General features: G+C 35.4%; 80 protein-coding genes across 80 annotated transcripts; 34 read left to right on the top strand and 46 right to left on the bottom strand.

The window, feature by feature from the left end:
* Window positions 1-13,793: 13,793 nt before the first annotated feature.
* SAPINGB_P003200 (uncharacterized protein) lies at window positions 13,794-15,627 on the bottom strand (the record flags this gene model as incomplete). The annotated part of the gene is made up of 5 exons (XM_031997918.1): window positions 13,794-14,857; window positions 14,955-15,093; window positions 15,199-15,277; window positions 15,346-15,415; window positions 15,552-15,627. 5 exons carry the CDS (start codon window positions 15,625-15,627, stop codon window positions 13,794-13,796), a joined length of 1,428 nt encoding a protein of 475 aa, XP_031853809.1.
* Window positions 15,628-16,188: 561 nt separating this feature from the next.
* Window positions 16,189-17,319, top strand: SAPINGB_P003201 (uncharacterized protein; the record flags this gene model as incomplete). The annotated part of the gene is made up of 1 exon (XM_031997919.1): window positions 16,189-17,319. The coding sequence occupies one exon, from the start codon at window positions 16,189-16,191 to the stop codon at window positions 17,317-17,319; it is 1,131 nt and encodes a 376-aa protein (XP_031853810.1).
* Window positions 17,320-17,411: 92 nt separating this feature from the next.
* Window positions 17,412-17,960, bottom strand: SAPINGB_P003202 (uncharacterized protein; the record flags this gene model as incomplete). Its single annotated transcript, XM_031997920.1, has 1 exon — window positions 17,412-17,960. One exon carries the CDS (start codon window positions 17,958-17,960, stop codon window positions 17,412-17,414), a length of 549 nt encoding a protein of 182 aa, XP_031853811.1.
* A 658-nt stretch (window positions 17,961-18,618) lies between these two features.
* Window positions 18,619-19,758, top strand: SAPINGB_P003203 (uncharacterized protein; the record flags this gene model as incomplete). The annotated part of the gene is made up of 1 exon (XM_031997921.1): window positions 18,619-19,758. One exon carries the CDS (start codon window positions 18,619-18,621, stop codon window positions 19,756-19,758), a length of 1,140 nt encoding a protein of 379 aa, XP_031853812.1.
* A 223-nt stretch (window positions 19,759-19,981) lies between these two features.
* On the top strand, window positions 19,982-21,022 carry SAPINGB_P003204 (uncharacterized protein; the record flags this gene model as incomplete). The annotated part of the gene is made up of 1 exon (XM_031997922.1): window positions 19,982-21,022. The coding sequence occupies one exon, from the start codon at window positions 19,982-19,984 to the stop codon at window positions 21,020-21,022; it is 1,041 nt and encodes a 346-aa protein (XP_031853813.1).
* Window positions 21,023-21,213: 191 nt separating this feature from the next.
* On the bottom strand, window positions 21,214-22,577 carry SAPINGB_P003205 (uncharacterized protein; the record flags this gene model as incomplete). Its single annotated transcript, XM_031997923.1, has 2 exons — window positions 21,214-22,466; window positions 22,550-22,577. The coding sequence occupies 2 exons, from the start codon at window positions 22,575-22,577 to the stop codon at window positions 21,214-21,216; spliced, it is 1,281 nt and encodes a 426-aa protein (XP_031853814.1).
* A 321-nt stretch (window positions 22,578-22,898) lies between these two features.
* SAPINGB_P003206 (uncharacterized protein) lies at window positions 22,899-24,446 on the top strand (the record flags this gene model as incomplete). Its single annotated transcript, XM_031997924.1, has 2 exons — window positions 22,899-22,912; window positions 23,102-24,446. The coding sequence occupies 2 exons, from the start codon at window positions 22,899-22,901 to the stop codon at window positions 24,444-24,446; spliced, it is 1,359 nt and encodes a 452-aa protein (XP_031853815.1).
* A 95-nt stretch (window positions 24,447-24,541) lies between these two features.
* On the bottom strand, window positions 24,542-28,635 carry SAPINGB_P003207 (uncharacterized protein; the record flags this gene model as incomplete). Its single annotated transcript, XM_031997925.1, has 5 exons — window positions 24,542-27,866; window positions 27,958-28,052; window positions 28,152-28,159; window positions 28,442-28,462; window positions 28,527-28,635. The coding sequence occupies 5 exons, from the start codon at window positions 28,633-28,635 to the stop codon at window positions 24,542-24,544; spliced, it is 3,558 nt and encodes a 1,185-aa protein (XP_031853816.1).
* Window positions 28,636-29,991: 1,356 nt separating this feature from the next.
* On the bottom strand, window positions 29,992-35,099 carry SAPINGB_P003208 (uncharacterized protein; the record flags this gene model as incomplete). The annotated part of the gene is made up of 3 exons (XM_031997926.1): window positions 29,992-34,565; window positions 34,614-34,714; window positions 34,765-35,099. The coding sequence occupies 3 exons, from the start codon at window positions 35,097-35,099 to the stop codon at window positions 29,992-29,994; spliced, it is 5,010 nt and encodes a 1,669-aa protein (XP_031853817.1).
* Window positions 35,100-35,651: 552 nt separating this feature from the next.
* SAPINGB_P003209 (uncharacterized protein) lies at window positions 35,652-36,444 on the top strand (the record flags this gene model as incomplete). The annotated part of the gene is made up of 2 exons (XM_031997927.1): window positions 35,652-35,784; window positions 35,909-36,444. The coding sequence occupies 2 exons, from the start codon at window positions 35,652-35,654 to the stop codon at window positions 36,442-36,444; spliced, it is 669 nt and encodes a 222-aa protein (XP_031853818.1).
* Window positions 36,445-36,610: 166 nt separating this feature from the next.
* SAPINGB_P003210 (uncharacterized protein) lies at window positions 36,611-38,076 on the bottom strand (the record flags this gene model as incomplete). The annotated part of the gene is made up of 3 exons (XM_031997928.1): window positions 36,611-37,354; window positions 37,403-37,545; window positions 37,599-38,076. The coding sequence occupies 3 exons, from the start codon at window positions 38,074-38,076 to the stop codon at window positions 36,611-36,613; spliced, it is 1,365 nt and encodes a 454-aa protein (XP_031853819.1).
* A 739-nt stretch (window positions 38,077-38,815) lies between these two features.
* On the bottom strand, window positions 38,816-40,139 carry SAPINGB_P003211 (uncharacterized protein; the record flags this gene model as incomplete). Its single annotated transcript, XM_031997929.1, has 3 exons — window positions 38,816-39,559; window positions 39,617-39,759; window positions 39,818-40,139. 3 exons carry the CDS (start codon window positions 40,137-40,139, stop codon window positions 38,816-38,818), a joined length of 1,209 nt encoding a protein of 402 aa, XP_031853820.1.
* Window positions 40,140-40,694: 555 nt separating this feature from the next.
* SAPINGB_P003212 (uncharacterized protein) lies at window positions 40,695-41,481 on the bottom strand (the record flags this gene model as incomplete). Its single annotated transcript, XM_031997930.1, has 4 exons — window positions 40,695-41,159; window positions 41,212-41,292; window positions 41,393-41,416; window positions 41,476-41,481. The coding sequence occupies 4 exons, from the start codon at window positions 41,479-41,481 to the stop codon at window positions 40,695-40,697; spliced, it is 576 nt and encodes a 191-aa protein (XP_031853821.1).
* A 612-nt stretch (window positions 41,482-42,093) lies between these two features.
* SAPINGB_P003213 (uncharacterized protein) lies at window positions 42,094-42,796 on the top strand (the record flags this gene model as incomplete). Its single annotated transcript, XM_031997931.1, has 2 exons — window positions 42,094-42,531; window positions 42,584-42,796. The coding sequence occupies 2 exons, from the start codon at window positions 42,094-42,096 to the stop codon at window positions 42,794-42,796; spliced, it is 651 nt and encodes a 216-aa protein (XP_031853822.1).
* A 347-nt stretch (window positions 42,797-43,143) lies between these two features.
* On the bottom strand, window positions 43,144-43,872 carry SAPINGB_P003214 (uncharacterized protein; the record flags this gene model as incomplete). The annotated part of the gene is made up of 2 exons (XM_031997932.1): window positions 43,144-43,748; window positions 43,842-43,872. The coding sequence occupies 2 exons, from the start codon at window positions 43,870-43,872 to the stop codon at window positions 43,144-43,146; spliced, it is 636 nt and encodes a 211-aa protein (XP_031853823.1).
* A 1,037-nt stretch (window positions 43,873-44,909) lies between these two features.
* Window positions 44,910-48,025, top strand: SAPINGB_P003215 (uncharacterized protein; the record flags this gene model as incomplete). Its single annotated transcript, XM_031997933.1, has 2 exons — window positions 44,910-45,272; window positions 45,371-48,025. The coding sequence occupies 2 exons, from the start codon at window positions 44,910-44,912 to the stop codon at window positions 48,023-48,025; spliced, it is 3,018 nt and encodes a 1,005-aa protein (XP_031853824.1).
* Window positions 48,026-50,246: 2,221 nt separating this feature from the next.
* SAPINGB_P003216 (uncharacterized protein) lies at window positions 50,247-53,597 on the top strand (the record flags this gene model as incomplete). The annotated part of the gene is made up of 1 exon (XM_031997934.1): window positions 50,247-53,597. One exon carries the CDS (start codon window positions 50,247-50,249, stop codon window positions 53,595-53,597), a length of 3,351 nt encoding a protein of 1,116 aa, XP_031853825.1.
* A 569-nt stretch (window positions 53,598-54,166) lies between these two features.
* SAPINGB_P003217 (uncharacterized protein) lies at window positions 54,167-54,946 on the bottom strand (the record flags this gene model as incomplete). The annotated part of the gene is made up of 1 exon (XM_031997935.1): window positions 54,167-54,946. The coding sequence occupies one exon, from the start codon at window positions 54,944-54,946 to the stop codon at window positions 54,167-54,169; it is 780 nt and encodes a 259-aa protein (XP_031853826.1).
* Window positions 54,947-57,440: 2,494 nt separating this feature from the next.
* Window positions 57,441-58,514, top strand: SAPINGB_P003218 (uncharacterized protein; the record flags this gene model as incomplete). The annotated part of the gene is made up of 1 exon (XM_031997936.1): window positions 57,441-58,514. The coding sequence occupies one exon, from the start codon at window positions 57,441-57,443 to the stop codon at window positions 58,512-58,514; it is 1,074 nt and encodes a 357-aa protein (XP_031853827.1).
* Window positions 58,515-60,374: 1,860 nt separating this feature from the next.
* SAPINGB_P003219 (uncharacterized protein) lies at window positions 60,375-61,493 on the bottom strand (the record flags this gene model as incomplete). The annotated part of the gene is made up of 1 exon (XM_031997937.1): window positions 60,375-61,493. The coding sequence occupies one exon, from the start codon at window positions 61,491-61,493 to the stop codon at window positions 60,375-60,377; it is 1,119 nt and encodes a 372-aa protein (XP_031853828.1).
* A 259-nt stretch (window positions 61,494-61,752) lies between these two features.
* Window positions 61,753-63,219, top strand: SAPINGB_P003220 (uncharacterized protein; the record flags this gene model as incomplete). Its single annotated transcript, XM_031997938.1, has 1 exon — window positions 61,753-63,219. One exon carries the CDS (start codon window positions 61,753-61,755, stop codon window positions 63,217-63,219), a length of 1,467 nt encoding a protein of 488 aa, XP_031853829.1.
* A 5,852-nt stretch (window positions 63,220-69,071) lies between these two features.
* On the bottom strand, window positions 69,072-70,289 carry SAPINGB_P003221 (uncharacterized protein; the record flags this gene model as incomplete). The annotated part of the gene is made up of 1 exon (XM_031997939.1): window positions 69,072-70,289. One exon carries the CDS (start codon window positions 70,287-70,289, stop codon window positions 69,072-69,074), a length of 1,218 nt encoding a protein of 405 aa, XP_031853830.1.
* Window positions 70,290-71,038: 749 nt separating this feature from the next.
* Window positions 71,039-71,989, top strand: SAPINGB_P003222 (uncharacterized protein; the record flags this gene model as incomplete). The annotated part of the gene is made up of 1 exon (XM_031997940.1): window positions 71,039-71,989. One exon carries the CDS (start codon window positions 71,039-71,041, stop codon window positions 71,987-71,989), a length of 951 nt encoding a protein of 316 aa, XP_031853831.1.
* Window positions 71,990-72,572: 583 nt separating this feature from the next.
* Window positions 72,573-76,931, bottom strand: SAPINGB_P003223 (uncharacterized protein; the record flags this gene model as incomplete). The annotated part of the gene is made up of 1 exon (XM_031997941.1): window positions 72,573-76,931. The coding sequence occupies one exon, from the start codon at window positions 76,929-76,931 to the stop codon at window positions 72,573-72,575; it is 4,359 nt and encodes a 1,452-aa protein (XP_031853832.1).
* Window positions 76,932-79,268: 2,337 nt separating this feature from the next.
* Window positions 79,269-80,536, top strand: SAPINGB_P003224 (uncharacterized protein; the record flags this gene model as incomplete). Its single annotated transcript, XM_031997942.1, has 3 exons — window positions 79,269-79,367; window positions 79,514-79,554; window positions 79,648-80,536. 3 exons carry the CDS (start codon window positions 79,269-79,271, stop codon window positions 80,534-80,536), a joined length of 1,029 nt encoding a protein of 342 aa, XP_031853833.1.
* A 299-nt stretch (window positions 80,537-80,835) lies between these two features.
* On the bottom strand, window positions 80,836-82,759 carry SAPINGB_P003225 (uncharacterized protein; the record flags this gene model as incomplete). The annotated part of the gene is made up of 2 exons (XM_031997943.1): window positions 80,836-81,851; window positions 82,558-82,759. 2 exons carry the CDS (start codon window positions 82,757-82,759, stop codon window positions 80,836-80,838), a joined length of 1,218 nt encoding a protein of 405 aa, XP_031853834.1.
* A 1,079-nt stretch (window positions 82,760-83,838) lies between these two features.
* On the top strand, window positions 83,839-85,677 carry SAPINGB_P003226 (uncharacterized protein; the record flags this gene model as incomplete). Its single annotated transcript, XM_031997944.1, has 1 exon — window positions 83,839-85,677. The coding sequence occupies one exon, from the start codon at window positions 83,839-83,841 to the stop codon at window positions 85,675-85,677; it is 1,839 nt and encodes a 612-aa protein (XP_031853835.1).
* A 453-nt stretch (window positions 85,678-86,130) lies between these two features.
* Window positions 86,131-86,916, top strand: SAPINGB_P003227 (uncharacterized protein; the record flags this gene model as incomplete). The annotated part of the gene is made up of 1 exon (XM_031997945.1): window positions 86,131-86,916. The coding sequence occupies one exon, from the start codon at window positions 86,131-86,133 to the stop codon at window positions 86,914-86,916; it is 786 nt and encodes a 261-aa protein (XP_031853836.1).
* Window positions 86,917-87,019: 103 nt separating this feature from the next.
* SAPINGB_P003228 (uncharacterized protein) lies at window positions 87,020-89,994 on the bottom strand (the record flags this gene model as incomplete). The annotated part of the gene is made up of 2 exons (XM_031997946.1): window positions 87,020-89,818; window positions 89,869-89,994. 2 exons carry the CDS (start codon window positions 89,992-89,994, stop codon window positions 87,020-87,022), a joined length of 2,925 nt encoding a protein of 974 aa, XP_031853837.1.
* A 270-nt stretch (window positions 89,995-90,264) lies between these two features.
* On the top strand, window positions 90,265-90,638 carry SAPINGB_P003229 (uncharacterized protein; the record flags this gene model as incomplete). Its single annotated transcript, XM_031997947.1, has 3 exons — window positions 90,265-90,288; window positions 90,343-90,447; window positions 90,495-90,638. The coding sequence occupies 3 exons, from the start codon at window positions 90,265-90,267 to the stop codon at window positions 90,636-90,638; spliced, it is 273 nt and encodes a 90-aa protein (XP_031853838.1).
* A 154-nt stretch (window positions 90,639-90,792) lies between these two features.
* SAPINGB_P003230 (uncharacterized protein) lies at window positions 90,793-91,590 on the bottom strand (the record flags this gene model as incomplete). The annotated part of the gene is made up of 4 exons (XM_031997948.1): window positions 90,793-91,055; window positions 91,099-91,275; window positions 91,326-91,454; window positions 91,503-91,590. 4 exons carry the CDS (start codon window positions 91,588-91,590, stop codon window positions 90,793-90,795), a joined length of 657 nt encoding a protein of 218 aa, XP_031853839.1.
* Window positions 91,591-95,553: 3,963 nt separating this feature from the next.
* SAPINGB_P003231 (uncharacterized protein) lies at window positions 95,554-98,070 on the bottom strand (the record flags this gene model as incomplete). Its single annotated transcript, XM_031997949.1, has 1 exon — window positions 95,554-98,070. One exon carries the CDS (start codon window positions 98,068-98,070, stop codon window positions 95,554-95,556), a length of 2,517 nt encoding a protein of 838 aa, XP_031853840.1.
* A 1,744-nt stretch (window positions 98,071-99,814) lies between these two features.
* Window positions 99,815-102,967, top strand: SAPINGB_P003232 (uncharacterized protein; the record flags this gene model as incomplete). The annotated part of the gene is made up of 4 exons (XM_031997950.1): window positions 99,815-99,829; window positions 99,879-99,927; window positions 99,993-100,012; window positions 100,085-102,967. The coding sequence occupies 4 exons, from the start codon at window positions 99,815-99,817 to the stop codon at window positions 102,965-102,967; spliced, it is 2,967 nt and encodes a 988-aa protein (XP_031853841.1).
* Window positions 102,968-103,493: 526 nt separating this feature from the next.
* SAPINGB_P003233 (uncharacterized protein) lies at window positions 103,494-108,035 on the bottom strand (the record flags this gene model as incomplete). The annotated part of the gene is made up of 3 exons (XM_031997951.1): window positions 103,494-106,438; window positions 106,524-107,838; window positions 107,928-108,035. The coding sequence occupies 3 exons, from the start codon at window positions 108,033-108,035 to the stop codon at window positions 103,494-103,496; spliced, it is 4,368 nt and encodes a 1,455-aa protein (XP_031853842.1).
* A 2,848-nt stretch (window positions 108,036-110,883) lies between these two features.
* On the top strand, window positions 110,884-113,386 carry SAPINGB_P003234 (uncharacterized protein; the record flags this gene model as incomplete). The annotated part of the gene is made up of 3 exons (XM_031997952.1): window positions 110,884-110,994; window positions 111,055-111,115; window positions 111,186-113,386. 3 exons carry the CDS (start codon window positions 110,884-110,886, stop codon window positions 113,384-113,386), a joined length of 2,373 nt encoding a protein of 790 aa, XP_031853843.1.
* A 91-nt stretch (window positions 113,387-113,477) lies between these two features.
* On the bottom strand, window positions 113,478-116,003 carry SAPINGB_P003235 (uncharacterized protein; the record flags this gene model as incomplete). Its single annotated transcript, XM_031997953.1, has 1 exon — window positions 113,478-116,003. One exon carries the CDS (start codon window positions 116,001-116,003, stop codon window positions 113,478-113,480), a length of 2,526 nt encoding a protein of 841 aa, XP_031853844.1.
* Window positions 116,004-116,184: 181 nt separating this feature from the next.
* On the bottom strand, window positions 116,185-117,297 carry SAPINGB_P003236 (uncharacterized protein; the record flags this gene model as incomplete). Its single annotated transcript, XM_031997954.1, has 1 exon — window positions 116,185-117,297. The coding sequence occupies one exon, from the start codon at window positions 117,295-117,297 to the stop codon at window positions 116,185-116,187; it is 1,113 nt and encodes a 370-aa protein (XP_031853845.1).
* Window positions 117,298-117,524: 227 nt separating this feature from the next.
* SAPINGB_P003237 (uncharacterized protein) lies at window positions 117,525-118,892 on the bottom strand (the record flags this gene model as incomplete). The annotated part of the gene is made up of 1 exon (XM_031997955.1): window positions 117,525-118,892. The coding sequence occupies one exon, from the start codon at window positions 118,890-118,892 to the stop codon at window positions 117,525-117,527; it is 1,368 nt and encodes a 455-aa protein (XP_031853846.1).
* A 118-nt stretch (window positions 118,893-119,010) lies between these two features.
* SAPINGB_P003238 (uncharacterized protein) lies at window positions 119,011-120,657 on the bottom strand (the record flags this gene model as incomplete). The annotated part of the gene is made up of 1 exon (XM_031997956.1): window positions 119,011-120,657. The coding sequence occupies one exon, from the start codon at window positions 120,655-120,657 to the stop codon at window positions 119,011-119,013; it is 1,647 nt and encodes a 548-aa protein (XP_031853847.1).
* A 528-nt stretch (window positions 120,658-121,185) lies between these two features.
* Window positions 121,186-123,466, bottom strand: SAPINGB_P003239 (uncharacterized protein; the record flags this gene model as incomplete). The annotated part of the gene is made up of 3 exons (XM_031997957.1): window positions 121,186-122,985; window positions 123,059-123,131; window positions 123,216-123,466. The coding sequence occupies 3 exons, from the start codon at window positions 123,464-123,466 to the stop codon at window positions 121,186-121,188; spliced, it is 2,124 nt and encodes a 707-aa protein (XP_031853848.1).
* Window positions 123,467-123,702: 236 nt separating this feature from the next.
* On the top strand, window positions 123,703-124,005 carry SAPINGB_P003240 (uncharacterized protein; the record flags this gene model as incomplete). Its single annotated transcript, XM_031997958.1, has 1 exon — window positions 123,703-124,005. One exon carries the CDS (start codon window positions 123,703-123,705, stop codon window positions 124,003-124,005), a length of 303 nt encoding a protein of 100 aa, XP_031853849.1.
* Window positions 124,006-124,502: 497 nt separating this feature from the next.
* SAPINGB_P003241 (uncharacterized protein) lies at window positions 124,503-127,811 on the bottom strand (the record flags this gene model as incomplete). The annotated part of the gene is made up of 1 exon (XM_031997959.1): window positions 124,503-127,811. The coding sequence occupies one exon, from the start codon at window positions 127,809-127,811 to the stop codon at window positions 124,503-124,505; it is 3,309 nt and encodes a 1,102-aa protein (XP_031853850.1).
* A 1,591-nt stretch (window positions 127,812-129,402) lies between these two features.
* SAPINGB_P003242 (uncharacterized protein) lies at window positions 129,403-129,876 on the top strand (the record flags this gene model as incomplete). The annotated part of the gene is made up of 1 exon (XM_031997960.1): window positions 129,403-129,876. The coding sequence occupies one exon, from the start codon at window positions 129,403-129,405 to the stop codon at window positions 129,874-129,876; it is 474 nt and encodes a 157-aa protein (XP_031853851.1).
* A 797-nt stretch (window positions 129,877-130,673) lies between these two features.
* Window positions 130,674-132,371, top strand: SAPINGB_P003243 (uncharacterized protein; the record flags this gene model as incomplete). The annotated part of the gene is made up of 1 exon (XM_031997961.1): window positions 130,674-132,371. The coding sequence occupies one exon, from the start codon at window positions 130,674-130,676 to the stop codon at window positions 132,369-132,371; it is 1,698 nt and encodes a 565-aa protein (XP_031853852.1).
* Window positions 132,372-135,929: 3,558 nt separating this feature from the next.
* Window positions 135,930-137,735, bottom strand: SAPINGB_P003244 (uncharacterized protein; the record flags this gene model as incomplete). The annotated part of the gene is made up of 2 exons (XM_031997962.1): window positions 135,930-136,826; window positions 136,932-137,735. 2 exons carry the CDS (start codon window positions 137,733-137,735, stop codon window positions 135,930-135,932), a joined length of 1,701 nt encoding a protein of 566 aa, XP_031853853.1.
* Window positions 137,736-142,828: 5,093 nt separating this feature from the next.
* Window positions 142,829-145,940, bottom strand: SAPINGB_P003245 (uncharacterized protein; the record flags this gene model as incomplete). Its single annotated transcript, XM_031997963.1, has 3 exons — window positions 142,829-145,637; window positions 145,701-145,770; window positions 145,820-145,940. The coding sequence occupies 3 exons, from the start codon at window positions 145,938-145,940 to the stop codon at window positions 142,829-142,831; spliced, it is 3,000 nt and encodes a 999-aa protein (XP_031853854.1).
* A 24,122-nt stretch (window positions 145,941-170,062) lies between these two features.
* SAPINGB_P003246 (uncharacterized protein) lies at window positions 170,063-172,759 on the top strand (the record flags this gene model as incomplete). Its single annotated transcript, XM_031997964.1, has 1 exon — window positions 170,063-172,759. The coding sequence occupies one exon, from the start codon at window positions 170,063-170,065 to the stop codon at window positions 172,757-172,759; it is 2,697 nt and encodes an 898-aa protein (XP_031853855.1).
* A 200-nt stretch (window positions 172,760-172,959) lies between these two features.
* Window positions 172,960-176,042, bottom strand: SAPINGB_P003247 (uncharacterized protein; the record flags this gene model as incomplete). Its single annotated transcript, XM_031997965.1, has 2 exons — window positions 172,960-174,688; window positions 175,231-176,042. The coding sequence occupies 2 exons, from the start codon at window positions 176,040-176,042 to the stop codon at window positions 172,960-172,962; spliced, it is 2,541 nt and encodes an 846-aa protein (XP_031853856.1).
* Window positions 176,043-176,662: 620 nt separating this feature from the next.
* Window positions 176,663-181,425, top strand: SAPINGB_P003248 (uncharacterized protein; the record flags this gene model as incomplete). The annotated part of the gene is made up of 2 exons (XM_031997966.1): window positions 176,663-177,052; window positions 177,106-181,425. 2 exons carry the CDS (start codon window positions 176,663-176,665, stop codon window positions 181,423-181,425), a joined length of 4,710 nt encoding a protein of 1,569 aa, XP_031853857.1.
* Window positions 181,426-181,557: 132 nt separating this feature from the next.
* On the bottom strand, window positions 181,558-182,070 carry SAPINGB_P003249 (uncharacterized protein; the record flags this gene model as incomplete). The annotated part of the gene is made up of 3 exons (XM_031997967.1): window positions 181,558-181,796; window positions 181,856-181,933; window positions 181,995-182,070. The coding sequence occupies 3 exons, from the start codon at window positions 182,068-182,070 to the stop codon at window positions 181,558-181,560; spliced, it is 393 nt and encodes a 130-aa protein (XP_031853858.1).
* Window positions 182,071-182,647: 577 nt separating this feature from the next.
* On the top strand, window positions 182,648-183,584 carry SAPINGB_P003250 (uncharacterized protein; the record flags this gene model as incomplete). The annotated part of the gene is made up of 3 exons (XM_031997968.1): window positions 182,648-182,768; window positions 182,851-182,934; window positions 182,998-183,584. 3 exons carry the CDS (start codon window positions 182,648-182,650, stop codon window positions 183,582-183,584), a joined length of 792 nt encoding a protein of 263 aa, XP_031853859.1.
* Window positions 183,585-186,301: 2,717 nt separating this feature from the next.
* On the bottom strand, window positions 186,302-187,216 carry SAPINGB_P003251 (uncharacterized protein; the record flags this gene model as incomplete). Its single annotated transcript, XM_031997969.1, has 5 exons — window positions 186,302-186,549; window positions 186,613-186,667; window positions 186,724-186,753; window positions 186,812-187,026; window positions 187,189-187,216. 5 exons carry the CDS (start codon window positions 187,214-187,216, stop codon window positions 186,302-186,304), a joined length of 576 nt encoding a protein of 191 aa, XP_031853860.1.
* A 9,007-nt stretch (window positions 187,217-196,223) lies between these two features.
* Window positions 196,224-197,975, top strand: SAPINGB_P003252 (uncharacterized protein; the record flags this gene model as incomplete). Its single annotated transcript, XM_031997970.1, has 1 exon — window positions 196,224-197,975. One exon carries the CDS (start codon window positions 196,224-196,226, stop codon window positions 197,973-197,975), a length of 1,752 nt encoding a protein of 583 aa, XP_031853861.1.
* Window positions 197,976-203,232: 5,257 nt separating this feature from the next.
* Window positions 203,233-205,449, top strand: SAPINGB_P003253 (uncharacterized protein; the record flags this gene model as incomplete). Its single annotated transcript, XM_031997971.1, has 1 exon — window positions 203,233-205,449. One exon carries the CDS (start codon window positions 203,233-203,235, stop codon window positions 205,447-205,449), a length of 2,217 nt encoding a protein of 738 aa, XP_031853862.1.
* Window positions 205,450-205,493: 44 nt separating this feature from the next.
* SAPINGB_P003254 (uncharacterized protein) lies at window positions 205,494-208,327 on the bottom strand (the record flags this gene model as incomplete). The annotated part of the gene is made up of 2 exons (XM_031997972.1): window positions 205,494-208,151; window positions 208,214-208,327. The coding sequence occupies 2 exons, from the start codon at window positions 208,325-208,327 to the stop codon at window positions 205,494-205,496; spliced, it is 2,772 nt and encodes a 923-aa protein (XP_031853863.1).
* A 507-nt stretch (window positions 208,328-208,834) lies between these two features.
* Window positions 208,835-209,791, top strand: SAPINGB_P003255 (uncharacterized protein; the record flags this gene model as incomplete). Its single annotated transcript, XM_031997973.1, has 2 exons — window positions 208,835-208,876; window positions 208,934-209,791. 2 exons carry the CDS (start codon window positions 208,835-208,837, stop codon window positions 209,789-209,791), a joined length of 900 nt encoding a protein of 299 aa, XP_031853864.1.
* A 439-nt stretch (window positions 209,792-210,230) lies between these two features.
* On the top strand, window positions 210,231-211,652 carry SAPINGB_P003256 (uncharacterized protein; the record flags this gene model as incomplete). The annotated part of the gene is made up of 1 exon (XM_031997974.1): window positions 210,231-211,652. The coding sequence occupies one exon, from the start codon at window positions 210,231-210,233 to the stop codon at window positions 211,650-211,652; it is 1,422 nt and encodes a 473-aa protein (XP_031853865.1).
* A 57-nt stretch (window positions 211,653-211,709) lies between these two features.
* Window positions 211,710-220,146, bottom strand: SAPINGB_P003257 (uncharacterized protein; the record flags this gene model as incomplete). The annotated part of the gene is made up of 4 exons (XM_031997975.1): window positions 211,710-212,100; window positions 212,157-215,547; window positions 215,986-219,926; window positions 220,019-220,146. 4 exons carry the CDS (start codon window positions 220,144-220,146, stop codon window positions 211,710-211,712), a joined length of 7,851 nt encoding a protein of 2,616 aa, XP_031853866.1.
* Window positions 220,147-220,336: 190 nt separating this feature from the next.
* Window positions 220,337-223,147, bottom strand: SAPINGB_P003258 (uncharacterized protein; the record flags this gene model as incomplete). Its single annotated transcript, XM_031997976.1, has 1 exon — window positions 220,337-223,147. One exon carries the CDS (start codon window positions 223,145-223,147, stop codon window positions 220,337-220,339), a length of 2,811 nt encoding a protein of 936 aa, XP_031853867.1.
* Window positions 223,148-223,398: 251 nt separating this feature from the next.
* SAPINGB_P003259 (uncharacterized protein) lies at window positions 223,399-224,352 on the bottom strand (the record flags this gene model as incomplete). Its single annotated transcript, XM_031997977.1, has 1 exon — window positions 223,399-224,352. One exon carries the CDS (start codon window positions 224,350-224,352, stop codon window positions 223,399-223,401), a length of 954 nt encoding a protein of 317 aa, XP_031853868.1.
* Window positions 224,353-224,684: 332 nt separating this feature from the next.
* SAPINGB_P003260 (uncharacterized protein) lies at window positions 224,685-227,390 on the bottom strand (the record flags this gene model as incomplete). The annotated part of the gene is made up of 1 exon (XM_031997978.1): window positions 224,685-227,390. One exon carries the CDS (start codon window positions 227,388-227,390, stop codon window positions 224,685-224,687), a length of 2,706 nt encoding a protein of 901 aa, XP_031853869.1.
* Window positions 227,391-227,932: 542 nt separating this feature from the next.
* SAPINGB_P003261 (uncharacterized protein) lies at window positions 227,933-229,003 on the bottom strand (the record flags this gene model as incomplete). Its single annotated transcript, XM_031997979.1, has 2 exons — window positions 227,933-228,895; window positions 228,956-229,003. 2 exons carry the CDS (start codon window positions 229,001-229,003, stop codon window positions 227,933-227,935), a joined length of 1,011 nt encoding a protein of 336 aa, XP_031853870.1.
* A 272-nt stretch (window positions 229,004-229,275) lies between these two features.
* Window positions 229,276-230,139, top strand: SAPINGB_P003262 (uncharacterized protein; the record flags this gene model as incomplete). The annotated part of the gene is made up of 2 exons (XM_031997980.1): window positions 229,276-229,302; window positions 229,372-230,139. 2 exons carry the CDS (start codon window positions 229,276-229,278, stop codon window positions 230,137-230,139), a joined length of 795 nt encoding a protein of 264 aa, XP_031853871.1.
* Window positions 230,140-230,329: 190 nt separating this feature from the next.
* On the bottom strand, window positions 230,330-231,901 carry SAPINGB_P003263 (uncharacterized protein; the record flags this gene model as incomplete). The annotated part of the gene is made up of 1 exon (XM_031997981.1): window positions 230,330-231,901. The coding sequence occupies one exon, from the start codon at window positions 231,899-231,901 to the stop codon at window positions 230,330-230,332; it is 1,572 nt and encodes a 523-aa protein (XP_031853872.1).
* A 207-nt stretch (window positions 231,902-232,108) lies between these two features.
* SAPINGB_P003264 (uncharacterized protein) lies at window positions 232,109-233,971 on the bottom strand (the record flags this gene model as incomplete). Its single annotated transcript, XM_031997982.1, has 3 exons — window positions 232,109-233,085; window positions 233,693-233,807; window positions 233,948-233,971. The coding sequence occupies 3 exons, from the start codon at window positions 233,969-233,971 to the stop codon at window positions 232,109-232,111; spliced, it is 1,116 nt and encodes a 371-aa protein (XP_031853873.1).
* A 2,952-nt stretch (window positions 233,972-236,923) lies between these two features.
* SAPINGB_P003265 (uncharacterized protein) lies at window positions 236,924-237,397 on the top strand (the record flags this gene model as incomplete). The annotated part of the gene is made up of 1 exon (XM_031997983.1): window positions 236,924-237,397. The coding sequence occupies one exon, from the start codon at window positions 236,924-236,926 to the stop codon at window positions 237,395-237,397; it is 474 nt and encodes a 157-aa protein (XP_031853874.1).
* Window positions 237,398-237,797: 400 nt separating this feature from the next.
* On the bottom strand, window positions 237,798-239,767 carry SAPINGB_P003266 (uncharacterized protein; the record flags this gene model as incomplete). The annotated part of the gene is made up of 2 exons (XM_031997984.1): window positions 237,798-239,090; window positions 239,387-239,767. The coding sequence occupies 2 exons, from the start codon at window positions 239,765-239,767 to the stop codon at window positions 237,798-237,800; spliced, it is 1,674 nt and encodes a 557-aa protein (XP_031853875.1).
* Window positions 239,768-243,476: 3,709 nt separating this feature from the next.
* On the bottom strand, window positions 243,477-245,605 carry SAPINGB_P003267 (uncharacterized protein; the record flags this gene model as incomplete). Its single annotated transcript, XM_031997985.1, has 2 exons — window positions 243,477-245,367; window positions 245,493-245,605. 2 exons carry the CDS (start codon window positions 245,603-245,605, stop codon window positions 243,477-243,479), a joined length of 2,004 nt encoding a protein of 667 aa, XP_031853876.1.
* Window positions 245,606-246,285: 680 nt separating this feature from the next.
* Window positions 246,286-246,663, top strand: SAPINGB_P003268 (40S ribosomal protein eS25; the record flags this gene model as incomplete). The annotated part of the gene is made up of 2 exons (XM_031997986.1): window positions 246,286-246,589; window positions 246,641-246,663. 2 exons carry the CDS (start codon window positions 246,286-246,288, stop codon window positions 246,661-246,663), a joined length of 327 nt encoding a protein of 108 aa, XP_031853877.1.
* A 3,930-nt stretch (window positions 246,664-250,593) lies between these two features.
* SAPINGB_P003269 (uncharacterized protein) lies at window positions 250,594-250,986 on the bottom strand (the record flags this gene model as incomplete). The annotated part of the gene is made up of 1 exon (XM_031997987.1): window positions 250,594-250,986. The coding sequence occupies one exon, from the start codon at window positions 250,984-250,986 to the stop codon at window positions 250,594-250,596; it is 393 nt and encodes a 130-aa protein (XP_031853878.1).
* Window positions 250,987-253,325: 2,339 nt separating this feature from the next.
* SAPINGB_P003270 (uncharacterized protein) lies at window positions 253,326-259,091 on the bottom strand (the record flags this gene model as incomplete). Its single annotated transcript, XM_031997988.1, has 3 exons — window positions 253,326-257,606; window positions 258,209-258,508; window positions 259,032-259,091. 3 exons carry the CDS (start codon window positions 259,089-259,091, stop codon window positions 253,326-253,328), a joined length of 4,641 nt encoding a protein of 1,546 aa, XP_031853879.1.
* A 494-nt stretch (window positions 259,092-259,585) lies between these two features.
* SAPINGB_P003271 (uncharacterized protein) lies at window positions 259,586-260,593 on the top strand (the record flags this gene model as incomplete). The annotated part of the gene is made up of 1 exon (XM_031997989.1): window positions 259,586-260,593. One exon carries the CDS (start codon window positions 259,586-259,588, stop codon window positions 260,591-260,593), a length of 1,008 nt encoding a protein of 335 aa, XP_031853880.1.
* Window positions 260,594-261,375: 782 nt separating this feature from the next.
* Window positions 261,376-262,560, bottom strand: SAPINGB_P003272 (uncharacterized protein; the record flags this gene model as incomplete). Its single annotated transcript, XM_031997990.1, has 2 exons — window positions 261,376-261,536; window positions 261,828-262,560. The coding sequence occupies 2 exons, from the start codon at window positions 262,558-262,560 to the stop codon at window positions 261,376-261,378; spliced, it is 894 nt and encodes a 297-aa protein (XP_031853881.1).
* Window positions 262,561-262,820: 260 nt separating this feature from the next.
* On the top strand, window positions 262,821-263,711 carry SAPINGB_P003273 (uncharacterized protein; the record flags this gene model as incomplete). The annotated part of the gene is made up of 1 exon (XM_031997991.1): window positions 262,821-263,711. One exon carries the CDS (start codon window positions 262,821-262,823, stop codon window positions 263,709-263,711), a length of 891 nt encoding a protein of 296 aa, XP_031853882.1.
* A 141-nt stretch (window positions 263,712-263,852) lies between these two features.
* On the bottom strand, window positions 263,853-264,955 carry SAPINGB_P003274 (uncharacterized protein; the record flags this gene model as incomplete). The annotated part of the gene is made up of 3 exons (XM_031997992.1): window positions 263,853-264,468; window positions 264,526-264,598; window positions 264,826-264,955. The coding sequence occupies 3 exons, from the start codon at window positions 264,953-264,955 to the stop codon at window positions 263,853-263,855; spliced, it is 819 nt and encodes a 272-aa protein (XP_031853883.1).
* Window positions 264,956-265,613: 658 nt separating this feature from the next.
* On the bottom strand, window positions 265,614-268,681 carry SAPINGB_P003275 (uncharacterized protein; the record flags this gene model as incomplete). Its single annotated transcript, XM_031997993.1, has 2 exons — window positions 265,614-266,399; window positions 266,456-268,681. 2 exons carry the CDS (start codon window positions 268,679-268,681, stop codon window positions 265,614-265,616), a joined length of 3,012 nt encoding a protein of 1,003 aa, XP_031853884.1.
* Window positions 268,682-270,143: 1,462 nt separating this feature from the next.
* On the top strand, window positions 270,144-273,710 carry SAPINGB_P003276 (uncharacterized protein; the record flags this gene model as incomplete). The annotated part of the gene is made up of 1 exon (XM_031997994.1): window positions 270,144-273,710. One exon carries the CDS (start codon window positions 270,144-270,146, stop codon window positions 273,708-273,710), a length of 3,567 nt encoding a protein of 1,188 aa, XP_031853885.1.
* A 163-nt stretch (window positions 273,711-273,873) lies between these two features.
* On the bottom strand, window positions 273,874-274,236 carry SAPINGB_P003277 (uncharacterized protein; the record flags this gene model as incomplete). The annotated part of the gene is made up of 2 exons (XM_031997995.1): window positions 273,874-273,893; window positions 273,951-274,236. 2 exons carry the CDS (start codon window positions 274,234-274,236, stop codon window positions 273,874-273,876), a joined length of 306 nt encoding a protein of 101 aa, XP_031853886.1.
* Window positions 274,237-275,051: 815 nt separating this feature from the next.
* Window positions 275,052-276,914, top strand: SAPINGB_P003278 (uncharacterized protein; the record flags this gene model as incomplete). The annotated part of the gene is made up of 1 exon (XM_031997996.1): window positions 275,052-276,914. The coding sequence occupies one exon, from the start codon at window positions 275,052-275,054 to the stop codon at window positions 276,912-276,914; it is 1,863 nt and encodes a 620-aa protein (XP_031853887.1).
* Window positions 276,915-278,046: 1,132 nt separating this feature from the next.
* On the bottom strand, window positions 278,047-279,222 carry SAPINGB_P003279 (uncharacterized protein; the record flags this gene model as incomplete). Its single annotated transcript, XM_031997997.1, has 1 exon — window positions 278,047-279,222. The coding sequence occupies one exon, from the start codon at window positions 279,220-279,222 to the stop codon at window positions 278,047-278,049; it is 1,176 nt and encodes a 391-aa protein (XP_031853888.1).
* Window positions 279,223-279,973: the final 751 nt, after the last annotated feature.

The raw sequence follows: 279,973 nt of genomic DNA on the forward strand, positions 1-279,973 counted from the left end.
ACGTATCAAATTGTTTATGTTATTTAGTTTCTTAGAAGGCTAGTTTCTCACCATTGGTAGTATATATATTAAAAACAAAATAAATATATATATATATATTGTCTGTAAAATAAAATGACGTACGAAATTGGTAACTTTTATTAGGCTTATTTGGGTTTATATATTCCGATTGTAAGAAAAGAGGGGTTGTTGACGGAAGTGTGATAGAAATATAAACGACCTTTGTTAGAGGGGTAGTTTTGTCAATTGACATTGTAATGTAGAAAAGTTCATTTCCAATGATAATGATAATATTATTATGATTATTATTTAAACATACTTTATTTATTTTTATATTTATCTTTAATTAATCATATTCTTTCTTTCTTTCTTTCTTTCTTTCTTTCTTTCTTTCTTTACAATTTCTCATCATTGTAAGATTATTTTTTGTGTGTGTGTTCTGATGTCCTTTAATATCTCGGCTTAAATGTATAATAATAATTCAAATTCACTAGCCACTCGATATTAATGTTAAATACAGCATTTTTATTCCTTGTTATTGTTAACTTTCCATAATTATTTTTCTTTCTTTCTTTCTTTTTTTCTTTTTTTCTTTCTTTCTTTCTTTCTTTCTTTCTTTCTTTTTTGTTTATTCAAATCAAAATAAAAATATAATATACCCCCTATTAGTCAAAGCTTGCAAATGACCCGATTTCTATTCGTCCGATCCGGCTTTAATAAATAAATAAAAAAAAACTAAATGGTACGGGAAAAACAGAAACCGTTTTTGAAAAAAAAAAAAAAGGTCTTTCCCTTTTATTTTATCTTCATCAAAAATATATATATATATATATATATATAAATTCAATATTTTACCCAGAAATAATTATCATCATCACCATCATTATTTCTTATCCGTTTCAATGATTAAAAAAAAAAAAAAAAAAATTTTTTTTTTCCTTGTGTTTTTATATCAATTAAATCTCTTGTTTGCTTATATAAGAAGGTTCTTGTTTCTTTGTGCGGGAACTTTTGATAATAATTATTATGACTTTTGATGGAAATGGATTTATACCTATGCCTATGCCTATGCCTATGCCTATGCCTATGCCTATGCCTATGCCTATGCCTATGCCTATGCCTAAGCCTAAGCCTAAAAGCCTTAAACATATATATAAATTTTTTTTTTTTCCTTGAAAATTATAAAATTTAAAAGTGTACTCCACATACGTAAAAAAAAAAAACTATAGTAAACTAACAAAAAAGTTACAATTTGAAAAATTTTAGAAAATAAAAAAAAAAAAAAAAACCTTTTAAAAATTTTAATTAAAAGTTAAAGAAAAAAAAAATTTTGACCTTTCAAATTAATTTGTTTTCCTTTTTTTTTTTAAAAAAATTTTTCATTGTTATAAAGAAATTTTTTATTTTTATTTTTTTTTTTTTCAAAAGATCACCTTCTCTCCCCCTTTCATTCTTATTCTCATTTTTTTTTTTTTCATTCCTAACTAGGTGACAATAATTATAATAATTATAATAATAATAACTGTGGCACGCTCAGTACAATAACATGCTGATAAATGCTTGATACATGTAATACTATTATTATTAATATTATTATTATCAACATAACATACACTCATGGGTCACACCCGTACAAACTTCTAAGCGAATATTCTTGATTTTGTGTTTGTGGCAACTATCACACAGGGTCTTGTTCTGTTTCTTTTTAAACACTCTGAAAAAATAAATAAATAAATAAATAAATAAATAAAAATAAAAATAAAAATAGATTGGTTAAAGCGTAATGATAATAAAAAAAAACAAAAGAATATTACCCTTTTATTCTAGTTTATTATTCTTACTAAAATTATTATATTAATGAAAAAAAAAAAAAAAAAAAAACATTGAGCTAATTAGCTCGGAGTATTTTGAATTTTTTTTTTTATTGTACATTAAAAAAAAATGATAATAAAAACAAAATCTGTGGGGGGGAAGAGAAATAATAGACAAAAAATAGGAAACACAAGATAACCAAAATGTAAAGTCTCATTGTCATACTCAAAAAAAAATAAAAAAAAAAATTCAATGTTCACATCAGCATTGAGTTTTTTTTATTTTGGCCTTCACAATAAACTCAGCGAAGATGGAATATTACAAGAAAAAAAAAAAAGAAAAAAAAAAGAAAACTTAATAAAGAAAAGTTTATAATTTTTCATTTTTTGTTATTTTATTTTAAAAATAAAAAAAAAAAAAGAAATATAAACTAAGACAATGGAAATTCTTTTTTTTTTTTATTCTTTGACGTAATCGAAAAAAAAAAAAAAAAACATTAAACTTAAGATGCCTCTGATGATTCCAAATTGACTTTTTCTTTCCTTTCTTTCTTTTATTTTTTTTTGAGAGAATAAACTTGATAAAATATTTGGACCTTAATCATGAGTAACACAATTTATTTTTATTTTTTTTTTTCACTCAATGACTTTTATTTTCTTTCATGTTTCTAATTGGCTTGATAAACCAACTCTTTTTATTTTTTTTTTGTTATTTTCAAATATGAAATCCTTTAACCGGTTATTTCAAAAGTGATATATATATCATTATCCTAAAGGTAGTTAGACTGTTACTCTTTTATTTTTTTTTTTTTATAAAAACTATATATTATCAAATGTTATTATTATTATATTAATGCCTTAAATAATAATTTCTGATTTATCAATTTAAAAAAAAAAATAAAGAGTAAAATGGTATAATTGGTTAATCAGGAAAAAAATAATAAATAAAAGTCCTTTTAAGCTCATTGTAACTGAATTCATAAAACTATTTTTTTTTTTTTCCACACAATTTGCGCTTTTTTTTTTTTCTCAGACCCTCTTTTTTTACTTTATAACTGAATTTCAATGCATGTGAAACAAATCCATTGAATTTATGAGTATAAATAAAAATGGGATTGTTGAGATGAGTTACTATGTAAATATAAGATCAATTAAGTAATTAAGATCATGTACTGAAATATTGAAATATATATATATCGCTTAGTCTCCATATTGTAAAGTGAAAAATTCAAGAACCCTAACCACATAAAATTCTTTGTGGTTAGGGTATCGGTCTCCGAGAGAAAAAGCCATTTTAAAAAAAAACTTTGGGGAAGGGGGAATAAATATTATTGCTACTTGTCAACAATTTTTTTTTTTTTTTTTTTATTTTATTTTATTTTATTTTTGTCTTTGCTAATTATAATAAACATCCCACTTGAAGAAGAAAAAGAAGAAGAAGAAGAAGAAGAAGAAGAAGAAGAAAAAAAAAAAATAAAATAAAAAAACTACTCCTTTTCGGCTCTTCTTCATATTTGATAGGAAATCAATTATTCTAATTAATAATCATTCATTACGTTCCATCCCTTTTAACCAAAAAGAAATTGGATCAAAACCTTAATAACCTAGTTTTTTTTATTTATTTATTTATTTAATTAATTAATTAATTATTTTTTTTTTATCTCATATCTCATATCTTCTATCTCCTATCTCATCTATCTTCGTTTTTTTTTTCTCTCTTTCTTTTAATCCTGTTCTTCCTCCACAATAGGATATTTTATTCCTGCACTGCATGGGAAAGCTTTTTTTTTTTTATCTAGTATTATTATTATTATTATTATTATTATTATTATTATTATTATTGAAATCCCATACAAAGCTCATTCTCACATGTAAGAATATTTTTTTTTCTTTTGCTAGTTTGTCTGTGCACTTCTATAAAAAAAAAATTCCTTTTATTTAATTCAAAAAAAAATTTTTTTTATTCTAAAAAGTTTTGCGCACTTACAAGTTTCATATGGTTCAAATTGAAAAAAAATTAAAAAAAAAAAAAAAGGAAAGAAAGAATATTTGCGCCGAACCCGGGGTTCATGAGTTCAAATAAGAATTGTCAATACCATCTAAAGTACTTGAATATGTAGAAATGCAAGTTGATAAATTATAATTAAAAAAAAAAAAAATTTTATTTGAACAATATGATTAAAAAAAAAATGTGGCATCAGAGGAGGGGTGAGGCAAGGTGTAATGATTTTATTTGTTGTAAAAAAAAAAAAATTAAAAAGTTTGTTCAAACTGCTACAGATACTTCTAATTAACTTTTTTTTTTTTTTTGCTAATTGAATTACAAGAAACTAGCAGAAAAATGAATAGAAAGAAAAAAAAAATTTTTTTTTTTTTTCATGAAGCAGTGCCTTTTGAAAGCTGTTGCGAGAACCCATCAGACAAGTCAAATCAAAAAGCAAGTCGCAAGTACTTATTTATGTACCCCATATATATATATATATATATATATAAATTCATATTAGTTACCAAATTGAATTATTACAAATGAATTACGGGGGGGGAGGGAAAAAAAGTTTTTTTTAAACTATTCTTTAATTTTTTTCCTTTATTATTATTATTATTATTTCGGTTTCACTTTGGACCTTTATGGAATATTTCTGGGGTGGGTTGGTATGAAAAGAAGTAGTTTTTTTTTATATTATTTTATTTTATTTTATTTACCTTCCCCAGGTTAAATGTGGTAGCCTTTTTGTCTTGGGGGAAAAAAAAAAAAAAAATAATAATAATAATAATAATAATAATAATAATAATAATAATAATAATAATAATAATAATAATAATAATAATAATAATAATAATAATAATAATAATAATAATAATAATAATAATAATAATAATAATAATAATAATAATAATAATAATAATAATAATAATAATAATAATAATAATAACACATAACATAATAATAATAACACACATAATAATAATAATAATAATAACAATAATAATAATAATAATAATAATAATAATAATAATAATAATAATAACATAATAATAATAATAATAATAATAATAATAATAATAATAATAATAATAATAATAATAATAATAATAATAATAATAATAATAATAATAATAATAATAATAATAATAATAATAAAATGTTCATTTCTTTTTATTTTTTAAATAAAATAAAATAAAATAAAATAAAAAGTACCCCAATCTTGCTTTTAGTTTCGTTTTCTTTCTTTAAAGATTTATTTTTTTTTTCTTTACTAAAAAAATTTTTCACATTATTGTTAATCATAATCATTAACTTTAACATCATCAACACATCCCCTTTTTTATTTTATTTTATTTTAATATATTTTATCATTTCTCCAATCAATTGTCTCGTTTATACTTCAAGAATTCCTCCTTTGTGTCTCCTTTTAGAATTTTTTTTCTTCTTAAAGGTCTTTAAACCCAAAAAAAAAAAAAAAATTTTTTTTCTTTCTCTCTGTGTGATTAAATTCTTTTTTTTTTATCGTAGATAACGTCGGCTTTATCGCTGTTATCGATACCCAGTTTATTATTACTCGGTTACTTTGAAACGTTGTCATGACAACATAATTTTTATTATTTTTATTATTTTTTTTTCACTAGCCTACCATTTTTATAACAATGAAATTAAAAAATAAATAAAATAAAAATAAAAATAAATAAAAATTTAAATTCTCTGATTTCGTCCAATCAAAGGCGTTCATTGAATATCATTTATTATTGACTAAACCAAAGAGAAAAAAATAATAATAATAACAATAATAATAATAATAATAATAATAATAATAATAATAATATCCTTCCACTATCTTAAACTTTTTTAGTTTATTTTTTTTTTTTTTCATCTCAATTAATTCAATTCAATTCAATTCAATTCACCGATTGGACGATACACAAATTGCTGATTAAAAAAAAAAAAAAAAAATTCGAAACTAATGTGATTGACTCGTTTTAAAAAAAAAAAAAAAAAAAAAAAAAAAAAAAGAAAACTAAGTTTAATATATTCTCAACTTGGCAAAGGCTTAGTAAGAAAATAATAATAATAGTGCAATGTACTAATGATACTTACTATATTATATACTTCATTCACTACAAACAATCCTATTGTCTTTTTATTTTTGAGTTTGAATAAAAAAAAACTTTATTTGAAAAAAAAAAAATGTTTTTTTTTTTTAATTTATCTAGTTTTTTTATTGTTTTTTTTAATTTATCTAGTTTTTTTATTGTTTTTTTTAATCTCATCTTTTTATTTCTTAAAATATTTTTTTTTATTCATTCTTAATCTTCTCTTTTCTTATTTTTTTTTCATTTTTCATTTTTTTATTGCTACTCATCCAAACCCTATTCCCGGCCAAGATTCATCATGACTCGTTGAAATATTTATTATTCCATAGTCATAAAGTAACCTCCCCACACTCACTCTCACTCTATAACAATTCTTTTCAAATTATATCAAATATATCAAATTGGTCATAATTGGACCTCTTTTTTTTCCCTCCTCCCCTCTCCCGTATTTTCTTTAAAACAATTTTTTTGAACAATCAAAAATTATTAAAATTATTAACATCCTTTTTTTTTTTTTTTTTTTTTTAAAACAAAGAACAATTATGCACATAAAAAGGTCAAACACGTTTTTTTTTTTTGTCTTTCTTAGCTTTTATATATAATATCTTTTGCAGATTTTTTTGGCTGATATTAATCTTAGTTTTTTTTTTTTTTTTTTTTTTTTTTGTTTCCTCGGAAAACTGTGCGCAAATACGATTTTCCTTACTACATTCACTAATATCCGTTCTTCGGTTTTCCTATGTTTTTTCTCCATCTCTTTAACTTTTTATTTCTCTATTCCTTTATCGCTATCTTTCTTAATAATGTCGTTATCCGGGATCTCGCATAATATTTATTTTTTTATTTTTTTTTTTTTCAATTTCTTTCTCAGTATCCAATTTGTCTTTAATTATTAAAACTCATTTCCTATTTTGTAAATCTTTTTTTTTCTGTTTCTCTCTCTTCTTTGATGTTGAATTTTAAACAAAAATTTTTTTAGATAAAGATCTCCTGTTCTCTTATTTTATTTCATTTCTCATTTAAATTCAGTTTCTTTATTTGAATTCCTAGCCATCTCGAGGTTATTATTAGCTTGCTCGTTAATTGATTCATGATATCTCTTTTAATTTATTTTTTTCCCCCCTCTTTTTTTAATCTCATCAACTAAGGTTTACTTATGCTTAACGAGGGGAAGCACAAGTACAAAATAAAAAAAGGGTCTCTATTTTAATAGATTATGTAGATACTTATATAAATTAAAAAAAAAAGATCTTTTTCTTTAATTCATTTGCTAATCAAATACAAGCTTAACCAACAAAAAAATAAAAATAAAAATAAAAACGAGGCAACATTCTAAATGAATTTGTACTATAGTAATTAAAATTAAACGTTAAGACTATCATTTTTAATAAAAAAAACAAAGCCTAACAAGAATATAAACATTTAAATAAAGCTTAAATAAACTGTAACTGGTAATTTAATCCATCTTAACCTATTCTTTTCAATTCTTAGCTTTCGTAAATCATTAAATAGTCTTCCAAATGTTTTGGCCATAAATACTTAAATAAATCAAACAAACTTTGTATCTTTATATTTTTCCTAATAATAACACCCTTTACATATATATACGCATATATCAATAAATATATACCTTACATGTAGAAACATAACTGGTCAATACGTATTATTAGACTTGTTTGTAACATATGTCCCGTTTATGCAAAAGTCAAATCAAAATTATAAAAAAAAGCAAATTTAAGAAGAAGAAAAACGGTGAAAAATCTCGTTAAATTTGACTTCTGTTTGATGTAGATTTCTTGGACTGGTGATACACTAATGACTACAACAACAATACCATTATTTTCTACAAAAAAAATTTTTTTTCTGTAGAATTGTACTTGTAGAAAAAAAAGGAGGGGAGCGGATTGATCAACAACACAATCCAAATACCATGAAACCGTTAAACCAACGTTTTTTTTTTTTTTTTACAAATATATAATGAGGGTGTAAATGATCTTTGAGCAAGGTTTCCAACTAAATATTAATAAAAAAAATAAATAAATAAAAGCAAAGATGTTAGAAATATTTAGAAAAATACAAACGGTGAGAATAAAAACTAGAAATTCAAAAAAAAAAACAAAAAGAAAACTAACTTCAGTATAACAATTTTTTGTAACCAAAGTACTAAACAACTAAAAAAACTTACTTAACACATACACACACATACAAAAAAAACAGGATATTACAGTTAAGTAAATAGACTAGGAAATCATTATAATGTGGCTCATACAAGAGGATAAATTAGTTCCGGTATATTCCACAATGTTAAGATTCTATTCTGCCTTTTATCTGTATATACGCGATTTTATCGTGGCTTGGATTAACTACTGTTAAGATTGTAGAGTCTAATATTGGCTACTTTAATACCTATTTAAACTTGCAATTCTTAAAAGAGTTGAAATACAATTGATTGTTTAAACAATTGGTAAATCAATCTAATTCTAGTAATAAAAAAGATTGAAAATGAAAACATAAGAAAACAGTAATCTTGATAGTGTATCCAATTATATTACTGGAAGTTTCACAAGATAACAGAGTCCATAATTGGTGATTAGTCGTACCCACTACCAAATAATCCTTTACTTATCACTAAGTAAACATAAAAATAAAACAAGAATTGACCTTTGGATTACAAGTTAAAAGCAAATAATAATGTTGTTATATATTTGTCAATAGTGAATGTTACATCACCTAAGCACTACAGTAGATATAAATGTGTGCGTATTGACCAATTTGAAATCAATAGACTTATAATTAACAATCAAAAAAGGAAAATTAGGCAATTTTTATACAATAAAAGATGACGTGGGAAAAAAAAAATAATTGTAGACTCAAAGAGGCATTTTTTTTTTATGATCTGGATATATAAGTTAAGCAATATGTGTGATTGTAGTAGAAGCAAAAGATAAGAGTTAAGAAAGTATTAAAAAAAATAATTCAGGATACCATATTTGCTTAAAAATAAGTGTGATAAATGATATAAAATATATCACAATAGATTAGAAAAAAAAAAAAAAAAAAAGAATGTAAAAAATAAAATGTGATTATATCGGTTTTATTTTTTTTTATTTTTTTTTTCTTTTTAAGAGACTTTAACATTTATAAATGATAAAAAATAAAAGCTGTAATATAATTGGTTTAAAAAAATTGAAAAACTGTCAACTAAAATAATTTATTCAAAAGTTACATTTTGAAAAAAAAAAAAAAAAATTAACTTATAAATGAAAAGGGTTTTTTAATAAAAATTTGAAAATTTTTTAATAAAAAAGTGCTTTAAATTAATATATAGAGGCATTGTTTTATAGTTGTTCGAACCAAATAATTAATTGATTTAAGAAATGAAAAAAATTAAAAAAAATTAAAAAAAATTAAAAAAAATAAAAACAAAATGATTTTTAAGAAAGTTATGATAAAAAATGGTGTAAAATTGCAGACTTCAAAAAACAACCTTAGAATGAGGATCAAAAGTAATGTAAAAAATCCAATTTAATCTTTTGAAAAAAAAAAAAATTAACAATAAGTAATTCCAGATTGATGATAAATTTAAATTAAAGAAGAACTGGAAGAACTGAAAAAAAAAAAAAAAACATATTATACTTACCAATTGTAATTTTGATGACAGGCTAATAAACTCTGTAATGGTGATGAAAAGAATTGCAATTGTTAATGTTACCTCATTTATTTCTAACCTTTTAAAGAGCTTTTTTTTTAAAAAAAAAATTTAAAAGGAAATAAAAATAAATTCTTTTTTTAAAAAAATAATGTACTTTTTAAAGAGGTTTAATTAAAAATGTAGATAATATTTAATGAAAATGATAATGAAGAATGAATTTTCTTTAAATTGATATCACAAAGAGACCATTTGAAAGTTGAGAAAAAAAAATTAGTTATGATTTTAATAAACTAAAGAAAAAAGTTTTTCTGGAACATTTAAAAATAAAAACAATTTGAAAACAATTCGTTAATTAGTTTGACAATTCTTATAATTGGGGTTATCTTTTTGCAAAGAATCTTTTAATTTAGCTAAAAATCCATATATCCAGATTTTCATACCATTTTAAACTAGACTCATGTTTTTTTTTTTTTCTATGTTTCAAAAAATTTCAAAGATTAAAAAGGGTATCAGTGTATTTTTTTAAAGAAATATATAATAAAATCTGGAGAAAATGAGAAGAAGAAAAAAAAAAAAAAAAAAAGGTAGTGTATTATTTTTTGGTGTAGAAATTTAACCCGGCACAAGTGGAAAACCCCCGTGAAAAAAAAAATTATGAGTGTGATGATTATGGCACCATACTAAAACAGTTGAAAATGTCAAATATATTTTTTAATGTAGAAACTGAAATATGAATTTCTAAACAAACCTTCCTTGATATTTATGAAAATGCATCAAGTACTTGGATAATAAAAAAAAAAAAGAAAAAACAGGAAAAATAGACTAGAAAATGTAGAGAAACCGGTGTATAAAAAAGAAAAAAAAAGTATAAAACTTGGGGTAGTGGAAAAAAATGTTTTTCAAAAAAAAAAAAAAAAAAAAATCTAGGGAAACTAGACAAGAATAGTGAATTGTGGATTTTGTTTATTTTTAATGTGATAGTGAATTAAGAAAAGAAAAGGGAAAATAAAGATGATTAAATCAGAAATGAGATTAGATGAGATGAGGTTAGAAAAAAAAAAAAAGTTGGGTAGGTATATTTTGAATAAGATGTTAAAAAAAAAACTGAATGGAATTTAAATCTGGGGTAAAACCAAATAAGGGTTAAAAGTTGATTTGTAAGTTGAAGAAGAAAATTATTATTTTTATTATTATTATTATTATTATTATTATTATTATTACTTGGATATAACAAGAATCAACGTTAATTTAAAATAAAATTGACAAAGAAGTATATTATTATTATAATTGATTGTTATTTTAAAAAATTAAATGGAAAAGGAGATTGAGTTTTCTGTCTTAAAACAATTGTTAACCTGTAAAGAAAAGAAGGTAAAGTTATTCTTTTTCTAAAAAAAAAAAAAAATAAAAGTTTTGGAAACGACAATTTTCACAATTCTGTCAATTTGAATTAAACTTAAACAACAGATTCACATAGCCTCTTTAAGTTTATGATTCTCCCCCCCCCCCCTTCTCTCGTATCTTATCTCAGAAACAAAACATGTTTTCAAAGAAGAAAAAAAGCACACTTTGCAGATTGAAACCCATTTAAGAGAAAAACCTCTCAATCAAAGTTTAAGAAAAAAAAAGTTTAGATGCTTGATTGAGGAAGAAGAAGAAGAAGAAGAAGAAGAAGAAGAATAAGAAAAGAAAAAAGTTAAAAAGGTGTATTGTAAAAGAAGAACAAGAAAAAAAAAAAGTAAAATGGGGTGTGGATAGTTAAGATTTAAGTACATTAAGGGGATAAGAAGAATCCCTTAAAGTCATGAAAGGTTTAAGAAGTTTAACAAAAAAAAAAAGTATGATTTTGAAACAAGAAAAAAAAATAATAAGAAGAAGAAGAAGATAAGTCTAAGATTATAAAGTTTATTAAAAAAAAAAAAAAAAAAAAAAAAAAAAAAAAGTGAAAAGTGAAAAGTGAAAAGTGAAAAGTGAAAAGTGAAAAGTGAAAAGAGAATATTATATTGTTGAAATTTTTTTTTATTATTTTTTATTTTATTTTTTTCATTTGTGCCACGGAATTAAGACGCATTATTATATAAAAAAGAGGTAATAATATTAATACTGATGACTAACTTTAACCAAATAAAAATTAAATAATTTTTTTTATGGTGACTAAATAGCACCTGCACATTTAATTTTTTATTAAATAAAAATAAAAATAATAATAAAAACATTGAGAATTTTGGAAATTAGCAAATACTAGAGCAATCAATGAAAAAAGAGGCGAGTGAAAAGAAGAAACAATGTCATATGAAGTAATAAATATATTTTTTTTAAATCAAAATTAAAATAAAAAAAATAGAAAAAAAAATAAAATAAAAAAATTTTTTTTTTTAATTCATTTTTGTTGATGACGAAATTTGGGGTAAAAAAAAAAAAAATTTCAATCACAAGGCTTTTTTTTTTTTTTTCTTTTTTTAATAATAAAAAAATTTTTTTTTAAAGTTGGAAAGGAAAAAATTTTTTTTTTTTTCACCCCACGATGCGGAGAACCCAAAAAATAAAAATAAATAAAAAAAATTTCATTGTTATTGTTCATCGTCATTACAATAAATATTTTTTTTTTTTTTTTTTTTAAAAAATGCAATTCAATCAAAAAAAAAAAAAAAACAACAAATTGAAATTTTTCAATGTGACTAAATTCATTTAGAATTCAATTGGATTAATAAAAGAAAAAAGAAAAGAAAGTAAATAATTATTTATAAAATATTAAAAACAATAAATCCTATGTGAAAAACAATGAAATGATAATATTCAACTAGCTTCATCATAATCAATCTTTCTATTTGCTCATTCATTCATTTATTTATTTTATTTTTTATAAGAAATTTTATAATTCAATTGTATTCTTTTTTATTTCAAAATTTCAATTATAATTAATTGATTAACAAACAATTTAATCAATTCTTTTAAAAAGAAAAATTTTTTTTTTTTCATTCAAATACTGTTGCTGTTCTTGTTGCTCTTTAATTCAAATCTTCAACATGATTATAATCTTTGTTATAACTTAATTAAGTAATTACTTATAACAATAAAACAATAAATAAATAAATAAAAAAATAAATAAATAAAAAAGAAATACATTTTCAAATCTTTTTTTTTTCTTTTAATATCTATATTCTACAACATAATCTTCACCTATTAAACACTCTCAACTTATCCCTTTTTTTTTTTTTTTTTTTTTTTTTTCCTTCTCATCTTCAAACTATTTTATCTCTTGGTTCTCAAATTCTTTTCGTATTATTATTATTATTATTATTATTATTATTATTATTATTATTATTATTATTATTATTATTATTATTATTATTATTATTATTATTATTATTATTATTATTATTATTATTATTATTATTATTATTATTATTATTATTATTATTATTATCATCTTTGAATATCCCCCCAAAAAAAACAAAAAATAAAAAAAAACTCTCTCTCTTCTCTCATTTGTTAATTTTGTTTATCAGGAAAAAAAAATAAAAATAAAATAAACCCTTCTTGGGTAAAAAAAAAACATCATCTTCCTCATTATCTACAGCAAACCGGCGTCTTCGGATTGTTATCTTGCAGGGAAAATATCCCGCAAATCACAATACCCCATATATGTCCATCTTAAACTAATCACCCCTTTCTCTCCCTCTCTTCCAACTACGATAGACTCATATATATCTCCATTTTATTACATTGGTTTATCAAAAACTTTTATTTTTTGTTTTGTTTTTATCCAATAGTATTATTATATCAATAGCAAAAAAATAAATAAATAAATAAATATTAATCATTATAAGGGGGTGGTGGTGGTGGTCGAGGTTCGTATAGTAATAATAATAATACACTTTCATCATAATACCATAAATATTTTCAAAAATTGTTTCCTCTCTTTTTCTTCATCTTCTTAATCTTCTTCTTCAAGGCGTCTCTCTTTTAGTCCTTCCAAAATCTATCTATCTATCTATCTAATTTTTTTTTTTCATTCTTCTTTATACACCTTTTCTTCATCTTACCAATTCAGGGTTGGTATAAACCTCAGTTGTGTATGTCTAATATGGGTATATATATATTTTTTCTCTCTCTCTCTCTCTTTTATCACTATTTTAATTTTTTTTTAAAAAAAAAACAGCACTTTCCTCCAATCCATCATATTCTTCTTCACTGCTTTTCCCTCTCCATTCAATCCAATCTCACATCTAATACCCTCATCATTGAGGTTGCTGCTGTTCCTGTGCTGCAACCATACTGAAAAACGGATTGTTACTGCTCATTGGCGATGACAAACTAATGCTACTCCCTGCAGACATGTTATGAGAACTATTCAGACTTACTGCACTCGTCACAATCGGAGCAAGCACAGTCACCGGAATGGTTGTTTGTTGTATATTACCAGTGACTGGGGTTGGTGCCGATACAGGCATTGATGTCATCACAGGGGGTGGTGATCTCGACGTTATTATTGTTGCGGGTAATGGCGCAGATGATGCTGCGCCAATCTGGTTACCCTTTATTTTTGTGGGTGAGCCGCTTACTGGAATCCTAACGGCTGAACTTTTTGATGTTGTTGGTGTTGTTGGTGTTGTTAATATTATTGAGTTACCAACAACTTCCTCATTATCCACCACCAATCTAATGGTTCCAGAGTTTTTACTGACATTTCCAGCTGCGGTGGAAAATGTCTGAATCCGTGAAACGGGCTGAGGCGATGGTGTATTATTGGATGAGGAAGAGAGTGGTGCTCGAGTAGGCACTACCGATGCTGCGGAAACAGAGTGTGGTGGCGTAGGTGCAGAGTAGTGGGATTCCTCAATGATGGAATGGAGGGGGAGAGACAGAGAATAACGGCCTTCCATGGAGGGTTTGGGTGCAACACGAGCCTTATTTCTGTAAGCCCCTGAGCTGGATTGTTGTGTCCAAGCATCGAGTGAGCTGCGTGGACTTGTAACGGAAGATGTAGCTGAAGTGTTATGATAATTGTTAGATGAGAAAGATGATGAAGCAGAAGCAGAAGCAGAAGCAGAAGAGGTAGAAGAAGGGCCTTGAGGCCCTGAGTTTGCAGCAACAATAGCCGTACTGATACTGCGACGGGGCCGGCCCGAGGATGAAAGATCGAGGGTTAAACGTGGTTTTGCGGGTGCAGCATTACCAGTAGCCAAGTCTACAATTCCTGGTCTTGCCATGTTTGCACGTAGTTCTTGGTACTGTTTCTTTTCCTGTGCCATTTTTTCAGGAGATTCAATCAATTCTGTAATTAGACTTGCTTTTGCCCTGACTGTTGAATGTTAGTAGAGATAACCGAATCAAGTAAAAAAAAAAATCAAAAAAAAAAAGGGGGTGAGGATGAGAGGTAGGTTTAATATAAAACATACTAGGAGCACCTTGATCAATGTTACGATCATCGGCATAACGGAAATCGCGTAGGGTTTTAATTAGATAAAGATTTTTTTTGAGCCAGTCAACCACTAGATCTGAAGCTTCATAGATACAATGGAGAAGAATTGTAAGAGCCTTTAGAAGAGTTAGATTTGAAAAATGAAATGATTTGAAATGAAATGAAATGAAATGAAATAAAAAAACGTGGTTCAAACTAGGTTTCAAATGAAAAATACATACTTTCATCACATGACGCCAGTTCTTGCCCTTGTCATTGAGTCGTTTTTCAAGTACATCGAGAACTTCCTTGAGATATTTACTTGGGAAAGGTTAGAACGGGGGAAAGAAATCAAAAAAAAGACACAATGATTTCTATATAAAACTCACTCGTGATAAGTTAATAGTGCAATTTCATTAAGTTCCGAGATGCTTGGCCCCCAAGGTTCATTACTTGTAGCTATCAAAGTGATAACAAATGTGTTAGTTAAAGTTATTGAAATATATATATATATATATATATATATATATATATATTATATTTTGATATAAATCGAATAAAAAAAAAAAGACTGTAGTGTAGTTTAAAGGCGTACCATTTCTAACGGTGATTTCAGTGGGCGTATATCTATTTGTTACGTTTTTAATAGAGCGAACAAAATGCTTAGACATTGCTGGAGCCAAAAAAAAAAAAAAATAAATAAATAAAATTTTTTTTTAAATAATAATGATAATTATGATAGTAAAAACCGTGGCTGGTATTCAAGGGCTCTCTGATAGGAGGGTCCTTGAAAAAGAAAAAGAAGAAGAAAAAAGACTTTTGAGTGGGTGGTGATGGTGATGGTGGTGGTGATGATGATTTTTTGACTGTGTGTGTGAGTGTGTGTGAGTGTGTGTAGTGTAGTGTAGTGTAGTGTAGTGTAGTGTAGTGTAGTGTAGTGTGGGGAGGGCAGACTAGGAAAAAAGCAAAAGCAACAGCAGCAGCAGCAGCAGCAGCAGCAGCAGCAGCACCAGCAGAGGCAGCAGAAGTGTAGATTTTTTTAAAATTATATATATAAAAAAAAAGAGGTAACGTGAAGGGTTAGGGTAAAAGCTTTTTTTTTTTTTTTTTATTTTTTTTTTTTGGGGGGGTATTTACAAATTATCCAAACAAGGTAACTTTTAAACCCATTTTATTTTTATTTATTTATTTATTTCCCATATCAAAATCAAAATCAAAAAAAATACCATCAAATGGCTTACGACCAATTCTACAAAGAAGATGCCTTTGCAAGCTCTTTAACTTTTAACAAATGGGTCCCACTTATGTGTGCAGATGTGGCTTTGCTATGGACTTTTAAACAAATTTATAACCGTCCTCCAGATCCACGCATTTGTCTTACATCATCTCCAGGCAATAATAAAAATAATAATAAAAATAAAATCACCAACACCCTTCTATACCCTCCACACTTTTTCCGAAATCATCCCATTAACTATGTATCTGTGACAGGGGAACTTATTGATGTGACTGAATCACAACTAGGATTGGATCCAGAGAAAAACTCATTGGCAATACTTATACTTACAGTAGACGATGGATCAGGAACTACCCTTAAATGCATCTTATTTACCCAACAAGGAGCTTATAACCCAAATAATTTACTACACCAGGTTTACCAAGTCCAAGGCTTTATTATTGACTCTGAAACTTTTGGAAGACAACTACGAATTGTTCAGTTTGCTCGAGTTAAGGGACTTACTGGTGAATTGGATAGATGGTGTGAAACTTTACGTGTTCGTAAAACCATTTTGACAAAACACTGGGATTACGATTCTGGAGAAACAGACGAAGACGAAGACGAAGATAAAGATAAAGATGAAGATGAACAAGACGAACAAGAAGAGGAAGAAGTTAATGATAATGATGAAAGTTTTAAAGATATTGATAAATTACCAACCATGTTTTGCTCTTTCCATAGGAAAAACTCTGTGCTTGTTCAAACCCCTAATGCCCTAGTGACTACACATACAGGTGGTGTACGATTAGATTTACGAAAAACACAAACCTCTGCAAGAGTTTTAAAAGTCATCAAACATCCAAGAAACAAAACTCCACCACCACAACACCAGTATCATAAACGGGTCCTCAAAAGCCCTCGCAAAAGTCAAAAATCATCTCCTCTAGATCCATCTCTTAAGAATTCACCAACAATTACATTTACTCGACAAAACACGAGGCAGGATCCGCAATGTGCTCCAGCAATCCATCAACAAGTATACTTAAACTCTCAAATTTGTTTCTTTTCACGGCCATGTGTTATTGCAACACCAGCAATTTCTCATCTCCCAAAATCCCGTCGTCATCTTCATCTTCATAAGTGATGAAAAGGAATTTTTTCATTCATTAATTCATTCATTCATTCATTCATTTATTTTTTTATTTTTTTATTTTTTTATTTTTTCCCCCAAACATATTATAATGCTGGCTTATCAAAACGAATTGACATTTCAACACCTGCAACAGAGTACCCACACTTTTGATAAAAGGCCACATTGTGCTCCGAGCAATCCAGAATAATCTTGTACACTCCAGCCGCCTTTCCAATGGCTGTGAGTGCTGAAATCAACGAGATTCCAAGTCTTTTACCTTGCTGCGACTTGTTCACAGCAATATCTTCAATGTGGCCCACAAGCCCACACCCATGAATCAATTTACGTTCCACAAGAACGGTTCCCACAGCCACAACCGCATTTGCAGCATCTGTAATGGCAACCGCATAATATACATCTCCACGCGACTTCCAGTGATCAAATAAAACACCAAATGTCTTTGCAGTTACGTCTCCAACAGTTGTTAGGGCGCTTAGAGTATCGAGCACTCCGCGAGACACGTCGTCTCGAGCAAGAGGCCGTAGAGCGTAGCCTTGAGGAAGAGCAGCAGCGACTTCTTTAGGGATCAAGCTGGGAGAGAACAGCAAGTTTTCTTGAGTAGGAGCCGAGTAAATTGTTTGTGATTCAGACATTTTCTATTTTATTTTGAGTGGTTGTTATGTTTGTTGAAGGGGGGGGAAGAAAATAAAAAAAAAATGGCTGGTTTTTTTTTTTAATTTTTTTTATGGAGCTGCTGTGCTGGCCACCAATGCGGCTGAACATTAGGTAACACGTGTGGATCAGAACTTATCTTTGGATAACATAAAACGATACCCCGGATTTATAAAGTTACCAACACGGTAACCTTTATTCTTTTATTTAAACCGGCAACAAGCGGGTATTGCCCATGTTATACACGGAGCCCGGCACGCGGGTTTCTCGATAGAATATTGCAAAATGCACCGACTGGACATTTCACATGGACGTACCCGAGAAATGAGAAATGAAAAATGAAAAAAAATGCATATTTTTTTTTTTTTACGTTGCTATTACTGGTCTTTTTTTTTTTTTTTCTCTATTCTTTCTATCACATTAAACAAAAAAAAAATTTAGTCATTTTTTTATGTTTGAGCCAACCGTTAAATTTTTTTTTTTTTTTTTTTTTTTAAAAATTTTCTTTTAAATTTCCTCTCTCATCAAAAAATAACCAACCAACCAACCAACCAACCAACAACCCATCATCATCAAAATCGCTCCAATTAATCAACCAACTAACTAACTAAACAAACAAACAAACAAAATACCCTTCTAATGTTTCGATCAGCCCTGAAACTTGCCCGTGCCCCGGCCTCCTCTTCGGTCATGGCTACTTCCCGTCGTGCCATTGCTACCTCTTCCTTTGTCCCTCCCTCTCCCTTCACCTCCGCAGACCAAAAACCTCGCCATTTGCTCTCCATCGACGACGTCACTGCTGAAGAACTTCATGCTCTCGTCACAAATGCTATCCGTCACAAAAGTCTCATCCGTTCAACTCGAGATACTACCACATCAGCCACAGCTGGCTCTCTTTCTGCCCATGCTCTTTCTGCCTCATCCGGTGGTCTCCGTGGTCAAACTGTCCCTCTCATCTTCTCAAAACGCTCTACCAGAACACGCGTCTCTACTGAAGGCGCCGTCACATACCTTGGCGGACACTCTATGTTCCTTGGTAAGGATGATATCCAAATCGGTGTCAATGAATCTCTCTATGATTCTTCTCGTGTCATTTCCTCCATGACTGCAGCCATTGTTGCACGTGTTGGACCCCACGAGGACATTTTGGGTCTTGCTGAACCCTCTTCAGTCCCTGTCATCAATGCCCTCTCCGATCTCTTCCACCCCTTCCAGGCCATTACTGACATTATGACTATCCGCGAACATTTTGCTCCTAATAACTCTGGAATTGATGCCCTCAAGGGTCTTAAGGTCGCCTGGGTTGGTGATGCCACAAATGTCCTTCACGACCTCGCAATTGCCTGCGCAAAGTCTGGCATTGATATTGCTGCTGCAACTCCCCTCGAATACCCCGTCAACCTTGACATTGTCGAGATGGTCCGCAGAGCAGGTGACGAAACTGGTGCCATCTTTGAGGTCACTACCGACCCCCTGGCCGCCATCAAAAATGCAGATGTCGTTGTCACCGATACTTGGGTTTCTATGGGCCAAGAGGCAGAGTACCGCCTTCGCATGCAACAATTTCAGGGCTATCAAGTCACCTCTGATATGGTTAAGGCTGCTGGTGCCAACAAGGACTGGGTCTTTATGCACTGTCTCCCCCGTCACCCTGAAGAAGTCTCTGACGAGGTTTTCTACTCGGACCGCTCGCTGGTTTTCCCTGAGGCTGAAAACAGACTTTATGCTGCTATTTCCGTGCTTGAGTCTTTTGTTGTCAACAAGGGAAACATTTTGTAAAATAATGGGATTAAATGTTTAGAAAAAAAAAGTTGAAACAGCTTTTTTTTTTTTTTTTAAGTATATAGAAAATAAAAGTATTCAAAAATTCAAAAATTGTGTGTTTAAAAAAAAAAATAATTCTAAACATCTACACTTTTTTTTTTTTTTTTTTTCATTTGTTTACAAATTAAAAACAAACACAAACCTCCCATATCCCCTTCTTCTTAAAAAAAAAAAGAAAATGAACCCAGATGACCCACAGGAAACTCTCCCAGCAGGTCTCAAGAACCTAGCAACTTCTCTCAATAACCTCAATCTTCAGACCCTCCGTCGTAAATCTCTTCACCAACGCCATGACTATCTCTCTTCTGATGACAATGATCACCCAAGCCCAGTCAAAACTGAACAACAAGACCCTGATCCAAAGCTTGTAACTACAACCCCACGACAACCAATACATGACCCGCTTACCCCAGGCCATATCGCATCATCTGCACTTAAAAATCCCATCATATCAACCCCTGGTGTTTCCGCTCCTCCGCTTCACCCACACTCGGCCGTAACTGCCTCAGCAACTACTGCTCGGCGCGTGCCGTCTGACGACCCACGTACACAGACCAGGGATGCATCACTACGGCGAGAGCTCGAGCAAGTGCGCCAGGCAAACCTTGCACTTTCAGTTGTGCTTTCTGCGGTCCGTATTTCACAAACAAATCTGGACGGTGTGCTGACTGCAGCACACAATGCTGACCGTCTGCTGGACAGCTGGGTCGCGGTACTGTCACAGTCCCAACATACTTATTCATTGTTATCAGATGCTGGGTATTGGACAGGTGTACATGACGATTTGGCACGCGAGGAAGCCCAGAAGGCTGAGAGAGAAGCAGCGGCAGCAGCAGCGGCAGCAGCAGCAGAACAGGAGCGGCGTGAAAGACAGAAAAAACAACAAGAAGAAGAGGCCAGGAGACGCAGAGAAGAAGCAGAAAAAGCAGAGGCTGCGACAAGAGCACAACATGAACAAGATAGCAGAAGAAGGTTGCGTCGAACGCGGCCGGATCAACAAAACGGTGTGACGCGAAGTTTAAGTGCACGACGACGGACTATAGTGGCACCAACAGCTGCTTCTGCAACAGCTGCGGAAGATACGCGGCTACGGAGGCGAGGAACAATGATTGGAACAACTACAACACCTTCCAGTGCAACACGTCGGCCACCTCCAGGGTCTCGTGCACAACCCGGGTCTTCGATTCCTTCACGCACCGGTCGGTTCAATCCCAAATAGAATTATTTTTTTATTTTTATTTTTTTTTTGATACAAAAAGAAAAAGAAAAAAGGTAATCATTTATAGAAGTTTTCAATATATAATGTAAAAAAAAAAAAAAGAAAAGATGGAGAAGTTAAATTCATCACAAATATTTTTCAAATCCTTTTCAAATCCTTTTCAAATCCTTTTCAAATCCTTTTCAAATCATTCATCGTCGTTTGCCTCCCCGCGTGGTACCTTGACGCCCTCGTGAACCAGCCCCTCCACTGCCACCACGAGAATTGCTGCCTCCTCCAGCACCCCCACGGTTTGATCGTCCATTCACTGCGTTACCTCGCCGCGCACCGCCTCCTGGTCTTTGGTCTCTTAACCTCATAGCACGCTCTATATCTTCATGCATTTTCCGAGCCTGTTCGATCCGCCGTCGCCGCCGTCTTTGGTCTTCTTCGAAAAAACTGGCTGGTGAGTTTGTTTCAGATCCAGTACTGGCCATTGGATTTGCTGCTGCTGCTGCTGCGGTACTTGCTACTGCGTTACTTTCAATCCGTGTGAGTCGTGCCTGTAAAGGTGTGAAGTAGGGGAATGCAGTTGATTTGAGAATACTTTCCACGCTTTGATCTATAATCTCTTCTTCTTTCCGTTTCGCAGCTTCTTTCTCTGCATCATATTGCTTAGATGCACTTCGTTGTTTATTTTTGGCCAAAATGGAAAGCACAGAATCTTCACTTGGCGAAGCTTTCTTTGCTTTGTTATGCCGTAAATCAACCTCCACAATACGCCCTGACACTGCAAATCCCTTAACTTCTTCATCAGTTGATAATAATCCTTTAGGCTTGGTATAAATTGGTCGTGTACCTTCATTATTCTTTTTCCGTTCATTATCAGTCCCAATTTGCGATTGGCTAAAGCCTATATTTACTGGAGATTGTGGACGTTTGGGCAAACTAGCTGGTGCTTTCCCCAAGGTATTTGTACTATTCATACTATTCATTGAAGTATCTTCCTTTTCATTTTCTGGCATATTTAGAATACTTGAAGATGCAGGCAAAAACCTCCCATATAATGTCTCCACTTCTGGTTTATCCTTTTTATCTTGTTTTTGTTGTTGCTTCTGATTCTGATTCTGATTCTGATTCTGCGTCTGTTGCTTCTGCTGTTGCTGTTGTTGTTGTTGTTGTTGTTGTTTAATTTGGTCAGCACTCGTGGTATCAATTTTGGGTTTCTTTTTAAGAGGAGTCTTGAGCTCCAAATCACGGCGTTTTTTGCGTAACAAAAGAGCAGCATTTAACGCATCTGTTTCATTATCATTATCATTATAATTTTGATTGTCTTCTTTTGCTTCTTTTGCTTCTTTTGCTTCTTTTGCTTCCTCCTCCTCTTCTTTTTGTTCTTCTCCAGGTGAAGTCCGCCTGTTGTGACTAGTTACATGAGAAGTTGATTTACTAGATGATAGTTTATCGTCTCGCCAAACAGTTAGAGATTTTAGTTTAAACAAAAAATAAAAAAAACAGATTAAAGGATCATTATAAAGTCCTTTTTCATACCTGTGAGAAACTTTCGTTTTCGTAGCATTTTTTTTTTATTGATATATTATCAAATTCTGGGTGGTAGTGATGGTAGTTGTTGAAGAAATGCTGAATTTATTACTTGAAATGAAAAAGAAAATTAAATTAAATTAAAATAAACTAAAGATTATATAAACATTACTAATCCATTACATAAATATTTCACTTTTTTTTATCTCCTTTTTTTTTTTTTTTTTTTTTTCTTTACCAGCCAGCTGTTTTTGAAAACCTCCAAATCTTTCAACAACATCAACATCAACAATTAGAATAAAAAAAAATTCCCACCAAAACAACAACCAGAAATTATGCGTGAAATCGTCTCAATCCAATGTGGCCAGGCAGGTAAGTCAATTAAAAAATCTTTATAAAATTTGTTTGCATTGTTTAATCTTATATTCTAACTATTTATCAACCTCTTTCTAGGGTAATTATCTTTCAATTCCTATAAACTTTTCTCTTTCCCCCCCCTAATCTTATTATCCTTTTCCATCCCTCCTCCCCTCCCTAACACTTTCATCCCCTCCTATTTAGCAACCAAGTTTCTACTGCGTTTTGGAACACAATCATTGAGGAACACGGCCTCGATGCAGATGGCCATCTCAAACCAGACCAGGACGAATACTCATCTAAGCGTATCGATGTATTCTTTTCCGAAGCATCCAACCACAAGTACGTCCCCCGTGCTGTGGCTGTTGACCTGGAACCCGCTACCCTTGATACAATCCGCTCCGGCCCCCTCGGCCACATCTACCGACCAGATAATCTCATTAGCGGTGATTCCGGCGCTGGAAACAACTGGGCTAAAGGTTTCTATACTGAAGGCGCAGAGCTCATGGAAAGCGTGATGGACGCCGTGCGACATGAGGCCGAACAGGCAGACTCGTTACAAGGTTTCCAGCTCGCCCATTCACTCGGTGGTGGTACCGGTTCCGGTCTCGGTACCCTGCTGCTGACTCGCATCAAGGAAGAGTACCCAGACCGTATGCTCTCTACTTACTCTGTCCTGCCATCACCCAAGGTCTCAGAAACTGTCACTGAACCATACAATGCTGTCCTCTCTTTCAACCAGCTCATTGACCACGCCGACGCTACCTACTGTCTCGATAATGAAGCTCTCTACAACATTTGCGAAAACACTCTCAAGATTGCGCGGCCCACCCACAAGGACCTCAACGCCCTCATTGCACTCGTCATGTCTGGTGTTACTACCTGTCTAAGATACCCGGGCCAGCTCAATGGTGATTTGCGTAAGCTCGCTGTCAACCTGGTGCCTTATCCTCGTCTTCACTTTTTCACGGCCGGGTTTGCACCCCTTGTTGCGACAAATGCAAAGTCTTTCCAAAACTACACTGTTCCTGAGCTTACCCAACAGCTCTTCAGCCCGACAAATGTCATGGCTGCTTGTAACCCGTACCACGGGAAGTACCTTACAATCTCTACTATTTTCCGTGGCAAAGTCGCCATGAAGGAGGTCGAGGATGCAATTGCGGCCGCCCGTCAACGTAACTTTCAGTACTTTGTCGAGTGGATCCCAAATAACGTCCAAACCTCAGTTTGTAACGTTCCTCCCAAGGGCCTCGAGACTTCTGCAACTTTTATTGCAAACTCAACTGCTATCCAAGAGCTTCTTTCCCGCATCTCGGACCAATTCTCGCTCATGTTCAAGCGCAAGGCTTTCCTTCACTGGTACACAAACGAGGGTATGGAACTTGCCGAGTTTGGCGAAGCTTCTTCAAATCTTAAAGACTTGATTCTTGAATACCAACAGTACCAAGAAGCTGGCATTGATGATGAAATTGTCGACGAAGAAGGTCTCATTTATGAAGACCATGCAGTCTACGATTCTGTCGTTGATGAATATGCTCAAGGTGCTTAAAAAATAACGTAAAAAAAATTAATTTATAATATACTAATAATAACAATTGTTTCTTTTTCTTTTTCTCTCTTTTTTATTTTACTTCTTTCCTTCCCTTAAGCCTTGATCTTGACAAGCAAGTCAGAGCCATCAACGGAATCACCATCCTTGACAAGAACTTCGGAAATCTTACCTGAAGAGTTTGCGCTAACAACCATCTCCATCTTCATGGCAGAGAGGACAACAACAGGATCACCCTTCTTGACCTCAGCACCCTCCTTGACGCGAACCTCCACAACAACACCGGCCATGGGAGCACCAACCTCATTGGGGTTGTGGGCATCAGCCTTGGGACGAGTAACAGTCTCAATTGCGGCAAACTTGTCCTCAACAGTGACCTTACGCATCTCACCATTAAGCTCAAAGTAAACCTCTCTGGTACCAGTCTGGGTGGAAAGCTCACCAATGGCAAGCAGCTTAAGAATAAGAGTCTTACCCTTCTCAATGTCAACTGCAAACTCCTTGCCAATCTCAGGAGGAGCCAAAAAGTATTGTGTGGGGACAACACTCAAGTCACCATACTTCTCAGTGTACTTGCGGTACTCCTCGTAAACCTTGGGGTACATGGTGTAAGAGGCAACGTCAGTGCCATTGATGCTACCACCAAAGCGCTTCTCCAGATCGGCTCTAATGCCAGCCAGGTTAAGAGGCTTAAGAGTCTTACCAGGACGCTCAGTAAGCTTAGGGCGCTGGCCACGGAGAATCTCAGTGCGGAGAGGCTCAGGGAAACCACCATAGGGCTGGCCCATAAGACCCTCAAAAAAGTCAAGAACCGACGCGGGAACGTCAAGAGTAGAGGCCTTAGCCAAAACGTCATCGTAGGAGAGCTTGTTGGATACCATAAACTGGGCAAAGTCACCCACAACCTTGGAGGTAGGAGTGACCTTTACAATGTCGCCCAACAAACGGTTGGCCTCCTCATAAGCCTTCTTGGTCTCCTTCCACTGCTCACCAAGACCAACCTGCTGGGCCTGGAAAATCAAATTGGTCAATTGACCACCAGGAATCTCGTGAATGTAAACCTCTGGGTCAGGGCCCTTAAGGTCAGCTTCAAAACAGGAGTAGAGAAGACGCATCTGGCCCCAATAGGCATCAATGTCCTTAACCTTGTTGGCATCCAAGTTGGTCTCAGTGCGGCCCTCAAGGGAAGCCAAAATGGCTGAAATGGAAGGCTGAGAAGTCATACCAGACATGGAGTTGGAAGCAGCGTCAACAGCATCGGCGCCAGCAAGAGCAGCAGCTGTCATGGAGGCAACACCAGTACCAGCAGAGTCGTGGGTGTGGACGTGAATAGGCAAGTCAGGGTACTTGGCACGAATGCTGCCAATAAGCTTGGTAGCAGCAGCAGGCTTAAGGGTACCAGCCATATCCTTAATACCAAGAATGTGTGTGCCCATAGCGACAATCTTATCGACAAAGTCAATGTAGTAGGCAAGGTTGTACTTCTTCTTAGGGTTGAGCATATCACCAGAGTAGCAGACAGTGGCTTCAACAACACCACCAGCCTTCTTGACAGCGTCGACACCAACCTTGAGTTGCTCAAGATCGTTCAAGGCATCAAAGACACGGAAAATGTCGACACCATTCTTTTTTGCCTCAAAGACAAACTGGTCAATGGCATTGTCAGGGAGAGAAGAGTAAGCAACACCGTTAGCACCACGGAGCAACATCTGGAAGGGAATGTTGGGGACAATGGCACGGAGCTTGCGAAGACGAGCCCATGGGTCTTCGTGAAGGAAGCGCATGGCAACATCAAAAGTAGCACCACCCCAGCACTCAAGGGCAAATGCACCAGCAAGAGCATGGGAAGTAGTAGGGGCAATCTTAAGCAAGTCGTAGGTTCTAACACGAGTAGCGAGAAGAGACTGGTGAGCATCACGCCAAGTAGTATCCATGATAAGAGTACCCTTAAAGTCACGAACAGCCTTGGCAAAGCCTTCAGGGCCCTTCTCGAGCAAAACATCACGCCAACCCTTGGGAGGAAGGACATTGTCAACGTCAATAGCAGGGCCATCAGGAGACTCGTAAATGGTGGGGATGGCGGGTTCCGAGGTAAGCTTGGGCAGACCAATTTGGCCAGCAACTTGGGAACCATTAACAGTCAGCTCAGCAAGGAAGGCGAGAAGCTTCTGGGCACGGTTCTGAGAAGTAAGCATCTCAAAAAGCTTTGGAGTGTCATCGATGAAAGTGGTCCAGCAGTCACCCTTGATGAAGGTCTCGTTGGTCAAGAGAGCAAGCAAAAAGGGAATGTTTGTCTTGACACCACGGATTCTAAACTCAATGAGAGCACGAAGCATTTTGCGGCGAGCAATTTCATAGGTAGAGCCAGAGCATGTGCACTTGACCAACATGGAGTCGTAGTGGGGGGAAATGATGGCACCAGCAAAACCGTTACCACCGTCCAAACGGACACCATTACCACCAGAAGATCTGTAAACTTCAATCTTACCAGTATCGGGCTGGAAGTTTTTGGTTGGGTCTTCGGTGGTGATACGGCACTGAATGGCAAAGCCACGGTAAGTGATCTTGTTCTGGGTAAGGCCAAGCTTCTCGAGAGTAGCGCCAGCAGCAATTTGAATCTGGGCAGCAACGATATCAATGCCAGTGATTTCTTCAGTAATGGTGTGTTCGACCTGGATACGGGGGTTGATTTCGATAAAGTAGTGTCTGTTTTGATTATCAACCAAAAACTCAGCAGTACCAGCGTTTCTGTAGTTGGCAGTCTTGGCGAGCGTAACCGCATCAGTCAAAATGGCGTTACGGACATCCTCAGGAAGGGTCAAGGCTGGGGCGACTTCGACAACCTTTTGGTGACGACGCTGGACAGAGCAGTCACGCTCATAAAGATGAATGACATTGCCGTGGTTATCAGCAAGAAGTTGGACTTCAATGTGCTTGGGCTTGTCGAGGAAGCGCTCGATAAAGACAGTTCCGTTGCCAAAGGCAGTCTTGGCCTCAGAACTGGCACGGAGGAAGGCATCGCCAATGTCATCACCTTCACGGACAACACGCATACCACGGCCACCACCACCAAAGGCAGCCTTAATAATGACTGGGTAGCCATACTTATCGACAAAATCCTGAGCATCCTTAATATCCTCAATGGGACCGTCGGTACCTGGAACAACGGGGACGTTGCATTTGAGAGCGAGATTACGAGCAGAGACCTTGTCACCAACAGAGTCAATGACATGGTGTGGGGGGCCAATCCAAATCATACCAGATTCCTCGACCTTTCTGGCAAACTCAGAGTTTTCAGAAAGGAAACCATAACCCGGGTGGATCATGTTGACGCCATGCTTCTTTGCAATTGAAATGATTTCATCAATTTGCAGATAAGCCTGGACTGGTGTGTATTTACCTCTAGGACCAATGGCATATCTGTTGTAAAAAAAGTTGAGGGTTAGAATTAAGAATTAAGGAAAAAAATTAAAAAAAATTTAGCTAATTGATTAATGCAAATAATACGTACGCTTCATCGGCCTTAAGTCTGTGCATAGAAAGTCGGTCTTCATGGGCAAAAATGGCTACTGTGAGCAGAGAAAGTTCGTGAGCAGTTCTGAAAATCTGTGAGCAAAAAAAAGAGAAAAGATACCAGTGTTAGTTACAACGGTTATCGAAGGCGATTTTTTTCTAAGAAAATTGGTTTTTTGGTTGTTTACGTACTCTGATGGCTATAATTTCAAAGGAAAATTTTGAGGGGTCACCGGCAAGCCCGGGTTACCCAAAAAAAAAACATGGGGGTAGAAAAAACCTGGTTAGTATATTTTTTTTTGTTGGAGAGAAATATAGCGTGATGACAGATTGAAAGAGAAAAAAATAAATAGGAGGGGGAAGGACTAAAAGATCCGGATCTGGGTGTTGCATGTCCGAAGTATAAAGATGATTATTTTAGAGATAAGGAAGGATTGGTGGTGACATAATTTTAACGCAGCCAACCCAGTATTAATACTTACGAATTTCACCACGGTTAGCAACTAAAAGGACGAGTTAGTACAATTGTGTTTAATTGAAAAAAGAATTGTAAAGATAAGTACTAACCTAGCAGCTTGTTGATTGAGCCCAGGATTGAGGACTCTGCGCGAATCTGATGAATGGAGGTGGTGGTGGCAACCTCCTCGTTAAGCTCCTGGATTTCTTCTGAGGGCATTGTGTATATAGATTGTTAGGTTTATTTATTTATTTATGAAATAATAAAAAAAAGACGATTGATTCTTCTTTTTCTTTTATTTCTTTAATATATAAAAATTTAATAAGAGAATAATAAGAGGAAAAAAAAATAAATAAAATAAAAAGAAAAAGAAAAAAAAGAAAAAAAGTTGAAAGATTTAATTAAATTTGGGGGGACGGCCCGCCCTTTATATAAAAAGTCTGATTTGAAAATTGGCAAGGTGTATGGCCAGGTTTTTTTTGTTGTTGTTGCACCAAAGCATTACACACTAATTTTATTTTACACCGCTCTATGTACTATACATATATATATGTCCACACTCTCCACACAATCACCATCACCCATTGACTGCCCAGCCGATAACAGCTACACTTATGATGGGTGCACTTTTGATTTGTACGTTTTTTGTTTCCCCAAGGGATTCTTCTTCAAAAATGTTTTTGCATGTTTGCTCTGGCATATATTACTGAAATTATAATGATAAAGATCATGAAGACTCGTATATTCTCATTATCATCTCCGGATCTTCCATCCGCCGGCCGTTGGATGTCCGTCCCCAGATGCGCGCACACACAAACAATAATGACGAACCAGAGTTGTTTTTTTTCTTTTCTTCTTCTTGAAAAGTTTTAGATATTTAGTGTAGTTAGTACTCGGATCTTTCTAACGAGGTTAATTTTTTTTATTTATCTCACAGCAGAATAAATAGAAACCCCCATCTGCTCGGTTATTGTCGCTGCCATTTTTTTTAAGGTTGCTACGTGCTGCTTTTCGCTTTTGGCGGCGTTTTTTTTTCTTGAAATGCCCCAGAATCACGTGTTAATAGATTATGTCATATTCTTTTAACTGATAAGAATTGTTTTATTATGTAATCTTTCTTATATCTTCTGGTCCTTTAGGTCCTCCCAAAAAAAAAAATAAAAAAATAAAAAATAAATAAACCTTCTTTATGGCTGAAATACCAAACCATTTGAAAAGATGGCCAGACATAAAGAACTTTAAAAATACTGAAACTACTGTCCAACCATTGGCCAAGTTCTTATCTCAATTCAAAATTTCTTGCACATGTCTTTTTAAAAAAAAATCTTTATAACACAGGTTTTCATTATACACCTTTAGTACACACTTCATGCAATTTCTCCAAGGTTGCTACAGACTAATGTACCCCGATCTATTGGGACGATCTGTTCTTATTTTTTCGTTCATGATTCTTCTTTTAAGTAGTGCGTCTTAAACATAATTTATTTATCATAAAGAGTAAATTTAGTAGTAAATATATCCAGTGTATAATTTCGCTCATCAACTATCATTTTATCATTATAATTATAATTATAATTATCTGCCCTCTTTCTCACGCTTGCTCTTAAGATATGCCTGTCGCGTGTTGGCCATCTCATAAACATATTGCCCCAAATGCTCAACTCCTTCAATTGCAACTCCTTCTCTATCCTTCTGTTTCCTTTGCGTCTTGGTTGTACTAATGGACCCACTGCCATACATCTCCCCAGTCACAACCATCAACTTATCATCCACATTACGCTCAAGCATGCGTCTCACAATCTCCTCATCCCGTGCAAGTTGCCCCCGTACAAGCCCACCATGTCCTAACACATAAAGTCCCTGGCGTGCACGCGAAAGAGCAACCGTCAATCGTCGCGGATCTCTCAGATACCCAACCCTCTTAGTGCGCACAAGTGACACAATCACAATGTCATTCTGCTCACCCTGGTAATCGTCAATTGTCTTCACTGCCCCAGGTCTCCCAAAAATTTCTCCCACAAAACTCTTTGAAGAGTTGCTTCCACCTCCTCTTCCTCCACAACAACGTCGCTCAACAATCTCTTCAATCAATTTCTTTTGACCGTAGTAAGCACTTAGAATCGTAACATTGTGACTAGGGTACCCCAACAATCGCAAGTATTGATATAGGGCCACTGCATATTCAGCCTCGGCAACGTTTTGCAAAAAATGTTTGGAAGGCTCCGACTCCACTCCTTCCTCAACATTAATAAACTGCCAACTGTGCAACAACCCCGGATTGGGTCGCTGCAATTCCGCAGCCGCCAATACCCGGGGTAAGTGCTCTAGTGAACCCCCACGGATAATGCTGGAGTTGCCATTATTAGTGCTGTCATTGCTACTACCCTCACCCCCAATAGCCCCGTCACCATCCACCTGGTACTGCCAGTCGTAGAGTGCCACAATCTCAGGCCGGGCTCGTCCCTGAGCATTTAACACAATTGCCGGAGTCCCAAGCCGCACAAGTCGTCCAAACAAACTTTGGTCCAAGTGCCCATATTGACGAAGGCCACTGTTTTGCACCACTGGTGCGTTTTGTAAGTCGTCGCCAATTAACACTACCCGCCGCACGCTCTGCTGGCCGCCTAGTGCCAAAACAAGTATCGTCTCCAACTCTGTCAACTGTGCAGCCTCCTCCACAACAATGCTGTTGCATTGGAACCCAGCCTGTTGCAGCTCGGCACGATTCATAGCCGCAAAAGTAGCCGTTACCGCGACTATCCGCGCAGATTCATGAACTAGTCGATCCGCTCTCACGCGAGTTCCTCGAAGCACATCAAACGGGCGTACCTCGCGTAGAACATCAAAAAGCCGAGCCTGAATCTCTTGTGCATAAACTCGTTCGGCCACAGCTAGCGCTCGTCCGAAAACGGTTTTGCTGGGCTTTAAAGTCATATTATTAGTTTTCGTCTTAAGTTTTGTCTGTTTCTTCTCCGCATGCACGGCTGTGCCTTCAACCTCCACCACCTTTGACCACCATTTTTGAAACTGCGCCTTCAGCCGGACACTATCTAAATGGTTCCCGTCACCATCATCGGCTTCGGCCTGTTCGAAGCCGCCGCACAAGGACCAAAAAATACGTGCCCGGCCTTCGTCCTCATCCTCCCCGGACTCTGAAAAGTATGTTGCAAACGGAAACCCCAGAATAACTTTCTCCACACTCCCATTGTTCTGGTCTCCATTTTTATTGTTTTCTCTCATAGTTTTGCCCACCTCTTCAATGTATCGATCCCACCGAGGCTTGACCTCCTGCTCATAAAATGCAAGTCCAGTATCACTTCCTTCTCCGTACCCCCCGGCCCCAGCCGTCTTTACAGATGCTGCAAGTCTGGTCACTGCTCCAAGCACCTCGTCGCGCGTCTGTTCCAGCCGTTCAACGCATCCATACTTGGAAAAAGACCCTCCAAATCCTGGTCCGCTGTCGGCTCCGGCATTACCACTTTCCGGCTTCCCCTCGGCTTCGACCAATAACAGCTGTTTCTGTCTCTTGGAACCCTTACCCTGCTGTTGGCGAATTCTTTCGTCGAGCTGCTCTTCACCACCACCTAGCCGCACTATATGCCGACCTTCCACATCAAGCTCAACAATCTTTTCAAATATGTGGTTCAACGCGTTATTGCTGTGTGCAACAACAAGAACTCGCTCCTCAGGATAATTGTGGTAAAGGTTTGCCACTGCTTGAACAGCAACATCTGTCTTTCCTGTGCCTGGAGGCCCAATCACTACAGTCAAACCAGGACTCACGCCTCGTACTAGTGCCTCTACTTGCCGGGGTGTAAATCGCACCTTGTTATGCTTCTTCGGTGCAAGCCCATACACAGATTCAGCCCTCGTAGAAACGGCTTTCAACGGCTCGGTAACAAGTTTAGCGTCGCCGTCACGGCTACTGCTACCCTTATATCCTTCAATGTACCCAGGTAAAACATATGGAGGCAATGGGTCCCCGTTTGGGTCGCGCCCCTCATCGTCTTCTTCCTCTAATTTCTCCACAATAACCTTTCGTCCGGGGAAGCTTCCCTCGAGGTGCTCTCGATCCAAAAATGTGTCAAAATAATTCACTTTGTCAGCAAACCAGTCTTTTGTTTTCTCGTTTTCGTGCATTGCAACATAAGAGGCCCCGCTTGGGTTTCCAAACCCTAACACAACTTCCACAAGCCACTCAGGAACAGCTCGCTCGGAAACTCCTTGACCCTCAAGAGTTAAACTTTTAATGTTTTCCAAAATTTTGTGAAAATTGTTTTCTCTAGGACGCCGCCTCAAAATCACATTGAGATCCTTGTAAATGTGCAACGCTCCAGAATCTTTAGCATATTGTAATGCATCCAAATAAACGTGCAATTTACGTCGTCGTCGAAATCCACGCTTTGTCGACTTGCCTTCACCATCAAAGTCGTTGTCGTCAATGTCAACAAAATCATCAAGATCTTTTTCATCAATATCGAAAAGATTATCCTGACCAGAACCCTTATAAATAGGTCGATCACGCTCATCCAAAACTTTGATCACTTCGGCAGATCTTAAATGTTTGATTCCAGTTTGTTCCCATAGAGGAGACGCGGATCGGGCTGCAGCGGGAGTCACAAGTTCCGCCAAAAAGACAACTTCGCCAGGTCGTAATGCATCCCACTCAGACAAGACACCATATCCAGCATTCTGGCCTTCAAATTCAACAACCAATTCAGCATGAACTTTTCCAGGAGCAGGAATAATGGTAGTTTCTGTAGTCTTGACAAAACTGTGCGAAGGTTTTTCTTTAGTTTCCTGAACAATATCATATGAGCCAACCTTGGGTGGTGTAACTTCAAGAATGGCAACAGGCGTCGACAACTTGGCTGCCATCTTGCTTGAGCCGTTAAACTTTGTTTTGATTTCTTGGTTTCCTGCACTATTCATAATGACTGTTTGTGGCTTAAGTCGCTGGACTGTTGTTTCAATATCTTGTTGAATTTGATAAAAAGATTCGTACCGTTCTAGTTGGAAAGCTCGCATCAAAAAGTCAGTAACGCTCAAGTACTGTAGTCCCATTTGCGGGATGGGTAATGGCAAAACATTGGTGTTTCCATCACCACCTTCTTCTTCAGTCAATCTCAAAGTTTGTGAGAAAAGCGTGTCTTCGGTTGGTAGGGTTTCTAAAGACATACATAATTGTTGGATAGTAGCCTTTTGTTCATATCGCGCAAAAATACACTCAAGCAAAAATTCTCGTTTGTTTTCTGGTGGGGGTAATGATTCAATTGGGTACTGAGTGCGCAGGTTGAGTGCTTCGCAAAATGATTCCAGTTGTTGTAACGTGATTGACTGCAAATGATCGGCTAAAATCTCGCGTTTACCCAAAGATGCTAAATTTGAGTAAGCCAAAAATCCAGTATCCTCCAAAAAATTTTCGTATGCCGTAGTCCTTAGCTTTTTATATTGTGCCACTAGTCTTTCACGAGCTTCATCTTCGTTCAGCTGTTTCCCAGAAAAGTCGTCAATTGGAAACTGCATGTAATAGTCGAGCAAGTTGACAAGTTCCAAAAACACACGTGCACGGTGCTCTCCATCATCGATGACACTCTTGTAAAATGGTGATTGTTTAATGGCGGAAAGCAGGTGAACGTCAACCAAAAGTGTATTTGTAAATCTTCTGGTTGGTAATTGTGACACAAGCGCAATCAAAAACTCCAAAATTCGCGTGGTATATAAAAACCTATCTGAGTGAACAATTTTTCTAGCCTGTCCTTCGTCATGTTTGTATAAAATGTCAAGAAACCCCATGATTGTAGAATATAGCCATTCGCTCGCCACAGAGAGATGGGCGTAAGCCTCACCCTTTTCTTTATGAGCACTTGTCAAACGTTTTTGATAATGTTTCCAAAGCTTTTTTAATGATGGGTTCTGTGTAATGATTTCTGTTCGTGAAGTCTCTGAGCTTAACCGGTTCCAAATTAAAATTGAAACCACAGGGGCAATCTCCTTGCGAATTATCGGGACATCGAGACTTTTAGTTGCAATGGTGAGGAAATGAACGAGCTGTGTGCGAACCCATAATTCTGTGGACGGTGTAGAAAGAATAGAAAGAACGCGATGAAAAAACTTGGAAAACGTATCCGAAGATTGGCTCAAGGTTTCTAGTTTGTGTTAAAAAACTAATCCAATAAAAATCATGTCAAACTTACCCCAAGGTTTGTTGTTCTCATTATTTTTTGCCACCACCATTAGCGCAATAGAAATAACATGTTGATCATTAGAATCATCTGAAAAGTTCTCCCAAAGGTATCTAAATAAGTTAGCGAGGGAACAACAAAACACAATATTAAGGTTGCTTACTTCTCAAGGTACTTCAAATGGTTCAAAATGAAAATATTGAACATAAGAGACGAAAAGGCAGCACTTGCATTTGTCGCAGATGTCATCATGGGTTTTGCAAGTTCCACATAAACCTCTGATATAACTGAATTTGTTTTTTTTGTAGATTTCTTGGTATTGGTCTTGGTAGTCTTCTTTTGTTTCTTTGCTGGTGGTTCAGAAGAATCATTTTGCGATTCAACGCCATGGTCCCAGTAACGCGTCGCGATTTCAAAAAATGTAGAGGAAATCACATCGTCTAAACATGGACGCTCAGTGCTGGTCCCTTTAGCTTTCTGCTGAACAGGGCCACCCATGTTTCTCTATGTTTTAATAATAGTTTGTAAGAAATACGCGTTGTCAAAAGGCTTTGGTTTTTTGCAATTTTGATTTGGGTTTTAATGGCAGAAGAATTTTTGGAATATTTAAACCACCCTAACCCTGAAATAAAAAAGCGCTTAAAACAATGAAGATGGACTTCTGAGAAATAATTTCAGTAAAAATTGCTTAAAATTTGTTCCAATCCTTAAGTATCATTTGTGAATAACCCCATTTAAAGTCTTTTTTAATATATATTATGATGATTCCTTTTCTGAATCATGTTAAATCTTCCTGGTAAATCTTTGATTGAAAATAATGCTACGAAGTGTTCCAAATGCTTGGTCACGTTTTACGTAACACTCGGGAAAATTTTTTTGAAATTTTTTTTTCCATAAAAATTTTTTTTTCTCTGTTCCCCTTCTTAATCACACACACACGACACCTACAACCTTTAAAAACTGCAACTAGGCCGCACTCGCAGGATCCCGGATCAGTTTTTCTTGACTTTTCAGTCTCAGTCGTTTATACATATACATATATCTTAAAAAATGTCGTTCAGAGGAGGACGTGGCGGTGGCCGTGGCGGTTTCGGCGGCGGTCGTGGTGGTTTCGGCGGTGGCCGTGGTGGTTTTGGTGGCAGAGGTGCTCCCCAGCAGCAGGGCCCCCCAGACAGAGTCTTGGGTATGTTTGATTTTACTTTAAATACCTTTATTTTGTCAAGATTTTGCTTCTTTCTCAAAACTCTTTGAATTTGTTGATAAAATGTAAAGTTTTGTTTGAATTTTCACTAACTAAAGATTTATAGAAATGGGCACATTTGTTCACCCATGCGAGGGCGATATTGTCTGCAAGTCTATCAACACCAAAGTTCCTTACTTCAATGCTCCTATTTACCTCGAAAACAAGTCTGTTGTCGGCAAGGTTGACGAAATATTAGGTCCTATCAATGATGTTTACTTCACAATTAAGCCTGCTGAGGGTATACAAGCCACTTCTTTCAAGTCTGGCGACAAATTTTACATTGGTTCCGACAAGCTTCTCCCATTAGAACGATTCCTTCCCAAGCCTAAGGCTCCTGCTGGACCTAAGCCAAAACGTGCTCCTGGTGCTGGTGGTGCTGGTAGAGGTGGCTTTGGTGGTGCCCGCGGTGGCTTTGGTGGTGCCCGCGGTGGCTTTGGTGGCCGTGGTGGTGCCAGAGGTGGTGCTCGTGGTGGTTTCGGCGGTGCCAGAGGTGGTTCTCGCGGTGGTTTCGGCGGCGGCAGAGGTGGTTCTCGTGGTGGCTTTGGTGGCTCTCGCGGTGGTCGTGGCGGCTCTCGTGGTGGCTTTGGTGATCGCCGATAAACCCAAAAAAAAAAAATTGTTTAATGATGAAATGAACATATGAAATGAAAAGATAATTTTAAGATAGAAAAAAATGAAAAAAAGAATAAAATGGTTAATGAAAAAGATCAATAATACCCTTAAAGCAAAACAAATTCAATTTCTAAAAAAAATAGTGCAAACTATATTAATCGTTCCAGTTTTTCCGAGTGCCAATGTATCTCACAACATAGACAAGGCCTAGTAAACATGGAACTTCCATCAAAGGTCCGACAGTAGCTGCCAGCGCTTGATTACTGTCATGACCGAATGTAGCCACAGCAATTGCAATTGCCAGTTCAAAATTATTACTTGAAGCAGTGAAACTCTGAGTCACTGATAACTTGTAGCCAAAGTTCATTTTGTATGATACCGCTAGTGTTGAAAAGAAAATCAAATTGAAATAACAAAACATGGGTGCAGCAACTCGTACAACTGATACAATTTGGTCAACCACACGCTCACCTTGAGAAGCGAAAAGAACCAAAATAACGAAAAGAAGTCCGATTAAAGATAAAGTGCCCATCCATTCCATAAATACATTGTCGTACCAGTTGGCACCCACGAGTCTTCGAAACCCGAATCGAGTAACAAGGCCTGCGGCCAAGGGTATCCCTAAAAAGACACCGACACTTTTTGCGATATCGGAATAAGAAAAAATAAACTCAGTTTCAGATCTGCTAATGACTTTAATAAGTAAAAGAGAATATGGTGCGTAAAGGATCATTTGAAGAATGGAATTAACAGAGACCAAAATTGCACCGTAGTGGCTATCGCCTCCTGCAAGGCCATTCCAGATTAAAACCATGGCAATACATCTAGCAAGTCCAACCAAAATGAGACCTTCTCGAAGCTCTGGTTTGTCTGGAAGAAATGCCCATGCTAATGCCATCTAAAATAATTGTTAGCGTCCATCAACAGCATTTAAATAGATTCATACCATAAGGAAAGGACCGATAATCCAGTTTACAAATAAACTAAAAGCTAATTGTGTCCAGATTTTCTTTTGAGCAAAAACATGATGCAGTACTTCGTATTCAATATTGCATAAAATAGGGTAAATCATGAGAATAAGCCCAATAGCTTTAAAAATGTTAGAATTTAAATGGTATTTTGTAAAACAAACAAATTCTTACCTATAGGAACAGCAACGCCAACAAACTTGCCCTTTTCCAAAGCATGGCCAGTATTTGGAACAAAGTTTCCTATAATAATTCCCACCGCCATAGCCAAAAAGATCCAGATATATAGAAACCTGTCTATAAATCCCAAGCTTTTAAAAACTGATTTTTTCCTTTCTTCCTCACCACCACTGCTGTCATTTTGCTTTGATTCGCTTTCTGATCCGGACACCACTTGTCCTAATTCCAAGTCACATGCTTCCTTAGAAACGGACTTGTTTTCTATATGGGAATCAACTTCAAAATCTGGGTCAGTCTTGTTATCATTATTAGAACTATTAGGTTCGTCTTTGGCGTGAAGAACATAGTTGTTTGTGTTAATGGTATCTAAAATATATTCAGGTTTCTGATGACGATGATGTAATGCGTGTGTATCGTGTCCGTCGCTCTCTTGGGAGGTTGCAATATTTTGGTTTTTCTCCTCAGAATTCATTGTGAATAAAATCTCAAAAAGTTTTTGGGAGACATTTGAAAAAAAAAAAAAGAATATCAAAGAAACTGTGGGAGTCCCAAGATATTTATTTTCTTGAACTATGAATGAATGTTTTTCTTCATTGGGTAGATTCTTCAGCTTGTTTTCTAGAATTACTAGGCTTTGAGATAAAATTTCAGATAGGGGTGGTGATAAAGATATCGAATTGCTCAGCAACTTTTCCTTAAAACCTTCCTATTTAAGTATATTTATGTGAGGCTCAGAACTTAGGAAATACCTCTTCACGTGATCAGAGTTCATTGGCAGATTCCCCATACATTTAGCATATGGCTTTTGAAAAAGTGATTCTTGAAGTTGAAACTTTTTGAATGAGATTTATTCGTTTAAATTTTTTGTTAATATCAGTTATTTTACTTAAAACCTGAAATAAATAGAGCCATTTGTAAGGTTGATTCCCTGTTCAAATAATTTTTTTCAAGTGCAAAGTTTAATATAAATTTCCTTTTTGAATAACTAATTACCTTATTTAACACCGATATCGGTTCTAAACGCTTATCAGATCTTGGCCCTTTTATTTTTACCTTTAATTTTGGCTTGACAAAAAAAATAACTTGGAAAAAACAACAGCAAAAAAATCGGGCATTCTATTGTCAATTTGTCCAGAAAGCTCTATTGAAAAAAATAAATTAAAATAAAATAAAATAAAATAAAATAAGATGCAAAAAAACAACAGCAACAATCATTTATTGTGGTTTATTCGACCATGTATAAAGTTTACAATATATACAAATGCCAACAAAACTGGGACCTCTATAAGTGGCCCCACTGTAGCGGCTAATGCTTGATTACTATCATGACCAAAAGTGGCTACAGCAATGGCGATTGCCAACTCAAAGTTATTACTGGAAGCAGTGAAACTTTGGGTTATTGAAAGCTCATACCCAAAGCCAAGTTTGAGAGTAATTGCTAGTGTTGCGAAGAAGACAAGAATAAAGTAGCAAACCATAGGGGCTGCTACTCTAAGAACTGAAACGATTTGTTGAACTACACGCTTACCCTGTGACGCAAAAAGAATCAAAATGGTGAAAAGCAATCCAATGAGAGAAAGAGATCCCATCCATTTCATCAGTACATCATCATATCTGCGTGGACCAAGAAGAGGTCTTAGACCAAAGCGAGTTATTATTCCTCCACCAAGTGGAATTCCTAAAAAGACACCCACGCTTTTGGCTATTTGGGAATAAGAAAGAGTGACTTCATTTTGAGATTTGCTGATTGTTTTTAATATGAAAATGGCATATGGGGCAAATAGAATCATTTGAAGGATAGAGTTGACAGAAACTAAAATGGCACAGTATTGGTCATCGCCTCCGGATAAACCGTTCCAAATTAAAACCATAGCTATACATCTGGCTAATCCCACTAAAATAAGGCCTTCTCTGAGTTCAGGTTTATCTGGAAGAAATGCCCAAGCAAGACCCAACTGAATTCCAGAGTTAGTAAGTTTTTTTTTTTTTTCATTAATTCCAAGTGTGCTTACCATTATGAATGGGCATATTACCCAGTTTACAATCACGCTAAATCCCAGTTGCTTCCAGACTTGTTTTTGGGCAAAGACACGATGAAGGACTTCAAATTCAACTCTACACAGAATAGGGTAAATCATTACAATCAAGCCGATAGCTATTAAAAGTTAGAATAAAATATATCTTAATGATTTTTTTTGTTTGTTTGTTCTTACCTATTGGAATGGATACACTGACAAACTGTCCTTGTTCAAGAGAATGGCCAATATTTGGAACAAAGTTCCCTAAAATTATTCCTACTGCCATGGCCAAAAAAATCCAAATGTACAGAAATCTATCAAGGAAACCCAAGCTCTTAAAAACAGATTTATTTTTTAATGATGGTTCATTTTTATCAATTGTTTCTATTAACGTTAAGCTTTTACTTTCTTTTGAGTTGGAATCTGAAGAACCTAATTCAAGTTCAACATTGGAAATGTTTTTTGTAATGTCAGAATTCGAATGGATTTTGCAAACTTCTTTTTCAGTGTTATTCATTTTGAGAACAATGAGAATAATGGGAATAACAAAATGGCAAAAAACATTTTTTTTTTTTTTTTTGAAATTAAATTATCTTGTTAAAAAAAAATTTTATCTCATTGCACCATTTCCTTGCTCTTGAAGGCTTTGATCTAGAAATCAAATCTAGATTGAACGAAAGCTGGATATCAGTATAATGAAGTCACGTGCCTATTGGGTCTCTAGCATCTAGACTTTGATTCCAGACATAAATTGGGAGGAAAAGAAATGATCATTTAGAGATAATCTAGTATTACCATCAGATAAATATAAGTAATCACAACAGTGGCAAAACACTAATTGATTGTTAAACTTGCGTATCTGGAATGGTAAATAGCTCCATAATAATTCACACTGCAAAGCAATGATTCTGGTTGATTTCCCTAGTAAACTGTCTGATTTTTGGTATTCCTTCTTAATAGAATAAATAATTCATCTACTATAATTTACATAATTTTATTTCGTTTTTTTAATCTCCCAAGCATACAAATTCATTCCAATTGACATCATCTAAATATCCCATATCAGTATCCCTTATCTTCCGCCAAACCCTGGAGGAGGTTGGAAGCCAGGGGGAGCGCCAAACCCAGCGGGACCGCTGCTGCTTCCAAAGAATGAAGCGGCAGTGGTACGAGCTGGGCCAGAAAGAGTTGAGGCTGTACTTGGGACACCAAACCCGGTAGCATCTGCAGATCGGTTTATCGGTCTCGCGGTTCCTACTCTGGAAGTGTTTCCACCAGCAGCTGCTGCAGTGGCAGCTGCGGAGGCACCTAGTCGGGCAGCATTGTCAGTATTGGGGGGAGGAGCTTCGACGGAAACCGAAATGATGGTTTCGCCGCGGAGAATTACCAGACCAAGAGTTCGCTTAGTGTCTCTAACGGAATAAGTAGATTCACTTGAGGACCCTGTTGTAGATGAATTTGCTGCCTTCTTTGCTGCCGCCAGGGACTTTTTAGTTGCTCTAAATTCTTCAGTATCTGCTAAAACAAGATTCATAAACTGGTAAGGTGTTAGAAGGGTTGATAAAAAAAAATTAAGCAATGAAACATACCTTGTCAAACGCCAGTAGTTGACCTGTCAGCTGGCGCCCATCTAGCAATACGACTCTCAGTCTGTAGTTTACTAAATCGGCCTAAAAAAAATGACTGTTAGTCATTGATGTTTTCCTTTCAACGCGAACTTACGCGGCTTTCTATAAGAAAAAAAAAATCAAGAGTGAATCATTTGCGTACCATTTTGGCCTTTCGTGGTAAATTCTAGATAACCATGTTAGCTTTTTGAATAATGATTAGAGATATATTTATGAACCACTTACAGTCATTGTGAAATATTTGTATGTGTGTATACTAAAGCCTTTGTTGGTGATGGCAAGTCGGTCTTTTTTGGAGGTTAAGCCTAAGAAATTTTTTCAAGTCTCGCGTGTTAGCTCCTATACATAACCTAGAAAAGAATCCCACACAGACACACACAAGACACACACCCCTAGTCTGTTTTGTTACATAATGTGTTTTGTCACAAAGATCAATTATTGTAACAAAACACCCCCATTTTTGAAAATTGGTGCTAGAAAAAAAAAAATCCTGCAAGTCGCGTCAGTCTGGACCTTCTTTTTCCCATTGAAATTCCCCAAAATCACAACAGATTCCCCCTTTCTTTCTTTTCTTTCCTTTCTCTCCATCTTTATCAATCAGATTGGCATTCTAAGCTGGTTATTTTTCAGGTTAGTTTTTTTTTTTTATTCTATTCTATTCTATTCAATTTTAGTTGGTTGTAATTATTTGAGGTGTTGGTTCCATCGCTTATAAACTTTTCCATCAATGCTCTCCGCCACATAAAAAAAACTTTCAACTGACGCGCTTGTTATTTAGAGTCCACCTTCATTAAAAATTAGCAATTAATAAATAAATCAAAAAAAAAATAAAAATAAAAAAAAATGACTGAGGAAGAAGTTAAAGTTTCTGAGACCCCCGACGTTGCTACTACGGAGGAGAAGACAGCTGAAGTGTCTGTAGGATCTAAGCGCAAGGCTGAAGACGTCGCCGAAGAAACGGGAAAGACTGAAGAAGAAGAAGAAGTCAAGCGACCAAAGACTGACGACAAGGAGGAAGAGAAGAAGGAAGAATCTAAGGCCGATGTTACTGAAGAGAAGAAGGAAGAACCTAAGGCCGATGTTACTGAAGAGAAGAAGGAAGAACCTAAGGCCGATGTTACTGAAGAGAAGAAGGAAGCTACTGTTGAAACCAAGAAGGCTACACCTAAGAAATCATCCAAGGGTAAGGGTAAGGCCAAGAGCCGATATGCTCAGTTGGATCAGGAAGAAGATGAAGATGAAGATGAGGGTGAGGGTGAAGATGAAGATGACGAAGCCAAGGTAAGTTTACAATATGTTTAAAAATGGGCTGTTTCTAACAAAAAAAATGTAGCTTGCTGAAGAGGAAGAAGACTCTCTTGAAGAGATTGATACTTCCAACATCATTCCTGGTAGACGTACTCGTGGTAAGATTATTGATTACAAGAAGATCAACGAGGAACTTGAGAAGAAAAAGAGAGAGGGTATCACCGACGACTTGTTGGATGACGAGGATGATGATGATGATGATGCCAATTTCCAGGAGCCCATTGCTGAGGAAGAGTAATCTTTTTTATTTTTTATTGTAGTTTGTTTTTTAATGTGTATTTTTAATAAAGATAAAAGTGAGGAATATTTTTTTTTTTTTTTTGAAACCTGTCCTTTGGGAAATTTTACGCTTTAAGTTTTTGGTAAAGTTTTTGATTAAATAAAAAAAAAAAATATGTTGGGCAGTCTCATCATGATATGATCATATAAATATAAAAAAAAAAAAAAACATGGTCCGTTTACCACAAGTTTTTTGTAAAAAAAATAAATAAAAAAAAAAAGAGAGAGAAAAAGATTTAGCAACATTCATTCATTTATAATACCTTTAGTTGCCTTATACATGTCGTTCCGTTCATCCAAATGTGTCTAGCAGCACTGTCCAGCCTTCTTTGCACCATCCTCATCAGGTGGTTGGGTAAAGTCGATAGTCTGTCCTTGGGTTGGTCGCGACTGGCCAAGATCAGGTTGTAAGGATTGGTCAGCATAGAGTCTGTAAATCTCCGTAAGAATTTGTTGAAAGGCAGCCTCAACGTTTGTGGCATCAAGGGCAGAAGTCTCGATAAACAAAAGACTCTTTTCGGCGGCAAAAGCCATGGCCTCATCGGTTAAAACAGCACGGAGGTGCTTAAGATCGCACTTGTTGCCGACAAGCATGACAACAATCTGAGGGTCAGCATTACTCTTGAGCTCTTCCAGCCATCTGCCAACATGTTCATAAGTCTCTGGTTTAGTGATATCATATACTAAAACGGCACCAACAGCGCCACGGTAGTATGCCGAAGTAATGGCGCGATAACGTTCCTGGCCAGCGGTATCCCAAATCTGGGCCTTGATAGTTTTGCCGTCGACTGTGACTGTTCGGGTAGCAAACTCGACGCCTATCGTACTTCTGGATTCAATATTGAACTCATTTCTGGTAAATCTACCCAAGATATTTGATTTTCCGACACCGGAATCACCGATCAAGACAACTGCAATCAAAGTTAGACTCGAGAAATAACAAGAGGGTTGAAGATGAGATGGAATTTAGAGGGCAGCTGATCTTCACGTGGTTTGATACGTACCCTTGAAAAGAAAATCGTATTCGTCACTCATAATATACTATTTTTAAAAAAAAAAAAAAAAAAACCTGAATGTAAGGGGAATAGGTAAATAATTTGAAATCTCAAAAGCGAAGAGAGAAAAAAAAAAAAGGGGGAGGAAAGAGTACAAGTAGTCTGAAAAAAAAAAAAAAATTAAAATAAAATAAAATAAAATAAAACTCAAGAATAGGAGACCTAATCAGTATATTTAGTTAAGGGGTTGCTAAAGAAGGATGACCTAAGTAGTAACTCTTGTTGCGATAATAAATGGTAGCTGGAATTGAAGAAAAAGTAGGGAAGATGATATATAAAAAAAAAAAAAAAAAAAAAAAGGAAAGCCGTGAAATTATGGACGTCGTGGTAAGAAGGAGGTTTTATTACAATGTAACAACAACAATAACAATAGTAGAGAGAGAGGGAGAGGGACTTGTAACAACTAAAAAAAATTATTATTATTATTATTATTATTATTATTATTATTATTATTATTATTATTATTATTATTATTATTATTATTATTATTTCAATTCCAATCCATACCAGGCAACATTAAAAAAATAAAATAAAATATAAAAATAAAAAATGACATCAGAATGCTAATTAAGTTGCATAAGAATTTACACCAATTTTTGTAATATAATTTGTAATAATAATTTGTAATTACCAGTTGTTATGATTTGCCAAATGGACGTGTTTTTTTTTTTTTTTTTATATTATTATATATATTCAAGTTACCCTGCCAAAAATCTGTCAAACCCACCAAAAGATGTGATTGCAGAATTCACGGGGGATCTTTTTATTTTTATTTATTTTATTTATTTTTTTTTTTTTCAAAACAAAAACATGTGTGGGAACTAAATGTAAACAAAAAACTCATTCCATTAAATTTTTTTTTTTTTTTTTTGTTTTTCAACAAATTTTTTTATTTTTTTCCCTCTAATTAACGAAATCAAAAGAATTCCAATCACTATCATTTCAAATAGTGGAGTTTTTTTTTTTTTTCTTTCTTTCTTTCATTTTTTTTTTTTTTTTTTTTTCACTTATACTAAAATGTCTGAAATTAAAATCGACCGTGCCTTGTATAACAAGCGCATAGATATGATTCATAAGGCTCTTGCCACCAATCGACCTTCTCTTAATGGTGCAGACTCTATTTTCATTCTTATTGGCAAGACCGATGAAGATAATCCATACCACAAGAGTGCGGTTCTACACACCTGGCTGCTTGGTTACGAATTTCCTACGACTGCACTTTTGATTACCAAGACTGAAACAATCGTCATCACCAGTGCAGCCAAAGCAAAGTACCTTAAGGATCTTCAGGCGTCGACTCTTGTATGGACCCGCTCAAAGGATGCAGAGCACAACAAGAAGCTTTTCCAGGATTTAATTGCCAAAATGACAGAGGCTGGTGTATGTATTTTTATTATTGACACAAACTTACAAGAAAAAAAAGAAAAAAGAAAAAAGAAAAAAAAAAAGAAAAAAACTAACTAACAATTCAAATTTAGAGTAACCTTGGTATTATCCAAAAGGACAAGTACGAAGGTCCCATGGTAAAAGAATGGAACGAAATTTATGGAGCTTCCGAAAAGAAATTTACTGAGGTTGATGTTTCCTCAGCCATTGCAGAGCTTCTTCAACTTAAAGATGAGGAGGAATTGCGTTCTATTAGAAATGCATCTCGAGCCAGTACTGGAGTGATGACAAAGTTTCTTTCTGAAGAAATTTCGACCATTATTGATGAGGACCGTAAAGTTAAACATTCTGCACTGTCAGAAACAGTGGAGAGCAAAATTGAGGACGATAACTTTTTCAAAAAAACTCTTAAATTGGGAGACTCTCTTGACCCTAGCCAGTTGGATTGGTGTTATTCGCCCAACATTCAATCTGGGGGGAAGTTTGATTTAAAGCCTTCTGCAATGCCCGATGATAATGTTTTGTATGGTGGCGTTATTGTAACTTTTTTGGGTCTCCGATACAAGTCTTACTGCTCCAACATTGGTCGCACATACTTGATTGACCCTACAAAGACCCAAGAGCAAAACTATTCTTTTGCTGTTGCCCTGCAGAAGAAGGTTTTGGAGACAATTACCAATGGTGTCAAGGCGCGAGATGTTTACAAGGCTGCCCAGGATTTCATTAAAGAAAAGAACCCTAAGCTTTTATCACATTTTCTCAAGAATGTGGGATGGGGTACGGGAATTGAGTTCCGAGACACGTCACTTTTGCTTAATGAGAAGAACCAGCACGTGCTGAAGGATGGAATGACACTTACTTTGGTTATTGGGTTTCAGGACATTCCTAATGACGATGCTCAGGATAATAAGAGCAAGGCTTATAGTATACTTCTTATTGACACTATCAATGTGACTAATGGAGCTCCTGAGGTATTTACAGAATCACCCAAGAGCCGAGGTGATGTTTCATACTACTTTAAGGAAGAAGAGGAAGCTAAGCCGGTCAAGAAGGAAGTTAAGAAGCCAGTAAAGTCTGCAATTTTGAAGAGCAAGTTGAGAGGTGAGAATAAGTCACAGGAGGATGACCCTGAGGCTAAGCGAAAAGTTAATCAGCGGGATCTTCATGATAAGTTGCAAAAGAGTGGTCTTGAGAAGTATGCAGCTGAAAGTTCTGGCAACAGTGAGGGGACCAAAACGACTTTTAAGCGGTACGAATCTTATAAGCACTTGAGTCAACTCCCGAAGGACATGAAGGACTTGCGTATTCGGGTTGATGCAAAGAACCAGACGATTCTTATTCCGATTAATGGTCGTTTGGTTCCATTTCACATTGCTTATTACAAGAATGGTAGTAGCAACGAAGAGGGCGAGTATGCTTATTTACGTTTGAATTTTAATTCACCTGGCCAGGGTGTTTCCAAGAAGGATGATATTCCATCTGAGGTTGCGGATGCACAGTTTGTTCGCAGCATTACACTTAGGAGTCGAGATGGAGAGCACATTGCTGGTGTTTTTAAGAAGATTACCGATTTAAAGAAGGAAGTGTTGAAGCGGGAAGCTGAGAAGAAGGAGATGGAAGATGTTGCTCCTCAGGGCAAGCTGATTGAGGCGAAGAACCGACGCCCTATTCGTTTGGATACAGTTTATGTGCGACCTGCTCCTGAGGGCAAGCGTGTTAATGGATTGATTGAGATTCACCAGAATGGTTTAAGATACCAGTCTCCAATCAAGAGCGAGTTTAACATTGAGATTTTGTTTAGCAACATTAAGCACCTTTACTTCCAGCCATGTGATCATGAATTGATTGTGATTATCCATGCACACCTTAAGAGCCCCATTATGGTTGGAAAGAAGAAGACTAAGGATATTCAGATTTACCGAGAAGCGACAGATTTGGCATTTGATGAGACTGGCAATCGTCGTCGGCGTTACCGATATGGAGATGAGGATGAGTTGGAGCAGGAGCAGATGGAGAGACAGCGCCGGGTACAGTTGAATAAAGAGTTTAAGCAGTTTGCTGAGGCGATTTCTGATGCTACTAATGGGACGATTGATGTTGAGATTCCATTCCGAGAGCTTGGGTTCAATGGTGTTCCATTCCGGTCTAATGTACTGTGTCAACCGACAACGGAATCATTGATTCAGTTGATTGATCCTCCATTTTTGGTTGTGACACTTAGTGAGATTGAGGTTGTGCATCTTGAGCGAGTACAGTTTGGGTTACGACAGTTTGATATGGTTGTAATTTATAAGGATTTTACACGGCCTGTGACTCATATCAATTCGATTCCAATGTCTCAGCTAGATGGAGTTAAGGATTGGCTGAATAGTGTTGATGTGCCATATTATGAGGGACCTGTTAATTTGAATTGGCCTACTATTATGAAGACGGTGACTTCAGACCCACATCAGTTTTTCAAAGATGGAGGATGGAGTTTCTTGACGCTTGATAATGAGGGAGGAAGTGGGCAAGAATCACAGGAGTCTTCTGATGAGGAGAGTGAATTCCATGCTTCTGATGAGGATCCTGAAGATGAGAGTGATAGTTATTCTGAGGAAGATAGTGACATGTCTGAGGAAGGGGACAGTGAGGGGTCATTTGGGTCAGATGATGAATCTGGGGATGATTGGGATGAGATGGATAATAAGGCCAAGAAGCTTGATACAAAGGGTCGTGGAGGGGATGATCGCAAGAGAAAGCGTTAATTTTGTAGTGAAGTATAGTTTTTTTATTTGATTATTTTATATTATTTTATTTTATTTTTTTATTTTTTTTTTTTTTTTGGTGTAATTAGTTTAATTTTTATTTATTTATTTTTTTTTTTTTGGTTAATGAAATTTTTGACTGCTACACTACTACAATGGACCAACAAATTGATTATATATTTTCAGAATTGTTTAGACTTGCCAGGGGAGATGCACATGAAGTTGAGAATGAAATATCCAAATTGCTTGTGATTTTGGAATGTTTATTACCAGTTTATCATCGAGCAGTTGACTTGATTGAACAGCATTGTGCCATTGCATCAGGTCAATGCAAAGAGAACAATTGTGGAGATAGGGGTGAGACACGACAGATGGGGGTATTTCGAGCTCCAGGGAGTGTTGATTATGGAGGGTGGGATGAAACTGGAGTATTTACACTTTATTCTGGGACTTGGGGTGGGCTTAACAAATCAGGAGGAAATCAAGGTCAAGAGAATTACGAGTATTGGCACGTCCAGCCGATGAAGGCATTTCGAGGTAAAAGGGAAAAACGGACAGGTAATATGAGGAGGAAGAGTATTGGCAAAGTCCAAGAAGGCCGAAGGACACAACCATTAAATGTTCTTGAAGGGTTTGGGCTTGTAAACTTAGAGCGCTGGGAGTGTAATTGTGCAGAATACACTGCAGCCAAGTACCGTGGGCGTCGGGTAGGAGTTTTAAGGGGTCGTCGTGAGAGTAAGTGGGAAGGGTATGTTAGTAAGAGTGGCTGGGCACAGGGGTATTATGAAGCCCATAAACGTGAACAAGAACGGGCTGAACAAGTTTGGGGTCAAGAGGAAGTACGGGTTCCACAGTGTGTACATTTGGTAGGAGTATTTTTGTTTGTAAGGGGTCGGGTATTGTTTGAATGGAATCGTGGAGTACGGAACTTGAGGCCCGGGGGGGATAATTTACAGGCAAGACTAGATATTACAGGGCGGGGGTGGGTTCAGAAGAATCAGGAGAAAGAAAAGAAAGGGAGTGAGAGTAATGAGTTAAGTGAGAAAATGAAAGTATTGGAGAATGGAAGAGAGCGAGACTTACAGAACAAGCGGGACTTTTGGGAATTGTGGGACCCGGTTGGTGTTTATGAGAGGACCGAGTTTATTAATGTTTGTGAGTATTTAGGACTTTTGTATCAGCACCGGGTGAGTTCAGCAGCTCTTGAGTATGTGACAACAGCATGAGAGATGTAATTTATTTGTAACAAATAAATGAAAAATTGAAAAAAAAAAAAAAAAATTTTTTTTAAGCATTGCCACCATGGAAATTTTATAGGTAATATATAATTTTTGGTAATAAAAGTGATGGCCGCGCGGATTAAAAAAAAAAAAAAAATTTAGCAAGAGAGGGAAAATTTTTTTTGTAGAGGGAGACGGGTGGTGCATATATAGAGAGAAAGAGAGTTATATTATTATTATTATTATAATTATTATGTGGTTGTGTTTTTTTTTTTTTTTTTTTTTGATATGTGTGTTAGTATTAGTAGTATTGGATTTTTAACAACAGCAAAGAAATTTTTTTTTTTCCCTTTTTTTTATTTTTTATTTTTTATTTTTTTCTTTCTTCTTCACCACCACCACCACCATCACAAAATATTAACCAACCATCTCAGAAATATCTAAATTTTCAAGAAAGAAGTAAAAAAAAAAAAAAAAAAAAAAAAAAAAAAAAAAAAAAAAAAAGAAAGAAAGAAAGAAAGAATTCTCAATAATCAACTTATCAACTTCTATCTATAAAGAAAGATTCAGATATACATATATTTTCTCATAAAAAAAGAAGAACGTCCAGCAGCATTCTAGAGCCAGATTTTTCTTAATCATAACCAAACCAACCAACCAACAACAATAATAATAATTATAATATTAACAACCACTTGTTAAAAACAACCACCACCACCACCACCACCACCACCACCATCATCATCATCATCATCATCATCATCATCATCATTATCAACCACAACAGAGCTTTTAATAATAATATACTAATAATCTGACTATCTTGGAATCTCATTTTTTTTCTAATCAAGATTCTAATCAAACAATAACTGTGATATCCATCTATAGATTACACATATTCTGGACTTTTACTTTCTCTCTTTTATTTTATTTTAATTTTTTTTTGGACCATATCAAAACAATTTCTCCGATTTCTCCTATATTTCCATTTATACTAAACAATGTCCAACTATTCAGGCTACGCAGCCACACACCAACAACCACCACTATACTATCCCAGTCAAAATGGCTTCACACCTCCCATGTTTTATGACAATAGTCCTATAATGTACGGTATGGCCTCTTCCCCAAGCATGCCTAATGGCCCAACATCACACGACTATGCCGGACCACCAGTTTCTCATGGTGGCAACTATGGTGGTAGTAATGGATCCATCACTAATGGTGGCCATTTGCATCACTCTGGTAATGCAAACAATGGAAGCAACAGTAGTAGTAACAGTAGCAGCAGCAGCAGCAGCAGCAACAACAACAACAACAACAATAACAACAATCAACACCGCCAAAACAAGCATTCCAAATCTTCGGACCATTATAATAACAATAGTAACCACTATCGTCCGAAATACCACCGTCATCATAATAATAATAACAACAACAACAACAATAATAATAATAACAACTCACACAATAACAACAACTCATCCAGCAATAATACTAATACTCATGGCTACCAATACCACCAAAGCCACCAACTCTCTTATAGACCGTTTTATCCCTCTCAACCACCAGCAGACTTTGCATCTCCTCAAGGCCTGCAAACACTACCAATGCATCATCAGCACATACCTCATCACCCTCCTCCTCCTCCTCCTCCACCTCCATTCATCCCTGGTGCAGATCCAGGCGATGCAGAGGCAGCCGCACTTCTAGATCTAAGTCCACACCACCCTGCACTCCCTCCATTGGCTTCTCCTCCTCCACCACTATCTGGACTAGGAGGGCCTCCACCACACACATTACCGCATCTTCATATACCTAACCATCCACGACACCCACCTCCTGTTCATCACCACCATCATCATCATCACAATCATCCAGCAGCTACTAGCCATTCACCTCTTCCTCCACTGGCACAGAGCCCGAAAAAGAAACCAGCGGTACAGGAGGAGCCCAATACTAGTTCTAGTGAGAGTATAAATGAAAAGCATGGTACTATTAATACCAGTAGTAGCAATGGTAGTGGCAGTGGCAGTGGCAGTAGCAGTGGCAGTAGCAGTGGCAGTGGCAGTAGCAGTAGCAGTAGTAGTAGTAGCAGTAGTAGTAGTAATAACAGCAGTAGTATTGCCAGCAGTAATGGTAGTGCTGGTACTGGTACTACAACTACAACTACAGTTTCTAGTCCACAAAAAACTACTACTACTACTGCTACAGCAGCAACAGCAACAACAACAACATCACCATCACCACCACCACGGAAAGAGGGAGAAGAGTTTGTACATTGTGGAGGCCAGATTACAAAAGTATGGTTTTCTGCACCTAACGAGCCATTCCCTAAACGGCGAGCATACTACCGACGATTAGAGAAGCTGAAAAGAGAACGGGATGAGGCCAAGCGGTTAGAAGAAGAGAAGAAGAAGAAGAAGGAAGAAGAAGAAAGAGAAAGGGAAAAGGAAAAGGAAAAAGAAGAGAAGGAGAAGGAGAAGGAGAAGGAAAGCAAAAAGGAGTTTTTAAAGACTAAGGAGAAGGAGCCACCTTTAGTTGCTGAGGAGAGTGTTACACCATTGACATCACCAGCTCCATCTCCTAGACCTGTAATAATACCAGCAGAAGCACCTATTCGGGTGGTGCCAGTGCCGACAGTGCCTACAGTTTCCAAGGGGATTTCATGGGCAGAGCGATTACAACAAGATAATCACGTTGGAGTTTTGCCTGTGTCTCCACGGAAGCAACAGCATCAGCAACAGCATCAGCAACATCAGGTCAATGGGGGTCATGCGGTTAGTAACCATACAGGTTCAACTTTAAGTATGCATGAAAAGAAACCCCATGTAGTCAAGGTGAACCAAAAGGAACCTCTTGGGGTTTTATTGCACAAGTATGATTACAAGAAGGTTAAGCGGATGGCAGTTCCACGGATTTACTCTCGAGGAATTATTAATACGGGCAACATTTGCTTTATGAATTCGATTCTACAAGCACTTGTGCACTGTTTGCCGTTTTACCAGTTGCTTGAATACATTGCATCGAACAGTGTGTTTAGTATTAAGAGCGAGACACCATTATTGGATGCGTTGATTAATCTTACGCGGGAATGTACTGAGAAGCCGAAAGATCCTAATAGGAGTATCAATTCGCAGCCATTGTCACCAGAGGCGTTTTACAATACGGTTCGTGCACATCCACGGTTTGTACATTACAAGCGGGGCCGACAGGAGGATGCTGAGGAATTTCTTGGGTATTTATTGGAGGCATTACACGATGAGTTTGTTGGAGTGATGGCAGCAACAAAGAAGAAGGAGGAAGAAGAGGAAGAAGAGAGGGGGAGGGAGAAGGATGAAAGGGGAGGAGGAGAAGGATGGCAAGAAGTTGGGAAGAATAATAAGAGTTTGAATGTTCAGCAGAATAAGGGGTTTGGGGAGAGTCCAGTGACTCGGTTATTTGGAGGGCAGCTCAAGTCGACATTAACAGCATCTAATTTAAAGACACCATCCATTACACGGGATCCATTTCAACAGATTCAGTTGGACATTTCTGATGAGCGAGTGAGATCTATTGAGGAAGCATTTGTGAATCTTGCAGCTCCAGAACAATTACAATACTCGACATCTACGAAGCAGGAGGTACGAGCTACTAAACAGATTGTAATTGATGAAGTTCCTGAGGTTTTGATTGTTCACTTGAAGCGATTTTCATATACGAATGATGGAGAAGGGTTAAGTTCAAGTTTAGGTGGTAGTGGTAGTGGTGTAAATGGTGTTGGTAACACTGGAGGAGCAGGGTATGGAGGGAATGGTCAAGGAGTTGGAGGAATTGGGGGAGGAAGTGTTCCATTTGCAGTTGAGAATGTACACAAGATTTCAAAGCCAGTAACATTTCCTGAGCATTTGACTTTACCACGAGAAGCGGTAGGGTCAGTAGGAGGAGGAGGAATACAAGGGTCGTCATTACCTGAGTATAGTTTATGTGGAGTTGTATATCATCATGGGCCATCTGCAGCAGCAGGACATTATACGGTTGATGTGAAGACACGGACTGGGAATATTAAGAGAGGTGTTTATAATAGAGAAGTAAGAGAAAAGGAAGAGAAAGAAAAAGAAGAAGAAGAGAAAGAAGCAAAAGAAGAAGAGGAAGAAGAAGAAGAAGAAGAAGAAGAAGAAGAAGAAGAAGAAGAAGAAGAAGAAGAAGAAGAAGAAGAAGAAGAAGAAGAATGGGTTAATATTGATGATGTGACATTGACTAGGGGAATTGCAGCAGCTGGTGGAGGAGGAGTTGAAGTTGGGAGTGGGACTAAGACGGCATATATATTATTTTATAAGAGAGAAAGTAGTAGTAGTAGTAGTAGTTTATAAGAAAGAATATTCTTTCTTTTGTTGTTTTTTTTTTTTTTTTTTTTTTTTGAGGGAGGGGGGAAGAAATATATATATATGTGAAGTTTTATTTATTTTTATTTATTTATTTATTTTATTTATTTATTTATTTTTATTTATTTAAAAGTACACAGTAATAATTTTTTTTTTAAATAAATAAATAAATGTAGAGTCTAATTGGGTACTAAAGGTTAAAAAAAATAAAAAAATAAAATAACTAGTTTAGGCTAATTAAAGTTGAAATAGGCGAAAAATTAAAAAAAACCGGTTTAGGAAATACGATATTGTTGATATAATAATTGAAATAAGGAAAAAAAAAACATTTTTTTTTAAAGTGTAAGATCATTAAATATTAAATCCTAAAAAGCAAAAAAACTATATAAGTAAAAAAAAAAACCATTTTTAAATAAGTACCCAAAATAAAAAAATAAGAATATGCTAATGTACAATAAAGAAGAAAAATAAATCTACCAAGTCTATTATATTAAAAGTTTTTTATTTCTTTTTTTTTTTTTAAAAAAGAAATAATTTCAAAAAACAATTAAAACCATTTAGAGGAAGTAGACAGCGGCAGCAATGGCACCGGCAACGGCACCAGAGAAACCAACCTTAGCAGCAGCACCCTGGGCAATGGTGGTGGTGGGGACGGTGACATTAGAGGAAGGAACAGGAGCGACACCAGAAGAGGTGGGCTTGGGGGAAGCAGAAGCAGAGGTAGAAGTCTTGCAAACCTCCTCAGTGCAAGGGATGGTGACAGTCTTGACAACACCGCCCTCAGAGGTGGTTGTGGTGATGAGGACGGGAGCAGAGGAAGTGGGCTTGGGGGAAGCAGAAGCAGAAGCAGAGGCAGAAGTGGTTTGGCAAACCTCCTCAGTGCAAGGGATGGTGACAGTCTTAACAACACCACCCTCAGAGGTGGTGGTGGTGATAAGGACAGGAGAAGAAGTGGTAGGCTTAACAACAGGAGCAGAGGTGGAAGAAGACTTGCAAACCTCCTCAGTGCAAGACTCAGTGACAGTCTTAGTGATGGGGGTAACAGTTGAGGGGAGGACAGGGGTACCAGAGACAACGGGGCAAGTAGTGACGGTGGTAGTAGTCAAAGTCTTTTCACGAGTGCAAGGGCAGTCAGTGATGGTAACAGTGCCAGGGGCAGTGATGGTGTAAGTCTTAGTGTTCTCAACAATGGTGGTAGGTTCAGGGCAGTAAGTAGTGTAAGCGGTGACAACTTCGGTGGTAGTAATTTCGCAAGGAATGGTAACGGTAGTGACGTTAGCATAACCGGCAGAGGCAACACCAGCAAAGAGGGCGACAGCAGCAGCAGTGAACTTCATTTTTGATTATATAGATTTGTTAAGTTAGTTAACGGGGGGGGGGGAGAAAATAGATTTTTAGTAGTAAGCGAGTGACTAGGTTTGGATCTTAAAGCGAGAGTGATGAAGAGAAAAGAAGAAGAAGAAAAAAAAAAAAAAAAATTTGAAATAAAAAAGAGGGAAAATTCTTGTCTTTTATAAGTTTTTTTTATTTTATTTTATTAAATAATAAATAAATATATGATAGAAACGATTAATTAATTAATTAGTTCAATTAGTTCAATTAGTTCAATTAGTTCGATTAGTTCGATTAGTTACGCGCCACAGGAGGTTTTTATTTTTATTTTTTTTTTTTTTAATAGCAGGAGAGGGGAGTAATTACTCCTATAAAAAAAAAAAAAAAAAATAAAAAAAAAACCAAGTGAGAGCGAATGTTGAAAAAAAAAAAAAAAAAAGTTAAAAAAAAAATTAAAGTGTTTTTGTTTGTTTGTGTGTGGCCCAAATGTTTCTATTTTTAGTAGTGGCGCGACATGACCATTTTAAGTAGCAAAATTAAATAAATAAATAAATAAATAAAAAAAAAAATGGTAAGGTTTTTTTTTTTTTTTTTTTGTTTCTATTAATATTTTTATTATATATAAAAAGGCAATTTTTTTTTATTTTTATTTTACTTTTGTGTACTAGTTATATTTAAATATATATAGAGAACAAAGAATATATATATATATATATTTTTTAACAAGTTTAACAAGTTTAACAAGTTTAACAAGTTTAACAAGTTTTATAATATATGATATGAAACTATTTTTATTTTTATTTATTAAAAAAATAAATGAGTCAATTGAAAATTTTTAATTCAATTGAATTGAAGAATTGAAGAATAAATAAAAAAAAAATAAAAAAAAAAAGTTTATTAATTAAAAGGGGGTTGGTTGGTTTTAATTTTTTATTTATATTTAAAAGAAAATCCTAATTAAATTGTCAATGCGCAGTTTCTGTGGCGATGCCAAAAAATGAAAAAAAAAAAAAAAAAATTAACATTGCGAAGAAAAATAAATAAATAAAAAAAATTAAAACCTCCTTTTTTTTTTTTTAATATTTTTAATATTTTTAATATTTTTAATATTTTTAATAAAAATTAAAAAAAAACCTCCTTTTTCATAATAAAAAATTCCCCAATTTTCAAAAAAAATTTTTTTTTTTTTTTTTTTTTTTTTTTTTTTCAATTAATTTCATCTTTAGTTGTTGTTGTTGTTGTTGTTGTTGTTGCTGACTTGTTGCACAGGAGACTTTCATTCTAACATTTAAATATTTTCAAATAAATAAAAAAAAATAAATAGAAAAAAAAAAAAAAAATACAAAATGTGATTGATTGTTTATTATTTTTTGAAATATTTTTGGAACGCAGCTGAATTAAAAAAAATTTAAATTTATAAATAAATAAAAAAAAAAAATGCCTTTTTCTTCTTCTTCTTCTTTCAAATATAATTTTATAAATATAATTTTATAAATATAATTTTATAAATATAAAAAAAAAAACAATTTTTTTTTTTTTTTTTGTTTAGTTTTTAAATTCAAAATCTTTTTTGGGTTCCTAAATGTACCCAAAAAATGGTAGAGAGAGAAAAAAAAAAAAAAAAAAGAAAAACCTTTTTTTTTTTTTTTTTTTTTTTTTTCCCTCTATGACGTCGTTTATTTATTTATTTTTGAAAAATAAATAAAATAAATAAAATAAATAAAATAAATAAAATAAATAAAATAAATAAAATAAATAAAATAAATAAAATAAATAAAAAAAAATGAACTCAAAAGACCCGCCACTGTTTCTTTCTTTTTTTATTTATTTATTTATATAAAAATAGACTTACCAGAATTTTCATCTTTATATCAACATTTTATGATAATGTTGATGATAATGTTGATGGAGATGATGGAGATGATGGAGATGATAGTGGTAGTGCTTTTTTTTTTTTTTCTTCGTTTATTTCCTAAAACAAGTAAAAAACTTTATTATTAAAAATAAAAAAATGTCTTACCAGATTTTTGTCTTTTGTTTTAAAGTAATACAAGGCGATAAATAAATAAATAAATAAATAAATAAAAAAAATAAAAATAAAAAACTTTAAAAAAAATAAAAATTTTTTTTTTTATTTCTTTCTTTCTTTCCCATCTTTCTATCTTAATTTTTTTTTTTTAAATTTAACATAAATTTAACATAAATTTAACATAAATTTAACTACTAAAATTTAAACAAATTAAATTAGTCATCATCATCATAAATCAATCAATCAATCAATTAATAAATTCTTAAATTCTTAAATAAATAAAAAAAATACTTGGCATTTTATTTTTTTTATTTTTTATTTTTTTTCTAAGTTACCCATTCCAATCTTAATTTAAATTAAAAACACCAATTTCTATCCATTCCATTCCAATCTATCTTTTCTCTCCCCCTCTACAAATAATAATAAATTTTATCTTTCCATTCTTTTCTCACACACACTCACACATCAAAATGATATCCTCTCAACAACAACAACAAACAACTCTCTCACACACAAACCCCTCTAATTTCCCTCCATGTGCCCTTTGTACTGAATCTGTACTATACCCTAACCCCGCTTTAAACCCCGATTCAAATTCAGATTTAGATTTAGATTTAGATTTAGATTTAGATTCAGAATCAGACCATAACAAACAACAACAACAACAACAACAACAACAACAACCACAATTCCTCCTAGATGATATCGTTCTAAATAATTGCCCTGCTTCCCATCATTTCCATTGGGATTGTATCACTTCTCAACCTGGTCCTAACGTTGACTGGTGCCCTGCTTGTATACAAACCCCTTCAAACCCTATACTATCTTCCCCACCTCAACCTTCTTCAGGTTATGTCGCTTCACCTATCGGTCAAATCTTAGCCTCAGTAACTACAACTGAAGGAGGTACTGTCCAAAATTATGATATTAAACCTGATATGTTAGCTGAACGCTCTTCTCCTTTCCCTCGTGCAATCTCTGTTATTCGTTCCCAAATTGAAGACTCTGCTACTGAAGAAGAAGAAGAAGAAGAAGAAGAATCTACTTCAACTTCAACTTCAACTTCAACTTCAACTTCAACTTCTTCAAACAATACTAATAATAATACTGAAAAACTTTCTCTTCAAAGAACTATCGCAAGAATCCCTCCTGCCCTTCTTGTTGCTGCTGTTTTTGAATCATGTGCTGCCGGTGACCCTGAAGCTCTACTTGAACTTCTTACCCTTATGCCCACACAAGCTGATACTGCCGCTTTAGCCCGTCAACCTCTTAATCAAGCTGTAGCTGCTGCCGTCCCCCCACCACATCCATCTGATCATGGTTCTGCAGCTTACATGTATGCCGTACATGGCCCTTTTTCTTCTTCTTCTTCTCCTTCACCTTGGACTCCTCTTTGTGAAGCTGCTGTAAATGGAAGATCTTATATTGTTCGTATTCTAACTCAAGCATGTCCTGACTGGTCTCGGGAAGAACTTGAAACTGCTGCACAGGTTGCAATTTCTACAGGGCGTCCTGATATTGCAGCACTTTTAATAGATTTTTAAAATCAAATAATTTTATATTATTTATTTATTTATTTTTTTATTCATTAAAAAAAAAAAAAAAATGGAAGGGACCCCTTTGTATAGGAAAGAAAAAAAAAAAAAATTTTTTTTTTTTTTTTTTTAAACTTTTTAACCGGTACAAAGCCAAATTTTAAAAATAATTGCTTAAATGCCATCAATTTCTTTTTGGTAAAAATTAAAATAAAAAAATAAAAAAAAAAATAAAAAAAAGTTTTTTTTATTTATTTTTTTCTCGTTTTATATTTTCCGTTGATTACCGTCTTAAAACTTTAAAAATATATATATTTATTATTATATTTATATAATATATAAAATTTAAATTTTTTTTTTTTATTAATCCAGACTATGATATACACAAAATAACCCAAAGTGTGTAATCTATAGTACCATCAACTATTTATTAAATAAGAAATAGAAGATAAAAGATGAAAGATAAAAGATAAAAGATAAAAGATAGAAAAAAAAAATTATCCCAAACTTGATATAAAATTAACTCATTAAAAAAAAAAAATAAGAATTATAAAATTTCCAATTGAATTATAAAGAACTATTATATATATATATATATATATTAAAAAAAAAAAAAAAAAAAAACTCTTGGTTTCTAAAATCAAACTAATCTAATCTGGCAAATATATATTATTTACCCTTTATTATATTTTCATTAACTTGATTAGGATTAAAAAGAAAAAAAATAAATAAATAAATTGACTATTATATATATATATGGTCTAACATTAGTTATTAATAATTACAGTGCTTTTAAAAATTTATTTATTTTTTATTATATTATTATAATAATAATAATGGTAATTACCAAAAAAAAAGTATTAAAATATCCATATTTATTATTATTATTATTATTATTATTATTATTATTATTATTATTATTATTATTATTATTATTATTATTATTATTATTATTATTATATACACTACTATATATTTTAAATATTGTTAAAAAATTAAATAAGAAATTTCTCTCTTTCTTCAAAAAAAAAAAAAAAAAAAAAAAAAAAATAACTAACTATAATTGTTGAATACTTAGAGAATTATTTTATTTATTTATTTTTATTTACAACTTGTTGCCAATATTTTAAAATAATTTTATATATAGTTGATATAAGATAATTTGTTAAACAAAAATCTTAACCCATTTTCCTAAAAAAAAAAAAAAAAAAAAAAAATCTTTCCCTAAATTTTCAAAATTTCAAATTTTTTTTTTTTTTTTTTTCCTTCCCATTTTCTATTTTAAAGATCCTGTTCATTAACCTTACTTTCCAATTTTTTTTTAATTTTTTTTTCTTCCTCCCATGTTTGATTTTTAAGGATTTTACCAAAATAACTTTACAGTTAAACGGTTATATATATATTTCATTCATCAAACCTTCAAGATTATTTAAAAATGAAAAACTAAAACTAAAAAATTAAAAATTAAAAATTAAAAATTAAAAATTAAAATTTAAAATTTAAAAAAATAAAAATAAAAAAATCAACTTTATTTGATATTTAAACATAATATCAAGGGGTAAAAATTTATTATTATTATTATCTTAGAATGGTTTATTAGTAGTAATAGTATTAATAGTAGTAGTAGTATTAATAGTAGTAGTAGTAGAAAGAATAATATATATATATATATAAATAAAATATTATACATTAAACCAATTTCAAACTCAATTTTACTTTAATCAACACTTTATCATCATTTATTTCTTCAATCATATTTTTTTTTTTTTTCTAACTTTACTCTATAATTTATTATTGATGAAAAATTCAATAAAATTCAATAAAATTCAATAAAATTCAATAAAATTCAACAAAATTCAAATCATTTACCTAAACTATATAAAGTGGTTCTGGACTCACACTTTGAGACCCACAAATTCCCTTCAAGCCACCTTTTTCTTTTTCTTCTTCTTCTTCTTCTTCTTCTTCTTCTCCATTATTATTATTAACAACCCCAGGAGGCTTGAAATTCCCCACAACCCCGCCACACTCACCACGCACTGCAAAAACAGCCACAGCACCGCGCCGCAGTACCGCAGGGTCCCCGGAGTCCGCATAAACTACCCGTGCAATATGGTGGACAGCTGTTAACTGTTCCTGCTTCTCCATCAACAAACTTTTATCATCTTCGTCATTACCATCACCTTGACCTCCACGAGGTACAGCAGGTAATACATCCTTATACAACACAACACGCGCATGCCACAGCCGTGCCCACGTACCGTCACCCAAGGCAGGAACTAACATTGAGCAACCACGCGTCGCACTATGTTGAGCTACCATCCCACCAATAAACATAACTGCAACATGATGTGACCGTGCAAAAACAGATGCATCTTTAATTAACCTACTCACAGCACGAGACCGTCGCCGTACTGCACTCGCTAATGATACTCCATAACCATCACCACGACCAACTAACCCACCATAAGTCGCAGAAACAAGAGCTGCCACATCGTCAACTATTACTAACGCACAATCACGCGGAGGCATAAACTCTGGAGGACTTCGAAACATCATAGCTAACTGTGCTAATGACCCTACTGGCAAATGTAGGGCTCTAGTAAGTGCAGATTCTGTAAAAGTTTTTACATCATCAGCTCCACCACTAACTCTACTACTAGCTCCACTATTAACTCCCACTGCATCAGCTAATCTTGCACCGGGTAATGTAACCCCTCCACTTGTAATCCATAACACGCTATGACCACGTCTTAACGCGTCCGCACTTAAACTTAACGCGACCGCAGTACGTCCAGACCCAGGTGTCCCGGACATCTCACTAAGAGTCCCGCGTAGTAACCCAGGAGAACTAGGTGACCCCAAAACTGCATCCACATGAGGACTGCCGGTGTATAACGCTGGATCTATGTCGGCTTGTGCGCGGGCATGGGAAACTGCAGCTCTTAAAGAAAGTGAGTCCGGGTCTTTGCTTGTGTAAGATGACATTGTGTGTAATGATATATATATATGGTGGAGAAAAAAAAAAAAAAATCTAATGTCAGAACGAAAAATTAATTTTTATATTTTAAATTAAAAATACGCGTTATTTACGCGATTGTTGATTTTTTACACGTGACTACGCGTATACTTATTTATTTATTTACTTTTTTTTTTTTATTTTTATTTATTTATTTGTTTGTTTACTTTTTATTTTTTTTTTCTTAAACCTTTAAATCCTTCTTCTTTCCATAACTCTTCAAAAAAAATGTTCAGACAAAACTTCAAACGCCGGCGCGCTCAAGAAAAACGCCATTTCGCAGATTCCTCTCTAGAAACTCATTCAGCTACTCTTACATACCCTTACAGACTCAACTTTTATGATACCCCACCAACTCTAGAAATTACTGCTGAAGAATTTGAGCAATGGGCAATTGATCGCATGCGTGTACTAGGCGAAATCGAATCACGTCTGGCCAGAAATTTCCCTCCTAAAGAACTCGAAGCTTCCCTGAGGCCTATCCTTGACAAGTACCTTCCTCTTGGTTCTAATGCATCTATGGCCCGTGCTTCGTCATCCGATCCTACTCCGGTAGATATTAAAAATGGACCTTTACACTTTGATGAAAATAATGAACAACATAAACGACTTAAAGATCATTACTCTCACTTTATTCTTAGACTCGCCTTTTGTCGCTCACAAGAACTTCGTAAACGATTTGTTCACGCAGAAACTGTTCTTTTCAGAATTAGATACAACTCAGATGACCCTGAAGAACGTGCAGCTTTTGCTCAGTCATGTAACTTGGCTTGGGACCCTGTCACAGATTCCGAACGCTCAGAACTTTCCAAAAAGTTAGACTGGCTGGCTGAAACTGATAAAGACTCTTCATTTTTCAAAGTCGACTTTGAGCGTGTCCCAGATCTTGTGGCTGACCGTCGCGTAGTTCTTCATAATGGCAAAGCTTATGTCCCCCGCTCACAACTCCAATCCTTTGTGCAAACAGAATTTTCCTCAAGACTTGACCGTGCACTTCTCCAAACTGTCCGTGCCCTTCCTCGTCTTGAAGAAGACGACCGCTTAGTCCCCCTACTTAATCACCTTGCTGTCGGATTCGAGGCTTTCTCCACTTACGATCCGGCCCAGGTCGGCGGTGTACCTGGATCTGCAGATGAAATTCGTGCATCTAACGTTGACGCTCTTGTTGACGCACACTACCCGCTATGTATGCAAACCATGCACCGTGGACTTGTTTCAACAAAACATTTGCGGTATAATGCCCGGTTACAATATGGTAATTTCCTCAAGTGGATTGGTCTAAGTGTTGACGAAGCACTCATTTTCTGGCGCTCACATTTCAATGTCCCAGAAGATAAGTTTTCTAAAGAATATCGCTACAATATCCGCCATCAATACGGCCTGGAAGGATCTCGTATTAACTACCGCCCACATTCATGTGCTGAAATTATAAATGGTCCACTACCAGCTCGTGGCGAATTCCATGGATGTCCATACAGAACGTTTTCCACAGATACGCTAGTCGCCTCGCTCCAGCGTATGGGTATCAATGATACGCAGCACTTGGCTGAGATTCAAGGCAACGTTGCTCGCCGGCAGTACCATGTTGCGTGCACCCAGGTGTATGAGCTGACGCATCCAGAAGATACAAAGAAGTATGATGAAACGATAACGCATCCAAACCAGTACTTTGAACGGAGTTATAAGCAGAAATAATTGGTTTCTTTTTTTTTTCTTTTTCTTTTTTTTTTCTTTTTGATTTATTTGATTATTTATTTTTCTAGTTATTTGGGTTAAAGTTTTTAAAATGTACTTTTTTTTTTCTTTAAAAGAATTGAATATTGATACCAATTCATGAATGGCATATGTATAAAGTGCATTTAAATGAAAAAAAAAATATATATATATATATATATATATTTATATATATATTTTGTTTTACTTGGAGCCCATATAAAATATCAGAATCACTTAAATCTTATAAACCCTAACATCCTCTTTAACTCAACAATATTCGAATATTGATAACGGAATTCCGTTGTTCACACTACAACCATCACAAAAAAAAAAAAAAACTAATACAAACGCAAATCGAACCATACGTTTTCATAATCTTAATTTCACTTATATCAATACGGGCTATTTTTAATTTGAATCATTAAGAAGTCGTCTTTGTAGACGAAAAAATTATATGAAAAACTAAAACTAAAATTAAAATTGACATTCTTTTCTTTTGGAAAGAAAAAAAAAAAACAGCATCGCATAACCATGATTTCAGAATTACCGTTTGAAGCTATTCAAGGAATAACAAAATATATCTTACATTTTATGATATGAAAAACTTAAGCCAATCTAACCAAAAACATCGAATAGCACTTCAACCCTTTTTTTTTTATGACAAAATGTTCATGCTGCCTGAGGGTTAAGTGAACATAACAAACCATACAAAAACTATTATCTTCCTGAATTTCGTGGCGGGATCGGAATTACAACATTAGATTTTATTGAATATGTGACATCTCTTATAAATAGATATGCATTTATTTATTCCAAATATTTTTTTTTGAAAAAGTCTTACTTCCTGATATTACCAATCTATACATTTTCATGCTTAGATTTAATTCTCGGTTTTAAGATTTTTACTAAGTAATATTACGTTTCTACAGGCTGGCTTTAAATGTGAATTTCCTTTTTTTTTCAAGTCTTTTCGTCTTTGAAGAATTTAAAAAAAAAGTTGAATTTAAATTTTATGAAACTGCAGAAGTTATTAAAAATTATGACTTTTTATCCTATTCATGTTTAAATGACAAAGAAAAAAAATTTGATTTGGAGTTTCTAAAAGAAAAGGATACTTTTATCAATAATATTAGCAATCACTTCACAAATATCACTCACGAGTTTCTTATCAAATTATTTGACACACTTTTTTTCTCAGATAACCTAATGGCTTCACTTGATTATCGCAATGAGTTCAAACATAGTAGTGCACTATCATTTATTGTTTTTAACCAATGCCTATTTTATTCTATAATGTCTTCAAAAATTTCCTTTATGGTTCTCGAAATACTCAACTTATATTGTTTTTCCCCTTGGTTGACAAAGTTACTAACTGATTAGCCTGACTTAGTGCAGGCTTATTTATTAAATAGTGAAAACAAAACAATTCTTCCTGATTTTGACCATTTTATTTATATATGATGTAAAGTTTAAACGTAAATTTCATTAGAAAACTTTACGCGAGTGTGACGAATATTTTGAAATTAATGATATTAGAAAAACTGATTTTGAAGGGTGGGTATGAGCCCCTTAATTTAAATAAATAAAGGTTACTTCTATTTAATCCACAGACTTGATTCAACGAAATAGAATAAAAATATCTATAACAGCTAAAGTCAAAGAAAGAGTTACTCTTTTTCTATATTCTTTTTAAATTTTGTTCTTGATTTCATTTTTTAATATAATAATGTATAGTATTAATTTACAAAAAATATATCTAGATATATTTTAGATCTATTTTATCCATAAAAACAATTTAAATTTTATAATTATCAAATTTCTTGTAATTATTGGTATTATTGCAATTTTTTTTTGTTCAAAGTTACTTTTAAATATCAATATAATCAATACATTTTTATTTTTTAATTAAATAAACTAATACTTGATTATTTTAAATTGATACAAACCATACCATTTTTTATATCATAATTTATTTTAATTGAATCTGAGTTGTAGACTTGTAAAAAAAAACAAAATTGATTATGGACATGCATCTTAACAAATATGATTCTTAGCGTTGGTACAAAGCGCATTTTATTTAGATGGGCAATCTAGTAACACCCATATTATTAAACACATAATCACTTTAATTTAATTTCAACCCCTAACCCCATTATTTACCTCTATGATATTTCTTTGTTATTCACAATGTAACCTTTTCAGCATTATTTTTGCGCAAAAAAAAAAAAAAATGGAAAAAAAAAACCGTCAAATAAACAAGATTTTTCCTTCACTTCTTACTATTTATTATTGATTGAATTCTCATGAATTTAGTTTTGAATACTAAGTATTATAGGAAAAACAATATAAAAGAAAAGAAAAGTAAAAAAAAAAAATTTCAACAATCATTACTCTAGATATTGTTTTGGCAAACAACCACATTGCGCAGTAATGATTTCACAATTACCAGCCGAGGTTTATAATCAAATAATAAAGTATCTTTCCAATAACGACATCAAAAATATAAGTCAATGTAATCAGGAGCTTCGGAAAACTTTTCAATCATTTAAATGGCAAAATACTCTTGTTTTCTTGTTTTTCGAAGATTCTAACAAAAAGGCATATAAACATAGCAATCTTAAAAGTTTAACTAATACATTTCAATTGAGTGTATATGCGCCATATAACTTTCCAAGATATTCTCCTATACCATGGAAGGTTTTTATATCACCGCATCGTTATTCATGGTTTTCAAATGAAAATGTCAAGACAATCGTATTGAATTCAGTGGGTTGCTTTTTCACCAAGCTCAATTTTTCTGATTTATACCCAAGTAATTATCCATATCTTTCTACAATCAGATTAAGTTATGCTGAATACCCTGTTCATATTTGTGATTTATCCAGGTTAAAGAATGATGATTTTTTATTTTCACTTGATAAGTTTTTTCAAAACACAACTCATTCAACTGCCATTACCACATTAAAAAATAATTTTCGTCTGAAATTTTTTGGTTCTTCCATTTCAAGTGCTAGAGACTTTACCTTTGCAATGATGGCTTTATCATATGTCACTACTCTTCATTTAAGCCGCATCCCGGTTAACGACACATTTTATTCTCACAATTTGCAGGCACCATCACTTCAACATTTGACATTAAGAGACATTGAATTTAAATTTGCTATAAATATTTTAAAAAAGCTAACACAGTTTCCAATGCTCAGTACGGTTGTTTATGAATTAAGATCTACAACATGGACTACAACAAACTTGATCACATTCTCTTCACTTTTGGAATCTATTGTGATACCACTCAAAGAATTTAAATTGGCAATGTTTAAGTTAATAGAACCTATTGATATTATTCCATTGACTGGTATTTCCTTTAAATCCATTACAACTTTTAATTTGACTTTGAATGATCTTCCAGAAGATCAAAATAGTCATTTATTTTTTAAAAAAATCACCTTTCCTGATATTACCAGCCTAATGCTTTGCAACATTGACTTGAATTCAATGATCTTTGACTTTCCATCAAGCAATATAACTTATTTAGAGCTCAGATGTTCATTTAATCTTGTATCTTTTGATGCCATTTTGTCTTTGAAGAATTTAAAAAAAATTTATTTTAATTTCACTGAAACTCCAGTGGTTAGAGATTATGATTTTTTATCCTGTCCATTTTTAGATAACAAGGAAAAATTTAATTCTGCATTTCTAAGAGAAAAAGAAGAATTTATCAAGAATATTTGCTGGGATTCCGATAGAAGCTTCAACCCGGAATTTCTTATCAAATTATTTGACATAATTTTTTTTTCGGAAAATCCAATGGCTTCTCTTGTTTACAAAGATGATATTAGCTTTTGTTATCCGCTATTATCAATTGTGTACTACGAATGCATATATTATTCTATAATGTCGTCAAAAATTTCCTTTATTGCTTTGGATATGGGCATTAGTTATTCTTCACCTTGGATGGCTAGAACACTAGCTAATTCAACGCATTTAGTGCAGGCTTATATATTAAATCCTAGAAAATATCTTCTTTCTGATTTTGACTATTCTATTCAATCACCAAGAGGTATTTTATATGATGTGATGCATAAACGCAAATTTCATCAGAAAACCTTGTGCAAGTCTGACTTCGATATTGATATTAATGATATTAGTGAAACTGATTTTGAAGGGTGGATATAAGCTGGTATCTTTAGTGCTTATCATTATGCCATTGTGTTTTTTTAATGCTATACTACAATGTTCTCAAACTCATTGATAAAATATTTAAGATAAATATCTACAAACCATACATTTATATCGATGTAACAATTTAAATTTCAGAAATGTCAAGTTAATTGAAGTTATTAAGTCTATATAGACTTATATTATAGAATATATTGCATCATTTAATCTATTCACAATTAAAAAATCATTAATTTTAAACGATAACCAATTTTTGTTTTTTATTTTCCCTTTAAAAGCCTTTTCAAAACACAAATAATTCAACTGGAATCACTATATTAAGATGTATTTTCAGTCTGAGCCTTGATCATTATAAATTTTTGGAATACATAAAATGAAACGTTTTAAAACGCATTTTTATCACCTGCCCCTACTTTTCATTTATACCGCCTTCCGATTGACGACACGGGGTTTTAAATAATTATGATAAAAATTATGTTCTGTCGTACCAGTAATGGTTTCTCATTCTTTATCAAAAAAAAAAAAAATATAATATAACAATTACTTACTTCTCACTCTTTTTGTCATTTCCTGAACAAATAAATCACTGGAATTCGCCTACTTATAAATTAGTTTGTTTCAAGATGACCAGGGTCCTTGTATTTCTAATTAATATAAACGAAACCAAAGTTTTAGAAACCAAAACCAAAATATTGACAGGGTTAAGTCTCCTTTGAAATGATTTTCTTTTCTTTTGAATATTATTAATTGTAAATGAAAAGCGTTATTTATACCGAAAAAAAAAAAAAAAAACAAAGAAGCATAACAAGAACAACCAAAAAAACAGAATAAAATTTTTATCTATATATTTTATTTTAATCCTATTTTATAAATATATACTTAAAGAACAAAACTTATTAAATTAATCGAATACAGAAATATTCCAACTAGTTGAGGGATTCCAAAATACTAGCATTTACACCTTTATTTGGATATTGTTTCTAAGTAATATCATTTTTATACTTAGTCCCAAATTACTTTTGAATTTTAAAAAAAAAATAATAAAAAATTTAATTTTTTTAATTTTTTTTTGTTTTTTCTAATAGTTAATGTATGTTTTTACTTTAGTTTTAAACATTTATTGTTTTTTTATTTTCATTCAAAAGTTTTTCAAACGTTTATTTTAATTTAAGCAATTTATATAACCTTTAATGAGACTATTTGATGTAAGATTGTGTACTACTTTTAATAATTTAAAGGTTCGATGGTCTAGTCGGTTATGGCATCTGCTTAACACGCAGAACGTCCCCAGTTCGATCCTGGGTCGAATCATTTTTGAAACATTTACTTTTTTTTATTTAATCAAGATTTGTTTTTTTTTTTTTTTTTTTAAAAAAATTGTGTGGGAAGCCCAGTGTTGAGTTTATATGTTTGGAAACAAAAAAAAAAATTTTTTTTGTTAAAAATTTACCCAGATTACATAAGCTCATAGAAATAAAGTTTGGGGTGGGCGGAAAATGAAAGTTCCCCAACAATGTAAAAGCGACTCAAATCAACATATTCATTCAAAAGAAATTTTTTTTTGACAAGATATTTTTTTCAAAATTCAAAATAAAATCAAAAACTTTTTAACATAGTATACAATATATACAACCCAGATATATATAACCACTTTATTTGAGGACCTTGCCGTCAGCAATCTCTCTCTTCTCGCCGTTAATGACAACAGGCTTGTCCCAGGCCCAGAGGTCCTCAACAAGAGCCTTGTCCTCAGGCTTAGAAGCATCGAGCTTGGTGTACTCATAAGAGTCCCAATCAGGAGCAACATCAAAAGCAGGAGCGTATTCCTGACCACGGACAAGGAAGGCACCAATGATACCATTGTTGTTGTTCTCACCGTAGACAACCATGCAGCCAAACATGTACTTGACAGAGCCAGTCAGACGGTTGAAGAAACCACCAACAAGGTTGTTGGACATAAAGGTGAGGGTAAGCTCATCATTGTACTTGTAAGCAACCTTCCAGAGGGAGTACTCCTCGGGGTCGTAGTGTTGCCAGAACCAGGGGAGGGCGACCTCACGGGTCTCTTCGTTGGAGTAGGTGCGCTTCCACTCGTCAAGGGCCATCTTAGCAGAGCCAAGGGCAGCAATGGGGTGAGCAACCTTCTTCTCCTTGGGAGGTTCATCAATGGGCTCCTCAGCCTTGGGCTTGGGGGCAGCAGCCTTGGGCTCAGCCTTGGGCTTGGCCTCCTTCTTGGGGGGGACAAACTTGATGGCCTGGTCAATAGGTGTGGTGTTCTTGACAAAGGACTTGAAGGGCTCCTGGGCAACAATGGTAGTGTACCAACGAGCAATGGCAGGGTGGGCAGTGGCCCAGGCCTTGTCCCAGACGGTGCCGTAAGCCTTGTCGACGAGGGAAGCGACAAAGAAGTCAGCAACGGTGGGGCGCTCACCAACAAGGTAGGTGTTGTTGACGAGTTGAGCCTCAATGGGGGCAGCAAACTTATTAGAGTTCTCGAGAGCAGTGTCGACATTCTTCTTGTTGTAGGGGATAAGGCCAACAAGGGGCATGATGGCACCAACAACGACAGCGTTCAAGAGATCAGAGTTGGCAAGAGAGAGCCACTTGAGGACCTCAGCCTCCTCGACGGGAGAAGCACCGAAAAGCTTGTTGGGCTTGAGGGTGGTGAGGTACTTGACAATGGCAATGGTCTCAGTGAGGGCAAACTTGCCATCAGCAGAAAGGAAGGCAGGGACCTTCTTGAGGGGGAAGTTGGCCTCAAAAGCGGCATCGGGCTCAGCAGCCTTAACATCAAGGTTGAGGGCCTTGATAACGCAGAGAGCAGCGACCTCACGGCCGTAGTTGCGGTGGTAGATAGTGCCTTGGGACATTATGATTGATTGGGGTTATAAAAGAGGGTTGATCAAAAAAAAAAAAAAAGTGATGTGTAGGAAGAAAAGTTAAGATGTTTATGATCGGTTGCTGTTAAATAGGGGTCAAAAAAAAAAATTTTTTTTTAAGTGATAAGTTGTTGGTAACATTAGAAGAATCGGTAGGACCCACACATACGGTTGGCCCGGCACATGGCTGATCTGGTTGGCAGCGGGCATCTTTCTGTGTTGTTTGTTTGTATAGAACAAAAATAGACTTTAAAACCCGAGTCCCGTTGATTGAAAAAATGTTGTTACTGACATTTACAAACTAGGCATTAAAATTACATAGCTGTGGCTGGTGGATTGAAAAATAAAAAAAAAAAACCCCGATTGTTCCTGGCAAGCCACAAGATGGGCGCAAAGTCGAGTGGCGGAAATTCATTAATAAATTTAATTGAATTAAATTAAATAAAATTAAATTAAGTTAAATTGAGTTAAACTAAAAATTAAAAATTAAATTGAATATTCAAAGTCACGTTAAAATCACATGGTAATCATGTGATTTAAACATTACTTGGTTCGAACCCAATATTTTTATATTTTTCAAATAGGAAACTTTGCTACGCCCAGCTGGCCTTAAACCTGCAATACTAAAAAAAAAACCCTTCTAAACTCAGCTGCCACTGTCAGTCAATAAATCTTAGCATATCTTAACCAAGCTTTAACCACCACCACCACCACCACCACACAAAAGATACAATCAAACAATGACTAACGTCTGGAAAGCACCTGCAGACATTGACGATGACGATGACAATCTTCTGATAGACGACTCAGATGGGTCTGATTTGGAAGTATCTGGCCTGGGCAATAGCAGAACAAACAATTACTCAAACCAAGGCTTTATCCAACCAGACCACCAAATCGAAAGCGATATCCCAGCAACACCTGCACCTAAATCAGTCCCTACAAATCCAACAACTTCAGCAAATGCAGCAGCTGCCTCTTCTTCATTCATGTCCAACCAACCGCCACCCGCATACTCCCTCGACTCGGCATTCACAACCACGACAGGCGATCGCGTGGAGCAGCGCCGGTTTATGGGCGGCGATACGCTCGATGAACCCGTAACTGCAACATTGATGCGTGACGTACGAGGAGTCGGCCATCGTTTACGTCAAGTCATTTGGTATTCTCCAGCTACAAGTCTGCGTGAGGCCCGCGGGCTGGACCCGGAAGCCGCTGGCGGGTTTGGCTATGACCCTAATGCTGCTGCCAGCGCCGCACATCTTACTCGACAGGAATGGGACCTTTGGGGGCCCCTAGTATTCTGCCTCGTCATTGCTGTTGCCATGAGTATGTTGGCTCCCAACCACCAGGCTTCCGAGGTCTTTTCTGGTGTCTTTGTGCTTGTATGGTTGGGCCAAATGGTTGTTACCCTTAACATTAGACTTTTGGGAGGAAACATTCTCTTTTTCCATGCAATGTGTGTCACCGGGTACTGTTTGTTCCCTCTCGTCATTGCTGCCATTATTTCTGCATGTGTCGGTTCGTATCTTGTCCGCATCATTGCTGATACTATTCTTGTGGCGTGGGCAATTTTCTCGGCTACAATGGGACTTAAACATTCGGGTGTATTGCCCTCGCGTGTCTTTTTGGCAATGTATCCTGTCGGTCTCTTTTACACTGGACTTGGCTGGCTTTGCGTCATCACATGAAAAATAAAATAAACATGGTATAAATCAGATAAAATAAAATAAAATAAAAATAAATAGTTAAATTTAATTTGAACATTAAACAATAACGATCATTTCTAAAAAACTATTTATGATTTCCATAAATTGAAAGTGAGGCACTATTTTTTTTTTTTTTTTTGGAATTCAGTATAATTAAGAGATTTTCTTTTTTTTTTTACTGTTGTATTACCAGTATTTTTTTTTGGATCGGCAAGCTATTTATTTAAGTTCATAATATTGTTTTTTTTTTTTTTTTTTATATTCACAAGATGATATTCTCATAGTCAAATTTTCATAATGTTAAATTCTATCTTTTTTAATCATTTCAAACCATTTTTTCTCGTTTTCTTTCTTGTTCAAATTCAATTATTTTACCTTTCTTTTTATACTTTTTTTTTTTTTACTTTTGTTAATTTGATCAGACATAATGGGCATAAGCAGACTTGACAACACGATTCCCAACAAGCTGTGCCTGTATAAAACGTGCTTATATATTTATATTTGTAAATTATTTTAAATGAAAGAAAGAAAAAAAAAAAAAAAAAAAAAAAAAAAACCTAAGCTATTATACATTTCGTGCAGACTCAGGGGGAGGTCCTGTAAAATAAGAAGCTAGAGATGACTCAAACTCCCAAGTCCAATTGGAAAACCAATCAAGACTCACAACCGGATCAACAAACGGCATGGTAGGGTCATTAGGATCCACCGAATCCGAGGGCACTGCCGACGGATTTGATGTGGCTGCGGGAACATGTGAGGGTCCCGATCTAAGGGCAGCTGAAGAGTCTGATGACGTGTTGGATAACGGGGGGTCAAAAATGACTTCAGAAGAAGAAATGTGTATGGCGACTTGCTGTTGTTGTTGCTGTTGTTGTTGCTGTTGTTGTGATGGTTGCTGTTGTTGCGGTTGCAGTTGCGGTTGTTGTTGTTGTTGTTGTTGCGGTTGCGGTTCCGATAGCGGTTGTGGTAGTAACTGTGAGACCACGGGTGCTGCCGAAGTTCCTGCTCGTTCGGTTTGCGCCTCCACCACAGGTTTCTGAGGGTTCCCCTTTTCATCTACAAAACCCATGTCAAAGAACCGAATGTTATTGATACTCGACTCCCCATGGTCAATACCAATTTCCTTGAGTCTGCGCTGAGACTCTTGCATGCGAGTGAGTAACATGTGATTAAGTGTTTTAAGAGACCATAAACACTCCTTGGCCATCACAAACCGGCCATCCTCTGCAATGAGCGTGACCTTGCGAATAACTTTGGCCAGTTCAGCCGTCATTTTGTTGAGCTGGATATTGTTACTAATGAAAAGCAAGCATACACACCCTGTGCAAAAAAGACTCGAAAGTGTGTACCACCATGGGGCAAGCAATTGCTTTTCACGCTCTAAAATGTCAGTAACTATGTTGACTCCAGTAATGGCATCTGTTAGAATCTTAACATCCGGGTACCGGTCACCCATATCCTTGTCAACTAGCGAAAAGATGGAGCGCATATAAATGAAGAAAATGAAATTGTAGTATGTGAGTCTGACATGTGCCACAAGACCAATTGGGTACCGCGTGTTGCCAATACGATGATCGTCTGCTAGGTTAAGTTCACGCATTGAATTGTTCCACTCCAACAAGTTTTGTGCAGTTTCCTTTACCTTTTCTTCAGGCATGCGGAAATCCGTATCAAAGCACAAATCGCGTATTGTGTGGCCAAGCATAATGAGTCCATATGTCAAGGGTGACTGCCACCCATTGTCTTTATATGTTTGTGGGACTGAGTATGCAAGCTGGTCTTCAAGAAAATGAAACGTTCTGCAGAAATCAACACAGAGACTGCGTTCAAGTGAAAAACATGACCACAATGCACTGCGGCGTTTCAAATGGTCATAGTCACTAAGATAAACTTCAAATGATGTGCGTTTGTGAAGACCCATGCCTTGAACCATGCGAGCAGCTTGACATAGGGAACTCCAAGCGGCCGGTTGACGATAACAAGCGCGGACATAAAAAGTAATAAGAAGCCAGCCTTGGATAATCTCTGTGCTTTCCCATTCAAAACTAAAGGCTTGGATCGTCGACAATGCGTCATCAAAAAGCTTTTCTTCCAACCCTGACTCGTACTCTTTGCGATCAATAACCTCGGAAAATCGCATTGCAGTTGCACAGGCCACATATAAATTTGCCATGAATAGCCGGCACTCACGCTTATCAGTGGTAGCGAGAAACGCTTCATATTGTTTCATAAACATGGGCTCATGTATGATTGAATAGAGGGGATTGATGTTTATGAAAAAGTATTTGAGAAGGTACCTTGTGGTAGTATCATCAAGAAGCTCGACTCCTGGATCCAGGCTTCGAGCTTTAAGAAAGTGCGAGCCTGCCATGTTCCAGCCGTAGAGCTGGACGCGCGGGACACTAACTTTTTCGCGAGCGCGCTCAGAAATTGAATTGTAGAGGGAAAGCCCAAATTGATGAGGCAGAAAGTTTAGGTATCTGCGAGAATAGCGAAGCTTGGAAAAGTAGTGAGTTGGGAAGGGAGCCTTGCGCATCTTGTACACGTCAAGCATTTGAGAAATATCAGAAATTTTTTCAATCTGGCGGTTTCGTTCAGAGAGATTATCTTTTTCATTATTTATTGAAGAAGATGAAGATGAAAATGAAGAAGAAGAAGAAGAAGAAGAAGAAGATGATGATGCTTGAGAAGCAAATGTGTTGTTAATAGCTGAAGCTACTTGGGCAATCTGGGATGAGATATTAGAAAGACAAGTCTCAAGGTCTGTAGAAATAAACCCGCTGGTCCGGTCTGAAGGAGACTCTGGAGAATCGTCTTCACCATTAGTAACACTGAGGCTGCGTTTGCGACTCTGCGACTGACTATAAGTATTACTATTTGTATTACTGCTAGAAGAACTTGCTGCTGGTGTTTCCTCATAGACTAGGTTTGTGATAGCAGGAATGCTTGCCAGGTTTTGTTGAGAGGGAGATGATGGTGACATGTTATTGTGTCTGTTATGGTCTGGAGATGTTGCTCCTGGGCTATTGTAGGATTTAATTACTCCAGTAGAGGAAGAGGCAGAGCGCACAAAGGAAGATGGGGTGTAGAGGCATGCAGATTTAGTTTTTTTACATGCAACACAAGGGTATCTGCCGTCGCATTTTGTTTTACGACGTTTGCATCGGTCGCAAGCTTTGGCGACCCGTATTCTGTTTTTTCCAGAGGGGAGGAGCGAAGAAGGGGACGAGATAGAAGAAGCAGAATTAGCTGTTGACGAAGTGTTCTGATTTTGGTCTAAAGATTCTGAGGAGCCGCTGGGGATAGGCATTGCATTTGTTCTTTTAGATGATGAGAAATTAGAAGAAGAGGTTGATGGTGGTTGTGTTGAAGAGTTTGTGGTAGTAGATGAAGAAGAAGAAGAAGAAGAAGAAGAAGAAGAAGAATAAGAAGAAGAAGAAGAAGAAGAAGAAGAAGAAGAAGTTGGGTAGAGACGGGTAGATGATGATGATGATGATGGTGATGATGCAGCAGGAGTAAAATTAGTCACTGCGGATATTACGTCAGATGGGGGTGAGGGTGAATTATTGTGGTGGTGGTGAGTTTGTGGAGGTGGCTGGTTTAGGGCCGGTAACGGAGATAAGGCAACGGTTCGCTGCCCGGAGCTAAGTGGGAGAGTCACGGCAGAGACCGAGGAAATTGTAATGGAGACAGAAGATGGGGGAGAAGAAGAAGATGGAGAAGAAATAAACCCTGCATGAGAACCCCCCGCAGGCCCAGTAAAGGAACAACTTCCGGAGGAGGAGGAGGAGGATGATTGGGTTATTTGTTGTGTTAGTGGTGGGGCAGTGGCTCGAGAGGCTAGTCTTTGATCATGATGAGGTTTACGAATATTTGCAGTAGTGAAAGGAGGTAAAATAGATGGAGATGAGGAGGTCGATAAAGAATTTGTTGAAATTGGTGTTGATTTTGAATAAGATGGGTCTGAAGAAGAGGAATAAGAACCTGGAGTGTCAAAAGCTGAAAGTCCGGAAGAAGAAGAAGAAGTAGGGAGAGGAGAGGATGAAGTAGATGCTGGATTAGAAGAAGTAGCTGAAGAGTATCCAGGAGGTCTTGAAGAGACTTGTGAGATTCCCGGTAAATACTGTTGCTGCCGCTGCCGCTGCTGCTGTTGCTGTTGCTGCTGTTGCTGTTGCTGTTGCTGCTGCTGTTGTTGTTGTTGTTGTTGTTGTTGTTGTTGTTGTTGTTGTTGTTGTTGTTGTTGTTGTTGTTGTTGTTGTTGTTGTTGTTGTTGTTGTTGTTGTTGTTGTTGTTGTTGTTGTTGTTGTTGTTGTTGTTGTTGTTGTTGTTGTTGTTGTTGTTGTTGTTGTTGTTGTTGTTGTTGTTGTTGTTGTTGTTGTTGTTGTTGTTGTTGTTGTTGTTGTTGTTGTTGTTGTTGTTGTTGTTGTTGTTGTTGAGAACCTGAAGTCTCTGGAGAAAGCATAGACTGCGGTTGAGTTAACTCTGGGGCAGATTGAGATTGCTGGAGATGGATTGGTGGGAGAACAATAGGTGAGGATGAAGGATCCTGAGTTATTGGAGGGGCCAATGGCAAATATTTATTATTGGATTTTGGACTGGAAAGCCATGGAGGTTTATACTGTTGATGGTGTTGGTGATATTGTCCTGATGTAAGTCCCGAGAAAAGAGTTTGAGTAAGTTGGTGTTTGCTTTCATTGCTAGAAGATGGTTGATTGTTGATGATAGTGAGTGGTTCTAAAATAAGCTGTTGTGGTGTGTGTATTGGTGGGGGTGGAAATGATTGTAATCGCTGTAATGGAGATAGTTGATGGTGTTGTTTATGGTGTTGTTGTTGATTTTGATTTTGATTTTGATGTGAGGATTGGTGCACTGGAGAGTTACTTGGAGAAGAAGCTGCTGCAGGACGGGAGCGGCTGGGTGGCATTTCTGAACATTTGAATTAGAACTAGTCAAATATATATTAAAATGGAAATGAAATGGAGGGAGGGGAAAAAAAAAAATGGTGGAGAAAGATTATAATAATAATGATTGACAATAATAATAGATTTTGAAAAAATAAACTGACGATATTAAAGATTATTTGAAAAAGTAAAAAAGTAAAAAAGTAAAAAAGTAAAAAAAGAAAAAGAAATTAAATATTTGAGTTACCCCAAAATGAAAAAAAATATATTAAAAATGAATTAAATTAAAAATAAAAATTTATAAAAAATTAATAAAAAATGTAGATTTTTTTTTTTTTTTTTTCATAGCACGAGCTTTAGCTTCACAATCACATAAAAATACAAATATTATGAAAAAAAAGGAGAATTTCTTAATTACTAACAAATGATAATCAAAAAAAAAAATATATATATATATATATATCTGCCCATTAATGATAATAACAAACAAAACAAACAGCACTGTATTTTCTACTTTTTCTGTAGCCATTTGCCGCAGCTATCCGCCAGATTTCAATTTACTCCCTTTTTTTTTTTTCTTTAAACTACTCATTTATAAATATATATATATATATATATATATATATAAATATGGCTTCTGCGGAAGCCATCGCCCGACGAAATCATCTACAAAATAGATACTAATTAGTATATTTTAGTATTTTAGTATTTTAGTATTATAATTAGTATAATGTATATACAAGTTAATGAGCTGATGACTCAAAAGTATGACTACGATTAGTAATTACTGCGGTCATCGCTCGAAGAGTTTCCAAAAAAAAAGCCCCCTTGTAAGAATTGAGCGAGCACTTTCTCCATTACTTATTTAGGAAATAAGCCGTGAAGAAAAATCGGTGATTCGGTTCTTCTAACTACCGGACTTTAGTAAACAAGACAGTTTATAATTATGTTAAAAGTATTGTTTTTTTTTTTTTTTTTTTTTGGAGAGGGAGGGGTTTATTATAATTTAATTAACAATTTACAGATTACTTTAACTATAAGTTTATTTATTTTAATATTAGTTAATGTTAACTATGATCATGTGATTCATAAATAGATGAAAGAAACTTTACGATGACGTAATTATTTTCCCACAACCTCTTCCGGAAAAGATATGTTCCGACTATTTTTTATCGGGACTTTAAAAAAAAAAAAAAAACTTTATTCTTATGGTGATATAAATATACCAATTCTTGGGGGGGAGTTTTTTTTTTTTTTTAAAAAAAAAAAATAAGATACCGGGTCTGCTCCGGTCATACATTTTTTTTTTTTTTTTTTCAATCTTACGCATGAATATTAACTAAAAGACCCGTCGTTTAATTAACTCATTTCAATTTTCAATTTTTAATTTTAATAATTTTAATAAGTTTAAAAGAAAACTAAAATAAAACTTTTATTTATTCTTTCTATTTTTCTTTTTTTTAAAAAAAAAAAAAAATTAGATAAATTTATATAACCCAAGACTTATATATTTATATTTATTTATATATATATTTTTAACCAACCACCTCATTCTTAACATTCTTCTTTCTTCCTTCTTCATATTTTTCATTTTCACTTTCATATTCTTTTATATTTTGAAATCATTTACTTAGTATATAAGCCATAAGCTAGTAAAAGATTACAAGTTCTTTCATTTTTTTTTTAGCTTACGTCTGTCAATTATTATTAATTTTTTTTTTTCAAAGCCTCGTTTAGAAAAAAGAAAAAATCAAAAAAAAAAAATTTCTATATAAAAAGAAAACACTCTTCCTCGGGTCATTCACATTTCTCCGTTCCATTTTAAAAAAAAATAAAAAAAAGTCCTCCTTTTTTTATTTTTATTTTTTTTTCTTTCCAATTTAAATTTTAAAAAAAAACATTCTTACTTTTTCTTCATAACTAATAATAATAATAATAATAATAATATTATTATTATTTTAATTTATCTTTATATCTTTAACTTTTTTTAAACTTTGGTTTATACTTTTTTTTATAGTTGCTTCATAATATAAACACACTCAAATTTCACTCATTGTTTGCGACTTAATTTAATTGCTCTTCATCTTTTATTTATTTTTTTTTATTTTTTTATTTTTTTCTTCCTTTCTTTCTTCTTCTTTATTTTTAATTCCTATATTCATTTATTCATTTATTCATTCATTTCATTTAAAATTTCTTTTTTTTTTTTTTTTTTTTTTGCCCATGTTCTGACACCAAAATCACGAAAAAAAAAAAAAAAAAAAAAATAAAAAAAATAAAAATAAAAATACCTCTGCACACAAGTCCCACTTAAAACCTTCCCTCCCAATAACCATTCATCACCAATCTTAATAATAATAATGTTCCGCGTCTTTGGACATTGGCAAATCCCTTTAGTCTGTGCAATTGTCTGGTGGGGGATGCTCATCGCCATGCTTGCAGTCTGGAGTGCTCAAGGTGTAAGTTAACTGTAACTCTCAATCCCCTTTAACCAAAAAAAAAAAAAAAAAAAAATTTAAATCCCGCGTTTTGAACATGTAATTTGACTAAATGACTAAAACTAATGACCATATTCTTGTTTACCAAAAAAACCCATCTCTTTTAGAAACCAAAATACGGAACTGATCGTAAAGACGTCGTTTTAGTGTAAGTTTCAAAAATAAAAATAAAAATAAATAAAAATACCATTCTAGGAACCCATAAATTAACACTCTGTGTTTTTTTTTTTTTTTTTTTCAGTTACATTTCAGATATTGGTGCATGGTCGCTCCAAGCACTTTTCATAGCTTGTGCATCAGTCCAAGCACCGTTTTTCATCCTTGCGCTTGCCGCAGAACGTTACCTGCGCCATGCAGGCCGACTTCCTCCTAACCTACGGCGTCGTGAAAAACTTTTTGCCGCAATCGCCATTATTCTTTCTATCCCAGGACAAGTCGGTATTATCCTTGTTGCAGTCTTTAATACTGTCAAACATCATACCCTCCACTTTTCAATGCTTATCATGTTTCTTGTCTGTACAGGTGTCTCAGTTCTTTTTACCATTCTTGAGTTTGGTTTCCTTGACTATTCTTATGCCCATGCTCGTCGTCTACGTGTGTCATATATGCTCAAGGCCTTTTGGCTTATCATTGCCATCATTTTAGCCATTTGTTTTGCTGCTCTAAACCGTTCTTCTAAGGACGTTGCAGCTGCTGTTTTTGAATGGTTTTTGGCCTTTTTCTACGGAATGTACTTACTTATTCTTTCTTACGACTTGTTCCCAGCATTTAAATCATATTCTAGTGCAAATGCAATTGAATCAGGAATTGATCGAACTCTTTTTAGAGTCACTTCTTGGTGGCTTCCTCACCGTATAAAAACTTCAGCACTTGCACATCCTCCATTGGAAAAGGATTTTGTTGAAACAGACTCTGACCCGGCATTATCAGCAGATGTTCGTCCTTCTACAACACCTACTTTTACTTCATCTTCAAATAATAATAATGCCGCAAATAATATTCCTTTGGAAATCCCAACACCTGATTGTGGAGACGCACAAAGACCTTCCTTAGGAGACAGGGTTTATGAAAATAGACGAAATATGACACAAGTCCCAACAGACGAAACTAATCGATTCCAAACAAGCTAACTCCAATGGTTAAGCCATTATCTCAATTATTTTTAGCTTTGTTTCTTAATTGGTTTTTAATTGGTTTTTTTGTTTGTTTGTCTTTTCTTGTTTTTTCGTTAACTTGTTTACTTGCATTATTTTTGTTTCTTGCATACTCTCGCTTATTTTTGTATAAATTTCTTATATCCCAATTGGGAAATTTCATTGATTTTTTTTTTTTTTTTTTTTTTTTCAAATAAATTGCATATTTTTAATTTTTGAATTTTTTTTTTGAATTTTTTTCATCTAAACAAAAAATTTACATTTTATCTAAACACTTACTCGGAAATAACAAAACTCCAAGGGTGCTCAATCTCACCATACTGAATTTGAGAAATCCACTCAGCAACCTGCTCCGTCAAAGGACCAGTCTGCTTGCCGGGCTGAAGAGGAACATTAATGTTCTTGTCATGGAAGCCAATCTCCTTAATGGGGGAAACAACAGCAGCAGTACCAGAACCAAAGGCCTCCACAAGCTCACCCTTGGCCTCACGCTCAATAATCTCGTGGATAGTGCAGTATCTCTCGCTGACAATCCACTCCTTGGGGTCAAGACGCTCGCGAGCCAACTGGAGAATGGACTCACGGGTAACACCCTCCAAGATGGTGCCGTCCAGCGGCGCAGTCACAAGCTCCTTCTTGCCAGTGGCCTTGTCCTCAAACACGAAAAACACATTCATGGTACCGACCTCGGTGACCTTGCCCTCAGGACCAAACAACCAGAGGTTTTGCTGGTAGCCACGCTCAGCAGCCTCACGCTGGGGCTTGACGCAGGGAGCGTAGTTGGCACCAAGCTTCTTGTCACCGGTACCGCCGGGCCAAGCACGGGTGGCGTAGTCGGTGGCCTCGAGACGAACAGCCTTGAAGCCGGTGGGGTAGTAAGGGCCAACGGGGGAGGCAATGACGTAGAAGAGAGCCTTTGTAGGGATATGGACACCAAGCCCGGCCTGGGTACCAATGAGGGTAGGGCGGAGGTAGAGAGAGTAGCCCTTCTTCTTGGGGATGAAGTCCTTTTCGAGCTTGACAAAATCGCTAATGAGCTTAAGCATAGTTTCAGTGTCAAAAGTTGGGAGACAGATACGGTCAGCAGACTTGTTCATGCGGATCATGTTACGGTCAGGACGGAAGATGCGAATCTTGTCGTCCTTGTCAACGTAAGCCTTGAGGCCCTCAAAGCACTCAAAAGCGTAGTGGAGCACAATGGCAGAGGGGTCAAGACTGAGGTTATGGAAGGGTGTGATTTCAGGAGCGAGCCAGCCATCCTTATCGTTCCACTCAATGGTGAGCATGTGGTCTGAATGAAAAACATTGAGGTTAGTATGTGGGTGGAAGGAATATGTATGTAGGTAGACAAAAGTATGTAATTGTGTGATTGAGTAATTGTGCAATTGTGTGATTGTATGTGGGTATGTAAAGATTGAAAAAGAGGGGTAAAGGTAAACGACGGCAAATATTTTAATTGGAGATTGAGGAAAAAAATGAAAAAATAAAAAAATAAAAAAAAATTTTTCATTCAAAGTCACAGGGAACGTTGAAAGACTAAAAGTGAAAAATAAGCGGGTATTATTTAGAGGTTGATTGATAACCGTGGATAGCCAGATGATTAGAGGGGAGTGTTCTCGAGAGGGTAATCTATCAGAAAAAGAAATAGAAAAAATAAGAGCCATTTATAATAAAAGCGCATAAAAAAAAAAGAGTCATCAATATATAAGGAAGAAAAGGGGCAGATTAAAAAGTCAAATTCATTAAAAATCGAATCAAATCAAAATATTAATCTGAATAAAAAAAAATTATTAATGAAGTTAACAATTGAGAATTGAGAATAGCCAAAATTGATAATCTGAATTGTAACTCATTTAAATCTTTTTCCATTCTAAGAAATCTAAGAAAAATCCTTTTGCAATCATATCTGTGTATCTTTTATAAATCTCAAATTGACAAACACAAACACAAACACAAATCATTAAATCATTTAAAAATACAACAATAAAAAAACTTACCAGTGAAAGTCTGACCAAAGATAAGCTCTTCAGGAGGAGGAAGCTTCTTAGGAGTGGTAGTCTTGGTGATCTTAAGCTTGGAGATATCAATGGGAGAAGGAGGGGCCAAGCCTGAAACAGCAGCTGTAGAGGTGGCAAGGTTGCGAGTAGCACTAGGCACTGCGGCCTTAAGTGTGCTGGAAAGAGCAGCGCGAGCAGCCATTTGAAATGGATGGGAAAGAATTGAAAAAAAAAAAAAAAGGTGGGAAGATGGAAGAGAAGATTTTTATTTGTGAAAAAGAAAGAAAGGAAAAAAAAGTGAAAAATTTCAAAAAAAAAAATAAAAATTAAAAAATTTTATGTGGAGGGGGGATTGATGAATATTTATATGTTTGTGATATTTTTAAAAAAGAACTTTGTAGACTAACTGACTGACTGATTGACTAACTGACTGATTTTATTATCGGCGACATCGGGCAAGGGAACGTCGGCAATTTTTAAAGAAAAAAAAAAAAAAAAAAAAAAAAAAAAAAAAAAAAAAAAAAAGAGCGCTTGTATGTGTGTGTATGTGTGGCTACAACTTAGTTGGCTGTGTATGTGTGTGGGGGGGGAGGGAAGGAAGTTTACCACTTAAAGTGCAAAGAGGAATTTTTTTTGTTTGTTTGCGATGGCTTCCTTCCCCCGGCAAAATAATAAAAAAACGGTAAAAAAAAAAAAAAAAAATATATATATATATATATATATATATATAAGATGAGTCATGATTAGTAATTAATGAGACATATTTTGTTTCAGATCACTAACATCTAATGTAACAGAAAATTATTTGTAACACGTTTATGTAACAAATAAATAATAATAATAATAATAATAATACTTGAAACTTAATATTTAGTACTTAAGATATTTATATTTTTTTCTTCAATCACCTTTACTTGTTGTGATGGGTCCTGTCAGTCAAAAAATCTACACATACAAAGGCCCCTTTTTTTTTTTTCTTTCTTTTTTTCTCCACCAAAAAAAAAAAAAAAAAAAAAAGGACGTCCCCTTTTGGGTTTTACAATTACAATTTACTACTTTTACTACCACCACCACCACCACCATCATCTTTATATTTATTTTATTTATAAATTTTTTTTTACTTAGAATTCAATAATAAACCTTCTTCTTTATCAATCAATTCTTCTCATTAGAATAGAATATTGCCACCTCTTTTAATTCCATATATAAAAAAAAAACCAATCTTTTTTTTTTCCTCTTTATTTTTTTACAAACCTTTTCATTCTTCTTACCTTTCCCTAAATGGTTTTATCAGGTGTCTTAATGGATGCCTCTTCTGCAACCTCAACTTCAGACCTAATCCCTTCTTCGGCTTCATCTTCTGCATCTGCATCCTCCTCGACCTCTACTGCATCAACTACTTCATCAACTACTTCATCATCTGCTTCATCATCTGCTTCATCATCTGCTTCATCTGCTTCATCTGCTTCATCTACATCTTCTTACCTTTTTGATGGCTTGCCTTCAACTCTTCAACAACCCAATCCTCAAACTAAACATTTCCCTATGGCCTCTCAAGATCAGGCCAACCCCCAATCACAATCACCCATACCATACAGATTTACACCTTTATCATCTTCCTCATCTCAAACTAACTCAGAAGCTGAGTACCAAGAAAATGAACTCCAAGCTATTCTTCAGTTAAAATCGCTTTCCTTTTCACAGCAACAACAGCAACAACAGCAGCAGCCACAGAAGCCGCTTCATGGAATCTTTGGACAACAACAACAGCAACAACAAATTGCACTGCCGGTTTCAAAAGCCTCTTTATATCCCTCATATAACTCTCAAAACTATCAGCAACAACAACAACAACAACAACAACAACAACAGTCGCAACCTACTGGTCTCTGGCAACCTCCACGAATACCAACGGTCTCCTACTCACCACTATCATCTTTGCCCTGCGATAACAATACCCCAGCAAATGACCCATCAAACGTAAACAATAATAATAATAATAATAATAATAATAATAATAATAACAATAGCCCAGTAGATGATGACCTCGACATGTCAGATGTCGAGGATGATGACAATGAAACAACCCCAGCAGAAACAAGTCTTGACTGCATCTCAAACACTTCTCTAGATGGAATACCTCCCACCTTAAACAACAACAGCCCTTACGCTACCTCATCACCACGGGTCCCGGCTTCTTCTTCCGCATCCCTATCCTCTCTCTCTTCATTCCAAGCTGATCCTCCCGATGTTCCGGCACTCTCGAGCCGCAGCGCGAGCTCACAAAGCCTTCAATCTTCCTTAATCTCATCAAAACAAACACAAATACACTCTCATATTCATCACCACTCCCATCATATCCAGTCTCCAACCCCTGCTTACCTCCAACACAATCAAAACCATCATTCACACCATTCACATCATTCACACCACCCAAATTCACTTTCTTCTTCTCCATCATCATCCTCTTCATCAACAACAACAACAACATCTTCATCATCATCTTCTTCTTCTGGCATTTCTTCAGACCGCACCAACCTCCTCAAAGACCGATTTATCTACTACGGACCCAAATCGGAAAAATACAAGGCATCGGCGCATCTGCGGCGTCAGGAACAAATTCGTGACTATTATAACAACAAGGGCTCTTCCTCTTACTCCTCAAGCGGCTCTGCAAGTAAGATTTCTAAAAAAGTGCCGGCCACGCCTACCCGCATCCGCAGCAGTAGCATTACCAGTAATGGAACAAACAATAACAATTCCATTATAAATACAAATACAAATACAAATACAAATACAAATACAAATACAAATGGAAACAATAATAACAATAATACCATTAACATTAACATTAACAATAATAATAATAGCATGGCTTCAGTCAACATGGCAATTAACGGATCCTCTTCTCCAAAAGCCCAAGGCTTGCTTTCATCCTCACCACGCAACTTGTTTGGACCTCTAGGAGGTTCACCCCCATTTTTGGCTTCCTCGTCACCTCCAAACTTATCTTCCAGCAGCAATTCTACAACTCCACTTTCTATTTCACCTGCATCTTTTACATCTTCTTCGTCTTCTTTTAAAAAGAAACCCCGTAGAACTGTTCGGTTTAATGTTTAAACCGAGTATTTTTTTTTTCATTCTTCTTTTTCTTTTCCTTTTGGATTACATATATGATACAACTTATTTGTTTATGACCTACTTATATACTATATATATACAATTTTTTTTTTATATAAATATCTATATTATTCTTTTGATATAAGCATTTTGAAAAATCTTTTATAAGACCAAAAAAAAAAAAAAAAAAAAAGGTCCTTTATAGACAAATTTTGATCTGTTAAGTTTCAACATATGGAAATCAAATTTATTGGTTATAAAAAAAATATCTCCTCGGTTTCGAAATTCTCCACCTTCCCCTTCCCCCACCATAAAATTTTAAATTATCAAACCGACAATTCTCGGTTCTTTTTTTTTTTTTTTTTTTTCTCTCTCTCTTCTTTTCTTCTCAACACCACCCAATTCCTTTATAAAGTCCATTTCCCCACAACTTACCATTCCATCCTTCTCTTCATGTCACTAAGACCTGCACTTACTCTCTGGTCAACTGCTTTGGCAGCTGGTGCTATTCTCGGTTTCTCCGAACCACCTTTCAAGCTTGTCCGTTCCTACATTGAATACCAAAACTCTCGGTACCTCGACGCCGCCGCAGTCGCCGATTCTCTAGACAAATCCTCTCAAGAAACCTCACCATCTTCTACTTCTACTTCTACGAAATTCCATCCTGCCCTTCACGGATCTTCCTCAGCCCTTCTCGAACATGAACTTATGAACCTCCCACTAGTCCAAGCACTACTAAATGACCCTGCTCTTTCTGTCCGTCGTGCATGGGCTGGACCTCACTACCAGACTCCACCTGGAGATGCACCCTGGCGCAGTGGCCAAGTGTTTACTGCACATACACTACACCAGCCTGGTGGAATTGCGGCCAAGCCTGTTGTTTTTACAAATACAACGACCCGTGCAGCAACAATTGTGTTGCATGTCGGCCATAGAGTCACGGGTTTCCCGGCCATTGTCCATGGAGGCGTGCTGGCCACGCTACTCGACGAAGCCCTTGGCCGTACTGCCTTTCTATCTTTCCCTGAAAGTGCAGGTGTCACTGCTAACCTCAAACTTAAGTATAAAAACCCAACTTGGGCTGGCCAGTTCATAGTCATTCGAACACAAACAGATCAAGTCTCCGAGCGCAAGGCTAAAGTCTCCGGTAAGGTCATGACTCTTGGAGGGAAAACTCTTGTTGAAGCTGAAGCTCTTTTCGTTGTTCCTAAAAAGTTTAAACTTAAGCCAATGAAATGAAATAAAATGAAATGAAATAAACAAAAAAAATGGTACTTTTCAAATAATCATTACTAAAATCAATAAATAAATAACAAAAATAAATAAATTATTAATTTCTTTTTCAAGTAAATCTACCAGCTGATGTCGATGACAATGTGCCTGAAGATGTCGTCGAGGCTACCCGTGACCCTGGACCGCTTTCTGTGACTCCACGCGGCGCCAGATTCCGCCGCCGGTACAGCGACACAAAGTCTCGGATCAAGCTGCGAATCCTCTTCAAGTTACCCGACGTCAGTGCCGCAGCTACAGGCTCCAACAAGTTATTTTTCTCCACAACACCAACAGTTTCCTGTGGCAACCCATCCAATGCTGCTGCCACCCATGCCGTTCCTTGCGCAGGCCCAGCCAGCTGCAGAATGTTCATCATTAGTGTCGACGCGTCCGGTTCTGCATCTCTAGGTAGTGTGTGGATCAGCCCAAGCAGCAGCTTATTAAACAATTGTCCTCCACGCTCCGCAGCAAGCTCCAAAACTAGCGCCCGCACATTGTCTGGCACGTCCCGGAACGCTGACGTCGGTGGGTACCGTGACCCATATCCAAACAAGTCAATCAAAAACCGCAACACGCTAATCACTGGATCCTTTTCGTACAAATCCATGCCCAGCAATGCTGCTTCGTAAACTGGAATAAACAGATCTGACGACGTAATCAACCGGAACGGGAATGCAAGAACAACATCGCCCATCATGAGGAAAAAGTCGTCAATCAAATCAGGAATCTCCCTAAAGTCGGTAATAGTAGATAGGTATTGCAAAAACGAAATCATCTGGCGCTCAGCAAACTTCCACACCCCGCCCACAATCTGCTCGCCAAGATCGTCCATAGAAAACTCGCGGATAATAGACCCTGTGATCCACAAGTAGCATCCAAACCGTGTCTTTTCAAACATCTCCACAAGCTTTTCCGCAATCGCTGGTAATGCTTCCAATAAATCTGTTCGGCACTCCAAAATTGACGACCGCACAAACTTGCAATACCCCTCGGAAACAAACCGTGTGTTGCCGTGCTTATCAATAATGTTGTTCAAAATAGGCAGTACTTCCAGCGCAAACTTCGTCACAGGGTTCTGAGTGTGAATAGGCACGTCCACCCGAATGTTTCGAATAAACGCTTCAAGAAGATCAATCTGGTTCGCAATGTTGCGCTGAGTTAGAGGGTCTTCCGGCAGATTCGACAGCTCAATCAGACTTTTGCAGATTGGCTCGCCAAATCTATCAAGAGACTTTTCAATCTCTCCCAATGGTTGCGCAGCAATCACAAATGCAATACCTTTAGTAACCGTGTAGTATGATGCCCATGAAAGTGATGTCCCCACCTTGGACTTAAGTTGCTCGTAAAACGGGTATAGCTGATCAATATAATTCACCAAAAGTGGCCCACAATCGTAGCAAATCTCCCTAAGTGCAAGAGCTGCCGCGCTAACAACGTCAGAGCTTTCATGTGAAAAACCAGCCGTCACATAGTTGATTTGTGGCTCAAGCAAGTCTGGATGCTTCAGCGACCACTCAGTGTACCGGCCAATCACCAACGTCGCAGTGTACCGAATCTTGGGTTGTTCTGGAATGTTTTCAATCAACTTGATAATTAAAGGCATCACTTCGTTTTCGTTTTCGTCAATTTCACGGCCCATGGATCGAATGCCGAATAACGGCGCTTCAATAGACTGCCATAAAATAGGTGCTCCAGATGATTGGAGAGCGTCAACCATAATTTGATATGGAACCCGCAGCGCCCGAGTGCTGCCAACAACGCGGCAACAGTCCTTTAAAACATCTCCCATTTCATGACGGAACGATTTAAACTTCTCTTCGGCCTCACGGTCTCCATTAAATGCATCGCCAGAGTTATTAGCAATTGGGTATCTTAAATGTGTAATCAAAATCCCGATAAGTTGCAAGTAAATATCGCCCAGATCGTTGCGTGCTTCATTATAACGGTCTAAGGTAATCATCTCCTGCAGCTTGTTCCAAAAGTAAAACGTATATTTGACAACATCCAAGTCTTCATCATAAGCTGCACACTCGGCGATAGCCTCAACAAGAGAACGAAAGTCTTTTGGTGCTCGCGCAATGAGCATGTGCCACGCCTCACCAGCCTCAGTGAAAATCAATGTTAACCCTCTAAAAGTTTCCAAATCATCCTTATGTTGAATAATCAAAGGTCTCAAGGCAATAACTCTAGGATAAAGCGCCTCAATCATATCCTTCGACTCATCAACATCCCCAGTTTCTCGAATTATTGTACAGATGCACTCCACAACGGCATCAAACGTATATGGGTCATTTAACGCCTGGAAAAGCAAATTGAGAAAGGCAGGCTCGAAAATCAGTTGAGGATTAATCTCCCGCAGCCAAGATCTAAAACATTTGAAAATAAGGACTTTGTTGTTGTTATACTCGGTCGATTGTGTGTATGATATTAGCAGACGCATAACATCCTCCGCATTATTTGAAAGAAGTTCAGTTGCTCTAGCCTTAAATTCATCATCAGTAATCGGAATTCTTCTCGTAGAAGAAAGTTCTTCAGGCAACACCTGGAGAAATTCAAGTAAAGCTGGAATCGTCCCAGAATCTTGGCCCAACGCATTGACAAGCTCTTGGACAGCACCATTCCAATGCAGAAATTGAAGTGCAAGGTTGGCCAAAGCAAGAGCAAGCTGAACATTAATCACCTTGGCACTTTCCTTGTTTAAAACTATCAACTGAAGAAGAGACGTTTTCAAATTTAATCTGGCATCATCGGGAAGTTGATATAAATCATAAACGATCTTGGTTCTAATTGTCTGTGCAGCGATTAAACGAGCTTCAATCGGATAATTAAAATTTGATAATATATTGTGACTAATGGACCACGCTTCAGACTATAAAATAGGTTAACCAAGTCTCAAAATGAGAAAAAAAAATCACTTACCTTCTTCTGAAATTCTTCTAAAAACTTGTTAGCTTCTTGTATGATGTTGACAGAGGCATTAGGAGAATAAAGAGTGTTGAGTGCTTCAAGTACACGCTCCTCAGTGAACTCAGAGCTCTGACTCATGCTGTTCTAAAAATTGTATAAATATTATTTAAATAAAATAGCGGGATTGAATATGTTCCCTATGCAGTGATTCTATGGAAAGATCAATTAAAAAAAAAAACTGGAGATATTGTAAACGTGTTGCAGTGAAGGGGGAAGATTTTTTTTGGCAGTAAGTACAAAAATATCGAGGTTTGCTTTACAAAGGTTACCCCGTCTAGAAGTTCACAAACCACCACAAAAATCAAAAAAAATTTATTCACCACACCTTTAAAAAACAAATACGCAACGATGGCTCCACGACAACAGAAGGTGGTATGTATTAAAAAAAAATAAATGATATGATATGATTTAATCTGACATTTTTAGATGATCCCTCCGATCAATCTCCTGTTTACTTTTCTTCAATCACAAACACCGGTTCAAATTTGGTTATTTGAACAAGTCGACTCGCGTCTAGAAGGTACAATCAAGGTATGTTAATTGCAATCACTTAAAATAATATTCTAACGTGTATAAAGGGTTTCGATGAGTTTATGAATGTCGTCATTGAAAATACTGTTGAAGTGAACTATAAGAAAAATACTCGCAGAGAGCTTGGACGCGTTTTGCTCAAGGGCGACAATATTACTCTCGTGTCGAGCTTAGAAGGCGAGCCCAAATAAACGGCTCATTTAATGAAATGATATGATTCCACGATATGAATGTGACGGCCAAGTCACTCCTGCTACGACCCCCTATTAGCTAGAGATTTGGATAGAAAAAATCCTTGTTTTAACGATATGTACTACTATTATTAATTTTACACGTAAACATTTCTTACTCTTTTTTAAACAGTTGGTCGTCAATAATAACAACATCTAGAGGATGATCATGATCTTCTTGAGGAATAGACTCTACAAGCTGCTCCTTTGCTCCAATTCCTACCAAAAATGGCTTGACCTTGTTGTTTTCCGCGCACCATTTGGTATATTTAGAAATATAAGTGTCGTAAAACCCCTTTCCATGACCTATACGATGGCATCTCTTAGTGAATCCAAGCCCAGGGACAACAATTATGTCAAGACCTTGTAATGAAAGAGCTATTGAATGTTAGATTTGGAAAAGAAAATACATTATGCTTACCATCGGGGCTTTCTAACGGCGGCTCACGCAACTTGTAAGGACCATGTGGCACTAACGATAAAATATCTTCTGGAGATGTAACTTGAAGCATATTTAACTCTTTTTTATGTGACTTGAATAAAACCCCATGGTGCTTTTCAGGGAGATCCACAATTCTTGGAAGATACACAAGCTTTCCTAAAAAAACTGTTATTATTGATCGACTCTAAAAATCCAGAAAAAAATACCCTGTTTGAAAGCATCATCAGTAATGAAATTGGTTTCTATTTCATGCTCGTCCATATGTAAATAACAAGCAATGCTTTTAGCAGCTTGATATTCTGGAAGCGACTTGAGAATGTTGAACACATTGCGAGCTATGAATGGTTAATAGTTATAACTGCACCTCACTTTAAATCACATACATTGAGCCGTGATTTCAGCAGCACTAGTTTTATGAAGATTGCTTTTAATAAGTTTCCGAAGCTCCTTTTTTGCTATGTGGTGAGTCATCGTGATAAAGTAAAGTGTTTTGTGCTTTTTGACAGTGATGAACAGGACCCAATATTCAACGAAATGAGTTTGTTACAACACGGCTGGTTTTCGGTTACAAAAAAGATGTACCAAGTCAAACAAAGCTTATAACTATGGGCTTTGTGTTTGACCAGAATCTCCATCTCATTAAAACCCATTTTCAGTCTTCTAAACACTGTAGAATTAAGTTATTTTGTTGAATTTCGGCCTTTAAACCTGTAGCTATTAATTTTATAAACTTGAACTGCATTTTGTAAATTAGTTTTGTTTTTAAGTTTCTTTAAATTTACATTCAAATAATTTGTAACAATTTAAACGCCGTGAACATAGGCATAGAAAATTTTAATGTGCTTTTAATTGGAGTTTCAGTGAAAAACGTATTAGCTGAAAAAAATGAATTTTTTTATTTAATTTGTAGTTATAAAACTCGAGTTTTTTTTTTCTTTTCACTTTGGTCTACATTTTTAAAGATATTAATGGGAACTAAACCTGACTAGCTTTCAATCTTTAAGAGAAAAAAACTATTTTCTTTAATTTATATCTTATACTTTTAAGTATATGGTAGTCTATACTTAAGAATTTAATTTTTTTTAAAATAATGAACAAGTTTCGACACAAGAAAATGACTGTGATTCAATTTTCTAAATGGTCTATTGTTCAAAAAATCAATGCATTAAAGCGTTAGACATCCCGCCTAATATGATTTTTTTACCCTTAATTTAAAAACGAAATTATTTAACTCATAAAAATTTGTTAAAAAGGGTTTAAAATCATTGCTTTTTTTTGAAAAAATCCTTGATATAATAATGGCTCAAAATATTTTATCCTAGGATACACAGCCGCCAACCACTACAGTTACTGTTTCTCAATAACTAAATGTATGCCCATAAGCCAAAAAAAAAAGTATGACTATTTATGAAATCAATAATATTTTTTTTTAAGGATTTCTACTAAATTATGTTCAAATATAATGGATGCTTCAAGCATCATGTAAAGATTTGTTTTCAACGTAAGACATTACTGAGTATACTTAATCAGCCTAGATAGGTTTTTTTATAAAAAACCGTAAAAGATGAGCTCCGACAATACACGATTCAAGAACTAAACTTGGAAAATTGAAACAGTATTTATATTCATAGTATTATTTTCATATATTCACACGATGGTTAAGAAAAACTATGTATATACGTAACTTATATAAGTTTTTATTGTTATTTTGACACTTTCGATGTTAAACTAAATTACTATGAAATACCAAGGCTTCAATAATAATGTTTTTAGGAATAGATACCCTGAATATTTGTAAAATCGAAATTAACAAGTTGCTCTGTTATGATGTTTTTAAATTTACAGCGTTAACGAAACACCCTTTTTATGACAATCACTTGTAAGTACTAAGGTTTAATAACCGTAGAAATCCAAGTCTTGAAATTTTTTCTTAAAAAGCAAAACATAATATTTTATGCTTAAACAAAAGTGTAAGAGTTCACAATAGTTTATAAGTGTTATCCATGAATTCAAACTGTAAAAAAGTATTGAGAAATTTTAGGGTTTCAATAACTAAATTGACTTAATAGTTATTGAGCTTTTGCACAATAACACATTAAGTTGAAGAGAGGTAATACATATTAATATTAGTTTCAAAAACATTTACGAAATTATTTCATCCCAAATGCAATATGTGAAAACAAATAAAACTTTTGAGAAAAACAGAAATTTCAATATTATAATTACCTTTTTTTGAATGAAACATGATTTTTTTAAACACACTATTGGTTTTTTAGCAAAAGTATGAGAAAAAAATTAAAGGTTATAGTTTGATTGAAGATAAAGATAAAGTTAAATCCAACTTAACTTAAATTAACATTTAAAAAAAGTTAACAAGAATCAATATTTGTAAAATTGAATTAGCTGTGTTGTTTTTTTTCTAAAAAAATGAAGGTTCGGTTATTCTGTAAAATTTTAATCATTCTGGAAATTGTTGAAATAGAGGTAGACTCTAGGTACAGGTGTTAGAAATAAGAATTCTTGGAAATCCTAACAAAGAATTTATCAAAAATTCAAAATCATAGCTTTATCTTTGAATTATTCCCTTTTTATTCATATCAAATCGTACTTTCTAAACATAATAAATTAGAAATATTTTAAGCAGTATGGATCAAATTACTAACCGGCTGAATTAACAGAGTTCACAATATTTTTCAATACTGTAAATGATGTGCTTTTGTGCCTAAATTGATTTCAACTTCAACTTCAAATTCAAATTCAACCACAATCACATTAATATTTTGTTAATAGCTTCAAATTGTAACTTTGGATATAAACTAAAAGTTGTGAGCATCAATAACTTTTTCATCTAAAGTAGTTTGTTTGTGTGATATTGTGGCTTTCTACCAAGCAACAATAGTTGTTTACAAAAGACAAAAAACATAATAAAGGAAGTATTACCTAAGTTTGTTTTACTTTGAGTGAGCAACTTGTCCATCACTGATATACTTCATTTTTAAAAATATAAAAAACTTTTTTTAAAAATAATATCAAAAAAGTGTTAGCCAAGATTCCCTAGAAATTTACCAAATGGCAATTTTGAAAATACCAAGTGATGTGAAATAAGTTATGAGATTGCAAGGCTTGTAAAAAAAGGAACTTCCCCAATTTTTGTTTGTGTATTGAATGACGCCAGGCTCTGCCACTTTAAATTTACTAATCAAAAAAAATCTTCTTTGTTTTGCACCTTCAAATATATCGTCAGGTTTCATTTTTTAATGGTTTTTAAAAAAAAAAACTTCAATTGCTAATAAACTACACTAAAATTAAAGGGGGATTACATCTTTAATATAGTTCTTAAAATTACTCAAATTATTGATTAGAGTTGAAGTTTTTGAAAATTTTTCTTTTTTTGTCTACAAAATAAAAGGGTGCCATGATTTAGAAAAGAGCAATTGCTTATTTAGGCCCATGAAAGTAATAACAAAAAATGGTACATTTTACTGGAATGTCAGCAGCTAACCAAACAGTTGACAAATGATCCAGTTTGATACTTTAAGCCATACTCTCATTTCTTTTTTCATTTTTATTTTGCTCAGATATGTCTTCTAATCACGTGTTTGAGGTTTGCTCACATTTAAAATTTAGGATCGAGTTACCGGGTTCAGAAACAGCAGTTTTATCCTTGAAAAATCCAGACCTTAAGGCACCCTTTTCAAGGACCAAACCATGACAAATGAAATTTTCATGAGTTTTGATGAAATTTTCATTTGTGAAATGAAAAAATTTCAAACTATGATGGAAAATATTAGTCATATGCCTCATGAAAGAAAAAAAAATGAATCTGATCTATTGAACCAGTCACCCAAAATAGATTTCTCGGCAGAAAAAAAGAGGAATATTCACAAACGTTATCTAAGAAATTTGTTATTTAGAAAAATTTCTTACAATTATAAAAAAAATTTTTGCCACCAAAACCTAGAATTAGAACGAAAAACAGGTAGGTAAGAAATTTTCGTATTATTAAAAAAAAATAGATCCTAGAAACTTTGGGGGTGATGGGGGCATATTAAACAAATGAAAAAAAATCAAATTTAGTGCCAAGTACTTTGTAACGAGTTACTTGGGTTATCTATAAATTAGTGAGATAACAGTTGGGGGGTCAATTTGTTGGCCAATAGAAAAAGATTTTCAAATACAAAGTTGTCGGTACGTATCTTTATTAGCCAATTATTATTTTTAAAAAGTGGACTAGACCTTTATAAAGAATTGTTTTTTATCTCAACATTATTAACTATGTTTAGATTATTTTCAGATAAATAGAAATATTTATATAATGAAGATTTTTCCATTATCATGAATATACGTAATGATACAATGCAAAAAAAAATTATAATTATAATTATAATGAAATGAAATGAATACTACTTTTCTTATTTTGACCTATAATTAAGGTCACGATAAACATCCCCATTGCAAATAAATTTTTTCAGAAAGTTCTTTCCTAATGCGGAGCTTTGTAATGTTACTTCCAAACTTTCGAAAAATCATGTTTTTTTTGTCTTCTTCAGTTGCCTCTTTATCATATGCATCAACCAAAGAACGAGGAGTAGGATAAGAGTTTTGAATCATTTTTGCCTTTTCCAATGTGACTCCTTTTATCACTTGCAACATTCTAATGTAAAGTTCTTTAACTGTGACCATTCCAGATTTTGATAAGGCCGTCTGAAAAACTTCAAAATCAACGCCAAGACATAAATTACCTTCTCCCATAGGTTCGTTGCACATTGATGAGTTAATTTGCCCATTTTTCTTTCGGGAATCTATTTTCATCCGGGCCCTCAAAATGGCATAGCGGTAAGAAGATGGCGTCGAAATTCGAGGAATAATAAAATAGAGATCAGTTCCTCGATATTCATGCTCAATTCTTTTAGTCATCATGGCCAAAAATGTCACAGTGGATTCTGAGCTTGCTGTTCGCTTCAAAAAAAAGTCATCTACCGTAATTGCTTGAGACATGGCAGTAGCAATGGTTTGAGAAATTGTCGCAGTACGTTCATTTATATTATATTCTTCAATAAGGTAAGTAATATTGCTTATACCAGTTTTTTTAAGACGATGTTTTTGTTCAGAGAACCGACCATCACGGATAGATGAAAGCAAATCATCAAGACGCTTTCGTTCCAAAATGAAGTCTAATACAGCTACTTTCCCAGTCCGTTTATGACGTGCGATCCACACAACGTCACTAACTGCTAATGCTCTTTCTTCTACTAAAACACCTTGCTCTTCTAGTTTATTGATAAAGTAGTTTCTGTCTTCTACTGAGCGAACCTCACGGTTGTCAATTAAAAGACCAATCCTGTAGTCATTACTCCCCCAAATCACTCGATCATAGCGGCCATCAGCTCCAATTTCCTCAATTTGTCGAACCATTTCACAGTCTTCTATATTTTGTTTTATTGGTGAGCTTTCTGGCAAAACAGGAAGCGAAGTGATAGTATTGGCAGTAGAAATTGAATTTCCTTGGATCCCTGTGAGTTGAGTAAGCCTGCGAAGTTCAGCACGAACTTGACTATTAGGTGTTAATTTTGATTTTTCAAGTCTCCAGGCATCTTGAAGTCCATTTGAATTGTTTTTAGGAGTTTCTTTAGAATTCAATTCAATGGTATGATTTTTATTTGGGGTTGTTGCTGAAAAAGAAGCTAAAGTGCTTGGCGGGCGTATAATTTCTTCAAAATCGTCATCACTTATATCAATGTCTATAAAGTCCCCGACAGTCTGCGAAGCAGATGCTGATTGTGGGCGAGAAAACGCACTATAAGAGTTGGAAAAAGATCCAGGAGCCGAAGTTGTGAGCGGGGTATCTTTCTTTGCCGCCTTTTCCGCCTGAAGAATTTTGTCGGCAAGTAACATTCCTTCATCGGTTATGAAAAATTTAGGGTTGCGAACGGCGTTTTTGTAAACCAGGCCCTTTTCAATAAGTTTTTTGATACTATTCCATGCCGAGTAGCGCCTTCCAGCATGAAAATCACTTTGAAAAGACTCATTAGAAAGATGATGTGCAATACTGGTAATTTCGTCTCTAGACATGCCATTGCTTTTGCCATTTATTTCAGCATTATGGAATAAGGTAATTAAAATAGCATAGCCTCCTGAGCCAGGGCGGGGTATATAAGTTCGAGTTGATTTTTGACGTTTTGATTGTCTAGAGTCCGTTTGTTGTGATTCTGAAGATGCGGCTGCATCATCCTCAATATCAATGGATATTGGGATTGTAGATGTTGTTGTGGTATTACTTTTTCTAGATTGAGAGGCCACTGGACGCCTAGAGCCTATACCAGAAACAGCCAGATCAGGAGTAGATGCTGTAGTTGTTTTGTATGGATTTGAAGCAGACAAGGTCGATCGAGGAGGATCAACAATAGAGTTTGCGGGTGTTTTTCTTTTCCGTTGAGAGGTAGTAGCGGCTCTAGATCTTCCAATACCACCGGTAGTAAAGTCAGGTGTAGAGGTTGCTGTTGTGCGGTATGGGTTGCTTGCAGATAAAGTAGGAGCAGGAATATCAGGAAGTGTTCGAGATCTTGCAGCAGAGGAAGAGTTTCTAGCTCTTTGAGATTGTTGATTTGAAGAGTCGTAGTAAATATCAATTGATCCAGTGGATGAATGTTGTGATCTAGATCGTTGTGGAGCAGAAGCTGATGAAGAATCAGATTCAGGCATTGGGATACTTTTTGCATTGCAGTATTTTTGCATTTTTTTCTCGAGTTTTTGACATATAGCTGGTCCAAAGAACCGAAGCTCGACGAGTTTTGAAGGATGGTCGAATTGCTTTGGGCATTGCATGAGAGATGTTTGGGCACGCTTATAGATGATGGGTCTGCTTGTTTTGTTAGAAGCTACGGCTTCTTCATAAATCTCTTGAAGCCACTCAACAAAAAGGGGATTCCATGATGCTGGAGGTCCAACCATCGTTATGATGTTTTTTGTTACTTTTTAAAGATATGTCTATATTTTATATTATCGTGATCTGACAAAATGACGTTGGATTTAATTATTTTTGGACGAGAACAAAAGGAACATAAACAGTAGATTTTGTTACATAAATGTTACAATGACTTTTGTTACAATGAGGTTTTCAGGAGAATGTCAGTGTGAGATCCTATTTAAAATTTCTTTTTATGTAATTTTTTTTTTTTTTTGGACCACGACAATTAAAATAAATTACATAAGCCACCGGTGTGCTTTAGTCCAGCAAACAACGTTTACAACTGCCGTTTCCCTAACGACAATTTTATTTTTTTTAATCAGAAAGGGGCGGCTGCTGCCTCAGCGCTATCGGTAGGGTTTTGAGCCAGTCATCGGACCCAAAATAGGAAAAACTGGAGCCTCGTTCATGGCTCCGACTGTGCCGACAATATAAATTGAACAAGAACTAGTATATATAGAAAATGACATTATTAAAAAAAAAAAAAAAAAAAAAAACAACTGATATATCATTGATAACGATACGACAAACTTTAAATGAAATCTTTATTTATCTATCAGCTTGACGTGACACGTTTTCTCATTCCAAAGTTCATAGCCCGGTCAAGAAATTTTCGATAGTTCCCCGCGATGGTGTAAACTACCCAACTTATCTTTCTGATAGTAGATTTTTCTGCGGAATTTTATCCTAAAGTATTTTGTGACTAATATTTACATCTTGTTGGTGCACCACCGACACTACGGATCAGTAATTCAGTAATTAATATCATGATATCAAGGAGCCTTTTGTGGATCTGACAGAGAATCTTTTTTGTAAACAATGAACATCATTGACAAAATGTTTTAATGAATCTGAGGCATCTATAAATATATATGTTACCCATATAATTTAGTGTTCCCTATTCTTTCAATTCTTTTCAAAATGTAGCATTCTCTTTCTGAAATTTCAGACAAGAAGGTCAACGGTTTCATTTTGCCGGTTAACTATATAGTTTATAATGATGATTATATTTAACTTAATTGAAATGGTGCCAGTCTTTCATGGACCTACTGTATATTTTGAAACCCTCCAATGATTTCGAAGTTACATAGCCGAAGCCTCCCCGCAAAAAAAGAGAGAAAAAAGAAAAAAAAAATAGAAACAAATTACAAAGAACCCTTATTCACTATCTCTTATTTATTACTAGATTCCGCTCCGAAGATGGGTATCCACGATAGGAAAAATGCTCGGTCTAAAATGGTGACTTACGTACTTTAAGTAGTAATGTTGGTAACTGTCATTGAGATTTGAGAGCAAGATGGATTTAACCCCAACCCACCACCGTTACTCACGAGATACTTGCATTAATTTAGCTTAAATAGTAGTAGGCCTGCCCTTTTTTTTTTTTTAATTTTATTTTAATTTTTTTTTTTTTAAAAAACCCTCTTTCTTCCTACACATTCTTTTTTTTGTTTCATTATTTAACGGTTGAATACATTTCCTATTTTTCCCTTTTAATTTTGAAAAAAGATTTTGATCTTTAATTTTCTTTTTTTGATCTCACCATTTTTTAAATATAAGAAATAAAGTCAATCTCAATTTTTTCCCTAATATTTCATACAATTCTTTTTTCTTCTACTTAACTAGCCTTTTTGGTTTTTTGTGGCTTTTTTTTATATTTATCCTACCGTCCCCGCTATTCAAACGCTCTTTGGATTTTTTTTTTTTGAAAAAATTTTTCAACAACAAATGCCTAGACGTAAGGTATGTTACTTATATTTCTTTTTTATTATCATTAACTAACTGTATTTAGGTTGAAGGAAAAGTTATCAAAAGACGTAGTAGAAATGGCTGCCATAATTGTATGTTTTTTTTTGTTTCATTAGAAATCATCTACTCCTACTAACAATTTTCATTAATACTTTAGGCAAAAGATTAAAAATAAAGGTAAATAAATACTCATTGTACTCATTGTACTCATTTTCACTCTTTTCAATATGTTGCTAACAATAAGAATAGTGCGATGAAGCCAAACCTACTTGCAAAAATTGTACCAAGACCAATACCACCTGTGACTATTCCATCAAACTATCCTGGGGTGGTCGACCTTACAAGAAACCTCGCGTTGACACATCCGACCAGTATACCGCATTGGTGTCCGGTCAGAAGGCTGCCATCAAGTTAGCAGATCAAGATGACATTGACGATATGATATTTTCCGGGTTTGGGGACACCTCTATGCCAGCATCTATCAGAAACATCTCCCAAGTTTTTAAACCTTCTCCTTTTCAGCAACCAGTCACTATTGAGTCATTCATAATGGAGAAACCCGACATTTTTTACACAACTACAAAAATCGACGAAATTGATGCACTTAGCACCCCTCCTTCTTCTCGACGTGGTTCCCGTGAAACTGAATTTGTTTCTGCTAATGACAATAAATTGTTTACTGATAATGAAAAGCAGAAATCTTCTGAACCTTCAACGGTATCTAACTCGGAGGTTCCTTCTGCAGTCACTTCTCCCAAACCAGACAACTTGTTGGACCTGGTGTCTAATATTAATGACTCTGGTTCAGCTGTCAATGTTGAAAATGCCGCACCAACAGAAATTACAAACAATAATATGCTTTTTGATAATTTGACTGCTACCCCTCATCCACTATCCTTCACCAACTTAAGCGACCTGAACTTTTCTTTTGATTTAAAGAATAGCCGCCCAGATTCAGGTGACAACCTTAACATTCAAGCTACCGGTCAATCTTTTACTGTTTCCTTAACAGATGATAAGCAACTTACAATCAGTTCTCCTCTTGACCTTAAGGAATTCGATCTTTCCACTATTGACGATTTTGAAACAGACCTTGCTGCTCTGCAGTCTACCAATTTTGAATATTCTTCTCTCATTCAATTACCACTTCGTGATTCTGGCTACTCAAACACTCCTTCGTCTACAGAGGAGTCTCCTGCCAACTACGATTCACCTGAACTCAATCCTTATTCTGACAATCATTATGACACTATTCCCCGCTCATTGGAACCACTTCCCGATTTACTGCTGGCAGTCCCTACTTATCGAGATCTCTTCCATCATTATGTTTATGTGACAGCAGATATACTTGTCCCTGCACCCATCATCTATCCACAAAACCCCTTCAAGACTATCTTACCAGCCATGGCTCTTCAAACCCCTCATCTTTTGGCTTTACTGTTGGCCTTTTCTGCACACCACCGTGCACGTTTCTTACGAATGGAAATACCCAAGCAAGTTATCTCTAGACTTTTGGCACGCGTGTTTCAAGGTTTCATCAGATGTCTGGAAAATGAAACTGAAGCTAAAAGTGATACTACTCTGACAACAGCCATTCTGCTAACATCATTTGAAATCTTAACGTCTGGTGGTCGTAACTCCTGGAAGACACATATGCATGGTGCTCGCGATATTGTGATTGCTAGAGATTTTGCTCAATCTCTTATGGAAAAGAGCTACTTTTCCTTTGACTTTACCAAATCTTCGAGTTCTGGTACAAATTCCTCAACTCCTCAACATTCTTTCCCAAGCACTAGTCCCAAATTATCACTTAATGAAACCATTTCAAGCAACGTTATTGGTCCTAAACCCCTTGGTGTATTAAGATCAGATATTGACGAAACTAATGTTTCTTTCTTCTTGGTCCGATGGTTCGCTTATCTTGATGTTATTGGCTCTTTGTCATCCTTCAAAGCCTCGGCATTTCTTACGACTAGTGAAGACATGGCCCAGCTTTGGGGATTACATGACTGGCATATTGCAAGAATTAAGCAACGTTCTCTTGAGGAAATTCAACACTCGCGGTCATTACCACCTACTCAACCTCAAACTCCAGAAGCTATCCAGTCTGATGGTGAGATTTTGGATGTTAGTGCACGTCATTATGGTATAAAAGTAGATTTCCTTTTGGGTATTGATCTTGATGTACTACCTCTCTTCTCCAAAATCAGTTCCTTAGTACGTCAGAGACAGCGGTTAACTGAAAGCTTGAAGATGTTTCTCAGTAACAATCCTAATGCAACTGAAGAGAACTCAGAGTACATTAGGGTTTGGAAGAATGATGATCAGAGTCTAAAATCAGAAGCCTTAGAACTTTCTGATATTCTCTTGTCATTATGTGAAGCATATGAACTTCGACGTAAACAATACATTACCAATGCTATTGGAATAATGGAACGCAAACGCCGCGACTCAAACTCATCTTCACCATCTTCAAACTCAAGCTCACCAACAAACAACAAGGACTCACCTATTACTAATAACAATTACCCCACCAACGCTGATGCATTTGATTATACTTCCATATTTGGGAATACCGTTCCTAAACAGGTTGAAACTTCAGTATCAGCGACAGTTCAAAACAATTCACTGCTAAATAATCCGAATGAGTTTGTTTTTTCTGCTGAAAGTTTGGAAAAGCTTAATATTGCATTAAAAAAGACTGAGGATGTTATGCCAGCAGTGTCGCAGCTTCCGGCATCAGTTCAGGCACACTCGCAGTTATCTATTATGAATACCACTTTCTGTTATGCTGCCATTCTTCATTTGTACCGTCGTGTGATGAATCTTCCTTCGTATTCGCCAATGGTTCAGAATATCGTTAAACACAACACCAAGCTGCTGACTCGTCATATACCTCTTGGTTCCCCTGTTGAAGCTTGCATGAGTTTCCCTGTTTTCACCATTGCTTGCGAAGTATTGGAGCATGACCAAGAAACTCGGAAAAAATACTGGCTGCGGCTCAAGGGAATGGACCGGTTTGGTGTTGAGCAAACATCAGTTGCACGTAAAATGGTTGAACGATGCTGGAAAGAAAAGCGAGATTGGCCTGATGTGATGCAAGAGATTGGCTGGGATATTGCGCTAACTTAAGCACGTTGCTGAAATAATGTTAATGATGAATGAATTGTAATGTGATTATGTTGTTTTTGTTTTATTTAGTTTTATTTTCTGTTTTTTTTATGCATTTTTAATGGACTTTTGTGTATATTTATATTAGAATTGGAAAAAAAAAATTGTGGCCTGTTTCAAGAGCAATCCGACCAAGTTGTTAGGTGGGAATATGGTTATTTATATTCTGGAGCAATGGAATCTGCTCATATCGCCTCAATTTTCCAAATTGAGTAACAAAAACCGATCTTGCTGAGCAAATATTGACCCACAATGACGAGGCTTAAGCTTTTTTTTTTTTTTTAATTTGTGAGCACAAAAACACACGCCATTGTGTGGCCACACAATACAAAAATGTCGCCACATGTACGTAACGTTTAGCGCCTATCTCCGAGCAAAAGACCCGATCTAATCCCAAATGTGTGTCCCGGCCACAACTGGTATATCGTTGCGAATCTCACAAAACTTCAACACTAAAATTACTTTCAACGTCTATACAATTTTTTTTTTATATCTGAAGGTTCCGTCCTAATCGTTTTTTGTCCCCGGCGGCCATTTGCAGTGTCGTTATATAAATACTATACTTCATCATTTCCTTAAGCAAGTATGTAAACTTGTCTTCCCAATTGCCAAATACAAGAGGCATCACGGGTAGTGACGTTTGGTTTTTATAGGCTCCTCCCAGTAATGCTCCAACAGCAATATGACTGTGGTAGGCTTCTTCAATAGTCTTGGAGTAACGATTAAGCACGTCAATTTGAGCCTGTTCACTGAGTCCAGACATAATTAGAGACGCCATAGGTGCACTCCACTTGCTCAGGTTTATTCGCTCGTTGTTTATCATCAACACATCACTTGAGCTTGTGGTCAAAAAGTATCGCGAGCCGCTGTAAATGACCACCAATCCACCTGTGGTTGTGTATGAATTAAGCTGTTTCAAGCGATCTTGCACAAACTGTCGTTGAAACGATGGATGGTGCGCTAGAGGTGTTGATTTAGTCGTCATATAGCGGGCATATTCTGCTGTGGCTGCGCTTGCGGCTTCCGATTCAGTGCGCAATCGTGGCAAAACCATTTGTTCAGATTCATCATTAGATGAGGTTGCAAAATCCGAGGCAACGGGTGTTGTTGATAGTGGGAAATTGTACAAAACCTTTGCAGCGTCAACAAGCCCTAATGTCATGAGCTTTTTGTGTGCAGATCCCAAAATAAAGCTATTAAATTGCGCCACAATGTCGGGATGATCAAAATTGGGTGATTGGTGGGTACCATTCCCGCCATTAGAACTATGGATACTTGATGCGGAAGAGTTTAAGGACTTGACACCAATCCTACTATGTTTGGAAATAAATTGAAGAGACGGAAGTGACTTTTTGTGTGAAAGTGTTTCTCGTGTTGAAGAACCGGACCGAGAAAGACAGGATGCATCACCATAAGATTTACTTGGAGAGTGTCCGGGTTTTGATCCTCTCGGGGTATGAAATATAGTATTTATGGGCTTATCCCAACCATACTCACTAGAACTGACGGCCTCTAGCAAAGGTTCTTTGGAGACCCGGGCAGCCCAATAATTACATGAGTACACAAACTCTTCTGCAATTTCCTTTGTCCCCGCATTAAACAATAGCACACCTTTATTTGGCATTAACAGAGCCCACTTTTTGCTTTCGTCCCGATTGCCTAAGCTGGAACTGCTATTGCTAAAGACATCTAAATTGGTAAAACTGTTATTGCTACTACTGTTATACCCAGAGTGATTGTTGCTTGATCCATTCCCGGGCTTTTTACCTTTACTTATAATACCTTTGGGGAGCATATCAAGAATGTCATTTCCATCAAGATCAGTGTGGACTATCTGGGCTATTGTATGACAAAGTGAAATGCTATCTGTCATTGTTGCATTTTCAAGCCAGTTCCCGCTTCCAACTTGCTTCACTTCTTCATGGTGCTTTCCTAGGCCATTATAATTATTGGATTGGCTTTTGGGAGTTCTGGAAGTGCTGTGACGATGACGGTGTGTTTTTCGCTTGGGTTGGTTATTGCTTTCAGTATCTGAAAGAGAACTCATGCTACCCTTATCAGCCATTTTTCGTCGCCAAAAGTCGCCAAACCCATGCCGCTTAGATTTTGAAAGAGATGATAAGTTTCCAGAGCCTTTATGATCAGTTTTATCAAAACGAAACATTCGCAAATACCCTTGCTGAACAACAACAAATACCCTAGACCAATTACTTTTGTTTGATCCATTGCTACTGGATCCACTGCTGGAATTGATGTTTCCTCCTTGTCTGAATTTCTTGTCAGTGTTGTCCATGTAAACTTGTATTTCTAGTAATCCTTCTTTCCCCCATGGAGCACCGTGAAGTAGCAGATCTTCTTCCCTGATTTCTTTTTTGGCAGGTTCTTGAGAAGGTTGTTCTATGCTCTCATAAATACTAAATATTTCAGAGCTTGAACTAGGCAAGATTGTAGATTCTGCAAACGGCGCAAATGCTGAAAAGCTATGGGGGTTCACGCTAGATGTAGGGAACTCATTGATAATTTTATAACGCGTATCAAGACCATAACTATCGTTGCGTATCATTGATGATGGAACATTCATTGCAGTTGGAAGTGATAGTGTAGATGCTGAGTTTTTATTTGTAGAAGGGTTGAAGCGCATTATTCCACCAAATTGTTCTCTGAGTTCCGGTGTAGAAGGTTTGCTCTCAATCTTTGAATGATTAAATTGCAGAGAGTTTTCATTGATGGAAGAAAGAGATGATTTACAAGACACTGAAGAAGACATTGTTGTATTTGCTGTTCCAGAAGACCTTGTATTTGTAGGAGATATAGTAGAACCAAAAGATACGCTATTTGAGAGAGAACCATGCTGCTCAATATCTTCGGGTATAGATGAAGATCGCATATGTGTTGCATTTCTTTTAGCCTTTTCTTGTTCATCGCGTTGTATGGAACTCCATAGTGCACCTGCAAATCCAATCGTATGCTCTTTTGTTGATCTCTGTTTGTTTGTTCCTGCATTGAAATCATTATCTGGAGTGGGAAATGGGTTATTATTGGCAATGGCATCTGAATAATCATAATCCGACCAAGATTCTGAGGAGGCCATCCAACTGTTTCTGCGACTGTTTGAAGTTTTTGGACGCAATAAGCTAGTTCCCAAGCCCAAATTGTTGGACAAGTCTGTGGTATTGGAGGCATTACTTGAATTTGTATTAGCACCTTTACCTGGAGCCAAAATCAAGGGACTCACATCGACCGAGTTATAAATATTTTTCAAAATCCCACCTACAATTGATTCCCATTCTTTTTGACTATAATTGGTGTCGTCATTGACCAAAGCTAAGTTGTCTGATTTGGAAACTGTAGGTCGGGAGGGATACTCTTTGCGAGAGTTGACAGAAAGAGTCCGACGGATTTTCATTGCTTGGTCTGAAGATTGGAGGCTTCCTACATTAAAAAAAAATTAGTAAAAAAATAAGATTGGAAAAAAAAAAAAAACAAATTTAACTTAATTCTTTTTTTAAATAAGTACCTTTATTGAGTGACTTGGTTTGCTTTTCTTCTGCCAAGACAAGATTTTTCATTGCTTCTAAAGTTGATTGGATATATTGTGACCTTTGCATTTTTTTAACACCTTGATTAGTTTCTGAATGATGATCGGTATTAAGTAAAAGGATTGAGTAAGCCAAAGTGTAAACTGCTGAAACGGATTTAAGCTTATGGTTTGGGTTGCATTCGCACCACCGCTCTGAAAAGGCGTCCACGATACGGTCGAGCTGTTGTGACTCAGCTTTCATGTAAAGTTTTTCGCATAGAGTGCGCATAGAATAGAGAATAGAAAAGTCTGAAAAATCAAAAAATGACATGTATTCTTTAAGAACTGCAGCCTTTGATTCTCCTACATCTCCCAGCCATGACGCTGTTTCAATATGAGGGATAGTAGGGTTTGTACCATAATAAAGTGATTGTGCAATTTCATAAGTTGAATTAGATAGTAATGGCGGTGGTGTGGATGAGTTTAAAGGCAAGTTTTTTAAAGTAGAAGTTTCAATAGATAGAAGCATATTTGCGGGTGCTGTATGATACTCAGTAGTATTTGTAAGAAATGACGACTGGGTCATATCTGGAGATAAGTCAAAGAAATTAGCGCTTGAATCTGATTCTGAAGTCAAAATGGTTCTAGGAGTCACAGATTTGGGGACATCTGTAGGAGGAAGTAAATTTGAACGAGAATGGGGGAAATAAGTGTCTTCGAAGAGGGACTTGAGGGGTGATTCAAGTTTGATAAGCTTATAAGTATTAGACCCGCTCTTGTCATTCAAAGTATTTGTGCAGTTTATGGTGTGGGTGGAGTTTCTTTTAATCCACTTATCTGTTTGAATTAAGGGATCATCAAATAAAGAAGGTAACGAAGATCTTCGGCGTTCAGATGTTGAAGGTGATTTAGTGTTTGGGTCGATACTTTCTTTATGTTCAGGAAGTTTTTTAGAAGAAATTGGAGTGAGGGCATTGCCTGAACTATTTAACAAAAACTGTTGATTAATTGGAGTGTGATAGTCTGTAGTATCCTCATTACTACTTTGAAAGGAGTCGTTCTCGTCATCTTCTTCAAATCCAAAATGAAGTGCAGGGCTTTTTACTGGAGGAAATGAAGTATTAATAAGAAGATGCTCTCGTGATTGAATAATTGTAGAGTTTGAACAAGTTTCATCAATTGTAAAACTATTCCCATGGAAGTTACTGCTTTTTAAATCTGGCTTAGATTTTTGAAATTCTCCTGGAACCAAGTGCTTAATGTTATTAAGAGATTCTCCTCTACTGGATTGTATAAGTGTAGGATATGAAATCTGTTTTTTTTTAATATTTTTTGTTAGTTTGTATTTCAAAAAAAAAAAAAAAAAAAAAAAAAAAAAAAGAAACAAATTAACTTTCTTACCTTCCCCTTTAACAGCTTGGTCTCGATATTTTGATTGTCGAAAGAGTGGCAGTTTGTGTTTTCTTGTTCATTTGAAGAAAAAAAGACCCGTTTAAATATACTGCTCATTTTGGGCAAAAATGAAGTGATTATATCATGAGAATGGAGTTTTTTGTTTTTATATACTTTGGTTAAAAGTCAGGTTACCTAAAGATAAATTATTCCTTTTAATTTTAAATGGCAAGTCGGGGAACTCTTTAAATATATACCTTTTCAACATTCTAGTATTTTTTTTTATTTCTTTTAATTTAATATCTCGTTAAAAGATAACTTGAAATTGGCTAGCCTAGTAAGGCTTTGAATCTAATTTAAAGAAGTTTGTTTGTTTGTTTAATATTTTCATTCATTCATTTAGGTAAGAGGAAATACCAATTTTTCTCCATGATTCATGCAAATATCTTTTTTTTTTTTTTTAATTATGAATTAATCTCGTGCAAGAATGATGTTTATCATTACAATAAATTTGAAAACGGTTTCTTTAACACTTTTTAGAAGAAACTAATTGATAAGAATGATCAGCAAAGGAAAAAAAAGAAAAAAAAAAAAAAAAAAAACGGAAGCAATAGCCTACATAATGGATACCCCAGAATTAAAGTCTCATTAAACGAGAAAGTTCAAGGGACACACAAAAAAAAAGTTGCGATTAAAGAAACGCATGAATAATAATGAACAAGGGGTAAAAAAAAAAGCAGTATTAATTTACAATGAGACAAAATGTGTATATATTAGAAGATTTTAGCAAGATCTTTTTTTTTTTTATATATGAAAAAGATCTATATACATATATGAATTTGATGAGCCTTATTATTATTGTTAAAATCGAGTTAGTAGATTTTTCTTTTTGGAGTATTTCATTATTGATAACTAGTATAAATATAGGCATGAATTTAAATCTATGAAAAACAAAAAGTTGGGCACAATTTGATCTACTTAATATATATATATATATATATATAGTATGGGAACCATTCTAGAAGTTCAAACAGACTAAGATCTTCAATGGAAAGAATAGCAGATCATTTCTGTTGTTTGTCGTTCTAGCTTACTTAGGAAACCGGAAATATTTTACTTTTTTTTGAAGATTTATAGCTTTAAAAAAAGAAAAAGAAAAAGAAAAAACAACAAAAACAAAAACAAAAACAAATATGATAAAACTATTAAAAGAACGTATAGTTCCAATAGAGGTTAAAATTCCAATTCAATGAAATTTAGGTGCAAAGTAAAACAATGAATTAACAGTGCAACAAAAAAAAAAAAATATCTTGAAAAAACTTGAACAAGTTATGTAGTATTATATATACTGCAGTAAAACCATTTCAGAAAATGATTTTAATTTAGGCCATAAGTTATATTTTTCTATTATTTAATACAAACTTTACATGCATAATAAGAGATTAAGCAGGTTTTTTTTTTTTTTTTTTTTTTTTGATTTACTTGCTTTTTTTTTTATTATTATTATTTATTTGTTTGTTCCACTTTAGCTAAAGCTTCCAGGAAAAGCTCTTTAGGTGAAGTTAACTTTTGAAGAAAATCTCTACGTGTTTTAGGTAGAGAGAGAATAATGAATTGAACAATTAATTGTTAATTGTTTTTTTAAAAAAAAAAAAAAAAGCATGTTTGGAAAAGAAAATGTATATTTGGATGATATCCAAGCGCTGTTGTTATGTGAATTTCAAAGATGTAAATAACCTTTGTTAGGATTATTTAAAGATTACTTTTATTGCACACATAAACCTATTAAGCAGGATTATTATTGAATGATTGAATTCAATTCCGATATCCAAAAAATATCATATCATAATATCATATCATATCATACTAATATTTTTATTTTTTATTTAAATAAAAAATATTTATTATTATTTATTATTTATTTTTTTTCCAATATAACCATAACCTCCATTTAATTATCTGCTTAGCCGGTTAGAATAATTACTTATAATTACTTATAAGTAAGAAATATTTCACCATTGAACAATAATTATAATATATCTTTAATGAGCAAACTTAACAGTTGCGTCTTTTAATATATTTTATTTTTTTTTTTAATATTTTTTTTTTTTTTGTTGTCATTAATATTGAATTTTCTTTTTATATTCAAATTTATTTTTTTTTTTAAAATACGAGTTTTTATTTTTTATTTTTTATTTTTTGATAAATGGTTTCAACACTTGTTATTTGATAAAAATATTCCTTATTTCACCCCTGAAGCCGTTTACTTTTTTTTTTTTTTTTTTTTTTTCAGAGGTCCTAATTAGGCCTTTGGTTTAATAACTGGTTTTGCTTGTTAGCTGATATGAAAAAAAAAAAGTTACAAAGAGAGATCTTTCGTTAATTAGTCAGGAATTATGTCATAAGCAGCATGTAAGTCTTGTTGACGGATGAAAGTTGCGTTACTACGGGAATACAAGGGGGGTGGGAGAAGAAGAATTAGAAGAATTAGAAGGATTAGAAGAATTAGAAGAAGGGAGGACCTCAATTTTTTTTTTTTTTTTTTTTTTACCTTCCCACAATTGTTACAACTTTTATGGGCATATTCCTGGTAATAAGACAAAAAAAAAAAAAAAACCTTCAAGTCTTGTAACACACTGGTTGTTGTCTTTTTTTTTTTTTTTTTTTTTTTTGGGTTCCCCAGAAAAACGCGAATTATTTCTACTTCTTCTTTCTTTCTTTCTTTCTTTCTTTCTATCTATCTATCTATCTATCTATCTATCAACTACTCTAGTAGAAAATAAATTTAAAAATAAAAAAAATCCCAAAATCTCACACTGCATTTCCTATATAAAAACAATTATATAAATATAATCCCTTTTATTCAATTTTTTTTTTTTTTTCATTGATTGATTTTTTTTCTTTTTTTTTTTTTTTTTTTTTTTTTTTTTAACCTTTTCTTTCCGTTTCATGGATCATCATTATCATGTCGTTTCTATTCAATCGCAGCAAGCACAAAACTCCACAAGACATTGTCAAGTCTCTCAACGATGTGCTTCATCGTCTAGATACGGCCTCTGTTACTGACAGAAAAAAGGTATTTACTTGATGATTTGACTTGTATATATTCATTCTTTAACAAATTTTTTTTTTTCAGCTTACCGACGAAGCAACTAAAATGTTGGCCCAAATTACCGTTTTACTCTGCGGAGATCAAGGTATGTAAAATTTTTTATTTAATAATCTTTTCAAAAAAAAAATTAACTAAATATATCTTAATTACTATAGAAAATGATCCAGTACCTGATCAAATCACAGCTTTGGCTCAAGAAATTTACTCTTCAGACATGTTTCTTTCACTCATCACCCATTTACCAATGCTAGAATTCGAGTCGCGCAAAGATGTGATTGTCGTATTTTCTACTATGCTTCGACGTCAGATTGGTAGTAACTCTCCCACTGTGGATTATTTGGCAACAAAACCAAAAATCTTTGACGCATTACTGATTTCTTATGGGAACCCTGATATTGGTCTCACTGCAGGTACTATTGTGCGCGATTGTATGAAGCATGAAGTCTTGTGTCGTGCAGTCCTCAAGTCACAAGTATTTTGGACCTTGTTTGATACAGCTGCAAACGCCCAGTTTGAAATTGCAACAGACGCTTTTGCTACCATCTCAGACGCACTTTGCACTCATTTAAAAACCGCAACTGACTTTTTGACTGCCCATCAAGCGCGGTTTATTCAAAAAATGATGATGCTTATGACCTCAGACAATTATGTTACCCAGCGACAGTCGCTAAAATTGGTCTCCACTCTGATTCGACGAAGATCAAACTATTCATTTATGACGGCATACATTTCGGATCCTACTAACCTCCGAGCTGTCATGGTGCTGTTACGCAACAAGAGCCCAATTATGCGATTTGAAGCTTTTCAAATCTTTAAAATTTTTGTGGCTAATCCTAAAAAGACAAAACCTGTTCATGATATTTTACTTCGAAATAAATCACGGCTAGTGGAGTTTCTCAAAACCCTCAATTCTCCTACTAAAAAAGATGATGAGACATTTAATGATGAACGAAACTTTATTATTTCACAGCTCTTAAATTTACAGTCCTTTAATACCCCATTGCAGCAGCAGCAGCAGCAAGTTCAACCCCCTGTTCAGCAACAACAGCAACAACAGCAACAAACTTTCCAACAAGTGCCCCCTCCTTTAAATTCAGCCAGTAATGCTACAAGTTCCTCTTCACCTCCTGCAGCTTCACCTTCGTCTCTGCAGCCAGAGTCTCCCTATCCGGGACAAGCCACGCCGCAACGCTACATATCCACCCCGACTTCGCAACTTCCTTCTCAGCAGAGACAGCAAATGGAGCTTTTGCAGCAGCAATACAGCAATATTAACTTATATACCCCTTCTGCAAGCCCAGCTCCAAGCGCATTCAATTCTAATGCAAATTTAAATGGATATTTTCTGGGGGCTGCTGTACCTTCTTCTTCTTCTTCTTCTTCTTCTTCCTCTTCTGTGGCAGTTACTGGGGCTACGACAGCCACCCCTTTGGCTGGTACCGAATTGGATCATGGTAGCAGCTTGGCCCCCTCGGACAATCAAAATGGGTCCAATATTTTCTCTAATGGAGAAGAGTTGGCATCATACCCTAAAAGCAGCCATGTTAATTTGGCTCAACACTATTCCCAGCATGATGGTCTCAGCTTTATCGCCGAACCAATAACTGGGGTTACTGGCAGAAATAACGGGGGCAGTGGTGGTGGTGGCAGTAATAGCAACGGTAGCAGCGCAGGCCCATCTAGTGCCAATAGCTCGGTAGGTGCTTCATCTGCCGGAGTCTCTCGTCTCAAACCCCAACTCATGGGTGCTGTCGGATCTGCTGCCGTCCTAACCCCGGTTGTTCAGACTGATCAGGTACTACTTTATCCGGGCGCTGCGCCGGCCGTCTCGCCCGTCCCTCTGACTGTACCCTCGCAATTGTCGTCGCCAGTCTTTCAACTTAATACCAATGCATCGGGAGCTAGTCTCTCGCCTAGTCCCACCACTGGCTCTGCTTCTGCAAGCTCATCAAGTGGCGCTGTACACAAGTCTATATCGTCACCCTTGCCTACAGCCGCATCGCCAGTGGCTGGACATTATACTAACCAGCATACTAACACTCCCAGCTCTGCATCATCTTCGTTATACAACTTGACGCCAGGCAAGCATGGAACTGTAGAGATGCATAATCATCACCAACAGCAGTCTAGCTTGGCTTCAAGCCCATCATCAACTTCTTTGTCTCGCACTCGATCTCGTTCTAGTGCTGGTTCTCCATCGGCAGGTTCCCGAGGCGGCGTCGAAGGCTACGGTGCCAGCGGGTACGGTGCTAGTGGTCACGGGTCCCCTCCTCCAGTCCCTAGTTTTGCACAGCAGCAACAGATGATGCAGCAGCAACAGCAACAGCAACAGCAACAGCAACAGCAACAAAGATAGAAAAATGAACTTTTTTTTACGATATACTAAGGGAAACAAGAAAAAAAATAAAATAAATATAAAGTATAGCCTATATTGGCAATTGATAAGTCTATTTTTCATTACTTTTAAAAATATCCTTAGGGTCCCATTTAAAAGACTCAAAGAGGTTTTCGTAAAATACTGTACCAGAAACTTGGTCATCTCTGCACAACTCACCGTTTTCTTCGGCAAGTTCGAGTTCCTCAGCTGCAATCATTACACTCCAACGGAACTTTGAAGATACATCAACAGCCGTAACTCCTGACCCTTCAAATCCCAAGTACTCTTCCTTCTTGGTAGTTATATTTTTGCAAGCCTCTTCACCGCGCTGTACCATCCAACGACGCACGCTGCGCATAATGACTTCTGGGGTCTTGTATGCCTCTTGGACAACAGTGAGTCCCGAACGGAAGGAGCGGAGCCGCACAGGTAGCGCTAGGTCCGTAAATAGAGCACAAGCCGACGCCAAGTCTTTTGGGGAGATGAGGGCGACGCCGCGCGCACGATTATAAACTGCAAATAAGTCAAAAAGCGTAATAATGCCACCCTCACGTTCCAGCACACTTGCATAATGCTGCTGCTGTTGTTGTTGTTGTTGTTGATGTTGATGTTGATGTTGTTGTTGATGCTGATGTTGATGCTCCTGAATGTGAGGCTGAGTTGCCTGATTTTTCTGCGGCTGGTACGGAAATGTGCTGCCGTTAGTCGAGCCTTCGTATAAGTCATTCGTGCTCGCGTGCCAATGTTTATGGTCCATTAAAAATTCTGCAATTTGTCTGGCAAGCTCCGCATAGTATAATTTGGAATCCTCCGATGCAACCATATCTTTCGTGACGACTGTTGAAGAGAGACCCAGCGCTTGAGTCGAGTATGCAAGCGAGCGCCGAGCCTCTTGTGCAGCTGCCAATGATTCCGATGATGAAGCTGGGGTGTGCTCCAAAAACCGGGCATAGTCATCTGCAAGCTTGATCAAATCTTGGGCTCGAGCCATAAGCTCTGTAAGGTCCTCAAGACCAGCACCTAGAACCTGTCGGTTATGTTCGCGCTGCGACTCCACCGAAAGTTGTAGCCCGTGGATTCCCATAGCCAGTTTGTCGGAAACCTGTGGAGCCGTACCACTCGTTGAGTTCCCAGGTGTTGCTGATGTACTAGATGTTGACGGAAATGATGTAAGTCTCTCAGTAGTTTCTTGTTGCTGCTTTGCAACCTTGATTTTGGCCAACTGTTGCTTTAGCACGTCATAGAATTGTTTATCCCCACCCGACCGGAAACTCAGCTTGTATGCTAGCGGCTGACCCACTTGCTGTTGTTGCTGCTCTGCAAACGAATCAGGGAGCGCATCTGTTCCAAGCAACGACACAAGGTACCCGTCATCATCGTACTGCAGTACTGCAGATGCCGTGCTGGTACTACTACTTTGAAACGGCCGCCGTGCCGCCATGGTTTGGGTACTTGGGACCGTTGACTGGTCTGATACAAGCACGCGGTTCAACTGTGGTGGAATATGTGCCGAAACTAACCGTGCGCCACACATTTCGCAAAAGTTGAGCGAGGGGTGGTTAATGAAGGTACATCTGGGACATGCAAACCCGTCGTCGTTGTCGTCGTCGTCGTCGTCGTCATCATCATCATCATCATTATCATCATTATCATCATTATCATCATTATTATTAGAATTAGTATTAGTATTATTGTCACCATTTACAGGTAGATCAGTTTTTGCAACAGCCGTGTCGGCCATTGTGGGTATCAGAGCCGACCCGTTTGTATCGTCATCGGTAATCATCATCATTAGATCTGGGATCCCAGATGATGACGGTTGTGGTGGTGTCGGCGCTAGTGCTGGTGCTGCTGCTAGTGGTGACGTTTGTTTTGGCGGAGCAAGCGTCGGTGTTTCAGTTCCAGAACGTGTAGGTCCGAGAATCTGAGCAATGGCTTGGAATATAACTTTGCGGGCTGGCTTGATTCCACATGTAGAACATGGAGGCATTCCTGTGTTGCCTTCCGGATCGCGAAGCGCAGCGATATCGTTAGGCAGTAGCTCTTGGGTGGGCCACTCAAAGTCGCGGGGGAGTGAGTTTGCAAAAAAGCAAATGGGACAAATCCACGAAACTTCATGAAACGGGAGTTTCCTTCGACGAGCAGTCAAAGGAGATGCAGTTAATGGCAACGAGATGGAAGATGGAGACGGTGATGGTACTGAGCTTGAATTTGTAGTTGAACTAGTGCTGTTACTTGCTCGCAGTGGGGTATTTTCGTCAGCACGACCCATGCGAAGAGTGATTTTGGGAGATGAACGCATAAACCCGCCGTAAAACTCAATACCCTTGATATCTGATAATGCCAGTTCAATGGAGCGCTCAGCAGGACATGCAGAATCGACGTAGCAAATGCGCTTGGACGTCAAGTAAACACGGCCGCTGGGGAAAAGTGGCGCCTTACGTTTATCCTGATAAAGCCCGACATTGTTTTGAACCAATAACTCAGATTCGGCGGGCCCCAAACGTGGCCGTTGGCCAGCAGTAAGCTCAAGCCGTGACCACCAGCCTACTGGTAAAGAAGAAGAGGATGTTGCTGATGATGCTGCCGGGGGCATATCTTTGCAGTGATTGAAGTTGTGTTTTGGGGGTTTTGGTGATTGTCTGGGAAAAGAAGGATGTTTGCGACAATCAAGTTTTTTTTTTCTTTAAATATACTAATCACATGACTTTTATTATGTACATACAAAAAAAATTATACAAGAGGAGGGACGACAAGAAGAACCAGCTTTTCCTTTATTATTTCGATTCACGCTCAGCGTCGACCTGGGACTGGAGACGTTCCTGTTCCTGGAGCAGCTCAGCAAGAATCTTGTGGTGCTGGACGGTAGCGCCGGAGATGGCGTCCTCGACTTCAGCAAGACCCGGCGCAAAGTTGGAGGTGACGCCATAGAGTTGCTTAGCCATGGTGCTGCGGAAAGAGTCCTTTTCAGACTCGGACAAGACCTTTTCCTGTTGGACAGAGGTTCCTGGTGCAGAAACACCGGCCGAAGTCACATTGGCAAATGTTGGGGCAGAAAGAATGGCGGAAGATGGGGTAGAAGAAGACTCAAAGGCAGAAAAGGGGTTGTTGGAAAAGGGGAGAGACGATGAAAAGAACCCTTGGGAACGACCGCTAAAACGACCGCCCATAGCAGGATGGTCAGGCTGAGCAAACTCGGCCTCGATGGCAGCGTTGAGACCCTCCTCAGTGGTAATGAAAGTAGATGTGCTCTGGTAAAGCTCGAGGAAGGAGCGTGCACGAGACTCAGTTTCGGCCAAACGCTTGCGGACCAAATTGGCCTTTCTCTGGGTGTTAAGAAGCTTTTGTTCAGCGCGGGTGCGAGGAACGACAAACTGAGAAACATCGTTTATGCTTGTTATGCTGGAAGTAGATGGGTGTGTGTTGTTGAGGAAGGATTCAATGGTAGGAAGAGTGAGGAGAGTAGACTCAGACTGCTTAGTGAGTTCAGGGTCGGCCTTCTTGAGGTCCTCAGCTTCCTGGCGAGCCTCGCGCTTCTCGCGGAGTTTCATTGCGCGCAGTTCTGCACGGTCCTGGTTCTGAAGAGATTGGACAAGGAATGAGCGGCGCATGGCAGAAAGTTCCTGACGCCAGGGTGCACGCTTAGATGCTGTTCCGCCAGGGGTAGGTTCCTTTGCACTTTTTTCAATGATTGAATCGATGGTCACGCGGGGCTTGAGGGGAATCACGGCGGCTTTGACACCCTTGGGGATGAGTTCCGGATCACGGAAACCAACGTTGGCCTTTTCCAAAGCCTCGATCTCCTTACGGGTCTTATAGGGCTCAACAATTTGACGTGGCTTAGGGAGGATACCCGACTTGAAGCCGTACTTGGCGATTCTCTTGACCATTGCTGCTGGTTGGTTGGGGGAGGGCGAATGTGGTGATGGATGGATGGGAAAGTTGGTGGTGAAAAAAAATTTTTGCAGTTGTGCTATTGGCCGTAGGGTAACCTTTTGAAAAGAAAAAAAATCCAAAGGCCACACATTTTAAAAATTAAAAACGCAAACCTTCATTTAAAATACACTTGCATCACCAACTAGGGATACATATTGTTTTCTATAACAGTAAACCTTTCTTAGGCATTTTCTTCTATAATATTTCCATCGGCATCAATGTCAACCTCATAAGAAGGTTTTTCACGTACACATCGGGAACATTCACACTGAAATCCCCAATTTCCCTTAAGCTGACGCTGGCGCGCCGGATAGTCAAGCGACGGATCAACATAAGAAATTGTAAGCTCTTCGTCTGCAGAAATGTCCCTGAGAGCCACAATAGAAATTGGATCAAGTGTAGTGTTTCCAAAGACCGTTTTGGAGTTTGGTTCGCATGAGTGGTTGAGGTTGGATTGAATTAGAAACACACAATGCTTGATATTGTTAAGGTTCCAGGTCCCGATATTGTGCAAGTACCGGTCGTACGAGTAAGTGAGCTTGCCCGGGGTATTTTCATCAAGAGAAAATGCCTTGGTAATAGCCTTGGAAAGTAGATTGTACCCATCCTTAAGAACTAGCTCTTCCTGCTCGCTTGCAAAAAGACTTCGAGATGCAGCATTGGATCCTGCACCAGCTGCATGTGCCTGACGAACGTCTTGGCCAACAGTGGCCATAGCCTCAAACTGTTCCTGGAGCTTGAGTGCACCCTCAAGAGATTTTTGGGCTTCTGCTGCCAGTCGTACGAGCACCATTCCTACTGCATATCCTGCAGCCCAAGCACTTTCAGTCGCAGCCTCATTGTTCTTGTCTTTAGAAGCAGCTCCTGAGCACATGTCTTCATACTTGCGCCATGCTTTGGGCCCAATCTGTGCCGTTTTGCTCAACTTAGTACCGACGTGCCAGGTAGCTGCATGAGCCATGGAACTGGTGGCGGCCGCACGGCACTTTGTTCCACAAAAACGGGCCTCGCACTGTGTGCACCCGACAGTGCCCAGCGCGCGAGCAAACACCGTTCCGCAATGAGCACAAGCATTCCCCGCACGCATGTGAGGAACTGAAGAAACTGAAGGAACCGAGAATAGAGCAGTTTCTGTCCAAATGGTTTTGTCCTTGGGGATTTCTGTTTTCGCAAAAACGCCCTTGCCCTTGTACTTGGAGTCGGAGGCAGATGGGTCGGATGAAACAATAGGACGCACATCAATCCAGCTGGAAGCAGAAGAAGGGATAACGAGATATGGAACGGGGAATTTTGATACAATCTTGCTAGCATAGGATTGGGGCTCGAACCGATCCGGGGTCATGTTTGCATCTGCCAAACACTTGTGGAGACGTTCCGGAGTAAAAGCGGCTTCATCGTCCAAAGAGGCTGGTCGCCACTCAGGCTTGTTTTTGAGAATTACGCGATAGAGTTTATCAGTGGAGAGGTTGTCGAAGCGTTTATCCTGTTGCCAGACATCGATAGCTGCCAATACGATTTGGCGATCATGGGGGGATTCATTTGTAGCCATTTGAAAATTAAAAAAAAATTTTTACTGAAAAAAAGAGAATTCTTGTTACAGGTAAGTAGTCAAGTTATTAAACATTATGCCCACCAAAAAAAAATTACATGGAAAAACTTTTTTTTTTTTACTCCCGAAAGTTGAGCTTTTCACGCACGGCGGGATACGTCTCGAGCATCTTGTGATACGTGTCTGGGTACGACAACCGAAATACTTCGGGGTCCTTTGCCAGGGCCACAAACAGGGTCGCAGTACCTGCGCGGACCGCCACCATAACTGTGGCACCGACCTGGATACCAATGAACATCGAGTACATTGTAATGATTGCAAAGTACCCTCCGGAAGAGTTGTAGCGTGGCCGGGTGAAACGCAAAAAGCAGTAGCCCATCATGGCACAAAGATAGCCCAGGAGCATCTGGGTAAAAGTCAAGAGATGGTCAATTAAGCAGTCATTGATGAGCGCATCAATTCCGCGCGCACGAATCACGGTCCAAGTGTCGCGAGCTGCTGGGATGTAAGCACGGCCATAAAGTGCAACAAAGGTATACGCGTAATGGTTAAAGTATGTGACCATCCACTCAATGATGCCCATAAAACACTGGGCAAAGCACACCAGGCACATTAAAATTGCACGAACAATGTCGTTTCCCATGTCTTGCTGAGCAGCCGAGCGTGCAAAGTCCAAAAGATAACGAATAAGATTGACAATGGCAACAATAAGGGAACCAAAAGAAATGGAACCAAACGAGTAAGTGAGTGCACGGCGAAGAGATCCGAGGGCTGGGCGCCGGGGCATACCCTGATCTGATTTAGAGCAGTAGTACCACGTGCCGTAAATGCCACAGATAGTTGTGTGAGTGACATTTTTAATAACTTCTGTAATGTAAAAGCCTGCAAAGGAAACAAAGACAAGAACGCCAATGAGTTTCCCATTGGAGCACGAACCGCCAGAGACATTGCAGCCTGGATTGTCTGCATTGGGATCATACTTCATGTATGTAGCAACAATTACCATGGAGAAAAGAAAGGAAAACGCTGTGGAGACGATAGTTCCTGCAAGAGCCATACCAAAAATAGAAGGGTTCGAGCGCGTCACGTCGATTATGGTTCCAAAGACTAGTGTGGCAAAGGGGATACGCGAGCGCATGCCAATGAAAAAGAAGACTTGGAGGACACCGAAAATAAGGAAAACAATTCCAGCTGAGTAGTAGTGCATGGCGAGATAAAAGATTGCTGTTCCAATACCCACAATAATTGAGACAATAAAGGCAAGGTAAATAAAGAATTTAGTAAAGGCCCGCATCAGAGCAATCAAAACAATTGCAAATACAAAGGCCACAACCGTGACAAAGCAAAAAAGAATGGCAGCATTGGTATCAAGCGAGTACGAATTGTTATTGCTGTAGATGCCCTTCCCTTGGAAGCCATAAGTCTGTGCCCACGCACGTAATGTAATGACGGCAATGGCAATAAATCCTGCAACGACTAGTAAGAAAAAAAGAGTAAATGGAATATCATTCCACTTGGGTTTTTCAACCTTGAAGCGGTCGTTAAACGTCTCACCACTTTCTTGCGGTTTGGTGGCGTAATTGATGGGTGGAGGTTTGAGTGCGTTAGTTGACGAGTCGTCATAGTCAAACTGCTGATGTTCGTTGTAGGACAATGTTGATTGCGGTTGTTGTTGCTGGTCGTAAGCTGGTGGTGGAGGGGCCGAGTAGCCCTGTTGTTGTTGAGGCTGGGCCGAGTAGCCTTGCTGATAATTTTGAGCAGACATTGAGCAAAGTGAATTGAAGAAGGAAAAAAGAATAAAAAAGAGAATAAAAGATGGTTTAAATGAAGTTTTTAAAAGGAAACACAATAGCCTTTTAATATGGAGGGGAGGGGAGAAAAAAAACTTGTGCCTTTCAAATGTGACCCAAAAGCTTAAAAACCAAAAGTTGCGATTAACGCGCGCGCCTCTCTTTAGGTTTTTTTTTTTTTTCTTCTAAAAAGCAAGTCCAAGACACTAAAAGCAACAACTTTCGGTTCGGTCTCAATGCCGTGTATGAAATAATATGTTTCTTTTTCCTATTGCAAAGTCATCAATGTCTTTTCCAAGTCCATTCCTGTTTATTTTTTGTTTGTTGCTCTTTTTTCACAATCCGCCTCACTTACGCCTCTCGAGAGACTGATCTTCTTGCATGCCTCTCACTTGCGCCCACCCAAATAACTACTGTTGCTGCCTCGTTGCACCAAACATGGCGCAAACAATAGATATTTAGAAAAAAAAAAAAAAAAAAAAGTTTGCTGGATTGCTCAACATTCAGTACATTCGTACCCGCTTCGGTTCCTGTAATGATGGTCTGTCTTCCCCTTCTTCCTCTTCTTCCTCTTCTCCTTCTTCTTCTCCCTCTTCTCCTTCTTCTCCTTCTTTTTCTTCTTCACCAGCTCTAGCTCTGCATCCAGCCCCAGAGGATGTCGATACCGAGGATGAAGACGATCCGTTGCTTTCATTTTCATTCAACCCTCCAGAACCGTTGTTAAGGCTAGGATCCGGGCCCAGGGTATTCTCTTCAAGCCCAATATCCTCCAACCCAATTCCGCCCAACCCCATATTCTCTAACCCAAATACATCCCCAAGACCTCCAGGTCCAGAAGATGATGATGCAGAATGGGTGTTGCTGTTAATTCTTCCACTGCTAAGCCCATTTAAATCGCCCAAGTATCGTCTCAAGACTCGAAACAGGTCTTCCTTTTTGAACGGCTTTACAAGAATCTCGCTAATACCAGCCTGCATGTACCCCTCCAGCGACCGTTTCCTACTCAGCAGCCGCGCCTCGCAATCTTTTTCGCTAGAATTTTGATCTATATTGCTAGATTCCCTGGAAGATCCATCTTTATTGTCATCTTGCACGTCCTCAGTAGCAGCTGAAGTCATAACTATAATTGCAGCTCCAACACCACTTTTGCGCATTTGTGTCGCCGCGGTCTTCCCGTCTAGCGATGGAATAACCGAATCCATAAGTACCAAAGAAAATGCACGTGGTGGAACTGTTCCTCCTGATGTTGCTGAATGCAGTGACTCTTCGCGCGCCTGCGCGCGGTGCCATGCATCAACACCATCATTGGTCACCTCAATATCGCACCCAAACTCACGCACAAACTTGCCAATTTTACGTGCACTCACATTGTTGTCATCCACGAGCAATACAAGGGGGCGATTCCCCCCATTGCCTGCCGCATGTCGCGGCCCATGAGCCCTTAACACAACCCCGTTTTCGGTATACGCCGGACTCACACCTGTGCTAAAAGAGGACCCTGCGGGTAACATTATGCCGTACTGGCTGTCGACCGGCGACAGCGAAACATTTGGGCGTTGGGTTGGAATTGCAGAAGTGCGGCGTGAAGGCAGATTTACCATTGGTGTGTCATTACGCGTGGATTCGATAGTATTGAGAGATTGTAGTAAATCAAGGTAAGCTGGATTATTGAAACCCGCGGGGTTATCAGAAGCTTCTCTACCACCTGATGATAAGATGATGAGTTTGCGCAGAACTGATGTAGTAGTTTGGATTGCGTTTTGTGCAGAATGCAGCCGCTGAAGAAGCACAGAATTGAGCCCAGAAATTGTTCGCAGTTCATCGCGCGACCGTCGAGCATTAGCTTCCAGCTCGTTGATGCGTGTTTCAAGCGCTTGTGTAATTGCGTGCCGTGATGCCATTTCAGCTGCAATTACGGGCCCACAAATTGCTGCTGGATCGCATGCCTCTTTGCCTCCTGTTGTCGAGCAAGTTGAACCGTTCCCACATGGCCCGTTATCTCCACATTCTGTATTTGGCACATTGTCTAATGCTTCAGCATTATTGTTTGTTGTTGCATTTGTAACTGCTGCATTCTGTTTGCGCGATGAGACTGTTGTTTTCCGACGAATATTATCTAATAGTTCCACTTTATGTTGCTGAAAGTCTGGGTGCCGAAACACCCATGCATTGTCACCATATTTATCACCGGACTCTGAGGCTCTTATTTTATGGAAATCATATTTGTTAAGTTGTCGCACAAAACTGGCAAAGTTTGAATGCTTGAAATGACGAGGAAGAACTTTTGTTGTAAATTCATTTGTCTAATCTAAACGTTAGTAAAAAATTTAAAATCACTAAATTATTTTTTTTTGTTAAATTATAAATTCTACTCACATCAAGAACAACAAATCTATCTCCAGATTCTGTCCACCGTACAATATCTTGGATCTTGGTATCTTCGAGTAATCTAAAATAAAAAAAAAAAAAAAGTTAATATACTTCCGTGGTTTTGTCTCAAACCCCCTCGAAAAAGAAAAAAAAAACTACTCACGCAAATAGTTTCCGCACAAACTCGTTTGAACCAGCTGGAAGAGCAGAAGGGCCCATGGTAGATGAAACTGTAGCAATACTCGTCGTCATTAGACCATCAGGCCCACCGCTCGGCACAGAAACAGCCCCAAGACTACCTGAAGTGCCTTGAGCTGTCTGCAGCTGTTGTCCGCCAGTTGATCCCCCATTATTATTATTATTAGACCCTAGATTAATTTTAGGTCCCATACCTCCATTCTGTTCTATAGTCATTTGTTGTGAATGTTGTAAATGTTGTTGATGTTGTAGTTGTTGTAGTTGTTGGTGCTGTATTGGTTGTGGGTGCTGCTGGTGTGTAAGAACATGAGTGAACGGGCCTTGGTGCAACCCAGGTGATACCACGTTCCCAACAGCATTACCACCACCCAATCCTGTTTGTAATCCCGGAGTCAACCCGCCACCCCCACCGGGTCCCCCTGTCAATCCTGCTGGCAATCCAAGTCCTATGAATGCTGCCGCTGCCGCTGCATGAATATGTTGTTGTTGTTGCTGTTGATGCTGCTGTTGCTGCTGCTGTTGCTGCTGCTGTTGATGCTGCTGTTGCTGCTGCTGTTGCTGCTGCTGTTGCTGCTGCTGTTGATGCTGCTGTTGCTGCTGCTGTTGATGCTGCTGTTGCTGTTGATGTTGTTGATGCTGCTGATGATTATGATGATGATGATGGTGCATGGGACCGCCACTCACGACAGAACCTGACGCGTGGCTCGGTGATGGTATTCCAGGCAGCCCGCTGCCACCACTACCACTGCCTATAGGCAAGTACCCAGCCATGTGTTGCTGTGAAGGCAAATTACTGGGAAGATTGTTCATTTTCAAGCAGTCCGTAACAGACGATAATATGAGTGTGTGAATATAAAAAAAAAAAAAAAAAAAAAAACTGGTATAACGGATTTTTAATTTTTTTTTGGTGTTGTTTACAAAATGAGTGCTTTCTAAAATATATTTTGATATTGGCTGGTTAAGAGGGGAAAATTTTGTCTCGGGTAAAAATAAATGAAATTATTAAATTAAAAAAAAAAAATTTAAAAATCAATTGCCTTTCCAAAACAGCTACCCTAAAAAATTTAAAATTAAAAAAAAAATTACAAAAACTCTTAATTCTTAAATTAAAATCTTTTAAATCCTTAAAAAATATGAATTTTTGACAAAAAATTAATATATATTTAAACAAAAAAGTTCAACAAAGTTATAGATAAAATTATAAAAAAAAAAAAAATAAAATAAAATCCAAGAAGAACAACAAAGCAACTGATTACATTTCAAACTGTTGGCCATTGACAAACCCATCATCGTCATCCAGCATGCCAACATCATCTTCATCAAGCAGCTTATTGTTGCTAAGTCCATGCCGGCTGTTATACTCAACTGTGTTTTCAATATCATTGTCGTCATAAAGTTCAATGTCGCCATCATCAGGAATGCGGGAAATTCCGGTAAGTGACCCAGAGTGCATCATTTCACTAACAGACATGGATGCTGCCAAATGTTGATCCATAGATGACTCGTCGACATAGGTAAAGCCTTGGAAATTGGCTTGAATTCCCGGAGACAAGGGAGTAGAGCCCAAAGGCAAGAATCCACGCTTGAGCACACTTGTGGATGCTTGAGTAAACTCAGGGTCAAAGTTAGAAGTATCTGTTTCTGAAACAATGACAGGCTTGAATGGCGGCGGAATCATCTTTGTAGCGAGTTGGTCCCAATCAATATCGACAAAGAAGGGATGTGCACGAAGCTCACGGGCATCGCCATTGGCACCCAAACGGTGCTTAGGGTTACGGTTCAAAAGACCCTTGACAAAGTTGCGACCTTCAGCAGATAGAGCATCTTTAGGGAAACGGACCTTACCAAAGGCAATGTTTTTATACATTTGCTGTACATCCTCATGGTAAAAGGGACTCCAGCCGCAGCACATTTCAAAAACAAGCACACCCAAAGACCAAAAGTCAACCATCTTGGTGTAACCCTTATCGTCGAGCAGAACTTCCGGGGCAAGGTACTCAGTGGTACCGCAAAAGGTATTTGTGGTACCATTATCAGACAAGTTAGCCTTAGAGAGACCAAAATCACAAAGGGCAATGTGGCCGTTTGCATCGAGCAAAATGTTTTCAGGCTTAAGGTCACGATAAACAATGTCATTGTCATGGAGGTGCTCGAGGGCAATAATGAGCTCAGCAATGTAAAACTTTGCACGTTCCTCCGAGAAGCGACCTTCCTTTTGCAAGTGCCAAAAGAGCTCACCACCAGACATGTAGTCAGTAACAAGGTAAAGATCCGAGGGAGTTTGGAAGGAGAACTTGAGACCAACAATGAAGTTTGAGTCTGCCAGAGCAGTGCGGACCAAGATATCACGCTCACCAATGGTATGGGCAATTTCCTTCTTTTGAACAATGACTTTTTTGGAAAGGACCTTCATGGCATAGATACGGTGTGTATCACGCTTGCGAACCTGGTAGACTTGGCCAAAAGTACCTTTTCCAACAAGACGAAGTACCTCAAAGTCGTCTGGGCCAATTCGTTTATTGCGGGTAGGCTCATAAGTCATTTGGACGCGGACCTCACCAGTGACGCGAGCCGAGTCGAAGCGAGACTCGAGTCGAAGCCACTTGTCGAAGTGGGTTTCCTTGGCCAGGTTAGTTTGGATAAGGACACGGCCGAGAAAGGCGTCTGCAGAGTTTGCGTCGTATATGCTTATGTCAAGCTCTGCAGTTTCATTGGTGACATCAAATTGTGCTTCATCGGACCAAGTAGGATTGCTTGGGGAGGAGTTGCTAGAAGCTGTGGAGGAAGCCGAAGAAGCTGCTGGACCAGTTGTGGAGGTATTAGAATTAGAGGTATTAGAGGTATTAGAGCTATGGCTATTATGGCTATTATTATTATTATTATTGGTAGTAGCAGTAGCAGTAGCAGCAGTAGTATTAGTATTAGTATTTGTATTTGTATTAGAGGTATTAGTGTTTGTGGATGAATTTGGAGTTGTAGTATTGGAGGATGCAGGGTTAGCTGGGCCGCCCTTGATTTTATTGTAAATGCCCGAGAGGGTTAGGTTTGAGGATTGCCGTAGGGTAGAAGTTTTAGAGGGGATTGCAATGCCTGATGAAACCGATGACATTGTAGAAGAGTCACCAGCAGAGCCTGAGCCACCAGGAGAGGCTTCAAGTGATTGGGGGATATAGGTAGCGCCATTGGCAGCCTGGGTGATGAATTCAGAAGAGCCGAAAGTGCAAACGACGTAAGGACAAGGATTAGGAGAGAGGACGAGAATATTATGGGCCTCAATTATGCGGACCTTAAGTTTGCCACGGACCGATTCATTTGCAGTGGTCGGAGTAGCAACGTTAGAAAGGGAAGTTGTTGTTGGTTTAGAGGCAGAATGGGGGTCCATTTTGAGAGAAAAAAGAGCAGCGGACGAGTAAAGGAAACGTTTTAGCGGAGGGATGGAGGATGTTGGGGGGATATTATGGGAGGAAGAGGAAGAAGAGGAGGAGGAGGAGGATGTTGTGGAGGATGCAGATGAAGGAGTGGAGGGCTTTGGAGGGTTAACAAAGGCTAGGAGACGCTTTGCGGAAGGAGCTAGAGGAGGATAGGCAAAGATAGGAGAGGCTGTTGTTGCACAGAGAGATGGGGATGAATCAGGAGCTGGACCTAAGCAGGGGGATGAGGGTTGTAAAGGAGTTGGAGAAGGCAAAATGGCAGAGTGGATTATTGGGGAGTGATAAGTGGATAATGGAGAGGAGGTAGATTTGGTAGATTTACTAGATTTACTAGATTTACTAGATTTAGTAGATGTAGTGGATGATGTAGTGGATGTAGTAGATTCAGTAATAGAGGCAGCGGCAGAAGCAGCGGCGGAAGAAACGGTGGAAGCAATGGCTGCGGTAGAAGCTGTAGCAGGTTGGAATACAGCAGATGAAGGATTAGGAAGAGGTGTTATTTTATTATTATTATTATTATTATCTTTGTAAAGGGGAGAAGTAGTGGTTGGAGGATTAAAAAAGGAGGTAGAAGAAGATGGGATGTGAAATGGGTCTAGAGGAGATGGATTGAGAGGTTGGGTATTTTGAGAAGAAAATGAAGGAGAAGGAGATGGAGATGAAGATAGTGGCGGTGATGGTAATAAGCTTGTGGTATTTGTTATTATTGTAGTTGTGGTGGCGATAGTTGATGAGTTGGAGAGAGTTGAAGGGTTGGTTGCGGAATTGGTGGTTGAAGAGGGTTTGGAGGTGGTTGGTGGGAGGAGAAAGAAATTCTTATTGTGTTGGTGGTTGTGGTTGTGGTGGTTGTGGTGGTGGTGGGTTGGCGGTGGTGACGGTGGTGACGGTGGCCGGTGCTGCTGCTGCTGCTGTTGCTGCTGCTGCTGCTGTGTGGTGGAGGTGCTGCAGAAAGCCGCGCTGGGCAGGCTGCACAGTGTAGGTTTAGTGGTTGTAGTGGTTGTAGTGGTTGTAGTGGTGTAGGCAGTGTAGGCAGAATAATCGGCACTGGTAGTGGCAGAGATTGGTGGTACTACAATTACAGGACGGGCAGGTCGTGAGACTGAAATAAACGGGACTCCAACGGCAGGCATTATTGATGAATGAATGATATGGAAAGGATATATATATATAGAGAGAAATAAGAAGAAAAAGTAAATTTTAGGGGGGAGAAATTATATATATTATTATTGTTACTGGAATTACTGGAATTACTGGAATTACTAGAATTATTAGAATGAATATTCAATCAAATCGATCGGATAAGCAGCGGACCCGGTCAGTTTTATACGATCGTGTGTTGTTAATAAAGAAGGAATACGGCAACCCAGAAGACGCAGCATCATCATCATTATTACCATGATCATCAGCAACAATGACAGCAACAACAGAAGCAGCAGCAGTAGCAGCAGCAGTATCAAAGGCAGCAGAGGAAAGCCGCAGAGGTAGCAGCTATAGCTGCATATTTTGTAGGTAGTAATAGTAATAATAATAACTGTACTAGTAAGCATTAAATTTGGCGGCAACTCCCTACGGGAAATCCTCAGTTTAAGGAAGCAGCCAGAAGTTTCGGTCCTGGCCGATTCAACAAATTTTCAATATGTTTAACAAAAACAAAAAAAAAAAAAAAAGATCTAAGAGCAAAAAAAAAAAAAAATAACTAGGCAAATAATATTATTTACACGGATAAGACCATATGGAGAAGCCCAGTGAAAAAAAAAAAAAATTCATACAAAAAGGGTTTTTTTTTTTTTTTGTTAAATGGTAATTTTCACGAACTGTTTTTTTTGGAGGTTTTTGGAGGTTTTTGTTTGGTCTTAAAGTTTGTTTGATTTTTTTTTTTATATTTTCACTAAATGTATATATAATTGTTTATTTAATTTAAAACTAACCTAAATTTGATGTTATCATTTGATAACTTTAAATAAAAAAAAATTTTTTTTTTTTTTGGTAACTTAAAAAAGTGGCACAAAGTTTGTTACGGTTGCTACAACCGTTGTTAGGGCCACCTTTAAAAAAAAAAAAAATTAAAAAATTAAAAAAATTAAAAAAAAATATATTATCGGTTCGGACTAGGATATGCACATAAATACTCAGATATACAAATAACCCCATATCGCGTGACCGAAGCAAATTTTATTACAACTTTAATTTTTTTTTCTTTTCAAAAGGTTTTATTTGTTACTACTTGTGCTAGTACTTATGTAATCCCTATTACCCTCTCGTTACATCTATTGTACCAGCAATGCCAGAAATTTCGTGCGCTGCCACCACCCAACTTTCCCGCAGCCCTGAAAAATTTTCTGTTCGCTCTTTTTTTTTTTTTTTTTTTTTTTCCCTCTCTCTCTCTCTCTCTCTCTCCCTCCCTCTCCCCTTTTTTTTTTTTTTTTTTCTCGTCTCTTTTTTTAAATCCTTCTTTGAAAAATTTCTTGATTTCTTACGGATCTTCCCCGTTTATTCTATATAACCCATCTAAACGTAAGTCAGATCAATATTATGCTGGATCTATAAGATGGACCATGTGATTTGATGGATTGATTGATTGATGAATGGATGGATGGAAGGATGGATTAATAAAAATAAATAAATGAACTTCAATTGTCAAATATAATCAATCATACCCATCATACATTGATCCACTCTTACTCTTTTAATCATTCATGCTAACATATACCCAGATCAACCATGGTCCTCGACGCTGAAAAACTCGCCAAGTTGCAACAATCCGTCCGCATTGGCGGTAAGGGTACTCCCCGCAGAAAGGTCAAGAAGACCACCAAGTCTACCGAGGCTGATGAGGCCAAGATCCAGGGCGCTCTTAAGAAGCTCAATGCTCAGACCATCCAGGGCATTGACCAGGTCAACTTCTTTAACGATGACGGCACTGTCCTCCACTTTCCCCGCCCCAATGTCCAGGCTGCCACCTCCTCTAACACTTTTGCCATCCACGGCCGCCCACAACAGAAGCAGCTTGAAGAGCTTATGCCTGGTATTATTACCCAGCTCGGTGCTGAGAACATTGACAAGCTCCGTGAGCTTGCTTCTCAGCTCGGCTCTGGCCTGAAGCAGGGTGCTGAGGGTCTTGAGGCCTCTGGTGAGCCTGAGGATGAGGGTATCCCTGAGCTTGTCTCTGGCGAGAACTTTGACAAGGTTGATTAAATTGTATAAAGAGATTGAACAAAACAAAACAAAAAAAAACGGATTTTTAAAGAAGGAAAAATTTTTTAAAAAAATTTAAAAAAAAAAAAAACTTTTTAAAAGTAAAAAAACAAACAAACAAAATATTTTTCAACTGGCTGGTCCATGAAATAATTTATTGAAATCTTTAAGGATTTCTTTTTATTTTTATTTTATTTTTTCATTCCAGATCATTTTCATTTTCATTTTCAAAATCAATTCAATTGCCAAAAAAAAGTCAGACTTTTTTTTTTTTTTTTTTTCTTTCTCTCCATTGTTTTTTTTTCTTTCTATTGTAAACCCCCCGCGGGGTAAAGTTAAAAAAAAATCATTAACAGAAGTTTTTTTTTTCTTTTCTTTCGGCTGGACGGTGTAGTTTTGCGCGGCGTTGTGGCCACATGCAGTAATTAAAACTCATTTCATGGGCTTTTAGAAGAAGAAAAAAAAATAAAAAAGAAAAAAAATTTTTTTTTTCTTTTCTTCTTATTCTCTGCACTGGTTAATAAAATTTCAAAATATATTTTATATTTTATATTTTATTTATATTTTATTTATATTTTACATCAGATGATAAAAATGTACTCTCTGCATGTTTGGAATTCTCTTTATTTCCCGCAAATTTTTTTTTTACTTGCTCAATTGTGAAGTTTAAAAAAAAAAAAAAAAATTATTATTTATTATATAAACCCCCCCAGATTTCCCAATTTTTTTAAAATTTTTTAATTTTTTTCTTTTATCCTCCCTATTCTCTATCCATCAATCTTGCTCTTCAATTCAAAATGCCTCTTTCTGAACACGTCCCTTACGAAAAAATCCTTGCAGATCTTCAGGATAACTCTCCTGGTTATTCCCAACGGTTCCGTCGTCAGTCCATTGTTGACAATGGCCTTGTTTCTGATGTCCCTAAAGACAATTCAAACACTTCTATCTTTAACCCTTATGAATCTTTTTATTCAATTAATCCCATTGCTAAATTCCACGTGCCTAAATCTGGTGCAAATGGCCAAACCGTTGCCCAACTCATCCGTGATGACCTTGACCTCGATGGAAAGCCTGCCCTTAACCTTGCATCCTTTGTTAATACTTTTATTGACCCCGTTGCTCAGCAACTCGCCGTCGAAAATCTCACAAAAAATATGTCGGATAGCGATGAGTACCCGGCCCTTATGAATATCCACCAACGCTGTATCTCTATGATTTCCCATCTATGGCATGTCCCCGAGGGGAACGCTGCAATTGGTACTTGCACAACCGGCTCTTCTGAAGCTATCCATCTCGGTGGCCTTGCAATGAAACGTCGCTGGGAAGCCCGCCAAAAGGCCAATGGTAGACCCTTTGACCGTCCTAATATTCTCATGGGTGCAAATGCTCAAGTTGCCTTGGAAAAGTTTGCCCGTTACTTTGATGTGGAACCTCGCATTATCCCTGTTTCTGACAAGTCCCGCAACATGCTGGACTTGGAAAAAATTTATGAAAACTTGGATGAAAACACAATTGGCATTTTTGTCATTCTCGGTTCAACCTACACCGGCTCTTACGAAGATGTTGAAGGTGTTTCCAAGATTCTCGACAAGTATCAAGAAGACACTGGCATTGATATCCCCATCCACGTTGACGGTGCCTCTGGTGGCCTTGTTGCTCCCTTTGTTCATCCCCATGTTAAATGGGATTTCTCTCTCCCCCGTGTTAAGTCTATCAACACCTCGGGTCATAAGTTTGGTCTCACCACTGCCGGTCTCGGATGGGTTATTTGGTCCGATACAAAGTACCTCCCAGATAATCTTATCTTTTTGCTCAAGTACCTTGGAGGTAACGAAAAGTCATACACTCTTAACTTTTCCCGTCCTGGCCACACTGTGGTCCACCAGTACTACAACTTTTTAACCCTTGGTTACGAAGGATACAAGCGCGTCCACTCGGCTTCTCTCTATAATGCTCGCCTCTTTTCCAAGTTCCTCGAGTCTACTGGCTACTTTCAATGCGTCTCTGAAATTCACCGTCTAAATGGCGATTATGTCTTTGATCCTACAAAGGAACATGAGCTTACTAAAACCCGCGATGCTTCCCTTTTTAACCCTGGTCTCCCTGTCGTCGCCTTTATGCTTACTGATGAGTTTAAGCAAAAGTATCCAGAGGTTCCACAAGCTGCCATTTCAACGTTGCTCCGAGTTAAAGGTTACATTATTCCTAACTATCCTCTTCCAGTCAATAACGAAGCCAAGGAGGTTCTTCGTGTTGTTGTGAGATACACAATTACTCTCGATTTGCTTGATAATCTTATGGAAGATATTGTCCAAGTGGTTCAGACTCTTATTTCTTCAGCTCGCTCGCTACGCGAAGACCCCGACGTTCCCGTCGATGATGGTCACCGTAAGGGTATTTACAAGGCTCTTTTGGCTTTAGTCTCAAACCCCAATGTTCAAGAAGAACATGAAAACGAATGGAAGCATCTTCACCGTGGTGCTTCAATTTGCTAAGCACAATATTTTATTTTGGGTATTTATTATTATTTATTATTATTTATTATTATTTATTATTATTTATTATTATTTATTATTATTTATTATTATTTATTATTATTTATTATTATTTATTATTATTTATTATTATTTATTATTATTTATTATTATTATTATTATTTATTGAACATTTTGGAGAACTGTATTGAACAAATTGATTATTATTATTATTATTATTATTATATTTTTTTTGGCGATTTTCAGTGAAATTATTTTTATTAAAAAACCAAAAAAATGTGGGCATAAAAAACCTGGGGTTGATGAGGCTTGAGACATTTTGGGAAAATATTTTTTAAAATGTTCTATATAGTTTTTTGTTCCTTAACTAATTCTTTATGGAACTTAATTTGCTCATTTTAAAACGTCGCTGTTATCGTTCCATAAAAGGAAAATTATAAAACGATAATCAATTTGCAAACGAGTATTAATCTGATTGTATAAAATTGTAATATCGTTTTAACAAGTTTCCAAAACCTGGCTTAAAAGTTAGATATATGGGTTAAGGGTTTCGCCAGCATTTTTGGAGTGAAGGCAAACACGATAAAAAAATATATTAAAATAAAAAAAATAAAAAAAACTTGCGGCAAACGCCCCCAACCTTTTAAGATCCCCCTAGGGTTAGGTTAAATAAATGTAAGCGACCCAGGATTTATCAGTTTAATTTTTTTTTTTTTTTCATATTCTATTTCTTTATCAGAATTAATCACAACAACATTCTAAAGTTCTAAAGAAATCCAGCAGTGGCTTTTCATTAATACTTATATAACTGAAACCCTAAAACAGTTTATATTTGATTTTTTGGCAAGGATTCAAGCCATGAATTAACAGACTCTTGTAAAAAATGTCTGTCTCTTAATTGTATGGACTCAAAAAATTCTTTCGTTAATTTAGCGAATGATATTTGTTTCAGGATAATCCTCCAGCACACTACATTAAGTTAAACAATATGATACTGTAGTAAGCCTATTAACATACAAAAATTATATGTCAGTTATCGACAATACATTTAATAATTATGCTGGTTATTTTTTTTTGCTTTATAAGATGCTCATTACGGAAATATTTTTTTTTCCATGTCATAAGAAAATTGCTTAATCTGGAATACATATAACGTACATATTCATAGACAAAAGTATGTACCTCAGTGTATGGCTCATAAGATTTTTCAATACACCATCATCACCAATACCAATACCAATACTAAGACTCATAAATGAAGCAACTCTAGGCCCAAAAAAAATATCTCAAAGAAAAAAAAAAAGTCTTGAGGTGCGGCGTGTATAATACAATAATTTGTTTGAGGAAAAAGTTTATTCGAATTCAAATCGTTACGCCAAAGCTGAAACTGAAGATAAAATGTTCATTCACTCGTCTATTTTTTTTTTTTTTGGTGTAATTTTAAAAGTTAGGAAGGTAATTAGGCAAAAAAAAAAATTTCATTCTTGCTACTTTTAGAGTCACCAAAACCTTCAAATTAACAAAATCTACAGATGTCGAATACTTAAAAAAAAGTATAAAAAAATACCTAAGGCCTTAAGCCGGAAACCAATATCCTTCAATGATGGAGAGACTGAAATTATGGGGTGATTGGTTGATGCAGGGATAGAATGACATAAGGATTACAATAATAGGTTTCAGAAGTTTGTTTTGAAAGCTTATGCATGAAAAAAAATTGTTACAAATGGTCCCATTAATATGAGTGATTTACTGATGGTTTTTTTTTTTTTTGATATTCTTGAAATGTTATGAATATTCAGCCTTTGAACAGAACTTGCAATTTTATAATTTATTACCAAAAAAGTGGGTTGATTTATTGAGAGTTTGTTATTGACTAAATTACCATAGCTATTTTGCGCTAATAAATTCGACACCATTGGCATTGAGAAAGTGAATAAATAGAAGAAATGGAAGGCGGGATCAAGAAAATGCTATGAATTTATATCTTTGCTATTTTTTTTTTTTTTAATTGAACTCTGTCTTATTCTTAAACACCTTTGACCAGATATAGTTTTCCTGAAAAATGAAATAGTATTTTTAGTAGAGTCAAGCGATGACGTGGATTTTTCAATACTCAAGCAAGGAGCCTTGCAGCTCTGGGCTTTATTCTAAGACTTATGAACTTATTTTGAAAATTTTTTTTCCATTTTAATGTAAAAAGGAAAGATGAAGGAATTCCAAAAAAAAAAAAAAAAAAAAGTTAAAGTAAAGTAAAGTAAAAATATTTTAGTTCAAAAGAGATAGCTGAAAACTTTAAATTAAGGTATAATTTTAGTATCAGAAAAAATATGTAAAAGAAATTTCAAAGATTATTTTTTTTTTTTTTTGAAATATGAAAAGGCTTATGGCTTACAAGGATTGAGCAGATAAACATAAAACTGGATAGATGAAAAAATAAATGCAATCGTTAGGGCTTTAGGGCTTCAGCGGTCGCTTATCGCTTGAAATGCAGCAGATCTTCAATATAATTCAATTTTTTTTTATTTTTTGTGATAGGAATCGCCAAAATTCACATAGATTTCTACCTTTAAATGGATTTCTGTCGTATAAGCTATTATCATTATTATGAAAATGGCATTAAAAAACACACTTAAAACACTCTGTATTGATAAGAAATAAATAAAAATGAATACAAAAATTATACTTCTCGAATTTTATTAATTTTATTCTGTTGTTTCTGTATCCTAAGGCGTGATTGAAGATTGAGACCCCTCAAATAAATGTGCCTAATTCGATCATAATTTAAAAAAAAATTTTTTTGAAAAAAAAAAAATGAAGTTTTAATCTTTCCACTAAAGCTGTGGGTAACTTAGAGAATAGATTGATGTGTTTTATTGGAGTTTATTAGGAGAGAAAAGAAATAATAATAATAATAGTAAAAAAGGGCTCCAATTATCATACTAATGTTGAAAAAAAAAAAAGAAAAATTAGAACCAAGCCAATGAATTTGTTTAGTTTTGTTTAATCTTTTAGAGAAAAGCCTATCAAAAACATTATTTAAAAAAATTAAAAAAAAAATCTGAGATCTCAATGTATAATTAGTAACAAATTTTAATTAGTAATCATTCATAAGCCATTAATAGAGATTCTTATTTAAAAATTGACACACTGAATATTTTTTTGAGGGTGATTATCTAAAGTGAATATAATCATATCTTCTTTGTCTAACTCGTTTTGGTAATTTATCAATATGAATAAATGTTGATAATCGCAATTCCTCAATTGCGAAATGGTAAAAATTTATGAGATCAATATTTTGTAAGTCTCACATCATATGTCAATGTTATTATGACATTTTTTTTTTTTTTTCAATTTTTTTCAGCGTCAAAAGTTGAAAAAAAATGAAGAAATGCTCAATAAATCTTGAAACTTGAATAGAAAATAAAATGCTTTGTTAATCTATAAAAATAAAACATCTAAAACTTATGAAACTTATGAAATTTGGAAAAAAATTACTTGGAAAAAACAACTAGAAAACTAATTTAAAAATTTACACTTAAAAAACAACAATTTATTGTCTTATTTCTTGGTAATTGTATCTTGGGGGGTAGCCACCACGTCAATTCCATCAATAACAGACCCAGAGTCCTGAGAGTCGCCATGGTGGATCATGTCATTAACATTAACCTTAGGACCCTTGAAGAACTTGTGGGCATAAATCAAGTACCATGAAACAGCAAAAAGCATAGGACCAAAGTACACAAGAACAGTCCAATTCATACCTTCAGGATCCAAGTCGGCACCACGGTATTGAGGGAAGCACATGATGGGCACCATAAGAATAACAAATGCAATAGAAATACAACCGATAGGTCGAGAGAACTTTCCAAGATGCCATGGGCCAGGCTTGAAGTTATCACGAACAAAAACAACCTTCATAAAAATGGGGATGATGAAAGCAATAAAGGCAGCAATAGCACCAACTGAGAAGATAGCATCAATAACAACACCACCTCCAAACATAAGAAGGAGAATCAAGCAGCCAATGACAGAGTTAAGCCAAACGGCATTGACGGGGGTCTCTGTCCACTTGTTAACTTTAGCAAAAAGAAATGAAGCTGGGAAACAGCCATCACGTGCATAAGCGTAAGCAACACGAGAAGCAGCAATCATAGAGGCTTGTCCCATGAAAAATGCAGAAATAATGGTCAACGAAGCAACAAGGTCAACAAGGTGTTGAGGAAGGCATTGAGAGAGGTATTCAACAAATGGCTGATCGGCACTCATAATAACCGAAATGTCAGTTACAGTATATGCAATTGCCATTTGAAAAGCCCAGCCCAAAACACCACCAATACCTGAAGTCATAACGATTGCACGGGGAGAAGCAACCGAAGCGTTGGAACATTCTTCAGCCAAATGGAAAGGAGAATCATAACCAGACATAGTCCAGATAACCGAGATGAAAGACATCAACTAGAATATAAATGTTAGTTAAGGGGTTCTTTAGGATTCAAAATGTTGATTTTAATGATTTTGATTTTGAAAAGCAAAGCTTAGTAATCAAAGAGTGTAACTTACAATAGCAATACCATTAGGCCAATCGGTCTGATTAGTAATGGTACCCCATACTTCAGAGGACTTATTATAACGCGGATAGCCATTGTCGGTTCTATTGTCGGCGGCCAAGATAACAATAAATGCAATAATGAGGGCGATAGAGTTAAGAGTAGAACCGATAGAGTTAAAGCGAGCGAGGAATTTTGTAGACATGGAAGAAATGACACTCTGAGAAATCATAATCAAAAGAGTAAGGAGATAAACGTGCCAGTTTTCCATAACATAATCTGGGCTGTGCATTCCGTGAAGGGCGAGAATCATGGAAGCCATAGAGTAATCGATAGAGGGAGATGAGGTCACCTGACAGAGCCAGTTTGACCAGCCAGTGATCCAGGCAGCAATAGGGCCCCATCCCTGAGGGGCAAGGACAGCTGCAGCGTAATAAAGACCACCGGAAGTAGGCATGGAAGAACACAGTTCAGCCATCGACATGGCGACGGACTGAATACCAATCATGGCAACAATCCAACCCCAAGTCATACCGGCAGTTCCTGCATAACCGAGACCATAGTAGAGGGTAGAAGCGATAGAGGGCAAAAGACCCAAGAGAGCAAAGGAAACAGCAAAACTTGACCAGAGACCAAATTCACGCTTGAACTCTTGCTTGTAACCGAGGGCAACGAGTTCGGCCTCGTCGACAGTCAAGTTTCCATCGACAACGGGGTTAATTCCCTGTTCCGAAAGCACGGAGGTGATGGGAAGAGAATCGACAGCGATTTCGCCGGAGAGACGAGTATGTGATTCTTCGTCAATTTTTTTGGACATTTTTATAAAAGATTTATTAAATTAAAAAGCGATAAGTCTAAATGACAAATGGGAAAAGGAGATAATCGATGTTGCGGGTCAGCAGATACTCCATTCGGCAAAGATTTGTTCAAGAATAGCTTTTGTCAGCAATATGAGCGGACAAAAAGAAAGGATAGTTATTAAAGATAGGATAGCGAAGTTATATAAAAAAAAAAGTTAAAAAGGAAGGGGGATTTCTCAGGATTTATATATCAGGGAGGTGTCACCCCAAAAGAAAAGCTTATCGCGTAAATAATGCCCACACACAACGTTGGGACCTTTCAGAAAGTTTTTTTTTTTTTTTTTTTTTGTTCTGGCGGTTAAAAGTTTTTCTTTTATTTCTTTTTATTTCTATTTATTTTTTTTTTCATAGTCTTTTTGGGAAGCAAGCAGAAGTAGCATCGGTATTTCCGTGCACCCAGCATGACTGGAATCCTCCAAAAGCAACAAGTAAAAAATAGGTAAGCATAACATAAGAAAAAAAAAAATTTTAAAAAAAATTTAAAAAATGCACATTAGCCAATGTCCGTTGGGATGTAAAGAGTGAAGACTTTATTTGGCATTTTGATAACGAAAAAAAAAAAATTAAAAAAAAAAATTTTTTTTTCTAGTTAAGAACCGGAACGACGCCGTCATATCATCATTTTTTCTCACTCACACAATAACCTGTTCTGTCCTAAAAGAAACAAACTACAAGAAAAAGACCGGCATCGGATAAGTTTTATTGTAAATAGTCTGGTGCTTTTTCTTGTTATTATTCTTTCATATATAAAAAAAATTTTTTTTTTCTTCTTCTTCTTCTTCTTCAAGCCTCTAAAAGGTCGTTACGAACTGGCGGTATTTCAGTAAACTTTTGTATAAGTTGAGAAAGCAATGTTTCCCACCTCCGCACTTTTGTAAAGTCACGACCACTGGCTAGGTTACTCACACACTCACACAAAGGTCCTCCACAATATTTTTGGTTAAAAATAACTTGTAAAATAAATAATAAAATAAAATAAAATAAAATAAAATTAAATTAAATAAAACGGACTCGTTTAGAATCTTCAAGCAAAAAAAAAAAATAATTATTAACAAGTGGAGAAATTACATTTTGAGGGAATGGTCAAGGTGATTTCGAAAAATTTAGAAACATTCAAACTTGAGGAATTTTTTTTTATTTCATTTCATTTCATTTTCACAAGCTGTACGTATTTTTTTTTTGTTTTTTTGTTTTTTTTTTTTATCTATGCAGAATATCAATAGTGTTATGATCATTTTGTTGTTTTGCTTTATCTTAGCGAATTCAAAACATCAACCCCGTATTCAAATTATTTCCAACCCTGAATCATCACTACTTTCCCTTCTTATGCTTCTTCTTCTTCTTCTTCTTCTTCTTCTCCTCCTCCTTTTCCTTCTACCCCTCCCCCTCTTCTGCTTTTACGTCATTGTTAAAAGAGAAATGGAAAAGAAAACTTTTTTTTTTCAAATAGCCGCATTTTTTTTTCTTCTTTAAATTCGATTTCTAGGGCGTCTATTTACCTTTAAAAAAAGGTACACTTTTAATTCCAAATAATATAATGGCGATGAGTTATCCCTCAAAAAAAAAAACAATGTAATTACATTCTGTCAATGAACTAGGTTCTTTTTTTTGTTTTTTTTTTATTTCTCTTCATTAATCTTATCCTAGAAAGAATGCCCTTCATTAAAACGAGGTGGCTGCTCCTGAGCCACTTTTCTGGTTATCTGGCTTGATAATCATCATAAGCCTTGATAATCATCCAATCTTTAACACATATTTCTTCCTCTTTCGCTCCTGATTCTTTTTTTTTTCTTTTTCTTTTTCTTTTCTTCTTCTTCTTCTTCTTCTTCTTCTCTTTTTTTTTTTTTTTTGTTCATTCCTTCAAAATTTTTGAACTTCTTGTCGCATACAAACCTTTTTCTTTTTTTTGTTATTTTCCACGCATACCCCGCCGTCCTAACTAGGCATGTCCACACCCTTTTAAATTAACCGGTCGAGTTCGATCATGTACTTCAGAGTCGGTACATGTCATTGTGTCATTGTGTTCCGAAAGAAAAAAAAAACACTGCCCGGTGTTTTGTTTACCTGATGATTCAAAAAGAGAGTCACTTATCCCATTGGGTCTGGCATATCTTTTATTTTCCTTCATTTTTCTTGGAAATTACATAATCTTTGATTATTCATGTCTATGGAGGAAAAAAAAAAAAAAATAAGCTTTTCTTTCACTGATATTGGCACGGCTTTCCTTATCGGGTATGTCTTTGCGCATATCTTCACATGACTTGTCCGTATAAATCCATACAAGCTCTTCATTTTTCACAAGCCCTAACCCATATATATATTTAAAATTGTAGGCTCAGATACCCTAACCTACATTTGTCGCTCGCCACTCGTAATGACTTGCCTTTTTAGGCTATTCTTTTTTTGGCCCTTGAGCCCCTCTCGTTCAAGGTTTACAAACAGAACGAAAAAACACCAATAAGTACCCCCAGGCTATCGCCAAAGCTTGTATGGTTGGCAGCTTTTGTCGCTCAGCGGGTATTTCTCTGTGGCTGGTCATCAGAAACCTCTTGTAAAAGCTTCTAGATTCATAATTCTTTCTTTTCTTCTTTTTTTATTATTTGTCATTCTTCTTCTTCTTTTTTTTTTCTTTGCTATTTTTGCTTCTTGTTTCCTGTCTTTTATTTTATTTTAAATGTTTTTGTCAAGGGTTTGAAATTTTTTGCTCTGAATTTAAAATCCCTCTGTTCCCCAATGTTTTTATTAAAAACATTTTTAAACAATTTCCAAGAAAACGACAATAATGATTTAATAATTTCTTCTCTGCTCTTTTGCTCTCATTTCTTTCAGTATCCTTCCCCGCTAATTCGAATGTGGCGTTTTTTTATAGGTTGCAAATGAATAGTTTTGTTTTGGATAACTTGTTTGCTCCATTTAGTATTCAATATGTTCAATATGTTCAATAAACAGAAACTTGCAATTTCTAAAAGCTTTTGAAATATTTCTCTTTTAAAGTTGTTTCAGTTAATTTTAATTTTGTCAAACAATTTATCTACCTTTTAATCAAGTCTCTGTTTTCTTACTTGGCTAATTGAGTAGTTTCAATAACAACCATTATTTGTTTTTTTGTTTTTTTTTGTTATTTTCATTTCTGAATCTCTTTATCCTCTTATTCAATAAATGAATCTTTCACTCTTTTTTTTTCAATTCAACTACATTTTGGAACCTAAATATTACACGAAATTTATCTTCGTTTTATCTTTTATTTGATTATGATTGTTTCATTGAATGGATCTATATTTTTCTTTCTTTTTTTTTTCCTTTTTCTTCTATTCGTTAAAAATCGAAACTAACCTTTGATACTAATATTTTGACTTTCATCTTGATTTGTTTTCACCCTTTTTCAAAAATTAAAATCTATATCAATCTCTTATTCTTGGTTTATCTCTATATATATTTCTTAATTCCCTTGGAGTAATCATTTCAAGCTTCATTTTAAATTTTTATTTCCGTTCTAATGACCCATTTTCATGATTCATTAAATCCATTGCCCATATTTTTTATCGTTCATTTATATTTGCGGTTTATATTATTCATTTTTATCTTTGGTTATATTATTCTTTTTGATCATTCATTCATATCTTTCATTTCTTACTCATTTTTATCTTTTGTTTATCACTCATTTTTTTAATCTTTTGTTTATATTAATCAGTTTAATTATTCATTTATACCATTTATTTCATTCATTTTTTAACTCATTTTTACCCTTCTTTTATATTATTCATTTCATCATTTATTTTTATTAAATTATCATCTTAAAAAGTTAAAATTTGCAACTATAATGCATATTTGTTCCCTTGAGCACTATTTGAAGTTTTTAAACCAGTTAAAACTGATTACCATCTTTCCATGCCAAGACTTGTTACATCATATTTTCATCACGAATAATTCTAATCATCTCTTCTTATCTTCATTTCTAATTTGGCACTTTAACTATCTGATAGTCAATCTTTTGGTCGATTTTGCTTTATCTCTTTCAAGACTCTTGTGTTATGACACATCTGATTAATATAATACTGATCAGTATTTGAAATCATTTGTTTTAGTTATTTTTTTTCATCTTATCAATTCTTGAACACATTTCAATATTTATACTTTGTTTGGTTTTTCGGTATTTGCAACACTATTTGAATTCTAACCTTTTTATCATTCTTCTTTACTAGGTTTTGTCTTCATTGACCTCTTTAATCACTCTTACGCCATTCATTTTTATAATCATAATAATCATGATATTATCTTTACTTAACCATCATTTCAATATTCATAAGGCCTCTTTTTTTTTCATTATCATAAAATTTTCTAACATCAACTCTTTTTAAATATGTTTTTATATGCTTTATTATCCAACCATTCAACTTCCATATACCAAATGCTTTTATCTACATTCTTTTCTTTTTTGTTCCAATACGATCGATTTAAACCTCTTAAGTTACCCTCTTCGGCCCAATCTCGGTATTAAATTTTATTTGTTTTGTTTTCAAAATAGGTGACAATACCGTACTCTTGCTCGAACCTGTTTTTTCTGAAAAAAAAAAAAAAAAATTAAAAAAAAAATTAAAAACACCTCCCTTTACTCCTTTAGTAGTTTTTGTGATCTCTTGTACATTTTGCCCTATTTAGCAACTAAATGAAACATTTACAATATAAAAAAAAAAATTTAAAGTCTAATCGAACCGCCTTCCAGAACCTCAAGTCAAGGGCTAGCCGAAACGTGCTTAAATGAAACAAAATGATACCACTAAGTCTCTAAGTCCCTAGTACTCAAGTGGAATGCATTTTATGTTTAACTTAATGGTGCGATTTTCGACCATCCCCTAAATTGTCAAACCATTATTTACAGCCCAGCTTTTACTTAAAACTCTATTCAGGGTTAAACTCAAGATCTGTCTTTGCACATTATTGCGGTCTTTTTTATTGTGGGCGGTTGGTCACGTGAAAACTCATAAATATTTTTTTTTTTTTTCATTTCCGTTATTTACAAGGAAAAAAAGTTCTATTCTAAAAAAAAAATCTAATTTTGGTACGCGCGTGCAAAGCACGACAACTTTACAAGTGTAGAATTCAAAGGATCAGACTTGTCCAAACGAATGACTGTATCGATCAAGACAAAAGTCTGCATCAAGGGCCCGGCGCCGCTCTGCAGCGGCCGAACCTTTCGAGTGTTTGTAGAGTAATTAAGGTGAGGTGACGGAACACTTTCCTGCTTTGGGGGCTGGAAGTATACATTCTTAAGGCGCTTGTAACGCTCATCAGGGGCACTAAACGACTTGCGTGTCTTTTCCCAGCAGGCAAGCAAATACCCCAGGCTCTGCCTAATGAGGCCCTTGTTCTGCATACTGATTGTGGACAAGCCCTCGCAATTAACCCAGTATTCAAGCAGGTAAGATGGTGGTTCCATCAATTCAGTGTCCTTACGGGTTTGCTCGCGCTCGTAATAATCCCAAGCCCAAAGACATAAAAGGGCATTCATCAAGAGCTTACGAGAATTTCGCGATTCAATTCCACCGCAAGTTGCAGACGAGCTAACGTGAACCAAGTTAAGCAAGTAATAGGCTGACAGCGTGACGCGATTTTCAGTATGATAATCACGAATCCAATGATAAAACTGTCGATAGGTTTCTTGAGCATGAACGCCATCACCAAACAGCAAGTACTGTTCAATCATATCATAAGACTCAGTGCCAATGCGACTGCAAGCCAGCTCCAAGCGAGTTGGTAATTCATTAACCAACGTTTCAAGAAACTCATTTTCGGAAACAAGGCTGCAGAAACACAGCTGAAAATGGATACTCCCCAAAACGGTGCAAAGCCATGGGACAGGGGACTCTGGAGAAGTAATGAGGTGCGATAAGGTATTTTTAGTTTGGCGTGACACGTACTGGGTAAAATCAGCTTCAGTAAACTTCCGAGTTGCGCGCTCGCCAAGCTGTTCTAACATTTCAAACGCATAATGGATGCGTGAATGTAACATGCCATCAGAAACAAAAGAGCCTCTCGGAGTAACATGTGGTCTAAATGGACATGTAGCTGGGTTATAATGAGGATTGAGCGATCTATGTATACTATCAAAGTTTGCAACAGGTCCCACACCGACACCCCAAGAAATAACAGCCAGACCATAGCATGAAACAACAAAGGGACCCAAGGTCCATGTTGTGGCATCTTTAGACTCTCTGAGTTTAACCGACATTGTATTAGAGTCCAAGAGACTTGGAAGTTTGAGCATTGACTTGAGAACCAGCAAGTATGACGTAGTGCGAATGTTACGCGAAGGTCCAACAGTATGGAAAAACATTTCAGTAGAAGAAGCAACCCATAGACTATCAGGACTAGGCATAGGTAAGTCAAGCTGATTTAAAGGAAGCAAATCAGCATTATGCAGTGCATCAACGTGCATGATACCAAGTACATTGACAAAGTGAAGCAGTCGGATACAGCTTTCATGCAAGACCCAAGTTTTCCACTGGTTTTCAATAACATCAAGAGATGTTGATCTGTGAAAGGCAAACTGGTAAGAATCAGCAGTAGCATTAGGGTATGCCATGGAAGTGCATTCAGGAGGGGAAAAGCAGCCACCAAGACGAAGATAATGTTCGCCCAAAAGAAGCAAGTCTTTAGGAGTAAAGAGACCTTTGTTTGGAGAATTTGGTTCAAGGTAAGCGACATTGTTCCAAATAAGTAAAGCGCAGGAAAGAATAACATCGAGTTTATTATGATACGCGATATGACCAGATCCTATAAGTGCAGCATGGCAATGACGTTCCAAAGTCAAGAATATGGGAATAAGCTGACGGGGATTTGGATGATGGTAATAAAATCCAAGATAAACTAAAGTAGCTAGTAGTAAAGGGTTTGAAGCTTCAGCAATAAAGGAAATTCTATGCATTGTAAAATTGACGCATTCAAAATTGAGCCAGGCGGTTCGAATGTAATGTGAAATGTCATGAGCAGAAAAGTTAAAATTAATGTGACAGGGAGAAAAGAATTGGTTGATATGGTGTGCCATAAGATTAGAAACTTCGTAGCAGCGAGTTTTCAAACTCTCAGCTGGTGTAGAAGGATATGAACGAAGGTTATTGTAGTGATAGTGGGAAAGTGCTTGGAAAACATCGAGGGTATTTTCTTTATTATAATTGTCTTCAGCAAAGAAAAACATAAAGGGGTTGCCAGCCTTGGGTAGAGGGAGACGTGGCGAGGGGTTATTATTAATAATGTTTTGGATGGGGACATGAGCCAAAGAAGACTGAATGTTTCCACGTCTGTTTTTAGAGATTGAAAATTGTTCCAAGTAATTTTTCTCATATGGTGAAGAAGGAGTTATTTGTTTTGGTTCAAAAGTGGAAAGTGGTTGCGCAGGTTGAGGCTGAAAGACTTGAGATTGTGGTCTTGTAAAGACAGGTTCGGAAAGGGTATGGCTTATGCTCATGACAGAAGAGACAGAAGCCTGGCGAGATTGGGTGGTACTACTGGAGCTACTGGAGCTACTGTTCCGAGAGCTTGATGCAGCACTGCTGCTTCTAGAGCTGCTATTCGAACTAGGAGGGGTAATATCATTGATGATACTTTTAATACTATTACTGCGGTGGCTGCTATGATGGGAGTGTTTGCTGGAAGAAGAGCTAGGAGCAACAGCTCCAGTGACATAGGTTGGAGCTGGCGCTGGAGCTGGAGCTGGAGCTGGAGCTGGCGCTGGGGATTCCGAAGGGGATGGGAGGTGAGTAGGAGTTTGTCGAGATTTAGAAGGCTTTTGGTTTTGTTCAGGTAGGTAAGGGATGATTGCACCATTTGCACGCTTGATATGAAAACGAGTGAGAAGGTGACTTTTAAAAAAAAAGAAAAAGTTAGTAGGGCAAAAATCAAAAGGATTGATTGTCAAGACATACTTTTCATAGAGATCACTTCTAGAGAAGGAGCGATTACATGAATGGCAGGTATATGGTTTTACCGGGAGATCTGAGAGAGTCAGTAAAGTTGAGAGAAAAGATTAGAAATGTTAACATACGATTGACAGCATGACGTTCAAGATAGTCACGTCGGTTAAAAGATTTTGTACATCCTTCATATGTGCAGACGTACTGGCGGTCGTGCTTTTGGGGAAGGTCGCTTTGGCGAGCTCTGCTCATTGTAAGGACATGAAAATGGGTTATTGATTTGTTGAGTGTTTAATTGGATTATGGTTGGTTGTGACAACAAAAAAAAATTGTAAGGGCTAAGAGTAACTTTTAAATAGCATATAAAAAAAATTAGATAAATAAATAAAAAATTGTGCGGAGAGGTGGAAGGAGAGGGGCGGAATTGTTGGTATTTATATCCTAAAGGAGGAAATTTATAAAGGTATAAATTGAAGTTATTGGCCTCTCCATAAATTTAAGTAAGTAGAACAGGTTATAATAAATGTAAGTTAAATATTTTTATCAATTTATTATGGCAACACAGACTTAATAGGCAGCCAAAGACGCCAGCCACCAAGGGGAGGGTTTTTTTTATTTTTTTTTTCTAAAAAAAAATATATATTTTAGTGTATGAATCTACTCAAATAGGTTTTTTTAGGTGAGGAGGTAAAAAATAATAGAAAGTTATTAATTTATATATATATATAATATATTATTCAGCCATATATCCATATTTATATATATATATATATATATATATATATATATATATGGTTTAACCAAAAGGCTATTAGGATTGCCGTCGGGGTTTTTTTTGTTTGAAAGTGACGAGTATGAATTAGAAACATGGGCTGGGTTTGAACAGTCCGAAAGTTTGCTAGAAATACCTTTTTCATTATTATTATAACTATTCTACAAAGCTGATCAAGTTGTTCAAAGACATTTTTCATTTTTTCTTTCATGATGATATGATTGGTGATTTTTTTAGAGATTCATGAAAAAAAAAACAATAACGGAACAATGGAAGAGCCTTTTGTTGGTGATATCATATGGTTTTTGAGAAGGAAAAAAAGGAAATTTAAACTTTCCCTTCTATCTATCTTTCTTTCTTTTTTTTCCTTTCTTTCTTTTGGAATTCCTTTTTTAATGTATGAAAAGTCTAATTGATCGAAGATTTCAAAAGGTCATGGAAGGATTTTTGTATTCCCAAGCTTAAAGGGTGTGTGGGTTTAAAATCTTTTCATTTAGACTTGGGAAAAGAAGCCTCGTGGTCATATCACGTATGTGAAAATGACACGAAAAAGCGGAGAAGAATAAGAAGCAAAGTTATCATTTTAAGATGAAAAATAATATTAATAAAAAAAAACATTTCTATCATTACAATCAAATATGATAGATAAATTAACATTAAAATTTTAAATCAAAAAAAAAAATTGCATTTATTCTTTTATATCTTTTGCGGAGATTATTGTGAGAAAATTGTCTTCTTTAATAATGTTGATTGTGGGTGGTAGTCGTAGTGGTAGTGATGATGATGATGATGATGATGAAGATGAAGATGAAGATGATGATGTTTTTATTGTGTGCCCATGTATTGGTAGGATGGAACGCCTTACTGTTGTGCCCATATTTGAAAAAATATCTCCAAGTAAAAAAAAAAACATAAAGTCTTCGGAAAAGAATAGCCGAGTTTGTCTTTTCTAAGTGCTACTTTTATATAATGTATTTATATAAATATATGATATGCTAAGAAATGCACCAAAAAAATATTAGTAAAAAGTCCCAAAATTCTGGATGTGCATATGGAAAAGTCTTTTAAAAGAAAAAAAAAAAAAAAATTTAACAAACTTTTAAAAATAAGTTTTTATTATTATTAAAAAGAAATTATTTTTTTCTGTTGCTGTTGCTTCTACTTCTACTTCTACTTCTACTTCTGCTTCTGCTTCTGCTTCTGCTGCTGCTACTAATAGTACGCTACTACTGCTGCTGCTTTCTACACTTGTTGCTATTTGCTTCTGCTACTACTAGTAAGCATACTGCAGCTGCTACTTTCTCTTCTACTACACTCCACTCCTCCTCATTCTGCCACTAATAACTGGTGAGGCCTTGTTGATTTACATTTCAACACCACGTCGGATACCCGCCTAGTACCGGGAGGATGGCTATCCAATAATGACAACCGTCCCGAAGAGAGACCGAAACCAAAAAAAAAAAAAAAAAAAAAAAAAAGGGCAAAATCCCCCGGGTCTCCATTTGCCCAAACTGGTTTTGTCTGTTTTATGTATTTATTTGTTTATATATATATTCCAATATATCTAATATGCTTTTTTTTTACTTTTTTTCGGAACGTTTTTACTCCACACAATCATTTAGGTTAACGTTAAAAAACAAATGAAACTTTTTACACTTATCTAACAACCACCACCACCTTCGAGCCGAAAAATATTGGGATATTCTAATTCGATCAAAAAAAAAAAAAAAGGTCTCAGTTAATGTTAATGTTAATGTTAATGTTAATGGATATGAAGTTTAGTAGCTCTCTATTTTTAGTGTAATTTAAACTAGTATGTTACTTTAGTTTAATATAGAGGAGAGGTGAGAGGGGAACCAGAGCACAGTGAGGGGTGTTAAGCTGGTCCAAACATTTAACTGGGCATTTGTTATATGAGTGAAAGTTACCAAGCCAACGGCAAATGGTCGGCCTAGAAGAAGAAAATAAAATAAAATAAAATAAAATAAAATAAAATAAAACAGATTAGACCAAAACATTCAAGCGAGGACCATATATATATCAATGAGGCCGCCAAAGTCATGCGTATGATGGTTTGTTGGATGTAGAAAGGTACGCTATTTTGTTTATCCGCCTTGCCTTTAGATCGAAAATTCCCTTTGAAGGAGGGGTTTTTTGGTATTTTTTTTTTTATTTTTTCAGGGGAAAAATATGGATATATAAATTACTAAGCACGGCTTCATTTTGTTTTTGTTTTTGTTTTTAATATTTTTATTTTTATTTTTATTTTTATTTTTTGTTGTTTATATTTTTTTATTTTTTTATTTTTTTACCATCTCCTTTCAATTTCTTGTTTTTGGCTAGTATTGATCAGATCTCTTTAAAACATTAAAGCATTTAGTATTCGTGAGAAGAAACAAACAAACAACGTTTAATTTTGCTCCTGTAGTGTGTATATATATATATATAAAATTATTTTGAGGTGCTTCTGTGCGTGCAGTAGTTACATGTCAAAGAAAACAATCATCGGCCGGATTATGTAACATGCCCACAGACTCACCAAAGAATAAAAGCAACTAAATAGATGCGATATGCACAAATATGCCCCAAAGCCTTTTTTTTTTTTTTTATATAAAAGGTGTCTCTATTTTGATAAGCCCTCCTCCTCTCCCCCTCCCTCCCTCCTTCCGTCCCTCGATATACTCTCCCATTTCCACCATTGATATTAATATTGCTGAATTTTTATGTAATAAATCAACAAAACATTATTAAAATCTCAAATTTATCTGAGATACTGATTTTATTTTTTTAATTTAAAAAAAAAACATGAAATGAAGAATTAATATGAGGATTTGCTCAAAAGGGTAAATTATTTATTAATTAGTTAAGAAAAAAGAAAGCATATTAAGATTATTGGCAAAGCCCTTTTTTTTTTTTTTCCTGAAGAAGCAAAAATTGCGTATCCTTTGGTAAAAGAAAAAAAAAAGAAAAAAAAAGACCAAAATATTAGCAAGGCGGAGTATAAATATTTTCCCCTTGTTAGTCGCTAATCTGATAAATCATGTCATATCAAGCTCTTTTAATTCAACTTTCAGTATTTACATCATTTTTTTTTTTAAAGCTAAGTGCTCAAGAAAGATTTAACCAATGTCAAAAGTAAATTGCACCAATGGCAAAAGTAAAGGAATATGAACTTGATTAGGAAAGTAACAAAAGAAAATACGTGTGCTGGCAAGTTTGATAAGTAATTGATATCATTTGTAGTATTTGGAACAACATTGACAAGATCTGCGTAGTTCCTTTTGGGCATTTAATCCTGTACATGGAGAAAATATTATATCTTGCATATATATAAAATAATCTTGAAGAATTTTTTTTTTTTTTTGATATACAAAAAAATACAAAAATATAAAAATATAAAAATTGCAACAACAACAATTTTAAAAGTTTAAAAGGTTTTTTATTTATAATATTTTCAATATCAATATTTATCAAACTCTAGATATCAAAGAAACTTCAACATGTATTTTTATTTTTATTTTAATAAAACTAAAAAAAATATAAATGGGTTACCACTGGTGCGGTAGAACATCAGACATTGTCAAATTTCCCTATTTCAACAAATATATTTAACAACCATTTTAACCAGAATTAAATAATAATTACAAATAAACCATATCAAAATGTAAAACTAACAAGAATAAAAACTAATGCCAGAGCAAACAAACAAAAAAAAAAAAAAAAAAAAAAAAAAAAAAACATGCCATTTTGTAATTTCTTTCCCGCCTTTTATCATTAATTCTTGAATATCTTTATTAATTCCTGGACTTGAATAAAACACGACCCTTCTTTATATTCTACATTGCTAGGTGCATGTTTCGTGTTATGCGCGGGATAAGTTCAAATGTTACGTAGTCATTTATTATTAATTTTTATTTTTTTTTAATATCATATATTCTTTTTCTTCAAAAATATTCTTAAACTTTGCCCTTGTTAAAAGTTTTCTGTTTTTTTTTTTTTTTTTTTTTTTTTCATTCTTCCTTTCTTTGGCTTGTGATTAATTGATTAATTGATTGTTGCAACAAATTAAAATCCTCCCTCCACCACCAAGAACAACAATTATTTTTTTTTATAATCTGCGGCTGGCTAATTATGGTTATAATAAGCAGATATTTTGATTAAGTGATCCCAAAGCTTTTCAATTTCTAAGCCAAAAAAATAAAAAAAAAATAAAAAAAGAAAGTTGATTATAAAAGAAAAAGAAAAAATATTAAAAAATATCAAAAAAAAAAGAAGAAAATATATATTTCTATTTATCAAAACATTTCTTTGTTTTATCCAGTTCAATTAAAAAGGCAATAATGGTGATGATTTCTTTTCTTTTTTTTTTGGCTCCGGGATGACGAAAATGTTTTAATATTAGAAGAAGAAGAAGAAGAAAAAAAAAAAAAGTCATTTTGGTGCCAAAATTAAAACTTTACCCAGTAAATTTGATTCTGATACGGCTTTCTTTTTTTTTTTTTTATTTTTTTTAAATTTTTTTTTATTGTACCAATAAGAAGTTCAGAAAGTAAGGACTGACTAGTTAGCAGTCACCTTCTTTTGGATTTAATTTCTTGTTTGTTTGGACTTTAAGTCTAAATAAATAATTTATTTGTTGTAAAGACTCAATGCTGCAAGTGGTCATTTGACTTGCCTTTTTATTCTAAAAACAAAAAAAATAAATAAATAAATAAAAAAATAAAAAAATAGTTTAGTTTAGTTTATTTATTTATTATTATTTTTTTTAAACCAGCCAATAGTGGTTTCCTATCGTTAATTACCAATAATCGGCCGTTGTTTTCCAGCTTTTCAATAGGCCTATTTGGATTAACAAATGCACATTATTGTTATAATTATAACAATAATGAGCACTTGTGATTTTGGTGTACTAAAGAGAATTATAAGGCGAAGAAGTAGACAAATACTTACAAACAAAAAGAATAACAAAAATAAAAGAAGAATAAAAGAAGTAGAAGTAGAAGAATAAGGTATAGGCATCCAAACAGTTGTACCGTTAAAATAATCCATCCCTGAAAGCCATTAGACCAACTAAAGATACATTTGGTTTAGCTTGTGTATAAAAATAAAAAAATAAAAATAAATATTAGTTTAAATTTTTGAGAATTCGAAAGAGTCAGCTAAAAAAACAATATAACGCGCAACAACTTGATAACCGGTTAAAGCGAAATAATTAGAATAGTGTATGTTTGCTATTAATTATTGAAACACTACAAAGTCAATTGATTTGAAAAAAATAAAATAAAATAAAATAAAAAGTTGGCTAAATTTCTGGGTAGTTGCCATTTAAATCCAAACATTTTTTTTTCTTTTTTCTTCTTCCACTACCCAACTCTCCCCCCCTCCAATCTAAGAGATTAACGATAATGATTACTATAATAAATTAATTCAACTACTACTAAATTATCATATAAAATCAAATCCTCATTTCTTTTTTAAATAAAAAAAATGACGCACACTTAATTTTTTTTTTCTATTCAGTATATGGATTTAAATCACTTTTCGTGATTGCATTGGAATAAAAAAATATAAATCGCTGTAACCATTCTTGCTCCTCAAATTAATACAGTTATCTGCTAGCCTCTTGAGGGCTACGTTGGTCAATGCATCTAAAGCTTGGGGGTGTTTACTTCCCCCAGTCTGGAATAATCAAATGAGAAAAAAAAAAAAATTTTTTTTTGTTTTGTTATATGGGTTGTTATGAATATATTCTACTTATTATTACGTTTTATATTTGAAAAAAAATAATATTTGTTCCAAAAAAGGAAATGTTACCACTACCTCCCCTCCATAGCCCATAGAAATTCCTATTAAATAATAAAAATTGTAAAATCAGCTTTCTATGTATACGAAACTATTGTAACTTTGCTCAAAAACACCAACTTTGTGGGCACACAAGACCCAAAAAAAAAAAAAAAAAAAATTAAAATAAAAAAATCGTGGAGGTTGAGAACTTCTTTTTTTGTCCTGCAATGCTAAAAAAAAAAAAAAAAAAAACACTTTTCAATGTCAAGAATAAAAAAAAAATAAATAAATAAAAACGGTGCATAATTTTTATTTTAAAAAAAACACTTGCAATACAAATTACAATATAATACAATAATCACAAAAAAAAAAAAAAAAAAAAGAACTCTACTTCTCCACAAAACCCTCTTGATTTTAACTTTCCACCTCCCGCCCCAACACCAAGCAATCGCCCCTGGAACGCACGGAGTCCAAGTTTGCGGCTCAAAACCTAATATTTAAATTTATTTTACGAATCCGGTAAAATAATTCCGGTCCTTGGCATCATTAATTTTATTTATTATATATATATATATTTTTTTTGAGCAAGTTTTCGCGAACTATGAAAAAAAAAAAAAAAAAAAAAATTTATAATATTAATGTTTGAACGTTTAGGCCACAATAAAGTTAACACAAGTATTTTTTCAAATCCTATACCGCCCTTGGTCTGACATCACTATTTCTTGCCAAGAAAAAGAAGACCAAGTGATTGTAAGAAAAAAAAAAAAAAAGTATATTTGAAAAAAATAAAAAAAATAAAAAAAATTAAAAAAATTAAAAATTCGAGTATTTTAGTTTTTGTTGTTCATTTTAAGTAGTTTATCTCTAGACGTAATCAAATTTTTTTTTTGAAAATACGAGAGAGTAAAAACAAAAAGCTTTGACTTAACTTAACTTAACTTGATTTAGTTTATTTTTTTTTAAGTTATTTAGATATATATATTTCCTGAAGTATACCAATAACTTTTAGTCTTTACAATATTCAGGGCAACTACAGCTGATTAATTTTTTTTTTTTTTTTTTTTTTTTTTTCGGGAAACATAATTTTAAGCAAATGATTAAATGTCTGTTTAGTTGTTATTCGATAATTTAAAAAAAAAAAAAAAAGGAATCCAAAAGAGCCCGGAAAAATTCTAGTTTTTTTCCCATTCAAAACACTTGTTTAATGACCTTAACAAGATTTTGAAAATATGGATTTCAACTATATTTTTTTTTTTTTTTTAAATTGATTTATATAAATATATATATTGATTGATTGATTGATTTATTGATTTATTTATTTATTTTTGCATGGAAATGGGTATTCCCAGCGCTCCAACATGCCATTCCGACTTGTTTTGATGAAAAATCCATTGAACCACCATCGATTGCCATTGTAACCGCAACAAGCCCGGGATTTTTATTTTTATTTTTTGTAACTCGCTGGGCTCCTTGTTTACATCACCAAGGAAATGGATTTTTTCAAAACTTTGCGGTAATAAATAAATAAATATATATTTGAAAACGTTGCATTGTTGTTATATAAAAGTCCCTGCCTAAATATAAATAAAAAAAATATTAATTTATGTTATATATAAAAAGCACATATCAAGTTGCTAAATTGCTAAATAATTATTAGAGGGGGTTTTTTTTTTTTTATTTCAAAAAATATATATATTTTCAAAGAAAACAGTGCAATATTCTAACCCCCCTCCCCCAAAATCCACCTGTAAAACTCCCAGAATTTTTTTTGATTCTTTTTTTTTTTTTTTTAAGTACACAATAATAAAAATCAAAACAAAAGTGTTGTAAACTCATTTTCATCTCATTAAGCTCGGCAAACTGCCCATTTTTTTTTTTTTTTTTTTTTGTGGCTTCATTGCTTTAAAGGTTTATTATCGTATGTAAAAAAAAAAAAAAAAAAAAAAAATACGTAAGAAAACTAACTCACAATACTCTACGTTTAGTCGAGGCCATTATTGAAACATATGACATGATCTCTTGTTTCTTGATACGTTCATCTTCAAGCTAATTAATTTGATATCCAAGACAAAAAAAAATAAATAAATAATCATGTACATATTGAGTAGAAGTCGTCTACCTTTGATTCTCCTTTTTTAGAAAACTGAGAAAAAAAAATTTTTTTTTTCTTCTTTTTTCTCTGTTATTATTGATTATTGATTGATGAAGTGGCCAAACTTACGTATTTCAAAATCCAAGAGGCTCTTAAAAAAAATAAATAACTTAAAAGAAAATAATCAATGTACTTCATTCTTTGCGCATATATTGATTTGATTTGATTTGATTTGATACCATTCAGCCCAGTTATTATCAAAACTGAACTCCGTGAGTCAAATCCCGTACCATTTTATAGTGGGCATAAGGTTGGATTAAAAGTATTGGATACCTGCAACTAACTTGTAGGTAGAGCAAAACGTTAATACTTGTGGGCTTAAAAAAAAAAAATTCCAACAAGTCACCTGAATAGCAATAATACAAGCTTTTCCCGTATCAACATTCAATTTATTAGAATCTTATATATATATATATAAATATATATATAAATAGGATGTTGTCAAAGTGATTGAAATTATTAATAGCTTGGTCGTTATTACTAATTTTATCTAATAATTTTCTACTATATTATTACTATCAAAATCAAAATCAAAATCAAAATACTTTAAAGATTAGATAGATGTCTCGAATCTCTCTGTTTATGAAAATGCACAATAAATGGCAGACTTCTTTAAAATAAATATGATTGCACACCAGTATTAACAATACTTGGAGGAAGCCAAACACTTGATTCGGATATTTCTGACTCCATTGACGTCTCTGTCAATAGAGATTCCACATGATTTTACAATGGTAGACACAATCATCTGGAAACAGGCTGGGGGTTACCCTTCCCTTAATTGGAATCAACCATACCCATATCCTTTTACTTGTCTAACTATGATAACTTTTCATCTTATGAGAGTATCTTTCTCAGTAGAAGGTTAATTTAAATCTATGCATTTCCGATAACTCAGAAGATAAGCTCTGATACCAGTTTACAATGAATAGAGGGAACCAATGTGTAGGTCCGATACCTATCGGACTTATTTCTATTTATCTTCATAAACACTCGTGTATTTCTTAACCCTTTCCGACAAAGATTCGGCTCGAAAGAAATCACTTGCAGATTAATTAGATTAGAGTGATACGGAATAATCACTTTTCTTGTTGGACAGTTGTGGCCTGCGGGTTCGGATATGTAGTATACTTCCGCTTCCTCCAGGAAATGTAAGGACTTCTGGGAATCAAGCCCAGTATATATATCTTTTACTGTCAAACCAGGTTTTTCTATTTTTTATTTTTTTATTTTTTCAGTTTAAAAAGAGGTCCAACCCCATACTATTTATTAAACGTCTAATTTGAGGATTTCCTGGACTTAAAAATCAAAACAAACTTTTTGACTGTTACCAAAATAGATATTATATCCCGCATTATGTGATATAGATATTATAGATAATAGATATATCTATTTTGGTTGAGGTGAAATTTTTTTTTTTTTTTTGATCATTTAAGTATCCCGCCTTGAAAAAAAAAAAAAAAAAAAAAAAAAAAAAAAGTAATCACCAAAATTCAAAAAGGAACTTCTTGAAACAATTTATTTTTGTGGGTGGTATTTTTCAAACCTTTCTTCTTTCTTCTTCTTCATCTAATGTCACACATTATTATTATTATTATTATTATTATTATTATTATTATTATTATTATTATTATTATTATTATTATTATTATTATTATTATTATTATTATTATTATTATTATTATTATATTTTTTTATTTTATTTTATTTTTATTTTTTTTTGAAACGTGTAAAGACCACCATTGTGGAATAGCAGCAGTTTTTTCCTTTTAATTTTTTTTTTTCTTAAAACACTTACTATTACTAGATACTACTTGAATTATAATTAAATCACTACTGTAAGTAAAAGAGGCTAGAGTCATGTAATAATAATAATAATAATAATAATAATGGAAAATCAAATTAAAGACGGCCATTTTCCAAACTAATGTGCCAATTAGGTCAATTCTGGGCCAATATAATACATGTATGTTTATATACTTTTGTGCCATTTGTGCCATTTGTGTCATTTATGTCATTTATGTACTACACACATGTCTATTTCTTTTTTATTTCTTTGGTTCAAAATCTTTTTTTTTTTTATATCAAATAAATCATTTTAAATTCCACTTTGACATATCAATCTATACAAAGACTTTTAATTCTAATATTCCGTTAAACAAAAAAAAAAAAAAAAAAAGAAAACAAACTATTCAGCGCCTGCTATTCGGTTAATCTTCATTTATTTTCATTTATTTTCCTTTTTTTTTTTTTTTTTTTTTTTCTCTAAAATAACAATGTGTGATACCAAGAAGTTGGAAACAACTTTAGCGTTTTTATTTTTCTATCTCGTATTTTTTTTTTTTTTTTTTTTCTGGGGGCCCATAAAAAAAAAAAAAAGACTGGAGAAAAAAAAAAGGCACTTACTAGGCATTTTCAACATCACTCATATTTTTAATATTTATTTTTTTTTTTTAAAAAAAATAAATTAAATCTTAAGTTTCTTTTTGAATTGTAAAAATATATATTCAAAATTCAAAATTCAAAATTCAAAATTCAAAATTCAAAATTAATAATATTATTAATAATATTATTAATAAAATTCTTAATATTGCTTTCAGAAATTAGTAATCATTCCTTCTATTCCTTCCCCCTCCTCTCTCTCTCTCTCTCTCTCTCTCACTCAGAGAGCTTAAATAGTCACTATAAAGCTTTAAATTGTTGTGGTTGTTCACGTGATGTGGCTATGCAAGGTCCTTAATGGAAACCCTTTTTTTTTTATTTTTTTTTTTATTTTAGGCGTAAAATCAATAAACAAGCGAGAAGAAGAAGAAGAAGAAGAAAAAAAAAAAACAAAAATAAAAATAAAAACAAAACAAATTAACGTAACTGCTTTTTTTTTTTTTTTTTTTTTAATCTAACAACCTTCTGAATAAAAAAAAATAACATTTTTTAGAAATTGTTAAATTTCAATGCTGGGGTCTTATTTGATTGCACTTGTTAAAAAAAAATAAAATAGAAATATAAAAATAAAAAAAGAAGAAAATTCTTGGCTTTAAGAATTTAATTTCGGCTTAAAAATAAAATAAAAGAAAAGAAAAGAAAAGAAAAAAAAAACAAACAAATAAATAAATAAATAAATCTGCTAGAGCAAATCTATCTTCTTGCATTTTTCTTTTGTGATACAAAACCATCATGGGAGGTTTTCGGCTCTCAAAGTTCAAATACTTTGATTATTTCAAGTAGACTTCAACCCCCACACATTTTCGGATTTACGGAGAGAAAGAGAGAGAGAGAGTGAAAGAAAAAAAAGAAAAAAGAAAAATAATATATACTACTTTCAATCCTTTTCAATTCTTTTCAATCCTTTTCAATTCTTTTCAATCCTTTTCAATTCTTTTCAATCCTTTTTAATTTAAACCTTTTTTAATCATATGCTTATGAAAAAGTGTACTATTGTATTCTCATGCGTTTATCATAAAAAAAAATAGTATCATATATTCTCCATTGCCTTAAATATTATATTATATTTGGACATGAACATAAAAAAAAAAAAAAAAACAATAAAAAACAATAAAAATAAGAAAAAAGTAAGAAAATTTAAATAGTTTTACCAATAATTAAAACTATTACGTCCGCGGACATTATAAGATATCATGAATGAATAAAATAATAAAATATTAAAACAGGCCTTATTTTTATTTTATTTTATTTTTAAATTAATATATTTAATAATCATATCTCAAATAAAGACTTTTAAAAAGAAAAAAAAAAAACTAAAACTATTCTCGTGACTCTCTTATAAGATTTCCATTAGTTTGGAGATTGATAATAATTCACTCAATATATATATATATATAAATTCTTATGCAGTGCAACAGTTTTATATTATATATTGTCAAATACTTAGAAATTTAGAAAGTAAATCGCTTTAATATCTAGTTAAAATAAATAAATACATATGTAGAATGTGACTCTTAATTTCCAAAAAAATAAAAATAAAACCTTACCTATTTTATTTTCTTTAATTTTTTTTTAAATTTTTTTTTTTTTTTTAATTTGACTCGATGATAGACACAAGAAACCCCCCTTTTAAAGAAGAAGTAAAAAAAAAAAACAAATTATAAAGTTGCAGTTAAAACTATTTCCCTCAAGTGTTTGGTATAAAAATACCTTCAAATTCCATCCCCTTTGCAACATTGTAAATTATAAATATGCAACTTCAAAACAAATGGCAAACTTTTATATATATTAATTATATCGTAATTGTAGTGATGAATTAACCAAATGCGCTCAATAAAACTGAGATTTTTCTTAGTCACGTATTTTATATACTGGAGGTTACCCATATCAAACTATTATTTCACCATAAGATTCTCTTTTTCAAATACCACAGAACTTTTTTCATCCCTCTATTGAAATCATTTGTTGACAATGTTGACAAAAAACAAAAACAAAAAGATAAAAGATAATTTTTTTTTTCGTAGACATTCCAGATGAAATTACCTCAGTATGCAATCAAGCATATATATATATATATATATATATATATCTTTTGACTGGCCATATCTCTATCAATAAAACAAAGGCCCAGGATTTTCGCTTTATTTTTTTTTTCACTGCATCAAAGAAACTATGAACCTGCTGGTAAAACATGCAATAATACTAAAAAGATTGGTCGATTTGAATTCATATATGCTGATACAGTCAAATAAATTGGTCTAGAGGAAGGTTTTCAATAGAAAATAGTTTTATTCATTTCAAAATAAAACTGGGGGATTTTTTTTTTCCCTCTTTCAGGTGAAGAACATACAATTTCTTATGCTTTGATCATTATCTTTATCTTCAAATCTTTAATTAGGCTCTAGAAATAACAATCAAATTACCTGGAGGGATAAACTGACACAATGATCAACGAAAATTTTTTTTTAATAGCTCTTGCAAACTCGTTTTCTTCACTTTTTTTTTTGAATCGAAATCATATTCTAAAACTTCAGCTTTAGCACTATTAAGCTTATTGTTATCCGTTCCTCTGACTGGTCTATGACACCAAGTATTCGCTATACACACTATGATTGGATAGTATAAATACCATTTAAAATGATTCTCTGTAGTAAGATTTCAAATTCAAAAAAAAAAAAAAAAATACCAACAAACCCTAGTACTTATAATGATTTCTTTAAAAAAAGTCTCGTTAAATATTACTGTGATTGGGTTGAGTTTTTATAGAAATAGCAATCTATCAAAAATAAAAAAAAAAACTTTTTTCACGTGTGAGGGGGGAGGTAAACGAAAAATTTTAGTTGGCAAAAGCTTTGACGTTTCAATCTTTAATTTGCAAAATAAGTCGAGTGAAATTTCTTGATGATTAACAAAAATATTTTATCATCCATTTTAATTCAAGGTGATTCATAGTAATATATATATATTTATTTATTTATTTTTTTTTTTGAAAGTATTAAAGAAAAGTTGTATTCAGAATAATTAACTTAAAAAAATTTTTAGGCGAATTATTTACCAAAATATTACGTAAAATTGTAGCGAATATGGGCTCAAAGTTGGTAGATCCTACCCTTATTAAATGACTAAATTACTCGGGTATTTAAATGTTTGCGGTCTTCTCCATCAAAATAAGCATCAACTTATTCGTTATTAGAAGCCAAAAAAAAAAAAAAAAAAAACTCTCTATATCGCAACACCATTTTTTCATTAACAAACAAACAAAAAAGGATTTCTTAAATGTTATACTTTAAATTGAATGGAACTAACTTATGATTAACTAGGCTTCGGTTTGGTCTGAAACTTTAAGAAAAGGGTATAACTTTAAAACCCTAAAATAGGGGATACACCCTGGTCAACCCCAGACTTTGAGATTAACCAACCATAATAATTAGATATATATATATATATTTAAAATTTTTTTTAACGAGTCACTTCTAATAAACTCTCTACAATGCCTTGATTTGACGCACTAATGCAACAAGTTCTTTTGTTCTTGTTACAAAGCGATTAATGAATATCCATCCTGGCAACACTCCCAACAGTTGCGCAACTGAGAAGAATGTTAAGCTTTTGTTACAAAGCATAAAAATCACTGTAATCAAAATATTAGCGGATATGGGTTTACCCAATTTAGCTATTAGGCGCATTTTCCGCTTATTCTTTGAAATGATATGCTTAAAGATTTCTTCTCTAGACCAAGAGAATGCTATTTGCAAAAAGGCTAAATGAATGAGACAAAAAAAAAATTACATCATTTTTTAAGCACTGCCTTTTTTTTTTATTTTTTATTTTTTATTTTTTATTTTTTAAAAAATAAAAAGAAAAAATATAAATATTAATTTCTTTTATTTTAAACAAGTGTACAAGTTTTTAATTTGTTTCCGTGCCCCTAAACCAAGAAGTGGCTTTGATTTTAACAAAGAGCTTTTCATTCTTATTTCAGCTTCTTGTCCATTACTCCCCCCTATTTTTAGATATTTGGCTTACTTCGAGCTTGGGTTACAATTCAAATATTAAAAATTAACTTGTAAATGAAGGCAAAGTGTGGTTGAAACTTTGAAGCCTTAAAAATATTCAAGGGTACTATTTGTAATCTTAAAAAATAAATAAATATATATATATATATAGGTATAAATCATATAAAACCTATTTATATTTCTACCTATATTCTTCTTACATTTATCAATATTAAATATTAAAACATATTACCCTGGAATGATACTTTTTCTTTTTCAAATTACTTTTTGCATAACAACACGGAGTAGAGGTTTCCAATAAAAAAACAAATCGGAACAAAATGCCTCTATATTCATACTCTTTATTTTTTTAAAAAAAAAAAAAAGAAAAAAAAAAGATTTTGTCTTTATCTTGAGTCAGAGTACATTAGCAATAGTTAATGCTATCATCTACTGAATAATATTAACTATTTGATTTTGGTTGTCCTGTGAGCTATCGTTTTAGTGTATATTGATAAAAAAAAAGAATAGGAATGTAAACCCGAACTCTCTATTTTGATTGCCAGATAAAGTCGACATTAATTTTTTTTTTTTAAAAACTCGATCTTGCACGTGACATAAACTTGCCTGTTTAAAAATGGGTTGCAACCATAAAAGAGAAACATAGGATAAAAAAAACATTCTATTACTTATTCTTATTTTTATTATTATTATTATTATTATTATTATTATTATTATTATTATTATTATTTTTTATCACCAACTTTGGTTTTTTGTTTCTTTCTGAATTTTAATATTGATATCAAACTTTTTTTCTTTTCGTAAACATAAAGAAATTTATTTGTTTATCCCTCAATGCGTTTTTATTTAATTAATATCGGAATTTTCATAATCCTAATGTACTACTTAGGTAGAATTGAAGACTCATTAAAAACTTTAGTTGATAATTAGTGAAAGTAAATATTTTTTATTCAATAATATCTTTTTTTTCTTTTACCATTACTCTTTTTTTTTTTTTTTTTTTTTTTTTTTTTTCTACTGTTCAAAGTAATGAAATATACCAAGTTTACTTTTCATCTTTCTACATATACGTGCACCTAACCCCAAAAAAGTTCTTTAGACAGACTACCTGGCATTAAAGAACACCCTTAATGGAAATCCTTTTTTTTTTTTAAACCGAATCACTATCAAAAAAAAAATACAAATATTTATATTAATTAAGGCCTGAAAAACCAAAAAAGGCCTTTCACGTAACATATATTGTCGATTTGAAAAGAAAAGAAAAAAGAAAATAAAATAAAATAAAATAAAACGAACAAACAAATAAACAACTGTATGCCAAGGTCCTAAATACCACATTTATCTTTATTCTCAATGAATTACGTTACGGTTAAAGTAGTAGTAGTAAGATGTAAAAAAAAACTATTTAGAATTGCTTTAAGAAGTAGAATTCATAATCCATTTTAATGCCGAATTTTTTTTTTTAAAAAAGAGACTAAATTCTATTATTATCTATTATTAAAAGAGACAAATTAATATGATTGACAAAAATTGCTTTTTGTGACATTTAAAAGAAAGGAAACCAATTGAGCAGTTTGTCACTGTTTTGTTTACTTTCAATACATCATAGTAAATAGACCAGACAGGGTTTCACTGTGAGTAGTAGTGAATCTTTAATTCCACCTTGTGATTCCCATCAACTCAATATCCAAATTTTTCCCAAAATACCTTTTATTTTTATTTTTTTATTCTCAGACAATGCTTTATATTATCATCGCTCTATTATTTCATCCGTCATAAGGTTTTGAAAAGAAATATTGAAGAAAATTGTCCTAAAGTGTGATGGCTCTAAAGACTGCCTTATTAATGTCACTTCAATTTAAGCAGGTAACTAAAGATGACAACTAAAAAACTAAATGCTTAAGGCTTCCTTTCTTGTAATTGATTTTAAAAGTGATACGTGAATTATGAAGTCATCAAAAATTTGTCTTTAGACGAAAGCTATAATCAGGTCATTGAAATCTGGATACCAGTTTATCAAAATGTCATCTCTAGTAGCTAAAGACTTTTTTTTAATGCTGATTTTAAATTAATCTATTTTTTTTAAAAAATCTTTGTGTATTTTTAAAAATATATTGATTTTTTTTTTTTTTTTTTTTTTTTTTTTTCAAATAATCTTTTGGTCTTTTTCTTAGCTTTCGAAAGTATGTTGATTGTCATTAAAGAATTTTTAAATGCATAAGTCATAAAAGGTAAGTATTAATTTAGACAAAGCCTTTGTTAAAATACCCACTTATATAACGCCTTCCTTTTTTGCTCCTACACCCTCCCCCTTTCTTAAACAACATAGTCGCCACAAAAACTTAAGTCTTTTATGCCAAAGACTTAGTACATATGCTAAATAACTTTGAGCTTCGTGCACAAAGTTTAACACTGAAAGTTAGCCATGCTCAAACAACACTATGACATAGATTCATGATATAACTTTTTTTGAAAATATCTAAAATCTTAGTTTTTTTTAAAAAAAAAAAATTAAAAAAACTCTCGTTATTGATTTCCTTAATATTTGGCTGAATTGGATTGCTCTTTGTCTAATATATATTTTTGATTTTGTATATTTCCATAATGAATCCTATCTATCGACTAGCCTTTTGAAAATAAAGGATTATTATCATCGCCCTTTTTTCCTTTCAAAAAGTTGGTTTTAAAATAAAAAAATTACTTTTGTTTTTATCGAAAATTCTTTATTTAAAAGCTAATTTAATAATTATCGTAGCTCCAAGCAAGTAAATGATAGATAGTATTAAAAAACAATAGAAAATAAATAATATGTTGAGAGTCTTGGATGCTTTTGTGATTACTTGTTAATAAAGAGGATTGTCAAAGAGAAATAAAAAGTATGATAAAGATAATGCTTTACTGATTTACCGTTACTAGGACTTTAAAGTGCTTCAATAAAATAATACAACGAGTTTAGCAATGTCGGTTTAAAAGAATTCATTTCATTGCAAATAATTTTTCAATGAATCCTAACTAAATCACATTCCCTTAAATAAATTAAAAGACTATTGATTCAAGTAGAACTTTGTTAATTTTTTTTACTCAAAGCGCTTTCTTTCTTACCCATAACAAAAGTCTCTTGTTCCATAGTTTAGACACCTACCCTTATCCAAGCCAATCAAAAATCAAAAAAAAGTTATTATACACTCTTTTTGGTCCAATAAGGTATTTGCTTAGTTTTTCAAAAGAAGTTCAAACTTTTAAAACAATAATTTCCATGATTCAAAGTATTGCACATTCTTTGAGAATAAACTGACTTGCCAATATATTCATCTTAATAAAGGAATTGTTACTCAACAAAAATATTTTGTTTTTTTTCATGTACAAAGCTGCTAAGCATCCTTTTTTATTTTTTACATTGCCCACCTTTGCCAAAGTGGCGGTAGTATTATTGCGAATATTTTTACAGATACATACGTTTCTCTTGCGTGAGTGCGCAATAAACCTATTCCCTTTCAAAGGGAATTTGATTTCAAAACAACAGTGCACCGCCATCAGTTTATATTTTATTTTTTTTAAATATATTTTATTTTTGTGTTTATAAAACTTTTTTTGTTAAATACTTTCATTCTAGCTGCTGAAAACATTCATAAAAGATCCTGACTTTGGTCTGTTCACTTTTTCTCTTAACGCCGTGCATATATTGTTTACATAAAAGTATCATGTTGGCTGCTTAAAGATTCACCAAAAAAACTTAGAGTTATGGAGTTAACAAAAGAAACTTAAAAGGAACACATATTTTGTTTGCCAATCAGAATCTCAAGAACATTGATAAATTTGAAAGTTACCTTGTTTCTATTACAGGAGATTAATAAGAATCAAAAAAATTGGGTAAAGTAAGGGTCCATGACTGATTTTCTCATAAATGGTAGTAACGGCAACCATTGTTTTCATTTAAGACTGTACTATTCCATTAGAATAGAAATAATAATGAATATCAATAGGCGTGAAATGTAGGCATTATCAAAAATCTCTCTGTTATTATCATTAACTAATATAGATAGATAAAAATAGGTTTTAATATAGAAGTTTAGAAAAAGGGCAACTTTTTAAGAAAGTAATTACTAAAACAAAGTAAAAGCTTATATGCTTTTACTTTATTTCTATTAATTAGTAGAGTTGTTTTTTAAATATACTTTTCAATAAATTTTTTGAAAATATATATGAAGCTTTCTGCGCTTTTGAAGAAAAAATCTAGAGTTTATTTGAGTCAAAATACCAAGTTGCTAAATTAAACAGCAATATAACAACATTTGCAACCTTAAGAAAATAAAATATATATAAATTCCAGTTTTACCTCTTAAATGGTAAATATTTGGAGGATCTGATACTTTTAAAGATGTTGAATATCAAACCATCATGTGCGCTAATTTTTTCATTTGTAATTTGCCAAGTGCAGTTTAGCATCCGACCAATTGTGTATAACTGTTATCAAATATTAAAACTTTTAAATTTTTATCTTTGCAAAAAGACAAACCATTATACAACCTTCAAGTAACAATAAACATGTTTACACTTAATCATATTCTCGATAAATAAAAAAAAAGGAAGATATGTGGGTAGTTTCACTTTTTTTTAATTAAAAGTATGGATAGTAATAAGTAATTAAAAATACATTTAGTATAACAGCTTTTTTTTTTCTATTTATTCGAGTTTATCTCAGAAATTTTTTTAATATTTTGCTAATTCTTAAAAAAAAATCCCTATTTCTTAGCCATGATCGATTTTTGTTATCTCTTTTAAACAACTGACTAAGGTAGTTTTGTTCAATTTAATAAAAAACTTTTCAACAAGTATTAAGATTTTCTGAAAAAATCCTGATAAATCTGCAATGAAATACAGATATTAGTTTCTTTTGAAATAGAGTCCACTAGTGTATTAACCTGGGATAAGAATTCCAACTAGACAAACTACTATTAATATGAACATTTTTTATTATTTCCGGAAATCTTTAATTAATTTTATAAGAGTAATTCAGACTTAACTTTCGAAGCGCACTTTTATTAAAATTTCAATCAAGCTTCTTTTAGGTCCTTTTGTTTATATTTCCAGTACTTAATTTAACAAAAGTTAGTTTCAAAGTCAAAAGTTTAATAAAAAATCACCAAAGCTGTTCATTACTTGTTCTTTTTTCTCAATTTGACATATAAGTTTTACATTAGTGATTTGAAAATTTAAATTGCTGGTCATTTCATCAAAGAACTGGTTATTCAACACAAGGGTTGTTTAAGGTTGTTTTTTTTAACTTAATTTGCTGAATTTATAAACTAAACTTTGTTTAAAAATAACAAAAACAATCTTTCTAAATGATTTCACATTACTCGATTTTTTATTATTGTATTCTTTACGAACGTTTGATAATTATGCATTTTGAATAACGTTTAAAATATATTTTTCAAAGTTTATTTTATCTATGTTTTCCCGTCACTTCACTAAATTTGAGTGACAAAAATGCTTTATTCTTTAAATATAACATAGAAATTTTTTATTTTAAAGTTATATAATAATATTGAAATGATCCAGACAAATATTGATAATGATAAAAGTTCTCCAAGTAAACAGAATAAAGAGACCACAAAGAGTTTGAATCTACATGCGGTAGTTTATACAGAGAATAAGCTCAAAATTCCTTACCAACGCTAATCATTAGACATTAGACATTATTTTTGGATGATATTTTTCAGCTGTCTTGTTCTTCTTCCTTCCTTTCTTCTTCATATTTAGTCCCTTATTTTACTGTTATAACATTTTAATTTTTTTCCTGATTTAGTTCTATCTTAGGCTGGTTGTTCTCTCGCAAAGTCTTTCCAAGTTATCTGTCAAAACCAAATAGCTTCCAGATATGTCTTCAAGCCCCTTTTTTTGTCTTCTTTTTTTTCAAATTAGCTCTAAGCCTGTTTGATCATCTTGAGGTTATGACAGTAAAATAAGGGACTAAATATGAAGAAGAAAGGAAGGAAGAAGAACAAGACAGCTGAAAAATATCATCCAAAAATAATGTCTAATGTCTAATGTTTAGCGTTGGTAAGGAATTTTGAGCTTATTCTCTGTACTTTGAGTAACACCATTTTTGACATATCTAATCCTTCTGCTGCTGACTAAATAAATTAGTAATGGATGCCTTATTTTTTAAACTTTATGGCGGGAGTATCCCCAAAATCTTTCACAGTGCATGCTTAAGTTTGCTTGAGTTAACATTTTATTTTCAAACTAAAATGACCGGGGTTGTGTCAAAAAGGTTTAGCTGCTTACGAAAATTAAAATGACCAGGGTATAACTATGAGAATATTCACTTATTACTCTTATTATCCGGAATTATTTATTATTTACAAATTATTATGTTCTTGGCTTAAAATGAGAAAGATCTAAGCGATGAACATATCAGTAATTTTCTATTTTCTATTTTTTAATTTTTTTGTCTTCGTTAAGTGAACTTTTGTTTATTTTTGATTGCATTTATTTTTTTCTGATTATTTGCTTTTTACCAACAATCAACCACATGTATACCTTTTAAACCAGATATATTTAAAAATTTTGATATAGTAGAAGTTAAAATGAATTCAGTAATTCAGTAATTCAGTAATTCAGTAATTCAGTAATTCACTAATACAGTACAATGATTCTATAGAATATTATTTTCAGTATGTTAGTCGTCTTTCTAAAATTTTTCATACAATGATACGCATACTAAATCAAATAATCACATATTTGGTTACATGTTAAAATGTTAATCTTATATAAAAACATTTCTTATTGCAGTTTTTCTTTTTTTTTTTTTGCTTTTAAATGATCTAGATTTTTTGATCTTTAAATTTAGAAAATTTCTTGTTTTTTTAGTTATACTTTTTCATAAGAAAAGTTCAGTAAACTTTGAAAAATTTTATTTTATTTGGTCAAACTTGAATGAATAGTAAGATTTAAACACAATTCACCTTGAAAAAATAAACCTTTATTTTATTAATATATATATATAGAAACCAAGTTGTAAAGTATTTCTGAAAAACTTTAGTATGTTTAGTTTATTGAACAATCATAACGATCATCAAAGATTAAGTTTTTTACGATTAATTTTCAATGACATAGTGTTCTCTTAAAACTCGGACTACAAGTTATCCAGTATTATCTGGAAAAATATTTCTATGAAAAGAAGTTAAAAATGGAAGGGATCTTTCGTCAAAAGATAAAGATATCGCATGGCTAAAAAAAAGCAAATAATCGTTGTCTTACGAAAATAAAGCCGAAAAAATAAGCAACGCCAATTTTCAAAAAGTTTTTAAGCTGTGAAGAGTGAACGTGCAAATTTAACTTTTGCATTGTCAATCATAAAGAAAAAAGCTTGTTTGCACTAATAGATAGAACCAATATTTTGTCGACTATGGCCAAATCTTGCTAAGCTTATGTGCAGTGTGTTTAAATCTAGCAACCTCCATCAAATAGATTTTCTTGCCCTTTTGTCTGACGTGGAATTTTTTTTTTAAACTTAAATACTGTTTCTTCATCTACAGACTCTAAAAAGTGAATCACAATTTTAGAACTGGTTTTAAGAAATCATCTGTGAATCATTAAAACTCGATAAAGTTGTTCACTTGGTTGTTAAGTGCTTTATAGTCAAAAAAAAAAAAACTAGTGATCAGTTAACCTGATTAAAAAATAACAACTTTCCCTTTCAAAAATTTGTTATAAAAAAGTTCTACGTTTGTTGGAAAGACATATATGCATCTAATTAAGGTGAAGATTTTTATGGACGGCAAAAGCCTCCAATCCAAACCAGAATCTCATATTTTTTGTCCATAAAATTTAACTAAAGTTGGTTTTGGTACATGTGGCAACATAGAAAAAGTGGATTGTAATAAAAAAAAAACACCAAGAGGAAAAACAACAAGATAAAAACACACAAACTATTTACTCGAATATGAAGTATTTTCCAGGTGGGCCCAAGTTCGGTACAAAAATTTCGTCGGTTAAAGAATAGTATTGATGTTGCGTTATTTTCAAAAACTACAAAATTTCAGCACAAGTTTCTCCACCGTCTTTTTTTAACTTTCTGCTAATCAGTAGAATTATTACAATAAGCTAAAAGCAAAAGCATTTTCAGCTTTTAAAGCAATAGTTGCAAATAAAGATTAAGTTAAATGGGGGTTTCGGCCTATCGAAATATTATCATTCAGAGTTAACGAGTCCTAATCAGAAATCAAACTTATACTAATGACCATTCTACATCATGATTGAAGTCAGTTGAAAAGATTTAATAATTAATTTTTTGTTCCTTTTCTTTTTCTAGTCCAATACTTAATCTTCATTCCAAAACCAAATTCTAGTGGTCAGCACTTCACAAACACCTACAGGAAAATATAAATCAAAAGATGGAGTTCGTGTATTGATACTAACATACACTTGGCCCATTGTTAATCAAAATAACTCTTAAAATCTGAAAGTTAAAAGAAGTTAAAAATAATGGTCTATTTGAAGAATAAATAAAAAAAAAACTTGTTGTGTTTCTTCAAATTTTCTTACAGAGTATTTTAATCGATTAGTCGACGAGATCCTGGAAAATATTCTAACTGTTCAATTTTCAGAAAACATTTAACGTGTGATTTCGGCTATTTTTTAATCTGTTCACGAGAAATAAGGCATTAAACTCTTATTCAAAAAAGATATAGTTGGTTATTGCCAAAGTCTGGTGCATGAATATCAAAAAAGGAAGTCTGAAGAAACAAGGTCTGAATAACAAGTATTGACAAGAATAATTTTTCTGACTTAAAGAAGGAACTTGATAAGAAAAATACGTAAGAAGAACAAAAGAATTTTAAAAGCAAAGACATTTTTTAAACAAACCAACAAAAAACTTACGAAAACTAAATTATAACCGTGGACGCAAGTGAAAAAAGAAACATCGGCGAGACTTTGTTGGACTATCCGCTTTTACAACGTTTTTAAAATTACTCACAAATTGAATTTCCGTATATATATCTTTATAAACTCTGAATTTTTTTTGACTTTTTATTTTTTTAATCATTCACAAAATTTCAAAAAAATATCCAAACCAAAGAATTTTTTTTTGAATTTTTTTTTTTGACTCCATATTCGGCATAGGGAATATCTTATTTTGTATTGTCATAGCTGTCATAATTACATACAATAAGCTGTCACAAAAACAAAAAAAAAAAAAATGGGTGGCGGACAAACACCAATCAGAAATCAGAAATTTAACACTAAAGATGCAACTTACTCAAGTCACAACAGCAACAACATTAATACGGAGTCATTGGAATCGCCCACAATCCAGAATCAAAGTAAGATATCAAATAACAAAGACGAAAGCAATATCAATAAACAGGAAATTTCTTATTTTGACGACAAAAATAGTATTGAAGATGATGAGTCTACGCGTCATCAGCCATTAAATCTATTACCCTTTTTACAATCCCAGCAAGTTAGCCGAAGCAGTAGTGGAAGCAGTACCAAACACCTTCAATCGCCTGTTGAAAGTCGGAATTCAAAGCCTCTTCTTTCAAAATCTATTAATAATGCAGATAAAGATAAAAATATACTAAAAATTAAAAAAGAGGTATCACATGGCTCTGAAGAAGCTTTTCACATCCAAAAATCTATCGAGGCTAAGGATTCAAGACTGCCGCAAGGTGAGCCATATCCATTTACGTCGGAAGAGCTACAGAAACCAAATAATGATCACCAAAACCAAAATATAGTTTCTCCAACCTCTTCAAATTCCTCTTCTTTTTTTTTTTCTTCTTCAGCTTCTAGCCAACAGTCAGAACTAGAAAGGGTAGTCCCTCGGCTTTTTGGAAGTCATATTAATGTACATCAGACAACAGCTAATAGCGGCAATATTTCAAATGGCCCACTTGCTCAAAATAGTCAAGAAAATAAACGTATTTCATCTGGAATAACATCAAGAGAAAAAAGAAGCACATTAGATAGTATTACAGTTTCAGTATCTGATAAAGACTTAGAAAAGCAAATGGAGTCAAATGCAACAATACGGTCTGCATCAGAAATATGTTCTCCGCAACAAGAAAATACTTATCAAAACGAAATTTATAGCCCAAGTCCAAAGATGAATGAGAAAACTCACGAAAAAATTAATGATGGTGAAGGTCGTGGAGAAAGCAACAGTAGTGGCGGGATTAATACAACTACGATGGCTATAGGTGGTCAAGGTTCTCTTTCTAGCGGAGATAGCCATGAAAACAGGAGCACACGCTGGTCTAATAAAGATCTTTTACCTGTTCCCAGCGACAAACGCACTTATACCGCCGTTTCATACATTTGGTTTTGGATGGTTGCTGGCTCTTCAGTCACCACATGGAGTATTGGCGGGTCTCTTTTGGACAGTGGTCTTTCTGCCAAACTTGCCATCACTTGTATTGTTGTTGGCTCTATAATAATTGGGTGTTTGTCATTTTTATGTGGGTGGATTGGGCGCCAGTATCATATTGGCTACACAGTCACTGCCCGGTCAGAATATGGTATCTATGGATCTTTTGTTTTGATAGTCATTCGGCTCTTTGTTTTAATTATGTGGTTTTCCATTCAAGCGTATTGGGGTGGTCAGGCAATGAGAGTTTTGATTGGAGCCATTATTCCTGGATTTGTTAACGGCTCTCTTTCAGGGTTGATTTCAGAATCGTCTCATTTACAAAAGAATGATCTTATAAGCATTTTTATTTTTCTTTTATTCTATGTTTCTCTAGTTGTGTTTGTTCCGCCTGAACGAATGCAATTTCCTTTTGCATTAACCTTTTTGGCCTTTTTGGGAACCATGATTGGGTTGCTGAGTTGGGCTATGGCTGAGACTCATGGTAAAATTGGACCTTTATTTTACAGTACGCGCAACAATTCAAACCTAAGCACTGGATGGATAGTTATGCAAGGGATTACAAGTGTTGTTGGTACTTGGAGTGGTGGTTCACTAAGTCATTCGGACTGGACGCGGTTTGCCAAAAATTCATACTCACCTATTCTCAGTCAGTTTGTTTTTGCACCAATTGTTATTGTCGTTACTTCTTTTATTGGAATTGTAGTGACAAGTGCATCAGGCCTAATTTTCGGCATTTCTCCACAAGCTGCTCATCCATGGAATCCAATAAATCTTTTAGCCCAACTGCAAACATTTTACCATGATAGTAGTCGTGCTCGTGCTGGAGTTTTTTTTGCATCCTTGGGACTTGTTTCTTCTCAGATTTTCATTGCAACGGTTCTCAATAGCATTTCAGCATCCTTAGACATGAGCGCCCTATTACCCAGACATTTGAATATTAAACGTGGGGCGCTTTTAATGGCACCAATAGCTGTGCTTGTACAGCCGTGGCAACTGAGTAACAATTCAGGAATTTTTCTTGTGGTGCTAGGAGGGTTTGGTATCTTTATGGTGAGTGGGATTGGTGTTTCTATTGGCAGTTTTTTTTTCAAACTACGTCGGAATGTTTCTCTTCAAGATCTATTTTGCGGTAATCGTTCAAGCATCTACTGGAATACCGGAGGGTTTTCTATTGTAGGGTTGTCATCTTTTACTTTGGGATTTGTGTTTTTAATTCCTGGATGGGCTTACACCATAAAAAATGCACAGCGCGCACGTTATATTGCAGACGGTAAAACCACGGAGCAAGATGCAGGGCCTGCTTATAACAATGGGTGGATGCGTGTATACAGTCTCTCTTCGCTTTTGGGGGTAGTATTTGCTTGTGTCAGTATTGTTGTTTTGTCGTTGATAAAAAACTACTTCTTTATGAATGGCGTCGGAGGCTTAAAAAGGCTTGGCAAAGAAAGAGACGACTCCAAAAAAAGTGGCATTAATAAAATGACAATTTCCAAAAAGATTGGTTTTATTTTAAATTGTAAATAAATAAATAAAGTCTGTTTAAATTATTCATCCAGCTTCAAGCTGAGGTAATGCAAAAAACACTATACATATAACAATATACTGAAACTAATAACAATTAATATTTAATAATACAGGAGTAAGAATAAGGTTTGAATGAGATAATTCGTTTGTTGATTTCAAAAAAAAATTCTTGGTATCACTTAAATGGAATACCAAATCTTTTATTTGAGTTTCAAGTTACCATTGATGTATTTGTTAAACATGGCAAGCGAATTCTTTGGTTGGTCGTAAGGAACCATATGGCCCGCATTGTAAACTCTCAAGAAGGTAAAGTGCTCGTAGTTAAACTTCTGACCAGCTTCTTTACCATCAACAAGCCAAGGTTCAACCTTAGCGTTAGCCATGCCTGTAGAACCAGACCACTGCAGTTGGCGGACCCAAGCCTGGTTACCAAGCCAATTGCAAATGAAATCCTTGTCACCGGCATAAATAAGGACTGGGACATTCTTAGAGAGCACATCAGTGACAGCAGTGTAATATGGCTTCATCCAATCTCCAGCAGTCAAAAAGTTTCTATTCACATCAAAGTTGCAGCCAGTGTAAGTATCAACCTTAGCACCGACGGCCTGCTTGACGAAATCTTGGTTGAGATACTTGTCAACAAAATCAAGGTCATCATAACACAAACTGCTTTTACCACAAGGAGTGCGAATATCATAAACATTCTTTCCAGTTTGCTGATAGGGTCCAATCATGACATTGTTGCAGTATATCGCGGCAGGAGTGCAAATCCAGGCAGATTGGGAAGAGTAGCAAGCTTGAATAAGGCGATCACATCTAGGCTGAGCATTATACATACCCTGGCATTGATCATCATCAAGGACAGGAGGGGCGCCGCCCTTTCCACAAGCCATAGGGGCATATTGATCATACTGTCTGAGAGGATCAGTAAGACCATTGCCAACAAGAATAGAGGTAAGGTTAAAGTTTCTATCACTATGAGAAAGAATTTCAGAAGCAAAGACGGGAATATAATGACCAGCATAAGATTCACCAGCAATATGGAAGTCAAGAGGAGCGTATTCAGGAAAAGCTTGGAAAAAGAGTTTAAGGAAAGCATAAGTGTCCTTGGAAGCGGCAATCGTGTCAGACACGGTATCGCCTTCAGTGTAAGAGTAACCGGTATTAACAGGCTGGTCAAGGAAAATAACAGTAGCATTGTTATTCCAAGAGTATGGGTTCTTGACTACCTTCAGGTTTTTGTCAATGCGAGCAGGACCAAGCTCAAAAAAAAGACCAGTGAGAGAGGAACAGCCAGGTCCGCCATTAAGCCAAAGAACAATAGGATCGTTCTTGGGGTCGTTGCGCGACTCAAAACTCCAGAAAAACAAATGCTTACCATCTGCAACATCAAGGTAACCGGAGTACTGTTTAGTCGAATCAACTCCTAAAACCTCGGGAGACTTGAAACGTAAACTGTGGTTAGGAAGAGCCTGGTTAACAACAACGCCTTCCCAACCTGCAGCTTCAAACTCTTCCTTTTCCTTTTCAGTTTGCTCTTTAGGTTTTTCTTGAGAAGTGGCAAAAGACTTAAGAGGACTGCTAAAAGAATTGATAGAGCTCTTAAGGCTTTGCTTGGCCTTAAACTTGAGCTCTGCAACAGAGTCAGGGAATTTTTCAAGAACCTCGGCCCACACATCGACGGCATTGTCAGGAATCTGGTCCCAGGTTTGTCCAAGAGATGACGCGACTGAACCAATAAGACGCTGAGCCATACGCTGGTTTTCGTTGGAGGGTTTGTAATCGTGGGCGGCCTCGGATTTATCAAAAAGTCCAGAAAGACCAAGTCGGAGTTGGCTAAAAGAGCTCAAGTCGAGAGCCGAGGCGTACGACGCGAGAGCCAACACAGCGGCATGAGAGAATTTCATTATATACAGAAGAGAAACGCGTCTTGTCTGTTAGTTAAGTGTAAGAATAAAGAAAGTGGTTAATATTAAAAAAATTAATTGTAAAAAAGTTCAATGTGATAGGGATGTAGAAAGAGGAAAAGCAGTAAAAAAAAAAAAAGGGAAAAGAAAAAAAAAAAAAAGAAAGAGAAAAATAACTGGGGGAGGAAATGCGACTGTTTAAATACTGTGGCAAATCTTATCGCCTAAGCCCTGGTAGTGCACAAAATTATGTCATATTTTCAGCAATCTCCGCACCAACTAACTGGCTGGATAAGCCGCCTGGGAAGGAGACTGGCTAGCTTTATGAGAAGCAGTTGACCTTTTGGGAAACTGGTTTTATATATTTAATGTATCTGTTTAATTACCGGAGGATCTTTTCGCAAATATTTTGACTATCGCGTGTGAGATCCCTGAAAATTTTAATGTTTTGCAGTTTCATTATCACATTAACCGTGTCGACTAAAATGGTCTATGTTTCAACGCTACACTGAGATTGCCAACAAAATTACTACTAACACTACTACCAGTACGACCAAAACGCACATTGACCAGTTACGCTTTTTGCGCTGATATTCATTAGCTGTCACCAGCTCGTCGACTGCGCTGTGCGTGTTGGCCGCCATGTCGGTTACATTGTCTTCTACCGAGTCAATTTGCTCACCTTGCTGAGTAACCAGAGTTCCTAGGTCTCTAAAAATGGCATTAATTTCCGCAATCCCTTCCTGTATTGTGCGAATCTCTAGCTCACGCTCTTGAAGAAGGCTTTGTTGAAAATCCACGTCTTCTTGACGCACCACATCTAGCATTTGCTCTTGAGCAGATTCTCGAAATTCACCAGACGGGTGATCTTGTAATTGTTCTGTAAGCTGTTTGTGGTGGAGGTGCTCACTTAAGCTTTCATATTGGCCATTACCACTATCATCGTAGTCATTTTTTCTCTCTAAAAGATGAGAACGCTCGCTGCTTGAGGCATTGCTATCCTTTTGAGCTTCTATCAGAACAGCATGTTGAACCTCTGCTAGATCTCGTTGTTGTGATTGGAACTGCTTCAACAGTTGATCAAATTCTCTCTGAAGTCTCTCTTGAGACAAAACCTGCTGTTTTGTCAGCTGTCGCGTATCCCAATCCAAAAGTGTTTGCAAGTCAGACCGTGATTGCTTGAGCAGCGCAGCAGCTTCTTCCACTAAATCGACAATTCGGTAATCTAATTTTGTTGAGTTTTTGCGTGCCTTTTGGCGCGACAGAAGCTTTTGCACACTGTTTACCTTGGTACTCGCATCATACAAGTGATCTGCGAGAGAACTACTCAACTGATCAAAATTGATGGGTGTACCCTGGGATTCCAAATCTGGCATGATGTATAATATTATTGATTTTTATTTAATTATTTTTTTATATTTCCAACGAGCGACCTGCGTTCCTTGTTTGAAAAACTCTTTATGTTATACTTATAAAACATATATCAGTGAACCGGGTTGAGATTTTGTATAGTCAGGCTTGGTTTGGTGGTTTCGACTAGGAAATCCGCGCAAAGCCGAAAATGGGGGAGACACGGCGGCTGGGTTTAGTTGGGCGGCTGGATGGTCCCCTTTTGGATTAAAGATGGGTGGGGCAGCAAACCCAAATGGATTTCACACTTACTTATTTGGGAAAAGGTCAAGTGAGCAAATATAATCATTATTAATCATTTGTTGATGATAAGTAATGATTAGTAATAACTTTATTATGTAATGTAAACCGCGAAAAATCCACGCCACGCGTAAATGTTATTTTCAAAAAAATATATTTGGGAAACAAGTCGTGTTTTGTTTTGTTTTGTTTTTATTTTGGTTGGTTAGATTTTTGTTTACTTTTACTTTTACTTTTACTTTTACTTTTACCTTTACCTTTTCCTTTTCCTTTCTCTTGTTTACTATCTTTACCATCTTTCACATCTTTCACATTCACCAATACCAAATATATTAAACCCTAGCTAATGTCTAGTCGAAAAGAAAAGCTTGCAGAGCTTGCGGCTCTTAGAAAGAGTGGGAAGTCCCGTTTATCGACTTATAAAATTAATGAAGATTCCCTGTACGATGTCGTTGACGAGGATGCCAGTAATAACCATTATGACGATGACGATGATTTCATTGAAGTCAATGATGGTGATCACGGATATTCTCGAAACGACGGTTCTAATGATATTGGAGGCTATAAGAACAACTATTACTCCGATGATGATGACCGTGACAAAAAGGGATCGAGAAAGTCTAAGAATAAAGACAAACGACGCAAAGCACAGTCCCCACCCCCCCCTCCACCGGAAAATAAAATTAAAAGCAGAGATATTTCTGAAATGTTCAAAAAAGCTGCAAAATCAAAATCTGTATGTTAATTTAAAGGTAGTAACAGCGTTGATTTCGACCTAACCATTTTTAGAAACAATTAAAGAAAAATGACGATGATTTAGAAGCCATGATTTCTAGTCTTGGAAATGGAGTTAAAAAACCTTCAACTTTAAAAAGACCAATTTCATCTTCTATATCAAGTACAAAAGCTTTGGAAAAGGATCCTTTTTCGGAAAATTACGGTGATCTTATAGATAGTCTTGGGCCCAGCAAGCATATTATAAAAAAAGCAAAAACTTCAATATTTTCTAAATCAAACCAGGAACCGCCCATAGATATTGAGATGCATTCGCCTTCATCACCTATTACCGACCATAAAAAAGAAGAAGAATACGAAGAAGAAGAAGAAGAAGAAGAAAGCGATTCAGATATTGACGAGCCAGCTCCTCTAATGCCTGGTGCTAATTATAAATCTGTTGTAAACAAAACATCTCAAAAGCCAGTAAGCATTAACATCAATTCTACCCCTAAACCATCTCTAGCACCTATTCAATCTCCAACAAAGTCACCTTTTTCACCAATATCTTCACCTTCGCGTCCCGAATTTTCACCGACAAAGTTAGCCCAACCTCTTACACCTGCTCCTGCTCAAAGCTCTCGTCCAGATACGCCGGCTTGGATGAGTCTTAATGAAACTTTGTTATCTAATGTACTAGATGAAAAGCATACACATGATGATCAAAATATTTCCAATTTTTCTTCTGAAGACGTTGTCGAGGATGACGGTAAATTGCGTATATTTTGGACAGATTATCATGACTTTGGTTCTCGCCTGGGTCTTTTTGGCAAAGTTAAAAACAAAAAAACTGGCAAGTTTGGAAGCGTTTTCCTTGTGGTAAATAACATTCAGCGTGAACTTTACTTTTTACCCAAACGCGAAAATAATGGAGAAGATGGTCAGGTTCCTGTTCTTGACGTTTATGCCGAAGTTTGTAAAACTCTTTCTAACTATGGGATAAATAACTTTCGTTCCAAACCTGTTACTAAAAAGTACGCTTTTGAAATACCCGATGTTCCAGCAGAAGCAGAATATTTACAAGTTTTATACAATTATGAGAATTTCAACCAACATGTTTTACCGGCAGATATTCAGGGAGAGACTTTTTCTCATGTTTTTGGAACTAATACAGCACTATTTGAACAATTTGTATTGTCTCGTAATGTTATGGGTCCATGCTGGTTAGAAATCGAATCTCCCGATTTTTCATCAATCCATAATGCTTCTTGGTGTAATCTCGAAGTTGCTGCTGATTCTCCTTTAAAAGTCTCTGTTGTTTCCGAATCAGAGGTTAATTTTCCTACCCCTCCACTTACTGTCATGTCTTTATCACTTCGCACGGTCATGAATAAAAAGGAAAATAAACAGGAAGTTGCCGCTATAAGTGCCCGAATTTACACTGAAATGGCACATGATACAACAGCCAATCCCACAGAGTTGCCATCTTTTGTCTTCACCTATGTGAGACCAGTTACAGGAGGTGTATTTCCTATGGGTTTTGAGCGTGAAATGAATGACAAACGGCAAAACAGCAAAATTCGAAATACTGTACGAACATTTCGCGATGAGTCAGGCATGTTAGCTGAGTTCCTCAAGCAGATTCAACGATTTGACCCTGACGTATTCGTGGGCCATTCTTTAGAGAATGTTCATTTTAATATTTTGTCTCATCGTATCCGTGATAAGAGAATTTCTGGATGGTCTCGTCTAGGCAGATATCGTCAAACTTCCTGGCCTAATGGATTTGGCCGTGGAAATGACATTAATTTCCAGCGTCAAGTTGCCACAGGTCGTTTGCTTCTTGATATTTCCAATACTTACGGTCAATCACTTACCATGAAGTGTGATAGTTGGACTTTGACGGAAATGACCAAATTATACCTCAACGATCAAGAGAGACTTGATCAGCCACTCGATGCGGGAAAGAGTGACTGGGTGACAACTTCAAGTGGCTTATATGAATATCTCATGCACAATGAAACAGATACCTTTTTTTCCATTGCAATTGCTTTTCGTACGCAAATGCTGGCGCTTTCAAAACAACTAACAAATATTGCTGGTAACTCTTGGGCACGATCTCTTACAGGTACTCGTGCGGAGCGAAATGAATTTATTTTACTTCATGAGTTTCATCGACAAAACTATATTCTTCCAGATAAGTACTCTTCTCAGAAAAAATCTCAATCAACTGCCAATGGGGCACACAAAAATGGATCATCGAAAGCTTCACAAGTCGCATCACAAGATTTTCACCATCATGATGAAGATGATTTAGACGATCCTTCAGCAACACAAACACATCAACCTGGTAAAAAGAAAGAAAAGTATAAGGGTGGTCTTGTTTTTGAACCAGAACGTGGTCTTTATGACAAAATTATTTTAGTCATGGACTTCAACTCTTTATACCCCAGCATCATTCAAGAGTTTAATATTTGCTTTACTACCGTGGACCGTAGAGCCTATAATACCAAAATTGCTAATGGGGAAGAGCCTGATGGTTATGACGAGGAAATTCTTACTCTTCCAGATAGATCAGTTCCTTTGGGAATTTTTCCACGTCTTGTCCAAGCACTTGTTCAGCGTCGTCGAGCAGTAAAGAACAATATGAAAGATCCTAAAGCTACCCCGACACAAAAGGCTCAATGGGATATTAAGCAACAAGCTCTAAAACTTACCGCGAATTCCATGTATGGTTGTTTAGGCTATGTGCGGTCGCGGTTTTATGCTCGGCCACTTGCTGTTTTGACAACATATAAGGGCCGTGAGATTCTCATGGCAACTAAAACACTTGCAGAAACAAATGGGCTTCAAGTTATTTATGGAGATACTGACTCTGTTATGATTAACACCAATGTTGATCAGTACGATGAGGCTCTCAAAATCGGTAATGATTTCAAGTCTCAAGTAAATCAACGTTACAAACTACTTGAAATTGACATAGATAATGTTTTTAGACGAATGCTTTTGCACGCCAAAAAGAAGTACGCAGCTGTTAACATGTCTGGTCCTGAAAACAATAAAGATACTCGCATGGATATTGAAGTTAAGGGTTTGGATATGAAACGTCGTGAATACTGTATTTTGTCAAAAGAGGCTTCCAAGTATGCATTAAACGAGATTTTGGGTACCGATTCTTCTGAAACAGCTATTGAGAATATCCATGAATATTTAAGAAAGCTCGCAACACGAGTACGTGAAAATAAGGTCCCTCTTGGTCAATATTTAATTCGCAACAGACTAGGAAAAAATCCCAAAGATTACCCTGGTGGTGGTTTGACACTACCTCATGTTGTTGTTGCACGACGACTTATTTCTCATGGCGAGGTTGTGCGACCAGACGACATTATTTCATATGTAATTGCTGAAAAAGAGGAAAAAACTGGCGAAGATGTGAATATGGAAGATGATGTCGATATTTCTGAAGAGGGTATAGAAGGTTCTAAGCCATTTAATAATCGACACCCGGCCCAGCGAGCATTAACAAGAAAAGAAATTGATGATTCCAATGGTCTTTACCGGCCAGATTCTGAATATTACCTCACACGTCAGATCTTGCCACCTCTTGAGCGTCTTGTTGCCCCGATGAGCGGGACAAATGCCATGAGACTAGCTGATTGTTTAGGTTTAAACCTAAGTAAATACCAATCAAGGGCTAATGGTGGAAATGGAAATAATGATGGAAAAGAAATATCATTCACTCCATTTCAAAGCACCATTGATGATAGCGAGCGATTCCGAGATTCTACCACATTTATGATTGCTTGTGGATCATGCTCTAAAACCTTTGCATTTATTGGGCTGAATTCTTCTGATGCTCATGAATCTTCTGTGGTAACTGCAAACGGTGTACGTTGTTCCCATTGTCTTGAGAGTGTTCCTATGTCTCGAGTGAATGCACAACTTGAAGTTCAGTTGCGATCGCAAATGGCACAGTATTATGCCGCTTGGGTTTCATGCTCTGAATGTGGCACTAGGACACGACAAATTAGCGTTTATGGGCGACGGTGTCTGAATGTTGTTGAAACCGCAAATGGTGTGTTTCAAGCATGTGGTGGACTCGTTTCTTTTGAATATGGAGATTTACGAATGTACAATCAACTTATTTATTATGACAGTCTGTTTGATGTGGATCGCGCTAGGCGCCGAGTACAAAAACGACTAGAGCTCATAGAAAAAGGATCTGCTGATGGAGAAGTCGTTGCAGCTGTTAAAAAAGAGTTTAATACCATCAATGCTTTGGCAGAGCATAATCGTGGGCGGTTTGCTTCCACTCGTGGAGTTGTGGAAAAATATATGACACAATGTGGTCGCCGGTATGTGGACATGAAGGAAATTTTTGCATTTGCACGCTAATCGAGTATTTTTTACTTAATTTTGATTTTGATTTTGATTTTGGATAACTTCATATGTAATAATGAACTTGCATTAAAAAATATATAAAAATATAAATTCTGAAGTTTATAATCCTAAAATTTAAAATAATGGCTAAGCGGTATTTGTGGAAAGGGTGGGTTCCTCGGTAGTATAGCTGGTCACAGTTGTGATCAGTGGAGACGTAATTTCTTCTGGCTCTGAGTCTTCATATGTGTTTTCAATGATGAAACGAGGTCCAGAGTTACCAAAGCATAAGCTACAAGAGCTTATGCAGGCAACACAACATATAGAAAATATGACGCCTATAAACACACCGCAAAGAGCAAAAACTGGGGAAAGTAAGTATATCACTGAAAGAAGATTTAATGTGTTAGATTTTGTTAGAGAAGTAAAAGCTCAATTTACTTACTAAAAGCACCAAAAATAATAATAAAAATAATAAAAAGTATCTGATATACGGGATTGTCGTCAAAGCCATTTCGAAAATCTATGAATGATTTCGTTAATTGAGGCTTTTTCTGGTTATATGATCTGAGCGTTTAACTCACCAGATAAGAGAGCAACATCTCGAGCGACAAGAGTTGTAAGCTGAGAAGAGCCTGGTAACATAAGAATCGGAGCCATTTTGAATTTAAAATTTAGTATATTATGATGATGAAGATGATGATGATGATGATAATAACTATGTTAAATATATATATATAGTAAGGTTTAAATAAAAAAATCTAAAACTCAGCCCAATAAACAAAATTTTCGGTTATCTCACGAAGAGGCTATAAAATGTAAGCCCTGCCACAAGACTTAAAGCTTTGTTTAGGCGCATCTTGTATAACTTCTGGTTGTTGCTGTATTTTTTTTTTAGAAATACTATATATATATCAAAAAAAAAATAATAATAATAAACCTATTCAGTTTTTAAAACGTATATAAACTAACAAAATTGCCCAGCTTCATTTGCTGTTACTCCGGGGCTGTGTTCCTGCTAATACGTGGAGAGGAAGAAGGCATCAGTGGCTTGGGAGGGCTTGTTGCGGCTAAGCCGCACTCTCTCACCCCTCGACATACTTTATATATAAACTCACCAAACCTCCTCTTTTTCTACCAGAACTCGTTTTTTTTTTTTTTTTTTTTAAATTTTAAATTTTTTAATTTTTTTTCACTACCCAAACTATTTATATTAAGTGCTACAATTTTTAACAAAATGGCACCAACTATTTTATTACCACTTCTCGATCAGTTTTCGATCCCAAAAACTGACTTTTGTCCTTATAATATTCTGCTACCTCGCGACTTTATAGGAGAAGTTAAAAATACAACCCAGTGTAAGTGCCTTTAGAATAAAGAAAACAGACTAAAGAAAATATTTCTATTTTAAGATTTTTGCTAACTTGCTAAATTATATAGCCTTTTCAAGCTGGGATAGTTGTATGAACAACACAGCTTGTAAATGGATTGCTATTATTGGCATCATTCTGGCCTGCCTAGTGGGTAAGTAACTATTATAAGATTCATTTTTAGCTGATGTTGTTTATTAACATACGATTTTTTTAGGTATTTGGATTCTTGGTACTATCTTTCAATGTCTTTTTTACGGAGTTGGTTTCTTTGCTTCTCTTTGCTGTCTTTGTACTGCTTGCTGCTGTCGTGGAAAGAATAAAAATTATCGTGACACTCAATCTTCTTATAACCCTGGAGCTATGCCACCGCTGCCCCATCAAACAAATTACTATGTGAATAATACCTATCAACCCGAACCTAATCCAGGACCGAAAATTACACCTGCTTGGGAAACATATTCTAAGGATGGAACTGCATCTGTGTCTTCAGTTCCGCCACAGATGCCTCAGCAATCGGCACAAAATGGAGGCTTTTTTTCGGGCATTGGTAACAACGGTGTTGGCTATCAACGTCTAGGTGAAAATACAGCCTATGGTGGTGCTAGCACTACTTACCAGGGCAATCAGGGATCAGCCATTGAAATGAGCCCGTATCCCCTCGGTGAAAACTCAAGCTACTACAATGATAATCAAAGCGATATGGGTAATACACGCCATTATTACAACAATTCAAATGACCCATTTAAAGATTCCACTGCCACTAAACCATATGGGTCTCAAGATCCTCCCCCCTACAAATAATGACCGAGATGATGGCTAGTATTTTGCTTTTTTTTTTAATTTTTATATACAAGGCGTTTAAAATGAATTTGGTTTTTAAATTATCTAAGTTGCAAGTGATAAAAAATCCAGCTTTTAAACAGTTCATCAAACCAAGACTTGATTGAATGTCTTATTCTTAAAATAACTATCATTTTCTAAAATCTTCCACACTCTACAACCACTTTGTAATCAAGATTATTATAATTGCCAGTCTCTTCTTTTTGGTTTTTTTGTAAAAAAAAAGGTCCAGATCCTGGTATCATATAAAGCTTATAAGGTCATACAATTTCTTACTTTGGGACTACGCGACAAGTCAAAAACTAATCCAGGAGACGCCACAGTTTTGAAATTTTCATCAAAGTCCATTTTTCTTTGTTGTTGTAACTTTGTATAATTATTGTGATGTATAGTGATTTCGTATCGTTGAATACGCGTACCTGGCGCGAAACTTATCTACGTCAACAACACACCGTATGCCCTCGAAGAGACACGCAGTCACAATTTTGGTGAGTGCCTTTTAAATTGATCAACGTTTTCATCTCCTTGGCGACACTTTTTTTTTGTCTACCCCTTTAGAAAATTCACTTATTTAAGTCAGCCTTGTTCAAAGTGCTTAAACTAATCGTGGGGAACAACATCTCCTTAAGAGTCTTGTGGTGTTACAAAGGATGACCCATTTAATGGTGAAAAAGGCCAAATTTGTCTTTTTCGATTTTAATATATTCCAACTGAGGGCACTTTCAAAGTATCATATTTTGCTTAAGACTTGCTAATGTAAAGCTTACACATACAAATTCCAGGTTGCGAAAAAACATGGGCCTTTCTCCAGCCGTTTCTGTCGTTCCAAAAGTTTTATAGAAAATGATGTTGTTGTATCATCAGAACCAACACTCTCAACATTCTTAGTATGGCTACTGTTTGTTCGAGAACAGCTGTCATTTTCTCCATCATAGTAGCCTACAGAAACTTTAATTGCTTCAGTGTTATCGCTATTATTAAGAAGGGAATTTTGTTTTGATCTGATCTGATTTCGGTACTGCCTCTGACCTACGATTCTTCGAAAGTCAAAGCCTGCAAAATCATTATTGTTTCTCTTATTATATTTTTGAATGTTGTATACAAGGCTTATACACTTCTGAGTGAACTTCCAATTAGTCATGCATTGAAAGCAAGTCAAAGTCAGTTCCATAATTCAATCTTTGAATTTTGGGAATTGTGAAAGAAATTGCAACCCAGAACTACTAACAGATCGACTTTTTTAAAAACATAGATATCTAAGTCAAGCACCTTATCAAATTCTTTGGTTATAAATGACTTTTCAAAACAAAAGTACCACTTTTTCTATGGACCTAACATGCGGCAAACTTAACTTATCAATTAGTGTTGGGGATCTTCTTTCACTTCGCCCTTCCTCGGTGATATCATTAGTTTCACTTGCATTTTCATCGTCTTATGCCTCAGGATGCTGATGATTGTGACATCGTAAATGGCATCATTGTTATCAACATCAATGTATGTGATGGTTTACAAAAACAATCTTGAGTAGGAAATCCTGCAGCATATATGGTTGGAGGTATTGGCGACCAGTTCACAGTACTCGTAATTACCTTTAAGATGGTTTATTGTGTGCATCGTTACACTGTTGAATCCGATATTGTTCAACTGCTACTTTTTTATGCTTGGGTGAGAATTAAAATCATCTCTCAGTCAGTAACTTTGAAAAATGCCTGTGACATTAAGTACGCCCTCCTAAAGCTCTAAAGCTTCCAGATTTTTGATACATTGCGAAAGCCGTAAGTCTGTAATATAGATGTGCAAACATTCTATTTGCATTGCTGTATTAATTATAATTGATACCGAAAAACCATTATCGTAGTTACACATATAAGCACATGACTGGGCCAAATATGTATATTGATGTTGGTGCAGTTTGGAATATTGAGAAGATCTCGGGCCAGCATAGATTTCCAAAAGCAATCATATTATTGACAGTTTCAATACCAGAAATAACAAATCCCGATCTTAAAAAAGAAATAGAATCAAGTTTATATGGTTCCAGTATGTCATATAGATGGTCTTTTAAGCAAGCATGATCCGCAAATTTATAAACTTTTCAATCAAAAAAAGCTACCAAGATGTTTGCTAATTATTTTATAATATATTCGTCTTTTATTGAACAGATGTCATTGAGAGAGCCTCAGAGAACCTTATTATTCTCTACAAAAACTCGGGAATAAACCGAGACTTGTAGTGTTCTGGAAATAGAAGCATGTAGGCTGAAATAGGCTGGCTGCAGAACGTTGATACTTATCCTAGCTCTGGTTTTCGGTCATGTATTCATTCGGTAAAACTGTTACATGTTACTAAATTTGCTCGCTAAACCTATGGTGTAAACGGCACTGATGTTTGGCAAAGAGACTTGATGTTCTGTAATGAAAGATAATAATAATAATGATTGATACTCTATCAACTTAGTTTTATGTGGCCTAGACCTTCCGTGCGATTTAAAATGTACTGGAGAAAACATGGCAGTTCCTCTGAGCTTATAAAGTGTATAAAAATGTTTGTATTTAATTAAAAAGGAAGACTAGTTGTGAGACTATGGATTATGGATCATGGGAAAAGGAGCGATGATTTGAGTTCTTTTTTGTTTGGGTTTCCTTTTATTTTTTTCCCTCCTAGTTATCATACCTAATTTACTTAGATACAGCTTCCGCCGTAGAAACAGAAGCAGAAACTGGCTCAGGAGCAACTTCTTGTAACGTGATAGCACTGGCATCATCTTCAACAACGCGCTCTGGCTGAGCACGAAGAGTAGAAGGTGCTGTTTGAGCCTCTAGATCAATTTCCTCCCCAGTCTCAGTGACTTGTCCTAATCTTTGGTGAGGGGTATCTACTTGATGAAGAGCATGATATTTAGCAGATCGCTTTCTAGATAGCAGTCCTAATAAATGTTAGTTGATAATGAGAAGAAATAAGATTAATTAAAGATAATGATGTAACTCACTTTTGTGGTACCAGGCAGAGAGTGCGATTGCCGAAATACTTCCCGCAGCATTATACTGTAAATGAAAATAAATTAGCAAAATGAATGTTTGAATATCAATTCTTTACATACAAGAATATCCTTAAAGTCGAATTCTCGATACTGAAAAAAAGTTAGCAGGTTGTCTATTTATAGTCGAAATAATGAGAAAAATACATACAGGAGAAAAGTTTTGTGCAAATTCAGAGCCAATTCCCAGGAAAACTGTGCACACCAAGAAAGTAAGATTAATACTCTTCTTTCTTGATGAGTCAATTGTCCAGTAAAACACTAAAGTTAAGATGAAAAAAGTAATGGCATGAAGAGCCTTGTCATAACCGAGGTGGATATCGGCGAAACCAAGGTATGCACTCAAAGCACAAAGAACCAAAAATGCTGTAAATTTAAAAATATATATAAATATAACAGGTTAATAAAAGGCGCGTTAATTGATTTTGTATATTCGGCAAAAAAAAAAAAAAAATGAAATAAAGCCATAATTAATGCATCAGAAATTTGAGCATGTTAGATATTAATATTTAAAAAAAAAACACGTACCAGCAGCAAAGGAATTTCGAATTTTCATTTTTGAAGATTACCAAGAAGTATCTTAAAGTCAAAATGAGATTATTCCGGGTAAATTTAAAGGCGGATAACTTTTATGAGATTTGTCTTCTTCTACTTTCCTTTTAAGAAGAAAAGAAATGGCTATTTGAACTCAACTTATACTATTATAGTTTTAAAAAGGTAATAAAATGGTGGAAGATGGAGGTCAGGTAATTGAGTTAGCAGGTGGCTTGCAAAAAATTGTAATACATTCTGTCATTGCAACCCCCAAGTTTTTTATAGTAGGTAGATTACATGAAAGCCAATTTTTGTCATGGATCTTCTTATTATCAGATTAATATGATCACAGTTGACAATTACATAACTGAGACTTGATATAAGTTAAGATGATATCAATTGAAAATCACCTGTTCTTAGAAAAAATCTGCATCACAATTAGATGTACTGTGATTTTGTAAACCCCAGTATGGTCGGGTAATCCTCAGTGCAAATAAGTCGTCTGTTCCAAAACGATTTGCGCTGTAAATTTTTAAATGGGTGCGCATCAAAGGAATCTTTAGTCACTTTTTCCTCATCTTACGAGATTTGCTTAAAAATAGAGTATAAGTAGTGACCGTACTTATAAACGCTAATACTTCTTTTGATTTTATCAATATCGTTAGTTATCTTGACCCAAAAAGAAAATTATAAGACCTCTTTCTTAAAACAAAATAATTTATTTTTTTGATCGTTTAACGATAAAACAATAATATTGATGTCATGATTTTTTATTAATAATTTTTAAATTATTTGATATGAATAGCCGATTAGGATATTGTTTCTTAAAAAAATTATAAAGTAAACCTGTATTTACAATGTTGAGTTTTTGACCATTTTAAATCGGTTCCCTTTTAGAAGGGAGGTAATTAGATATATTGCATTACGTAATACTTTCTGCGTGTATTGTAGAAGGGAGAATCCGAACCAAATCTTGAATTCTCAATTCAAACACACATGAGAGACCTACAACACCTGAACAAAATCAAAAAAAAAAATCAAAAAAAATTGTTAGAAATGATATGATCATGATAAGAAAAAATGATAAAATATCAGAAATACCTTATTTTTTAGTTTTAAGTTTTATTTCAGAAAGTTTTAACTTGAAAATGCAAAACGCGACTCCTGACAAAAGTTGTTCCGTAGTTCAAGAATGTCTCGTTAATTACCAGAGCCACTACCTATCCCAGCATGTTGATTTGATTTCAGTATGCTAAATATTGGAGTAAACATTTCTTTTTGGCTTGGTTCGAATATTAAGGGGTTGAATTTCCTTAACGCTATTTCATCTGAGTACAATATACCTTTGATGGGATCCAAGATTAAACTAAGAATTGTTAAAATAGTTTCGTCTAATTTCAAAATTTTCATATTCAAGGTGTGGATCAAGTATTGTTTTCCATCTTCAAATTTATTATTGATATTTCAAGAGAAGTATAGAAAAAAAATATTAATGAGGTGTGGAGAACAGATAAGAGTTTAAGAAAATTTTTGGTGATGGTGAGGATAAAACACAGCCCCTTATGGTGATAAAAAGGGGTATACATACAGAACATTTAACATATTGGACTGCTCAACAAAAAACACTAACAAAATGAAAATAGATCAAGGATCATTTACCATGCTTTATGCCATCATATCAGACACAATTTTGGGTCAATTTTGGGTTTTTGGAATATCTTGAAGAGTACTGTCTGATAAATTTGACCATTCAAAATTTCTCAGTACAATTTTCTTTATGAACAAGTTTCTCCATATATTTGTTTCAAGACAAGTCGTGATCGTAAATTTTCCAAACATGTGAGAGGACAATTGGAAGTTTGCTGAATTCCACAATTTGCAAAGATTTAATAGCTACTAAATTCAACAATAAGAATCTTGAGTCCCATCAATCTATCTTTTGTATTTTACTTCAATCTTTTGAGTCTGTAATTATTGACCTCAATTCTCAGTTTGCAAAAGAGATAAAAAAAAAACCTCAATTTGCGTTAGCTATATCTCATTGTCGATATTATATCAAAATAAACAAGTCCGCATCAAATCTTTTAAAACTATAATTAAGAGCAAGTTTTTCAATGACTAACAAGTAATGCTCAATGTAACAATTTTTTTATGATTTTTCAACGAAATGTTACTTACTATCGACTTGGTAGTTAATATGACTTTTAGTTTTAAATCCATTTACAAAAAGGCAAGACAAATTTCTAAACCGACAAAGCTTGAATTATCTGTTGCAGTTTATGCTTTCTTAAATTGAGGACTGCATGTTGTTGAAGATTTTTGTGATTTTAGAGATAAAGCTCTCAGTATATCTTATCTCGTCCATCTGCTATGAGAGTTATTCTGTCAAAGGCTACACCCGAAAAACATGGCAATTGCAATGTTTATCTTATGGATAACAATATTAAATTTATGTCGGGCAGTGAGAAACACCCTTGGATAAACTTGTTAAATGTTCACAGTAAGGATGAGAATTCAATAAAAATTGCAAAGATTTATAAAAGGCATAGATAACCTTATGAATAACCTTAAATCGTAAATACTACATATATGAGAATAATACCAATTTGTTCTTTGAAAGATCCCAAGAAACATTCTTGGGTTAATTTAACCTTTGAAAATATAGATTGACAACCTTTATTCATGTTTTTTTTTTTTTTTTTTTTTTTTTTGATTATATGCTATCGTACCAGTAAAATACATTAATACACAGTAGAAAAATAGAGTTTGAAAAAATTGGGTGGAAGGTTAAAATTTTTGTTCGGATTTTGTGTGCTAATTCTTTTAGTAAAAAAAATTAGCATGGGAAAAAATTAGACTGAATTCAACAGTGTACCAAAGTCACTCATTAGTTATGAAAATGGCCTGGCTAGTTTTTTTTAAATTCTTACATGTACACGAGAAATTGAAACATGACCTTGTATAAAAAAATTGCACTTAGTTCATATACTATGTACTGCAGTTTTAATGACCTTGTGACTATGATTTCTTAGAAGAAGTTTTAAAGAGTTTGACGCGTCATGTTTGAAGTAAAATAAATAAGGCAAATTTGCCCTTTAAAGGTAGGACTTGCCTAATTTTGATAATGGGTTAGGCCACCTGCTTACTGTTTGAAGGCGGGCTGGATATGTGGATTCAGGGAAAGTTCGTTAAAGTGCAACTGAGGCTTTGATGATAATAAAAGATTCTTAATCATGATAATAATATAGTAAAAATTGAAATCAGTTTTTTTTAGTCTTTAATTCTCCTTACAGTTATTTATCATCAAAAGCCCCGGAATGCAAAAGAATGAAGGAGAGTGCAGGCTTGAGATAACTAATTGTTCCTTATCTTATACAAGGTCACCCATTTAGTCCATATAGGGAGGGCTTCTAACTTCAAGAATACGCTTAGGCTAAGTCTTAATGTGTGTTGCGCGCTTTTTTTTTTCTCTGCACAACTGCATAACTATTCTCGCATGTTTGCTTATAAGCAAAGAAAAAAAAAGAAAAAACATTTTTGATTATTCAAAAAAAAAAAAAAAGGCATTATGAGATATGTTAGATCCTTTATGAAAGACACGACAAGAAAAAAAAAAAGCTTAGAAATTTTAGTTTAGTTTAAACATTTTTTTGACTGATGAAGAATTCGGTTTGTGAAGCGTTTGAAAAGTTATTGAAAAAAAATATACAGAAATTGCCATGGTTTTGGTAATTATTGTTTTGAAGCCATTGAACCTGGTAAAAAATAAAAAATAAAAAAAATAAAATAAAAAATAAAATAAAATATAAAAAATAATATAAAAAATAATATAAAAAATAATATAAAAAATAAAATAAAAAATGATATAAAAAATAAAAAAATAAAAAAATAAAACGAGGAAAAAACGCGCTTACCAACATATGATCTTTAGGTTTAGACCATTTCTTTTAAATGGTTTCCTAAATCAAAAAAAAAAAAAAAATTGGTTTTGGTTTTGGTTTTGATTTTGATTTTTCTTTTTCAATACGCATTTTTGATCAAGACTAGGACGTTTACAATATTTAAGCTTAGGTACTAGATTGCTTGTAAATAGCTAGTTTTTTTAAAACAAAAGGAATTTGGCTATTTTAGTTCGGAATTTTATCAATGAATACTGTGGATAAAATTCTAAAATCTTTGTTTTCTTGAACAAATAAGTTTACCAGACTTGCTACGGCCGTTAGAAATAGACAAGTATTTCTTGTGTTACCATGAAATGATTTACTTTGTCATAATCTTAAAGATGCGTAATCCGCAATTGTTAAAGCAACTGAAAGGGTTCAGCAAACGTTGAGTATTCCTCGAGATATATTTACAATTATATTTACTTTTTCTCCTAAAACCAACCTTTTAAATTAAACAAATTCATTAGCAGTAAAATAAATTTTTTTTTTTCTATTTATTCAATGCTTTCAAATCTTGTATGAATTTTTTTTTTAGTAAACATATTTTTCTTCTACGTAAAATCAAAACACAACCTTGTATCTTAAGGAGCCTTGTCGCTTAGTATCAACATGGATAAGAGTACATATATGTACAATCACTCCTTGTTCTATAAACAAGGAATGAAAAATACAGACAAGGAGTGAAAAAAAAAGATCAACTCTGGATACAAACTTAAAAACTTAAAAACTTAAAAAAAGAAATTGTTTATCGATCTCGATAGAAAAATAGGATTGGAATAGCAAGACTTTCCCGAAAAAAAAGCAAAGAGAGTTATTCCAATAATAATTATAATGGAAAAAGGGGAAATATAAATGCAAACTAAATTCTACAGTCAATCACTTACAGATTTACACCAGTAGCCGTTACTCGGTAACAATCAAAGAGATTAAAAGATCTTTGGATCAGTCCACTATCCTGTTATTTATGAATTTAAAATTGCAAGATCGAAGACAAATTTAAGTCCAAGAATAAAAAATTTTTTTTCTCGAAACCAGAGCCTTGTTTGGATATATGGATTACAAGTATTTAAAAAAAAAAAGAAACTTTAAAGAAATAAAGATTTTATCTTAGCAACATTTTGAATTGACAAAACCAGTCTAGTTTGACAAAAATATCTACCCTGACTTTTCCCCTTTCCTTTGAAAGTACCAGGACCCAAAAAAAAAAAAAAAAAAAAAAAAAAAAAACAGTGTGTAGCAGGGATAGGAAAAGCATACAAACCGACAGACAGGCAGACAAGCTTGCAACTCTTGGATTTTTCCCGTTAACTAGTAACATGATGCAAAATGGCTTTAAGATGCTGGCCTTTTACTTACCACCCCTGAAACATTTTAGTATCCTGCTTGAGCTCTCATTGAGTTAAGAGTGCTTTCAAGAAAATGCTAAATGTTCACACAAATTCACTGTAAAAAGACTTTCAGCCAGCAAGATTAAGCTTGTTTTTCAATCAATACCCCTGAAAAGAAAGAAAGAAAGAAAGATGAAAAGCCTAAAGAAAATGATCTGATTTTTCAAGTAAACTTTTCTTCCATAAAAGACACAATAGTAATTAAATCAATTCTTCTTTTAAAGAATTTAAATGATTCATTTTGACTTTTTTTCCGTTTTATCTTTAGAAAGAAGACATCTTGATTTAGTTTTTCAAGGGTTTCATGAAAAAATTTCAAGTATACCTTAGATAAGTGGTAGCCGACATGAACAAGAAGGTATACAGTTTAAAATGGGACCCTCTAATTATTTACAAGACTCAAAATGGTTAAATAATAATTAACAGAATCAAAACTCTGGTAATAAATGTAAGACCAAGAACCAGAATATAGGAACTAAACAATATACTTTGGATTTTGGCACAAGTAAGAAAGCAGGCATAAAGAAGGAGAGAGTACAGCGACAAAGCTCAATTATCTGTGCAGTGAGTTTAAAATATAATTTTATTTTTTTATTTTAAGCGACTAGAAGACAAAAATGTAAGGATAAGTGATAGTTAACTTTGGTTCTTCATGGTGATGCAACCATATATGGTTATATATATAAAAATCTCAGAAAATTGGTGCACTAAAAGTCAGTTGTTAAAGGTTGTTTAAGTTTTGCGGAAAAAGAAGAAAAAGAAGAAGAAGAAGTTAGAAAAAGGTTTAATGACCTGGACATGTCCGCCAAATATTAATTTGCATTAATTTCCAGATACTTTACAATAGAGCATAATTTGTAGAAAATTATCTTATAAAGTTACGGTTGGTTTAAGTGTGCAACCTTTCAATGAACCACCGACGTATACAACATCATATTCTGAATTATTTTTTTTTTTTTCACAAAGTACTAAAAAAACCTATTCTCATATGAATATTTATTTAAATATACAGCCATTTCTCTTAAGTTTTCATTCAAACCTGTAGAAATATTTTAACAGAAAAAAGTGCCGCGGGAGTCCGTCGCATGTATTTGCATCACTGCAGCTGTACAATTGTTCATATTAGCTCTAGTTGCAGAGTTAAATGAATACCGCGGAGCCCGCCGCTGCCTATTGCACACACCCAGAAAGTCTTGTAGAAATCTTGTAGAAAACCAAAAAAAAAAAAGGTTCGACAAACATCCGTTTGTACATAACTTCTAACTGAGTGAATGTGTGCATATATGTGAGTCCGCGGGACCTTCACCCCAAAAGGTCTTGAGAGTCAAGAAAAGTGGACCCAAAAGTACTCAAAGGAGTAGAGATCCCGAAGCCGCGGTAGCTCACCGAAAGAACGAAAGAACGAAAGAACGAAGAAAAAACAAAAGGAAAGTTTCCAATGTATGTACTCCAAAAGAAGGATTATAATTATGAGAGAGAAAGAGACATTGAAGAGTACTAAAAATTTTTGAAAGTCTGAAAATACTAAAAGAAAGAAAGAAAGAAAGAAAGAAAGAAAGAAAGAAAGAAAGAAATAAATAAATAAATAAATAAATAAAAAAACAAAGCAAAACCTCCAATCCTGAAAAGCTTTAATCATGAGTTTTTTTTAACTTTAACGGAATAAATGAATTATTCTTTTTCTTTTTTTTTTTTCTATTATAACGTTTTCACATCATGGGTCCTAACGGGTCCGCTGCATTCCTCTCTCAAAGTCAATTGATTCCATGAGTCTGGAACAGCGAGGCTCCGGCAAATATTCCGCCCATCTCAATAAAATATATATTTTAATTTGTATTTAATGAAAAAAATATTATTATCATTATTATCAATATTATATTGTCACATCCTTCCTTTAAATATAGTAGTTGTAGTATGGACAATATAATTATAATATTTATTATAATAAATATTTTATGAATCGAAAATAAATTGAAACATCAAAAACAAAAAACAAAAAACAAGTGAAGGTGGAATGATACTCACAATTGAAGGCTTTTTTTTTTTTTTTTTATCTTTGGAGCATTCGTTTTTTTAGCAAATTTATTTTGTTTATTTGTTTATTTGTTTATATATTCATTGGACCTAATACTTGAGCTTTGTGGGCCATTTTTTTCTTCTTCTTTGGTTCATAACTGGACATGTGAAACTATGCGTCCGAAATAGCAATGCTTTGTATTTGCACCTCCAACATTTTGGGAAAAGGTCTATTGTGATATTGCTCTCTTTATTCCCAATTTGTAAATTCTTAAATTATTTGGCAATTGCTTATTTGGTTCTATTGACATACGCGATACCTCTCAAATTCAAAGTTGTGAATTTGGAAAATGGCGCAGACTTTTGGTCTTATCAAATCTAGTAGAAGCTCTTTTGCGGATTGCATTTTAATCTGTTGATTCTTGAAGATCTTTTGCTGCACAGACAGCTTTTTTTCGCTTTGGATGCAAGGCAAGCCTGCGTTAGAAGGTATTTTGATTATTTTGATTTTTTTTGATTATTGACTTTACAAAATTATTATTTACAGTGGTTAGTATTGTCAGATATATTACAGTCTTATAGGGCTAAAGAAACTCATTGTGTCTGAGCTTTGTTCTTTCTAAAGATCTAGGTTTTTCTGAAGTGACAATGTAAAAATAATTATAAGAAATCAAAACGAATATAGTTTTGATTAAGGTGGGGTCAATCTCGACAAAGCTGTAAATAGCAAAGTAATAGTCAAGAAATAAAATAAGCTAAAATCAAAACATTTTAATTTTGAAATCTTTATTTATATTTTTTTTTATGTTTTCTTTCTTCTTCATCTTCGTCTTCTTATTATTTTATTTTTGCTTTGCTATCTCATATTTGTTGATAACCAGCCAAGCGCGCTTATAAGCTTATAAGCTTATAAGCTTATAACGATAACCAGTTTCTTTTTGATAAGGCACTCCCCCCTAATACTTTTGTGCCCCTTTTTTTATATTTAATTGTTATTAGATATATAGTTAACTTATCAGTGTTTATTTTGTTTCTTTTAATATTGGCTCGTTGTTTTTTTTTTAATTATTTAAGACGACTTTAAGGGCTGCACAAACATCTATCAAAGTGCTCTGGGACAATGAGTGTCAGACATTGCGAGGTCTTCAATCCGGCTGGACAAGATGAGAATTAATGAGTGTCTCAAAGAACCTGGTCAAGAAACGGGTTATGCTTAAGATGTGGTTTGCACGCGACTTTAAAGGTATCATCATTATCGATTCATTTATCCATTTATTCATAAAGATATCAATAAATAACAATAACAATAACAATAACTAACAATAATAGAGACTAATATAATTTTAAACTTAGGGAGTAAAAAGGCGGGGGGTTGTAGTAAATTGTGGAAATATTAAGTTCTAGATAAGTTTTGGCCACAAGAACCATAAATGTCAATTATTAATAATCCACATGCGTATATTAACTCCTTCTTTCCCAATTTTTTTTCCCAATTTTTTTTCTGTTGTTTTTCTCAATAAAATTATATAAATTCTCCTCGGTTTCCTCTATTTTTTTTTTTTTGTTTCTTTCTCCACAAATTATTTGTATCCTCGGTGATATCTAAACATTTTCACCAATACTCCATCTAAATATATATTTAATTCTATACTCAACAACTGTTCTTTTATCCACCATAGCCATGGCCATGTCTGCCACTACAATAACTACAAACCCCCCTACTCAACAGCAGCAGCAGCAGCAGCAGCAGCAGCAGCAGCAGCAGCAACAACAACAACAACAACAACAACCACAGCAGAACCCAAGAAAGCCAGTCAAATTCTATCTTGGCCACTCTAAGAAAACGATTCAGCATTCTTTGTATCAAGAAGAGTCCAACTCATGCTCCTCTACTGATATCGAGTCGGACATTGACGACCGCTACGCATACATGGACGCAGATGACTACTCTTCTCACCCATGCTTGTCCAAATTCTCATCACGCTCTAGCTCTTACAACTCACTGGCCCGTTTCTCTTCTCACAAAAACAACAAAAACAACAATAACAACCCTTATAACTCTGGGGCATCAACAAATCCACAACAGCACTTTCGAGTTTTTGATGCGTTCTCAGCTCGTCTTGCTAACCCACCATCTTCCGCTTCTTCCAACTGCTCTTCAGTGTCTTCAACTTCTGGAGCTCTATTTTCCAAAAGCTGCTTTGACCACTCATCTTTTATCGATATTAAAAAGTCACAACAGCCACAGAAGCGGGAACCTTCGTGCACCAACATTCCACTTGTGACTCCTCCAAACAATATCGACAAGTATTTTGCTACTATCTCACAAGTGGAAAATGTTGACAATGACAGTGGATCTTCTATTGTCAATGATGTAGAAGGAAAGAAAAAACAACAGATGCAACGGAATAAAATAGATGAGCAAGAAGAACAAAGCTCTGCAAATACGGTTTCTACTGCGACGCTTAATGCCGACCAAACTCTTAACAATCAGAGCATAAACTATTCTTTCAAGTCAATTTCCAAGCCCAAGTATGCTGATCGATCTCTTCCTCCTTCCCCACCAAAGTCTCTTAGCTTGAAATCAAATGAGCAACAACAACAACAAATACCAGAACCCCACTCTGGCAGAATTTCGATTTCTGCCCCCACAACAAAGGACGAGTTTGATGCCACAATGAGTACATCATTCTCTCCTTCTTCTATTCTTTTCAGTAGTTTATATGCGCCCCACCAAGCCCCAGATGACGAGATGATTGCCCCACAAACACCTTGCGAGGAAACTCTATCTATTCGAATTAGCTATGAGCATCCCTCTCCTTTGGCTTTGGCTAAACACCAACCCGATAATAATGTCGATGATCTCGATTTGGACGAGGAACTCATGTTTGGCGACGGATCAAGCAACAGTAGCAGCACCAATAATTTTCACAATAGTAATAATGGTAATACTAGCAATTTTTACGAATCTAATTCTCGTACTCGATCCAGTCCTGATTATAGCCGCAGCTATAATGACAGCTATAGAATGCCTGAAACTAGTTTTGAGCCATCTTTTGACGATTATGATGAAGATGTTGAGGAGTACGAGGAGGAGATTTTATCCCACTTGAATCTGGAGCTGGACCCCCAGGTAGTTGATGAATTTCGTCCTCGGCCGCTTTTAGCCAACGGTGGCCGACCTTATATTCCGTCGTCGCCAGTATACGAAACAGTTGAGGAGCTTCTTGCAGATGTGTACCCTGAGCTGCGTCGTGGGACTGTTGACTACAACCGTCACCTCCGTCGGCTTAAGGAGAATCGATACAAGCTGAAGCAGTTACGTGAGTGTATTAACCGCTTTGAGGAAACTCGACGTGAGGAGACTCGCCATGAGCGTGCTTATAGTAGCTGGGACCCGTGCCAACAGCGGAGATGTCGGAGTTACCGATGAAAAAAAGCCCACAGTTGGCCGCAATGACAACATTAACAACAACGATCTTTAATATTTTTACGATTTTATGAATTTTTAACGACCCTTTACTATTTACTGCTACTGTTTTTTTTATTATTATTTGCTTTATGTATTTCTGGTGTTTTTTTTTACTGCTTTTTGCTTTTATATAGTTTTTTTTTTTAATAATTTTCAATGTACTTGTACTTTTTTTTTACATTTTAAATTACAAAAATTCAATTAAGAATTGCAAATCATATGTGGTCTGTAGAGCGTCGCTATGTGTTTATTTCCTCCCCTCCTCTTATTAAGGTATTGTTGAATCAAGGCAAGTGATTGGATCTGCGCTCAAAGAAATTGAAGATTTGATCAAGAATTAGTCAAAAGCTTGTGTGGCTCGTAAATAATAAGAGAGCAAGCTCTCCTTTTTTTTTTTATCTCATGACTTGAAAAGATATTATTAGTTCATTCGCCTGTGAGGCAAAATAATCCAGCTAGGGAGGGATGATGTATGTTTGTAACAAAATATATGATAGGATGATGAAAAGTGGTATTGAGGAAGAGGAAGAAAAATAAGAATAAGAGTAGGACATGAAAAAAAAAAAAATTGTGGAGGTTTGTTTGGGCTTTCTTGTGTGTATATATTTATTAAATTATAACTGTGGCTTGATTTTGGGGAAAAAATAAAAAAATAAAATAAAAAAAAATCCACACCTGCCAATTCTCGAGAGTGTGGCATGTGCATGTTTTGCCTCTCAATGCATGAATAAACGAGAGACATTTTTTTAAAAAAAAAAACAAAGACGAATTTAAATGAGGATTTATTTCTCCAATTCATTTTTTTCATTTATATTCTCAAATGTGAAAACCTACAAACAAGTTACAAAAAAAAAAAAAAAAAAAAAGAGAAGTTGTAAGGCTGCAGACGTAAACATAAGAGAGGAAACTAAGCTTATCACAGCTTAAAGTAAAGCAGCAAACAGGACAGGTATCATGTGTTGTGTTTATGGATTGTGATGGTGAAGACCTGGACAAGAGAACAAACGGACCAGTGGCATTGGTGGTGGGGAGCTCAAAACAATAAACAATTGCGGGTTTTGGACAGGTTCATCCAGAGATCCGACAACGGCTATGATGTCACTTTGAGATGGAAAGTGAGATAATTTTTTTTTTTTTTGTTTAAAGGAAAAAAGATAAAATAATAAAGACAGAATTCACTCGTTTGCATGAATCACAAGGCAATAGGACCGTTTATAAAGAATAAAAAAAAATAAATAAAAAAACAAATAAAAAAAAAAAGAAAAAATAAGAAATAAGAAATAAGAAATAAGAAATAAGTTTAAGCCCCTGAAACGAACGAGTTCTTCAATTCAAAAGGACGTCTTTCTTCTAGAGCAAATCATGCAACCAACTTCCACAAAGAAAGAAAAACTACAACAACACCATTATCAACATTTAAGTATATCAGAGGACGGCAACACAGCTCTTATCAGTGATAAGCCAAGATTGTAATATAATAAAAAAAAAACTAGGCCTGCTCGGGCGCAAACGTTTCCTACTATATTCTGCTGCAGACCTGTTGCCAACCACCTTGGAGCGAAACTAGGCAGAGCGGGGAAATGCGTCCAGTCCAGTGACCAATTGCAGACGCTGCTATCTATCTATAGTTGTCTATTCTTTAAAAAAAAAAATTAAAAATCGCTATTGTCCGAAGAAGAAGAGTGACCATCTATATTTTTTTTTTGGGTCAGATTATTCCCCACCACACGCACTTAATAAAGAAGACTTTCTAGATTTGCACGTCTGGCCACGAGGCCACGGGGTCTAGGACTTTGGACTTTTGGTAAGGGCCTTGCGTTTTCTGCGCAATTATTACAACCAAAAAAAAATAAAATAAAAAATAAGCAACAGGATTTGTTGTAACAAAATTGATTAGATTTTTAACCTGTAAAGAAAAAAAAAAAAAAAAAAACAAGATTTTATGGGTTCACGATTATTTTAGAACTTCTCATTCTTTCCAACTTTTTTTTTTTTTTCCATTAATACCATATTCTACACAAATACAAACAAATTTTAGACCAAGTGATGTTATAGTCTACTTTAAATTTATGCAGAACAGAGAATGACAAAAAAGAAGGTTACCTGACTTCTTCTCTTACCATCTTCGATGAAATCCAAGGCGTCTCTTGTCTATTACAATCACATCTTTTTTTTTAACTCTTCTTTTGCCTTGACATCATGACCTATTTTTCAGCAGCTCATCGCTCATCATCTTGTTTGTCCACCTGCGCTTATACACATGTCGATTGACAACACATTTATTACCGCCACTCTTTATATAGCCTCTTTTTGATGAACTGTACTCACTCTGACCTCAGCCTTACAATCATTTCTCAAATTTAGAAAAAGTTTATCTGGTCTTCAAGGTTAAAGTTTATAGCCCAGTAAAAGTTAAGTTAAAAAGAAGAATAAGAAGGAGAAAAAGAAAGATTCATCATCATTCTTTTCTACTTTGCCACAAAATTGTCCCTTAAATACTTTAAAAAAATATATATCGTTATAAATACCCGTTCCCACATGACTAGTGACTTTGTTTCACTTCAAAATCATTTAAAGGCACTGCGCAAAAGATCTTTTAATTTTTTCAGTACCATTCTTGCGCCTTTGCTTTAGCTGAAAAAACTTTTTGCTTCTTTTATTCAGCTTCCCCCTTTTTTTTTTGTCGTTATTAATGGTCGATAAAATTTGAGTATTAAGTTATTTACACAATATATACAAATTACCAAGAATCGATATTTTTTTCATTTTATCCTGAATTACACGAGATACAACATACCACTCACTTTATTTCTTTAAGAATAACACATTCTAAAAAAAAAACGTTAACTCAAAAATTCCATAACTGTTTTTTTGCATTCATCTTTTATCTCATCTCATCGCATCTTTGCTATCTTGCTATCCAATATCTAACACAAACAAAAAAAAATTAAGTTTATTTGTATCATTGCTATTTTTTTTTTAAGATAGCGGTTCTCTTTCATTATTTCGTCATAGTCAAATCTTTCATCATTGTTCTGTTGAATAAAATTTTAAAGGACAACAGAAATAAATGGATTTGTAACTGGTGATTAAAACATCCAGAAAAACTTTTTTTTACTACCATTCTTTTAAACTATTTGATTTGCGATAGTACAAAATATCAATTAAGAAAGCAATGGTACTTAGATAAATTTCAATGTAGCATTGGCCATACCTTGATCACACTGATATCATTTCTACTCAAAAAATATTTATTTTTCTCTCTTTTTTCAGTTTAATCTTAACAATATACCATTTCTCCGGATTTAAATCATTTTCTAAATAGACTTTGAAACAATGATTTGTCTTTTGAAAATAATACCTCTGACAATGATTAATTGATATAATAGTTTTTGATTTTTTGATTACATATTAATGGTTTATCAATTTAATACAATTATTATTCAAAAAAAAAAAAAAAAAAAAAAAAAAAACTTTGATACCATCGTGTCTCGGAATCCCTATCTAAGACAATAGGCATCTTCATCGCAAATCTAAAGAAAAAAAAATTAAAAACTCAATGGATTATTGATGCAACTCAAGCTTTCTAACCGAATTTTTCTGAAATGGAAAAAAAAAAAATTGATAAACAATAATTTCACCATAAGAAACTAGATACCACGCTTATAACTCATAATCTTCAATTAATTGAAGATTAAAGAATATTCTTTATTTTTTTTTGTTATATTTCTTCCTTTTGAAAAAGGGTTTGTACCGTTATCATATCAAAAGGTCTGAAATAGTAATATGCCCTCAAATTTACTTTTTATTTTGTTTTATACACATTAATCCATAACCTTCTACGAAAAAAAAAAGCCCTGTCTTAAAGAAATGAGTTGAATTACCATAACTATTTTTTTTTCTACAAAAATTGGCTCAATGATTAACCCTCTTGTCCCCAATGTATTTGCAGTTTGAGATTTAAAATTCACAGAGTTTTAGGAACTTCGAAATTGAAAAAATATTCTCGTTTTTACATGCTAAATGGTTTCAGAATATTATTTTCAGTTGCCACCTTATTACCGTTTATTATAACACTTAACAATAAAAAAATAATGGGCGACTGCTAACATTTAATATGAATGTCAACAAAAATTATTGTATGGTATTACAAAACATGTAAACATCGCAGGCTAGAAAATTCTATTCAATTTAGAATTCATTTATTTTACACACTCTGTAACAAGTATTGAAAAGCAGTGTAGTTGTCAAACATTGAAATTGCTGCAAAATTCCAGAAAAAATTTGAACAAAGAGCTTTTAATTCTTCAATTGATAATGCCCTTTTTTTTTCCCTCATATTTTTCCAAGAAAAAAAAATCACCCTATTCACAGTGTACACGAGATTATCTCCTTTACACGAGGCTACACACTGCATAGATGCATAGATGCATGCATGTAACTGTTGGTAGTATTTGATTTTTTTTTTTTTTTTTTTCTTTTGTTGCTCTTTTTTGAACCCTAAGATCTATCATCCATACTTCTTGAGTGAATTGCAGGGTAATGTACCGATCCAATTGATCCAATTGTCTTTTCTTAATATTTTCTACATTTTTGAAGGGAGAACGAGGTATTACAACTTTAGTGGTTTATTTATTTTTTTCTTGTCTAAATAAACAACGAAAATATTAATTTAAATTTAAATTTAAATTTAAATTACCAAATAGATTACAAGTTACAAATCTCAAGTTACAAACTCCATAATAAGCTATAAAGTACAAGTTATAAGCTATAAGTCATTGATAAATTAATAACCGACAAGCAGATTTTTTCTCAATCCTTTAAACTTCCCCCACCCACCCCACATAATTACTTTCAAAACACCTAATTTCACAACAATTCTCCGCTTTTCGACCTCCACTTTTAGCTACCACGGCTAAAGAATATCCTTGAACGGCTCTTCCCATAAAAAAGGTGTCATTCACTTTAATTCTCTCTCGCTCACTACTTGCTCCTCAGTTAATAATTATTGGCTTATAAGCTTGACAGAGGTAATTGCGATACCCTTGCAATATTCCAATATTTCAAAAGAATCCCCGCATAAACTCCATGGCCTTTAAATTGAATATAAATAGCATTCGAAACCCCACAATTTCTCTTAATTTTTTTTTATTCCCCACTCATTATTCTTTAAAAAGCCACAATCATATCAAACATAATCACTCAAAATCATATCACCATGGTTCTCTCTGGAACAACATTTTCTTCAGCCGTTAGGTTTCTTCAATATGAAAAGGTCTATGATAAATCCATTGATCCAAACGTTCCTCTTCTTGAACAGAAAATAACCAGCTATCAGTATGTCGAAGGCGCACCCCAATCGGTAAAACTTCCAAATTCGCAATCACCCGGATATTCCCATGTATTTCGCAATGCCCACTCTCCAGAAAAGCTCATCACATCCCCCCACCCCAGCATCAACACCGTTAAAGACTTCCTAGAATCTACTGTCCAACTTTACCCAGACGCCCTTTCTTTGGGAGAACGCAAATATAGCCCAGAAACTAAAACATGGTCCCAGTATGAATTTCAAACATTTGCACAGATCAAAGAACGGGTCATCAATCTAGCCTCCGGACTGGTTTCAGTGGTGGAAAGTCAAATCCATGGAGCACCCCATCCCGACAAGGAACAATACAATGTAGGGTTTTACGGACCAAATACTCGCAATTGGTTTATTGCTGACATGGCCTGCGTCTATTCCAATATCTGTAGCGTGGCCCTTTACGATACCCTTGGCAAAGATTCAAGCGAATATATCATCAATCTAACTGAAATGCCAGCCATCTTTGTGTCTATTGCTCACGTTCCCTTTTTGCTTTCAATTAAAAGTCGACTACCACATCTTAAGATAATCATATTGCTCAATGATTTTCACAACATTGAAGGCTTACCTAAAAATATACAAAAAATTGCCAACCGTGAAGATCTTACTGCCAAAGCGAAAAAGGCAGGTGTTGTTCTTTATGATTTTTCTGAAGTTGAAAGTATTGGAAAGAGGACTCCTAGAACATTAAAAGGACCTTCTCCAGACGATGTTTTTACTCTTAATTTCACGTCTGGAACCACAGGTAATCATCCTAAAGGTGTGATTTTAACACATGGAAATGTTGCCGCTGGAATGACAAACTCTATATATAAAGATGCACTCTCTTCGACAGATCAACAATATTATTTATCCTTTTTACCATTAGCACATATATATGAACGTCTTAATCTTCATATGTTTACTCTAAAGTGCTTTGCTGTCGGCTTTATTCACGGTGATGTTGTTACTTGTCTTTTCGATGACATTAAAGCTATCAGACCCCATTTTATTTGCGGTGTGCCTAGAATTTGGAACAAACTAGCAGCCCAGCTCCGAACAACAACGCTTGAAGCACCAGGAGACGTTGGAGAAATTTCTCGCAAAGCATACAGTGAAAAACTAAAAGTTCTTAAAAGTTCGGGAGATGTTAGAAATGAATTATGGGACCCGATGTGGACCGATAAAATAAGACAACAAGTAGGGTTTGACCGCACAGCCACCATTGCAAGCGGTGCAGCACCTCTTTCTAAAGACAACATTGATTTCCTTATGTGTGCACTTGGCGTGGATCTTCTACAAGGCTACGGGCTTACAGAAACGTGCAGTGGGTTTGCTGTCTCTAAAAGAGGCGACCTTGTTCATGGATCCAATGGTCCTGTGGCTCCAAATGCTGAGATCAGGCTCAGGAGTTTACCAGAACTAGGTTACAGCGTTAATGATTCCCCAGATCCACGCGGCGAAATAATGATTAGAGGTCCGCAAGTGTTCCGAGGGTACTACAAAAACGAACAGGAAACACTTAATAGTTTTGATGCAGACGGGTGGTTCCATACTGGCGACGTTGGTCGCATCGATTCGATGGGGAGAATATTTATTGTTGACCGCGTAAAGAATATGTTTAAGCTTGCACAAGGAGAATACGTTGCACCGGAACGACTTGAAGCTCTTTACTCATCATCATCGTCTCTCATTTCGCAAATCTTTTTAGATGGGAACTCTCACGAAAGATACCTTGTTGCAATCATTGGCGTAAACCCTGAACCATTCTCCACTTTTCTTAATCACCATTTTGGGATATATGTAAATCCCAAAGACTTACCCGCAATTAAAACCAAATTTTCTAGAAAAGATGTCCGTAAAGCATTTTTAACCAAAATTAATGACGAAGCACGACAAGCGGGAGTTCAAGGTTTCGAAGTGCCTAAAAACTTAGCCTTGTTTTTGGAACCTTTGTCGTTTGAAAATGGAACTTTGACACCTACAATGAAGCTGCGTCGCATTCCGGCACGCAAGTTTTATGAAACAACCCTGAAGGATCTTTATAAAGAAGGTCCCCTGGAAGAAAACCCCCTTAGACATTTACTGTAACAGATAAATACATATAAAAATTAATATAAAAAAATCAACAAAAACTAACGGGTATTCAGTGACCCAGAGCTATACTCCCGTAAAAAGTCAAGAAGGGCTTTGCTTTGAGACTTAGCATTATCTTCTTTGGGTTGGACTGCAGGAAGAGTTGCAGCTTCAATAGCAACATTTGCATCAGGCAAACCTGTGATAACCTGAGTAGGGGAAGGCATACGAATAAGACTTTGACCCTCAGGAAGGACAGTGGGTTGAGACACAGGCTGTGGGGTATTTGTTGCAGATCCTTTCTTTAATAGCGAAAGTAGCTCATTACCTGCATTTCCATTAGCAACTGGAGAAGAAATCGAAGGAGAGGGAGCAGAAGGAGCACTTGCAAAGATAGCGGAAAGTAATTGTTGAGATGATTCAGACTTGGAAGAATCTGAAGATAGATTTTCTGAAACCGATGGCGCGGCAGAAATTGTAGAGGTATTTGAAGAAATGGCTGTAGGTAGGTTTGACACAGAAGCATTGCTGGATCCATGTTGGATCAAATTAAGTAGATCTTTCCCAGCATTCGAAACTGTGGATACATCTGTAGGAGCGCTGTTATTTAGCGTAGGCTCATTATTGTAGAGTGTACTATGGGCAGGTGCAGGTGAATAGTTTGATTCTAAATCGCTAACGGTGAAAAATCCACTAACACGAGGGGAGGCCGTAACTGATTGTGTATCCACTTGTAAAGGTGCTTGCGCAGCTGCTTGAGGTTGTTGTTTTTGTTGTACGAAACTCTTAAAAATAGCATCTTTAATGCTTATTCCATTGTTAACTGGAGTGGCCGCTCTTGGTGATGGTGTATTATCATTTTGGCGAATAAGGTCAAGCAATGCTGCACTGGCGCTGTCTCTAGGGGCTGGTGTAGGCTCAACAGGAGGCAAAGTACTTTCAATTGAACTTAAAGTGGGGAAAGAAGATATGTTCGAAGGCTCCAGGGTATTTAATGGCTCCGAGCTAGTACCTTTCAGCATATTTAAAAGAGTTTGTGAGCTATTGGGTTTGACATCTGTTTCTGAGTTTCCATTTTCTATTATTTCCTGAGGGTCGATTTCAGGAACAGAATCAGGTAACTTCGACTTCAATATATTAAGGAGCGAAACACTATCTGCTTTATTTTTATTTTCGTCCAAAACGGGTGGAGGAGCTGGAAACTCAGGCGGGACAGGAGGTGTGGGTGCTGCAATCTTTGGCTTATGAAGCAAAGAAAGAAGTGCCTTAGAACTTGATCCAGATGCTGAAGAATGATTCACCTGCTTTATAGGAGCTTGGGTGATAGATGCCGTGGGAGATTTAGGCGTATGCTTTTTGCCCTTGTTTTTAGCCAATAAGGCTAGAAGAGTTGCACTTGTCGGAGGATGAGGAGCTTCTGGAAGTGAGCTTGTTAATGAAGTGCTAGGAGGAACTAATTGCAAAGGTGGCTGGGAGGTTTGTTGTGGGAAACTGTTTGCTATCATAGGCGAACCCAATACATTAGGAGGTTGACCCAGCATTTGCTGGGACTGGGGTGGTGGAGGAGGAGGCCCAGGAACTGGAATACCAAACATAGGGGGTGGATAGGGAACCATTCCATTATAAGGCATCATTTGAACTGGAACATTGGGAGGCATAAAATATCCCATATTGTTGACATAAGCACCGGGTTGAGGAGGAAGTACTTGTGGAGAAATATATGGAGGTACTCCAGTGGGAATATTTGAGTAAGGTATTTGATTTTGTGTAGCCTTGTGTAAAGCATCCTCTTCTTTCAAACGATCCATTTCTGTCTTTAATAATGATAAGAGCTCCTTTGCATGGTCCATTTCTGCATGAGGAGTTGAAACAGAAGGTGTATTTGCAGTTGAATTTTTAAGAAGCCCCATCAATACATTCTTATCACTTGATTGTGTCTTAGTGTCGGTAGATTTAAGAATGCTCAACAGTTCTGCAGCAGCAGCATCTTTATCAACAGGAATATTAGAATTAACACCTTGTTGATTCGGAGAAGTGACACCAAGCAAATTTTTGAGCGCTTCCGCCTCTGATTGAGAGATACTTGACGGAAGACCTCTTTTTTGAGCAATATACTTTGCAAGCTCTTGCATGAAAGGGGCAACCAAAAAGTATTGATTGACGTTTTCAACCTTCGATTCTGAAGAAAATGCTGGTAGTGTTTTAACGTCATGCCATTCAATTTTGCTGATTTCTTTTCGGGTTTGAGGGCAAAATTTTGTATTTCCTGGAACGCCACGAATAATGTAAAGTTTGAAATTCTTTTGACGAATTGTGATGTCTATAAAATCCTCAGGAACTAGGTAAGGAGAAATGTCAAAACCGATTTCTTCAAAAACTTCGCGTATGGCGCAGACATCATCAGGCTCATCTTTGTTGATTTTACCCCTGGGAAACCCCCATGTGGCATTCGATTTCCAACCTTTCACCATTAAAACTTTAGTCATTTTCTTATTTAATATTATTGCTCCTCTCACAGGAATAATGCTTTTGTAATTCTGAAATAATCCAATCGCTGAAGAAAGGTCTGAGTTAGAAATAAAAGTATTTAAAATGGGACAGACGCGAAATAAATGCTCAGAAAATGACTTTAGTCTCATGGAAGGAAAAGATGGGTTTTCGACGCGAACAAAGTCTTCGTAAAACCATTGCGCTTCTTCTAATTGAAAACAAAGACGCTAAAAATCAAAATCACAAAGTTATTAGATAGAGAATTTATCGTCAACACGGATATACATACTTCAGGCTTTTCAACATCTTCTTGAGGAGCATTTATAATAAAACGAACCGCCAAATCTTGAAGTGCTTGTACAAGAGATATACTCTTATACGAAAAATTTGAAGGAATAGACATTCTCTACTAATATATTTTTATGTCGTAAGTAGCTGTTTAAAATGTAAAGATATTGTCTATGATGTTCATTTGAGCTTTACGAATTGGAGGTGGTGGGTATGAAAGGTGGAGTTTATTAATTTTCTCGTAGGCTACCGTACGCGTTGTAGTAAACCACTGCTGGCGAAGATTACAGATGACTATAAATTTGCAGTGACATAATATTCGCAGCAAATTTTTGTTACAAATAATTATTGTAACGGGGGTTTGTAGCGGCGAAATGCTTTAGCCAATTGGCCGGTTCGTAACGTAATTATGCTTGTGCTAGTAGTCATGCAGCCTCACGATTAAATAAAAAAAAAAAAACTTTAAGATTATCCTCTTCTTTCCATTAGACTCCACGCTAAGACATCTGATTTTGAAGAGAACAGAATATCAGAGCCTTTTTAAATCTCTTGAATTCTTGGATAAATTTACTTTTTTTTTTCAATAAGATTATCGCTAGATTAAAAGTATAATATACTGAAAATGGGTTGGTTTTGGGCAAGTCCTCAAGATGGCTCTTCAAAGGTATGCTAATGTAAATGTTTTTTTACTTACAATATCGTAATTTCTAACGTTGTGTAGCCTGCTAAATGTCCTGTAGACCATAATAGCTTTACTGGGTGCCCTGTTGATCAGAAACCCGCCTCTACAGGCTGTCCTGTCAATCACAATGATTTTAAACCACAAGCTACACAAGTTTCATCGCAACCTCAGATGAGCGGATGCCCAGTTGACCATGAAACTCGCTCAAAATTTTCTTGGTTTAACAAGCCTTCTGGACCTGATGTTAACAATAATAAAATAAATCCTCTCAACAACATGCCCGACTTATCTTCTATGAGGGCTCCAGGCCAAAAGCTTGATCTCCCTACCGAGCGTACTCTTTCAACTATTCCTAGAGGTTCTACGAACGAAGAGGGTGTTTGGGAATACCCTTCTCCACAACAAATGTATAATGCTATGCTTAGAAAAGGAGGTGGTGAGATAGCTGAGGATGCAGTGGAACCGATGGTTGACATTCACAACTTTTTGAATGAAGGTGCCTGGTACGAAATCTTAAAGTGGGAGCAGCCTTACACGAAGGAAACAAAGATAGAACCTCGTCTTTTGAAATTTACGGGAAGACCCAACGACACATCTCCAAGAGCTCAGATGCTGCAAGTTCTTGGTAAAATATATCCTTCTAAATTTGGAATGCCACTTCCTTTCGATCGCCACGACTGGACTGTTCTTAGAGCCCAAAAAGATGGTCAATGGGAAAAGGTCAGATACGTTATTGATTACTATTGTGTAGATGACGAAAAGAACAGCGAAGATCCAGAGTTTGTTTTAGATGTTCGCCCTGCCCTAGACACCGTAACTAGTGCTGTTGATAGATTCAACTTTTGGTCTGGCAGCGTGGTTCATAAGGCTTTGGGATTTGAACAGCCTTATAAATAAATTAACCGAAATTTAAGTCCATACTAGGCATGTGATTCTCACAAAGACTAATGAATCCAATTAGTTTGGCGACTTACGACGTTTTACGTTTTTAATGTATATATTAATGATATTTATTTAGTTTTTTTTGTTAGCATTTTTATTAAATTTATTTTTTTTCAAGATGTTTTTTCAATGGAACTTGACAAACTTCTGATATCAAACATCAAAAGTTGTATGACTTGCAAGCTTGAAAACATTGACGAATTTTATAGATGTTTAAAACTTGTATTGTGATAGAATAAAAGTCGGGATGTTAGTTCTAAGTTGTAATAATAGTGTAACAAAAAAAATTGGAACGGCTTTACTTTAAAAAAATTTTTATGGTTAACATTTTTTTCAAACATATTCTATTCAATTAGTTTTTCAATTTCAGTTTCAATTTCAAAAAAAATCAAAAATGGTGAAATCTACAAAGAAGACAGAAAGAAGTTTAAAGTCAGCTTTAAAGGATTCAACTAAGTCCAAAAATATATCTTTTGATAATTCTTCAAATCAATTGGATAATAAGCCAGCTCAAGATGAAAAAAATTCAAGCGAATCTAAAAGCCCCGAGGCAGAGGCGACTAAAGGGACTGAAGAGAAATCAAAACTCAGTAAAATGTCTACCTTAGCTAAAATGACAACACCGGTTTTTAGAGTCGTTACTGGATCTTACGAACATAGTCTTTTATGTTTGTCTCTTTCTCTATACGATGATGGATCAGTTTTTACTCCCATTTTTCACTTTACACCTCACATCCAATCGATTCGATGTCTTGCCCGATCCAAGAGATACTTGGTTTCCGGTTCCAATGATGAGCACATTAGAATTTATGATTTACAAAAGCGAAAAGAACTGGGCACGTTGATGCAACATGAAGGCAGTGTCACAGTTTTGGAGTTTTTTGACAATAAATGGCTTCTATCTGCTGGTGATGATGGAAAAATATGTCTGTGGAGGACCCGTGACTGGGAAGTTCTGGGTGAACTCAAGGGTCACAAGGCTGGTGGAATTACCGATATATCTATTCACCCCTCCGGAAAAATTGCTATTTCAGCTGGTGGAGATCATACCTTAAGATTGTGGAATTTGATGACATGCAGAAAGGCATCGGTGTTGAAGCTTGGAAGAGATCTTCCCCGAAAAGTCCAATGGACTTCTTTGAAATTTGACAAAGCTGCTCATTATGTTGTTGGGTTTGACAAAAAAGTTGTTGTTTACTCATCTGAAAATGCTACACCAGTTGGAAAAACATTTGTGTTTAGATCCACTCTTCAACATATGGAGCTATATATTCTTGATGACGTCGAGTACGTTGTCACATCTCACGACAATGGTTCTGTCAACTTCATTCCTTTGACAGAGCTTTTGAAAGAACCCAAGGAAGGCGAAGAAGAAATTTCTGCAGAAGGATTACCCGAATCAGCATTCAAACTTCAAGGTCATGCTTCTCGCGTCAAACACTTTAGCTTTTTCTACAGTCAACCTCGCCAAACTACCTACATGTCTACTGTTTCTTCTTCTGGCATGCTTGTTATTTGGAATCTAAATAAAGATGTCCGTGATCAAGTTGCAGCCTATCAGACTGGTAACAGATTAAACTGCTGCATTATGTTCCCAGATGATATTGAGCGATTTGAAACTATGAAGAAGCGTCGCAGAATTAATGACGATGGTGATTTCTTGTCAGAGGCTGAGGAAACAGACTTTTCCGAAGCTGAGAGCGATTTTGAGTCAGATTTTGAAGGTACAAAGCCCACTCCAGCTTCAAAAAGTGAGAAGAAACGTAAGAACAAGAAGAAAACTAAAAAACCAAAAGTTACTGTTGAGTTTGAATAAACTTAGATTAATTATAGAATTTGTTTCATAACACTCATGATAATAAAAATACAAGGATTACAATAATGAAGAACCAGAAGGTCCAGTTGCAGGTGTATTTTGAGGCAGTGTGGGAGGAGCCGCAGATCCCTGATCATTCCCACTTCCGTAACGCTCATTGTACATAGGGCATGATTTGTTGGTTCTAATATGACCAATGGCACCACATGTAGCGCATTTTCGGGTTGTAGATTTACCCTTTCCAACACCTTTATTACTTTTACTTTTCTCAGAACTTGCACCAGCAATAACTGTTTTCTTTGGGGGTTCCAACCCAGCCTTAATAGCTCGTCTCACCATACGGCGATCCTGGTTGCGTTGTAATTTTGCAAGTTCCTGTTCAAGAATCTTTCTATGGCGCTTGTTTTTCTCGCCGTCATTTGTGAGAGTGATTTCATCGGTGCGTTGACTATAAACAAGTTAGTATAAATTTCGGTAAAAAAAGAAAAAAAAAAGAAAACATACGCCATAAGTTCATCTTCAATTTTTTGCCGACGCTTAACATAAGCACGGATTAAATTAGGATCGGTAACAAGTTCAACCTGGCGTTGAACTGTACCATTTTGATCTCGAACAAACCGAGTGATTCTCAGCACTTTATTTTGTTGATTACCAGATGCATGCGAAAACATAGATTCACTGTCACCTTTAGGCTGAGGGGTATTTACGGTGCTTTGAGCGTGTGAATCACCATCTCGTTTCATCTCATCTTCGTCCCAAGTTAAATGGTCTGTTTTAGGGTTGGATAAGGATTTTGCTTGGGTATACCAAATACGTTTTATTTCTTCGTCATAAGCTTTTTGCTGAAGAGCAACATTATAACTATGACCACCAAATTTGGACTTATCAAGTCTTTCATTGACAGACTCACCCATAGCACGGAAACCACCCTTCATGGATGTACGCAAAAAACTGAAGGCTTCACCACTTCCTGATGGATCACCTTCACCATGAAGTTGAAGCATGGCTTTTCCTTGTGTGGCATTAATAAAGTTGCGAGTGATATTCCAAGGCGCAAGTTGCTCCTCAATGCTGGTCCCCTCTGCTTCATCATCATCATCGTCAACTGTTTTTCCATATCCAGCATCTTCCAAATGTTGTTGACCAACCTGCATGGCTTCAAGAAGGGCAATATCTTCGGGAGTGATCATAGCTCGAATGCCATCTTCGTTGGGAAGAGTTTCTGTAGGTTTTATTTTCCAATAACTGTAGTCGTTGCCTGTACGCTGGAATACCATAAACTCCTTAAGACGCTGTCTATTCTGCATTTCATTATGATCAGGGAAGTGTGGAGAAAGATCCTTGACATTAATACGATGATGTTCGTCTTTGTTGAGCAAACGAAACACAACCATTTTAAGGCGGTTTTTACTAGCCGTGGTAACTTTTCGGGAATGAGGTCCGGGAATTGGAGTAACTGGAAATGTCTGACCAACACTAAAAAGATATGGAATAGATCGCAAAAAGTACTTCACACCTTGTCCTCCTCCAGTGGATCTGACCAAAAGAAAATCTGTAGAATTTGGATCGTGTCTAAATATTGGTGCACGGATCATTTTGTTATACAAGGCTGGCACAACATTGCCAGGCTCAATAAAACCAAAATTCCAAAATGCACTCTTATCTTCCACACCCAAAACATTAGTTTCACCAGTGGGGAGCTTAGGGCGTGTGCGATCATCTGGACTTGTTTTACGGTAATAATTTATAAGTTTATTACCCATGCCAAAGTTTGATAAAACAAGAGGGAACTCTTCTGAAAACTCCAGCATAAAAAATTGAGCAGAGTCGCCAAGTGTGAGGTCGGTGGTTTTTGATAAAAGCTCAGTAATAGGTTTTCCTTTATCACGTTTTCTTTTTCTCTGTTTGATTTTAGAAAAATGAATGACAGTTCCCGGCTTAATGACAAATGAAGGTCTATGGAAAGAGCGCATTTCGTCTTTAGAAAGTTTGACCTTATAATGAGGAGACTGAAGTCTTTGAGCAACCATTGAATGATCAATAGTGAGCTCACTGATAATGCTTCTGACTTTAGACTGATAATTTTCCTTGAGTAAATCATAAGCCCTATCGTTGGATATATTGTATCTTTGAAGAACGCTTTTGTTAGATATATCAGTAGGCTTGGAGATCTGATTAGAACGGCGATTGTTTGAAGCCGGTTGCCTTAAGGATTGATTAGTGTCTGTGAATAGTAAATGATTGTCATTCATATCCAAAATAACTTTAGATTTGTCAAAATTAAACACGCCTTCAAAAAATCCTTCTTCTTCTTCAGAATCATACATATCAGGATGATAAATTTTGACTCGTTTTGAAGGGCGTCCCTCGTCCTTTTTCACCAATGCAGTAGAATTTTTAGATTCTTTTTGTATATTCTTATTGGTCGTATTGGTTGTCTTCTTGTTAACAGATGAATCTTCATCACTGTCTTCATCACTACTATCAAAACTGGTAGAGGTGCCATTAACTTTAGGAGGAGTTTTAGGAGAATCAGTGTCCATATCAACATCTGAATCTGATGACCCCCATATTTGATCAAGATTCCAATCTGCAGTCGCAATTAAAATATTTTCTTCTTCTCGGAGAGGGTTTAATTTGTTGTGATCTAGACTTTCAATGTCACCCTGTTTTCTATATTTTGAGTCCGATACGGCTGCTGTGGTATTGGGATTTATATTTGTAACGTTTCCATAAAAAGTATCAGCATTCCTAACAGTTCTGCTGCGCTGAAATAAAGACTTTTGGTCTGGTTCAATTTCAAGAGAAACTCTAGCTGGAACTGCTGGTTTGGGGTTTTTAGGAACTGGAAGAACGTATTTCTTTTTTTTGTCTAAGGTAAAAAGGGAATTCATTTTCAAAATTTTTCCCTTGTGGAAATCCGGATAATAGCGTCTAAGTGTATCTTCTTCTATTGATTTATTGTTCTGTTGAGTAATGTTATTTTGATCTCTTGAATTTGTCGATTCGTCTTTCAAAGCAACTGTTGAAGTATTAGAAGGTATTCCAATAGTTACTGGAACTATAGGAAGAGAGTCCATAGGTCCCAAAGAAGATGGAAGCCCTAGACCCATGACACCACTTCCTCCCACAGTAGTGGATGGTAATGTAAAGTTGGTTAATGAGTCAAACGAAGGAAATGCTGATGTTCCCATCACCGACGTAGCTGGATTCGCTCCAGTAAACCAGTCGTCATCAAAAGTCATTGCCGAGACTGCTGCAGCATAGTCACTTCCAACACGTTCTTCTAAACTCATTTCGCGACCTAATGGCGGTGCAGTGCTCATAGAAAAAAAGTCAGCTGGAAGTGTCGTAGATGTTGATAAGGGTAATGTCGAAAAAGCATCACTTGTTGTCGGAAACATCATACTTGAGCCATTTCCTGTTGATGGTGCCCAAAGATTTGTATCAGTTCCAATTCCAGACGAATTTGACGCGTTTAAACCAGGTACTGCTGATGAAATAAGGGGCACCACAAGCCCTGTTGACGCGACCGGCGCGGAAATAGGAAAACCTCCTGGAACCGTTAAAGATATACCGTTTGATGAAGTTGTGGTCGAAAAAGGTATAGACTTCGTTGTTGTTGATGAAATAGCTATATTTGTAGCGCCTGGCTTTGGTAATGACTGATCATCCTCGTCAATTGGATTATTTCCGCTTGGGGCCTCTTCGTCTGGCAAATCATCATCAGATAAATCTTCATCTGCATAATCGATAGCATCAGCAGCATGTTTTACAGCTCCCGAATCGTCTCCTTTAGCATTGGTAATAAGCTGATCAACATTGCCGAAGCCACCACTCATCAGCTTTTTCCAGTCATCGTCACCACGTCCATCTTCCTCATCTGACATTATAGCTAAAAACTGTAACTGAGATTATGCTATTAATGTAAGAAAAAAAATAGATTAATGGTATTAATAGAGTAAATTAAAAATCACGTAAAATAAAGTAAGCGAAAAAATATATGAAAACCTAAGACGCGAAAAAAAATAGGTGGAGGTGGAAAAATTAATGGTTACAAATTAGGCCCTAACCCTCAATAAAATAACTACGCCACTTAAGTGGGTTAGGGTTTTATTTTAAATTTGATCAAAAGAACAGATTTCTGCTTCAAGTTATTAACACTCATACTATTGAAACCTTAGGCTGGATAATCCAGCTTTTTCACTTAAAAATAAGGAAAACATGTATTTTGCAAAATAATATTTTATGAAGATTCCCTATTTTTAAATATAACTACGCCCATAAACTGGCTCAGAAAAAAAGAGATTTCTTTTGTTAAAAATCTCCATACATGAGCAGCCACATCCTGAGGGGCACTCCACAGCCTTTTCGTTTGTGAACCAGTCTTCAGCACATGTATCATGTAAAATGTGTTCACATCGTAAACAAAAAAAGTAGCGGTTATGTTCCGTGACTGACAAATGGCAATACTGGCAAAGAGGATATTTAGTTTTCTCTCTATCTTGCTGAACCATGTGAAGGCCTTTGCCCTTAGCTCGAGCATCATAAGGGTTGTGTCTGCCGTGGAAAATGATTTTTGCAAGATGTAAACTATCAAATTCTGAAATTCGTTTAGGTTGATTATGGGATATGTCACTTTGTGGGACATTTGACGAATAAAGTGTACCGAAATCATTATTGAACTTGGGTTTGTAATAAGCGTCGGACAAATGAAGGTAATTGAACTTCAAAACCTCTAAACTTTCAATTTCAAGACCCCATGAAAACAATATTCCAGCGTATTGCATACGGTAACCTTTGTATTTAGCCTCCTTTGACTGATCTAACAACGGTATTGGCTTTAAACTTGATTCATCGTCAAGCAGCTCGTCGTTTACTATTGTGAGTTTCATTCTTGGAATACAAGAATTTGGAGGTGGTTTAAAGTGAATCACTTGTCCAGAATGTTCTGTTCTGGAAAACTGCGCGTCATAAATACTGTTTCTGCTCGTAACTTTAGTAAATGGAAATCCTGTTCCGCCAATATTAAGTGTTGGACTATAAATCTTTTCGCCAGTTACAGTTGACCTTTTAGGAGGCGAATTGAAAACACCATGAGAAGTGGAATTGCTCCTAAGGATGTTTTCGTTTGAATTTACGAGAGGTGTTGTTGTGTTACTGTGTGAAGGGCTGTTTATTGCACTGGGTAGCTGAGACATTGTTAAAAAACTCGATGAACGCGGAAGATGTGGTTTATTTGAATGATTTCCATGCAAGTTAAGATTATGCGATATACTTCCCTTACGAGAAATTAAGCCAGTAACTGCGCGTTTTGCCAAAAATTTTTCAGGTGACAATATTATATCATCTCTGCTAATTTGATAGTCATCAGTAGATTGGTCTATTTTTGTAGCAGACCCAAAATCCCAGGTGTTCATTTTTGAAAAGGGACTTGCATGTCCAGCTGTTTCTGGAATAACGGGTATTCCTGACGATGCATTTGTGGTCAATGCTGCATTCATTTGTAATAACTCCTCGAAATTAGACATTGGACTATCAGTGGTTTCTGAATCCATATTTTGGTAAACTGATAAAAGCCTTTGTCGATGATTTGTTTGTGGAGTTGAAAAACTAGAAACTTGGGTATATGATGGATCTTTATCTCTAGAGGAAGAAAAGGAAACAGATGCAAAAATGCAAGACATATTAGCCAACATTTGAGGATCCTGTCGTTTTTCAAAATAATTAAAAAGTCGCTCGACAAGCCACTTACGTCCATAGGGATGATTTCCCCATTGGAACTTTCCTTGGACAAAATCTATCAGGTTTCTAGTACCTTGATCAATATTTTCTCCCTCAACATATTCCTCAATATTATTCAGATTAATCTCAGTCGTTAAAATCATTTCAAGCAACCGCCAGCAGTTTGCAAGCTCGATACAACCGTGTTTTCTAGCCACAATAGAGTTATGCTGACACATTTGTTCAGGGGAAGAACCCATTATTACATATTGTGCAGCCAGTTCTGGTCGAGCAGGAATCATATGTCTGAAATCCCGAATGACAATAAGATTTTTCTGGTTATCCTCAACTATTTGATGAAGAGAGTTTGTCGGTTGTGATCGGTTTTCCATTGGGCCATATCGAAGTGCACCAGACACGCTGCTCCAGTGTCTGGTTCTTCCAAGAGTGCTCCATCTGGTGTGAAAAAGTCCCTCATCTGCACTAGAGTGTGAAAAGTTGCTGTCATCAAAATCTTCCTCACTTTCATAGGAATGTAAAGAATTATTTAAGGCTAATGGTAATTTGTTTGATGAATGGTCCACACCATATTGGTAGTCAGTATTAGAAGTCTTGTCACGTTTTTTGCCTGAAAAAAAGCAAACAAGCTGGCCACTTTTAGACCACACAGCCCCAGAAGTTCTTTTTGATAACAAATTCTCCCTTCTTGGAATAGGGATTTCTGAGGACTTTTTAATCATGTAGTCTAAATTGACTTCATCTAGGGAAGACTGAGAAGAAGAAAATTGAGAATCATAAAGTGGATTTTCCTTTTGTCGAAGTTTGTTCTTTTTGGATTTGTCAAAAAACCCATCTTCATCATTCGATATATCCTCATCTGTAGCATCGCTTTCTTTGTGATTTATTTCCAGCTCTTCATCGTTCAGATAATCACTTAAAGAAACTTTTTCTCCAAGTAAAATTCTGAGACATGGCTCTAGACAATATTTACCATGTTTTGTCAATTCTGTAGAAAAGGCAGTCAATTCCAACTGCAGTTCCTTGATTGCATCAGTAGAAAGTTTATAATTGTCACTAAGAGAAAAAGTCGGGGCACCATGTGGATAATTTTCTGGAAGTTGAATATCAACTCTTAAAAATATCAGTTCATTTAAATTATCATATTCGCCAGATGGTGCCCTGTTAAGAGTAATAGTAAGTTTGCCAGTAGTGATTGAAAGTTGTTCAAAGTTAATCGTTGGAAACAAGTTATTAACCAGACTTAGTTCTTCACCCAAATTTGCAGGTGTATTAGATTCCAAATATCCTCGAAGACTATCACTATTTCCCGAACCAAGATCTGATGGCTCTGTGGCACATGCAGAAAGCCCTATTCTAACGCCAGCAACCCATCTCAAATGGTCTCGTGTTGGCTCATGGTTAAGAGCTAATGGTCCGGCAGCTCGTGTCATCATAGCTGGGGTGCTTCGGTTGCGACTACTTTTGTGTGCAAAGGTACTGGATAAATGAGATATGACAGCAGGTGAAGTTCCAAAAGACCCTCGCTGCATTCGAAAAGATGTTGTTCGTGAGTTGGCAGGTATTATCTCGGGTTCCTTGTGGTAAGTTTTATACTCAGCACCTGCACGAGGCATTGCCATACTTATCCGGCTACCGTAGACATAGTTAACCTTTTCCAAAGTTTCGCGCTTAACAGGCCAGAGTCGAACGTCATAGTCGCGGGCCCATGTGACAAGCTGAAACTCGCGGTCTTCAAATTGTGGATTTGATCCACCTTTGTATCTCCATAGAAATTCGCGAAGTGGAGCGTTGTGTGCTTTAAACTCGTGAACTCCTTCAAGCTGGACTGCCGATCCCTTGGGTAACTTTGAAGCACTAACGTCTACTAAAAACAAGGAGTCGTTGCCGCCCCGTAATGGCATAATTGCACAACCTGTTCCAAACGGTGTATGACGGGCACGGCCCACTGGGAAGTTAGTTTTTATAGTAGCTTCAGGGGTTCCTTTAGCGCAAGATTCGGTATCATTGAGATCCCATATTTTGACGGTCATATCATTTGAACAGGACATTAGCTTATTTTGTCCAGAGCGCGAAAAGTCAAGTCCGTTGACTTTTAATGAGTGTGCGGGGATCGATACCACCGGAATAGAATTGTTGCGGTCATCCCATATTAGAACGCGAATATCGTGGCTTGATGCCAACATATGGCTGTCAGCACGACTCCATTTGACTTGGTTGGCACCGGAGAAAAAGTCGGCATAACTTTGATGAGGGCGACGGTGATCTCGCAAGTCCCAAGTATGGATGTAAGAATCGATTGAAGATGTTGCAAGAAGTACGGGATCAGTAGTATGGAAATTTATGTCTGTGATAGCACGCGAGTGACCGTGAATAACTGTTTGAATGGCGTTGCTAGATGGGAGGTCGAGATTCCAAAGAAGTGCTTTTTGATTAGATGTTGATATCACCCAATTAGGAGTAGCTGCATGAGGAGACCATTGTACATCGGCAACTTCCCATGAAGTAAGATGGTGCAGCCATCGTGGTGGGCTAAAAAGATTGTCAAGGTCTATAACATATAGACCGTTTCGGCTGTGGACTCGGGTTAGAAGGAATGGCAAACAACATTTAATGCAACTTACGAGGCTAGGACAATGTCGCGGCTACTTGGACTAATGGACATAGCACCCGCAGATTGGTCAACGCGAATAGCCACGGGTTTCCTGAATGTCGTGCTATCCTCGTCATTTTTGTCCTTCTTGTTAAACATTGGTTTGGTGAAGGTCTAAAACTAGGATTTTAAGGGAGTGGTGAGGAAAAGTCAAAAAAAAAAAAAAAAATACATCTGTACCCCCTAAAAAAAGCATACACTCGTACACACACATAAAAAATTACATAGCCGAATATGAACACTGTTCAACCGTATATTCAGATTTATTTGTATATATAAAAAATTACATTTAATGCTTTGCTGAAAAGAAACATCTAAATTCAGCTTTACTAGATGATTGGGCCTTAAGCACCAAAGGGTGAATAATTTCCCAAGGAGGATGAGTGGATTCCCAAAGGGCTTTACGGTCCACGGTTGCTTCTTTGATAGAATCATAAAGCAACGAGTAATTTTGTAGCATCTCAGGCGTTTGGAACTTTTCCATTGTGACTCGGATTAATCCGATATCTGCAATGGCCTGAAGCAAACCATACCGTCCGAACTGTTCCACTTCACGGTAAGATGCCAACAAGGTTTTAACGACATGGTCGTACAACACAGTAATGACCTTAGTTATTTGGCTAGGTGCAATCTCCGAGACATGAGAGTGAACCACCACAATATTCAAGAGACACTCGTAAACATATGAACTGACTGTTGGAGGAATTTCCTGCTCATTGGAACTCCAATTGATCCCCGACTTTAAAATGCCCTGACGAAGACCTTCCGCCAGCAGTGTCTTCTTGCGGCGATTATAAAGCTCAAACAGAGTGCTAGTCATTTTCTCTATACTTGAGCGTAAGGTACCATATGCTTCCTTAGAATTTGTATTGATAAAGGCATCAAGACGTTTAAACAAAAGTGGCAGCTTGTCGTCACGAATTTGTTCCAAACTCGTAAGAGTAAGAAGAATCTTGCGCTCTTCACTGACATCATCGGGTAAAAGCTCAAGTGCCAAAAATTTGTCCATAGGATCTGTTCCAACAGTTGGTTCAGAAATCACTTTGCTCGATCGGTGTCGGTCAGTTTTTTCTGAAGAAATCATTAGTTTCATCACTGAGTCAAGAGTTGCAGAGACAGTATTGTAAAAACAATTTTGAAGTTGATTTGTTAGTGTGCTGGATTTAGGCGGTATTACAGCACCCTTAATTTCCTGTCCGTCGCTTGAGAGTTTCAACACATCATTTATACCCATCAGGACTGTGTTTTGATATGCATAGAATAAATTGGGAATTCTTGTTGATGCACGGGTTTGTGATGGCATCCAGTCCTCAATAAGGTAAATAGTTTCAGCATCCTGTTCCCAAGAGTAAATGGTAGCATTGACAGCACGCTCGCGAATTGACTTTAAAACGTTACATAATGACTCCGTAGTTTTTGCAGAATCAATATTAATGACCAGTTCATTAAAACCAGAAGAAATCAAAAACATAATTTTTGAAAGATATTTTGTTGTGCTAATGGCGTTGGCAAAAGGCGGTAAAAACTTTGGTAGTTCATCCTTGCCAATTCTGTGAGCATGGGGCAACGCTGCGGTGTTTGACTTTGAAGCACCAGAAACCATGGTTAAAGGTGATGAAGTTTCCGAAAAAAATTCGTAGATCTTAGTTGAAATCAAAGAAATAATTTTTTGGCCACTTTCCATAATGTTTGAGAGTTCGTCATCAGAAAAAGTTAAATGGCTGAGAGATTCGTTTTGCCAACCAGTCGGCAAGCTACGCTGGGGGGTTCCTTCAACAAACTCAATGCAACGCTTCCAGCAAAGACAAAACATGGAAATCAGATTATTAATATCTTGAAATTCAAGACGAATGGCAAGCCACATCTCAACAACGCTAGAACTGTCGTAAATGACCGATGATGAGTTTCCATCAGCTATAGAAGAATGTTCAGCATTGATAGAAATTTTGCCAGAAGAAGAAAAAGATGATTGTTCTGCAATGCTTCGAATGGCCCTAATAAGAGGAATGGATGGGTTCTGAGGGACAGCAAGAATGTTTGCGGTATAAATATCCAGAATAGAATTGAGTTTTTTAAAACTGGCTTCAAAGCTTTGTTCAAAGGAAGTAAGCTGAGACGAAATCCACTCAAAAATTGGATTGTCTTCAACACCAAGCTCTAACAGCTTAGTGATTATAGAAATATAGTTTTGGTCTGCTGTGGCGTTTGCCAGAGCCTTCCACTCGCGCTGTTTGTACTCATCGACAATAGCTTCAACTTCATTCCAGATACGCTCAAGAACACGCTGTTGCTCGATTTTAGCAGTAAGGGTATCAGAAGACATTAAAATATCAGTTTCGTTTGAGCGCATATCTTTTCCTCTACGGTAATCTCTGATAAGACTGTCGTGGTCATTGTTGTTAATATGGGAAAGAATGAGACTTGGGAGATTGAAAAAATACTTGTTGCTATTGACAAGTGAAAGAGCAGTCTTAAGGCGTTCATCTTTGTTATTATTATCCATTACAGGCTTCATTAGAATGGTAGCATTGGCATTAGATTCATCAATGTAATTTTTGAGTTGTTGGAAGCCTAAAGTAGAGTCTGGGTCATTAAATGCCGCGGCTTGTATGTTTTTAAAAACAGAGTCTAACGAAGACTTGGCTTGTACAAAGCGGTCATAGTCATGCTCTACTAAGTATCTCAAAGCCTCAGAACGCTCCGAAATTGTAGACTCCAAATAGTTCAGAGCATTAACAAGGTTATCAAAAGTTGCATCTGGGTGCACGTCGCGCAAAAACACTCGTGGATTAAAGCTCGTTGAAGAGATAAAATAACGGTTTCGTTTAGAAAAATCTGAAATATCAATTCCTCTTGATCGAAGAACAGAAACAATAGAGTTTGTAGAACCCAGTGGGTCGGGTTCATCTTGAGGGACCTCGTAAGGAGCAGCAGAAGCAGAGGAAGCGATCTGGCGCAAAAGGGCGTACTTAGAAGAATCACCAGTGGCTGAAGAGCCCAAGTCGTTCAAGTTAAAAGTAGAAGAGTTGGGCTCCGTCCATTCAGTGCTGTATTCATCAGAAAGATTGTAGAATTGGCGAAGCCTGTCAGGGTCTGCCATGGTGTGTTGATTGAGAGTCTAGGTTGATTGTGATGTGAAAAAAAAAAAAAAAAAAAAAAAAAAGGCGGTGATGTGTTGGTCACTTTTTTTTTCTGCTCAACCGAAAAAGTAGCGCACCCGAACCCTAACAGGAATTCTATTATTAAATACACCTATGTACAGACCATCATATTTTTTTTTAGTTTTCATCTCAAAAGACTATTAATATTATTATTTTTTTTGTCATTCTATAAAGTCACTTGTAAAATCGTTCATAGGGGGTCATGAGTAAAGAGGTAAGAGATACTCTCGCCGTTGTGAAGTCTGCGAATGGCCTCGGCCAATGTTGGAGAGATGTCAATATGGTCAAGCTTGGGGCAGTCCGCGTTATCGTGGGGAACAGTGTTTGTGCAGACAACACGGTCAATAGGAGAGTTATTAAGACGCTCAAAGGCTGGACCAGAAAAGATACCGTGAGTGACCATAGCGACAACAGATTTGGCGCCGTTGGAAGTAAGAGTTTCAGCAGCCTTGACAAGAGTACCACAGGTATCGGCCATATCATCAACAAGGACACAAATCTTGTCACGCACATCGCCAACAAGAACCATGCGAGAAACTTCATTAGCACGCTGGCGTTCCTTGTGAATCAAAGCAAAGTTAAGATCTAAACGGTCCGCAATGGAAGCTGCGCGCTTGGCACCACCAGCGTCAGGCGACACAATGACGGCGTTTTTGTAGTCTAGGTTTTCGCGAATGTAACGGAGAGTTGCGGGCTCAGCGTAAAGATTGTCGACAGGAACATCAAAGAAACCCTGAATCTGGGAGGCGTGCAGGTCCATAGTGATAACATGGTCACAGCCAGCCTGTTGAAGACACTTTGCAACAAGCTTTGCCGTGATTGGCGCTCGGCTCTTGTCCTTCTTGTCCTGGCGCGCGTAAGAAAAGTTGGGCATGACGGCAGTGATGCGGCGAGCAGAAGCAGTTTTGCAAGCGTGAATCATAATGAAAAGTTCCATGAGATAAGTATTAACATCACCGCAACCAGTCTGAATGATATAAACGTCTTCATCGCGAACAGACTCACCGATAGTGACCGAAGTCTCGAGGTTGGCATACTGGGACACATTAACCTTGGCAAGCTCAAGACCAAGACGCGCAGCCACGCGGTTTGCCAGGTCAGGGTGTGAGTTACCGGCGAGTAGTTTAATGGAGTTTGTGCTCATTATGAGAAGATGGAGATGAGGAATAGAGACAAGATAGTTGGTTGACAACGAAGGTGGGGAAAGGAAAAGAGAAGAAGAAAGAAACTGAAAGGGCCGGGATTTTCAGGATTTTCCGCACACAAAAATTTTTTTTCTGGAGGTTTAGGAGCACGGCTGGACCGGCAGGACACACGGTAGAGCCACCGGGGCGCACGTGTTGGGATGAGTATTTGTGAGAATTTAACGGTTTTTTAAAAGATTTTTATAAAAATTTCAAGTTTCTTTAATTTAATAATAATAACAATATAACAACGACAACATGTCTTTTATAACAATGACTACTAGATACAATTCTATGGCGACGGGCCCATTGTGATCCATAGACTCAACCGCTCCGTCACCATTTCCTCATGTGGATCCACGCTCTGATGCCGCGATGAAGGTAGCAGCAAAGGCGTCGTTGTTCCACTGTTGGCACCACTGCTTGTCCCGCCGGTTGCCGATAATCCGCTAGGAATGCTGTTGAGTGCGGCTGTCAAGGCCCTCTTGCCAACCTTGGAAATGGGACCGCCAATATTACCACTATTGCCTGGACCACTACCACTACCACCACCGCTGCCACTGTCACCGCTCAAGTTGGGGCTGTCAATTCTGTTACCACTCCCACTAATGCCGTTACTGTCATTTTTGTTATCATTTCCACCACTTTCAGCCGATGCACTTACCACAAACTCCAGAAGATTAAGTCCTGTGGCCAAACGTACTTCAAAGCGCGATGAAATGGGTGCATTGGGATCTGCCCAAGGCGATGTGATCGACGATTGGTAAGGTTGCACAAGAGTGCCGTTATGGGTAAGTACAACAAAGTGATGTCGATGGTTAAGAGACTCATTCAGTAGAGCTACAAGAGAAAAGGTATGATGGAAGTATGGTACCCAAAAGGCAAAAGCACGTTCACGGAAATGTTCCGAAACAGGGAAATGAATTTGAAACATGCTAAGCTGCTGCGTGGGGGGGATTGGATTCTTAGACTGGTGGTATTTGCTGATAGACGGAACAAGTGAAGAAAACGAAATATACTTGATGAGCGCATCAGATACTGGCTCCTCCTTAGAACGACGAATCGAACTATAATTAACAGTTGTATCCAGGAGAGGTTTCTCAGGCAAAGCTTTTTCAGGTAATGTAGAGAGTGATCCTGTTGGCACCAAAGTGCCATTTGTCAGAGTCGATGAATCTGAAGGAACAGTTGTCACCAAGGATTGAGGACCTGCTGGTATAGCATGAGAAGATACAGATGCAAGAGTAGGTACAGATGGGACATTTACTTGTGCTGAGATAGCAGATGTCGATAATTTTGATGAGGAAGAAGAAGAAGATGGTGTAGCTGTTGCATTTTTTAATAATGATGGAGTTGGTGTTGTCGTTACCGCTGTAGTTGCAACGGCTGATTTGGTTTGACGTGTAACATTGTCAGGAGCACGCTCTGCTGTAACGGTACGTGGGCGACCGCGTTTTTTAGGAGGGGTTGAAGTAGCCGCCTTGAGATCTGTAGCCTGCTGTTGAGGTTGTGACTGCTGCTTTTTCTGAGACTGTTGCGTTGCTGGTGCTGGTGAATTTTGAGAGAGGTCCTTAGCATGAGCATTTTTAACGGATTTCGGAGGGGATGCAGACTTTGTTGTGGCCATAGAGACGGCAGTAGTAGTCGTAGCATTAATATCGGATGTATTACTCTCTTGTTTATTATTGGCAGGTGACGATGCATTCTTCTGTTGTTGTTTGGATGTACTGATGGTGATTTTTGGCGACGGCTTGTTGTCTTTTTGTGGAACATGCTCGTCGTCTTCCCTGGATTTGGAAGAGGATCTGAGACTGATCTTGATGCGGTGAGAAGAAGGAGCAGGATTCGGTGAAGTTGGAGAGGACGTCGACGAAGATTGATGGTATGATGAATGAGGTTGATCCTCTTGTTGTTCAGAAGATGGCTCTATGAATTCCTGCTCAGAAGCCTTAAGTTTAATGCGCTTAGGCAAAGGTGGAGAAGCCGACCCTGGTTTGAGTTTGATTTTTAACCCAGAGTTTCCATTAGCTTGTTGTTGTTTTTGATCTGCAGTACTGCGGGTAGTACGTGTTTTGGGTGCGCCGTTCACAACATGTATAGTTTCACTAGTATTAGCTTCACTGCTGTTGTCCTCCTCATCCGGGTAATCTTTGGCTGCAGCATAGTCAAACTTGGAGGCCCAATTCAAGAAACCTTCTGGGGGGGTGTTGTTTTCTTCAAGTTGCTTTAAGCTACGGTCAAAACGCATGATAGATGTTTTTTGGAGTGCGATAGAGTCTGAATAAATGGTGCTCTCCGGGTCATTGTATTGTTGGGCATTTTCGAAAATGAGGACCACAGCATCTCGAAAGTTTGTGGGCTCAAAGAACTTGCCATGCCACAAGGAAGTCTTGACATTAAGAATGGAGGTTGGGGATTTGATGATTTTGTAATAATCGGGGTACTCCTTGCGCAATGGAACCTCGACGAAGGGGTCACACATAAATCTACTATTTTTGATTCGGGGTTTATAGTACTGAACCTCGTTAAGGACACGGGCCTCCATGTCCAAAACATTGGAAGCGTAAGACTTAAACTCAGGGGGGATCTTGCGCATCAGATTGAACTTGTGTACAAAACTAAACAGTTTGAGCGAGGTTAGAAAGATGGCTGACCCACGCGTATTGTAAGCCTGAGCATTGCCGCACAACAAGTCAAAGTCATCGAGAATTTGCTGGGAAGAGTGATACGCGCCATTAGAATGTTTGTTGTAAATATCTGAGAGTGAAATAGGCGAAGCAATGGTGACGTAGTAGTCTGGGTAAGCGGACTTGTCCGGCAGCGAGTCAAAGGGTGCGAGGTCTGTTGGGGTGAAAAAGGTCTTAAGAGAAGATATCAGGGTAGAAAAAAACTTGGCCACGACCTCGGGGGGGTCTCCTCCTCGATTGGACTTTTTAGAGTTGGTTCCATCACGGGTTGCCGAAAGACCAGCCTTGGAGGCTTTCCGTTTGGAGGCCATTATTGGTGCGTTATGTAAATTAATATATATTCTTCACAAGAGAAAAGGAATGGAGGAGGAGGGTATGACGGAGTTATTCAAGTTGGGAAAAAAAAAAATAACCAACAATATAACACAACACACACACACAAGCCCGAAGGAATGTTTAAGAAGGAACAAGGATCAAATGACGCGGAGCAGAATTGACTGAACGAGTGCTCGACGCGAATGCTAGAATTAAAATTTTTTGAAAAAAAAAAGGCGGGGAGGGAAAAAAAAAAGTATTTGGGGCCAGTCAAAAAATTTTTCGTGAAGGGAAAAAAAATACCAAAAAGACGCGACTTTTTTTTGGTGGTGGTGATGTTAAAATGGGAGTGGCGCAAATTACACAGTGGGTGGTCACGGATTTTTGTAAAAAGAAAGAAGGAAGAAAAAAAAAAAAAAAGAACAAAGTTATTACGAGACTATTAAACTACCGGAAAAATAAAGGCACAGTCGGTAAGTAAAATTACCGGGTAACATAACGTTTTTTTTATAAACTTAAAGCAATTTAAGCCTAAGGCTTAAGAGAACGCGAGAAGCAAAGGTCCGTCGGCGTGAATTTGCGCGTCTCGGGTGGACGCCTGCCACGCCGCCTTTGATTTTTTGGCAAGCCATGCGCGGTCATTTTCAGACACAGAAGCAGCCGTGATAATCTCCCAATCATCAAACAACCCGTTAGAATCCAGAGAGCTCGAAGATTCTAACTCGGGAGTCGTTGTAGAGCCTGCACCAGGCGCAGTAAACGAAGACGAAGCAGCGCCGGCGCCGGCACCGGCCGTAGCTGCACAACTTGCTTGTTCACCAGAACCAACAGCTGCAGAGGTAGTGCCATTACCAGCAGCACCAGAAGAAGTAGTAGAGAAATTGGTAGGAATAGACTTGGTACCTGCTTGTCGATGCTTGGCCCGAGTCTCTTTGGCTGAGATGGGCCGCGCGGCCGGCGCGTAGTCCGATCGATTATGAGCCGTGTCGAGACTCAAAGAAGCTTGGACGCCGTCAGCTCCATGCAAACGCGCTGCGCCTGCCGGGCGCGTCGCACCAAGGCTCGGTGAGTTTTTGTTGATTTTATTATTGTTTTTGATTGCACTACTAGTTTGGCCAGTTTCTTCACCTGCCTCGGTATTCTGTTCATCATTATTATTATCTTCTTCTTCCTCATCTGTTAATGCATGTTTAGGGTATACACTTCTGCGGCCACGAAGAGCCCTACGAAAATCCTTTGCGGAACGGTGGTTGTCAAGATGCTGTTGGTGGTCAATCTCTGAGTCGGATTGGTCTGGGGATTTTTCAAGTTGCGAGATCTGCTCGAGCTGAGAAACGTCAAGAAGGTGGTAATTCATATAGTTTAGGATTTGAGTCAGCTCTTTGTTTCGCCGAGCAAAATCAGAAACACCATTATGGAAACTATTGGCACCCTCGCTGTCATCCTGTGCGGCCCCGGGTCCGTGCTTAACTCCATTAAGCAGAGGTGTTCGCTCGTCATCCTAAAAAAAAGGTTAGAATGGATTGTCTAAGTTATTTAAAAAAAAAAAAAAAAAGCTTACATGAAAGTCCCAACGTGACCCGCAAAGGCAAGACAAAATGGCGCCCATAATGATTAATGATCTCCAAGTTGGTTTGTCACAATGAAGCGTGATAGGGAGAGGTGAAATATGATGATTAGATGTCAATTAAGATGGATTATGCTGAAAGTAGATTTGGCAGGTTAAAGAAGGTTTGCCTAATGAACGGCCGGGTAACTTGCAATATTTTTTTTTCTTTCCCCCAGCTGTTCAAAAGATGGTTTTTTGTTTATTTGCCGCCAGAGGGCATCAACATTATCAACCTCAACATCTAATCGTCATCTTTATCACCACCAACCACCATGGCCACCCGAACTGCTTCCAAAAGAGTGAGTTATTAAAATGAAAATGTGATTTTATTATTTATCAACCAACTCTTTGCTAACTCTATTATATAGCTTGCTCGTGAATATAAGTCGATCCAGGATACTCCTGTGCCATATATTACGGCAAAACCAAACGAAGCCAACATTCTGGAATGGCACTATGTGCTGGAAGGTCCCCCAGACACGCCATACTTCGGTGGGCAATACCACGGGATTCTTAAGTTCCCTGCGGACTACCCTTATGCTCCTCCTTCGATCCGCATGTTAACGCCATCCGGTCGATTCCAGCCAGGCATGCGTTTGTGTCTTTCTATTTCTGACTACCATCCTAAATCCTGGAATCCTGCGTGGTCTGTATCCACCATCCTCACCGGTCTTATGTCCTTTATGGTGTCGGACGAACACACAGCGGGCTCTATCACAACTTCTGCAGAAACTAAAAAACAGCTGGCGCGTGCATCGCGCAAGTTTAACAATACAAATAATTCTCAGTTTAAAGAAGTGTTCCCGGAACTCGTGGAAGCAAATAGACTGGTTCTAGAAAATCCAGAAGGTAATACTACAGTGACCCCAACACCTGCTGCAGCTACACCAGCGACAGCCCCAACAACAACGACACCTACTACTACTAATACTACTAATACATCTACAACCCCAGAATCTGCAAAAGCTCCGGCGCCGGCGCCGGTAGGTTCAGTGCCTGCGGCCAGCGATCCTGGGGCCAGCCGGCCGAGTGGTGGCGACAACCACAATAACAACGGCATGTCTTTGAGTCAAAAAATTATCTTTGTATCTGTTCTTTTTGTCTCATGGGTCATAGCTTCTCGCATGTTTTCCTAAATCCTTTTTTTTTATTCCTTTTATTCCTTTTTTTTCTTTTCTCTTCCTTTTTGTGTTTATTTCATTTTCATCAAGAATTTACTTTAAAAACAAACACCCATGTATTTTGATTTAATCGAAAAAAAAAATTATATGAGCTACTAGTAAATGTCTCTTTATATTTGACTAGTCAATGCGAGATGTAACAAGCTTAATTATGCCTGGTTGATTCAGATGATTGCATGTTGAGAAGACATGCAACCGCTGGTCCATACAAGGATCCATCGGCGCCTACACTTAGCCTAATATCCACACCCTTGGGGAGGTGTCGTTTTGCAAGTTGCGTTACAGAGTTCTGGCACTGGGCCATGAACCCGGGATACTTGACAACCACAGATCCGCAACAGGCAATCACAAGGGGTGAAAACAATTTTGATGTGGGAATAGGTGGCTGTGGACAAGAGGTGGTGGGGAGGGAAATGAGCTGTGCGAGGGCCACGAGATGTGCGGCCACAAGACTCGCCGCGCGACTCATCACGGCATCAAAAACACGCACAGCCAGTCTTACGGCGTTGTGGTCTGTGTTTTCCAACACGAGACGTGGAACATGTGTTTCCAAATACTTCCTCACCTGTTCCGCATCCTCAAGCGCCGTCGCATAGGCCATGGTTTTTGTACTAAGCCCGTATGGCGGTACATTGTTCCACGCGCTTTTGTTACCGTTACTGACATGTACTAGACACCTACGGACAAGCTCGCCCAAGTGCTTTCCCCCGACTCTTGTTTCCAGCGGCTGGAACCCAGGTCTTTGCGAGGCTGCATCCACCTGCTTATCCCAACTTGTGGTTGGCAAATAGTTTTGATCAAGGTCCTGTGACGTATCAGCGGACCCTCCAAGTAACGAAAGCTCCGTGTTGACAATGATAAACTCTGCAGGACCAGGAAATGGCGAGGGGAGCAGAGCGGCAGCATTTACACCCGTACCTAAAATAAGGGCAATCTTCGTGTACGGGTCCCGGTATGCGGCCGAAAGTAGCACTGCTTCTGAATCGTTAACCACGGCACAGACCTCCATCTGTGGCAACCTTTTGAGACTATTGGCATCCTTCTCAGCAGCATCCGCAAACCCTTGAGCAAAAGCTGCCCGCAAGTCCCAACCTACAATATCGGAAGCGACGCGGGCCCAGCCTTTTCCCATGTCGACAACGGAAGCCGAACGACCGTGGTCTTTGGGAATCACGGGGAATGACCAGGACACTGCGACCGGCCAGCATGTGTTATTGTAGTGTATGTTTCCGTTAATATTTTGGTTTTCTTTATCGCTCAACAATGTAACTGATGCCTCTGTAGTAGTTACATAGTGCTCTGCAACAGCCTCACGAATCCGACCTGCCAGCCACGCAAATACCTCGCGACCACTCATCTGCTGGCATCCACTTAAGTCCCATTCCCGAGACGGGCAGCCGCCTTTTAAGGTATTTGGGTTTGTTTTGGTGCCACCAAGGTCACCCGTCTTCGGATCAACATTAACCAACCCAACACGTAGAGTGGACCCGCCAACATCAACAACAATAATCGGACAAGAAGAATGTGAGGATCGTTCAGAGCTTGTGGGTAGTCGAGTAGAACCACAAACGGCCATGGCTGGAGATGCTCTGTCGGCAAGTTGAGATTGCATGGCCCGGCGTGCTCCGGCAACCACGGCGTCGAGAGCCTCGGGGGAGTGGCCAAGTGCTAAATCGCGCTCAACCTTAAGTACAGCCGCTTGTAATTGACAAGTCATAGATAAAATAAAGAAAATTAATTTATTACGGGGGAGAGAAAAGTTCCTTCTATTAAAATAACGTTTGCATTAAATGGGGTGGGGTGGTTAGTTAGAGACGTGTAAAAGGGATGGTGCGTGCATGGGGACATGAATTATATATATTTTTTTCCAATTTTTTTTTTCATAATTTCATTTTTTAAAACTTCCTTCTTCTTCATCAATCATTTACAGCTTCTCAAGCTGGTCAAGGACAGCCTTGGTGAACTCGGAGGTACCGGTGCTGCCACCAAGATCCTTAGTCTTGAAGGCACCAGCGGCAATGACATCGTAGGTGGCCTTAGAGATTCTGTCAGCGTGGGAATCAAGACCAAGGTGACGAAGCATCATGGAGGCAGAAAGGATCATGGCAGTGGGGTTAGCCTCGTTTCTGCCCTTAATGTCAAGACCGACGTGTCTGCAGCCGGGCTCGAAAAGAGCGTGCTCACGGCCAAGATTGACACCGGGGACAAGACCGGGGCCACCAACAAGGGCAGCACCAATGTTACCAAGAATGGTACCGTAAAGGTTAGGGGTGACGAGAACATCAAACTGTTGGGGTCTGGAAACAGCCTGCATGGAGGCATTATCGACAATCATGTCGGAGTAAGCAACACCAGGGTAGTCCTCACCAACCTCTCTAACGGTGGCACGGAAAAGACCATCAGCAAGCTTCATAATGTTGGCCTTGTGAATAGCAGTGACCTTCTTTCTGTTGTTCTTAAGGGCAAAGTCGTAGGCGAAGCGGGCAATGCGCTCAGACTTGTACTTGGTGATAATCTTGAGGGACTCAACAACGCCGGGGACGGACTGGTGCTCGAGACCAGAGTACTCACCTTCAGTGTTTTCACGGATAAGGACCATGTCAATGCCATTGATACGGGTGGTGACACCTGGAATGTTCTTGATCAAGACGACAGAGGCGTAAATGTCGAGTTCGCGACGGAGAGCAACGTTGAAAGAAGCGTGACCAGACTTCTCAATGGGGGTGTAAAGAATACCCTTAAGACCGACCTTGTTTCTCTTGAGGGAAAGGATGGCCTCGTTAATACCCTCGGAGGAGTCACCAACACCGTGAACATCGATTTCCTCCCAGTCAATGGGGACATTCTCAGCCTTGAAAATAGTCTTGACAGAGTCGGTGATTTCAGCACCAATACCGTCACCTAAAGAGATTAAAGTGTTAGCAGCAACAGCAACAACGAGTTTCGAAGGGCTTCATTTTCTTTTCGGTTATTGGAGGGAATGGTGGGAGGCCATTAGTAGATAAGGGAGATGGGATAGGACAGGTTGTAGACGGGCAAATCACAGAGCAGAATGGGTGACGCAACACATAAATATATACACGCACACAGGCACGAGCGGCGGTACATTTCAAAATGGGAAGACAACTTTGAGGGACATTATACATTAAAGCCGTAATAAAAGACTATTTATCAATATGAAATGACGATATTTCAAAAGCATAAGGAGAATAATTATGAAAAAAAATAATGTTGATGAAATGAAATGTTTGAGGGCTGAGATTGTGTGAGTGGACGGGCCGGACAATTGAGTGTTGTGATTGGTTGAAAGTGTTATGTGCGTGTGTGTGTGGTATTATAAAATAAATTATAAAATAAAAAAAACAACTCAAGTGTGCAACCGCAAAAGCCGCCAAAAAAATAAACAAAAAAATAAAATAAAAAAAAAGAAAGAAAAGACGCTCAAAATTGACCAAAACTGAAATTGAAAATAGAATTGAAAATAGAAGCTGGAATCATTAAAACATACCAGGAATAAGGGTGACGTTGTATCTGCCACCATACTTGGTGGGCTGGGAAAAGGGAGCGACTGAGGCAAGGTGTCTCTTAGCGGCAGGAGCAGCGACTGAGCGAAGGATGGAGGACTTGGGCATTATGAGTTAGTTACAATGTTACAATTGAAAGAAATAGATAAGCTGGTATTCATATATCTTGAACTTGTTTAAGATTGACCAAACAAGTTTCAATTTTCCAAAGATAAAAAAAAAAACACAAAAAAACTCACCTTGGCGAGAGTGTTGCGGAACATTGCTGAAGATGAAGTTAATTGTTTAAATGAAGATATGATGAAGAGTTAAAGAAGGGAGGAAGGGAGATGTTTGAGTTAGTTGAAAGAAGAGGAAGAGGAAAAAGAAGGGAAAACAAAAAAGGGTGGGAAAAAAAGGCAAAAGGGGAGGAGGGGTGGGATGGAGGGGTAGAAATATAGAGGTATATATATATTTATATATGTATATATAACTGTTAAATGTAAATATGTAAATATGTATAGTATAATAGTATAGTAATATATAGGTGTAGTGGTAACAATAAGAGGGCTTTTATTTTATTTAATGCTGCGGCTCTCGGGTTTGCCAACTGCCAGACAGCCAGCCAGCCAGCCAGCCATAAACAACCATAAACAACCATAAACAGCCATTAAACAAACAAAACAGCCAGCCAAACAACCAAATAACACAAACAGCCACGCACCGCACTGCACAACAGCGCCCGCCAACCACCGCTTCCCACACGGCCCCGACTGGCTTTGGTCTGCCATTTCTGGCCTGCCTTGGACTGGCTGGCTGAGGGTTCTTTAAATTTATTATTTATTTCTTTTTTTATTTTTTTATTATTACTATCTTGGACAAAAAAAAAAAAGCGTGCGGCGGTCTCATCACCGTCATGGCCGTGATAGCCTTCCCATTATCCATATTGTACTACCCAATTTATATCAAAGATTACAGAGTATCTAACATATTTGCAATTATTGAAATTATTGAAATTTTTAAGAAATTTAAAGTCTTAACGACTTTAAATACACATATAACAATAATAAATGTGAAAAAAGAAAAAAAGAAAAAAAGAAAAAAAGAAAAAACCTCGAAATTCAACTGATTTTCATTGAGAAAGAAAATACGCGTGCAATTGGGTGTATTTTTTTATAATAAATAATAAATGTGTATGGGTGTAGACATAATTATTTATCAAAAGACGACACACATCAAGATAACGATTAGGACTCAATCACGACTTTTCTCTCCAAAAAAAAAAGCCCTAAACCAACAATTTATATATATACAATGCGCGTCTTGTTCTTGTGAAAGGATTTCAAAGCTTATTCGTCAAATATTTATTAAAATTTCAATGAAATAAAGAAACTAATAAAATAAAAAAAAAGAAAGAAAGAAAGGGTCAAAGATTGAGCGAGTATTTTGGAACCATAATAGATTAGAGAAACAAAAATAAATAAATATATATCCACTAGGGCAAAACGGCATGGCCCGAGTCCGGCCGGTCAGAAATTTCTCTCTTTCCTTTTGTTTAAATAAATTAATTTGACCTTAAAACTAAAGTAAATTCTTTAGTTTTTTTTTGGTTTTAATTTTATATATAAAATCCCAATGTAATGTAAGAAAAACACCGCGTTTTTTTGAGCTCTTTTTTTTATTTTTTTTTTTTTTTCAAAATTCTTTTCATTCATCACAAAAAAGCCGCGTTTTTTTTTAAAAAATTATCGCTAAAAAAATGACCTGCCAGCGCGCTAGAAAGCCACGCCTTGTGTAATAACGACAAACACATACACAAAATATATAAATGAATAGCACCGACAGACATAAAAAAAAAAAAAAAAGACAACAATAACTGCAACAATTGCACACAGACTTTATAAAGGCTTCTGGTGGTGGTTATCACCAAACGCCAAATTTCATTCGGTTCCGCGCGGTAGTTTTTAAGCAAATTACGCACACGTGACACGCATCAAATAACCGGGTGCGGCGATCGAAGGACTGCGGCCTCTGCCATCTGCCAAAACACTAATTTTTTTGTTTATTTTTTATTTTATTTTTTTTTTTCCCTCTCCCTCTTTTAAAGTTTCTTCTGCTTCTTTAGAATCCCCTCCCCCTAACCCAGTACGTCGAAGCGGTTGCACGGCTATTTTTTTTTTTTTTTTTTGGTTTAAAAAAAAATCTCTCTCAGAAATTAAAATAAAATAAAAAAATAAAGAAATAAAGAAAAACCTGGTGTAGTTTTCAGACTGGCACTAACACAAATTAAAATTTTGGTAAACCCTATCCCTCTCGGCCCGGACTTGAGTTTTCAAATAGACGAATCTTAAAAGACTTTTTATATAATAAACTTCATATTTTGGGAATAAAAAAAAGTAAGATTATTTCGTCAAATGTTCCCTCATTTTTAGTCTTTTAACTGTGTAATAAAGTTAACTTCCAGTTATTACAACAATAAATGTGGTAACTTGATAAGTACTTAACCGTAATCTATTTAACTGAAGTTATACTTTTATTTTAATAAGCAAATTGTTAGGATATGGGTTCTAATTAACATTCATAAATGAAACAACCTGAAAAAAAAAACTTGAATGTGAATATTATTAGCATGATATTTTATTCTCTTGTGTTAACCAATTTTAAATTATTTTTTCAATGATTTATTTAAGAAAGAATCTTTTTATAATTTTTTAAACAAATCCATCATGATAAAAATGCATTTCCTGAAGACTTCAATTGATAACAATCTTCCGACATAGAGCACTTCAATTACTATACTTAGTACATTTCAGTCTGTACGGTAACTTTGAGTACTACTATTTTTTTTTTTCACAGGATCTTAGAAGCTCATCCTTTGGCTAGGACTGGAAGACCTTTATATCAAACACCAAGCCTCTTTTTTTTCACCACCACCACCAACACATCAAATTTTTTTTTTTTTTTGAATTGCTCATCCTGTCAATCCCATCAACCAGTAAACCATTCCAAAAGCCACTTCAAAATCTTTTCTTGAACCATCTACCTCAAATTCAAATTCACTCTTTCAATAAATACACACTTTTACTATATTTGTCTTTTTGTTTCACTAGATCTAAATCGTTGCCTTTTTCATTACGCTCTAGTAATCCTCCCAACTTACCTAACGTCTATTCGCTCTTCCTATTCACTACCCTAACCCCACACACACAACCACTTAAATACACACATAAAAAAAAATGTCCACACAACAGTCTACTACAGCTGCCGCACGGTCCCTTTACCGCGCAATCTACCGTCAACTCGAGCGCCAACATGTCGCCTCCTCAAAGCTCCACCAAGCCCAGGATCGCAAGAAACTCGAGGCTCTTCGCAAGTATCAACAAATGAAAGCTGCTGCTGCTGCTGCTTCCACTGCCACGAACCCTAATTCTTCATCCTCTTCAAGCACATCTCTTCCTCTCATAGAAGATCCCAGAATTAAACCGTACCCCTCGCAAACCCTTCGATCCTTGTTTCTTTCCCAAACATCTTCAACAGACAACACCCCAGATGAAAAATATCTTGAAGCTATTGCTCTTTTCCTCAAATCACAGCACGAATACAATTACCTTCTGGAATACTACAACGGTTCCACCATTGACGAGACAAAGCGGATAGAACTTTCAGCCAAGCGAGTAGGTTTGGCTCTTCCAGAAGAACCAAAAGAGTAATAATACTCCACTCTTCTTTTGTAAATAATATAGACAACTAAAAATCATTTTGCGGAAAAATTTTTTTAATTTAAAAAAATACTTGATCATAAAAATGTTCCTTCATCTTTTTTTTTTCTATCTAAAAGTTTTATTTTTTTTTTCTTTCCGTGCAACCATAACTATATTGTACACACAAAAAACAACCATTTTTGGCACGTTATAAAAAAAAATCATCAATCGTAAAAAAACATAAATGTCTATCGTAAAAATGCATTTCAAAAAAAAAAAAAAAAAAAAGAGGGGAAATCTCCCTTTTTTTTTTCCTTATTCTTCTTCTGAATGGGGTCATTAAAAATTCGTCAGTCGTTTACCACCACAAATGTCGTCCTAGTAGTCAAAATAACTTCCCTGGTTATCTTCATGCAAGCTTAAATTTCTTCAGAGTGATTTCACGCTGGCGAACAGCCTGCCAGAATGCACCATAACTCCAAGTCAAATCCCGAGCTCCAGTCATGAATCCATCGTATCTGTTGAACTGTTCGCTCAGGTTACCTTCATTATCCTGATGTTCACGAACAACATCCAAAAATGAGTCCGCATAGTCGATAACCATCTTTATCAAAAAGTTGTAAACATCAGAATCTCTGTTAAGAACATAGTCATTAGGATCCGACCAATCAAAACCTTCTTGGCCATTTAAAAACAATCCGTAAAAGCCCTTATTCAAGCCATTAACAACAAGGTTGAAAGAGGTAGGGCGAGAGGCAAGATAGTCAGCAAGCAAGTACAAATTCTGGGAAACAGTAGAAGTGCACAGGAACCATGGGTTACCGACAGAAGTGCCATCACCATTGTAAATATCCTCAGGGTAACGACCAACACCAATGCCAACCATGGATGAGTTAAATCCTAGTTCGGTGAACTTGGCCATACGGACGGAATTGATGGGGTAAAGGTTGCGCATTGATTCAATGTATTGGGAAAGCGAAGACAAAACCTCATCGCTGTAGGGAGGGAATAAGTCAGTAACAGTGCCCTGACCATCCCAGTTCAAAACGTCGAGAGAGTGAAGCGAGGCCAAAAACAAGGCCGAGTCCAAACCAGAACGGTACTCGAGGCCATAAGTCTCAATCAAGTGGCCCCTGGTATTGTTCCAAAACTTTTCTTTAATAAAGGCAGCCATGTATTCAGCTTGGGTTGCATAGTAGGACGCAGCATCACGGTAGCCCATAGACTTTGCAATCTTAGAGCCAGCGACAAGAGAGCTATATTGGACCATGAAGGTGTAGAAGTGCTTGCCCTTAATCTCCTCCCACAAGTCAAAGCCATCCTGGTGCCAGTAAGCAGCCACATAGTCCAGATCGTAACGGACAATATTGTTGAAAATGTCACGGTAAGTATCAAAGGAAACTGAGGAATTGTACTTGACTTCGGTATTAATAAAATTAGAAATAGTGATTGCACGAAGAGCAGGACCATCACGCTGAGGACGACCCCAGTTTCCAGTAAAGGCCTTTCCATCAACTTCAAACTTGGGTTCACCGAGGCCCTGCATGTCAGCAAAAGTTCCGCTTGGGTTGCTGACTCTTTGAATCTTGTGCATCAAGTAAACATAATCGGTAATGATACTCCATAAGGTAGAGTTCCTTGCACGCTGATCAGCATGTTGTAAAACCAAATTATTGATTGAAATTGCAGCATCGCGAGTCCACTAAATTTTTTTTTAGAGTTAGTAAATGGAAATATAAGTGCAAGACAAAACAAATCAAAAAATTGTCCCAAAAAGGAAACCGGCCCACACGGAAGAAAAGTGACAGTAGACATGTGACTGGGAGACTGCGGCTCTTCGTCACCCACCGCCCAGTCTTAACTTTGTGTTTTGAGTATATAGGGGCCCACCAGGTAATAAAGCGTGCCCGGAAAACCAAACAAGAGAGGGCCGGCCGGAGGTAGAGGGAGGAAAAAAAAAAAAAAAAGATAAGGAAATATATAATAAAAACAACATACCTGATAGTAATAATTTGGATGAGTTCTTGAAGGACTAGCCACAACAGTACCTGGAAGAGCATCATCGATTCCAGTACCGTAGCCACCAATGTTACGAATGATGGATTCAAAAGCATAATCGGATTCATTGCTAATCCAATTCTCATAATCGGCTTGTGGAATGAGAGAGCCGATAGAGAATTTTCCGTATTTGGATGAGATTTTTTTAGAAGAGGAAGAAGAGGAAGAAGAAGAAGAGGAAGAAGAAGAAGGGGACTTGAAGATTGGAGTGTTGAGAATCTTTTGTTCTAAAGACTCAACATAGTGATTCAAGTCGATGGGTAGCGCCGATGACAGAGCTACACCTGCTGTGAGTAATAGTGTTATTGGTTTGTTAAACATTGTTGAGAGTGTATTTATATGTATCAGAGCAATATAAAAATCGACTGGTATTAAAAGCAATCAGAGGATGATGATGAAATCAACACAAAGAGAGAGTTGGGAATAGATGAAAGAAATGAGAAAATTTATATAATATATTTTGGGGGTTATATTAAGAAGAAAAGAAAAAAAAAATTAAATGTTCAAGCGGATCCGGGGAAGTTTAAATACTTGGAGATGAGAGGCGAGGGGAGGGGCAAAGTATTTAGTACTGTTATATTAATAGGGGAGAGAGCCCTTGGTAGTAGCAACAGAGCAGGAGTACGCACATCATCACCATCATCGTCACACAGCCAACAAAAAATATATCCTAAAAGCTCTCCACACATCTTAGCAAAAAAATACGATACCTGTGACCGCAGACCCGCAGTCAAAAATATTTTTTTTTTCTATTTTTTCTATTTATTAATATTATTCATTTTATTTTATTTTATTCTATTTTTTCATTCTGAAGAATCTTCACAAGCCGAGGAGTTCTTTTGTTTATTTGTTTATTTGTTTATTTGTTTATTTGTTTATTTGTTTATTTGTTGTTAGCAAGCAAGCAACTAACAAACAAACAAACTTTTTTTTTTTTATCTTAAGGTTATTTTTTTTTAAAACAAAAAAACTCTCTTTATTTTCTTTCATATGAGAATTGAAGATTAAGAAGATTAGAAAGATATTTCTATATAACAGAAATATAGTTTCTTCTTCTTCTTCTTCTTTATTTTATTTTTTTTTGTCGTAGAGCCAATACCGTAGTAGTCTTTTATTTATTTTATTTTATTTTATTTTATTTTATTTTTCCTACTCAAAAGCCCCGAGGAGTTTCCTATGCATTTACCGGCACATGACCTTCGCAGGTGACCGGCCGGTACGCTCACTGCCTTTTTTTTATTTTTATTTTTATTTTTATTTTTATTTCTTCTTACTGCTGCCGCTGCTGCTACTACTGTGCTTAACAAAAAAAAAAAAAAAAATCTGTTGGTTTCATAAGCAACGCCTTCCTCCCCCGTGGCACATGCGCACATGCCCATTTCTTTCTTCCAGAAGAAAAAAAAAAAATTTTAATAAATAAATAAATAAAAAAATTTTCCCCAGACTTTTTCACATTTATGAAAATTTTTTTTTTACAAAATAAAAAGTATTGTGATTTCAGGTCTCGAGCCGTTGGGTCCTTTGACTGTTAATTTTAATTTTATTTTTAATTTTAATTTTTAATTTTTATTTTTAATATTTTTTCATTGATTTTTCACTAATATTGATGTATTAATTTAAATCAACTTCTAGAAGGAAAAAAAAAAATAATAATAATAATAATAATAAAAAGGGTATAAAAATTACCCGCGTTGAAAAGATTTTAAAGAAGATGGTGGTGGGTCAGTTGAGCGAGCCGTGGTGTGGCGGTTGATTTGTGGAGAAGCCGATCGGCCAACATAATAATTTTTGGCTTTAGAAAAATAAATAAATAAACAAATAAACAAATAAATAAAAATAAAAATAAAAATAAACAAACCACAAGCCATTATTTACTTTTTAGACAAATTAAGAGTCGAATCAAAATTAAAACTTTCATTGACCATTTCACATTCTTCAAGACCCAAGGCTCCTTTTTTTTTTTTTTTTTTTTTTCTAGTTTTCTTGTAAAATAAAAAATAAAAAAAAGGGGTACAGAGAAAGGGACCAAACTGGTTGTTGGCTGAGTTACTGACTACCTGACTACCAGGTCAGTTGGCCAGTTGGAAAGCTTTGTGCCTGTGAAGAACAAAAAAATAAATAAAAAAAAGGCGGGGAAAAACAAACAACAAATCGACTTTAAAAAAAAAAAAAACTCCCCCACAGATCAGTTACATCATCATCATCATCATCATCATCATCGTCGTATTAAACCACCTGAATCATCCTTAGTATTAAAATCAATCATTTTAATCTTAAACATCTTGAAAGAAAAAAAAAGAGTCAATTATCCCCCACAAAAAACCCACCTTTTGTTTTCCCTCTTTATTTAAGTCTATTTACCTTTTAAAAAAAAAATCAAAAAGGTTTCTTATTTTTCCCTACACTCCTCTCCCCCTATTAAACCAAAGCGCTTATATTCACCTATTGTTATTGTATTTATTATTATTAAGACTGTCGCGTGAAATTTTTAAAAATAAGTCTTCACCATCAACAAATAAGAATCCATGAAAGCTGAAAAAAAAGTAACCCAGCGGCATACCAGTGGGCATATCCCACCTGTTTATCTTCGCTATTGTGTTTGCAGATATATATACATGTATATACACACCTCCGTACTTTACATTTCTCACATCATATGAACACAACCATTCTTTCTGTCATATTGGTTAACTTTCTATTTATTTTTTTCTTTTTTTCTTTTTTTCTTTTCCCGCCTTATTATACACTTCTTTTCAAAAAGCAACTCGGATCCCTATCATCAAATATCTCTTGCTTTTTTTTTTTTAAAAAAAAAAATAATTCTTAAAAATAATATTAGAATGATGATGAAAAATTTTTTTTTTCACATGTATTAACCTCGTCTGTGCGCACATCCTTTGCGCATACATTCTTTAACTATTATATTCGCACAAGATCAAATGAAATAAGATGCAATAAACCAATAAAATGCCAGAATATACTTACAAAGTACTCTGTAAACAATTATAAGCTTATATCTATTCATCCATTCTTCACTTAAAAATTTTTCATCGGGTGTATTCTCATATTATCCCCTTCCCGTATCTTTTTTTTTCTTTTTAATCTAAGAACTTTTATCCATATCCTTCTGTTTTTCATGTATTGCTTAAAATTCCTTTTTATTCTCGCGTATTTTTTCCTTCAAGAGGGAATGTTTCCCGAATAGGTAATTTATTCGCAAAGAAAAAAAATTTTCAAACAGAATTTTTTTTTTCAAAAAAATATAATGTATATACTTAATACATTTTTTATTATTTCTTTTTTTTTCACAAGTCAAAAATAAAAAATAAAAAATAAAAAATTTCACCCTTTCATTATCCCCACAAAATAACTCCTTAACTTCATTTAGCATTAATTGCTAGCTTAGATCCTGATCTTTTTTTCATTTTTCCCCACACTTTTCTATATATTTTTTCATACATCCATCTATCCAATCGGTTCATTGCTATCCTTTGTTTATGCTTACTGCTTGGTCAAAAAAAAAAAAAAACCTGGGGAACATAACTTAACTATAAAAAAAAAAAAGAATGTCAAACTCAATCTTTCATTCGCTAGTTAAATCATTTTCCCTCGTCTTGGCTAAGTTATTAATCACTATATCGACTCCGTAGGTCACATCTTAACTATTAATTTTAATTTTAATTTTAAAACAAAACAAAACAAAACAAAACAAAACAAAACAAAATAAACCTCTTAATACCGTCCTTGTGACAAGAATTAAATATATATATTTCCTTACTTTAAATAGCCACATTTATTATTTACGCCATTTGTGCACTGCTAGCTGAGTAAAAAAAAAAAAAAAATTTTAATTCCAATCATTTTCATGACGTTTTGTTTACGTATATAGGTATTTCTTATAATGGTGGTATAGTGCTCTCTATATTTTCAGCTACCTTGGTATATTATTCTCATCCTCACTTCTCTCAATCTCTCATCATCCTCTTCTTCTTTTTCTTCATAGTCATCATATACAAAGTTCTTCCATCTCTCATTTATTATCTTCCAAAACCTTGGACAGTTCCGAGGCATCTTCTGCTGTCTTTACTCTTACCATATGCTGCTTGGGTCCATCACCAGTCAACTCCACAATCGTCACAAGGGTCTTATTCGCCTTGTATGAAAACCCCTTGTGCAAAAGCACATTTAAAAGAACTCGTCCACCTCCATCAGCCCGTACAACAACTCGGCTCTTTTTTGTCTCTTTATGTTTCAGCACACGCAGTAATCCAATTCCCTCAGCTTGCAGCTTACCTTCAGCATTGGAATAAACTTTTGCCTTTTTCTCATATAAAGAATCCTCATTCTCTTCTCCAGGCCCCTGGGCTGTGAAATTTGTAGACTCCCCGCTCTCCTCAGCAGCTACTTCCCCATCTCCCTCTTCCTTAGATCCTTCCTCATTAGTCGACGCTGTAGAAGGTGCTGTTGTAGTAATAGAGGCTGGTGCTGGTGCTGGTGCTGGGCTAAAAGAAAATGCAGGTGTTGTGCTAGTAAATGATCCAAACCCACTGGAGCCACCGGCTGTACTACCAAAAAGAGGTTTGGTTTCGGCACTCTTATTGGCAGACGACGAGCCAAATTGAAACGCAGGAGCCGTTGGTGTGGTTCCAAATAACCCAGATTTGTTACTAGTGTTGCTATCAGAAAATACAGATGAACTAGACGATGCTTTTTCGAATAAACCACCTGTTACAGGTGCCGCCGGAGTTTTGCCAAACAAACTGGGCTTGTTTTCAGATACTGTATTGTTATTCGCAGAGGAAGAGAAGCTGAACAATTTAGACCCCTCGTTTGTCAAAGCACTCGTCGTAGTTGGTGGCTGAACTGGGTTCGCAAAAAAAGACTTCTGAGATTCGGTATCAGAAGAGGACAATGACTTGGTGTTAAAGTTGATACCTTTCTCAGGTCCCCAAGTATGATTATTTTCTGTTGCTATCTTCTTGGCTCCTTCTTTATCTGTGCCAAATAATAAGTTTGATGTAAATAATGGCTTGGGCTCATCGCCCTTTTTTTCTTCAGACTCCTTTGTTGCAACTGCTAAAGACTTGAAAGGCGATTCTGTTTTTTTTGCAGGTTCTGAAAATTTAAAGGGTGATTCTATTTTTGTCGCAGGCGCCACAAACTTAAATGTAAGTCCGGGCTTATTATCGCGCTTCTTCTCCGCATCAGAAGTCGTCGTCTTATTGAAAACAAATGGAGACGGTTCAACACTATCCGTGGGTTTAAAAACAAACTTTAACTCCTTATCTGCAGGTCTGTCGTCATTGGCCTTCCCTTCTTTTACTTCCTCTGGTTTGCTACTCGACGCGTTTTCAGGTTGCTCTTCAGTAGTCTTGTTTGCTCCAAAGTTAAAAAGAGGCTTACTATCTGTAGTAGATGTTGTAGTACTCAAAGATGCCTTGCTAGGAAGAGATGGTGTGAACTGAAATGAAGGAGTAGGTACAGAAGATGTATATGTTGGGTTTGATAAGGCGGGTGATGAACTCGACGTGCTTTCAGTCTTAATATTTTTGGCAAATGTCAAGTACTTTTCAACGGTTGAAGAATAGTCGCCATATAAATTGGAATTAACAAGTTCCGAAAGTTTGCGCTCAAATTTCTCGTTAAGAGCACGGAATTTAATCTTCAAATCATCATTATTCTTTTGGTGAGTAGAAGATGTCGCTATGTTCGAGCTAAAAAGTTTGCTAGTAGAATCTGTATTGCTTTCAACTGAAGTGAATGTTGGGCTCGACGCACTGGCTGTGCTAAAAAGACTGGATCCTGTCGAAGAAGTTGTAGTGGCACCCACACTTGAGAATTTAAATCCACTGGATGCAAAGGGATTACTAGCAGGCTGTCCCTCTGTCTGTGCTTGTGGAAATGATCCTTTTTTCACATTTCTAAATTTCAAAACTGCAATTCTTTTTTGTTTGTATATGATTAATATAAAATGTACATTGATCTATAATGTATACATGAATATATAAATGAATATATCCACTACATCATTTTCTCTCTCACTTACTTGCGCTTTGAAAGTGTCTCAGGGTCTGCAAGACGAACAGGGTCGCTTACTTCGGGAGAGTCGTCTTCAGGGTTATAACTACTTATTTGATTCTCACTTTGACGTTTCCCCATTATATTGATATATATTGATATATATTGATTGCTTATTTCTGCTGTGGGAAAATGGCGGGCTCGCAATGCTAATTTAGATGCCTCTTCGTCTTTCAATGTCACGGTGTCGATATCACCACCCTCTTTCAAAAATTTTTGTTAATGCAAAATACATTAGTCATTATTAATAATATAATACTAAATTATTTCACTTATTTACTATTATTTAGGGTTAAGCCCTACATTTTTTTAGAGATATTTTTGCTTTCCTTATTACACTTTGTTAAATATGTGACACAATTTTTCCACAAGTAAAATTTTTATTGTATGACTGAATATTCTCTGTACTAATGTTTACACAGTAATTTGTTATACACTCCTCGAAACAATCCGAGCCACCCTTTTTTCATTTTTTTTGGACCTTGTGAACCTTGCCTTCTACTTCACGGTTTTAGAAAGACACAGCATCCTTGAGTAACAGTACGTGAGATTACTATACATTGCTTTTACAGTCGATTAAACCACTTTTTTTTTGGTATAACTATTATCATGAATATGGACATTTATTGAATTAATGATACCTTTATTGCCTGTTATTTTAACACCAGTTAAATATTTTTACTGGCTATGATATCTTTTTTTATACCTTGAAAGTGGCGACTGTCTTTGAATATGAATATTTTATTAACATTTTAACTTAGATGCCACCAAAAATTCAACAATCTAAGGCCGCCAAGGCCGCCGCTGCTATGGCTGGTGGAAAGAAGTCTAAGAAGAAATGGTCGAAGGGTAAGGTTAAGGATAAGGCCCAGCACCACGTTATCCTTGACCAACCTCTTTACGACAGAATCTTCAAGGAGGCTGCCACTTACAAGCTTGTCTCTGTCTCCGTCCTTGTTGACCGTCTGAAAATCGGTGGCTCTCTTGCCCGTGTTGCCCTCAGAGACCTTGAGGAGCAGGGCGTTATCAAGCCTGTCATCAAGCACAGCAAGCAGTACACTTTCAGTATGTTTTTGTGATTTTCTATTGTTGATTTTAAACTAACTTTAATTTTAGCCCGTGCCACTGCTTCTGAGTAAATTTTTTAACTATAATTTTAATGCTTGTAAAATAAAATAAAAATCGGGTTTGTTTTTTCTACTATTTTTTGAAGTTTTTTGTAGTCTTTAAATTGTGTTTCTTTAAGAGTTGCTAAATCAAAACATTCTTAATACCGAAGAAATTTTGAGTTATTCCAAATAAATATCATCTGGGCATTGTTATACAAGGGTTTTTAAACGATTTAGTTAAACGTCAAATTGATGTTGAGAATTTTTTTTTATCTCAAATCTATTGCAACCAAAATCATTAAGCCTCAGCCTATTTTTACTTTTTCAAGTTTGTCTTATTCTCAGACTTCTCACATCAGACATACTTATCTCATAGTAGTATTGACATTGATAAACAATTAGTTAACAAATGCTTATAACTGATTTTGTGTTAATACAATGTTAGTTACTAACTAATTTAGATTTGTAATTACATCTGAAATAAAATAACAAGATTTTAATTAAAAGTTTTCTGTGGTCCATAGAGTAAGTATTATCAAGATACCTGTTTAAGAATTTATAAGGCGGTGTTTATCATGGTCATGATAAATGATCATCAACATCATAAATTAGCCGAGAAATTTATTACATCGTTTTTTTAGCACCATATGCTTTTTAATTAATATTTCTTTTAAATATATTTGAGTTTATTGTATGATTCAATTTAACTGCACTGCGATAAATAAATAATTTTTTCTAGAATAAAGTGTTGGCAAAATAAAATCTCGCTTTACATTTAACAAATAAATATTTGGGTAATTGGTGTTCTTTTGCAATATTATATTAAAAGCTGAGCCAAAATTCTGGATAAACCTAGCTAGTTAAAAAAACTATAGTTTTTTTAATTTCTTTTTAATAACAGATAAAGCTGTATCTTCTATTTCAAAAAATTAAAAAAGCGATTAGTTAGAATATTGAAAGACAGATAACTAGAGAATAGTTAAAACAATTTCTTAACTTATATTTTAAACAAAAATTAACTTTTACTATGATTTATTTGCTCATTATGAATCCCTAAGGTTTCCTACATTCATATACAACCCAATTAATCAATTTAATGTATTCAGTGTCTAAGTTTCTGGTGTTGCAAGAAATTAGCCATTAGCCATTAGCCATTAGCCATTTAAATATTTGCATTAATACCAATATTGGAATAATCTATGCCAACAGTTAAATGAGAAACACAATTGTTAAAAAAGTGTGAGAAGAGGCATATTTGTGTCGATAATTTTAATTATTCTTCTTTACATTTCACAAAAAAAAAATGGTTTCTGACTGAAAGATGACTAATCCTTTCCCCATTCTTTTTTTCTCTTTCTTCGAGCTGTATATAAACTGTACATTTTTAGGGTAAACCCCCAAAAAATTCATGGAAACAGAGCCTAGATGTGAGCGTAGCGAGCCACCATTTTTTGAAAAAAAATGTCAACACCAACAATACAAACATCATTCGAATTACAGTTACGAATAGCAGTAGCACAGGTAAATATTTAATTGCAAATTATATAGTAGCACGGGTAATCAACTTGTCTATATTACATTTCCGTAGAAAAAAAATTAGTTTTCTTCTAAGCACCCCTATTATGTTTATGTAATCCCTAACCCATAATTTAAACAACAGAACCTAGATGTGAGCGTAGCGAGCCACCATTTTGTGAAAAAAAATGTCAACACCAATACTAACGTCATTCTAACCCATAATAATTATAATTAAATAACAGAGTCTGGGCCTGATCACTTTGATGACTTTGATTAGCTTTCTTTTTTTTGTATATATATTGCCAACAGCACTATTACTTAATTGCGAATAGCAGTTACCAATCACAGTTACGAATAGCAGTAGCACGGGTGATATTAAATTGCGAATAGCTGTTACGAATCGCAGTTACGAATAGCAGTAGCACGGGTGATATTAAATTGCGAATAGCAGTAATATTCAATTGCGAATTGCAGTAGCACGAGTAAATAGCAGTGATGTTTAATTAAAAATTGCAGTAATACTTAATTGCAAATAGTAGTAATATTCAATTGCGAATAGCAGTAGCACGGGTAAATAGCAGTAATATTTAATTACAAATAGCAGTAACACTTAATTGCAAATTATAGTAGCACGGGTATAACTTGTTAATGATAACATTATAGTTAAATTATCATTGGTTTAAGAAATAATACACCTGGTTGTTAGCCACTGTATTAAAAGTAGGGTAAATAAGTATTAGCCCTAATAATTATAGGTTACCCGGAGTTTAAATAATTAATCACAATAAGAAGAGAAAATTTTTTTGAAAAGTATATATATAAGACACTTCCTCTTCTTAATCATTCTTATATATATAGTAGTAATTCTGTTATGATGTTTTTCTCTGATATTTTCCATAATTAAAGGTATGTAAATAACTAAGTTTTGTTCCAGTTTTTTTTATTTAAGTGATTATCTACAAAAAGATATCTGAGGATGTATATGCAGGACTACTTGTATTTAGGAATTCTTCGTTTATGATTTATAAATAAATTCTTTGGCTTTGGTTTTTTTTTGATTTATTAACAATAAATTCTAACTTGTTCAAAAGGTATTTATTAATTTTTTTCTTTTTTTTTTGCTGTAAAGCTTGTCGAGATGAATGTTTTCACAAAACTTCGTTCTAGCGAATCTCAAAAATTTCCATGAGCTTGAACATACATGCATCACCATCTGAACTATCACCAGTTTTCCAGTTTTTTTCAATTGATTGAAATCTCAATATTTAATATTCTAACTTTTTTTCAGGATATTGTAAAAAATATATCTGAAAGTTTTTGGTACGTGGTTTTTTTAAGAATCTGCATTTAATGATTGAATGATGAATAACTTTTTCAGTTCTGCTTCTGAGAAATTCATGAAGACAAACAAAAATACCAAAAGCTCACTGAATCAATCTTAAATCATCTATGTTTTTTTAGTATTTTGATCAATCTCTAACCTGAAATTAGGACTTCGTTTTATTGTAGTTAAATTTTTAGTTTATATAAAAATATCATTTTTTGTATGTTTACCCTGTCTATATTGTACTTGCAACTTTCACTACTGTAGAAAACTTGGATAAAATTTGGAAGATAGAAATTATTGGAAATTAAAAGCAAAGATATTTTAGAGGTTTTGTTGTGGTCTATGCTGACAGAAAAGCCCTTAAAATATTTTTAATTCTTAATGGTGATGATGGGTTGTATTAAACTACGAATTAATTAAGAAGAGGAATGTTTTTATTTGGAGAAAAAGCAAAGTCTTATAGGTGGGCGGATACTCTTAATTCTGGGAATATATCAGCCTATGGCTTTTTTTATTGAAAGACTGGTTTATAATCAGTAAGTTATTATGAAACGGTAAATTTACCGTTCCAATCTTTTAAATAAATGTTTGGAATGTAGGCATTGTATGAGTTTCTGTTACTATATGTGTGACGGAACTTGTTGTAATTGTAATATACTGTTTGGTAATAACGGGTTTATTGGGATAAGCATGCAGTCAATTAAGTCGATCAAAGTTATCGTTAAGAAGTTAAAAAAAAAACTTCCATTATTTTCTCAAGAGAAATAAATCTTTTTAATAGATTGTTTGGTCAAGTTTGTTACTAAAATATTCAGGTTACAGGGTTGCCAGTTTAAGCATGACAACAGATTATCAAGCTGCTGTTATACCTTTTGGTTTTACTTCATAACAATACAACGGTTAAACTTGTAAGTCTAAAACTTTAGAGGGGTTCTACTAATGGGTTGTATAGCCCATCATAATTACCCCAGAATTAATCAAGACACATTTTGATGATTACGTGGTCTATTGTTTTGATGAAATCATTAGATAAAGTGCATAAGTAAATAAATATTACATAAGTTAACTTCTTCATTGCAGGTGATTGTTATTATATTGAAAAAATAGGCATATGCTTAATTATTCTTATTTTGGTTTTGGAAGGATTCAATGCCTTCTCTAATATAACCAGAAATTTGCTGGTTTTGGGAATCAGACAAATTGACGTTAAGAACATTCTTTTCAACATACTCGACGCCCTTGTCAACGTAGTCGGCTTTGTAAGTTGTTTTCTGTTCAACTTGGGCTGTATTCCCATCCTCACTCTTAGAAACTGTAGTCTCTGATTTGACAGACTCACTCTGAGGTTGATCTTTGAGTTGATTTTTAACAAAAGAAGCAGCTTGATCAACAAACTCATTATTAGATCCTCCTAGGGCACCTGAAATTTTAGAGGCAACACCGTCGACAGCGGCATCCTGAGCGGCATTTTGGCCAGCTTTTTGAACTGCATCTTTAAGAAAATCCATTTTGAAATTAAAAGTATGTATTGTAGGAAAAAAAAGATATGAGAAAGAAAATTGATTTTTTTAAAAAAAAAACAGAAAAAAGTAATAAAATGTGAGAGAAGAGTAAGAATTAGAAAAAAATAATTCGAGGGGGAAGAAGGTATTTATAGTTGGCAATGACTGCCCCTTTTCAACTAAGGCGTCTCTTTTTTTGCGGCACTACTTGAACGTGGGCAAATACTATTGAGGCTTCTTGACCAAAATACTATATTCACTACAATGATTTAATTGACTTTCTACTTTCTTTAAAAATAAATTATTAATCAAAATGAAGTTTTTACCAAATGCTCACTGAAATATAATAAAAATCAATTGAACAACAATAACACAGATACTTATTGTATAGATCGACAAATAACTATTTACCCGAGTGTACTGCTGCTAGCTTAATAGTACCACAAAGTGCTAACCAATTGATGTTTACGAAAATATGATTAAAACCGGTACTAATAGTTTACCCTATGAACCTAAGCAAAAGAAATGGTAATTGTACTTACTTTCTTGAAAATATAAGTTAAAATAATTTGATCCCTCTGACGCCTCACAAAAAAAAAAAAGATAGAGCATTAAAATCAGTTTCATTTTATTGTTGTGTTAGTTATTTTCAAATTGTATATTTTGGACTAATAAAAATGATCATTTAACATTATCTAATTAGATGTAATATTTTTCGTTACATTATTACATAATACTTTTTTTTGTTTGTTTGTTTGTTTTTTTGTATTTTTATTTTTATTTTTGTTTGTTTATTTGACTTTAGATATTTAAGAATGAGCGAAACCGTAAATTATACAGTACTAATTAATACTACTACTTTTTTTCCCCAGTTTGTTAACAATATTTTCTAAATACCTTTTACCTGGTTATCTCATGTCGGTATCTAAAGCTTTAGATCAACATTTTTTGAATTTAAAATATGTCACACCCCTTTCCTTTTTCTCCATTATCACCGAAAACACCTACCAAAGGGTCTGGTGCTTCACTTAACTTCTTTGTAAGTCAAAGTGGCCACAATAAGAATAAGCAGAGAAGTTGCTCTCAAAATGATGTTTTCTTTCATTCTTCGCCTAGTAAAATGCCTTCTATCTCTCCATTGTGCTCACCAATGTTTTCCCCAAAAAAACGTATAGAACGACCACTATCCTATTTGAAAAGCCCGGAAAAAGCTCGCGAACATCGTCGAATAGCAAACCAACAACGTATTAAAGATCGAATACGAAATAAAAATATGGAAAATATGGAAAATGAGTATTCCCAAATTACTTACTTAAATTATATATCACAACTTGAAAAAGAGTCTCAAAAACACATAATATCGCCGGAAGAAGCTGAGAAAGCCGCACTGGAAATTCAACAAGAAAAATCACAATGTCATGATCAAATATTTCAAAACTTAAATGAAGCTGATCTTTTTGAAGCTTCTTTAAATGAGGAACTTGAAGTTACGGAATGGCCATATTTCGAAGAAATGGATATTGATGACGACGAGTGCTTGCAGCTTTAAAATTTCTAAACAAATTTAAACACCTTTTAGACACTTCTTGAACGTTAATTAACAAATATTACTAAACTAGTTTGTTTATTTTTTTCTGAGCCATGTTAAAATTTTAACATGTCAAAAATTTAATGAGAAAATAAACAATAAACAATAACGAAAATTTCCTTCCTTTCTCTCTTTCGCTTTTTTTATTCCCTCCATTTTATCTTTATCTTATTTTTATTCCTTTTCTTAATTGCTCATTTGACAAATTTGTTATTATATTTTTTTTTCTTTTTGGGATTTCTTAATATTAAAATGACTTCTAATAATCCGCTAGAAGATCAAAACGCATTGGATTATAATATTGGAAAACCTGATTTTATATCTGAACTTCTTTTCTTAGATTTCAATAATCCAATGCATATTTTGTATCGGGTTAGATTAAGAGTAACAATGATGGATCATATTTTTTTCCTGATAAACTATTTAATAATTATTATAATGATAAATTTTGAATCTAACCGTGTTTTTTTTAATAGAGAGTTGCCTGTACGACGGTTTCCTTAATGCGTGGATCCATTTTATATAGCTTTCGCCAAGCTGCTTATTCTTCAGATGTGATTCCCTTGGACTTACTTAGGTTTTTAAAGGATTGCTTAATGGAAGATGCTGCAGTCTATAATGTTCCTATCCACTCAAATTTTGAAAAAGTATTTGAGATGTTACTTTCATACGAGTGGAAATCGCAATTTTTTTTTGAGTGTAAACGTAATTAAAATGAAAAATATAAAATTTAAGCCATGTTACATAAATTACATAATCACATAATTAAAACGAAAACAGAAAAAAACCAATCATAATAATGATTCCATCTATAGCTTCTAGCAACACCACCTGCTGATGACAATGTATAAGTCGATGTTTTGTGTGCAGGAGAAGGAGAAGAAGAAGGAGAAGAAGGAGAAGAAGGAGAAGAAGGAGAAGAAGGAGAAGAAGGAGAAGAAGGAGAGGAAGGAGAGGAAGGAGAGGAAGGAGAGGAAATGCTATATGATGTCGACACAACTGAAAATGGTGAGGCGTTCGATGAAAACTGAGATTCTAACGTTATTTCAGGTGTAAAAATATATGTAGAATAAGAAACAGAGTTGGGTGTGCTCAAAGGTAATTTTAATGTTAAAGTTGGAGAATTTTTGGCAGTAGATGAAAAGGAATTTAACCAAATTGATTGATCCTGAATACTTTTTAAAAAGGAAACATCAGAAGATGAAATTTCTGAAAAATATTGTTCAGTTGATAACTGATAAGGGGTGATACTATGGGTTTGTGGTTTAATAGCCGATATTCCAATTATGTTAGGCATATCAACAGCGACAGATAAATCCAGATCATTGGATACTACTGTTCCATTAGCTAAAACATAACTGTTAACTTGAGCAGGTAAATTAATGGAAGTATGAGAATTGCTAGACTTGAGCGTATTAATTTCAAAAAGCGAATTAATAGTATCAGGAGTATCAATTTTAGCAGGAGTATCAATTGTAGTAGGAGTATCAATTGTAGTAGGAGTATCAATTGTAGTAGGAGTATCAATTGTAGTAGGAGTATCAATTGTAGTAGGAGTATCAATTGTAGTAGGAGTATCAATTGTAGTAGGAGTATCAATTGTAGTAGGAGTATCAATTGGAGTAGGAGTATTACTTAAATCAGGTTCATAAATGGAAGCAGAATTATAACCAGTATTGTGACTTTCAATAATAGCCGTTTTGTTTATTGCTTTTGGAGCTATAACAGTAGAAGATGCTATTTTATCTGAAACACTTAATAAAGTGACATACGTTTGTGTCTCTTGATTAACTGTTTCTGAAAATAAAATTTTCGATGATATTGTATGTAAAGAAAAAGTAAAAAGAGAAATCTGATTTGAAACTTGTGATAACTTGGAAAAGATTTTAGAACTTGAACTAGTATCTTCGATAGACTTAGAATTTAACACAAATGAAGACTTAGAGCTGAATTCATTAGCTGATTGAATTGAACTTGATTTAAATGGGTGATTAATATCAACATTTGACAATTTCTCTGAAGGAATCAAAGTTTCTTGATTAGAGTATGCTGTAATAATCTCTGTTGGTGCAAATTCTGAAAGAGATGATGATAAACCTTCAGACGTAAACGAATAAGTAAGCTTTTCAGGAATTTCAATCTCAGTATTTTGCACATGACTAATAAATTTATCTGAATCTCCAGAAAAAGTATAATGATTATTTAAAGAAGAATAATAATTTGGCGCAGTAGTTGGCTTATCTTGAGCTATTTGTAAAGATACAACAGAAGTTCGAAATTCCATTGCATTTGTGATATTAGTGTAGTTAACAAATATGGGAGCGGGTAATGGTGACCCCGATGAAATCGATGTGAAAATCAAAGTCTTTGATTCAATAACAGGGATTAACTCCGACGTTAAATTAAAGTACACCTGAGGAGTTTTAACGGAAGCATTCTTTGCTGATATCATGTGATAAACTGATGAGTTATGTTTAACTGAAACTGGGCTGGTCAAATTTCGATCAGTATTACTATTATGGGGCTGAGTGTCTGAGGTAATAATAGAAGGTGCTATTGAAGTGACAGGAAAAAGAGATATTTTATCTTTAGTGAAAGTCGGTATAAATACAGTTGAATGCTTTTCTTTAGATACATTAAATGTAGGAGTTGATGATGTTATATAGGGATATATAGTAGCTTGAAAAGTTAAGTTAGCTAAAGATTTGTTCCATGAAGTAATGGGAGACAAAGTAACACCAGAAGCCCATTGCATTATTGATGTATTAAAACTCTTGGTAGGGGTATTAGAAGTTAAATTAGGATAAGAGTCAGTAATAAAAGAGTTAATAGAATGAAAAGAATAAATTATGGGGGTTGATTGATTTATGGAAACGAAGTGAGAATCTGTTTTATTATAAAAGGTAGTGACAAACGGATGGGGAGATAATGATGAAGCATTCAAATTTGATGTTGATAAAGTTTTATTTTTATTTTTATTTGCCATGCTTGGAAATGAAATTGTAATATTTGGCAAAACAATTGTTGGCGTTGGAGAAGGAATAGAAATACCATCAACACATGATATTGTAGTATTTGAAACATAGTTTGTAAAGATTGAAGTTGTTTGAGTGATATTTTCAATGTCAAATGATTTAGTGATTAAACTGGATTCATTATTTAAAGAAGTGGTCGTATCAAAGGAAGGCGAAATGAGTGTAGAATATTCAAATGTCTCGATGAAAACAGTTGTCAAAGTCACAAACCTTATGTCAGAACCATTTGAAGATATGATATTAGTGGAGGGATTGATAGAAAGACTGCTTCGGAACGTAGAATTTAGAAAAAAAGGCTTTTTGAAAGATTCTTCAACACTTGAAGAAATCATCTCATTGTTGATACTAGCTTTGTTAATGATCTCCGTCAAAAAGCTTGTGCAAGTAATATATTCAAAGTAAGAGCTTGAGGGTGACTGTGTACATTCATTCATGTTGTTAGATGTACTTGTCTTAGAAATTTCTTTAATATTCGAAGTTAATAAAATCTGAACATCAAAAGAGGTAGTCGTTAAGGTTTCACGTTCATTGGATTCACCAGTTTCAAAATGATGAGTAAATATTGTATATTCAAATCCTTCTGAAGACAATAATTCTGAGAATGATTCTAATGATGTTTCTTGAAATGGTCCTAAGGGGGGCTTTGAAAATATTTCAAAATCTGATTTAAAATGTGATTCCGAAATCGATTCTGGTAATTTTTCTAAAGTGGTTTCAAGAGTTAATTCAAAAGAATTTCCCGGTGATGGCTCAAAAAATGAGTGTGAGTAGGGTTCAAGAGATATCTTGGGCGATTTTTCTAGAGATGACTCTAAAGAAGACATAGGGAAAAGTTTAAAAGATAGTTCAGAAGATAGTTCTAAAAACGGTTTAAGCGAAGACTCTGGTGATGGTTCCGGGGATGGTTCAAGAGATAGTTCTGTAAATGATTGTATAAATGGGTTTGTGGGTGACCCTAAAGACGAGTCAATGGGTGGCTCTGGAGATAATTCTGTACATGATTCTGAAGATGGTTCTGGAGATGGTTCTGGAGATGGTTCTGGAGATGGTTCTGGAGATGGTTCTGGAGATGGTTCTGGAGATGGTTCTGGAGATGGTTCTGGAGATGGTTCTGGAGATGGTTCTGGAGATGGTTCTGGAGATGGTTCTGGAGATGGTTCTGGAGATGGTTCTGGAGATGGTTCTGGAGATGGTTCTGGAGATGGTTCTGGAGATGGTTCTGGAGATGGTTCTGGAGATGGTTCTGGAGATGGTTCTGGAGATGGTTCTGGAGATGGTTCTGGAGATGGTTCTGGAGATGGTTCTGGGGATGGTTCTGGAGATGGTTCTGGAGATGGTTCGGGAAACGACATCAGGGCCGTTTGTTGAGATGGATTAGAAGATGATGTAATAAATGATACTGAAAAGACTTCAAAAGATGATTCAATAGATGATTCAATGAAGGATTCAATGGAGGATTCAATGGACGGGTTCAACGATAAATCTGTGGTAAGTTGTTGGGAAGATATAAATTCTTGCAAAGTAGAACTTTTAGAAGTGCTTCCAATATAGTACTCAGTTGATAACGAGGAAATTTGTAAAATTGAGCCTATGGTATTTAAGGCTGTAGAGTAAAAGTTAGATATTTCTGCTTCCCATTCTGTGTCTATCTCTTGGGTATTCCAGTCAGTTGGTTCATCATTGACTTCTTTTTTACAAAATATTTGAACAAGGTGAACAATTCCATTTAATTTTTCTTTAACATCGTCAGGGAGATCATCATTTTCAATCAAATCTGTAGGTTGAATGTCGATAGATGGGTCATAGTCTCTAAAATCGTCATTAGAAACACCAAGGCATTTACCACAATGCTTTATGTACATTCGAACATGACGCTTCCGTGAGCACAAACAATCCCTGAATTCGGCGGAAAGAATGTTGTTAAAATCACAATTTGCAACCGATTGTGGAATTAAATTGGCACAAGCCCAGCATGTATCTTTATAATTAGCCAGAAGAGATTCCTGAGAAAAAATGGGAAAACTAATGAGATTATCAATTATATGTTGTTCTAAAGTATAATAATTAGTTGGAATGCTTGCCGATATAAGCTGAAACTTCCAAGATGGAACTTTTACAATAGCAGCCGCAAAAACTATAGTGCATGAGAAAAAGAACGAAATAAAGAGATGAATCATTTTGCAAGTATGAAAAAAAGAGATGAAGTCTCAAAAAACAGAAAACAGAAAACAGAAATATATATATATATATATATATATATATATTCACGGTGTTAAAAATCCATTATTTTCTTTTCGTATTATTAAATTTAATATTACTTTATAAGGCAAGCTAAAGTATCGGGGTTCTACTTAAGGAGCCGAGTATCATGCAAATCATCATTTATTCATTTAGCATAAAGAGTTCTGTAATTATGAAGTTTAATGGAATCAAACTAAATTTTTTTAAAAGAAAGCTTGAAGATTAATATTTAAACTTGGTATTTGACCGGGATATAAAAGCATATACATATATGTAAATAAAAAAAGGACATGTAGAGTAGCATTTTGTAACTGCTTCCCAAAAATGTAGGTAAGATATCGTTTTAATAATAAAAACCGAGAACCGAGAACCGAGAACCGAGAACTGAGAACTGAGAACTGAGAACTGAGAACTGAGAACTGAGAACTGAGAACTGAGAACTGAGAACTGAGAACTGAGAACTGAGAACTGAGAACTGAGAACTGAGAACTGAGAACTGAGAACTGAGAACTGAGAACTGAGAACTGAGAACTGAGAACTGAGAACTGAGAACTGAGAACTGAGAACTGAGAACTGAGAACTGAGAACTGAGAACTGAGAACTGAGAACTGAGAACTGAGAACTGAGAACTGAGAACTGAGAACTGAGAACTGAGAACTGAGAACTGAGAACTGAGAACTGAGAACTGAGAAATGAAAAATAGATATGCATTATCCATTTAACAATTCAAAAGTACGCATAAGCATTTTTAGTGAATTACAAACCGTTATTTTTGATAAACACTTCCTTGTCATTGTTCTGATTACTATCGAAGCAAAATATCTAGAGATGAAAAAATTTTAATTTAACAACTTTCAGACTTAATAAATTAACCATTGGAAAGTAACTGTCCAGATTAATGTAATTATGTATTGTTTATATAACATCTATTGTTAATTATAAATACTTATAAATAATACGGAAAGACTGTTACACCGCAAATATGACGTGTGCCTGGTGTTTTTTGAGTGATTTAATTATTAAGAAGTTATTGAATTAAGGTAGTTACTAATTAGTAACTACCTTAATTCAATAACTTAGACTTATAATTATAAGTCTAAATATCAGATTGGAATCCACATTCCTTTTAACTCAGCCCCCATAGAAAGGAAGGAGGCTGAGTCAAAAGAAAGCATCTTTGATATTACAGTAGACTTGGTTTCCTTTTCATGATCTTCAAGAAGATATCTGGTCAAATATCTTATCATGTTATCCAAATGGTGGTAGTTGCACATCTCAGGTTCTGGTTTTGTTACCACCAAGAATACATAACCCTAAACACTTAGGTCACAGGGCTTGTTAATCCTTAAAAAACACACACATACACGCACGGAACAATTGGAAAATAGTATTTGATATTTAGATTCATAATTATATGATTAATAAGTATGAGTCTAAATATCTACATTATGTTAAAAGGATTGGAGGAAAAATGGACCAATTTTTGTTTAAAACAATTCTCTTTAGAAATTTTTTCGTTATAACGTATCCTGATATTCTTACGTAGAGGTTTAAAAATCATTTTGCTTCATTAGTGACGGATAAAAATCTATCCGCAGTAGTAACCCATAAATAAAAAGAGAATGATGGAAAATGTTACCAAAATTTAGTAAATAAATAGACGATGTCGACCGTTACTGATTCATAAGTTTTTCTCTCTGATGAAATAAACTATCTTTTTTTCTCAATTCGAGTTACCGCAATGACAGGCTCAGAAGACACATTTAAACCAATATTATTACTAGTTCGCGACAGCTCTAGTGAAAGCAACACTAATGTTTATGGTTTGATCCCTAATCGGGATGCAAATCTTGCTGCTCTAATTTTATTTGCCATTCTTTGGGGCTGGAACACTGTTATTGGTATTTACACTAAGCAATGGTGGTTTTTTACAGCATTTTTCATCGGATGTGGCCTTGAAACCGCCGGTTATATTGGTCGTTACCTGTCTCATGGGGATCCTTATAATATTAATTATTTCCTTGATCAGATTGTTTGTCTTACGCTTGCCCCAGCATTTTTTATGGGTGGAGTTTATTACCTTCTTGCTAAATTTTCTATGATTTACGGTTCTGGGGTATCCCGCCTTAAACCCATGGTTTATTCCTATATCTTCATTTCTTGTGATCTTCTTTCCATTATTTTGCAAGCAATTGGTGGTGGTATGGCAGCAACTGCTCTTGACGAAAATAAAGATACCGACCCTGGAACCCATATTATGGTTGCTGGTTTGGCAGTGCAGGTTGCTGCCATGTCTGTATTTGGTGCTCTCTCTTTTGATTTTATTTGGCGTGTCATTAAAATGAAGAAGAAAGGACGTACGGAGCACCCAAATCTTTCAGATAAAGAACTCGACGCCCTAATTTTTGAGCCTAAGTATGCATTTATTCGCAACAAGGAACCACTATATCATATTTTTCTCTATGCTATCTTTACATGTTCCCTTTTAATCTATGTAAGATGCATCTACCGTCTCATTGAGCTGGCCGAGGGTTGGGATGGATACCTTATTTTACACGAGCCTTACTTCCTTGTTCTTGAAGCTCTCATAGTTTTTCTTGGTGTTTTATCATTATCTATTGTTCACCCTGGATTTGTTTTTGGACGAAATACCAGTATTCCTGTTAAAGGTCTTCATAAGAAGAAACATTTTGAAGAAACCGAAGAGGAAAAAACACTTGAATTCAACGAGTCTGATACGGCCATCTAAATATTTCCACTGTTAAATTTTTTTATCATAGCTCTTTTTTTTTTATGTATTGTTACGATACGAAACATGCTTTATTAATTTTTCTAAAAGCGATTTGTTAAAAGTGATAAATCTTTAAGTTGAGTTGTCGAAAGTGAGAGAGAGCTAAACATCCGATTTTCACTTTTTGCATGTCTTTTGCAATAAAAATTGTTCTTTTTCTTTTTATTCTTTCACCAACAACTAGTACATAGTGCTCCGGTTGACAAACGGCGCAAAACATGCCATGAATCAACTATCTTTATCCCTCCAAATGACAACCCATATTATTAGACTCACGGCCTAAAGGCTAGAGGAGTAATACTTCACTGACCAACTTCAAAATGGCACCTTCATGAAATTCATGCATTTGTCAATGAAATCGAATAGCCAACCCTAACAAAACCCTCGACTCAGATTGAATTTTCGCAAAAACCTTTGAGATCCAAATCATCTTCGGCAACAAAATCAATTCCTTCCCTGCCTGGCTCACAAAGCTTTTCAGGAATGCCAGTTTAAAAGCTACCACACCACCGAAAGAAACAAGTCACATAGTTATCATTCCAAACTCTCACGAACCAGATAAAAAACCAACCAAACCTGCACAATTAGTAAACAAATAATCTAATGAATATCAAAATTAGGCTTTATTATGTTGTAAATAAATTATCATTATTTAAAGTTTATTGTTTAAAGCAAACATGTTTAACATTTAATCAATTTTAACGAAACAATTTTTAAGTATACAATTAAGAAATTATTTTTTAAATTAGTTTAATTAACTCAAAAACTACTACCAAATAAACATCACCAGTACGTTGGTTTTTAAGTGTATAACGCAATCTTGCTCTTGCTTTGGGAGGTGTTGAGATATACTTTTCTACGTTAAATTTAAATCCCGGCAAGCTAATAGCAAACTCTCGACCTAAATCTAAATATGGAGTATAAAAATCAAAGGAGTACTGAGTCGGAGAAGTTTCAAATAAGAAGTTGTGTCGATGTTCGTGCAACAAAAAATATCTACTTCTCTCCAAAGAGTTTCGGGGTATTGAAGTTTTTTTTGAGTTATTGGGATTATTAGTTTTATTAGTTTTATTAGTTTTATTATTGCTAGTGTCCCCTTTAGAACCACTTTTTTCATTGTATCCACTATTCTCATTTATTTCGTTTTGAGAATCAATGCTCAAGGAATTTTCATTTATTTCTTGATCCATACTTTTGCTGTTTATATCATCTTCTTCAATAATCCCTGGCCAAATTAAGCTTCCATCAGAGCAAGATATTTTTCCCAATTGAATTTTATTAAAAGAAGTTAAAGCAGAACCATATAAGTACGGTTTATCACAATAAATATCTCCATCAACACTAGGATCAATCACTCGTTTCATGATCTCAAGTCCAATACCGGCACCGTAAGGAAGATAGTCGCGAATAGGTTCATCAAAATCATTACCCCAAACTAAGTCATCTCCATAAATAATTGGATTCTGTTCATTGTCACATTGTGCTTGTGAGTTGGATTCTTTAAAACACAACGTGATTTGAATTGAAAGGCGATCTGATTTATGTAATGGATGCTCAAAGTAAGGACTGGTGGATGTATCGAATTTCAAATTAAATGGAGGTTGGAAACTCTCATTTGAAGTTTGCAACACTGAGTCAATTGCAGTTTTATTTGAAATTTCCTTAAAATCTTGGATACGTACTGCTACCTGAGCAGAAATAAACTTTGATTCAAGATATATTACTTGCGGACAATCTATACACTTTTCTGTGTTGGCTGGGGGTTTAACATTCCCGTAGCCATAGTCGTAATCAATATTGTTAAAATCTTGTTTGTTGACAGGCACTACTTGCAGAGCTTCTTCGTTATATGAAGTACCCGCATATACCTTAAGATAAGATGTGGAGTTTCCATTTGATGTGTTTGAAGACCAGCTAGACCACATAACCGAATACTTATTTTTGTTGATGCTGATAATCTAGAATGCAATAAATTGGATGGCAACTTTGACAAAAGAAAATGCTAGAGGAATGTAATAATTTTATATTTAAAGTATTTTGTTTTAAAGTTACTAATATAGGCTTACTTCAAATTTGACTTTAAAACTACCAACAAGAGACAACAAAAGATAGCAAGCTTCAATCAACTCTTTATATTTATAAAAAAATACTTTAATAACTCACACCACTTCAAATAATATTAATCATGGCATCAATTGAACAAACTGATACAGAAGTCATTTTGAAAACAGCTGATGGAATTGTTTCCGCACGGGTTTTGCTTAAGGGAGCAACAGTTTTATCCTGGAAAGTTCATGGTCAAGAACAACTTTGGCTATCCGAGTCAGCCATTCTTGACGGAGATAAAGGCGTACGTGGAGGTATTCCATTAGTATTTCCTCATTTTGGCCCGGTCACTAAATCATATGTGACTTCTGGAGAGACTCTTCCACAACATGGATTTGCTCGAAACTCTCAATTTGAGTTCCTGGGTCAAATATCAGACTCCCCTCTCTCTGTTCAATTTGGATTGGGCCCTGAAAATGTACCAGAAAAACTTCAAAGACTTTGGCCTTACAACTTTACGCTTATTTTTACTGTTACCCTGGACAAGAGTATTCTTCAGACTTCTATTTCTATTGAAAATCCTAAGATTGGTGTACCAGATGCCGAATTGAAAAAATGGGATTTTAATTGGCTTTTCCATACATATTTCCATGTTCCTAACGGTATTGATTCTATTTCTGTTACAGGTTTGAACAACCTTGATTATTATAATAAAGTCCTTGACTCTAATGCTCATGAAGACAGTGAAGAAATTATTGTCACTGGTGAGCTTGATCGTGTTTACAAAAATACTAACCCATCTTGCCCAGTTTTTATTAATGACTCCGGCTCTCCAATTTTTGAAATCATAAGAGAAAACCTTGACGATATTGTTGTTTGGAACCCATGGGAAAACAACATGGGTGATTTTAGTCCTAAAACTGGATTTAACGACATGATCTGTGTTGAAGCTGGTACTGTTTCTCATTCTGTGACCTTAAACCCTGGCGAGAAATGGGAAGCATCTCAGACTATTAAATCTAATCTTTAAAAACAACCAAAGATATAAACCATAAATATTATTAGTGTATTTTTTGAAAAAAAAATGAGAAACATGACCCGTTTGCAATAAAAAACGATGATAAAAAATATTAACTAAACTAATTAACTTAAATTAAATTATGATTAACTTTTAGCAGTTACAGCTTTGTGCACCAGAACGCCCATTACCTGCCATCAAATCAACACGTCCATCACGTCCACTTTCAACATCAGCAATACCATCAGCCCCAGGACCAGTACCTCGAGCGCTATTGCGACCATTAGGACCGGTTTCTTCAGGTATTTTATTCGCTATAGACAAAAACACATCTGACACATTTTTTCCAGACTTTGCAGAAGTTTCAAAAAATAAAAGGCCTTCAGCTTTAGCAAGAGCTTCACCTTCTTCGCGTGCAACCTTTCTAGTGAGTAAGCCAGAATCTTCATCATCTTCGGCTTCATTTTCACTACCATCATCTTGATCATCACCGGCTGTTACATTCATGCTTTCGTCTGCGTTCTCATTTTCATTTAATCCCTTTAATTTTTTCTTATCAACTTTGTTTCCCCCTTTAACAAGATCAACCTTATTTCCAACAAGAGCAATGATAATGTTTTTGTTGGCTTGTGCTTTAAGCTCATTAACCCAATGACGAGCTTTTATAAAAGAAGTAGGCTTTGTTACATCGTAAACTACAAGAGCGCTTTGAGCATTGCGGTAATACATTGGTGCAAGAGATGCAAATCTTTCTTGGCCAGCTGTGTCCCTTTATCAAAGTTAGACATTTAATCTAAAATAAAATAAAATAAAATAAAAAACTAACCATATTTCAAATTTAATTGTACGATTTGGAAGAGAACATTTTTGAGTTAAAAATGCAGCTCCTATTGTGGGTTCTTTATAAAGCAAAAGAATTGATGTTAGAAATATTTAGAATGGAGCCATTTTAAATAAAATGAACAAAAATATTTTCAATACAAATTAAAAATGGTATCAATAAGTTGTAAACACGTTATAATTATAACTACTACCCAAGTATAAATCATTGCCAAAATAAATAAACCAAAACAGCTTAAAATATCCATTATCTTATTCTAATATATGAGATTAAAAAAATCCATACCTTTATTCTCCTGAAAATCATTGGAAACAAATCGCAAAACAAGAGATGATTTGCCAACAGCAGCTTCACCAAGAAGTACCAGTTTAACAGATGTTGTTGGTTTATTGGTCGGTTGACTGGGATTAACCATATTTATTTAAAAGTTGATCAAATACTAGTGTTAGATGTTGAGATAAAAGGATTTTGATTTCACCTCTTTATTTTCGTTATCTTAATCTATTCGATATCCATAAAAAAAACTTGTGTAATGATTAATATAAAAAAAAAATAAAGAAAATCCAATTTAACTAAGAAAAATATGGATATATTTTATTTATATTATTTTATTTTTTTTTGTTAACAGACAATATACTATCAAAACTAAGAGATATATGATTAAAGAAATTCGTTGGCTTAGGGGGCGCATAAAGAGGCAAAAAATTCCTACTACCTGTACATAAATAGGTAAACACGTATTTATGATACTTATGACATTAATGTTGCATTGCTTTTTGTAATAATAAATCTTATGGCATACTAATTATATTTAACATGGACTGGATTATGTAATCAATAATTTAATATATTAAGTCAAATGTTTGTATACACTTTTCAATCAACAAAAGAACCAAACATTAGCTGTAAAAAAAAATTTAAATTTATTCTCTTAAAAGTTATATAAATTATTTCTTTAAATTATATATATAATAATATTAAAAATAGATAAATGACGGAATTTATTTAATATAGTAAAATTTACTGCCATCATAGAATTATCGAAAGAATCATTAAGTTATTGAATTATTGAGTTATTGAAAAATATAATTAATGTCGGGAATCCATGGATATTCTAAAATTTCTGGTGCTGAACCTTTTATCCAAGGGTGATTTATCATCTCAGTAGCAAGGAGGCGTTTATCGCGTTTTTGTAGAGTGCCTTCTACTAGTTCCATCCCACCTTCCCATTGCTCACATTCAGATCCCTTTTCTTCATTTTCAGGAATGTTATCGTGGTGATCTCTAAATATAATCCAAGACCATTCTACCCTTGCAATTCTATGAGCAACTTTTCCTCTTACAGGCCGCCCAGGAAATACTGGAGGGTCAAATGGAAGACGGCCTTCCATCATGGCATAAAGTAATACTCCAAGTGCCCAAGAATCTGTTTGTCGCCCATCGTAGGCTTGACCCATAAGTAATTCAGGTGGAACATAATCCACGGACCCACACCTGGTACTAAGAAAAGGATCTTCGGGGTTTATTTGCCGTGAAAGACCCATATCTGTTAATGTTGCAATTGCCTTAGGATATTTTAAATAGTCAAGCCCCGGTTCTAGCAACTGAACCACAGGAATGTTTAGCAAAACATTTTCAAGCTTTATGTCTCTGTGAACAACAAAATTTTCATGAAGATATGACACTGCTCGACAGATTTCTCCAAATATGCGTCGGACCAACTGCGATTTCATATCATTTCGATGATTTATAACCAATTCAAAAAGATCACCGCCGGGACAAAGTGGTAATACCATCATAGCCGATTGTTTGTCAATATTGAAGGCATACATTCTGATGAGTGATGGATGCTTTATTGTCTAAAAATCAGTGTGTTAGTTATCTCCAAAATAAATAAAAAAAACACACAACTTACTTTAAGAATTTCAATTTCCCTTTTAAGACCACTTTCCATTCTTTCCCTAGAATGAACATGACCACCTTCGATTTGTATGTCAACCACTTTAATTGCAACTTGGTATTCTCTGCTATGTCCTTGATACTCTGGTTTTAGATATCTATCAGCAGGGCATGCTAAAATTACTTTACTAAATGCCCCTCGTCCCAGTTGTTTAATTTCGTTCCAGGTTGATTTTTTCATGTTTGTGTCATACGCCTCATATACGCGTGTCGAATAAAATTTATCCGAAGTATCAGCCGACACAGAAGTAATAGTAGAAGAAGCTGTGGCATTAGATATAGAGCCAATAATACTTCCTGAGCTTGTAGATGTGGTGACAGTCGACGACGTTAACTCTAAAGGATTTTGCAGCGAAGGAACTTTTTCTTGATCTGTAGAAATAGGCTTAAGTTGAGACAACACTTTTTGTTTTTCATAATATTGCTTAGTCTCTTTCTCTTTCTCTTGTTTTGGATGGTGTTGAGATATATTTGATGATTGATCCCCCATAGATATCAAGTTAGTTACATCAAGAAGTTCAGTTGCTAGGGGTGCTTTGTTTTGATCAAGGGAAGAATTCAAAGACTGGGAGCATAGCTTAATCTGTGGGTTAGTAGATGTGTTAATGGTGATGGATGACGAAGACGGTGAAGGCGACGTTTGCATCGTCGACGTCGACGTCGGCAATGGTGGAGCCAAAGCCGCACCAAAGGGAGGCTCAGACTTGGAGGCTATTATAGGCTTTTCCCGTTGGATAGTTCGACCAAATACTGGAGACCCGCTAGATGATGATCGAGGTTGAACTTTACCAAGAGTTTGATTGACAGAAATGGAAGACGTGTCTTTTTGCAAATTCAAGCGCAATGATTCTTCTTGTGAATTATTTTCAGCAAGAGTTTCTGAAGATGGAGTCTGTCCTCCAACTTTAAGGCTAGGAGTTTCTTCTAAAATACCTGGAACACAAATAGGATTAATAACAGCTGGTGCATTACGTAATTTTTGATTTTTTATTTCGTTGTTTGGAGTGATATGAGTTGAAAAGTGGGAAGAATAATTGTTTTCATTAATTTGAACTTTAGAATTATGTTCATTTTTAGTTTTTGACTCACTTAGATATTCTTCTTCAATATTCCTGCTAGTCGTCGGCTTAGGAGAACGGCGATGATAAGAAGCCAAAGATGAAGGTGTTATAGGTTGTGGAACATATTCGCTTACTGAGCGAGAACTTGTCTTCATAGATGATACTTTTGAAAATAGAGCTGTGTTTTTTGACCCTTCTGTAGGTATCATGGAGGGTTGAAGATTAAGATGATTTGAGATGCCTTGAGATGCAGAATTTGATTTAATGGTAGAGCTGTCGGGTGAAAAAATAGTATCGTTTGAAGATAAGCTTGCATATTTATTAGAAGTTAATGGTAACGGCAATATCGAGCAATCGTCTTCAAAGCCTTTTCTTGGTGCATTAATAGGTGAGTGAGTATTTTTTGAGTTATTATTAATAGTAGAATGTAGGTTAAATCGTAAGCCTGAGTTTCTTAATGAAGGTGCCCTAGAAATAGTTGTTGTAGGAGGACTTTGTCCATTGTAGGCTTTAAAAATCGCTGAAGTTGAGTCGGTTGGAACGAGGGGAGAGGGAAGAGGTGTGAGCTCAGTGTATGTGGTAGAATTTGGAGGAGATGATTCAAAGGTAGAAGATGTCGATGGAGAACTACTTAAATTAATATTATTAGGGGTATTACTGCTATTGCTGTTAATAGGAATCGTAAGCTTAAGAGAAGGATGTGAATTTGAGTTTGATGAATGAATATTTAAAGAACCAGAATAATAGCATGGAGTACTCCCCGAAATAGAACTAGAAGGAACCAAAGTAGGGATGCGAGACTTAACATCTGAAAGATTAAGTGACTTCTCTTCATTATTACTAGATAGAGTGTTGCTTTTAGAAAAAAATATATTTTGATTTAAAGATTCAACAGAAGTAGAAGATGAAGAAGAGGGTGTCTTCAAAAAATTGTTATCTGATAAGTTTTCCATATTTCTGCTCAAAGTCTGCGTTGGATTAACTTGTGAAAATTGTGAAGAACATTGAGACGAAGACAAGTTAAATTTGGTGTTTTGTTCTTTACTTCCTTCTACAGTCGCTGCCCCTGCTGTTGCTGTCGCCACTTTAGCTGTTTGTTTGGATTGACAATCAAGAGCCATGATTGTTGATCATGACCTGAGAAGGACTAATCTAAAGACAGTGGGCTTTAAATGCAAGCGATCTAATGTAAAGTAAATCTGTTCAAAAATTAGTAGTAGGAACAAATAGAGATAAAGATGAGTTAATGGAAGGAAATATTTGTGTGTGTGTGTGTGTGTTTTAAGCTTAAGTATGTACATAACGCGTTACAGTTACCTTGCCTAATGTGTAGTATGTAAAATTATTGAAATAATGAGGATTATTCAAAAAGTTGGTTGCAAGCCATCCAGGTTTAATAATCTTTCTATTTAAATTAGAATAAAGAATAAGTTAACCATATCAATAATAGTATTTCAAATAACTGGTTAACAGTAGCATTTGAGAAAAAATGATTATTTGGTATAACCGGCTATCACAAGTCGTCGACATTTATAAAACTAATCCTGTTTATCCTAGGTTAAAATCACTGTAAATAAAATGGCTTAGTAATCTATATAAAATGTTGGTGTTTGTGTAAATTTCCGTTTAGTATTGAGTTTGCTGTTTTATGGTATCTAAATGCCAGCTTGTAGCTATATATAAGCTCTGAATAGAAAAGTTTAGGTCAAATTTAATAACAGAACAAACGATAAAGAAAGAATTACTAAATGATAATCTACTCAAGCACTTATGCTATGTTTAATTTTGGAAATGAGAATTTGCGTTATTCATATATAAAATAAGGCCAATTTTTTTCTTAAGCCTAGTATGTTACGTGAATGAGATGACAAGACAAGACAAGACAAGACAAGACAAGACAAGACAAGACAAGACAAGACAAGACAAGATAAGAGATAATGATGATGATGATTTTGCAATAAAATACAAATCACTACAATATTATAGCCTTTTGTTTCGAAATTCGTTATAGGATTGAATTACAAGTGTTTCAAGTTCCAGTGTAGAAAGACTATTTCAAAAACAAAAAATTAATAAGGGAGATCAATAATTATTGCTCTTTAAGATTTAAGATATCTCTTATAAGAGAAACAGAATAACGTATTACAAACAATTATTGTAATCCTCTTAAATATATATATATACATCAAAAAAAATATAGCATTAAAAGCAAATAGAATCTAGATGGAGATCTTGGTTTACAGCCAACTTGTAAATCTAATATTGGAAATTGTCTTAATACTAGAGATGGCTTTTTTTTCATTAAATAATTGAAAAAACTTGACAATTACAAACATATTTATAAGCATAGCAAAGTCTTACATTAGCTTATGTAATATATTATTGCAAATTTTGTTACGTTTGTCTCCTCTTAGGAAACTTACAGCAGTTATAAGATGTGTTCCACCTTAAGCAATCACCTTTACCTTTTACCCCCAAATTATTATTTCGTGCAGGTAGGGCTTTTTTCCCTGTCACGTATCTATCATTTAACTAAAAGTTTATTTAAATCACTTGTTATTTATATTTTCAAATTGATTCGATATGGCCACGAATGTTCGTCCAGTTCATCTAAATGTATCCTTGATAGCTGCTTTGGAACCGCAGTCTCAGCCAACACAGTCTCAGCCAACGCAGTCTTTAGACAAAACACCTCCACCAATTCCCCATATTACTGACAATTATATTACATTAAAAACAATCATCGCTAATCTTGTCCTTTTTACTCATAAAGAATTCAGAAATATTTTTGAAACTCTTCCTGCAACAACTTCGGATATTGCTAAAAAGCGACGCCTTCTTGATTTCATTGTCAAAATACGTACAGAATTTGTCAAAGTATATGTTCTAACAAAGTGGGCAAGAATCAGTAAAGATATATCAAAAACAATAGATGTTGTTTCATGGCTTAACGGTCAACAATATTGCTTTAGAAATGTTGTTTCTGCCTTATTTGGGATTGAAAAGGCACTTGCAGGAGCAAAACTTCGCACACCTGATATTGAAACAGCTCTAGAAGTTTTCACTGCCGGCCGCCCTGCACAATCCTCAAGAAATTATTTTCCTGTGAAAAAACTTGATCCTTCAACCATTCTTCAGACCTTGCATGATTTGGACATTCTGCTCTCTATTCGATTAGCTTTAACAGAAAAATTGCCACTAGAATTTTCTCATTATAAAATATCTGACGGGAGAGTAACTTTTTTTGTTGAAAATTCTTATCAGGTTCAACTTGGAATTGCCGATGACTCAGTTAATGCTCGTTTTTTTCTTGTTGACTTTAAATTTGACTTTCCTGGTGCTTTCAATATTTCTGCAAAAACGAAAGCGCGGCTGGAGTTGATTTCAAACGAATTTTTACCTAAAAAGGGACTGGTGGATTTTTTTGCAATGCTTTTAAAATTCACTCAAAACTACAAACTCTCTACATATTATGCTAGTCTCAATGATCTCCGTCGTGGCCTCTACGCAGATTTGATTCTTCCAAAATTCTCCCCTGAGAAAAGTCTTGTTACAGTGCAATATTGGCTTACTTCGAAGTCTAGTTTTTCGGCTTCCTCATCTTCAGTATCGCTTCCTTCAAACATTAATACCACAAGTAATCAAGCTAGTATTTCAGGTTCGACGTCTTCAGCTATTTCAAGTAATCAAGGCTCGAGAAGTTCAATTCATATTGGAATATCTAAAATTACAAATAAAATAGGTGTCTTGTGGTATAGGGATAATCAACTCGTTATCAACCATGGTCTTGAATTTGGGCAATCTCAAGAAACTGTGGAGTCATTGCTTCAGAGAGTTGCTTCTCTTCATGTTCAATACATTGTGCATAACGTTTTCCTTTCTTTATCAAAAATATTGGAATACAGTAATACATCTACGAACGTTGGAAAAATGAGTCATGTGGCTAATCATCAATCTTTATCTTCTGGTCAAGCATCAGTTGCATCAAATTTTTCTTTGTCTATTTCATCTAAAAACTGTAAGGCTATTTCTACTCAGAAATCAATTTACCTTCAGCAATCACGCAATGACGTAGCGTCTTCACCCCAGTCTCCGTCTGGAATTACTGCCTCAACACCAAATACACCGGCTCACACATCAGAACCATTTAAGCCATCTACCAACGAACTATACAATACAGACCCTTCTAATTATGAAATAGTAACAATGATTACACCCGAAAAGTTAAAAATTAGGCTTAACAGCACCAGATTTACAATATTCTCTATTGACAGACTTACTGGAAAGGCAATTCTTACTAATTCAACTCATTTGGTTTCTTCTGCAGAAGTTGCAATTAACGAAGCTCAAGGCCGTTTTGCGACTATTGCTGAAATTTTAATAAAGTTAAGGCTTTCATCGATACAGGAGGAAATTTGCAATAAAGCTAAAGTCACTGGCTGGATAACAAAGCAAAATATCCATCCATCCATTGTTCGTAATAAATTTCCTATAAATACACGGCTTATTTTTTTTTTACGGCAACCGACATGGCCTGACAAGTGGTATTTGTTAGTTACATTAAATACCCACGGAATACCTCGGTGGTGGATCACTCAAATGCTTTTTAAAGATAACAGTTGGTACGTTCTTTTTTCAGAAGAAGCTTCGATACCTAATGAAGAATTGGGAAAAAGTTATAACTATAAAATGTTTGTTGAGCTAGACCAGTTCACTATCTCAAGAATACGAACCGAAGCTTTACGCAAGGAATTGGATAGATGTAAAATTAAATACCGTCTTGTTCAAAGTACTAATACTAATTCTGATTTAAAGAACAGTCACACTGATACCTTAATTGATAATGAAATCTTGAACATTTCTAGCCGAACAATTTTTGATTCCAGTGATTCACTTCCTATTGCTATGTTTGACATCTCATCAATTATTGAAGGTTCTAAATGGGCGGATAAGGCTGCTTACATGAGAATTAGTGATGTGAATGAAGAAAAAGGAACAGTTGAGGTCATTGTTCAGGGTCATACAAAAAATGTATTTTCCATTGGTATCATGCCCTCAGATGACCCTAGTATAAAATTTAATCCCAACACTGGAATGTTTTCTTTGTTTCTCACTGTTAGCAGCTCTACTTTTTCTCTTTCCAGCTCTATTTCAGCAAGCAATCAGGAAAATAGCCAATCACTCAAAACAAATTCAGAACTTCTTAATTTGATTGTTCAAAAGCTTTCGCAGATTCAAACAATTGTTAGTCACGTTTCTTTATTAAAATCTCTTTCTCTTGATATTGTCGAGGCTTCGATGTCAAAAATTACATTTGAATATGGCCCCGGTATGAAAGCTTCAATTTTGATCACTCCAAATGTGGAACATACAAAGAATAAGGTCTTTGAACACGAACCAAGCATCAGTAAAAAGTGTGACTCTGACCAACAGAAGGGTTTCGATATAAAGTCGGCCGGATTCAAAATTGCATCTTGCTCCAACGATTATGGGTTTGTGTTTAAGTTGCACGAAAACAGCCCACATAAAATTGTCGAACCATTTTTACAAAAGGTCATTAATGCTGAAGGTCTAGGATCTGTTGTTTGGATTCTACGTAAATGCCTTCCTCTTTATTTGGCACTTCAGGAATTACAGGAAGGTCGCTCTATTCAGCTATCTGATACCAATAGAAACACAACATCACAAAGGTCATCCAGTCGCCCCTTCAATCCTATTATGGTTTTTGCTCACTCTCTTCTGGACTTTGTGATTCAATTTTATCGACCATCTGGTCAAGTGTGCATTCAACTGAAATTAGTTCAATCAAACCATCGACCCTTATCAGTATTTGTATCAGAGTTTTTTTTTAGAGATCAGTTTTATGTTCCATCAATAAGCGCCCCATTAACATCAGAAGAGCTGGATAATCAATCAAATTTATTATTTGCTCCTCTTATTCCACTATGGCGACAAAAGTCAGAAATCCCCGGTGTTATCCCTCTTCAACAAGGCTTATCTTGTCCTATTGAAAAAATTGGGCCTGTTCTTATGAAGATCACAGCAATCATTGCTCAACCTTCGTCATCTTTAGTTCAACCTGTCGGAACATCTTTGAACATTGGAAATGGAAGCAGTGGTAATGGGAATAATAATGCTGTAAGATCTTAAGTACGTCTATGTAACAAGAAGAAACAATGAGATAAAATTCGTAAATAAGAGTTTTATGAAAAAAAAAATTGAAATAAATGTAACTGTATTAAAAACAAAGAGCTAGAAAATATATCTTTAGAGTAAACTTAAATTGAAATAGGCAAATGGGAGAAAAAACCCCTTACCAGTCACCTTTAATAACTATTAAACAAAACGTTAGTCCACTAAAACTATTTAGTTATGAATAAATTAACTTACCTTCGCCCTGAGGGGGGAAAACATTGCGTTCATATTTAGTACCGCCAGGTCGTTGAGGAGGGATAATAGGATCAGGATGTGCGTACTTGACTAACAAGGCTTGAGTATTGGACACCAAGTAATGGATTTTGCGAGGGTCTTTAACATTTTTGTTTTCATCAAATTGTTGTCTAATTTCAAGGGCTTTAACACGCCAAAGATCACGACGACTGATCCAACTTTTGGAAAGGCGGAGTGACTGTCTGTAAAGGGAAGAAACGATCCTTCGGTGTGTTTCGCTGACCATTGTGATAAATATGTGCCGGATTCCCTGATTTTTTTTAAAGTATGCAAATATATAAATTAAATATTGTAAAGACAAATCAATATAAATTCAAAACGGCCGTAATAAATAAAATAGTATAACTATTATGGGCGATTTGAAAGTCCAAACTAAATGCAGTTTTATGAGTGTGCGTCAAATGTTTATATTGATATATATTAAAAACAATTGAGTGGTTAGTGGAGTTTTTTTTTTTGCGCTTTCACTGTGCTGCAATTTTTGTAACAAAAATAATATATGAAATAATTACCACAGTTCATTTTATGAGCTATATTAAGATGTGACCATTAAACCAACGGCTATATAAATATATAATGATTCTATTGGATAGATTGTCCTGTTAATAAAAATCCTAAGGATATGGTGGACATATATTTGTAATATTTATGTAATATATAATATTTATAAGTAATTAGTAATGTCACATATTATGCAAGCCCGGTTCAACACATCGTTTTGTGCTTGGCGAAATCGCTCTTAAAATTTAGCAATTCTGTCATAAATGATTATTCGGCGTTCATAGATAATAACCCTAGTAAGGTGAATCTTTTTATTTTCTCTTCTTGAAAAAAAATAACTTATAAATACTGAATCAGTTCTATATTGGATGTAAATCTAAAGAGTTCACATTGAAAAAAACTGTCCTTAAAAACACTAACGAGTTTTGCCTAATTTAATTGATTTTTTGTTGAACTGAGCATGATATTGGTCATGATAATTGGCCTATTTCTAATTTCTATAAATTACCCTAACTTCTCGATACCAAATATTACTGTAAAATGGACGAAGAAACAAAAGTGTTGACGTCAACTCTTAACTCATTTTTAGACTACGGCCACACTGCTCAGCTTAATGTTATCAAAGTACGGCGTGAAAAACTGAATCAATTGAAAGCTAGATACCAGTATGAAGAAGGTGGTTGCATCAATCACGGCAATCAAGTCAATTATTATGAGCTTGCTTCTAAATATATTGAGCCACTTCTGGAAACTTTGACTGAAGATATCGAAAATAACTCGTTTTTTTTAGAAGCTGTTGCCCAAACAGCTAAAGTAGCCTTTGGTGCTCCAGAAGACGAAGCAGTGTGGGAAGAAAGCACTATTTCGGAAATTTCCAAAGTAGTCAGTATGTTGGGCCAAATTTCGCGTGAATGGAGCATAGAAGGAATTCAGGAAAGGGAATGTTCTATGGGAAAAGTCATTAGAGAGATTGAAAACTTATTTCCTGAACTAGAAGAAGGGACATTTGAGTTTGATGAATATCTTGTCAAAATGGATCTTGGTGATAAGAGATTAATATCAGATAAACTGCGACATCAAATTACTCGAAATAGGGCAAGTGTTAATATAGTAATTCCAGGATGTGGGTTAGGCCGTTTGCCTTTAGAATTAGCTGCAAGAGGCTTTGCCGCTCAAGGGAATGAAGTTTCTTTTTCTATGCTTTTTACGTCAAATTTTATTCTTAATAGTACGAACGCCACGAACGAATACAGACTTAATCCATGGATTCATTCTTTCTCACATGTACGTGATCGGTCATATCAGACTCGTGCTGTACTTGTACCGGATATACACCCTGCAGAGTTTTTAACTAGAAGAGAAAAAGTATTTGGTAAGCCCGCAGGAGAATTGACAATGATGGCAGGTTCTTTTGATGAAGTATATCCAGCAAAAGCAGACAAAATGGATAATCCAAATTTGAACTCCTTCGAATCATTTAACTTAGAGCGACGGTACGTTCGCCAGCAATCGGAGGAATTGAAAGAAGAACAGTCGTTAACGGAGAATTTTAAAAATATGCATAAAAACAGTGATTATGAAAATACACCCAATAGAAAAAAAGTGGATTGTACAGAAGATAAAGACTTGAAATCTGATAATATTTTAGAAAATGCATTTAATATGTTCACCTTGAAACCGAAATCTTCAGAAAACATAAGTGAACATAAGAACCTTCCTAGCGAAACGGAACAGAAATGTGATTTTTGTCATGATTGTGATGAAAATAAGGTCTGTTTTCAAAAAAGCAAAAGCATTTGCAGTTGGAAAAATACGTCTCCGCTTTTACCAGCCAATGATAATCAATTTACTGATAAGCAGATTTTGAATAACCAATCGCTTAAACCATTGTCAAACGAGAATATTGAGAACTCACAAAGCGAAAATGGCAGTAGAAATAAGGAAAATCTAAAAGTTGACGTTATTGCGACAGTTTTTTTTATTGATACCTCCCCAAATATTTTCAAAACTTTAGACACCATTTCAAAGACGTTAGTTAAGGGTGGATATTGGATAAATTTTGGGCCACTGCTTTGGCATTACGAACATCACATTCCAGCATTTGAGTATTCATCAAACGATGGGTCTGTAACAAATCATTATACTTGTGATTCTAACCGTAACAGTAATGTCAATGAAGATATTGGGGTAAGTGGGCATAACCATAATCATGACAGGGATCTGGATGATAGAACAGCTGGTCTAGAACTTTCATTAAATGAAATATTTGATGTTCTCCCCAATTATGGTCTTCGGATTATAAAACAAGAAAGTAGAATTCCTACAACTTATGCAATTGATACAATGTCGATGCGTGGTAATATGTATAATTGCGAGTATTGGGTAGCAATTAAAGAAGTTTAACATTCTTGTAAAGAAAACTCAGGGTAATTATTAATTGTAAAGCTTGTCTTTTTCGTTTTTTTGAAAAGTGAAATTTGTCGTTTAGTGAACTTATTCTTATCCCAAAGCTATTCTTGGAAAAAAACTAACTGTACCACTCATAAACCATGGTTAACTTTCATCGTATTAATATCCAAAATAAACTGTTATGGGAAGTATGGCCAGGAGTATATTATATAAAAATATTATGAAATTAAGGCAGGCACTACTTTTATAAAAATTTTCAAAAGCATGCGATATTTCGCCTGTAATCACCGGCTGTTAATATACGTAGTAAAAATATCTCAACATTCAAAAAACTAGCAATGAGGAATATGATTATTGTCAATTGGGCACATTAATGTTTTAAAATTTTGAGAATTCATAAGTTGATTGATTATTATGTATGCATTTCATCCTCTTGGCAATTGTTTCGGAAGCTGATGATTTTGAGCCAAGAACAAAGTTTAATTAATACCTTTGAAAATGATTTCTGTTTGATTTTTGGAAGATTTTTGGAAGAAAAATTTTTTTTTATTCTTATTCTCATAATTATGAGAATAAAGGTCATTTTTTTGATAATGACCACTAAAAATGCCTTAACATTATTTGTTGAAAAGATTATTGAAACCCTTTAACAGTTAAACATCTCATTTGAATTCGAAAGGAATATTCCTTTGGCACCACAAGTCTTGACGTTCTTAGATTGAACCTGTTTATTGAGTTATTGTCTTAAATATTTTATTGTTCTAGATTGGTAAATGCTACCAATGAGAATTAGATTTTTTAAGATGTATAAGATAACTATCATATGATCAATAATGATCATGATCAAGATCACTATGTGACCATGATATGATATGATATGATATGATAATCAGTTAAGGCGTGACTCATGATTGGCTAGCATGAATATTAGGATACATCAAAAATATTGCTTACATAATTTAGCATTTGAGGTAAAGACGCGAGCTAAGAAAATTCAAATGAATAAGAAAATAAATAAGAATTTTTATTTTTTTAGAAACTATCTTAAATTGGACACAACATACTTGATTAACAGAAAAAAACAGAAAAGAATTGCGCTAGCGCAGGTTTGGAAACTTAAAGAGCCTTAGACCTTTGCTGTAAATGTCTGGGTAGGCTCTTTTTCAATATCTATGTTATCACTCGAAGACAAGCTCTCAGCTTCAGTGTTTGTGTTCTTCTTTTTACCGTAGTTAGCCGCTACCTCATTAGCCCGTCTAAACAAATCTTCACGTTCAGCCTCAGTAAGTTCCTTCTTCAGTTTCTTACTGATACCACTTAGGAAAGGGAAATGGCCTGTTTTTTCCTCGTACCACATAAGAATGAAAACTGCACTAACAAAGATCCAGTAGACATTGTAAGAGATAACTGAACCATAAGTAGCAGAGTTCTGCCATCCGAAAAGGGCATTGAAAATCATCCAACCGTTATCAGTTTCAGGGTTGCAGCAGTTAACATGCCAGACACTAGATGAAACTTTGTATGAACCAGGGCCAGATCCCATCTCGGCAACATCACCTCCTGCTTTTTGAGAAAACACGTACATTTCAAAGTACCAAACAGCACGAGAGAAAAGACCGGCACCAATGAGGTAGACAAAGCATGTAGAGGCAATAAGGAAAATCTGGATAGACATGTAGTTACCACCACGATAGATAACGTAACCACACAAGCAACCAGCCAAAAGACCACAGATGACGGGGAGAGGGAAAGCAGTGGCAGAAGTACCAAGAGAAACACCACCAATGAAGACAACAGCTTCAAGACCTTCACGAAGACAGGTGATAAAAGGGAGGACAGCAATAGCATACTTTTTAGTCCACAAAACAGGATTCATTAGCTTGTACCATGGAAGCTCGCCTCTATTTTTATCAGAATCAATAAGTGCCTGAGCAATTTTAACTCTCCACTTCTCCTTCATCTTGTTAATTCTGAGCATGGCAAGACCCATGACAGTAATCAGGACAGTTGCAATAATTGAGAAGATACCTTCCCATAAATCTTCAGCACTAGACCAAATATCTTTACCCAATGAATAGAAAGCACCAATAAATCCACCACCAATAACTAAACAAATAAAAATACCAAGAGCAGCACCAATCCAGACTTGCCATACTAAACGTTTATACAAGGCATGATTATTAGACTCTTGGCCAAGACCTTGCTTTAAAAACGCAAGAAGAACAGAAACAATAATAGACGCTTCAAGCGTCTCACGGAAAAGAATGAAAAATATCTGAACCGAAAAAACGTCCTTAGTCATTGTGGAATCTATTAATAAAATTAGTAAGTCTTTTTTCCAGATTTTATCACTAAGTTCCTTACCACTTAGACACTAATTGTGGACAGTTGGTTTGAAAGTGAAAAAAAGCTATGTCAACAATCTCTATATCCTATTTCTAAGACAAAGAAAACAGTAATGAATATAGAAAGTAATGCCAAAAGAAAGTTAAAATGCTAAAAGCAGGTATAGAGTGGAGATCATAAGAAAAAAAGGCGAGAAAACTTCGAGGAAATGGAAGTATATATATACGGCAGCATTTGGGTCGAACAAACTTGAACTAAAAGTTAAGAATCCAGAACCAGTACAACAGGCACTGTGTCGCCATTTCGGGAAATACAGTCATATTTTTTTTTTTTTTTTTTTTTTTTTTTTTTTTTTGTATAGGTTGCAAGCTCTTAAGAGCAAATGTATTTTACTATGAGAGCAAGGCCTCTGTCGGGTATAAATTTTTGTTAAAGGTTTAAAAGTGATATAAATTTACAAAACCTCGTTGCCAATAATAGTTTGAGATGGTAAAAGTATCTTAATAGTTCAGAGATAAAAGTTTTCGTATCTTTCCATGTAGATCTTTTTTACTTTGTGGGTCAGTGGAACACAAAAAAATAAATTTTACATGCAACAGATTTTCGTGTAAAACTAATAGCCTTTTTAAATTTTATGATTGCCCTCCTATCAGATTATCAGCCGTAGCTCGGAGCCAGTATGGTACTCTAAAATATTAAAAGGTATA

The sequence above is a fragment of the Magnusiomyces paraingens genome (assembly GCF_902498895.1).
Source record: "Magnusiomyces paraingens strain CBS 517.90 genome assembly, contig: contig2, whole genome shotgun sequence".
NCBI lineage: Eukaryota > Fungi > Ascomycota > Dipodascomycetes > Dipodascales > Dipodascaceae > Magnusiomyces > Magnusiomyces paraingens.